Below are 280,998 nucleotides of genomic sequence, written 5' to 3'. Positions count from 1 at the left end.
TATGACTTGTGCAAACTTTTAGATGGTGGTGTGATGTTCCTTTTTTCTTCCGACTCCCAACTCCCATCGGCCCCAGGCAGCGTGACCAATGAGCAGGGATGATGGAAGTTGCAATCCAAAAGCACCAGCAGAAGTTTCCCCACCCATTCCAAAATGTTTAGCAAATAGACAGGCTAGGTGAAATCAGACTAACCTTTGCAAGGTTACGTTTTTTATAGTGACTGCTGGTTAAAAGCTTCAGTTGGTGCTGTTGCCATGCCTGCTTGTTCAGTCTGAGCCCCAAAACATTTATGTGTGCAGTTCTGGCCATTGCCATTCAGTTAGTTACCTTCTTCCACTTTCTTCCTTGGTCGCAGACACCACCCCTGGTCCTGGCACTTACAATGTGGAGAGAGGGCACATCGCTCGCCTACCTTGCTCCCCCAGCTTCTTCATCCAAGGCGTGAGGCGACCCAAGAAGCACGAGACAGGGCCATTTTCAACGCTGTGACACCCCCTCTACCAGGAGTGTGATTAAAAGCCTGATTGCCCTGACGCTGCATGCCCCATTTCTGCCCAGTGTTTAACATTCCAGGCAGCTCTTGCAACTTTCAATACAGGCTCAGACTTGTTACAAGCACAAATCCTGTTATCTTAGCCATCTGGGTATCCACCTAGCCCGAATTAATGGGAGGGGGAATAATGTACATAAATTAAAAAAGAAGCTGCATGGGTATACTAATTTAACAGCAAAGCAGAGAAATCTTATTTGTGCAGTTGAAGGACCAACACAATTTCATTCTTTTTTTTTCTTTACAAAATCAGCTTCCTCAATCTCTGCTCCTGCAGTGTCCCACCCTAGCAACTCCTTAAAAAATAGTGGGGTGATGGGACTCTGTAAAGTCTGATCAGAATATATACCATTCAACTTAAGTTGCAGAGTTTTAAAACTTGGAAGGCTCCACAACTTAAGTTGAAGTTCAACAGTGAGACTGCTGATGCCACCGTGATGTTGTGGGGCTGTTTCTTTTCCCCATTCCTATCTTAAGACCTTCTAACAACAGTGCTTCACCGTGGAGAAATGACACTGTCCAAAAAGTAAAAACAAATTAATTTTATGGCTGAGTGGGGACATCAGCCCTAATTTCCAGGGTCCAGATCCAAAACTCCATAATCACCCATGGTGTTAAAGCAGCCTGTGGTCCTATAAATGGCAAGATTTATATAGAAGGAAATAATGTTGATGTAACTATTTTTTACAGGCTTACACATAAGGTGTACATTTTTATTTTTAAAGTGAAGAGTATAAACACAAGCCTGCTCACACTCTAGGTAACTGGGAAGAAGAAACCCAGCAAGAACTGCAGCAGAACCTCTAACACGAGAAATACTCTTGATAGAAGTACACATCGGAATGAGAGCCATTATCCCCACAAGTGTGAAACTGCATTTATTACCAATATTCACCATACACCATACAGAACTTGCTTAAGTTGCATCATGTCCATTCAGGTAGCAGCCTTAGCTCTGTAGGGAAGGAAATAAGTTTGGAATTAGAAATAGATAACTCAATTTGGTACCAAGGTAAGGAGAAAAAAAAACATATGCAGCCTGTTTCATGGGAAGGCAGGCACTTACTGGAGGACATTCAACTGCACCACTATTGATGTCATCGATTACATCGTGAGGGTGTCGCCCATCGATATTGCAGCCAACAGACTGGGCAGTTCCTAAGATCTCCTTAATGGTTCCTGTAGATGGGACAGGAAAGTACATTATGTCATGATGGCTGCTGCGCTCATGACCTTTCTGCCAGATGGTCAGCAAAGCATAGCTTCATCCAGATTAGACTCCCTGAATGGAGTCACTCCAGCTCCAACTTTACGGAAGGTATGGGAAGTGAATATGGGTAGACATTGCTGTTGGGACTACAACTCCCAGAAACCCTGAAGAAGGGCCATGCTGGCTGGGGATGATGGCAATAACTTGAGTCTCACAGGACATTCAAAGAAATCAAGCAAAACTTGGGGGGCTGCAATAGTGAGGTACAAGGGGGCCTGGGAGCCAAATAAATAAAAGGCAGCTTCATTTGCTTCAGCATTTGTTACATGGAACTCATGAGCTTGTCATACATCCATACCCTCTGCCCTCACCTTCCCTGCTTTTACCTGAGAGTTCCCGGGCCAAGGATCGGTGCCGCATCTGCCGGGCAATGTTCACGATCTCCTCAAAGCTGACATTGCCGCTGTGCTTAACTGTAAACAAAGAGAGAACTCACATTAGTTAGGCTTTTGGAGCAGACAAGCTTCATCAGCCAGTTCTCTTAAAAAATAAAAAGGGACTGTGGCAGTGTTGTTCTTGCTCTGTTCCCATTCTTCGGCACAGAGTTACCCATGAAGAGAAATAACCCTGTTTCCTTGAATGGGGGTTTCCTCTTAGCTCACCACTGGAATGTACAAGCCACAGATGAAATCAGGCAGGCACAGTGGCGGGTGGCTGTTGCAGACAGAACTATAGCACCACACTGATCCATATTATATTTGAGCTGTTTTGGTGCTGTAGCTTTCCAAATTTCCCATCTACCCTCATACAAACCAGATTTTTTATGAGCATGAATGAGGACACTAGTACAGTTCCTCGAAAGGACCTCCTGGTTCTTAGAGCTAGTTGGGAATTAAGTTTTTAATCACTCTATCCTAAATCTCTGCAAAACAAACCATGGTTCTACTTCCATTTTCATAACTGCCCAGCTGCATTTCACCACCTAAGCAAACCACCACCACCGGACACTCACTGTTTTTCTGCTTTTTGCGGTCACGGGGAGGCTCCTTCAGAGCTTTGATGATCAAGGCAGAGGCTGATGGGACCACCTCGATCTAGAGAGCAAAACAGTCCAGATTTGAGACTCGTGTGAGGCAGGGGTGGGAAGGAGGAGCAATACACTGACAACAGAAAACCTGGCATGAAAAGAAAAATCCCACCCTCCACCACAGCTCCTCCCAACTCCCAGGACTGTATCTAACAAAGTTGTCTCATTCACATAGGGACTTCTGCTTATGCAACAGAACACCCTCCTCCTTTCTGCCTTTGGAGCACCTATTCAATCTGTTCAGGGGCCCATGAGAAGCAGACATTCTGTTGCAAAGGCAGAAGGCCTTGTGCTAGTAGACCGCTGGATGACAAAGCATTATTTCACATACACACTCCTAAAACTTTTTAATATGAATTTAACTTATCATGAAACAAAACCACCCTCTTCTGTAAGGTTTGTGTCCCCAGTTTTTCGGCACAGGACTCTCCATGGGTCAGATAGAAGAGTTCTGCTTCCTAAGCTGGGGTTTGTTATTAGCTCACCACTGGAACATGCCAGTCACTGTTGCACGAAAGGCATGGTGGCGGGTGGCTGTCAGGAAACCCAGGGCCCCCCAGGATCTTAGCTCTAATCCAGGGTTTATCACGTTTCGGAGCTGACTCAAGGTACACATCTGTATAGCAAGGGACGAAAACGACTGGCCTACCTCACAAGGCTGTTACAAAAAATGATGCCAATGCTAAAAAAAAGGCAGCATGCATAAATGCCAAATATTGCTAGGAGCCAAGGGGAAATGTCATTTGGAGACTAAAAGTCAAGTTCAAAAGTTTCTCTAGCCAAAGGCCGTAACAAACTTATAGCAATAGCATTAATAAAATAATATTGACCATAGATCTGTAAAGTAAGCCAACATCCATGATGAGAAGATACCAGAGACACCAACAAGCTTAAATCTAGCTTGATTTCAGATTAAATGTAAAAAAAGAGCTCAGTTGAGGAAAATAATAATAGTCTAAATCAGGGACGTCCAACTCCCAAAAGACTGCGATCTACTCCCAGGAAAAAAACCGGTTGGACATCCCTTGTCTAAATCATCTTGACAAGCTGTTTTCCAGAGCTTGCAATCACCCAATTCCACATAGCACAAGAAAACAATCAATATACTTTAACATAGAATAGCGTCTGACATCCCTGATATGATGAACTACAACTGCCATATATCCTGATCACTGGTCCTGCTAGCTAGGAATGATGGGAACTGTAGTTGAAAACCTGGATACGTTGCAACCGCCTAATGACCAGGACCGTGTTTTTAAGGTCTGGATCCAAAGACCTCCCACACAGCAAGCTGCATGGCACTCATTTTATCGACCTCGGAAGGATGAAAGGCTGAGTCAACCTTGCCAGGATCATGGCTCTGTGGCACTAGCACAGCTGGGCATTTTCAAATGCCAGTGCTTTTGGCCACAGACCCGTCCTTTGTGGCGTTGTCTGTACCTGAGCTTGCCTGTTCTGGATGGTCAGCTTAACCGTGATCCTCAGGCCCTTCCAGTCGCCGGTAGCCTTGGCAATGTCATCACCCACCTTTTTGGGAGACTAAAAGAAAAAACAACAACAGCAGGTATAACTAATGGGATACTTAAGTCATGTCCCCCAAACCTCCCCTCTAATGCAGCAACTGACCACAGATCACTTTAAAAAAGGTACCCTGCTGAATCTCTATGGGAAGAGCCTTCCACAGGAAATGGGCTAATAGTGCTACTTTGCCTTCAGAATTTGAATTGTCACCACTTGCATTCAGCAGCAGAACTGGACAAAGTTTTCATCACAAGGCTTTGGGTTCTGAACAGAGGTCTGGATAGCTGCAACTGGCCCCTGCACATGTGGCTCTCTATTACCACTCTACCCATTAGCATTTCTGTGGTTGAATAAGAACTGACTTACCAAACCCAGTGGCCCAATTTTTGGAGCCAGAGCTGAAGTGGCACCAACTTCGCCCCCAGTGCATCTTAAGAAAACTGTAAGAAAGGGGGGGGGAGGAGAGAGAAAACCAGCACTTTAAATATAATTATAAGCCACTGTGGTATCATGGCAAAACACCAATACAAAAATTCATACAGGGGATAAACTGCTGGAACATGGTAAGAGCTTCACCCTAAAGCAAGGTCTCACTTCCCTTTAGCTGAGATTCCTGCACTGCAGAGGGTTGGACTAGATGACCCTTGGTATCCTTCCAACTCTATAATTCTATGATTCTAAGAACCATGTTCAAATTTCAGCTAAGCCACAAAGCTGGGTGACTTTCAGTCTGACATTCACTTGTCTTCCAGCACAGCCTATTTATACAGGGTTGTTCTGAAGATAAAAATAATGCATGCACGTAAAAAGAACCATATCAATATGCTGCTTCAGGGCCTTTGAAGAAAGGTTAAAAATGAAGCAAATCCTGTTGGCTGGACTAGATGGGGCTAGTATTATGTTCTTAATATATCAAAAGAGCTGAATAACTTAAAGAGTTTCAATCAAGACTATGAATCCTACCACTCCTGAACGATTTAGCACTCTTTGATTTTCATGTAAGTGTTATTAATGCACTTAACACAGAAAGTGAGAATATTCAGTCGTTGGTGCTCCAGAATTAAAATAATCAGGTCACAGTGTGGTTTGCCAGTCTGAGTACATAAATACTCTTGGATGTGGTGCGAGGTATCTAATTTTCAAAGATTGGAAACTATAAACATAGTACAGAAAATAAACGCAGAGCTTGTATGCTGTCATGTACAGGTACCAATACAAATGCATACAAGAATAGATAAAATAAAACAAAAATACGAGGAGGAAAACCTAAAAACCGAGAATACAATACACTTATGATTTATAATGTATTTTGTATGTGTTATATCTATCTATCTATTTAAAGTACCGGTGGCATTTGAATGAGATGAAAGAAGAAGAAGAAGAAGAAGAAGAAGAAGAAGAGGAGGAGGAGGAATTTGGATTTGATATCCCGCTTTATCACTACCCTAGGGAGTCTCAAAGCAGCTAACATTCTCCTTTCCCTTCCTCCCCCACAACAAACACCCTGTGAGGTGAGTGAGGCTGAGAGACTTCAGAGAAGTGTGACTGGCCCAAGGTCACCCAGCAGCTGCATGTGGAGGAGTGGAGACGCGAACCCGGTTCCCCAGATTACGTGACTACCGCTCTTAACCACTACACCACACCGGTCTAGGTAATTTTAAAAATATACCACTAACTTGAAAAGGGACATGGAAGGTTCTGTGGAGAAGCATAGCAAATAAAGGCTAAAAAGGAAGCTGAACACGCGGCAATCATTCACACGTGCCAATCGGCCCCCCGCCCCCACCGAGATGTAGACGTTACCACTCCATAGGCCAGCCCAGGCGAGTTGATCCGGCCCCAACCCCAAATAAGCGGTCCTCCAAAACGCTTCGAGCCGAAAGACTTACCGACTTTGATCTCGTTGGGGTCGAACTTGGGCGGCATGACTGCGAATTGGATGCCAAATTAAGCTCCAAGGAGGATGGCGTCGGATTCAGGAGAGCAACCAGCTCTTCCTCGCCCGTAAGATCGATGTGGCAAAAGGACCGGTTGCGTGCGATTCCGCGGGATATAATATCTAAGATCTCGCGAGATTACACTCACCCGTCCTCTGACGCTTTGAAGGGTGAGTCAAAGGAAATCATCTTAGGTTTGGCCAGGAGGGACGGACCAAACTTCCGGTCCTTTACACCGTGTTCTCTTCGAATTCATAGTACGTAGTGCTTCTCTACACTTTAGTATCTCTACTTTGCGTTGCTACGTCCTTGCCCACCAACCCTCCCGCCGTCCAATAAGCACCGTTGCTCTTCCAGCCACAACCTCGCGAGACTCAAAACTCCCTGCCGCCATGTCTACTATGGGCATACACTGTGGAGGAGCGAGGCTGCGGTCTCCATTTTAGATGTGGGCGAGAGACCGAAGTCTGTAGGCACAAGAGATCGTTCTAAGGTGTAGTCTCTGTGTAACAGACCGCGAATATTTCCTGAGCCGTTTCGATGTTTGTTTCTTCGTTTACGGAAGAGAAGTGGGCAGGGAGAAAGACAAAGAGTTTGGCGGTGGTGAGGGAACGGTATGAGCCGGTGAGTACAGGGCGCGGGAGGGGACATTGTCGAGATGGCGTGGCCTAAGGCGTAGCTGGAGGCGGGGCTACTCCTCAGCATTCCCCCTCCCTCCCGCACTTCTGGGTGTGGCCAAGGGAGCTGCTGTTTCTCTCCCCCACCTCACCCCCGCCGTGTTGCAATGATTGCCTGAGAGCAGCCAAGGCTGCCATTGGGGCTCCTTCTCCACACCCCCTAGCATGACAGGCTTGGCAAAGCCGCACCTGTTGAGCTTCTGCCTACCCGTCGAGCCCTCCAGCGCCTCTTGAGTGGCAAGCGCAGCCCTGGGCAGTGGGTATGTTTACTTAGAAGTAAACCCTACAGTACACCCTCGTCTCCCCCCCATGGGGATTTCTCCCAGGTAAGTTACTAGTCCTCATGTCCCTGTTTTTCATCCGTACCTCTTGATTGCCCGTTGCTGGGGAAACCGCAAGAGCGGGGAGGGTTGCTGCGTTCGGGTCCTGCTTTCGGGCTTCCTACTGGGGCTTCTGGCCAGCCTTGGACCAGATCCTGCAGGGCTCACCTTATGTTCTTCAATGAACAGCCCAAGCTCTGCGTGCAGCCCAAGGTGGGGGCTCCCTAGGAAGCAGAAGCGCGAGTCCTTGTAGGGCATGGGGTGGTGGCAGTGGATCTGACGAAATTTCGTTTGAACCCACAAGATAGAAACCCAGGTTTTATCCCATTTGAATCCATAAGTTAACAACTGTCCATCTCATTTAGACACCTGTTTGGATGTATGGACTGTGTACATTAATCTTTGATGGTTAAGTCAGGATTGAGGGGATATTCTTCATGTAAATACAAACTAGGAAGGTTTTATCTTTCTTCCTCTTCTGATATATTTGCAAACTTCTATTAAAAGCAAAAGCTACATAAACAAAGTGTTCAAGGGCACAGTTCTCGTGGAGATTTTGGGGAGTCAGAAAAGATTGCTGCGCCAGTTTAGACCATATTGGGGAACACTTACGATGTGATGCTCTTCCACTGAAAAAACCAAAAGCTGAATACAGTATATTCTTTAACAAGTATTCTTTAACGTCTAGTCTAGCAGAAACGTTCTGGCAGGTTCCCTACATACAGGGATCGGAATGGAGAAAGTCAGGACCTTCCTGCAGTTTGAAGTAGCGTAGTGCTGCCTGCTTCATGATAGATGGAGATAGGTCAGATCCAGCATTGCCTATCACTGCTGGGAATCACTTGGTTAAATGCCTGTCTGCTGATAGCACTCAGGATTGTGGCTCATATTTTTCTCTGGGGAGCAGGGGTGTGTGTTTTGCCCGTGAGTCCTGAAAGACCTGTTCCCTGCTTTGCAGGGCTTTTTCCACTTGGACTGAGAGGATGGGGCCCTGACTGACTCCAGCTACAGAAGAACTGACACTTGGGCTGGGGTGTTGTTTAGGATTTTTTGTTGCTGTTATTTATATTAATTTTAAATATATCTATTTTAGGTCTTATGATGATTTTTGTGGAAATGGTTCAGTTTGGTTGTGTACTATCTGACACCCTGGAGAGTCAGTCAGTGTAGACAGTAATGAGACTGAGGAATCAAAGTGACTCAGCATAAGGCAGCTCACTATGTTATTATGGGAGCTTTTCCTGTCAGTACACACCCATGCTATGAAAAGCTGCCCCTGACAGGTGTTAAAGGCACTAGTTTAACTCTCATGCTTTGGACTCAACACCTCAACCCCATGCTAGCCCGTGCCCCAGGCAATGAGCTACCTGATGAATTTTCTAGACCCACTACCTTGCCAGGCTGTTGATAAAACAATGGCAGTCTTCAGCATTGCCACTATCTTCTTTCCTGCATGTGAGAATGTGTGTGGAAGCTCACACACACAGCAGGAGTTAGTTGCCTTTATTGTACTGGGAGTGGGAGGATTACAGGCACGTTTTGGTCCAGTGGCTATCGGTGGCTGACCCCTTTCTTATACAAATGTCCCAGCTTGTGTAACTGAGGTGCCACGACAGGGCAGGGAATGTGAAACCTCAGGTCCAGGGGCCAAATACTGCCCTCTAGGTGTCCGTATGGCCCTCTGCACTCATCCCAGGCCACACACCCCTTAAGCCAGGCCTCTTTGCACCACCACAACCCCCTGGCCAATTTTATGTGATGGAGATTCGCCCATGGTATCTGTTTAGCTACACCCCACCACTGCAGCCTCTGGAAGGTTCCTCACAAGGGAATGTAGCCCTTGAGCCAAAAAAGGCTTCTCCATCCCTGAACTACAGAAGGGTTATGAGAAATAAAATTCATAAATGTGTTTTGATTTATTCTCTCCCCCCACCCGTCCCCAACTTCTCCAGAGGGCGGCACCTTGAGCAGAACTTGTCCGACATGAGCAGCTTCTTCTCAGACTGACAGAGATGTAATTCCTGTTGCTGAGGTTGTGGTTGCCTTCCTGCCTTTCGTTTCCTTTTTCCATCTCTGAATTGGGATAAAGGGAAGACAAGAGGAAGATGCCGCTCTTCTTCCGTAAAAGGAAACCCAGCGATGAAGCCCGCAAGCGCCTTGAGTACCAAATGTGCCTGGTAAGTCGGCCAGAGCTAGGTGGGCCAGCTGCTGGGACTCTTCAAGCTAGCAGGGGCTCCACTAAGGTTCTGAGGAATCTTCTGGAACCATGAAAGAATGTCATCACCTGGTCTTTTCTGGCCTTTGTTACAGATGAATCCTAAGCAGGCTAGATGGATGTAGCAGATCCACAGTATAAAAACCCTTCCGCCATGTGATAATTTGTTTCATAAAACTATGCCAACTCTGGGATGATGCAGCTGGGGGGGTTAGGGGGTCAGGCCCTAGACCCTCAGGGGTGCCTATTCCGCCCACCCACCCACCCAGAAAAACATGCCCCTTATTGGTGGAAAACTCTGCAGAAGAGTCTTTCCACCAGGAGTGGGGAACCAAACCAGCAGAGTTCCCAGCAAGGATCAGGTGAGAGGCAATGTCAGAGCACTCCAAGATCAGGTTTGGCCTGGCAGAAGCTTGGATAGCAGGCATGGCACCGAGCTGGTATATAGACATTCTTAGTAGCTCTTCCAATCCTGCGCTGGTTTTTCAGCTGGAGTTGGTGTAAGCACACCCCAACCACAGCTGAATCCTATCATCTCCCTTCTGTCCAGGGGTCTGCTTGAGAAGATGGTCTTACATCCCAGGGAGACCTTGCCTGTAGTTGGGCACTTCTCCAGATGGACTGGGATGGACCTGGTGTTTAAGGCTTCCCCTTGGGCTTGTGACATGTCCAAACTCAATGCCAGAGGCCAAACACACCCCTGGTGCTGGTCATCTGTCCTAGGCTTCATCACTCCTCACCCCCAGATGGAGTGTGACCCAGGGCTTGGTGTAAGGCTGGAGCCTCCTGGTCCTTCTCTGATGAGGAGTCACACTGTTGAGGCATGACACCCACCTCTGATTGGGACTCACCCTGTTGGGACACCACATCTGTATTGCCTGCACCGACTGATGGTGGCTCTCTAGGGTTTTCAGAGAAGGGATGCTCCCAACCCAACCTGGGGATGCCAGGGATTGAACCTGGGACCTTCTGCATACAGATGAAATCCTGTGCCACCAAGCTACAGCCCTCCCCCAAAGTATTTGGGCAGGGCTTGGAGCACATCTCTGACAACTGGAGACTTGTAAGCAACATGGGCGCAGTGGGGCTTACTCACGCGCCCCTCCCTAAATATACATATATATTACTTTGATTACATTCAGTGAGCAATTGAGATAAGGCTGGCAACCATCTGATTTCTCATTTTTGCAAATGCAACTCACCTGTCTGTCTCTCAACAGGCAAAGGAAGCCGGAGCTGATGATATACTTGACATATCCAAATGTGAACTCTTAGAGGTACGTTTCTGGTGATCTGACTCCCAAATGTTGGCCAAGTGGTTGGGTGGGAGACATGCTGTTGACATCAGAACCTAAGAAGAGCCCTGCTGGATCAGACCAATGCCCCATTTTGCTCAGCATCCTGTTCTCACAGTGGCCAGCCAGATGCCCCAGTGGGACAGCCGCAGGTAGGACCTGAGCATAAGAGCACCCACTCCTCCTGCGGCATCGAAAAGCATTACTGCCTCCAACTGTGGAGGCAGAGCATAGCCACCATGGCTAGTTGCCATGCATAGCCTTCTCTTCCATGAATCTAATATTCTTTTAAATCTGTCCAAGTTGCTGGCCATCACTGTCTCCTGTGGGAGGGAGTTCCACAGTTACTATGCATTGCATGCAGAAGTACTTTATTTGCAGTGATGGTTAAGAATCAAAAGCTCTGCTGGTTTCACTTCTGGGCATTGCTTTGGAACTAACCCCCCGCCCCCATCCTTTGGGCATTATCTTTTGGTTGTGGTGTCACATTCTGAAGAGTGATACCTTTTATTATCATCCTTCAGCAGAAGATGTTATGCAGGAGTGGGTTCCTCTTTCCACCTGTTTCAGAGGCAGAAATGTGTAACTGCGCTTGACACCCATCACCATAGGATCTGTGTTGTATCTTGACATCAAGGACTAGGAGCATCAGCCCTCCTGATGTTATTGGACTCCAACACCCATCAGCCCCAGTCAGTGTGGCCAATGGTGAGGGATGATGGAAGTTGTAGTCCAACAATTATATGGAGCGCTGCAGGGTCTCTGTCCCTGGGTGGATTTTCTTGTCATTCTTATCATCAGGAGGTCTGTTCTGCACAATACAGGAACAGGGCCTTTTGGAATGCCCTCCCTTTAAATATCAGACAAGCACTGCCTCTGTTGTCTGTTCTGTGCCTGTGATGACCTTCCAACAAGCCTTCTAAAGCAGAGATCTTTCCCCATCTGCGTCTGCATTTCAATTGCTTTTATGTAGTTTAATGGTTATAGTGCTTCTTGTTTGCCACCCTGGGCTCCTTTGGGCAGAAAGTGGGGGCCTATAAATCTGATAAATAATGGTAATATGCCCCAAGACAAAATGACCCTTGCATAAAGTATCTCTTTTGTATTTTTTTCTGATCACCCCTCTCCCTCACAATAACATCTTATCTGACCAGCATTTGGTTTTGTCCTATGCCTGCTTTTAGATTCCGTATGGAGCCTTGGCGACCTGTAAAGTCTTGCAGAAGAAGGTAAGGGACATGTTTCAATGTGTTAGTACAGGCTTTGTCCACTGGGCAAAAGCCCTCCAGACATTGTTGCCCTGCAGTTCTCATCAGCCCCAGCCAGCATGGCAGTGCTGGCCATGACTGCTGGGAGTTGTAGTCCAAAATGGCTCTGCTGACTGGGGCTGATGGGAGTTGTAGTCCAAAATACCCAGAGAGCATTAGGTTGACAAAGCCCATGTTGACACACAGGCCAATATCATAAAATTAGGTGGTGGCATCTCTGTGCATCAGACTCTTCCTGTGTCCTCCCCTGCTAAACAATTTATGATGCTGGAGAACCCTCTTGTCCACGCAGAGCAAGAAATGGCTGGTGGCCTCAAACAACAGGCAAAGCCTCATATGTCCATAGGCAGAAATGGGGTCCTCTGAGTCCTGGCCAATGTGCTTTTGAATGTGTAGCGATTCCCTCTCCCTGTTGTGTTTTAACTTTCCTCAAACACCCTGGAGGATTTTTCCGGGAGCAAAAGCAGTCCAAGCCTATACAGCGTCTTGCTGGCAAGGACCATTTCTTCATTGCCTCCCACTGCAGATCACTTGTTGCACTGGTTTCCTAAATCATAGTGGCAGTAAACCATGATTTAAATGGGTGCACTGAAACTGCAAGCACTTCACTCCCTCTGCCCCTCTGTCTCCACTCCCAGGAAACAAGTATGGGTTAGCGCTACCTCTGAACCCAGGTTCACCATTTATTTCTCTCCAAGCAAACCACAAGTGAGTTAGCCAAGAACAAACCTTGATTATGGCTCCCAGCATCACTCTGATAATATCCTCTCTGCTGCTTTCATTGCTTAGGTGCTGATTGCTCACACCAATTGCTTGACATCTCTGACCCCTAAATCCTGTAGCATCCTGAATCTCCTAACTGTGAAGGTAACTTGAAACTCTCTCTCTCTCTTTTTTTTTTTTTGCAAATGACTCAAGAGGAAGGAATTAATCATTGAGTGGAAGCTTCTGGACCTGATAGTGAAGAAGGCACAGAACCACTGTGTGTGTGTTGACAGAAGGGGGCTCTTGAAACCAGGTCCCATTCCAATGTGATTTTGTTCCATGTCTTGTTTAAATATACGAGAGACCTCGGAGAGAGAAGGGGAAGGTGTCAGAGATACACAGAGAAGAATGGGAGGAAGAGAGAAGCAGGGTGTCACAGACCAAGAAAGAGGAATAAGGGGATGTCAGGGACAGAGAAGTGTGAGAGAGAGAGGGGAGGGAGGGGGTGCCAAAGACAGAGAAAGAGGAAGAAGCAGTTTGTCAGAGACAGAGAGAGAAGTGAGTGGTCCACCCTCCACTGGCTTTGGCCTCTAACAGGTTAGTGCTGAGGGAGTGTGGCCCTCAATAGGGAAAAAAGTGTTCTCCAGCCCTGCTGGAGATAAATGAACGGCCATTTTCCTTCTCTGCCCTTCCAGGTTTTAGATCTACATGACAACCAGCTAACCTCACTTCCTCCTGATATTGGCCAACTGACGTCTCTCCAGGTAAAAGAGACAAAACACATCCTGGGGGAGAATTCTGTTCTGAATTGTTTCTCGTGTGCAGTGTCAGTGTGGTGACACAGAAAGTATGGGAACTTTTCCATCTCTTTTGGGACCGTGAAGGCTCAGACTAGCCCCTCAAAATGGGATAGTGAAACCAGGGGCTGAATGGAGAGCCTCCTTATTGCTTGAGGCTAGGACCTTGCTGGGTGAGTTATCACAGAGCAGATACAGAGAGAAACCTGTGTGGAACATCAGCCCATGTGACTGGCTGCCAGTGTGAAACTTGCTGATTGGCCAGGTCTCTATGAATACCAAGAGCTGGACATTCCTGTTTTTTTGTTTGTTTTAATGTTTTTATATCCTGACATTCTCTCAAGTTGGGATTCAAAGTGGCTTCCAAAATTCAAAACAATCATTGTAAAATACAAATAAAATCAGACGAGTTTAAAAAATAGCTTAAATACATCAAAACACAATTAGAACCAGCGGTTAAAATCCAGTTTGCCCTGACAGCAGCTGAATGATCAGTATCATCTGCACCTTGGTTTCCAAAGGTCCATCCGAACATGAAGATATTAGTCTATTGGTGGAAGGATAGCAAAGAGGGAGCCAGTCTAACCTCTCTTGGGAGGGAATGCTACAATCGGGGTGCAGTTTCTTTCTTGTGTCACCACAAACAATGCTTCCAATGTTGATTGGGCCATGAGAAGGTGCTGCCATGGACTGGCTGGACACAGAGGAATGGTGGAAGGCACCAGCTGGGGAACCCCCAAGGGACAAAGTTCTCAGAGTCCGGGGAATGGTGGTGGGACGACAATGCGTGGTCAGAGGGAGAAGCCTGGAGGAGGAGGTGTTGAAAGCTGAAGCACTAACAGGTTCTAGTGAGCAGGGAGAGTCTGTGACAGAGAGAAGTCCAGAATCAGAAGTAGAGGCAGAAGCAGGACAGGAAGAAGACCAAGAGGCAGAGAGGAGTCAGGCTGGTGAAGATACCAGGATGTCTCCCCCTCCTGCTGCCACAAGCTCTGCTCCCCTTCCCCTGGTCTCCCAGGACCAGGAGAGGCACAAAGAGGGAGAATCAGAGACAGGTGCATTGGTAGAATCTCAGATTGCTCAGGAAGGATCTTGGGAAGAATCTAGGGGAGGAGGAGATTTAGGCAGCTGTGGGAAGGTGGGGACCTTCAGCCTCCACAACTGCCTCATAGGGGCAGAGTTGCTGTGCTCATTAGGCCTGACACCCCTCAGCTGACCTTGTTTCTTCTAAGAAGGAGTTAACTGCATTTACTCTGTGTGATTTGTTGCTGGCTGGCTCCCTTACAAGTGCTCACCTGAGGATCTTAGCACTTGAGGTTTTAGCAGGGTCATCAAAACAAGACGTTTTGTCTCCTGCCCTCAAGACCAGGCTGCTGAACTCAAGAGACTCAGCACTCTGTAAAGTGCACCCTCTGACTTGGATTTCACAGGAACTTCCTACTGCCTCTCCCTAATGGAACAGGAAGGAGACCGACCCCTCTTGTTTCTGCTCTCTGTCCTTGATAGGTCCTGAACTTTGAAAAGAATCTGTTGAAGGCCCTTCCAGATTCGATAGGGGACCTTGTCCAGCTGCAGACGCTTAATCTGAAAGGTAGGAGAAAATGCCTCAGGCTGCAATCCGCAGGGATAAGGGAACATATTTCACAGTAATAAAAACACACAAATCTAGTTTTATAAATAGTTGTAGTAAAAACATCCAATTCCTGCATCTGCCCAAACGCCCAGGGTAACCAAGAATGTTGTTGCCTGGTGCCCAAGCAGTGACAAGGCTGGTACCAGACCATAGCTGTCAACCTTCCCTTATTTTGCGGGAAATTTCCTTATTCCAGCGCTGCTTCCCGCTGCTATCCCAGATTGTTAGATATCCCGTAGACTGTCCCTGGGACAGGTAAGGCTGCTGATCCCTTATTTTTGAGGCTGCTGATCCCTTATTTTCAAATCTGAAAGTTGACAGCTATGTACCAGACTGGACTTCCCCAGGGGAGCATTTTCCATTCTAGGGGTCGATAGGAAAAGAATTGAAAATAAAACTTCTGACATCATCAAGCCGTTATACAAATACACACACGCACACATATCCAAGAAGTGTGTTAATATTTGCATCTTGCACATTCTGCCTTCTCTCTTTTTTTTAAGTAACTTTTATTCAAAATTTCAACATAACAATTTATCAAAAACATATCCTCCTCACTTCCCCTCCTATTTTCCCCTCCGCCCTCCCCAGTAAAAGCCCTCCCCCACCCCCGGACTTCCCTCAACTCCTCTTTCTGGTTTTTCAGCACACGTTATTCTTTGCATATTATAAAATTGTAAAGATCTTTAAATTATCTGTCTTGATGTTACCCATAATAAATTTGTGTATGTTTATTCAAAACCTGCCAAGGAGTCCAGCTCATTTTGTTGTTTCTTTAAGTACTTTGTAAAAGGTTCCCATTCTTCTTTGAAATCACAGTTGTCCTTATCACGCAGTTTGTGCGTCAATTTCGCCAGTTCTGCATAGTCCATCAGTTTCTCTTGCCACAGTTCTTTTGTCGGGATTTCTTCATTCTTCTATCCTTGTGCTACTAAGACTCTTGCCACCATTGTCGCATACATGAATATGTTCTTCAATTTCCTTGGCAGGTCTTTTCCTACAATCCCTAACAGAAATGCTTCAGGCTTTTTTACAAATGTTAATTGGCACATTCTGCCTTCTCTGGCAGGCAACAAGCTGAAGGAACTGCCAGCCTCCCTGGGTGGCCTGCGTAGCCTACGAACCTTAGACATCAGCGAAAACCTAGTGCAGGAGTTGCCGCAGGCACTGGCTCACATCCGAACACTGGAGGTACGTGCCCAAAGAAGTTTTTGCTTTGTTTGTGTGTGTGTGGTGCAAAATTCATATTGAGCGGAAGGAAGAGGTCAATATGGAGCTGGAAAGGAAAGCTTTGCTTCTTTCAGATCATAGTAGGATGCATATAAGCAACTCTTCTCTTCCTGGGAAGCTTGTGTGCCAATCTAGCCTTGTACAAAGGGCATGAATCTCAAGAGTTCTCCTGCATTGCTCATCAACTAAGACCCTCCTCCAAGTGCCGTCTGTTGCTGAAGTGTGTTGTGATTACATCAGTAGTTCAGCGGCCAGTTCAGAAGTGCAGGGTCCCTTCTTGATGGTCAAAGCCACACCCCTTCACAGCTAGATCCCTTTCTAAAATGCAACAGTTTTATAATTATGCAGTAATAATAATTAGTAACGCATTGCAACGATCAATGCCGATCTTCATTTGTTGCCTTTCAGCTAGATCTTCCATTTACTGTGCATTTGCTGTGCAAATGATTTGGAGTCCTCCAACATCTTCTCTCAGAGTGACTTAAGTTGTGATTGTCTTGGAAGTTTCATTGTATCTAACAGAACTTGCACACTATTCTCTTGAAACCAAAGCAGCTTTTGTTTTCAGGGTTCCTAAATGCTTAACTGTGGGGCTCACATAACTCTTTCTCCTCAGTATTTTCCCTGCTTGCTTTCTCCAGAGTGATCCTTGGAGCCAGTCCTCAGAGGATGACTCCCCTTCCTTTCATTCTGATTGGCTCAAATCAACACAAAGGCTTCTTCCCAGTGGCTAAAACACCCCCTTTTATGTGGATTGGGTGACACTGGAGACTGGGGCCATGTTGGGGGGTGGGAATAGTAATGGGTCTTCAACCTTCCATGACTCTGGACCACTGCACTTCTGGGATGCACAGAAGAGAAGAGGTCGTAGCCAACTAAGTTCTGCTCATAGACCCATCAAAATCAATGGGTCAGAGTCATTTGTTATCTTTCAAAGCATTTACATTGAGTAGGACTAGTACAGGAGACAACCCATGGGCTTTTTGGCAGTGGCTCCTTGATTTTAAAATGCCCTTCCTAGAAGAGCTCGATAGGCACTGATCTTGCAATTTTTCCAGCAATTAGTAAAGACTTTATTGTTGACCAGGGCAATTTGAAAGGGGTTCTGTTTGCTTTCAGCCAGCTTTTGGGTTCTATGTGGCTGCCTTTCAATCAGTTTTCTTGTTTTCTGAGGGATTATATTTTTTCCTTTCATTGCATTTCATCATCATCATTGTGCACCATCCTGGGATCCATTTGGAGGAAGGTATTTTGGATGATGTTAAAATGCATTTCAAAAGAGGGTTTTTTTGTCCACCTCAAAAGGAATTTTCAGGGCTAGAAAAGGTTCAGAAATTAGCAGCTAGGAGGATAAAAGGGATGGAGCAACACCCCTGTGAGGGAAGGTTACAATGTTTGGGCCTTTTTGGTTAGAGGAAAGACAGGTAAATGTCAGGAGGGGGACATGATAGGGGTATATGGGATTATGCATGATGCAGAGAAAGTGGTTTCCTCCCTCTCTCATACTGCTAGAATTTGGGAGTGTTTCTGTTGCACTTGGATGCTACTTACGGGCTTCCCATAGGGGCATCTGGTTGGCCACTGTGAGAACAGGATGCTGGACTAGATGGGCCTTGATCCAGTCGCCAGGCTCTTCTTACCTTCTAAAATAATTTCTGTCCGTTCTGCAGTCACTGACCCTGGATGCCTCGTCCATGTCCTACCCGTCCAATGACATCTGCAGCGCTGGCACAGAGGCCATCCAGCAGTTTCTGTGTGGAGGTGAGCAGAGCAGAGGGCCTGCCTAGTGCAAGCAGGGTGGAGAGGACCAGCCCAACAGCGCCTGAAACTCTTTCCTCTCCTGGGACGAAGGGCCTAGAGAGGGGCTGTAGCTCAATCGGAGTGCATCTGCCTTGCATGCAGAAAGTCCCAGGTTCAATGCCCAGCATCTCCAAGTAGGGCTGGAACAGAACCTTGTCTGGAATTGAGAAGAGGGGCTGCTAGCCAGTGTAGATGGCCCTGAGCTACATGGACCCAATGGTCTGGCTCAGTATAAGGCCGCTTCCTATGAAAACATGCTTGCTGAATTCTAGAGCCACCTTGATGCGTTTGGTGGCCAAGCAGGGCTCAGGTCTCCCTGACTCATTTTTAGCACTCTGCCCAGTGCATTACACTTAGGTGTGTGATGCCTGAGCCCTGCCAATAACTGACCTGCCTGTGCTGTCTTCTGGTTTCTCCTAGAATTAGGAATTGAGTACAACCCTCCCTCGCAGTATTTACTCCCAGTGTTGGAAAGTGACGGAGGTGAGACTTCGGTGGACGGAGTCAGCAGGATGGTCACGAAATATGCGGAGAATGAGGCTCAGTGGCAGGTAATTGCTTTTTTTTTTAATAATATTTATTACTTTTAGAGATTACAGAAAAGGAAAAAAGACAAGAGAGAAAAAACAAAAAAGAAAAGAAACAATACAATACAATATATAAGCAATACAAAACACAACCTAAACACATCAAACTAAACTAAACAAAACCCTAACCCACCTTAACCCTAAACAAAACAAAACAATAACCATTTAAAAACATACATCACACCTTTTCCATACTCTATCTTTCATTCCCTTGTTTCCTCGACTTCCTCTCACCTCCCTTTTTGTATTCCACTTCTATTAATTGTTTCAGCAAATCCTTTCCATCTTTCTCTATTTTCTGTCATATTATACATATCTTAACATATTTTTTATCATTAAAACTAAAATACTTATATATGCTTAACTCCTTATAACATTTCTGCTAAGGCCATAAAATTTCTTTCCACCATTTTTCTATCATTCATTAATTTTACAGTATTTCTATATATAAACTTTAAATTCTCTAATCTTCTTCCACCATCTCCTCTCCCTGGTTTCGGATTCTGCCAGTCCTTTCCGTCAATTCCATATAGTCCATCAACCTGGAGATCTTATGTCAGAGGCTCTTAACTCTTTTCCAAGTCCCTTCTGCAGGTCTTCTTCATATTCTTTAATGCCAAAGAGCAGATCTCGGGAAGACTCCAACCTAACAATGCTTTTATTCCTTCCAGACAGGTCAGCCAAATTTCCATAGTTGAAGCTGAGGTCTATAAAATGTTCCATGACATGTTTCAAAATTCCTCCAAATCCAAAGGCCCCCAGAACTCCAATCTCCTCCAGACCCAAGTCCATGTCCCAAAAGTCAGTTAATCCCTGCATAGAGGGATCTTTCCAACTTTCCTTCTTCCGTCCAAGCCGGGATCCAATCCTCAAAATCTGGCTTTTTCTAGATTCAATCATAGAAGGCCTCAACTTGTAATCCTCAATTTGTTTCTGTAAGACTGAGGATCCCGCTTGTATTACTTTAGGCTCAACAACCACAGCTTTCTCTTTCTCCTCCACAATCTGTCCTGCCAAAGTAGATTCTTATACCAAGTCCTGAATTATTTCTGTGTTGGTGCTCACTTTTTGTCTCCAATTAGTCACTTTTTGATCCAAGTTGTCAATTTTAAAAGACATGTCATCCGTCTTCTTATGAAGCTGTTCCAGCGAGTAGCTTATCTTACATAATACCGTCACAATGGCTTCTCCTGTCAACATTTTGAATGGTCCAAGGTCAATCTCTGGTTCTCACAATTACTTATCTTGTAGCTGGTGATTCCCCAGTTGCACTCCTGTGACAGTTTCAAAGACTCCCTCTAGAGGGAAACAGTCTCCACTTGTATCAATCCTTTCAAACACAATTCAAGCCATAAAAATAGTTTCAATTTCCAGTTACTTTTCCTCCTTTTTAAACGCAGAAGAGGACAATGGAAACAGTATCTTTCTCTTATTTAACTAGCTGTCAAAAATGTTCTGTTCGCAGTCAATGAACTCTCCCAAAACTTCACTCTTTCTGACAGCCCTTTTCCAGGTTTGGAGCAGTGGTAATTTGGTTTTTCACTCTCTCCTGCAGGCTCGCTAAGTCCAAAATTTCCCCCCTCTTCTCCTGCTTCCAAGGGGGGTTTTGTAGTTTTAACCGATGAAAATTTAATCCTTTGCCAAAAGCTTTCAAAGACTTTAGCTTATAACGTCTTTGCTTCAATCTATTTACAAAAGGGGAAGGCGGACTTCCTGTTTAAGACCTTCCCTGTTTCGGTGCCAAATTAAGGTATTTAAAGATCCAATTTTCCGTTCTACTCACGGGTAGTTGTTTAAAATCCAATTGTCCACAGGAAAAAGTCAGCGCTCTCCGGCAGCAGCTATGCGGCTTCACTCCGTGAAAGAAGCAGTCAATTTGAAGCACTGCGCCACTCACCCCACATCGCTCTGGATCCTCAAAACAGGGTTTCCCCGCGGGTAGGGGAGGCGCAGAAGGTGCCAGCCGAATCCCAAGTTCACAAGCTTCTCCCGCTTGTGATTTCAGAGGGTCTCCGCCTTCGCCGTGGCAGTCAGACCCTGCCTTCCACGGAGCAAGTTCCTCCCGATCGGAGGAGCTCCGCCATTGCCGGAGGCGCCAACCCAGAAGTCTGAGAAGCAGGCAGTGGTCTTCAAAGTCAGGGATAGGGAGTGTGTTACCCTCTGGATGTCGCTGGATTCCCATTGCTCTTGACCAACTGACCATGCCGGCTGCAGGGGCTTATGGGAGTTGGGCATCCTAACAGCATCTGGAGGGTCACAGATTCCCCAGCCCTGCTTTACAGGCAACCTAACAATGGTCACTGGCTTCCCTGAACTGTGAGAAGTGGTGTGTGTGTTTGTGTGTCTGTGTTTGTTTGTTTGTTTGTTTGTTTGTGTGTATGAATGAGTGGACGGGTTGCGTTAAACCCAGTTAAATCCAGGCTCCTTTTGTGAGAGCCAGTGTGGTGTAGTGGTTAAGAGCAGTGGACTCGTAATCTGGTGAACCAGGTTCGCTTCCCCGCTCCTCCACATGCAGCTGCTGGGTGACCTTGGGCCAGTCACACTTGTCTGAAGTCTCTCAGCCCCACTCACCTCACAGAGTGTTTGTTGTGGGGGAGGAAGGGAAAGGAGATTGTTAGTTGCTTTGAGACTCCTTTGGGTAGTGATAAAGTGGGATATCAAATCCAAACTCCTCTTCTCTTCCTCCTTTTTCAGAACAAATTTATGGACTACGAGAAGCGGAAGGTAAGAAACATTTTCCATTGCTCACCCTTCTCCCTTTTGGAAAACTGTTATGCCCTCCAGATGGCTCCCTCAGCTTGTTCCATTTCTTCACTGGATCCGCCATTTTCTGTGGGACAGTATTATTTACGTACACAAGTGGCCCACATATAATAATGATGATGATGATGATAGTGATAGTGCCATCTGAAGAAAAATAGATCTGGCTCAGTTTCCTCAGTCAGCAAATTCCTTTGCTTTAAAGCCAGGATGGGAAAGCTTTTGGCTCTTCAAGGTTGCTGGAGTACAGCTGCCATAATCCCTGAGCATTGGGCATGCTGGCTTAGACTGATTGGAGTTAAGAGTCCAGCAAGATCTGGAGAGCCACAGGTCCCCCCCTCTCTAGTGTAAAGTGTTGAAATAATAAAAATGCTTCAGCCAGAATGGTAGCCAGAGCACCTTACACAAGATGAGTAGCCAAAGTCCTTAACCTGCAGGTGTATAATCTAAGACATGGCACAAAAGGAATGAAGAGAGAAGAGGCAAACAAGTAAGCTCATGCATTAGTTCTTACAAAGTTCTCGTAACAAGCAGCTTGGAAAGGAAAGGGTTTAAGGAGAGAGGAGGAGCCCAAAGTGAGCTGGTTTGCCAGCTGAATTGATGGAGTGGGCACCCGCAGTCCCATTCTTACTCTATGTTCTAGCTTGAGGGATTAATTGCCCACTGGGTGGCAGCCGAAGAAGAGAGGAAAATTCAGTGGAAGATGGGGTGGCAGAGTTGTGTCTGGACTATACCACTTTAAACTGCATGTGTTAGCTCATACAACTGATTGCTCCTCTGCTCACACACGCACCGTCCGCCCCCCCAAGAAAAGTAGCATATCTAGCCTAGCTTTTCCATGGCATACTAGATTTCTACATGCATGGGGATTATCTATTGGGAAGGATTTTTTTCAAAAAGCTTTATTTGTAAGACTAGATGACAACAAGCAAAAAAACATGCAGGGGAATAACCCATACCATATTTTGTGTGGGTGAGCTTTCAGTTAGGCAAGCTCTCCCCCCCCCGCCCCCACCTGTAGTCTGTAGTCCAAACACAGGTTTGTTCACTTCCATCTGCTGTTTATGAACACACAAGCCCTGTCTCTCGTCATGCACCAGGAGGAACACTACAAGCCACATGTTCACATGTTTGCATGTGTGTGCTGATGAGGCTTTTTGTTGGTCCTTCCCAGGAGCAGAAGATGCAGGAGAAGCTGGAGTTTGAGCGCTGGTTGGATCTGGAGCAGCGAGGTCAAGCCCAGCTCATGCACCAGAGCCACGCCCAGAAAGGGGAGATCCTCCAGAGCATGAAGGAGGTATCTTGTCTGTCTCCCTTTTCCACCACCACCCCCGGACCCTCCTGTTGGTCTGTGGTTAAGCTGCTCAAAAATATTTCTAAGTAAAAGAAAATGAAATAGGTCATCCTAGGATGGATTGATAATTGCCCTGTAGGCAGTGATGATTGACGCCCTTTGAGACTGGTAGGGCGGAAGGCAGGGAGCCCAGCAGTAGATGGCGCCAGAACCAATGACAGATAGAGACTGCTAAGTACTTTTGTCCTCATCCTCACTGCTGAGTTCTGCAAGGGGCCACCCAGAGACTAAGAAGGAAGAAGCCGGCAGGCGGTGCTGCTACCCACTGAACTGGTTGCAAGTAGGAGGGTAGGCTGGGTAGGCAGTGCCCCATTCACCCCGATGGACCAGTCTCCACTGCCCATAAGAGAGGTTCATACATTTGCTTATTGTGGTTGGGAAAATGTGCCTTTCTGAGGAATCTGGATGTAGGCTTACCCTCGGGTCGCAAGGTCCAGGGAGGCCTCTGTGGGAGATAAGGCTGTCCTGGAGATCAAGTGAAATGGTCCTTTGATGCTGTTCTCATCTCTGCTTGCAGGAGCAGGTGAGGCTGGAGCAGGGCCTGACCCGGCACCAGGAGCGCCTGGGAGAAGAACGCATGAAGCTGTTGGAGCAGCTGAAGCAGATGGAGCAAGGGGTCTCTGGGCGGATCAAGAAGCTGCTGGAAGAGAACCAGAGGTCAGAGGTGGTGTTGAGCAACAGTCACGGGAGCTACGCTTGCAACTCTTGACTGTTTTCACTCCCAGGCTGGGTTTATTGCACCAAGGCTCAAAGACACCTGGACTGGATTTTCAGATCTGATGTGTGACTCCAGACAAGGAGTTCAGTTAGGGGTGGGGAACATTTTTAGCTGGAGGATCATGTTTCCTTCTGGGGTCACTTGCCAGTGGTTTGCGGGGCCAGAGGCTAAAATAGGTGGAGCATCACATGCAAATTATATATTGGAACTCTCACACACAGCTCTCTATCCTCCCATCTAGTCAACCAAGAGGCATTATCAGAGTTCAGGGGCACATCCCAGCCAAACAAAAACACTCAAGAATTTAAGTAGAGCTGGCAAGGGGGTTGGCTGGGGAGAGTCCCAAGGACCAGGCAGAGAGGCTTGGAGGGCCAAATTCAGCCCCTGGATCTGAGGTTCCCAGCTCTCAAGTTAAGAGGTCAAACAGGAATAGCTCTGTCAGGACATCTCTGATGTTACCAAAATTGGTCCAGGATTTTTCCTTTGAAAGTAAATCCCAAGAGTCGTGGTCTGGAAACGCCAGACCCTTCATAGCGGAATGAGCTTTTCTCTCACCATCTTTTACCAAGATCCTTCACCCTGTTGCTTCAGCCATGATTTGGTTCAGGTGGAGAGTTTATATAGGACTTTATATAGGTTCCACTCCATGCTGGTTCTCAGCCAGGTGCTGGTCCAGACAGGTGGTTGCATGAGCTTTCCCCCTCCTCTTAGAACTGAACCAGGACTAATAATGCCTTCTGGCGTTTTTTCCCCTCCTTGCTTTCTTTCTAGGCAAAAGCAGAGCTCTGAGATTCTCAAATCTCTGGAGAATGACCGGTGAGTGTCCCAGATGCTCTTGGCTGGGTAAGGAGCGGGGAGGATGATGCCTTTGCATGAGAACATAAAAAGTGTTGCCTGGGTCAGGACAATGGGTGGTCTAGTTCAGCATCTTGTTCTCACAGTGACTGACCAGATGCATCTTCTGACCACCACCAGCAACTTTCTGTACTTGGTTCCCAGCACCTGGCATTCAGAGGCATGCTGCCTCCATTATAGCTTTCAGCCATTGATCACCTCCGGGGAAAGGCCATAGCTCAGTGGTAGAACACCTGTTTTGCATGCAGAAGGTCCCAGGTACCATCCTTGGGATCTCTAGGTGGGGTTGGAAAAAGCTCTCTCTCTGAAACCCTGGAGAGTCGTCGTCAGTCAGTGTACGCAATAGTGAGCTAGATGCACCGAAGGTTTGACTTGGCGTAAGGTGACTTCCTCAGTTCCTATCATCTTTTCATCCAAGAGTTTGTCTTATCCTCTTGAAAAATTTCACATGCTATGCATAAAAATGTGAGGTGACCGTTGCTTTCATGCCCAGGCTTCCCAGAGGCTTCCGGCTGCCCCCTGCTGGATACTGGAACACTAGATTTGACGAGCCTTCAATCTAATCTAAACAATGAAAGAGGCAGGGCAGGCCTTGCCATTGGCTGACACTTGAGGGAAGGGCATGCAATGGCTGAATCTCTCCCTTTTCCCCTGCCAGGATCCGGATGGAGCAGCTGATGGCCATTACTCAGGAGGAGGCTGAGCAGCTGCGCAGGAAGGAAGTGGCCTGTGAGTGCGGCTGTGGGAGTTCTGGGTGGGAGTCTTTACACCCCAGGCATAGAACTGCTTCTCCTGGCTATGTTGATTTCTACAGAAAGAATGTGGAATATTTTCCCACTCAAGGGCTGCATTCTCTTCTGGGCAGCCATCTGGGGGCCACATGCCAGGGTGAGTGGGACAACAAATGTAAATTTTTCCTTTTGTACCATAGCCTATTTTTTACATACACATGCACACACACACAGCCCTGTCCTCCATCATAACAAACGAGGTATTTTTAGAATTCACGGAGACACTTCAGCCAGGCAAAAGCCCCTGAAGAGGACCAGAGTAAGGCATTGTGTCTTGGGGAGGATTCTGAGGACCAGGCAGAGAGACCTGAGATGCTACATTTAGCCCCCTGGGGCCTGAGGTTCCCCACCCCTGGCTTAGTGCATGGAAGAGATTGTTAGGATGCTTTCGATCCAAACTTAAGTGAGAGTGCTGCCCGCAAAATTCTGCACGAATCCCCAAAAACTCTCCAGGGTTTTTCACCATTGAGGTTTATACATTCTGTATTTCTTCCCCCATTAACAACAAAGGCACTGCCGTTTTGGTTCCTCCTTCCCTAGAAGCAGACATAATGCTTCCATACCTACCCCTAGTTCTGCTCTTTCATTTCTCCTGTACAGCCCCCCCCCCCCCGTTTTCCTACCTCTGCTAAATTGTGGAATGGATTTGGAAGCCTCCTGAGCTGCTTCCTGATCTCTGGAAAATTTTGGTGCTATTCTAATGTGCGGGAGGAGACAGTTCTTGAACCGGCTCTTATAAGCTCAGGAGAAGCCTCCAGGACCCTGACTTCCTGCATTTTCTTTCCTCCACAGCGGCCATGCAGCAGATGCTGGCCGAGACCTATAAGAACAAGCTCCTGCAGGTGGCTTACGAGTCACGCCGGCAAGATCTTGTCAACCAGACTTGTTCCAGGTACCCCCAGAGAGAATGGGGCATTTCTCTGCTTTGTGGGGAGGGGGCCATATTATTATTATTATTATTATTTATTATTATTATTATTATTTATTATCTATCCTTTCATCCAAGAAGCGTAATGTTCTTTCCCTCCACTTTTTATCCTCACAACAATCCTGCGAGGTGGGTTTGTCTGAGAGAGAATGAGTGGCTCAGGCTCACCCAGCAAGCTTTGTGGCTGAAGGGTGATTTGATCCCGATTCTTCTCCCACAGGCTGACTTTCTGTCCACAACACTGTGCTTGTAGAAAGGGAGGTGATGCTGTTGTTTTTATTTGTGTGTATGTGTATTGCTGTGATTAACAAGAGAAAGGTTTTATCCATGAGGTGAAATGTTTCTGCTTTCACCTCACTAGCTGCTCTGGCTGGAAAGGCGGAGCAACCAGTTGCTTAGACATTTCGATTCTGAGGGCCGCAGACTGTCGGACTTGTCAGTAGCAGCAGTAGAAATTATGCCACAGGATTAGCAAAGAGCGCATTGGCCACCACATGCCCTCAGCCAGGAGAACAACACCAGCATCACTTAGCTTCTGCAAACGAAGCCCTTCTGAACATTCAGTCTCAAAGCTCTGTAAGTGCCACTATGGAAACGGCAGGCTTTCGTTTTTAGTGGAATAGCTGGCAAAGGTGGAAGCTGAAATGTTTTGCCACATAAATAGAACCTCTGTTTTGTTAATCACAGCAACATATAGATTATGTGAGTGCAGGGGTGGGAAACCTCTGGCACATGGGTCAGTCTTGCTCCTTACACCCAGGGTGTCTAATTTGGCCCATGATGCCATTCTGCTACCTGTTGATCAGCTGACATCACTTGCCATTTAGAGCGATTGGAAGTCTGACATGGGGGTGTGAATGGGGGTGGGGGTCCCTCCATCCCCATGTGCCAGAACCCAAGAACACCATGCTCACACTGGCCCTGCTAGAGTAAGCCAGAAAGGTGGAGGGAGGGGGAGAGAGAGAGCGCACTTGGGATATTGGCTCTGTTCCCTAAACCCACTGGAGTTAGTTTGGTTCCGTCCTCTGACAGGCTTTGATTTTTTCCAAATGTACTGAACTAGTGGCTCCTCTCCTGACAGCCTCTAAAGGTCTTCCAAAGCACTTCTCACCCTCAGTTTGCCTCTGTCTCCCGAGAGCCAATGGTGGTAACCCTTGGAATGTTTTCTCTTGTAGCCTAGCCAAGATGGACCAGAAGTTCCAGCAAATCCTAGCTTGGCAGGAGCTGGACCAGAACAAAGCCATCAGCCAGATCCTGCAGGAGGTATTTAGCTGGATATGGGTGCAAAAAGGGCAGCACATCTGTATGCAGGATGGGAGAGGGTGAGCCAAAGCAAAGTATGGCAGGGGGAGGGGGAGAATCAGAGCTGTAGACTTGGAAGGAGCACAAAAGGACATCTCGTCCAAACCCCTGCAATACATACCAAGTCCATCTAGCTAAGTTGTTATGGCCCCAGGTTACTCTTGGAGCACTCCTGGGTGGGAAGCGTTCTCAAAAGAGTTCCCTTGCCCCTTTTCATCACAGCCCACCATTCTGTTTTGGCTTATATACACAGTGTTTTCTCTCTTGTTCTGAAATAATGATTTCAATGTATGAGTTACCTCCTATGAAGCCATTATGGTTGGGACTGACAGGAGTTGTGGTTGAAAACGCCTACAAGTAGGCAAGGTTTGTGGCAACTGGAGTAAATCTTTAGGCGATTTCTCAAGGCCCACAACAATGGGGCCTGATGTTATTCCGGTTGGATCATGTTCCCCAACTGGCCAGGTGTGCTCTCCTGAACTTGCATGTGCTGTTTTTTCAGAGTGATATGCAGAAGGCTGCATTTGAAGCCCTCCAGGTGAAGAGGGATCTCATGCACTGCCAGATCAGAAATCAGGTGAGTGGAAGTCATGGGTCTGCAGGGACTGGGATTGGGTGGGATGAACAGTTGACAGTTTCTCACATGGTCCAGCTTCCTTCTCAAAGCCATTGGAACAAGGGGAGCTCTCTGGGGCTCTGGACAGCGGAATCCTCTCCCTACCTCCCTCAGGCCCAGGAAGGTCTGCCTCATCTCAGGGGGGGAGGGGCTCCGTTTGCATTTCCATCCCACGGCAGCCCATGAACAGCATGATCTCCATTATTACAGTGGTTGTCGTGTATAAGTTTCTTCATTCATTTTAATTTGTTTCTGACCTGCTTGTCAAATCCATTCCGACCAACATGGAACACATTGCTTCTTAAGGTCAGGTTGTCCCCCACCAGGGGCAGTGAGCTGTTGCCAGTGGTTTGAGGTGGTAGAGTTTGCAAGGTTTTTGGCGCTATCCCCCCACCCGACCCTTAGCACTTGGCTAGCTGGGGTCCCAAGGCTTTTTCTTCTGCCCGGGGAGAGGGTTTCCTGAGAGGTGCTGGTGTTTGTGGTCTTCCCTCTTCTCTGGTGCCTTTGCTGAACTGTAACAAGCTCTGGAATCTGCATCCGGTTTCTCTCAGAAGCCTCCTGGATGCTCAGTGGCTCACGAGTGATCCTAGGCTGGCCAGCTAACTAGTGGGAAGAGCCATAGCAGAGTGGCAGAGCACCTGTTTTGCATGCAGAAGGTCCCAAGTTCAATGCCCAGCAGCATTTCCAGGTAGGGCTGGGAAAAGACTCTTTGCCTACAGCCCTGCAGAACGGCTGCCAGTCAGTGTAGACAATCCTGAGCTACATGGACCCAATGGTTTGGCTTGGATAAGGACGCTTCCTATGTTCCTAAGCTACCTCCACTTCTAGAGTGAAGTGGGGGGGGGTCTTTATCTCAGGGCTGGGGCAACCTGTGACCCTTCAGCTGTTGCTGGACTCCAGTTCCCATCAGCCAGCATGACCAGTGGTAAGGGACAATGGGAGTTGTACTCTGCCATCAGCTGGAGAGCCACAGCTTCCCCCAGCCCAGGTTTATCTCAGGTGTGTGAAACCTTGTGGCTCTCCAGATGTTGCTGCACTACAACTCCCATCACTCCTCTGCCCCAACTGTGCTTGCTGGGGCTGCTGGGAGTTGTAGTTCAGCGGCATCTTGCGGGCCAAAAGTTCCCCAGCCCTGCTTTAGCTGAAGGCTTGCACCTGGCCTTTGAGGAAAGGGCACCTCAGTTCCCAGGATAAGGTTTTCCCTTGGTTTTAGGAGAGCAGGGTATTTCATCATGATTTGTCAGGGGAGGGGATTAAGCTGCATTTCCAAAGACTCTTTGCAGTGGGCTTTGTTTATCCCCACATCTCTGGCCAGGGTTGATGAGAGTTGTGGTCCAGAGCATCTGGAGGATTTCAGGTGGGTGAAGCTGTTCTTGAGGATGCCACCTGCAGTTTGCACACCACAGCGTCCAGCTGGTCACCATGAGGACTCCCTTCCCCAGAATGAAACCCCTCTTGGCCCCACACCAGTGGCAGGCAAGGAGGGTGCTGTGGGAGAGACCTCCAGGTGCTCAGCTTAACTCTTCTTGGACCAAATGAGTGCTAGAAACTACAGCGATGCAGTTATAGGACCAGGGTGCGAACAGCAGAGAGTGGAGTCCTTCCCGATGCAAGTAAAAACCAAACAAACCTCCCCCTCCCTTCCTTGTTTCATCTTCTGCCTAGATTAAATTAATAGAGAGAGAGTTACTGCAGCTGACCCAGCTGGAGTTAAAGAGGCAGCAGTTGGACACAGAGGCGCTGCAGGTACGTCAGCCTCTTTTGGACCTCTCCCTCGGCTCACGTTCTTCCCGCCCTGCTCTTCCTTCTGCTTTCTGAGGTGTCTTGGTGCTTGAGGCAGGAATTTGGGGGATGGGATGGGGGGATTCCCTGGTTCCTGCCTCCTGGGGCTTTATTTAGCACGCGCTGCAAACGCTACTGCTTTTGGAGACCTGGGGATCTGTAGGAATAGCCTGCTGTAGTGTTCAGAGGGGGAAATGGTGGGTGGGCTAGCAGGAAAAAGGGGTAGAGATCTGCTGAGCATTCCACATTTTCTGCATTTTTGAATTTGAATTCTTTTCTTTCTTTTTTTTTGCTGGTTTTGCTTCGGTGTGTTTTGTTTTGTTTTTTTGGTTGTTCTCAAATCTCCACTCCAAAAGCAACATCCCCAAAGAGCACGCCATCCTCTCCATTTGCTCTCCTCAGCCAGCGGAAGATAGGCTGCATTAATCACAATTAGTATCCCTGCTTTTATTTTGCAAGGTGGGGAAAAGTGGTGGGTTGGGGGCATCCAAGCAAGGTTCTGGTTTTCAGAGTTGCAGAAAGATGTTCAGAAGTGGGGGGTGGGTCAAAGCCTGCTGAAATCTCTGAAGCCAGGGCAGGAGCTGAGCAAACTGAGCAACGCTTTGCCCCGTGGCTAGCAGAACAAATGGAGTGATGCAGAATTTCGGCTTCCATCCACTCAAGTGAGGGCAGAGAATTTGGGAGTAGCCAAAAACCATTTGGGGGACTCCGCATTAGCCATCCTTGTTGTAAACCAGGCGAGGGAGAAACCTTTGGGGGCCCCCAGAAGTTGGTGGATTGCCGCTCCCATCTCCTCCTGGCTGGAAGCCATGCTGGCTGCTGGGGCTGGTGGAAGTTGCAGTTCAGCAGCATCTGGAGGGCCACAACAAATTGCCTCCCCACCTGCTTTAAACAAACCTCAAACAGAAGGTTCTGTATGAGGGTGAGGGAACCTCTGGCGCTTTTGTGACTCAGCTTAGCTCCTTTGAATCTGTGCTGCATCTGGAGGTTGGGGAGCAGGCAATATGGAGATGGGGGGAGGGTGCATCCAGGATGGTCCAGGTCGAACTTCAGACCCTAGAGCTAGGATGATGTTTGGACGCAGCCTTCTAGCCTTGGGGGTGGGGAACATTTTACAGCAGCACTGCTTCATGGGCAGCCTTCCAGGGACCCCATGCCAGTGGTGGGTGGGTCCAGAGACAAAAGTGGGTGGAGCAACTGGTGTGACTCTTTGTTAAATATGCTACATTCGAATAGCGGGAAAAGTCAGAGGTTCACATGCAGACACCTCCCTCCCTCTCTCTCCATTAAGGCAAGCAAGAAGCATTATATCCCAGTTCATGGGCACATCCTGGGGTGGGGGGATGCAGCCTGGGGAAATAGGGCATGGCTTGGGGAGAGTCTCAAGGGCCAGGTAAAGGCACCTGAAGGGCTTCCTTCAGATCCCAGGAGGCCTATGGTTCCCCATTGTGGATGCAGGCTTGAGCATCCCCTAAAAGGCAGCCTCTGCTTTGGAAGGTGTGCACTAAGAGGAAGAGCCAGCTGCCCCCTCTGGGGGCAACCACTTCCACTGCTGCACAGCCCTCATGGTGCATGCTTCCTAATGCCTGTGTGCTGCATTTCAGGAGGCAATCACAGAGCAGCGGCAAGCCCTCACCTACCTGCTGCAGCAGCTGCTGAAGGAGAAGAGGCAGCGGGAAGAAGAGCTGCAGGCCATCTTGGTAAGGAGACAACTCACCTGTAAGCGGGGCTAATTCTCTCTTACACACACACACACACACACACACACACACACGCACAGAGGCTCAGCCTTCTGCCCGTTTCCACACATGGTGGCTTTGCCCCTCTCTCAGAGGTGCTTTGGAGGAGGCCAGGTGTCAAGCTACACTCCTGGAATCAGCAAAAGCTGCACATGGCGATCCTTTCCCCCCAAGAAGCTCAAGGGAGGCATGCATTTGAACCCTGGTCTCTCCCAGATCCTAGTCCGACACTCCTAACCACTACACCACCCTGGCTCTCTGTTTTTCTTCCTTGCAGAGGGAGCTGGAAGCTAAGAGTGAGACAAAGCAAGAGAACTACTGGCTGATTCAGTACCAGCGGCTTTTGGACCAGAAGCCCCTTTCACTCCGGCTGCAGGTGACTGGCTAGCAGAAGTGCTGGGGTGGAGAAGGTTGCCTCTTCCGTGGGCTTCACTGGGTCTGGCAGGCCCTTATGGTTCTGGCCTCCTCTTTCACCTGTGGCAGGTTCCAGGCTTCCTGGGTCTGGGTTTCCCAGTCAAGAGGCCACCTGGTAACACTGCTGTCCTTTTTCTTTGAAGGAGGAAGGACTGGAACGGCAGCTTGTGAAGCTCCTGGCAGACCTGTCAGCTGACCAGTACACGCCCGTCTTTGCACATCACCGGATCTCACTCAAAATGCTAAGCGCCATGGTCCCAAGTGACTTGGCCAAGGTACGTGGGGAAGGTTAGAGCAGGGGTGGGGTGGGGAACCTCAGGTCCAGGGGCTGGATGCTTCCTTTAGGGCCTCTCTGTTCAGCCCTCAGAACTTTCCTCTGGGCTGCACCACTGGAGGCTGGGCACGTGGGGTGCTCTTCCCCAGCTTCAATCTGCCCTCACTCAGCCAGCCCCCACCTGCATACCTTCTCACAACCAGTCCAGGGGGTGGAGGTGGCACAACCTCTCACCTTCACCCTGCTCTTAAGTCTCAGGGTTGCTCCTTGCAGAGAGGATGGGGACAACCTTCAAATGAGTTGATTCTGCCTGCGATTGGCTCTGGCTCTGCCAGGCATGAGCTGGCTCCGCCTACCGTTTGGGCTCCCTGCCAGTCTTGATGGGCACCCGCCACCTTTCACTGGACCGGACCATAATTTGTACTGATATAGAAGTTCCACACACAGTAAAATGGATAAAAGTAAACCTGGGAGAGAACCATGCTGTTCAGAAGGCTCCTTTCTGCGCTCTGCCATTTGCTTATGTCCTCTTCCAGATGGGGATCACAGAGACAGGCCTGCAGCACTCCATCATCCGGAAGGCACGAGAGATCCACGCCGTGGCTGAAACCATCCCAGGTAACTTGCTGGATCCTCTCTCCTAAGGACATAAGCTGCCTTGTATAGTTGGAGCAGGGATTGAGATTTGGCACAAGCTCCATTCCCCTCACCACCTCTCTTGAGCTTGTTTTGGGGGGGGGTGGCGGCATTCTTCCACTGCCTTTCAGCCCAGCTCATCAGCAAAGTATCCACTCTGCATAAAATTGCTTGTTCTCAGTGCCCAGCTCCTTCCAATTACTTGCAGAGTTGCTGAAGCCTACAGAAGAGGCAGAGCTTGCTGCTCCGGGGACCAGCAGAGAGCCCCCCACCGCCATGGCTCCTTCTGCCCCACCACCAGAAGAGCACCGCTGTGAGTGTGTGGTCTGCATGGAGCGAGAGGTAGGTTGACCTCCACCCAGGAGCTTTGAAAGCTTAACCTGCATGTCAGGCAGTCAGTGATCCTCAGAGGCATCAGGGAATTAGCGTGACACAATGGAATGCTACTCCATCTCTATGCCACAGCTATAGAAGGCCTTCCTAAGACCCATCAGTCCTAATCTGTGATGTTTCACAAGGCCTAATCCAACAGGGATCCTCTGATGATGTTCTTATCTTGTGCCTGAACTTGCTTTTTTCCTCCTCCTTCCCATCCTTTTTTCCTTGTGTGTCATGTCTTAGATGTCAAACCTGAGAGAAGAAACTGTTTTGTTTGTCAGATGCTCTGGCAGGCTTTGTTGTGGAGGTATGGGGATGAGGATGAAGCACAGGATCAGAATGCTTTGGAATAAAACCCTGATCTCTGATGACATGTGTGCAAGGGGCAGGTGGCGAGGAGGCCCTGCTGTTGGTAAGAGCTGTGGTCCTAGCATTTGCCTCTTCCTCTTCTTCTTCTCTTTCCCCCAGGCCCAGGTGGTGTTCCTGACTTGTGGCCATGTCTGCTGCTGCCAGACCTGCTCCGAGGCCCTGAGCACCTGCCCGCTGTGCCGCAAGGATATCGTCCAGCGCATCCGTCTTTTCCACAGTGGATAGCCCCACATGGGGACAGCGTCACTCCCATCATGTGCCCGCTTCTTCCCCCTCAACCTTGCGCACTGAGTTGCCAGGGGTGGGGTGGGGTGAATGGTTCTTTTGGCGTGCTGTGTAGGCCAGTCCGGGATATGCACTACCTCCTTGCTCTTTGTCTGCGTAACCATCACCATCCTCTGCTCACAGAGCATGGCTGCAATTCTCCCACTCCCCAACTCTCAGCTGTTGGCTTGTGGCTGCTCTAAGGCCAAAATGGAGGCACATCTCCAGGCTGAGGGCAGAACGGTGCTTGCAGTTCCTGAAAAGCTACTCTCACGTTTTGGGAAACAGGCAAACACCACATCTTCTCTGGCAGCCTGGCAGGGGTTATTTAAAGATGCCAGTCCCAACCTATGGGCAGAGTGGGTTCTAGGAGCTTCAGTACAGGAGAAGAGAGTCCCTGCTGTCTGCCCGCCTAACGAATCAGGGCTGGCGAGTGTGTGTGTATATATGTATTTCTGTGGCTGGGTTTTAGGCCACTACTGGGTGAGCTGTAGCAGCACCCAGTGGAGCAAAAGTGCCTGGAAGCTGTCCCATCTGTCACCCTGGGAGAGAGTGGTTGGTGATTCCCAGCCGTCCAGCATCCAGCTCCCAATCTATACCACTTTGAACTCTTTCCAGGCCAGCGTTTTAAAGCTGCCACCCCCAACCTGGTGCCCTCTAGCTGGGATGACTGCATTAAGGACCCCACAAAGGGTGGGTGGGTAAGTCAAGCAAGAGCCCTGGTTGGGTGGAGGTCTCGTCCCACCCACTACATGTTTTTCGCTAGTGGAGTATGTGTGTGTTTGGTTCATCATCCCTCTCGGTTCATTGGTCAGTAATTGACCTTGATAGTCTGCCAAGGCAACATCTCCTCCAGAAGAAACCAGCCTCCACCCGGTTTTGCTTGGCAGGTTTCCTGGCAGGAGAAAGTGGACACTCGTATTTGCAACTTCCAAGAAACAGGCCCCTGAGCCTTTTTCACTGCCTGATCGCTCACTCACATTCATCGTCCTGTGTTCTCTTGGAGCCAGGTGAGTGAGGAAACCTTTTGGCTTCTTCTGTCATTGCTGAACCACGACTCCCATCTTCCTCAGCAAGTGTGGCCAAGCACCCAGGGATTATGGGAGTTGTAGTTCAGCCACAACAGGAGGGCCAAAGGCTCCTTACATCTGAACTACAGGACAGCCAAGAGGTGAGGTCTGTCCTTTTTAGCAAAGTCAGCTAACATGAACAACAGTACAGTGCTTTATTCTATCACAGTTTTCTCCAAAAGGCTCTGCAAATATTTTATAACTAAAAGGTAAAATGCATCAGAAGAATGAAGTGTTGTTTTGCCTGCCAGGAAGCCTTAGTCCCAGTGCAGGTGTGGGGATTCTTTGCCACTCCAAATGAGACTGAATTACAACTCCTGTCATCATCCTTGGCCTTTGGCCATGCTTGCTGGGCCTGAAGGGAGCTGTAGTTCAGCAATGTCTGGGGAGTCTAAAGTTCCCTCACGCTTACAAGGAAAACTTACAAGGAAAATCAAGAGGGGAGGAGATTGGCAGAAACCTTATGGAAGAGAGGCCTTGTCTATGCCTGGTCGTGGAGCCTGTGTCTCAGTAATCCGTCTCCACCCACCTACCCACAATTCCTTGCTCAGGGTGATTTGTTCCCCTTCCAGATAAGGGATAAGGTGCCTTGAGTCCCTGTCAGGAGAAACAGCAGGATACAAATATAGAACAGAACCACAGAATTGTAGAGTTGGAAGGGACCCAGAGGGTCACCTAATCCAAACCCTTGCAATGCAAAGATCTCGACTACATCATACACGACAGATGGCCATCTAACCTCTGCTTTAAAACCTCCAGTGAAGGGTGAGTCCACAGCATACTGAGGGAGACCATTCCACTGTTGAACAGCTCTTAAATGTCAGAAAGTTCCTTTCTTGAAGCCACTGGTATTTGTGGGGGCTGGGTTTTAATAGGTATGAGAGGATATATTAATTGCAATTTATCCTTCCACACACCCATGTTTGTGGGCTGAAACAAAATAAAGCATAGGAATTAGTCTATAAAACTTTGTTTTGAGCAAGTCCAGCTAACAAAGTAAGCTGGCTTCCCCCTTCTTACCCCACTTAAACAAAAAAACAGGCAGCCACTTGTAAAGTAAGATTTACTTACTTTATAATCATGCATAGGTTCACAGCAACAGTAGCAGTAAAAACCATGCAGGCAAAATACGGTATATTTACAGTATAACCAGCTTCATGCATGTGCCTAAAACTCGAGCTAGCAGAAGCATGTCTGCATCCATCACTAGTCAAAGGGAGAGTGAGAGCTACATGAAGTACTATATGCTTCCTATCCAGGAGAGGAACGGAAACAACACCACACAGCCAATTATATTTCTATGGTCTGAGTATCTGCCTTTCAGTAATATACCTCTGTGGTATTAACCGCTTCTCATACTAACTAGCAAGAATGTGCATTTGTTAGGTTTGTCTAGCAGACAAACGTCTCATGTGGCTTTTGCAGTTTGCAGATGGCTATAGTATCTCCTCTCAGTTGCTTACAGGCTAAATGTACCCAGCTCCCTCAACCATGCCTCATTCAGTAGCATATGGAGGGCCAAAAGTTCCCCACCACCAGGTTTCCCAACCCTAGTTTGATGTTTCTGGGCCGCAGCATGGGATTGTGCTGGCTTCACCCATGTCTCACATGCTGCTGTGCTCCCATTGCCACCACATCTCCGAAGAACCCTGCTGGGAAATCAGGGGCAAAGGCCAGACAGACCTGTGTGGCAGTTGGTGTGCGGTGTGGGCAGCACAGATTAGTTGGGGGTCTGGGCCCTCCCAAAGCAGTGGAGGGGAGATGGGTGACTGCCTGGGCATTTGGTGTGGGGTGAGGAGCACAGCAAGGCCTCCAGGGAGGGTTTCTCAATCTTATGGCTTGGGGTCTAGTTTTGTGGGATTGCAAGTGGTAGGCCATGGGGTGTGAGGAGCCTGTGGTCCCTTAAGCTGTTGCTGGACTCCTACCCCCATCAGCCTTAGTCAGCATGGCCAACAGCAAGGGATGATGGGAATTGTAGTGCAATGCACTATAGAGGGCCAAAGGTTCCACAGCTCCATGTCAGGTGAGCCATACCTCTTCTTCCTATACTCCTCCCACCTCAAGACAAAACCAATTAGCTTTGCTTCTGAAGACAGACCTTATAGGGAAATTTTTTATGTTTGGTGGGTTGCAAATAAATAATAAATTATTATAATGTTATTTACCAGTCAATGGGTTGGTGCTTCAAAATCGCCTTCCCTTTCCCATCAAGAACCGACCCTGAGGCCTGAGTTCGAATCCCTCTACTCACAAGTTCAGGGTGCCTATGCTGGGACCTTCACTTTCTCCCAAAGAACCTTGCACACTGTTGCCCCTTTTGGTGGGTGCAGAGAGGCTCTCCTTTATCCTCCACCCACTCACAGAGCCAAAATTTGCAGAGGTGCCCTGGGGGAAGAAGACACCATTACAGTGGTACCTCAGTTTACGAACTTAATCCATTCCGGAAGTCCATTTTTAAACCAAAACCGTTCTTAAACCAAGGCGCTCTTTCCCTAATGAGGCCTCCCGCCGCTGGTGCCCTTCCACCGTTCAGATTCAGTTCTTAGACTGAGTTAAAGTTCGCGAACCAAGACACTATTTCCGGTTTTGTGGAGTTTGTAAACTAGACTGTTCTTAAACTGAGGTACCACTGTACACGTAAACCAGATATAGGCCTATGGCCCACTTTTGCTTTGCCCTTGTTAGAAAGGATCATTGGCCTCTGCCAGGGACTCAGGCAGTGGCTTAGCTGGAGCAACGACCCCTTTGCCATCATTGCACGTCTTGCACGAATCTATGTTTCCCCCAGTGTTGGTCTGTTTTTATGTGATTGTCTCACATGTATCCAGCAGAGAAATAAAAACTGGGTATGAAACTCAAACTGCATTGTCTCTTCCTGTTCCCTTAGGGTAGACGGATGGGCAGGTATCCAATGGTTGGCAGAACCCCTAGAACAGATTTAGGGTACACACTGGGCAAAGGGAGGGGGAGAAGTTCTTGAACATGCATGAAACCTTGTACTAGCTGAATTAGTTACCTAGTGCTACATTGGATGCAACAGCAGAAAGAGGTGTGTTTGAAGTGGTTCCCAAACTTTCCCCCTGTGGAGCACTTGAAAAGTGCTGACAGTCTCAGTGGACCATTTAATGGTCTTCCTGTCTGCTGTAGCAGCTGTAATGCATGGTGCTGTACATTTTTTGTTGTATTTATATTGCTCCTTTTGTTTCTTGCATTGTATTTTATTGCATTTCAATTTGAATTCAACCTGTGTTTTATGGGCCAGCTGAATGAACTTCATGGATCCCTGTTTGGGAACCCTTGGCTCAGAGCTGCAGCATTTTATGGGATAGTCCATGAGATTGATAGTGAGGCTGAACCTTAAATGAATAAATAGTTTCATATTGTAAAAAGGAAAAAAGAATTATTTATTTCATGGCTGAGCAGCTAGCTCCCCTTCCCACCTCCCTGGTCTACCAGAACCAGAAGTGGTATGAAGAGGGAGGAACAGACACAGGCATATCAGCAGAGTCTCAGATTGCTTTAAAAGAATCCAGGGAAGGAGGAAATTTAGGCAGCTGTGGGAAGGTGGGGGACCTTCAGGCTCCCCAACTGCCTCAGGGGCATGACCTATTGAGAACAGTTGCTGTGCTCATTAGGCCTGGCATCCCGAGCAGGCCTTTTTTCTTCTAATAAAGAGTTAACTTCTCTTAATCCATATGATCTCTTGCTGGCTGGCTCGCTGAGAACCAACTACCACAGAAGGAGCATGGTGTGTCCTCCACCAAAGTACTACCTCTCTTCTAACACCCCCCACACTAATTTCACAGACACAGGCACTGTCCAGGATTCACAATGGCACCCAACATCCAAACATCAATGAAGACCCTCCCACACACACCTTGAGCACTCTTGAGCTGAATCTAGCGATCATATCTCTACTTGTGGCTGAACATATGCCACAAAACGGGCAAAGTCATGCCAAACTGAAATTTCAGTCTTCCATCTTGATTCAAAATGGCACCCAACATACAAACAGCAATAAGGTCTGACGCCCCACCCTGGGAACCCTCATGCCAAGTTTAGTATTAATAAATGGAGAGTTGTCCAATTGTATAGAGGGCAAATGGGCAAACTATTTCCCAAAATATCAGTCAGGTCAACATATTCCTCCAGCATGACATTGAAAAAGTGGGGGTGGGGGTGGGAGGGAGAGTTGGACTCCCCAGAGTTGGAATTAATGGATGGCAGAAAAAGCCAGTGTCTTGTCAATTTCATTTAAAATCTTGACTCCCAGCTTTTGGGAGCAGGAAAGAAGGGGTTGGGAAGCTGCCTCAAAGTTGCTTGACCACATTCTCCCAGTTTTTCACGCTTGGTTGGGAAGCTGGACTGTCCTCTTTTTTCAGGTGCCAAGCACCACCAACTGCCCTTTGCCTCAGGTCCTCACTGCTGTTTACACAAAGATGCTAAAGTTGTCCTCCAGCCAAGCCACTGAGCACAACAGTTGCAGCTGGGAAAGGTCCTCCTGTCAGCCACAAAAGAATAATGCTTACTTAAGGGGTGTGTCTTATTTTGCCTGGAATGCTCCTCGTTGCTTGTGCCCAGTCAATGTGATTTAACTTTCCAGCAGTTGAAACTGGTTCATGAGGCCGAATGGCACACTGCCCCACCAACCTCAGCCTGCTCTCAGCCTGTCCCCACCTGTCTTCCTCTGCTCTCCTCTCTCAATTGACCTCCATCTCCAGGGCACACCTCGTGACATCACCAGGAACTGCCTTTGCATCTCAGGTTTGGGCCCGGTGTTAGTGGGAAATTGGAAGGGGGGTGAGATACCTCCCACCCTTCACAAGCCTTGCGTCTCCACACCATGAGACAAAGATAAAGAGTCTCCCCTGCACAGCAGCAAACAATTCACTCACACACATACCACAGAAGAGGCATTTCTCTGCCTTTTCACCTGTCAAACTAAATACTCTAGTGTCAAGAGAAAACAACAGCAACATATCTGCAAAGGCATTGCATCTGCAAGGGAAGCTCAGCTCAGGCAACTGACTCCCCGCTGAGCCCTAGGTCTCCAACAAAGGAAAACAGGAAAAGTGTCAATACCAAATGTAGTGATTCGCTGATAAATGTATTTATGCACTGGCTCAATGGGAAAACTTTAGAAATTCATTAGAAATCACTCATTCTATCAATCTTCTCCGTTCCAATGGCATTTAGGACCCAGGGAAGTGAGGTATAAGGGGAGGGGTGAGTGAGCCCACCATAATCCCTGAGATGTACAGACACATCTGCAGGGCCTTCCCAAGGAGTCATGGCCAGTGATATCCAGCCACCTCAATCACAATGCCTATCCATCCTATAGTGGGATGAAGTCGGACAAGACAGAGGGGTGTATTTGATTTGACTCAGGGACCAAGGAGCTGTAAATACTTTCCTTTGTACTGGGATGGGAGTAAGTGTCAAAGACTATATTTGTGTGACAGGGGTATGCCTGGATCTCAGGTTCTACCCGAGACCACACCTTTTCTGTGACAGATCTATGATGTCTTGATGATGCATCCTGAGATGTATTATGGGAAACTTTAAAATACGGATGTAACCATTGATGGGGGCTTCTGGCTGCTTTGTCTTTGTGGCAGTGGGAAGTCTTATTGCAACAAGACAGATCAGGCCTACTGGCTGCTGTTTTGTTTCTATCACCTGGCTAAAGTCTCTTGCTTGTGACACTCAACCTGAACTTATAGAAGTCAGGGTTAGGTGATTGTGGGGTGCTCCAAGGACTCCCTGTTACACCTGAAATGGAAGGGTCTGAACTGGCAACCCTGGGGAATAACCTTTGCTGTTATGTAAGTTTGGAGTGTGTGACAGGTGGGGTGTGTGAAAGAGAGAGATAAAAGCTGTGAAGCTCTTTTGTAGAATAATTATAATGTTGGAAGCAGGGCTTTTTTCAGCTGGAACTTGCTGGAATTCAGTTCCTACACATCTCAGGTGGGCGCTATCACTGACAGAGGAAGGGGGGTGCAGTGGGTGTGGCTTGCCCCAGGTGTCATCCCCATAACTGTCAACTTTTCCATTTTTTAAGGGAAATCCTATTATTCCAAATAGGATTTCCCTTTAAAAAAGGGAAAAGTTGACAGCTATGGTCATCCCTGGGGGGGGGGGGTGACATCTCTGCGCCGCCTCCCTGGGACGCTTCGCTCCATCCCTGTGGGCGGCTAGCCCTGCTCCAGGGTGCACAGCATGTGCACCGCTCCAGGTGCTGGAGCAGCTAGCTCTGCCTCTGGGCACCATTGCCATTCTAAGAGAATGAGGGAGGTGTTCACGGTGAGTTCTGGCACATCTTTTTCTAGGAAAATAGTACTGGTTGCAGAACCTCCAAGTGTCCATATTTACCAGGAATGTGTGGGAATGTTCAGGGAGGTAGGAGAGGATATATTGTTTAATGATATCCTTCCTAACTTGCGTTAGCAAGTTCTATATTTTAGCAAAGTTTAAACATTCCACTTTAAATACACAGCAGTTTGCTTATTGCAGGCTCGTTTGAGCCTCTCTATATAAGATTTCTGGTAAAAAGAATAGACACAACAATATTATTAAAGTAGTTTACTCACTTCATTCAGTTCACAGTTGGATCCCTGAAGGCAGACTTAGGTTACAAAAGTATATATATGTGTGTGTGGAACTATCCAATAAGGGAGTTAGTCCCAAGTGTCAAGCAGCCACTTCTGCTCGCACGTAGAGAAACAAAAATGGAGAAGAAGCAACAGAAGGAGGTGTGCTCCTGTCCAGGTTAGGCCACACTCACCTCTAGTCACATGCAGAGGAAGTTTGTCCCAGCTCAGGATGAAACAGGACGTTTTCTCCTGGCTGGTACAAAGCATCCCCTAGCATGTTCATTCTAGGAATGTTGTACGAAAGGAGTTCTGGGAGAGTCCGTTGGGAGTTGTGGGTGGGTAGTCGGTTGGATTTCATGGGTTGGCTGGTTGGGAAAGGCAGTTGGTAATTGAGAGACAGTCAGGGCAGTTGGTCCTTGAGTTTGGGGAGGTAGCAGAGATAGAGAGAGGAACATAAGACTAAGAAAGTAAAGAGGAACACCGTTTGGAATGCTGTAAAAGTTTTGTTTATGTCTGAAATAAAATACACTCTTCTTTATTAATTGAAAAGCTGACTGAGACTGAAGTGATTTTACCAGGGAGGACCTGGTTGGTGGCAGCGGATTAGTGGTGTACGGGTCAATAGTTCGTGAGACGACTGGGGGCTCCGTACGAACGCCACAAAAAAATCGGAACTCCCGCCCCGATCTGGCCACAGTGATCCATGCAACGGTCATCTCCAGGCTTGACTACTGTAATTCGCTCTACGCGGGGCTGCCCTTGAAGCTGTCCCAGAAACTCCAGCGGGTGCAGAATGCTGCAGTGAGGCTCCTCACGGGGTCTCTGTCATGGGAGCATATTCACCCAGTGCTTTTCAAACTGCACTGGCTCCTGGTAGAGTACAGGGTCAGATTTAAGGTGCTGCCTTTGACCTTTAAAGCCCTTCATGGCCTAGGACCCTCGTACCTACGGGACCGCCTCTCCCGGTATGCCCCACGGAGAGCCTCAAGGTCCATAAATAGCAACACCCTAGTGGTCCCAGGCCCTAAGAAAGTTAGATTGGCTTCAACCAGAGCCAGGGCCTTTTCAACTCTGGCTCCGGCCTGGTGGAACGCTCTGCCTCATGAGACCAGGGCCCTGCAGGATCTGATTTCTTTCCGCAGGGCCTGTAAGACAGTTGTTCCGCCTGGCCTTTGGCTTGGAGCCAATTTGATTCCCTCCCTCTCTTTCTTTTTTCTTTTCCTTCTCCTCCTGCGATGAGGCTGCATTTTAATATTTTAATGTTTCAATATTTTAATGTATTTTAATTTTATTTTTAAGTTGTAATCATTCAACTTGTTTTTATTATTGCTTGCAAGCCGCTCTGAGCCCGACCTTGGCTGGGGAGGGCGGGGTATAAATAAAAATTATTATTATTATTATTATTATTATTATTATTATTATTACTTGACTGCTATGTGTTTCACATCCCACAGAACGTTCCTGATTTAGAGAAGCCATCCTGGTTTCTGATTTGATCTTGGAATGTCCCCCTTAGGACGCCCCTATTTTCATTGGAGAAATGTTGGATGGGATGGAGTTATCCGACCCCTGAGCCATCTGAAGGCAATCCTGTATAGGGAAGTTTGTTTAATGTTTTATGATGCTTTTATATATGTTGGAAGCTGTTCAGAGTGGCTGGGGCAACCCAGTAAGATGTGTGGGGTATAAATAGTAAAATTATTATTATGGAATGGGATGTTCCTATTTTCATCGGGAAATGTTGGAGGGCATGTGGTTGAAGGAAGTAGCATGCTCTTGTTTTTTAAAAATCTGTGAAGCAATGTGATAGGAATTTGTCAGGGAACTGACATCGGAGCCAGTAGCGGAGGCAAGGCTCCCAAGCGATGCCGGAGAAGGGCCCAGCAGGGAGAGAGGGGAATCATCGGCTGGGGAAGGAAATCAGCGTAACACCAGGGATAAACGGGGGCGGATGGAGGAATCGGAGAGGGGGCTCCGGAGACCAGCGGGGAGAGCACAGGTCCTCCGCTACCCACACCCACCCTGCGCAGAAGACTTCCGCGCAGGGAAAGTAGGCGTAGGCTTGGCGTCAAAGAACTTCTTTGCTGGAAGAAGTTCAAGAAACGCCCACTGACGGATTCTGCTAGCGACTGAACAGCCACGAAGTGAAGGGCTGTCCTGCCAGGAAAAGGTTTAACCAGGCAACCTAGCCAGGAGTGGCGGCAACTTACGCATGAGCAACCCCTTATAACCATCACAGAATTTTATGGTGTTAGATATATGGTAATGTTCATAAGTGTACCAACCAAGCACGTACATAGATCAGCACAGGAAGACCACCTGGAACCGTTTTGATTCCTAAACTGAGTAAATGTTTTCTTTACAAGGTCAAAGTGGGAAACCTCCCCATTGTCTCTTTCCTCACAAATCCTGTCTTAAGGGCACATTTAAGATATGAATAGGGTGTGAGCCTGTGGCATGGCCCAGGAACTAAGTATTTATCACTACAAAAGAATGGCCAGGCTCCCCAGGCAATCCAATCAAGTAACCTGCCAGACAGGAGATAAACAAGGACAGGAGAAAAACAATATTCAAATTTTCTGTTTTAGACCACCTTTTTGTGATGTAGGTATGATGTATCTGAAGGGTGGTCTTAGGTTACACCCCTTCTGTGATGTATGTATGATGTTTTTGGGGGTGGTCTGGATCTACAGGGTGGCAATTTCAAAAGTCTTTATAAGGCCTTGCGCGCCATTGTTCTGGGTTCCTCCTCCTTTCCTGCGTGTGAGGGGAGCACCCTGTTGCAACAGATCAATAAAGATCAAGCTTACTAGCTGCTTTGCTTCTCAATATTCTCTGGTTGGCCTCTGTTATTTTCTCCTACCAATAGGGAACCTATGTAAGGGCTCTATATGGGCTCTTGGATTACCCCATAAGGGAAAAGGGCAATTTTTGTTTACAACAGCAATGAATGATATTCCTAGGCTGGCATGCCTCACAGCCAGTTCCCAGCACTGACCCCACCCCAGCTCCATGGAGAGAGATCCCTTCACAAACAAAACAAGCTGGTTTCTGTTAACAAGTCATCAATTAAGGATTAAAGTTCAGCCTTGGTGTCACTTTGGAATACAAAGATCCCGCCCTTATCTGCCAGCCAGCAGCCCTCAATTAGCACACTGGGGCACTGCCCTTGGTATTTAGCTGGGTCAGAAGTCTTTGAAAGCTACCTGGAAGGAGTCTGTCCCTGGATTCCGAACTATTTGAGCTGATAGACAGGCAGAGGGCTCCTGAGTCTCAGGGGTCTCTGGCTTTGTGGTCTTGGGGTTCTCAGTCAGAATCCTGAAGCAGGGGAGCTGGCAAAGAAACCATCTCAAAGGCAGTAGAAAAGAGAGGAGATGGCGCTTTTGCTTCCTGCCATTGATTTGCGGCCAGAAGCACGTATGGTAGAATGTGGGATTTGCTACGAGGCCTACAAGGAGGCTTCGAGTGGGCAAGTGCCAAAGTTGCTGTGGTGCTGCCACTCACTCTGCCTAGCCTGCCTGAGGAAACTGGTTTGCCAGAATACGGCCTTCTCCTTCGTGGTCTGCCCATTTTGCCGCATGGTGACCCTTGTGCCGGAAGCGGGGCTCCAGGCCTTGAGGAACGATGAAGCCCTTCTGCGTGAGATAGCTCCTCAGAGAGAGTGGAAGTTGGAGGACAGAGAGGAACTGGGAGACAGCAAAGACTCCCCGGGTGCCTTGGACCTGCCTCTCAGTGACTCAGTCCTGACTCTGGACATGGAGTTAAACTACCGGACCGGCTCTCCTGTCTTCACTGTCAGTGGCATTGTGCCGGTGTATCCAGCAACGGGTTTCCATTCAGGGCCGGGCTTCCAGAGTTGGTTCCATGTGCAGGAAGTGCAGAACCCTGTCTTGGTGGAGCTTCCCCACAGAGCCTCCTCCCGAGACTCTGAGGCTCCTGCGTCTGTGGAGAACTTGAGGCTTTGCTTCGCCGTGACCATCATTCTCCTCATTGTCTCAGTCTTCTTTGCGCTGGTCTTCTTCAAGTAGGGAGGCTGGGAAGGCAGCCTGGGGAAGACATGTTCTCTGCCAAGAGGAAGAGGCACTTTGTGGGTCTTGGTACACAGAGACAATTCTCCCCAGAGATGCCTGCATGGTACCATATTTACATCTCTTCAGGTGCCAAGCAAAAACGTTCCTTTTTAACCAGGCCTTTGGCTTTTAACTATCAATGGCTTGATGGTTTAATGTACTGTATTTTTCTTTCCCCCCTGGTTTTAACATACGTATAGGGTTTTTATGCAAGTCATTCTCTAAGCTGCTCTGAGTTGCCAAAAGGAGAGGGATACATTTAATTAATAAAAATAACAATAGTAATTTAGGCATCTGTATGCAGCTTTCCAGCAACATTTCTTTTTTTTAATCCAATGCTTTCTCAGGATTGTGGTTTAGAATTACTTGGGGGTTTAGAGAAGTTTTATCCAGCAGCCCCATCCCTAATGGTTTTACTCAAAACAAGCCCTGTTGGTTTACCATGCATTAGATGCTGACAGTACGCTTAGGATTGCAGACTTTCTTTGCAATGGCACCAAGGTGCTGTCAGCAAACCCAGCTTTGATCTAGCTGCATGGGTCATACAAGGCATGTTGTAAATAGCCCAGCTGGCTTCCAAAGTGCTTTGCTTTCATCTACCAAGAAGCAAAGGCAGACAGCTATTGAGGGAAAATATTGAGTGAATCGGCAGCATCATAATCCTGGACATTCCAAACAGTGCCGGTTTGCCCAGGAGGCAAAGTGAGGCAACCGCTTAGGGCGTCAGGATCCACAGAGGCAGCAGATTCAACCTTCAAGGAATGCATCTCCCACTGCTGCTGCTGTGGTGAGAGCAACAGCTATGGCTCACTCCTTCCTGCTCTCTGGGGTCTCCTGCACTCTGCACCCAGCCAACGTGATTCAGAAAGTGTCCCTTTCCTGCCCATGATGGCCTTTGAGTCCTGCTTCAGCAGTTGGGTAAGATTGCTTTGATTCCCTCACTTGTCCCAAAGGTAGATCTTTATTCCACTTCTTATTCCTGATGCAGAACTTCACTCACCCCTTCTTCCCTGGCCAGGGGGTGGCACTATTGGTGGTTCGCTTCAGATGCCAAAATGTCTTGGGCTGGCCCCAATTCCAAGATACAGCATAGCGAACAAGAAAAGGTGATCTGGGTCCAGATTCTAAGCAGCAGGAGAGGGAACCGGCTTTGTAATCAAGCAACTCCTGCCCAGGCTTGGTGTTTTGGTGATGTGACAAGCCCAGGTTGAGTGTAGCCTATGGCAGCATTTGATAGGAGAGGCCATTTCATCCCTGCCATGATCTCTTGACCTATAGCTATCTGACCATCTGTCTAGGTATATGTATGGTACCAGGGTTTGTAAGCCCTAATGAACAGCTGAAGGCAGGAACTGGAAACTGCCATTAAAAGTTGCAGCATTTGCAAGTTTTTCATGTAGGGAAAAGGCAAGTAAGAGGTGACAAAAATTTTCTCCCTGTCTCATAATACTAGAAGTCATAGGCACCCAATAAAGCCAAATGTCAACAGATTCAAGACATACAAAAGAAAGTACTACTTTACACAGCACATCCTTAAACTATGGTACCCATTCCCACACGAAGCAGTTAGGAGATCCCTAAAAGAGCTTCAATTGCCTGGCTGTTTTGCAACAAACCCCTTTTTCACAGGGAACTCTGCCCACTGTTGCACTGTGATCAGAACAACAGGTCTCCTACAGTTCCCAGAAATAACTGTTGTTGCATCAGAGTGCTTTAAATGCAGGTTGTGACTACAGGGGTGTGTCAGGCCAGTTCTTACGGACTCCTTAATTTCAGGAAAGGGGCTCCACAAAATTGCTCTATCCCCAGTGTGAGGTTTGCCTGCCTCCCTGATCATCAGCATTCCAGGAGGTACTGAAACACTCCTTTTGATATCTTGAGGAGAGGTGGCTAATAAAAAAAAAGTTTTTAGGTGTTCTAAATTTTTGTGTGTCAGTTTATTGCCTTGTTGTCTGCTGTACTGGGCTCCTTTGGAAGGTGGGATAGAACTGTAATGTAATAAATAAAAGGTGTTCACTTTTGCATTTTATGTAATCTTTCACATGCTGTAAAAGCTGCTTTGTGGAATCTATCTAAACATCAGGCCTCATTCCAGGCTGGCAAACAAAATCCCAGCTCAGTGAATGTATGAAGTAGAGCCAGTGAGGGGGGTGTACTGAGGAGATTCAAGGGGATCAGAAGGAGGGCTGCAGGTGGCCCCTGGGAGCCAGAGCTTCCCCTTCAATCACAGAAGCTGCAGCAGATTGGTTCTGGTTGTTCTAGTAGGAAAGATTAGAGCCAGCGATCAGAGGTAGCAGACAGCTTACAGCTCAACTGGGAGAATCTTCAAGTTGTATTAGCTGTTCAGTGGTGGGACTACCTGCCTCAGGATGGGGTGTGCTCTCCTTCCCGGGAAATCTTTATGCAGAGGCTGGATTGTGGGGGAGATTGAAGTGGCCATGGCTTCCTGCATTGCAGGTGCTACATTGACGGCCTCCAAGTAGAGATGAGGACCTTCTGCATATCCTGAGTTCACCATTCAACCTTTGGGCAAGCCACTCTCTGTTTCAGCCTCCCCATCTGCAATACGAAGAGATTACTAATACTGGCCTCCCTCACAGGACTGGGGTTAATTCTTACCATATCAGGTGTATCTATGTGAAGCACCTAAGGTGCCCTATAAATGGTGAGTGGGTTTTTGGCATACATAATCATGCAAATACCCCTCCCCTTCTTGCCTTGCTAAAGTGAAAGAACTGAGGCAACAGAGTTAATTTATTTTAATTGCGCTTTATTATTATTTTCAAGATCCAGTTTTGTCAAGGTTCAAAACTGGAGGTGAGCTATGGCAATAGGTTAAGTTTGGTTTCCACAGGGAGGAGCTGTTCAAGGTGATACCCACCGCTACTCCCAGCAGCAGCTGGGTCAAAAGCGTGTAGGGTACAGGTGTGTTCGGCAGTCGTGAATTAAATAGTCAGTTCTTTGAAGCCAGACAAAGTCCCAAATTGACATTTACTACCGAGAGAGAGAGAGTCACCCCTCTTCCTGCCAGCAGCCTCAAAAACCACGAGTCAAGACGACCTCAGCCCAAATGAGCAATCTGGGGAGGCTCACAGAAAAAGCCCATCTCCATCCAGATCAGCCCCAGATCAGAACACAAGGCACTGAGTACCATAAGACCCATCATAGGTACAGTTCCCGTCCCCCTCCCGCCCTGGCACAGACCTGGAATCCGCTTCCATGGGGCTGGATGCTGGTCTTGGCTGTGAGGCTCCAGCCAAGTCCTGCTGCTTGTCGGCTAGAGCAGCTTGAGAGGTGGGGCCAGCGGTGTGCTGACTTGCCCCACTCTCCTCCTTGCCCTCTGGACCCGTTGTGGGCCCCTCCATTGCAGGGGCCATCTCATGCGCCGCTGGATTTGGAGGTGCCAGAATGGCGGTGTCTTTTGTGTCCATTTCACCCTGAGTGCTTGGCCTCTCCTTCTCAATTCTGGCGGAGAGCCTGAGAGGCGGCCTTGCAGTTTGAGCAGAGGCTGCATGAGTTTGTTCAACTGGTGCTTCCGAAGAATGAGCCTCAGGAGCTGCAAAAAGCAGACTGTCTTGGGCTCCTTCGAGAGCGGTGAATGGCGGACTGCTTGAGCTTTCCTTCAGATTAGCCAAAGGAGCGGGGGATGCCCCTGGTGCTGGTTCTCGGAGAGAGTTGCTGTGGGGATCCCCATAAAGGGGTGCGGCACTTGGCTGCTTCCTTTCCGCAGGTCCTTCCTCCTCGGTGCTGCTGCTCCCCCTTTGCTCCTCCTGACTCTCCAGCAGCTGCAGAGTTGTTGTCTGGAACAAGTAGAGGGGAGGGGGGATTATTTGCCACAAAAAAGACTGCAGCCCCTGATGCAAGTACTGTGTAATGGTTGGTCTCTAACCAGGACTCAGGAGACCAGGGTTTGAATCCCTACTCAGCCACACAGGCACAGCTAAGTGACTTTCACTTTGTAGTACCTTAGATACAACCTGTTATTTCTAGAGAGCTGGGCTGCACCCTCTTTGCCGCTCCCATGATTAGTAATATGGGGCTAAATGCCACCCCAATCTCTGACCGGTGCAAGATTCCAGGGGTCTAGGCACTTAGTCTGTGTTTCCTTTGGAAATGAGGCACAGTGTAGACTGTGGTGTCATAATGATATATAGTTTATTTACACCTGAGCCTGTAATGGAGGGGCCCCCCAGCATTACACTCCAAGAGAGTCCCATTTTTCCCATTGCTGCAACCTCTAATTAAAACTGTCAGTCTGCATTGTGCTCTGATCCTGCCTCTCCAGCTTGCTGCATTTAACAGACTGAAAGCCTTTTTTCTTTTGATCTCACCATAGCCAACTTAAATCCTAAAACTTCCTCCTAACCAAAACTTTGGCACTCTCTTCAAACTCACTATCTCAAAGCTCTGGGTGGGGCTTCACCCATCTGCTGGCTGGTAGAGTGTCTGTCTTGCTGATGGCCCATCTTTCTGTCTGCAGCACATACTGTATACTAAAATTGGATTGATAAAGAGGTTAGCATGGCCTCTGCAAATTGGTGAAGTATTCCATTTTTTAAAGATGTTTAATGTTTGACTATGTTTTATATATGTGTTGGAAGCCACCCAGAGTGGCTGGGTATAAATAAAATTATTATTATTATTATTATCATCATCTTCATTATTAGTTCTCTAATAATTAGTTCTCTAATCTCTCAAGCGATCTCAACACAGGAAGCTGAGTCCAGCTGTTAAGCGTCTGACTTTCAGTTTCACTCTCCAAGCAGTGATTAAATTCTAACACTTATTAAACCCAGTAGTTATGGGCATCTTGCACCCAAAACTCTGGCACCCAAACTCATGACATTTGGAACCATACAAAAAGGAAGAGAAATGATAGACCAGTTCACTCAATCTGCATCTTATTCAGGTGTCAGGATCCATCTGCCCTGGGCTGTACCTTGATGGTGTTCAGGACGATACCCAGGACCTCCTGGCCGGTATAGGACTCCTCTAAGTTGAACTGGCCCCGCAGGGACTGGAAGACCTTGTTCATGAGCTTCTTCATGTGGGGCAGGATGATGCCAAAGAGTCAGAAGGCAGGGAAGGAACACCAGAAAGGACAGTCAGCTTTCAAGAGCTTCTGGACAGCCAAATGTGGTGATGATTTCATTTATTCATTTATTTTACAACGAACATACATTATCTGGATAGCATCCATGTGCCAAGAGATGGATGGCATTGCATTGTGTGACCACAGTTCAGGAGCCCTTGTAATAAACAGTAAGCAGAGAGACCTACGGCAGACATGAGAAGCCAGCAAAGTGAGCAGAGGTGTTCCAAGGACAGGTGGCTCCTGCCCATTGAGGTGGGTGGGGCAGAAGGCAAGGAGCCCAATGACAGGCAGAGCCACATCCTGATTGGCTGTAAGGAAGAAGGCAAGCCAGTGGTGGCTGGGTGAGGGCAGTGCCCTGCTTGGCTAATAGACTAGACTCCACCGACTGACCTCTTGGGGGCCGCCTGCCAGGAGTAAAAGTAGGTGGAGCAACACACATTAATTTCCCCACTTGTCCCTTTCAATCCTCCATTTAAGAATGAAAGAAGAAGCATGATCAGGTTCAAGGGCATCTTCCAGGGAGGCAAAGAACAGTCAAGGGTGCAAAGCTGGGTGTGGGGGGGGCACTGGGATAATCCTAAGGATCTCAGAGAGTTTTCCAGGAAGCCACTTCTGGCCTTGGTGATGACTTTTGTCACCCCTGGACACTACCTTATCCAGATTCTCGATCTGAATGCGGTGATAAGCCAGCTCTACGTCCAGGCCTGCCACCTTCTCCTCCAACTGCATCGCAATCAGGTTCACCTCCTGGTATCTGCGTTTCAAGTCAGACAACTTCTCGTGTTCTGTGGAGGTGGGGCAGAGAGCGAGTGACAAATGAAGCCTGCGCCACAGTACATGCCCTTGTTTCCATCAACTGCTGTAGCTAAGCCTAAGTACAGCGCCATCTGAACTGTATGCTTTAAACACTCACAGCTTCCCACAAGACATTCTGGGAACTGAGAACATTCTCTTAAGGGTGCCGAGAGGTGGTGGGACCCCCGGTCTGCCACCACCCCCAACTACAATTCCCAGACTGTTAATCCGTGTAACTTTAAAGACATATCACATGTTTCTTCTCACTCTTACACCGCTCTGCTCTTGCATGCAGGGCAAGGAAGGTGCAGAATCTGCACAAACCCATTTTCTATTATGTTACATTATGTTATTGTTTGTAAGCTGGAGATTCATTTCAACAAAAAACAGCATAGAAATACAATCAATCAAGTTTGTAGAGATCAGAAGCTTGCCTTTTTTAAACAGATGGAATTAAAGTCAAGAGTCTTTTTGGAGACACTGTGTCTGAGATTAAAGGAATGCGTTTCCCAAACCCAAAAACTGACTGTGCAGGCAGTTTTTAAACTGCACCAAAATCCCCACTTCTCCTTAGCTAAAATGTATAAACTTTAGCCGTTGAGCAAATGCAAAACAAGAACACAGCTCTCTCCCTTATCAGTTTAACGGCAAGACTGGCCTTGACTTTACCAGTAGAACAGACACAGACATATCTTATGTCCTGACCACAAATGACGCAGAGACCCAAGTCTGGGACTAACTTGTAAGGCTACAAGTTTTTAACAGCTACACTGCAGGAGGCCCTAAGGAGCAGGACCTCCAGAGGTTGCTGGACTCCAACGCCCATCATCCCTGGCTACGCTTGCTGGGGCTCATGAGAGGTGAAGGCCAGTAATATTTGGAGGGCCACAGGCTCCCTACCTATAAGCTAAAGAATTTCCTAGGATGATAAAACTACCCTGCATGTGCTTGGATTGTGCTCTTCTGCTATTTCAGCGCCTCCTCTCAGCTTCCCTTACCCGCCAGCTGTGCCTGCAGTTGGTTGACCAGGGCTTTCTGCCTCTCCGACTCTGTCAGGGCTTCATTCAGTTGGGAATGGAGATCTATCTCCTGCTTCTGATGACGGGTCAGCTCCAGCTGGAGCTGGGTGATCTGCGCCGTGGCTTCCGCTAGCTCCTTGGTGACCCTGACCTGCAACGCAAAGGAGCAGAAGAGACAGGAGAACATATGGGGAAGGAGAGCCCACAAGACGTTTCCTGGGAGGATGCAAGAGCTGTGCTTTTGGAGGCTCCCAAATGCTAAGAATGAATCTCCCAGGAAACACCCCGAAGAACTGGTCTACTGGCAAGGCTATGAGGAGCGGGGGGAGGCAGAAGCCTTGGGCTTTTTAGTTAGTTCAGGAGAAAGCATGCACGACAAAGGTGCATAAAATGGAGAGCAGAAAAGATTTCCCCAGAAAATTCAGGACAGACAAAAGAAAGGACATCTTCACACAGCAGAGCTCTCTCCCACAAGATGGAATGAAGGCCACCAAGTTGGATGGCTTTAGCAATGGAGCAGGAAAAGCTATCCACAGCCAGCAGCCACAAGGTCTCCCTCCACCGTTGGAGGCAGCATGCTGTTCCTGGGAATTGCAAGTGGGGTGAGCGCAGATCCTGCTTGTAGGATTCCCTTTTCGGACATCTGGTTGTGAGAATAAGACGGGCTTTGGGCCTGATCCAGCCAGGCACAAGCACTCAAGGAGGGTGCAATGTAGGACTGGTGAGGGTGCGTGGCTTGGAAGGAGTTTTGAGGGCCAGACACATAGGCCTGGAAGGTGGCCTTTGGTCCAGGGGCCTGGAGTCCCCCCCACCCCTGATTTAGGAAAACCCATTGTCACTGAAGCTGGGATGCCAAAGCACAGAGAGGCTTGGCAACGAGAGACACCTGCAGAAGGCGTGGGGTTTTCGCCTGCTAAAAGTATGAAATGGTGACCTGGAAAGTATGAAGGGAGTAAGGAAGTGCTCAGGTAATCAGGACACCCAAGGACAATGCCTCACCTGGTCCCACCCCTGATCCAGTGGCGGCATGTGCTAGAGAGAAAAGCGGCGACAAGGAGAGGAGAGTTAACACTACCAGAAGCAAGAACAGCAAGAGGTGAGAAAGTTTTATCAAAAGAGGCAATGGCATTCTGGGTTAAGCACACTCTGCTTATTCTGTGGTCCAAGGGCTGATTATATCACTCAAAATCCCAGCGGCCTCAGGGTAAGATGCATAGAAGATCCCTTAATGACAGGGTTTGCACGCTGATGCCCAAGCAAGAACAGGCCACAGCAAACCTGGACTTGCATGCTCTCCCCTTACATCTCCTCCTCTCATGCGGCCAGGAACCTTGACACTTATGCCTAGCCATGGTTTGCTGTGTTGCCTGGTACAAAGAGCTGCAGCTAACATCAACTATGGTTAATATCAAACACACCAACTTCAAATGTTTGTTTCAATAAGCTAACTTCAGAAACTAATTCTACTTAAGATTAATGGCTGTTCTCAGTCCAGACAACAGAGGAAGCAGCAGTTACCTAGAAGTGGAAACTCTCACACCCTTCTTCTTGGCTGCATAGGAGGAAGTGAGGGGGACGTTCACTGTGTTTGCTCACATCATGCCAATCCACAGTTTAGCATGGCATGTGAGTGCAGCCAATGAGATCTTACTGTAGACCAATGTGGTGCATTTTTTTCCTTAACCACTCTGTTAGATTTTAAAAGGACATTCTGTTGTTCTCTGAAATTCAACCTTAGGTGCTTTGCAAAGGATTACCTGAAGCTTATGAATCTTTTACCTGTATGTGCATGTATACCTAGCCAATCGTTTGTTCTATTTTGTTGTTGCTGCTGCTCAGAAACGTAACTTATTTCTGGCCAGCAGGCAAAGGGGAATTGTGACCTGCACTAGCGACTGTGAACTTCTGGGATAGCACTTGCCCTCCCCACAGCCTCAGTCACTTGGCCTTCCTGTTGTGGCTGTCACAATGCCAGGGCTTACCTTCTCCTGTTCAGCATGTAGAACCCTTGCCTGGGTGTGCTTCATGGTCCTCTGCAGTGAGCTGTTGCTCTGCTCAAATATCAGGTTGCTCTGCTCCACATTGCTGGGGGAAGAATTGTGTTTTACACACGGGAATGTTTGCATGATTTGATACTTTCCATCCTCTCGTGTAAAAAAAGAAATCAAGGCAGTATCATATGTAGATCTCACTTTTCAAAAGCCACCCTAGGAGAGCTTCTATCCTTTACATCAGAATCGTAATAGTTGTTCTTATTATTTTCTTTAGGTTCCATCTTTCCTCCAATGAGCTCAAATACTGGTATATAGTTTTCCTCCCTTTTTTATCTTCACAACAAGCCTGTGAGGTAGCTTAGGCTGAGAGAGAGTGACTGGCCCAAGGTCACCTTCATGGCAGAGTGGGGAATGGAACCCTGGTCTCCCAGAACTTACTCTGACCGACCCTCTTAACTGCTACCCCACACTGGCTATATTCCTGTATTCCTCTATTTGTCCATCCAGCCCAGTACTGTCCACTTTGACTGGCAGCAGCCTTGTGTTGCCTGGGGATTGAGCCAGGCCACCTGAGCTTTAGGCTCCCTGCAGTATGGAAGGTGTATTTTCTGGCTATACAAAAGGCAGGAGCAGCATCTGTTGCTCTGTCCACTGGAGCCCCAGCCCAGCCCAGCCCTGGAATGTGGCCCTTGCCAGGTTGTCTATGAGACAAGGTGGCCCTCAGGATTCTTTGGAGGAAGCCACAGCTGTTGAAAGTGGCATGGTGCTATGTGGAACGTAAGATTTATTGTGATTTATTGAATTTGTATACCGGACTTCATCCACCCAAGGTTGTACAGTGCAGATAGGGTCTGAGTTATGCAGCTGAGGTGAAGGCCAAAAGCCTCAAACACAGAGGTGGCAACCTGTTTACTGCAGAGTTAGGATGCGACAACTGGGAGAATGGAAGCCTTAAAAGCTAAGGGCACCCTCAATTTATTTCTCACCCTGGCTTTGGAGCAGGTGTAGTAGGAGTCAGCCATGTTGGGTCTGTAGCGGGGCTTTCTGATTGTGGCGCTGGTGAAGGTGTGAGGGAGTCCCTGGGGCCTAGGCTTTGTCCAGCGGAGTCAGTTCCCTTTGCAAACCACACCTAAGGGAGCAAAAAAGAGGCATAATGGAGTCTGGTCAAGGCAACCACTGCCTCCATTTGTAGAACCTTATCCAGGCAGTAGACCGACCACCCAACAACCTTCTGAGGTTCTCTAGGTTGCTGACACATTGGGAGGAAGACACACTCACCCGTTTGACTTCCACCTCAAAGGCCAGAGTTGAGTCCGGAGGAATGCGTTCAGCTTCTGCCAAAGGCCTGTAAGCCAATGCTGGTGGGATGAGCAAGAACCGCCTCCCTCCTCTCTTCATGCCAATCATTCCATCTTCCCAGGCCTTCAAGTTCCAGAAATGGAGAACCAAGCAAAAAACAAGTTTGGGTGACCGGCTTCGCTAAGTGCCAGAACCACACAGCCTTTGCCAACCTGACGTCGTCCAGATACCTTGGACTCCAACTCCAGTCAACAGGTGCTGGCTGGGGATGATGGGAGTTGTAGTCCACAGGATCTGTGTGTGTGTTTGTCAGGTCAGTAAAGGCTGGTCGAGAGCAGGGCACAGGAATATTGACTCTTGCAGTCTTGAGGAAAGTAGTTGAAAGCAGGGATGAAAACCATTCCCTCCGGGGCAACCTTCTTGGTGGGGAGGAGCATGCCAGGAGTGGGTGGGGCTAGAGGGGAAAGTGGGAGGGGCAATGAATGTAATTTTTACCTTTGTACAATAGGCTACTTTAGACACCCACTCACACTCCCCCCTCTGTCTCTCATGCAGGACAGCAAGAGGCAACATTGGAGGTCCAGGACATTTTTCTTCCAGGCCACAGAGGAGGCCTCCCACTCCAGCAGATCATGGCAGATGTAGCTGCCATGGGACAGCTACCTGCCTGCGGTTCTTGAGGAAGCCATTTGATCAGGGTTTGAGCTCAAAAAACATCACTGCTATTCAGCCTTCCACACAGCCCGGGCTGCTGAACTCTGCTTAGATGTGGAAGTGGAAGAAAGAATCCTTACACTGCGGTGGGAAGATAGTGCCATCTTACCTTGATGACTTTGCCAGAGCCTAGCTTCAGCCGGAGCAGCTTCTCTTTATTTACATTTGAGGCGAAAACCTGTTGCATAAGTGGAAGGTCGATGGGGTGAAATTACTTTTAATGCAGAAGATAATAGGTTCACGTTCTGCTACTCCCACTGCTGAGCCAAGAGCAATGAGTATTGAAGGACGGGGCACAACTCAGGCACAGCACCTGTTTTGCAGGCAGCCAGTTCCAGGTTCAACCCTGGCATCTCCAAGGAAGGTCAGGGAAAGGCTTTTGCTTGAAAGCCTGGAGAGCTACTGCCAGTCAATGTGGGTGATGCCAACCTAGACCAGTGGCCTGATGCAGTGCAAGGCAGCTTTCTATGTTGAATCCCCTACCTAGCGGTGCCTGCCATGTTGCAGATTGGGTAAAATGAGGTTGAGAAATAGGATCTACACCTTGGAGACAGGTGTAGCTCAGGGCCTAACAGCATGTGCTTCCCAGGAAGAAGGTCGTGGGTTCCCTCCCTGGCATCCCCAGTTGAGAAAGGGCGGCAAGGCTGGGCAAGGCCCCACCTCTGGAGAGCAACCAATGCAAGCCCCATGGAAAAGCACTGGCTAGAGCTCATTGGGGTTGGGGTCAAATGCACATTGAGCTGTGAAGCAAGCTGGGTGAGCCTCACCAAGTCCCTCTCCTGTTTCATTTCCTTGCAATGTTATTGAAAGGCAAAAGGATGGGGTTGTGGGAGAAAAGGGCTGTATGCAATCTATAAACCAGGAGTGGGAAAGCTGTGGCCATGCAGTGCTGCTAGAGACTTCAACCCCCATCATCCCCCATCATCCCCAGACACCCCCTCTGCCAGGTCTCACCTGCCCAAGACTACTGTTCTGGAACAGCCAGCCTGTAAAAGTGATCTCCAGGACATCTCCAGTCGCCACACCTTGGCCGTCTCCGAGAACAAGATCCTGGCACAGCACTGAGTCAGGAGAACGGCTGCTGTTATACTTGGCAATGCACAGCTGCAAGTAGGAAGAACCAAGCCATTTGTGTTATTAGCCTGCATTGTCATCCGCACCTATGCAATCTGGCCCAGCGCAGCACTGGCTGAAGACCCCAGGGGCCTGAAAACGCCCCAACTGGCTACAACACCATTCCTTGCCCTCCCTGGATGCTTCTTAGTAGTTGGCAGAGAAAGCATCTGGTGACTGATGCAAGAGAGCTGAGCTCCCGCGAACACTAGTTCAGTGTCTGCAGGACAGCCACCCCCCCCCAAAATGCAATGCATGCCTCTGGCACCTGCTTGCTGAAGTCCATAGCCACCATTTCTGATTCAAACATGATGGACCAAATCTGCCTCTGATCATCATAAAATGTGCAGTAGTTGTTGGGATGCACCTGCAGAAAGAGAAAAGAGAAAGTGGAATTCTGAGCAGCAGACAGCCTCTGCTCAAAGCAACTTTCTTCCTGATGGGTCTTGCTAAAGACTTTGGATTGTGTCCCAATGTTAGCCCTACCCAAAGCAGACCCATGAAAATTGATGGACATGATGAACTTTGGTGCATTAATTTCAGTGAGTCTACTCTGAGCACACACACAAACATCAACGTATGTAGTGTGTCATGTTTAGAAATGGAAAAATGCTATAGGATTTTGGGGTGGAGGGCTACCCCAAGGGATGCAAGCTACAGTAGGACAGAGGGCAGAATGTCATCTACTTTACTTTGTTACCTCTAGGTAAGCGTTTTAACCATAGAGTGGCCCCTTGGATCTAACACTACTCAAATCTAATGGGTTGCAACAAACATTAGCCCTACTCAAAGCAGACCCACTGAAATTAATTGACCACAGCTGCATTTCAAACCACCAAAGAATTCTGCTTAGCTTCAGCCTATGCCATGGTCCTTGCAGGTCTTAACGTCAAAGCTTACCGTGAATACAAAGCAAGCATGGATGCTGGCGGTCGCAATCTGCTGCTGCTTGCTGATGTAAAGAAGCACTTTGTACTGGATTCCACAAGAGACGGAAGGACAGAAGAAAACAAGAGCAAAAGTGAGGAATCAAAAACTACGGGGCTGGCTGTTTTCAAAAGCACCTGGAGCTCTTCTTATACCATGTAGCATTTCCACAGCACCCCAACACCCAAATGACACATTAACATATAAATACATCAGAGGTGTTCATCGTAGGAATTGCTTTGGTTGCAGGTGCCTGGCTTAATTACATGTGGAATGACTTTGTTACAATGGAGCAGGCGTGGGGAGCCTTTGGTGCTATGCTATAACACCCATTGGCTCTTGCCAGCATGGCCAGTGTAGAGGGATGATGGGGGCTGTCGTTCAGCGACATCTGGAGGACCAAAGGCTCCCTACACCTGGAGAAACCAAGGGGTGAGATCTGTCCTTTTCCGCCCAATCAGCTAAACGGGAATGACAGCCCAGTGTTTTATCCTGTCCCCACCACCCTCACTTGCAACGGCGCAGTAGGACAAGGCAATCATACCAGAGTCTTCCTGGAATAAACGCATGTTTCCTGACATATTTTATCCGTTGCTTGTAAAACACCTGTGAATCCTTTCATAGCAAAGTGGGGCAGAACAAACCACTGAAGAGCTGGCTAAGTGGGCTGAAAAGGACAGAGGCTGGAAAAACTGAATCCCTTTTCCAACATAAGCTGCTGAAACCCCCTTCCTTTTTTGAGTGTGGTGGGAACGTTTATTTATTTTTCAAGCCATGACAAAGTTACCGTCTCACCTCCCTCTATTTACTCCGCACACAATACCCCCTAGGCCCTTCTTTTGTCAAGATTCTAGTCCACATGGTTCTAGTTAAATAAGAGCACAGGGAGCTGCCTTGGACTGAATCAAACCACTGGTCTCTCTAGCTCAGGACTGCCTACTCTGACCGGCAGCAGTGTCCCCAGCCCTACCCAGAGGAGCTAGCAATTGGATTTGGGAGCTTCTGTCTGCAAAGTGGATGGTGTGTTACTGAGCGACAACCCCTTCCCTGCTGAGAATGCTTTTTGTAGAGAAGTGAGGTCAGAATAAGAAAAATGGGAGCTATAACCCTTGTGAGCCGATTGGGCAGAAAGAGACAGGAGCCAAAACAGCACCTTTGCTTTTTCCAGAGTAAGACATCATCAGGAAACCAGCATTCAGAGAAAGGGAAGCATTTCCTTAGCCCAACCTACATCAACCTGGTATCCTCCAGATGTTTAGAACCAACAGCAGCTGTAGTCCCAAACATCTGGAGGACAGCAGGTTGGCAGAAAGCAAGGCTACTTCAAGACACCACACCTCCTCCTCTTACCTCCTTGGTTGCATTGCTGCCCACTACAGCTGCTCCATACTTGCCATGTTTCACATATTTCCCATTGGTACTGGAATGAGAAGAGAACACCTCTTAGCTTCCCACAATTGTTGCCACCATGCCAACCGAATGGGTTATATTAAGCAGCACTTTACAAAGACTTCCCAGGGGTTGTTTAACTCTAATCAGCCCAGGCCATCTGGCCAACGGTGAGGGGCGATGTGGGGGGTGAGCGGTAGCAGCCCAGCAACATTTTATCAGCCCACAAGCTCCCCATCCCAGGAGATCACTGTCATCATTTCAGTTCAGTGTTGGCTCATTGGGGTGAATGCAGGGAGCCCAACTCTAGGTGGCACCAGAGCCAACGACAAGAAGGGCCAGCTAAGTCTAGGGCTGTCCCCATCCTCCTACTTGCTGTGTTCTACCATTGCAGCATGGAGACTGAGGGGGAAGAGGAAGCTGACAGGCAGTCCTGCCCTCTGGATCCGTTGGACGTAAGAAGGCAGGCAGGTGGGAGGCAGCTGAGGGCAGAATGAGGGGGCGTCTTCCTACTGGACCATGCTTTCAGTGGTATGGCATAAGGCAAGGAAATCAACAGCACATTGAGCCAGAGTCAATGATATCCACAGCCTGATTGGCTGGAAGTAAAAAAAACAACAACAGGCAGGTGAGGGCAGGCTGAGGTTGTGTTGGCAGTGCCCCATTCGCCCTAATCGACCACCCCCCACTGTTGTTCAGCTGCACCTCTTTCCGAAGAACCCAGGCAAGGTGGAGAGATGATTGCAAAAGATGTAAGCACAGGACCTGGGTAGCAAGAACACCCTGCATCTCATCCCCTCTACTGTAGTACTCACAACAAATATGCATGAACAACTGTAGCGAAGAAAACTGACTGCACTGCTGCAGTGGGCACAGGAGGAGCAGCGGGTGCAGCAGCAGCAGCTGCAGGAGGATGCTTCTGGGTAGACAGACCTGCAGCTGGAGCAGCACATGAGAAGGGTAAGTGCTCTGTTGCAAACAGAGCATTGCTTGCAAACATCATGCCAACTTAGCTCCCTTGTCTTGGGACCAAGCCAGTTGCTCAGATTAATGAAAAACAGGAAGTCGCCTTGTATGGTGTCAAACCACTGGGTCCATCTACCTCAGTGTGGTGAATACAGACCACCAGCACCTTTCTGGGGCCCCAGGTCAGGGGTCTCTCCCCAGCACTACTCGGGAGTTGACCAACCCAGTTGATTCTGTGGGGTTCAGAACCAAAGGTTGGACTAGATGGTCCACAAGGGCTCGTCTTATGTTCCTAGGCATTGTGAACAGTTTACTTACCGGTAGCTGGTTGACCTTTTTTAGGCTGCTTGGGTGGCATGTATTGGAAGAGCACATTTCCAGATTCTGTAGCTGTCTGATCCTGTCCAAAGAGAGAGGCCAGCCTGGTCCTGGGCAGAGAGAAAAGTAACCATTCACTTCATTCACAGAGAGAGGCAAGCGGGTGGGAACAGCAATGAACATGTATCTGCAAGCACAAAGATGCTCATGTTTCACTGCAGGTTGGCGATTTTGTTGCAGCCTTCCCCAAAGACCAGAGGGCAGTGGATTCAAAAACTAGAATCCTGTCAGTGATTAGGATGTTGGCCACCCCACTGGGTCATAATGCTTGCCGAGGGGAGCTTTGCCCAGTCTCTCTTGGGGTAACCAGCCTGGAAGAGCTGTTGTAAGAAATTAATGCACACAACTAAAAACGTAGACACATTGTAGGTCTTCTCTAAGCAGAACGTAGCTGGAGACAATCCCTTCTTTTTCCTATCAAGTTTCTATAACCTCTCTTAAGAACAAAAGAAAAGCCCGCAGGATCTGGCCAAAGGCCCAGCGAGTCCAGCATTCTGTTCTTACAGTAGCCAACAGAACCCAAGCACAAGAGGTCTCTCCCCTCCTGTGGTCTCCAGCAACAGTTGTTCAGAAGCCCTGCTGCCACCAACTTGGTGAGCACAGCCATGGTGACTAAACATTGCTATCCTTTTCCTCCCTGGATTTTTCTAATCCTCTTTTAAAGTCATCCAAGTTGGTGGCCATTCCTGCCTCCTGCGCGAGAGTTCTGTAGTTTAACTGTGCATGGTGTGAGAAAGTACTTTCTTTTGCCTTTCCTGAAGGTCTTCCAACATTCAGCTTCATCGGATGTTCACAGGAGGGAGAGAAACTGTTCCCTATCCACTTTCTCCATGCCATGCCTAATTTGATAAACTTCTATCATATTATCTCTTACTTGCTTTTTGTCTAAACTACAAAGTCCCTGAAACTGAAAAGGCTGTTGCCCAATTATTGCACCCAACCTAGTACAGTGGTACCTTGGTTTTTGAACAGCTTAGTTCACAAACTACTTGGAACCCGAACGCTTCAAACCCAGTAATAAGTGTTCAGGTTTTCAAACTTTTTTTTAGAATCTGAACGTACTTCGTTTGGGGGGGGGAGCATTTTCGTTTTGAGTGCCACACTTCCAATGCTCGCTCGCTTGTTGCCTGACCTGGGCTTCCCTTATTTTTTTTTATTTTTTTCAATTAAAGATTTTCTTTAATTAAATGGTGAGAGAGGTTGGGGTTGGCTTAGGGTGTGGTTGTTTGTTTGGGATTGGCTGTGGTAATCTTTGTTTTTGTGTGTGAGTGGGGTGGGTGGGTGTTTTGGATCAGGTTAGCCATATTGATTTATATGCTGTTGGTGGATTATTGTCATTGTCTTGTTGGGCTGTGTACGTGATAAAGGGGAGCCATACCGGGGTAAAGGCGTCTTCTTCTGTTTGTCCCCATGTCAGTTTCAGTTCATTGGTTAATTTTTCTAGTAGGGCTGTTTCCCATACTATTTGGTACCATTGGTCCATGCTTACTCCTGACAGGTCTCTCCAGTGTCTGGTTATGGTGTTTCTGGCTGCTGAAAATAGGTGGGTTATGAGTTCTTTGTGGTGTAAATGGGCATTGTTGTCTTGGAAGATGTTTAGGGCCAATTCTGGGGTGATGTCTAATACTTAGTTATTTTACATATTTCTCATGTGGCTGTTGTCCAGAATAGTTGGATTTTGGGGCACTCCCACCACATGTGGAGGTATATGCCTGTGGAGGTGCACCCTCTCCAGCATTTTGGTGAGGTTCCTAGCCATATTAGCACTAGTTTTCTTAGTGTTAGGTACCACTTGTAGGTGAATTTCAGAGTGAGTTCTTTTCATTTCGTTGAAATGGATTTAAAGGGGAGTTTAGACCACATTCTGGTCCATTGAAAGGGCTTCCCTTATTCAGCGTTTGCCGCGCCAGCCACTAGCAACACCTGAAAGCGGAGGAGGGGGTGGCTGATACTGCAAGGACAGTGGTGGCAGAGGGACCCAGTACCAGGGGTTGGCAGCGATCCAGAAAGGCTGGCATGGGGGGAGGGAGAGAAGCTGACTGGCTCTCAGAGAGATAACTTTTGCCTTCCTTTCCACCACTCCCCGGAACTCCCCCATCACACACCCTCGTCCCTCCAATGGCAATGGGTAAATCACTGCCAGTTTTTAATAGTCTAGTTAGTAATTTTCATGTTAAATTGCTATTTTAGGAGATGTTTTTAATTGGAACGGATTAATCCCTTTTGCATTACTTTCTATGGGAAAGCACACCTTGGTTTTGGAACACTTTGGTTTTGGAACAGACGTCCGGAACTGATTAAGTTTGAGAACCAAAGTACTACTGTAAACAAAAATAAAATTGTAAAGGAATCCATTATTGAAAAGATACAAGCCCTGCCCTTGCGGTTTACCCTTCCCCACACGGGGCAATTCACTGTCAGGAAGGTGGGGAGAGGGACTAAACGTGGCTGAACACAAGTGGTTTTCCCTACAAACATTCAGAAGTATCTCATCTCAGGGTTGTTCTAGGAGCAGAAACATACCAGTTACCACACATCCTAGCCCACTTCCCTACACTCCTGAGAGCTAGAAACTTGCAGATTAAAACAAACGAACAAACACTAAGGCCAAGTATCTTCAAACATTAAATTTCCAGACTTAGCCCCAAACTTCATGCTATACCAAGGGGCAGTGGCGTAGCGTGGGTTGTCAGCACCCGGGGCAAGGCAAGTAATTTGTGCCCCCTAACCCGTGGATTTGCGCCCCCTAACCCATGGATTTGCCCTAACCCCAGATGTTGCGCCCGGTGCGGCCGGCCCCCCCTGCACACCCCACGCTACGCCACTGCCAAGGGGTGAAGTGCCCATTTTAAATGCCTGACAGCACCCCAAACAGCTGGTCCCGATGAAACAAACCCGTGGACTGCCTGCCAAAGGTACTCTCTTCGTCGTGGGTCTGACATCGCTGTTCAAGTGCCCCAGTCAGTTCTCCAGCTCCCACCCATTCAATGTTGGCTGCTGTTTTCTCGTGTCATTACCCCTCCCCTCTCTTTTCCATCCTGAAGCATCAGCAAAGTAAGGCGTGGGCAGTGGGGGGTGAATTAAACAGCTAAGGTTTCCAAAGGCAATTCTGCGTTTGCACAACAGCAATCCTCTGGAATGGCTGCATGACCTTGTGAGAGATACGAAAATCTATCCCGTATCATCCCTAAGCAGTTCTTCTAGGATTCCAGCTAGAGAAAAACCACAAGTGAAAATATGCATGTTAGAGGGGCTCCCAAAAGAAGTGAGCGGAACAGAGATTGTGAGCTTGGCTTCTCCTGGGGAGAGAGACATTCTGGGAAGTCATAGATCAGGGGTCAGCAAACTTTTTAAGCGGGGGGGGGGGGGGCAGTCCATTGTCCCCCAAACCTTGTGGGGGGCCGGATTATATTTTGAATATTGGGGGGGGCATCTGCAGTTCTCCATAAATTTCTGAACTACAACTCCCACTGTCCCTTTTGGGTGACTATATGTCACTCTGACCTTTGCTCACTGCCAGTGTTGCCAAAAGCAGCAGTGCAGTGCCCTTATTTTGAACACCTGAAATGTCACAGTGTAAAGGGCACTAGAAATCTTTCTTAGGGTTCCTTTTGTAGAAGGAATCTAAGACCACAAAACACCTCCATTCAGTCCTGCACCCACTTTAGGGCAGGAGTTAGAATGCCAACTTGTGACCTGGGAGATCCGGGTTCAGATCCTCACTTTGTGACCCTCTCTCAGTGTAACATCAGCACAGAAGAAATGGAAACAGAAAGCTAGAATTAGGAAAAGGGAAAATATTTCACCACAGCACAGGCAACAGGCATTTGTATGCAAATCAACCCTATGTACATTCATGGGGAAGTTCAGTTGAATGCAGTGAAGTCTACTCCCCAATAAGTCTTGCTTTTTAAGAATAATCCTCCTTTCCCCATTAACCCTTGGGCCAAACTTCCTAGTCCCAAACCACTACTAAAACATAATGTATTCCCTCACTCTACAAAAGGTGTGGGGTTCCTTTGGCCCTCTGGATTGAAGCGCAAGCGTACTCTCATCACCAGTGGTGTAGCGGTCTGGGGTTGCGGAGGTTACTATTTCTGCAGCAGGGTCCCTGCCTCCTGCACCCAATCATCATGAGAGGCAAACTTTTTAGCCACTGCATGCTCCAAAGCTAAGCATGTAAGAAACAGTGAAAACAAAAGGCACTTCGGTTTCAGCTCAATGCTGGCTCTGCTCAGAGTAGGTCCACTGAAATGGGCGGGCATAACCAACACATAGCTTAGTCGGATGCAAGCCAGTGCCTCCCATTTCATCCTTAGCTGGACGAAACCCCGCCCATTTCATCCTCACCAGCTGGCTCAAAGACGCCTAGCTCTGCTGAACTTCGCCTCTCTCTCAACGCCTAACAGCACGTATTTGCAGACAAAGCCCTCTGCATGTGCTCGGAATCACCCTTCGCAAGCCTGCACCCCCCACCCCAGCCCCACATGCTGCCCAAGCCCCACATACAGTGCCAGAACCACATGCAGCCCCAGAACCACACCCACCCTAGCCCCACATACAGTGCCAGAACCACATGCAGCCCCAGAACCACACCCACCCTAGCCCCACATACAGTGCCAGAACCACATACTGCCCCAGAACCACATGCAACCCCAGAACCACATACTGCCCCAGCTCCACATATAGCCCCACATATAGCCCCAGAACCCCATGCAGCCCCAGAACCACATACAGTCGCAGCCCCAAACCCACCCCAGCCCCACATACAGCCCCAGCCCCACATGCAGCCCCAAGCCCCACATGCAGCCCCAGCCCCACATGCAGCCCCAGCCCCACATGCTGCCCCTGCCCCACATGCAGCCCCAAGCCCCACATGCAGCCCCAGCCCCACATGCTGCCCCAACCCCACATGCAGCCCCAGCCCCACATGCAGCCCCAGTCCCACATGCAGCCCCAGCCCCACATGCTGCCCCAGCCCCACATGCAGCCCCAGCCCCACATACAGCTCTGGTCCCCTCACACAGCCCCGCCCCCTCACGCGGACCGAAAGACACCCGCACACCCCGCATTTCCCCCCACGCAGAGAGGCGCCGCATTCTCACCCTCCCGTCGGAAGCTGGAAGGCGTCGTCTTCTTCGTCCATGTCCCCCAACATCCTGACGGCCCCTCGCTCCCCGCGCCCCTCGGCTAAGCCCAAGCCGGGAGGCGAGAGCCGCAAAGTGCGCGGCTGCAACTTCTCGGCCATGGCGCAAGCGCTGGGCTGCGGAAGCGAAACTAGCAAGCCAAAGCGGCCGGCGGCATTCGCGGTCCCCAAACGGGCCAAACTTCCACGCGGAGGGAAGAAACGCGTCCACGGCTACACGAGCGATCAGCTGCTGCCGCTGCCTCGAATTTGGCGGCGGGACTCTTTAAGTTTGACGGAAAGGGAGGGGGACACGGCTGGACCAATGGGAAGCTGGTTTCTGGGAGAGGGAGGCGGGAGGGCGGGTGACGCTCGCTCGAGGCTGACCAATGAGGTGGCGCCTCCGCTCGCCGGGCGAAGAAGGGACGCGTCTGAGGAGATCGAGGGAAGGAGGCGAAGGCGAGGAAGGCGCAGGTAGCTAACTTCCGATTCTTCTCATTGTGCTATTTACACTTTGTCTGGCAAAACACATTTCTTTCTTCTTATTTAGCGTTCTCGTTTTATATCCATAAACTTTCACTATGTACATTCTCCATATTCCAAGATTCATTCTAGGTCTGTCAGGAGATTAACGTCGTCACTCATTTTTAAGATCTTCCTTAAATGTTATCCGATCTTAATTAACTTTTGGTATTGAATTTCCTCCTATTCTCCCTGTTGTTCTGGCAAGTTGTAGATCTTCTATCATTTTTGCTTGCCAGTCCGTTTTTGTGCGGATGGTATCACTGTTAGCAGAAACAGCAGATTCAAATTATTTGTACTCATTCAAATCCTAACAGATGTTGGTTAGATCGGACAAATAGCTGAAGAGGAAACTGAGCTGGTGTAGCTAATAATGTGGGATTTAAGAGGTTTGGTGATGCATCTTACTCTAAACACCCATGAATTGTCATAGAAAATAATCCAACTCTGGGTTCATCTCTTGAGGTTAATTATTGCACTAACAAGTGGTGTGTGCCTTTCATTCCCACACACTGCTCCAGTAATGTTTGCAGCTGAAGCCTACATTTCAAGAAAGTTCCAGGAATCAGTGAACAGAAGCATTGCTGATTTTTCTACAATGTCTTATAACGAGCCTGTAAAACTTGTGTAACCTGGGTAGCCAATTCAAACTTTCTGGTCACCAGAACATGCCCTTGCTACAAAGAGCCTGCTGCACCACTGGAACATGGTGCAAGATGATGCAAGGGTGTGGTATCTTTCCTTATCTCTGCACCTGCATCATCTTCCTCCAGCTCAGAGCCAGAAAGGTAAGACAAGAGGTTTGTTTTGGTTCTCTGTTCACACCCAGCAAGTGTTTAGCAGAACTAAAGCAAGCTATAGGCTTCTATCCATGTTTGGGACTGCAGAGGGAGTAATTATTTCTATCCCTCAGCGGCTCTAATGTCAAAAGAAGGCCTCAGACTTGACTCACTCACAAGAGCACGTCTAACTCCTTGCTCTGATGAAGGGAGCAAGCAGGCCTTTTTTGTTCTAATAAAGAGTTAACTTCTCTTAATCCATATGATTTCTTGCTGGCTGGCTTCCTGAGAACAAACTACCACTGAAGGAGCATGGTGTGTCCTCCACCAAAGGTACTACCTCTCCTCTAACACCCCACACACTAATAACACACACACAGGTACTGTCCAGGATTCACAATGGCACCCAACATCCAAACATCAATGAAGACTCCCACACACACACCTTGAGCACCCTTGAGCTGAATCTAGCGATCATATCTCTACTTGTGGCTGAACATATGCCACAAAATGGGCAAAGTCATGCCAAACTGAAATTTCAGTCTGCCATCTTGATTCAAAATGGCACCCAACATACAAACAGCAATAAGGTCTGACGCCCCACCCTGGGAACCCTCATGCCAAGTTTAGTATTAATAAATGGAGAGTTGTCCAATTGTATAGAGGGTAAATGGGCAAACCATTTGCCAAAATATCAGTCAGGTCAATATATTCCTCCAGCATGACATAGAAAAAGTGTGGGGGTGGGGTGGGAGGGAGAGTTGGACTCCCCAGAGTTGGAATTAATAGATGGCAGAAAAAGCCAGTGTCTTGTCAATACATGATTCCATTTAAAAGCTGTAAAATCATGAGTCCCAGCTCTTGGGAGCAGGAAAGAAGGGGTTGGGAGCGATTCACTGATAAATGTATTTATGCACTGGCTCAATGGGAAAACTTTAGAAATTCCTCAGAAATCACTCATTGTATCAATCTTCTCCGTTCCAATGGCATTTAGGACCCAGGGAAGTGAGGTATAAGGGGAGGGGTGAGTGAGCCCACCATAATTCCCGAGATGTACAGACACATCTGCAGGGCCTTCCCAAGGAGTCATGGCCAGTGATATCCAACCACCTTATTCACAATGCCTATCCATCCTATAGTGGGATGAAGCCGGACAAGACAGAGGGGTGTATTTGATTTGACTCAGGGACCAAGGAGCTGTAAATACTTTCCTTTGTACTGGGATGGGAGTAAGTGTGAAAGACTATATTTGCGTGACAGGGGTATGCCTGGATCTCAGATTCTCAGGCATTACCTCAATAGAATTAGAACAGAGAGAGGGGAAAAATCAAAAGAAGGAGGATTACCATATTCATTTTTTCAAATGGCAGAAAATTTAAATTTAAAAGACGCATGGAGACATAGATACCCAAATGAAAAAATAATACACAAATTATTCTGAGGCCAAGCAATAGGCAGGAAGAATAGCTGGAATTTGGATAACAAACAATTTAATTTGGAAAATCAAAAAGTTAGAAATACAACCTAAATCAATAACAGACCATAATTCAATTATGATGGAGTTAAGAAACAACAGAAAAATACAGTTGACCCTTGCGTTATGTTACCTTTGGGTAACATAATCCTTGGGTTGCAAACCTGGAAGTGTATACTTCCGGGTTTCACTGCGTGGTCATGCACAGAAGTGCTCAATCAATCTGTGCGCATGCACAGAAGGGCGTCTCCAGTTACAAAGTTTTTGGGATGTGGCCAGGCTCCAGAACAGATCCCATTTGTAACCGAAGATGGAGAATGAATGAAAAAATCTTAAACAATAAAAAGATAATGAACAAAGCACAAGAACTTCTGAAGGATTTTTTTCAAATAAACATGGCACAAGAAACATACATCAGAGTGAAATGGGATGCAAGCAAAGCTTTCATAAGACGATTTTATATACAACATGATTCGATCAAATTCGATCAAATTAGAAAGAAAATAGATGCAAATGAGAAAACATTAGCCAAAGACCCAAAGAATGAAAATGCAAGTAAAAAAAAATCAAATTATTTCAAAAATATTTCTATTGTGTCCATTTCACCCTGAGTGCTTGGCCTCTCCTTCTCAATTCTGGCGGAGAGCCTGAGAGGCGGCCTTGCAGTTTAAGCAGAGGCTGCACGAGTTTGTTCAACCGGTGCTTCCGAAGAATGAGCCTCAGGAGCTGCAAAAAGCAGACTGTCTTGGGCTCCTTCGAGAGCGGTGAATGGCGGACTGCTTGAGCTTTCCTTCAGATTAGCCAAAGGAGTGGGGGATGCCCCTGGTGCTGGTTCTCGGAGAGAGTTGCTGTGGGGATCCCCATAAAGGGGTGCGGCACTTGGCTGCTTCCTTTCCGCAGGTCCTTCCTCCTCGGTGCTGCTGCTCCCCCTTTGCTCCTCCTGACTCTCCAGCAGTTGCAGAGTTGTTGTCTGGAACAAGTAGAGGGGAGGAGGGATTATTTGCCACAAAAAAGACTGCAGCCCCTGATGCAAGTACTGTGTAATGGTTGGTCTCTAACCAGGACTCAGGAGACCAGGGTTTGAATCCCTGCTCAGCCACACAGGCACAGCTAAGTGACTTTCACTTTGTAGTACCTTAGATACAACCTGTTATTTCTAGAGAGCTGGGCTTCACCCTCTTTGCCGCTCCCATGATTAGTAATATGGGGCTAAATGCCACCCCAATCTCTGACCGGTGCAAGATTCCAGGGGTCTAGGCACTTAGTCTGTGTTTCCTTTGGAAATGAGGCACAGTGTAGACTGTGGTGTCATAATGATATCTATCTATCAATACTTTATTGTGGTCCAAAGATCCACAAAACAATTTCTAAATAGATACAGTTAAAACAACCAGACAGACAGATGGAAGAAACCAAGGCAGTCATTTTGTTTTATCTAGGGCATAATGATCTTTGTTTCTTACAACCTCCGAAAGAAACTTTGCCACGGCCAGTGTAATATCATTTTGACCTGTCTTCCAAAAGGTATTTAATATGGGAGGCTTCAGATTTTCCTGGTAAATTTCCCAGTAGGGGATTGATCAGTTGGTCCCTTGCTTGTTCATGCGATTGATGTCCTGAGAACATAAACAAAGCCTATTTTAATAGGGGATGCCTCTCAGCCTGTCATTTAGAACTTCCAAGGAAAATACATTTAGTCTGGGTTTGGTAAATAAACGCTGATAGGTAGGTACAGACAAATTCCTAAGGTATGAGGATATTTGATAGTCATACCCGTATTGGATTCCAGCTGTGACCAGGCTACAAATTACATAAGATCGGGATCGCAGGTCCCTATGTGAGATGTCCCAAAGCCTTTGCCTCAGGGATTCAAGGGCAGTGTCATAACCCAGATGATATACGAGGGATGATGGTAGTGGAGCAACACACGTTAATTTGCCCACTTGTCCCTTTCAACCCTCCATTTAAGAATGAAAGAAGATGCATGATCAGAGTTGAAGGGCATCTTCCAGGGAGGCAAAGAACAGTCAAGGGTGCAAAGCTGGGGGAGGGGGAGGGGATGGCACTGGGAGAATCCTAAGGGTCAGAGAGAGTTTTCCAGGGAGCCACTTCTGGCCTCGGGTGATGACTTTTGCCACCCCTGGGCACTACCTGCTCCAGATTCTCCTTCTTAACGCGGAGATCAGCCAGCTCCTCTTCCAGGGCTACCACCTTCTCATCCAACTTCTTCCCACTCAGCTTCTCCTCCTGGTGTCTGCTTTTCATGTCGTCAGACAACTTCTCAAGTTCTGTGGAGGTGGGGCACATAGCCAGTGACAGACGAAGCCTGTGCCACAGTGCATGTCCCTGTTTCCATCCACTGCTGTAGCTAAGCCTAAGTACAGCGTCATCTGCACTATATGCTTTAAACACTCACAGCTTCCCACAAGACATTCTGGGAACTGAGAACATTCTGTTAAGGAAGCTGAGAGGTGGTGGGAAACCCCAGTCTGCCACAACCCCCAGCTACAATTCCCAGACTGTTAAACTATGCTGGAAATGGCTGCTTAAAGAGGGCTCTCCACTTCTACACAACTACAGTGGTACCTCGGGTTAAGTACTTATTTCGTTCTGGAGGTCCGTTCTTAACCTGAAACTGTTCTTAACCTAAGGTACCACTTTACCTAATGGGTCCTCCCGCTGCTGCTGCTGCTGCCGCCACGCCACCGGAGCACGATTTCTGTTCTCATCCTGAAACAAAATTCTTAACCCGAGGTACTATTTCTGGGTTAGTGGAGTCTGTAATCTGAAGCGTCTGTAACTCAAGGTACCACTGTATTGGCAGCTGGAAAAAAATCACACTTGCCATGATTCCTTGGGAGAAAGCCATGCCTGACTGCAGTGGCATGATAATGCTGTATAGTGTGGATGGGGCCTCCGTGTAACTTTAAAAACATATCACATGTTTCTTCTCACTCTTACACCGCTCTGCTCTTGCATGCAGGGCAAGGAAGGTGCAGAATCTGCATAAACCCATTTTCTATTATGTTACATTATGTTAATGTTTGTAAGCTGGAGATTCATTTCAACAAAAAGCAGCATAGAAATACAATCAATCAAGTTTGTAGAGATCAGAAGCTTGCCTTTTTTAAACAGATGGAATTAAAGTCAAGAGTCTTTTGGAGATTGTGTGTCTGAGTCTTTAACAGCAACACTGCAGGAGGCCCTAAGGAGCAGGACCTCCAGAGGTTGCTGGACTCCAACCCCATCATCCCTGGCTACGCTTGCTGGGGCTCATGAGAGGTGAAGGCCAGTAATACTTTGAGGGCCACAGGCTCCCTATCAGCAAGCTAAAGAATTTCCTAGGATGATAAAATTACTCTGCATCTGCTTGGATAGTGCTCTTCTGCCATTTCAGCGCCTCCTCTCAGCTTCCCTTACCCGCCAGCTGTGCCTGCAGTTGGTTGACCAGGGCTTTCTGCCTCTCCGACTCTGTCAGGGCTTCATTCAGTTGGGAATGAAGATTCATCTCCTGCTTCTGATGATGGGCCAGCTCCAGCTGGAGCTGGGTGATCTGCGCCGTGGCTTCCGCTAGCTTCTTGCTGATCCTGACCTGCAACGCAAAGGAGCAGAAGAGACAGGAGAACATATGGGGAAGGAGTGCCCACAAGACGTTTCCTGGGAGGATGCAAGAGCTGTGCTTTTGGAGGCTCCCAAATGCTAAGAATGAGTCTCCCAGGAAACACCCTGAAGAACTGGTCTACTGGCAAGGCTATGAGGAGCAGGGGGAGGCAGAAGCCTTGGGCTTTTTAGTTAGTTCAGGAGAAAGCATGCACGACAAAGGTGCATAAAATGGAGAGCAGAAAAGATTTCCCCAGAAAATTCAGGACAGACAAAAGAAAGGATATCTTCACACAGCAGAGCTCTCTCCCACAAGATAAAATGAAGTCAAACAGTTAGATGGCTTTAGCAGCGGATTAGACAAAACAATGGGGCAGGAAAAGCTATACACAGCCAACAGCCACAAGGGCTACGGTCTCCCTCCACTGTTGGAGACAGCATGCTGTTCCTGAGAATTGCAAGTGATCCAGTGGTGGCATGTGCTAGAGAGAAAAGCGGGGACAAGGAGAGGAGAGTTAACACCACCAGAAGCAAGAACAGCAAGAAGGGAGAAAGTTTTATCAAAAGAGGCAATGGCATTCTGGGTTAAGCACACTCTGCTTATTCTGTGGTCCAAGGGCTGATTATATCACTCAAAATCCCAGCGGCCTCAGGGTAAGATGCATAGAAGATCCCTTAATTACAGGGTTTGCACGCTGATGCCCAAGCAAGAACAGGCCACAGCAAACCTGGACTTGCATGCTCTCCCCTTACATCTCCTCCTCTCATGCGGCCAGGAACCCTGACACTTATGCCTAGCCATGGTTTGCTGTGTTGCCTGGTACAATGAGCTGCAGCTAACATCAACTATGGTTAATATCAAACACACCAACTTCAAATGTTTGTTCCAATAAGCTAACTTCAGAAACTAATTCTACTTAACATTAATGGCTGTTCTCAGTCCAGACAACAGAGGAAGCAGCAGTTACCTAGAAGTGGAAACTCTCACACCCTTCTTCTTGGCTGCATAGGAGAAGGTGAGGGGGACGTTCACTGTCCTTGCTCACATCATGCCAACCTGAGGTGCTTTTCAAAGGATTACCTGAAGCTTATGAATCTTTTACCTGTATGTGCATGTATACCTAGCCAGTCATTTGTTCTATTTTGTTGTTGCTGCTGCTCAGAAACGTAACTTCTTTCTGGCCTGCAGGCAAAGGGGAATAGTGACCTGCACTAGCGATTGTGAACTCCTGGGATAGCACTTGCCCTCCCCCCACAGCCTCAGTCACTTGGCCTTCCTGTTGTGGCTGTCACACTGCCAGGGCTTACCTTCTCCTGTTCAGCATGTAGGACCCTTGCCTGGGTTTGCTTCATGGTCCTCTGCAGTGAGCTGTTGCTCTGCTCAAATATCAGGTTGCTCTGCTCCACATAGCTGGGGGAAGAATTGTTTTTTGCACACGTGAATGTTTGCACGATTTGATACTTTCCATCCTCTTGTGTAAAAAAAGAAATCAAGGCAGTATCATATGTAGATCTCACTTCTCAAAAGCCACCCTAGGAGAGCTTCTATCCTTTATATCAGAATCGTAATAGTTCTTCTTCCAAGACAACAATGCCCATTTACACCACAAAGAACTCATAACCCACCTACTTTCAGCAGCCAGAAACACCATAACCAGACACTGGAGAGACCTGTCAGGAGTAAGCATGGACCAATGGTACCAAATACTATGGGAAACAGCCCTACTAGAAAAATTAACTAATAAACTGAAACTGACACGGGGACAAACAGAAGAAGACACCTTCACCCCGGTATGGCCCCCCTTTATCACATACACAGCCCAACAGGACAACGACAATAATCCACCAACAGCATACAAATCAATATGGCTAACCTGATCCAAAACACCCACACACCTCACTCACACACGAAAACAAAGATCACCACAGCCAATCACAAACAAACAATCACACCCTAGGCCAACCCCAACCTCTCTCACCACCAAAGGAACACAAGTGAACAACACAAGCACGCTGACACCAAACTCTACATACATTAAGCATAACAGAAACACCGCTACCCGACCCCACCCCCATCCATCTCCCCTCCCTCCACCCCCTTTCTTTTTTTTCCTTTTTTTTTTCTTCTCTCCCTAATGCCTCATCAAATGAAACAGATTTGTAAAATTGTTACATGGAAGAAAAAAAAATACGAGGCATTACACTTACACTGTAAAACAAGAAAACCCTTAATAAAATATTTAAAAGAAAAAAAAAAGAATCGTAATAGTTCTTATTATTTTATGTTCCATCTTTCCTCCAAGGAGCTCAAATACTGGTATATAGTTTTCCTCCCTTTTTTATCTTCACAACAACCCTGTGAGGTAGCTTAGGCTGAGAGAGAGTGACTGGCCCAAGGTCACCTTCATGGCAGAGTGGGGAATGGAACCCTGGTCTCCCAGATCTTACTCTGACCGACCCTCTTAACTGGAACCCCACACTGGCTATATTCCTGTATTCCTCTATTTGTCCATCCAGCCCAGTACTGTCCACTTTGACTGACAGCAGCCTTGGGTTGCCTGGGGATTGAGCCAGGCCACCTGAGCTTTAGGCTTCAGCCAGAAATACCAGCTGTTTCTCATAGAGCATTAAAAGTGGGCAAGAGTCTCCCTCACCGTTGGTTGCGGTCAATCAGTTCACCAATCTTATTGTTCTGCTCCTCAATGCAGCTTCTCTTCTCAACGATCTCCTGTTTCAACCTCTCATTTTCCTGTGGCAGAAAGAGCAAAACGGAATGTGTCAGAGCCAGTCCTGGCCTCTACAACTCTCACAATCTCCAGCCACAATCTCTTCCCCAACCTCTCTTGGGGACCCAGATTTGAGGAGAGAAATCGTTGTGGTCTTCCACCATGGTTATGGACAGAACATGGGCAGTTTGGAGCTGCTCCCCTTTAGCAAGCCTCTTAGGTAAACTTTATTTAGTAAGCAAATTGCGAGACAGCTGTACCTCATGAAGCCATGGAAGCAAGATACATGGTGAGAGCAGAATACAACACAGAAATCCAAGCTCTGAGAATGAATAAAATCAGTTTCATAAACTCTGATACAATAAGCCCATCTATTCTACTCAACTTTAAAAAACAACACCATTTCAGCAGGTATAAAACTTGATCTTCATAAGTGACATCTCAGGATGGAAAGCCCTCCAAAGCAAGCATGCTTTCAAGAGGCATCTGAACAGCATCACACTAGGCCCTGGTCTGATTTGGGCTGGAAACTCATTCTTGATGTCTGGAGCTGCAATACTAAAAGCCCAATTGCTGGTGCAGCCTTAGAGGAACTGGAACAGAGGAAGCTCTCTTAGCTCAAGCTAGATAGTTGCGTGTATCTAGCTCAGTGCAGCCTACAACAGGGGCAAAGAACCTCTGCCAGTCCAAAGGCTGCCTTGCCTCTGGATCAACAGTCCAGGTGTGGGTGGGGCTAGGGACAAAAGTGGTTGGAGTAACAGATGTGGCTATAATACAGGAGACAAGAAGTCTCTACACCGATTGCTCCACATCCAGGCTGGCAACAAAGACACTTCCAGCTGGCCAAAAGAACTCAAGGAAGGTGCAGAGCAGGAACAGGGAAGGACAGGGCAGCATTTGTGCCCAAGGCTCCCCACTGACTGGCAGCGTCTCCTCCAGGGTTTCAGGCATGGGGTCTCTCTCAGCCCTGCCAGGAGACACCATTGGGGACTGTACCCAGGACCTGTTGCCTGCGAATCACATGCTCTGCCACTTAGCTGTGACCCTTCACCTGAAGGTAAAAGCAAGGTGTTCTAGTCCTCATGCTCTCGACAGGCTCTTTACCTGCAGGATACGCTGGATGTTACTCATGATCATAGAGGTTTCCATGGTAACAGAAGAGACGCCTGGCAGCAAACTGGAGCCAGAGTTTTGCTTCCGCAGTTCCTCCAGCTGCAAGGGGTGTGGGGAGAGAAAGGAAAAACAAAAAGGAGGTGCAGCTTGAAGCATCAGCACACGGGAGAGAAGAAGCCAGATCAGGCCTGGGCCCTTTCAGCTGCTCACTTGTTTGCCAAGGAGAGAAACTGCTGGGAGCGCAGGAACCTGGCTCAGTATCAGACCACTGGGTCCATCTAGCTCAGTGCTGTCAACACTGGCGGGCAGCATCTCCCTGGGTTTACAGACTGGGGAGTCACCCAGTCCTTCCTGGAGACGTCAGGGAGCTAACATGGAACCTTCTGCATGCAAAGAGGTGCTCCACCACCTAGCTGAAGCAACTTCCCTAGTCCCAAACCTCCCCCCCCCATCAGAGATTAAAAAGACAATTCACAAGCCTACTATAAAAGCAGCTAGATACAGTTCTCCAACACTATGAAACAGAAGCAAAACCTGAAGGTAGATTGATGTATTATTTCAGACAATGTTTATACTGCCTGATATATGTATTTTTTAATGAACATAAAACCCCAAAGTTGTTTAAAAGCCTTAAAACAGTTGAACAACAATCAATATCAGGCAGGCACCTTCACTGTACAGGCAACTCCCCATCTGTGGGTGCACCAGTTTTGGCCCTGCACGGGTGCGGGGCAGGCTGACATGCACAGTGCCTCAGAACGCAAACCCCATGTAAATGGGGAACTGCCTGTACCCTTTTCGGCACATGCTTCTTTAGATCTCTAGAATGCTGATAGGTTTCTAGTTTATCGCTGGTTTTAATTTTTTGAATATTTAAATTGTTTTTACTAATAATTCTATTGTTTTATTCTTTTTGTAAAGTGCTTTGAGTTTTTTTATGAAATAAAATAATCAACAATACAAAACCAACACCTCAGGGGAGGGAGCTTTTCAGCCCACTGAAAAAGCCTGTTGCAAGAAAAACACCTTCCTATTGTTTCTGTGGGTAAAACCTCAGCGCCTAGGACTTGCTGATTGCATGGTCGGTGGTTCGAATCCCTGCTGCGGGGTGCGCTCCCATCGTTCGGTCCCAGCGCCTGCCAACCTAGCAGTTCGAAAGCACCCCCGGGTGCAAGTAGATAAATAGGGACCGCTTACCAGCGGGAAGGTAAACGGCGTTCCGTGTGTTGCGCTGGCTCGCCAGATGCAGCTTGTCACACTGGCCACGTGACCCGGAAGTGTCTGCGGACAGAGCTGGCTCCCGGCCTATAGAGTCTGGCAAGACTGGCCCGCACGGGCAGGGGTACCTTTACCTATTTTTTCTGGAAAGTCCTAGCAAGGCAGTTCTTAAGCAGCTTCCTATCCTGAAAGTTCTGTATTACCTTGACTGACAGCTGGTCCATCTTGTCAGCCACCTTCCCAACGGCCAGGCAGATCTCTGTGTTCTGCTGCTGGGTCTCTGTCAGCAGGAATGAACCAAGGTCTCCAGCTGCTGTGAGAGGAAAGAAAACTTTACAATGTTGTGTTTGTTATTGTTGTTTCAAAATGAGACTGCCAGCAGAAGCAAATACAGTGGTACCTTGGGTTACATAGGCTTCAGGTTACAGACTCCGCTAACCCAGAAATAGTACCTCAGGTTAAGAACTTTGCTTCAGGATGAGAACAGAAATCGCGCAGCAGCAGCGTGGCAGCAGCGGGAGGCCCCATTAGCTAAAGTGGTGTTTCAAGTTAAGAACATTTTCAGGTTAAGAACGGACCTCCGGAACGAATTAAGTACTTAACCCGAGGTACCACTGTAGAAGTGGACAGGGCGGGAAGAGAGGGGTCACACCAATAAGAAAGGGCAGGGAGAAAAGAACACAGTCGTCCTTGAGCATCTTAACAAGCAGCCGTGAATCTTCTAGGGTGGGGGACTTTAAGGCAACTTAGCTGCCTATTCCCAGCTTTTAAACGGCTGGAATAAGGCAAAAGGAAATGCTTCTTCACACAGTGCAGACTTCGGGAGGAAGTGATGGCCACCAACTTGGATGGCTTTAAAAGAGGATTGGACAAATTCACGGAGGAGGAGAAGGCTATTGATGGCAACCAGCCATGATGTCCATGTTCCAACTTCACAATTGGGGGCAATAAATGCTTCTGAATACCAGCTGCTGAAAAGGGAAAGGATACCAGCTGCAGGAAGGGAAAGGTGCTCAGATCCTGCTTGTGGGTTTCCCACAGGCATCTGGTTGGCCACTGTAAGAAGAAAATGCTGGACTACATGGGTCACTGGCCTGATCCAGTAGGCTGTGATGCTCTGAACGGGGGAATTTCTAACTTTCACTGAGTTAATGCTCAACAGGCAGGATTTCATTTCCTGAGCTAGAGATGTAGATGCTCAACATTCACTATCCGTACCAGTTTGGGAAATATGGGTGTCTTAATTAATACTGGTGTGTCACCATTTCTTTCTCTTATTATTTTCTGTTTGCTTTCTTCATATATGGCAAGCCTGCTACCAGACTTTTGGGTTGTCAACAATGTTAATAAAGGGTTTTGCTTTTTTAAAAAAGTTAATGTTTGGAAGCAGCTCCCAAAGCTACCTAGTGCACAGTTTGAACATACCTTGGAAAGGAGCTGGGCACAACCCAACAGGCTGGAGCTGGGAAACTGCGGCACTCACTTGTGGGTAAGCATATGGCATCCCTGCATAAGGCTGAGAACACAGGTGGGGGAGGGAAAGGAGAGTCAGGTGACTTGTCACACTGACCAAACAGACGGCAAAAAGGTCCCCCATTAAAACAGCAGGATTGCTTAAGCCTGCTCTCAAGGGTTAGATGACCCAAAGGCCAAGGACTGCAAGGGATCCTCTCCTGCAAAAGGCAACGATGGACAACCATTTGGACAGCTTTAAAAGAGGATTGGGCAAATCCATGGGGGAGGCGCCTATTGATGGCTACTGGCCTCGACAGCTAATGGCTGGAAGGAGGAATGCTTCTGAATGCCAGTTGCTGGAAACTGGGGGAGGGGAAAGAGCTCTTGCACGCAGGCACTGATTGTGCACTTTGCACTGGGGCATCCAGGTAGCCACTGAGAACAGGTGCCCCCATCTGAACAGGATGCTGGGCGAGATAGGCCATTGGCCTCATCCAGCAGAGGTTCTTCTTACATTCTTCTAAAGATCACCCAATATATAGAAGATCCCCGCTGGATTTGGTGGAAACTACCTCTGCCGAGGTAACAAACTGCTTCCCTCCAACCCAAGGCTATGAATGCTGCTAGGTCTTAATCTAGCGCTTTTGGGATTTGCACCGAAGGGCTATTACCTTCATGGTTGAAGGAATGGGTTTCCAAAACCCAAAACTGACTGTGCAGGCAGTTTGAAACTGCACCAAAATCCCTATTTTTCCTTAGCTAAAATCCATTAACTTGAGCTCTGAGCTCAATGCATAAACAAAAGCCCGGCTGTATAGACAAGTGCTTAGAGCCCTCTCCTTTATCAGTTGTGACGGCAACTATGGCCTTCACTGTACCAGTAGTAGAACAGAACAAAGAGAAGACACGTCTGTGCTTTATCTTACGTCCTGGACACACTCTGACACACAAACCCAGGTCCGGGAACAAACGCCAGAGCGTGTTCCCGGAGATGATTACCTCTTCCCAGATAAGAGTAGGAAGAGGAAGATCCCTTTTATGGTCAGAAGTACAGGAAGGAAGATCCTTTTATGGTTGAGAGTACCAGAGCAGGAACATATGTGATGTCAACCTGCATACATAGGCTGATGTGGTTGGAAGGAGGGAGAGGGTGCCTGGAGGATATATATACTGTATGAAACTTGTCATTTCTTTGGACTTGCTGGGGACTAATCACGCAAGTGCCTTCTGCTATCCGGAGAGCAGAATAAACTCTTTCTTTGAACCAACCTTGGTGTCATTTTGACTTCCTTCCTCCTGTCCCGGAGCAATGCAGACCCAATCGGTGAACTCCAATAAGGCTACATTGTTATGCTGCACCCTCCCTATTTTGCAAATGAAGACCTGACACTGACAGAAAAGGATGAAGAAACTTAGTCAAGCCTGCTAGTCCCATGCCCCTGTCTTGAGCAAACCAGGGAACAGAGGATGGTGTTGTGGCTCACCTGGCAACCTATGAAAGAACCTTTCCTTGCCTACAAAGGACTCCTTACCTGACAGTTTTGAGGGCTGCTTGGAAGCGGTGGGTGTGGCTGAGGGGCACCAGGCACCTGGAACCCCCAGATAGCTGGATGAGGAGCTAGAAAGAAAGGAGAGGCATCAGCGTTGCCTATCTCAATACAAGCAGTCCATCATCATCATCATCAACATCAACATGTTTGTCTCTATTTCCACCCAAAGGAGCCCAGAGGAGTCAGCACACAAACAGATCAATTCAAGCATCTAAACACAATGCCAGTGACAGATGCAGCCTCTGCTCAAGCTGATCTACAGCAAATGAAGGACGCTGCTCCCCCCATCCCCACACATCCAGATTTCCTCCACTTTCCATGCATAATCATCATGCTGGCTTCTGGGTTGTGTCCAACTAAATTCTACTGAGTAGAGCCACTGCACTCAATAAGAACCTTGCCAGATCAGGCCAGTGGCCCATCTAGTCCGGCACCCTCTTCTCACAGTGGCCAACCAGGTGACCCCATGTTGTTGTTGTTTAGTCGTTTAGTCATGTCCGACTCTTCGTGACTCCATGGACCAGAGCACGCCAGGCACTCCTGTCTTCCACCGCCTCCCGCAGTTTGGTCAGGCTCATGTTTGCAGCTTCGAGAACACTGTCCAACCATCTCGTCCTCTGTCGTCCCCCTCTCCTTGTGCCCTCCATCTTTCCCAACATCAGGGTCTTTTCCAGGGAGTCTTCTCTTCTCATGAGGTGGCCAAAGTACTGGAGCCTCAACTTCACGATCTGTCCTTCCAGTGAGCACTCAGGGCTGATTTCCTTAAGAATGGATACGTTTGATCTTCTTGCAGTCCATGGGACTCTCAAGAGTCTCCTCCAGCACCATAATTCAAAAGCATCAATTCTTCAGCGATCAGCCTTCTTGATGGTTCCGCTATCACTTCCATACATCACTACTGGGAAAACCATGGCTTTAACTATACAGACCTTTGTTGGTAAGGTGATGTCTCTGCTTTTTAAGATGCTGGTGCCCCCATGGGAAGCCTGCAAACAGCACCTGAGCGCAAGAGCCCTCTCCCCTCCTGCGGTTTCCAGCCACTGACAGCCCTCTCCTCCATGAACTTGCCTAACCCTCTTTTGAAGCCACCCTAGTTGGTGACCATCACCAAGGCACAACAAGGGAACACACTTTTTACCTTGCATTGCCCACTGAGGAGGGGCCATTGGACAGTAGTCGTTTGGACAGAAGATTGAAAATTCTTGAATGGCATGCGGCTCCTGAAGAAGACAATGCACAATTAACCCTCCTGGGAAGTGGAAAGGGACCCTGGAGGCTTCAAATCCCACATTAACGAGAGAGAAGCATGCCAGAATATTTGTAGCTATGGGTTTTTTTTTAATACGTTGTAAGCCGCTTTGAGCATTGTTTTAACTTGGGAAAGGCGACATGCAAATAAAATGATTGATGATCCTTACAAGGCTTTCCCTCAAATTAAGATTCAGACCCAAAACCAGTTTGGGGTGAATACTAGATCTAGGGAGGGCAAGACTCTCAGTTTCATGCAAAGGGCCCCAGGTTTGATACCCGGTAGGCAGGGAATGCCCCCTGTCTGAAACCCTGGAGAACCAGGTAGGTTTGTAATTAACTAAAAAAAGGGCCCTCCCCTCCTTCACCGCCAGTCAGTGTAGACGGTAGGGAGCTAGGTGAATGAGCAGTCTCACTCGGTATGAGGCAGATTGCTATGTTCGTCCACAGTCATCCTGCCAACCTACCTGAACACGGATAAATTTCCCCCCATTTTCTTAAATCTAAGTCCCAAAAAATAGGGGGCATCTTATAGACCGAAAAATACGGTACCTTTATTATGTGGGAGCATTTGAATTTATCAAAAAATGCTCACCAATAAGGATCCCACTCTCTATGGGAGGACCAAGTTACTTCTCATTGCTTTGGTCACATTCAACAGGAACTATACAATCAATAGGAAGATTTGGCTCCAATGGGGACTTACCGCTAGCTGTTTGTTAATAGAGCTTGATTTGGCACGCACAGCTGGCTCCCTGCAGTATGGAAGGAAGGGAGTTAACAAACCTGAGCATAGTAGGAAGAGTCTGTTAAGGGGTAGGATACTCAACTGGCCTTTGGGACTCTGCCTCGGCCAAGCCCCTCACCAACCCCACCTCATGACCTCCCCAAGGGAGCTTTAGCCTGGCTGGAATGTGTCCTTGAACTGTGACAGTCCATCTTGCTTCCCTGGACAGGGAAAGGTGTGTGCAGAAAGAAGCCCCACATGGTGTATTTTCTGGCTATACAAAAGGCAGGAGCAGCATCCGTTGCTCTGTCCACTGGAGCCCCAGCCCAGCCCAGCCCTGGAATGTGGCCCCTGCCAGGTTGTCTATGAGACAAGGTGGCCCTCAGGATTCTTTGGAGGAAGCCACAGCTGTTGAAATTGGCATGGCACTATCTGGAACGTATGATTTATTGTGATTTATTGAATTTGTATACCGGACTTCATCCGTAGATCTCAAGGTGGTACAGTGCAGATGGGGTCTGAGTTATGCAGCTGAGGTTATGCAGAGTTAGGATGCGACAACTGGGAGAATGGAAGCCTTAAAAGCTAAGGGCACCCTCAATTTATCTCTCACCCTGGCTTTGGAGCAGGTGTAGGAGGAGTCAGCCATGCTGGGTCTGTAGCGGGGCTTTCTGATTGTGGTGCTGGTGAAGGTGTGAGGGAGTCCCTGGGACCCAGGCTTTGTCCAGCGGAGCCAGCGCCCTTTGCAAACCTCACCTAAGGGAGCAAAAAAGAGGCATCATGGAGTCGGGTCAAGGTAACCACTGTCTCCATTTGTAGAACCTTATCCAGGCAGTAGACCGACCACCCAACAACCTTCTGAGGTTCTCTTGGTCGCTAACATGTTGGGAGGAAGACATACTCACCCGTTTGACTTCCACCTCAAAGGCCAGAGTTGAGTCCGGAGGAATGCGTTCAGCTTCTGCCAAAGGCCCGTAAGCCAATGCTGGTGGGACAAGGAGGAACCGCCTGCCTCCTCTCTTCATGCCAATCATCCCATCTTCCCAGCCCTTCAAGTTCCAGAAACGGAGAACCAAGCAGAAAACAAGTTTGGGTGACCGCCTTCGCTAAGTGCCAGAACCACACAGCCTTTGCCAACCTGACGTCGTCCAGATACCTTGGACTCCAACTCTAATCAGCATGCACTGGCTGGGGCTGATGGGAGTTGGAGTCCACAGCATCTGTGTGTGTGTTTGTCAGGTTGGTAAAGGCTGGTCGAGAGCAGGGCACAGGAATACTGACAGTTCTCTTGCAGTCTTGAGGAAAGTAGCTTTAAGCAGGGATGAAAACCATACCCTGCGGGGCAACCTTCTTGGTGGGGAGGAGCATGCCAGGAGTGGGCAGGGCTAGAGGGGAAAGTGGGAGGGGCAACAAATGTAATTTTTACCTTTGTACAATAGGCCACTTTAGACACCCACTCACACTCCCCCCTCTGTCTCTCATGCAGGACAGCAAGAGGCAACATTGGAGGTCCAGGACTGTTTTGGTCCAGGCCACAGAGCAGGCTTGGCGAGGGGCATGGCCTGGGGTGAATCCTGAGGGCCAGTTTCAGTCCCTGCTGGGCCTGAGGTTCCCCACCCCTCCTGTAAAGAAAGGGCAAGCCTGACTGACCAGTAGGGCAGGATCAGGAATTTTGCAGGGATCGAGGGACCCTGTTTGGGCCTCCCACTCCACCAGATCCTGGTAAGCGTAGACAAGCTGGGACAGCTACCTGCCTGCTATTCTTGAGGAAGCCATTTGATCAGGGTTTGAGCTCAAAAAACATCACTGCTATTCAGCCTTCCACACAGCCCGGGCTGCTGAACTCTGCTTAGATGTGGAAGTGGAAGAAAGAATCCTTGCACGGCAGTGGGAAGATAGCGCCATCTTACCTTGATGACTTTGCCAGAGCCTAGCTTCAGCCGGAGCAACTTCTCTTTATTTACATTTGAGTCAAAAACCTGTTCCAAAAGTGGAAGGTTGATGGGGTGAAATTACTTTTAACGCGGAAGGTAATAGGCTCACGTTCCACTACTCCCACTGCTGAGCCAAAAGCAATGAGTATCGAAGGACGCGGCACAGCTCAGGGACACAGCACCTCTTTTGCAGGCAGAGGGTTCCAGGTTCAACCCTGGCATCTCCAAGTAAGGTCAGGGAAAGGCTTTTGCTTGAAAGCCTGGAGAGCTACTGCCAGTCAATGTGGGTGATGCCAACCTAGACCAGTGGCCTGATGCAGTGCAAGGCAGCTTTCTATGTTGAATCCCCTACCTAGCGGTGCCTGCCATGTTGCAGATTGGGTAAAATGAGGTTGAGAAATAGGATCTACACCTTGGAGACAGGTGTAGCTCAGGGCCTAACAGCATGTGCTTCCCAGGAAGAAGGTCGTGGGTTCCCTCCCTGGCATCCCCAGTTGAGAAAGGGCGGCAAGGCTGGGCAAGGCCCCACCTCTGGAGAGCAACCAATGCAAGCCCCATGGAAAAGCACTGGCTAGAGCTCATTGGGGTTGGGGTCAAATGCACATTGAGCTGTGAAGCAAGCTGGGTGAGCCTCACCAAGTCCCTCTCCTGTTTCATTTCCTTGCAATGTTATTGAAAGGCAAAAGGATGGGGTTGTGGGAGAAAAGGGCTGTATGCAATCTATAAACCAGGAGTGGGAAAGCTGTGGCCAAGAAGTGCTGCTAGAGACTTCAACCCCCATCATCCCCAGACACCCCATCTGCCAGGTCTCACCTGCCCAAGACTACCGTTTTGGAACAGCCAGCCTGTAAAAGTGATCTTCAGGACATCTCCAGTCGCCACACCTTGGCCGTCTCCGAGAACAAGATCCTGATACAACACTGTGTCAGGAGAACGGATGCTGTTATACTTGGCAATGCACAGCTGTGAAGAAGAAGAACCAAGCCCTTTGTGTTATTAGCCTGCATTGTCATCTGCACCTATGGAATCTGGCCTAGCGCATCTGGTGACTGAGGCAAAAGAGCTGACCTCCCACAAACACTAGTTCAGTGTCTGCAGGTCAGCCACCCCCCCCACCCCAAAATGCAATGCACGCCTCTGGCACCTGCTTGCTGAAGTCCACAGCCGCCATTTCTGATTCAAACATGATGGACCAATTCTGCCTCTGATCATCATAAAATGTGCAGTAGTTGTTGGGATGCACCTGCGGAAAGAGAAAGGAGAAAGTGGAATTCTGAGCAGCAGACAGCCTCTGCTCAAAACAACTTTCTTAATGATGGGTCTTGCTAAAGACTTTGGGTTGTGTCCCAATGTTAGCCCTACTCAGAGCAGACCCATGAAAATTGATGGACATGATGAACTTTGGTGCATTAATTTCAGTGAGTCTACTCTGAGCACACACACACACACACACACACACACACACATCAACATACCGTATTTTTTGCTCTATAAGACTCACTTTTTCCCTCCTAAAAAGTAAGGGGAAATGTGTGTGCGTCTTATGGAGCGAATGTAGGCTGCGCAGCTATCACAGAAGCTGGAACAGCAATAGGGATTGCTGCTTTCACTGCGCAGTGATCCCTCTTGCTGTTTTGGCTTCTGAAATTCAGAATATTTTTTTTTCTTGTTTTCCTCCTCCAAAAACTAGGTGCGTCTTGTGGTCTGGTGCGTCTTATAGAGCGAAAAATACGGTATGTAGTGTGTCATGTTTAGAAATGGGAAAATGCTATAGGATTTCGGGGTGGAGGGCTACCCCAAGGGATGTAAGCTACAGTAGGACAGAGGGCGGAATGTCATCTACTTTACTTTGTTACCTCTAGGTAAGTGTTTTAACCATAGAGTGGCCCCTTGGATCTAACACTACTCAAATCTAATGGGTTGCAACAAGCATTAGCCCTACTCAAAGCAGACCCACTGAAATTAATTGACCACAGCTGCATTTCAAACCACCAAAGAATTCTGCTTAGCTTCAGCCTATGCCATGGTCCTTGCAGGTCTTAATGTCAAAGCTTACCGTGAAAACAAACCAGGCATGGATGCTGGCGGTCGCAATCTGCTGCAGCTGGCTGATATAAAGAAGCACTCTGTACTGGATTCCACAAGAGACGGAAGGACAGAAGAAAACAAGAGCAAAAGTGAGGAATCAAAAACTACGGGGCTGGCTGTTTTCAAAAGCACCTGGAGCTTTTCTTATACCATGTAGCATTTCCACAGCACCCCAACACCCAAATGACACATTAACATATAAATACATCAGAATTGTTCATCGTAGGAATTGCTTTGGTTGCAGGTGCCTGTCTTAGTTACATGTGGAGTGACTTCATTACAATGGAGCAGGCGTGGGGAGCCTTTGGTGCTATGCTATAACACCCATTGGCTCTTGCCAGCATGGCCAGTGGAGAAGGATGATGGGAGCTGTCATTCAGCGACATCTGGAGGACCAAAGGCTCCCTACACCTGGATAAACCAAGGGGTGAGATCTGTCCTTTTCCGCCCAATCAGCTAAATGGGAATGACAGGCCAGTGTTTTATCCTGTCCCCACCACCCTCACTTGCAATGGCGCAGTAGGACAAGGCAATCATACCAGAGTCTTCCTGGAATAAACGCATATGTTTCCTGACATATTTTATCCGTTGCTTGTAAAACACCTGTGAATCCTTTCATAGCAAAGTGGGCCAGAACAAACCACTGAAGAGCTGGCTGACTGGGCTGAAAAGGACAGAGGCTGGAAAAACTGAATCCCTTTTCCAACATAAGCTGCTGAAACCCCCTTCCTTTTTTGAGTGTGGTGGGAACGTTTATTGGTTTTTCAAGCCACGACAATGTTACCATCTCACCTCCCTCTATCCACTCCGCACACAATACCCCCTAGGCCCTTCTTTTGTCAAGATGCTAGTCCACATGGTTCTAGTTAAATAAGAGCACAGGGAGCTGCCTTGGACTGAATCAAACCACTGGTCTCTCTAGCTCAGGACTGCCTACTCTGACCGGCAGCAGTGTCCCCAGCCCTACCCAGAGGAGCTAGCAATTGGATTTGGGAGCTTCTGTCTGCAAAGTGGATGGTGTGTTACTGAGCGACAACCCCTTCCCTGCTGAGAATGCTTTTTGTAGAGAAGTGAGGTCAGAATAAGAAAAATGGGAGCTATAACCCTTGTGAGCTGATTAGGCAGAAAGAGACAGGAGCCAAAACAGCACCTTTGCTTTTTCCAGAGTAAGACATCATCAGGAAACCAGCATTCAGAGAAAGGGAAGCATTTCCTTAGCCCAACCTACATCAACCCGGTATCCTCCAGATGTTTAGGACAACAGCAGCTGTAGTCCCAAACATCTGGAGGACAGCAGGTTGGCAGAAAGCCAGGCTACTTCAAGACACCAAACCTCCTCCTCTTACCTCCTTGGTTGCATTGCTGCCCACTACAGCTGCTCCATACTTGCCATGTTTCACATATTTCCCATTGGTACTGGAATGAGAAGAGAACACCTCTTAGTTTCCCACGATTGTTGCCACCATGCCAACCCCATGGGTTATATTTAGCAGCTCTTTACAAAGACTTCCCAGGGGTTATTTGATCAGCCCAGGCCATCCGGCCAACGCTGAGGGGCGATGTGGGGGGTGAGCGGTAGCAGCCCAGCAACATTTTATCAGCCCACAAGCTCCCCATCCCAGGAGATCTCTGTCATCTTTTCAGTTCAGTGTTGGCTGGTGCCTCATTGGGGTGAATGCAGGGAACCCAACTATAGGTGGCACCAGAGCCAACGACAAGAAGGGCCAGCTAAGTCTAGGGCTGTCCCCATCCTCCTACTTGCTGTGTTCTACCATTGCAGCATGGAGACTGAGGGGGAAGAGGAAGCTGACAGGCAGTCCTGCCCTCTGGATCGGTTGGACATCAGAAGGCAGGCAGGTGGGAGCCAGCTGGGGGCAGAATGAGGGGGTGGTGTCCTACTGGACCTGCTTTCACTGGTGTGGCATAAGGCAAGGAAATCAACAGCACATCGAGCCAGAGTCAATGATATCCACAGCCTGATTGGCTGGAAGTAAAACAACAACAACAGGCAGGTGGAGGCAGGCTGAGGTTGGGGAGGCGGTGCCCCATTCGCCCCAATTGACCCCCCCTACTGTTGCTCCACCTCCATTGTCCAGCCCAGGCACTGAGGTCCAGCTCCGAGGCCCTTCTTGCAGTTTTCTCGCTGTGAGAAGTGAGGTTACAGGCAACCAGGCAGAGGGCCTTTTTGGTAGTGGCACCTGCCCTGTGGAACGCCCTCCCAGCAGATGTCAAGGCAATAAGGCAATGAGCAACTATTTTACTTTTAAAAGACAACTGAAGGTGGTCCTGTTTAGGGAAGTTTTTAATGTCTGATGCTGTACTGTTTTTAATATTTGATTGGAAGCTGCCCAGAGTGGCTGGGGTATAAAAAATAAATTATTATTATTACTATTCAGCTGCAGCTCTTTCCAAACAAGCCAGGCAAGATGGAGAGATGATTGCAAAAGATGTGAGCACAGGACCTGGGTAGCAAGAACACCCTGCAGCTCATCCCCTCTACTGTAGTACTCACAACAAATATGCATGAACAACTGTAGCGAAGAAAACTGACTGCACTGCTGCAGTGGGCGCAGGAGCAGCTGCAGGAGGATGCTTCTGGGTAGACAGACCTGCAGCTGGAGCAGCACATGAGAAGGGTAAGTGCTCTGTTGCAAACAGAACATTGCTTGCAAACATCAGGCCAAGTTAGCACCCTTGTCTGAGCCAGTTGCTCAGATTAATGGAAAACAGGAAGTTGACTTTCCCCCCCTTTTAATTCTTTTATTTTGCTTTAAACAAATACAGATAAATATAAACAACCAAAATAACAAAAGAAAAATTATTAATAACAATAATGGAAAAAGCTAAAAAAACTACAAAAAATATCAAAGTACATGGCATAGAACATAAGCCATTATGGGGTAGGGAAAAAGAGTATGCTTTCGTCATGTAAAAGTACGCTTCCGTCAAGATCATAACAGATCATTATTCTTATCAATTCTCTCTATCTGCATTCCATAGAATCCCTCATCTTGGTATCAGGGAACATTTCCCTATGTGGTATCATTCTAAACATAACCAGGTCTTTATTAATGTACCCTTATCCCCTAGATAATTATTTAAACATTCCCATTCTTCTTTCACCATCATTTTAGGTTTATCTCTTATTGCATCTGTCAGCTTCACGAGCTCCAAGTACTCGCACAATTTGACTCCCCATGCATCTTTAATGGGTGTATTTTTATCTTTCCAGTGTTTTGCCACTATAACCCTTGCTGCTGACATTGCATACATAAATAACCTGGTTTAGTTTTTGGGAATATTATCTGAAACCATTCCTAGCAAAAATTCTTCCGGATTCTTGCTAAATGTAGTTTTTATCAATCTCTTTATCTCTTCATAAATCATATTCCAAAATCTTTATATCTCTAGACAGGACCACCACATATGGTAGTATGTTCCTAACTGTTCTTTGCATCTCCTGCACTTGTTATTATATGATTTATTTATTTTTGCTAGTTTTACGGGGGTTAAGTACCATCTATAGTACATTTTCATAAGATTTTCCCTTATAAGGAAGCAAGCCATGATTTTTTAGTCCATTATTCATTCCAAATACTGGGTTTGATCATATGTCCCAGGTCCCTCTCCCATTTTACTGTAATTTCTTTGATATCCTCCTCCTTTCTTTGCCAATTCAAAAATAGTTTGGCAGCTTTTAGTTGATAATATTCCAGCCAGGTTACTCCCTTCTGCTTCAGTTCTCTTAGGTCCTTTATTTTTGGGTTGCTACTTATTTCCTCTACTAAATCCTTGTATGTTAACCAATCACTGTTCATATTTTTCCTATGAACTGTCATAGATTCCATTGGTGACAGCCACCATGGTGTTTTGGTCACTAATGATTTTTTACTTCTCTCCCATACTTCATATAATGCCCTTCTCACAATATGATTTAAGAACAGGAAGTCGCCTTGTATGGCGTCAAACCACTGGGTCCATCTACCTCAGTGTGGTGAATACAGACCACCAGCACCTTTCTGGGGCCCCAGGTCAGGGGTCTCTCCCCAGCACTACTCAGGAGTTGACCAACCCAGTTGATTCTGTGGGGCTTCAGAACCAAAGGTTGGACTAGATGGTCCACAAGGGCTCATCTTATGTTCCTAGGCATTGTGAACAGTTTACTTACCAGTAGCTAGTTGACCTTTTTTAGGCTGCTTGGGTGACATGTATTGGAAGAGCACATTTCCAGATTCTGTAGCTGTCTGATCCTGTCCAAAGAGAGAGGCCAGCCTGGTCCTGGGCAGAGAGAAAAGTAACCATTCACTTCATTCACAGAGAGAGGCAAGTGGGTAGGAACAGAACAAGACATGTATCTGCAAGCACAAAGATGCTCATGTTTCACTGCAGGTTGGCGATTTTGTTGCAGCCTTCCCCAAAGACCAGAGGGCAATGGATTCAAAAACTAGAATCCTGTCAGTGATTAGGATGTTGGCCACCCCACTGGGTCATAATGCTTGCCGAGGGGAGCTTTGCCCAGTCTCTCTTGGGGTAACCAGCCTGGAAGAGCTGTTGTAAGAAATTAATGCACACAACTAAAAACGTAGACACATTGTGGGTCTTTTCTAAGCAGAACGTAGCTGGAGACAATCCCTTCTTTTTCCTATCAAGTTTCTATAACCTCTCTTAAGAACAAAAGAAAAGCCTGCAGGATCTGGCCAAAGGCCCAGCGAGTCCAGCATTCTGTTCTTACAGTAGCCAACAGAACCCAAGCACAAGAGGCCTCTCCCCTCCTGTGGTCTCCAGCAACAGTTGTTCAGAAGCCCTGCTGCCACCAACATGGTGAGCACAGCCACCATTGCTAGCCTTCTCCTCCCTGGATTTTTCTAATCCTCTTTTAAAGTCATCCAAGTTGGTGGCCATTCCTGCCTCCTGCGTGAGAGTTCTGTAGTTTAACTGTGCATGGTGTGAGAAAGTACTTTCTTTTGCCTTTCCTGAAGGTCTTCCAACATTCAGCTTCATCAGATGTTCACAAGAGGGAGAGAAACTGTTCCCTATCCACTTTCTCCATGCCATGCCTAATTTGATAAACTTCTATCATATTATCTCTTACTTGCTTTTTGTCTAAACTACAAAGTCCCTAAAACTGAAAAGGCCGCTGCCCAATTATTGCACCCAAGCTTTTATAGAACCTAGTACAGTGGTACCTTGGTTTTTGAACAGCTTAGTTCACAAACTACTTGGAACCCTAACGCTTCAAACCCGGAAATGAGTGTTCAGGTTTTCAAACTTTTTTTGGAATCTGAACGTACTTTGTTGGGGGGGGGGTGCACTTTTGTTTTAAGTGCCACACTTCCGTTGCCTGCTTGCTTGCTGCCTGACCTTGGCTTCCCTTATTCAGCGCTGGCCGCGCCAGCCATTGGCAACACCCGAAAGCGGAGGAGGGGGTGGCTGATGCTGCAAGGACAGTGGTGGCAGAGGGACCCAGAGGGTGGCAGCAACACCGCCTGCCTGCTCGGCACGGCCTTCCCTCACTTGGTGCCGGCAGTGAAATCTGGAAGCAGAGAAGGGTGTCGTCGATGATGTAGCGACTTCGCCTTCTCCGCTTTTGCTGCCACCGATCCAGGCCCAGAAGTGACTGCCGTGACAGGATGCTGGTTCCACCACTGCACTAAGAGTTCTTCACACACCCAAGTGGCGGGGTGGGTGGGTGGGTGGGGGCAGGGATCCAGAAAGGCTGGCATGGGGGGAGGGAGAGAAGCCAACTGGCTCCTCAGAGAGATGAATTTTGCCTTCCTTTCCATCCCTCCCCCCCCCCCCGCCACTGGAACTCTCCATCACACACCCTGTGCACTCATCCTTCCAATGGCAATGGGTAAATCACTGCCAGTTTCTAATATTGGGTAGCAGATAGCAGCCTGGTCTCTTGCTTTTATTTTATGGATCAATTTTATGGACTAATTAGATAGTCATTTTCATGCTAAATTGCTATTCTGGGGGTTGTTTTTAATTGTCTGGAACGGATTAATCCATTTTGCGTTACTTTCTATAGGAAAGTATGCCTTGGTTTTGGAATGCTTTGGTTTTGGAACAGATGTCCAGAAGACACTGTAAACAAAACAAAAATTTAAAAGTATCCATTACAGTGGTACCTCGGCTTAAGTACTTAATTTGTTGAAGAGGTCCGTTCTTAACCTGAAACTGTTCTTAACCTGAAGCACCACTTTAGCTAATGGGGCCTTCTGCTGCCGCCGCGCCACCGGAGCACGATTTCTGTCCTCAATCTGAGGTACTATTTCTGGCTTAGTGGAATCTGTAACCTGAAGCGTATGTAACCCGAGGTACTATTGTATTGCAAAGATACAAGCCCTGCCCTTGCGGTTTACCTTTCCCCACATATGGAGATTCACTGCCAGGAAGGTGGGGAGAGGGAATAAACCTGGCTGAACACAAGTGGTTTTCCCTACAGACATTCAGAAGTATCTCATCTCAGGGTTGTTCTGGAAGCAGAAACTTACCAGTTACCACACATCTTAGCCCAGTTCCCCACACTCCTGAGAGCCAGAAACTTGCAGATTAAAACAAACAAAGAAACAAACGAACAACACACACATACTAAGGCCAAGTATCTTCAAACATTAAATCTCCAGCCTTAGCCCCAAACTCCATGCTATACTGAACAGCAAGCAAAAATATCCAAGGGGTGAAGTGCCCATTTTAAATGCCTGACAGCACCCCAAACAGCTAGAGAAAAACCACAAGTGGCAACATGCATGTTTGAGGGGCTCCCAAAAGAAGCGAGCGGAACAGAGATTGTGAGCTTGGCTTCCCCTTCTGGGGAGAGTGACATTCTGGGAAGACATAGGTCAGGAGGCAGCAAACTTTTTCAGCAGGGGGGCACTCCACTGTCCCTCAGACCTTGTGGGAGGCTGGACTATATTTTGAATATGGGGGGGGGGCACCTGCAGTTCTCCATAAATTTCTCAACTCCAAAAACTGGCTATATGTCACTCTGACCTTTGCTCACTGCCAGTGTTGCCAAAAGCAGCAGTGCAGTGCCCTTATTTTGAACACCTAAAATGTCACAGTGTAAAGGGCACTAGAAATTTTTCTTAGGGTTCCTTTTGTAAAAGGAATCTAAGACCCGAAAACACCTCCTTTCAGTCCTGTTACTGGCACCCACTTTAGGGCAGGAGTTAGGATGCCAAATTGTGACCTGGGAGATCAGGGTACAGACCCCCACTTGGAGATGAAGCTCACTTTGTGACTCTCTCTCAGAAAGCTAGAATTAGGAAAAGGGAAAATATTTCACCACAGCACAGGCAACAGGCATTTGTATGCAAATCAATCCTATGTACATTCAAGGGGAAGGTCAGTTGAATTCAGTGGAGTCTACTCCCCAATAAGTCTTATTTTTTAAGAATAATCCTTCTTTCCCCATTAACCCTTGGGCTGAACTTCCTAGTCCCAAACCACTACTAAAACATAATGTATTCCCTCACTCGACAAAAGGTGTGGGGTTCCTTTGGCCCTCTGGATTGTAGCGCAAGTGCACTCCCATCACCAGTGGTGTAGCAGTCTGGGGTTGCGGAGGTTACTATTTCTGCAGCAGGGTCCCTGCCTCCCGCACCCAATCATCATGAGAGGCGAACTTTTTAGCACTGCATGCTCCAAAGCTAAGCATGTAAGAAACAGTGAAAACACAAGGCACTTCGGTTTCAGCTCAGAGTAGGTCCACTGAAATGGGCGGGCATAACCAACGCATAGCTTAGTCGGATGCAAGCCAGCACCTCCCATTTCATCCTTAGGTGGACGAAACCCCGCCCATTTCATCCTCACCAGCTGGCTCAAAGACGCCTAGCTCAGCTGAACTTCGCCTCTCAGCGCCTAACAGCACGTATTTGCAGACAAAGCCCTCTGCATGTGCTCGGATTCGGAATCACCCTTCGCAAGCCTGCGCCCCCACCCCAGCCCCACATGCTGCCCAAGCCCCACATACAGTGCCAGAACCACATACAGCCCCAGAACCACATACTGCCCCAGAACCACATGCAACCCCAGAACCACATACTGCCCCAGCTCCACATATAGCCCCACATATAGCCCCAGAACCCCATGCAGCCCCAGAACCACATACAGTCGCAGCCCCAAACCCACCCCAGCCCCACATACAGCCCCAGCCCCACATGCAGCCCCAAGCCCCACATGCAGCCCCAGCCCCAGATGCTGCCCCTGCCCCACATGCAGCCCCAGCCCCACATACAGCTCTGGTCCCCTCACACAGCCTCGCCCCCTCACGCGGACCGAAAGACACCCGCACACCCCGCATCTCCCCCCACGCAGAGAAGCGCCGCATTCTCACCCTCGCGTCGGACGCTGGAAGGCGTCGTCTTCTTCGTCCATGTCCCCCAACATCCTGACGGCCCCTCGCTCCCCGCGCCCCTCGGCTAAGCCCAAGCCGGGAGGCGAGAGCCGCAAAGTGCGCGGCTGCAACTTCTCGGCCATGGCGCAAGCGCTGGGCTGCGGAAGCGAAACTAGCAAGCCAAAGCGGCCGGCGGCATTCGCGGTCCCCAAACGGGCCAAACTTCCACGCGGAGGGAAGAAACGCGTCCACGGCTACACGAGCGATCAGCTGCTGCCGCTGCCTCGAATTTGGCGGCGGGACTCTTTAAGTTTGACGGAAAGGGAGGGGGACACGGCTGGACCAATGGGAAGCTGGTTTCTGGGAGAGGGAGGCGGGAGGGCGGGTGACGCTCGCTCGAGGCTGACCAATGAGGTGGCGCCTCCGCTCGCCGGGCGAAGAAGGGACGCGTCTGAGGAGATCGAGGGAAGGAGGCGAAGGCGAGGAAGGCGCAGGTAGCTAACTTCCGATTCTTCTCATTGTGCTATTTACACTTTGTCTGGCAAAACACATTTCTTTCTTCTTATTTAGCGTTCTCGTTTTATATCCATAAACTTTCACTATGTACATTCTCCATATTCCAAGATTCATTCTAGGTCTGTCAGGAGATTAACGTCGTCACTCATTTTTAAGATCTTCCTTAAATGTTATCCGATCTTGATTAACTTTTGGTATTGAATTTCCTCCTATTCTCCCTGTTGTTCTGGCAAGTTGTAGATCTTCTATCATTTTTGCTTGCCAGTCCGTTTTTGTGCGGATGGTATCACTGTTATAGAACATATAACATCACCTTTCCACTTCCTTGCTATTAAAATCCTGGCTGCTGTGGTTTCATACATAAAGAGGGGTCTGTGGTTTTTCTTAATTTCCATGGACATAATACCTAACAGGAAGGCTTCAGGGGTTTTTTGGAAATGAAGGTTTGAAGATCTTTTAAACTTTAGAGTAAAGAGCAAGTGTGGTGTAGTGGTTAGGAGCGGTAATCTGGAGAACCGGGTTTGCTTCCCCGCTCCTCCACATGCAGCTGTTGGGTCACCTTGGGCTAGTCACACTTCTGTGAAGTCTCTCAGCCTCACTCACCTCACAGAGTGTTTGTTGTGGGGGAGGAAGGGAAAGGAGAATGTTAGCCGCTTTGAGACTCCCTAGGGTAGTGACAAAGCGGGATATCAAATCCAAACTCTTCTTCTTCTTCATCATCATCATTATCTTCTTCTTCTTCTTATAAATAGTTTTCCAGAATTCTTTAATCCTCTTGCATTCCCACCACATGTGTATAAAGGTACCAACCCCACTTTTCCACCTCCAAGAAACATCTGAACTGTTTTTTTTTAATAAATATTTATTAAATTTTTCCAATTTTATACAAACACAAAAAGAAAAAGAAAAAACAAAATATTAAAAACAAATCAATTTCAATATCAATTTTTCAATGACATGTTTCTTTGACTTCCTCATACCTCCCCTTCTTGTTTTCTAGTTCAAATTGTTAATCCACCAAATCCTAATCTCTTAACATTCCTTTTAACGAACACCTTTTTTTTTCCAATCCACTTTTTAAAATTTTATAACTTAAACAATATTAATCCCAGTTCTTTTTATCATGACAGCTAGAGACCACATAAGTTCTATCCAACATCTTTCAAAGTTCATTAATTTTGCAATATTTCTGTAAATAGTCCTTAAATTTCTTCCAATCTTCTTCTGCTGACTCTTCTCCCAGGTCGCGGATTCTGCCGGTCATTTCTGCCAGTCCCATACAGTCAATCAACTTCATCTGCCATTCTTCCAGAGTGGGTAGATCTTGTGTTTTCCAGTGCTTTGCTATAAGTATTCTTGCTGCCGTTGTAGCATACATAAAGAAAGTTCTGTCCTTCTTTGGCACCAAATGGCCGACTATGCCCAAGAGAAAAGCCTCTGGTTTCTTCAAGAAGGTATACTTAAATACCTTTTTCATTTCATTATAAATCATTTCCCAGAAAGCCTTAATCTTTGGGCACGTCCACCAAAGGTGAAAGAATGTACCTTCAGTCTCTTTACATTTCCAACATTTCTTATCGGGCGAATGATATATTTTTGCAAGCTTGACTGGGGTCATGTACCACCTGTATATCATTTTCATAATATTCTCTCTTAAGGCATTACATGCCGTAAATTTCATACCAGTGGTCCATAACTGTTCCCAGTCAGCAAACATAATGTTGTGTCCAACATCTTGTGCCCATTTAATCATAGCTGACTTAACCGTTTCATCCTGTGTATTCCATTTCAGCAGCAAGTTATACATTTTTGACATGATCTTAGTTTTAGGTTCTAGCACTTCTGTTTCTAATTTAGATTTTTCCACCTGGAAGCCAATTTTCTTGTCCAAATTGTAAGCCTCCATTATCTGAAAATAATGAAGCCAGTCTCGCACTTTGTTTTTTAGTTTCTCAAAGCTCTGCAATTTCAATCTGTCTCCTTCTTGTTCCAAAATTTCCCAATATTTTGGCCATTTGGCCTCCATATTGAGCTTTTTCTGGGCTTTTGCTTCCATTGGTGACAACCACCTTGGGGTCTTATTTTCCAGTAAATCCTTGTATCTGATCCAAACATTAAACAAAGATCTCCTAACAATGTGATTTTTAAATGCTTTATGTGCTTTAACCTTGTCATACCACAAATATGCATGCCATCCAAAAACGTTGTTAAAACCTTCTAAGTCCAAAATGTCTGTGTTTTCAAGAAGCAGCCAGTCTTTCAACCAGCAAAATGCTGCTGATTCATAGTAAAGTTAGAAGTCTGGCAGGGCAAAACCACCCCTTTCTTTTGCATCAGTTAAAATCTTATATTTTATCCTGGGCTTCTTGCCCTGCCAGACAAATTTAGAAATATCTTTCTGCCACTTCTTAAAACAATCTATCTTGTCCACAATTTGCAATGTTTGAAACAAAAATAACATTTTAGGCAATACATTCATCTTTATAGCTGCAATTCGACCCATCAAGGAAAGCTTCAAATTTGACCATATTTCAAGATCTTTTTTCACTTCTAACCAGCATTTCTCATAGTTATTTTTAAATAAATTCCCATTTTTAGCTGTCATATTAATCCCCAGATATTTCACTTTCTTCACCACAATCAAACCTGTTTCATTCTGAAATTTCTCTTTTTCAAACAATGTTAAATTTTTCTCTAAAACCTTAGTTTTGGACTTATTCAGTTTAAATCCTGCCACCTGACCAAATTCTTGAATTAATTCTAAAACTCTTTTGGTACTAGATTCTGGCTCCTGTAACGTCAAAACTAGGTCATCTGCAAATGCTCTCAATTTATACTGTTTGGCTCCGACCTGTATGCCTTTAACCAACTGGTCCCTTCTAATCATATTCTTTTTTTTATATATATATAAATTTTTATTAAATTTTCTTTTACAAATTATTCAGCACATCCTAATCTCATGTTTCACATTTTTTGTACTTCCACCAGCTCCTCCACCAATCATCCATATTATCTATTCATTACACATTTTCCATTTCTCATACTGCCGGTTAGTGCTCACTTATCAGATTATTTTTTCTTTTACAGTACGTCTTTAACATTCACAAAGCTTCTTTAAAACCCACTAACGTTGTCTGTACATCACATATACTTTTCAGATAATCCGTGTACTTTCCCCAGTCCTCGATGAATTTGTGATCCTTTTGATATCTAATTTTCGCAGTCATTTTGTCCAGTTCTGCGTAGTCCATAAGTTTCATTCTCCACTCTTCGAGTGTTGGTAGTTCTTGTTGTTTCCATTTTTGGGCCATTAATGTTCTTGCCGCTGTTACTGCATATTGAAAAAGTTTATAGTCCTTTCTGTTGATCTCTCTTCCTGTTATCCCTAACAAAAAGGCTTCTGGTTTCTTTACAAATGTGTATTTAAACATCTTTTTCAACTCATTATATATCATTTCCCAGAAACCCTTAACCTTCTTACATTCCCACCACATATGAAAGAAAGATCCTTCTTTTTCTTTACATTTCCAACACTTGTTACATGTTTTATACATTCTTGCTAACTTGACCGGTGTAATGTACCATCTATAAACCATTTTCATAATATTTTCCTTTATCGCCGAACATGCAGTAAATTTCATATTTTCATTCCACACTTTTTCCCAATCAGCTAGTTGTATATTGTAACCCAAATCTCTTGCCCAGTGTATCATAACCGACTTAATCTCCTCATCCTTCGTTTGCCATTCCAATAAAATTTTATACATTTTTGACATTATCTTCACATCATTATTTATTATCTCTGTTTGAAATTTTGATTCTTTTTCTATGTATCCCCTCTCTTTAAGGTCCTTTTTAAACATTTCGTTTACCTGGAAATAATGCAACCAGTCAAACACATGATCTTTAACTTGTTCAAATGGCTTCATTTTCCATTTCTCCCCCACTTTGGTTATCAGGTCTCCATAGGTGATCCAATTTCCTCTCATATTAGTTTTCTTTACGGTCATTACCTCAAGCGGTGACAACCAGTGTGGAACTTTGGGTTCCAATATGTTCTTATACCTATCCCAAATTTCCAATATAGAACTCCTAAAAATATGATTCACAAACCCTTTATGACTTTTCTTCTTCTCCAACCATAAATATGCATGCCATCCGAATCTGTTATCATGACCTTCCAAATCTAGCAATTTAGTATTTTTTAATTTTATCCAATCCCTTAACCAACAAAGACAAGACGCTTCATAGTATAGTTTCAAATCTGGCAGGGCAAAACCTCCTCTTTCTTTCGCATCAGTTAACAACTTAAATTTTATTCTTGGCTTTTTGCCCTGCCAGATATATCTTGAAATCATTCTTTGCCACTCCATGAGGATCTTTGTCCCCTTAATTATAGGAATCATCTGAAACAAAAATAACATATTTGGGAGCACGCTCATTTTAATTGTTGAAATTCTACCCCAGAAGGAAAGTTTCATCCTGCTCCAAACTTCCAAATCTCGCTTGATTCCATTCCACACCGGTACATAATTATTTTGGAATAAGTCAATATTTTTTGTGGTTAACCATATTCCCAAGTATTTTACCTTCTTAGCCACTTCGATTTCTGTTTCTCTTTGCATTTCTTCTACCAAAGTCTGATCCATATTCTTCACCAGTACCTTGGTTTTTTTCTTATTTAATTTAAACCCGGCTACCTTACCAAATTGATCAATCTCCTTTAAAACCTCATTTAAACTATTAATAGGGTCTTCCAACGTTATTACCAGATCATCGGCAAAGGCTTTAACTTTGTATTCATTTTGACCTACTGTTACCCCTTTTATTAATTCATTTCTTCTTAATGAACTCATAAGGACCTCCAGAACCATTATAAATAACAATGGCGAAAGAGGACATCCCTGTCTTGTTCCTTTCCGTATCTTCAACTCTTCTGTCAGTACATTGTTTACAATCAATTTTGCTCTTTGCTCTGCATAAATTGCCCTTATACCGTTGTAAAAATCGTTCCCCACTTCCATCATTTCTAAATTTTTTAACATAAATTCCCATGATATATTATCGAATGCCTTCTCCGCATCTACAAATATTAATAAAGCTTGTTTCTCATTCCTGGCAGCCAGATACTCCAAAATATTTATTATATTCCGCACATTGTCTTTCATCTGCCTGCCTGGAAGGAAACCTGCCTGATCTTCATGAATAAGTTCTTGCAATATCTTTTTTAATCTTTTTGCTAATATTCCTGCGAAGATCTTATAGTCTGTGTTCAGCAATGAGATTGGCCTATAGTTCTTCACTTGTGTTAAATCTGAGTCTTGCTTGGGGATAAGTGTGATAAAGGCTTCTTTCCACGTTTCCGGAATATCTTGTTGTTTCAAAATGTTGTTCATAACTTCTTTCATTGGTACCATCAGGGCTTGCCTCAGTTCTTTGTAATAACTCGACGTAAATCCATCTGGTCCTGGTGCCTTTCCTTTTTTCAGTTCTTTTATAATCTCTGTTATTTCCTCATTCTCAATTGGGGCATTCAGTCTGTCTTTCTTTTCTGTCGGGATCTTTTGCACCTTTTTTTCTTTTAGATATCTTTCTATTTTCTTCGTATTGTTCCTTTCTCTGTTACTGTACAAGTGGTTGTAAAAGTCCAAGAATCCTTTCCTGATACCTTTGGGATTTTCTATTTCTTCTCCATCCACAATAATTTTATTAATTGTATTTTGTTCCTTCCTTTTCTTAATTTGCCACGCCAGCCATTTTCCTGATTTGTTAGCGAATTCAAAGTTTCGTTGCCTAAGCTTTTTGATATTCCATTCCACCTCTTTATTGATTATCATTGCGAATTGCGTTTGTAATACTTTAATATTTTGTTTTATTTTTGTATTGTTGGGTTTCTTGATTAATTTTTGTTCATTGTCCATTATTTGTCTTAGAATTTCCTTTTTTCCTTTCTCTCTGTTCTTATTTTTTATCGCATTTTGTTGGATGAAGAACCCTCTCATTACTGCTTTACTTGCATCCCAAACCGTGCTCATTTTTGTACCTTTGTTCATGTTGTCCATGAAAAATTCTGTCAATTTTTTCCGCGCCTCATGTATAATTTTTTGATCATCCAACAGATAGTCATTTAGTCTCCACCTAAATGATCTTTCTTCATAGCTTTTAATTTCCAATTTTATTGGGCTATGATCGGAAATTACTCTTGGCTGTATTTCTATTTGTTGAATTCTTGGAGTTAGCTCATTCGAGACCCAGATTTGATCTATTCTTGACATTGACTGATTTGGTTCCGAATAAAATGTAAACTGTTTCTCCAGTGGGTGTCTTAGTCTCCAGACATCAATTAAGTTACAGTTTTTCGTCATCGAAAAAAAAGTCTTTGGTAATTTCCCTTCTTTGCTCGCTTCTTTGTCTCTCAGTCTATCCATTTCCATTGAAACGACTCCGTTCATATCACCCATTAGTATCACTTTTTGATCCATGTAATCAAAGAGTCTTTCCTCCAGATTTCTGTAAAAATCAGTCTTATTTCCATTGGGTGCGTAGATCCCGACAATTATTAATTTTTCGCCTTGCCATTTGATCTGTATCGCAATTATTCTTCCTTCTTCGTCTTTGAAAATTTGTTGAGCTTCAATATTTTTCTTTACATATATTACAACCCCTCTCTTTTTCTCCTTATCTAAAGAGACAAATTCATTTCCTAGTCTGTTATTGATCAGAATTTTTTTGTGTTTCCTTGCCACATGAGTTTCTTGAAGACAGATGATATCCAGATTTTTCTTTCTCAGATACTGTTCAATTTTGTTGCGTTTTTTCTTATCATTCATCCCATTAACATTCCAATTCCAAAATTTCAATGCCATATTTTCTCCTAGATTAAAATTTTTTTTTTTAAACTTTATTATTCTTTATAATCTATGCTCTTCTTGATCTTCCTCTTCTTGTTCATCATCCGTCTCTCCGTTCTTCTTATCCTTTTCTTCCAGAAATTTCCCCCCTAGAGGCCCAGTTCCTCCCACTGCTCCTCTTTCTTCTTCCTCTTCTTCCAGCAATTCTTTATATCGTCTTTGAAATTTGCCTGTTTCCTCTGGACTGGTGAGTCTGTGTCTTTTGCTTTTGTAAACAAAAGAAATCCCCTGTGGGAATTCCCATTTAAATTCAATCTTGTTCTTCTTGAGGGTCTGGACCAATGGTTTATATGGGTCTCTTCGTTTTAACAATCTGACTGGGATGTCTTTAAAAATAATTATATAATTCCCATCGATATTCAATCTTTTTTCTCTATTTTTTTGAAGTACTAGATTTCTCATATCTCTGTCCTTGAAAGTAATCAAACAGTCTCCAGGAAATTTCCTTGATTTTGTCGTTTTTACTCTCATCCTAAATACATTTTGTACAGCTCTCTCCACTTCTTCTTTTTGTAATTCCAGCCATTGTGCTATTTCATTTACTAATTTCTCTCTAATATTTTCACCTTGAGTCTCTGGAACAGCTCTCAACCTAAGATTCACTTCCCGTTGCCTCAATTCATTCATCGCAATTGCATCCCATATCTCCTCTTGTGACTTATTTACCTCTGAAAGTCCCGCCTTAATTTTCTCTTCTTCCCGCTTCACGTCCTTCATTTCGGCTCTTGTTTTCTTCATTCCTTCTTCCAGCGATTGTGTTCTTTTGGAGACTTCTTTAATTTGACCTTTCAGTTCTTTTACTGTTTCCTCGATCTTTTGGTCCATTTTCCCAATTCTTGAATCAACCTGTTCAATTCTAGTGTCCACATGTTCCAATTTATCCTCTAAATTCTTTTCACTTTGCCTAATTTCTGCAAACATTTTTAATATCTCTCCTTTGAAATCTGCTTCTGGTTTTGATCCTCTTCTATCCCCTGGTGTTCCACCCTCCCCTCCTTTCTTCTGTTGGTGGGTCATTTCCACAATACACTTTTATCCCCTCACCCAGTCACTTTATAATACGTAATGACCCACCGCCACTTCTCCCAACCTTAGGTGAATCCTACCTCCAGTACCAATCTAACCACTTTTAACAGATGATTATATATATATAGTCCAGTACTTTGTTTTCAGTCCATTCAAGTCCTTTAAATTTGGGGAGAGTAGAATAGCCCACCACGTTAGAATTACTCTTCTTGCCACCAATTAGGCTAATCCATTCAAAAGTCGTAAAAAAAGGGAAAAAAAAAGCCAATTATATTCCAATTGTGTCTCCAAATAAAGAAGAAAAATTTGGTCACTAAATTATTTCTTCTTTAAGATTCCAAGTCTTCTGCCACCAATTAGGCTAATCCTTTTATGTTCAAATAATCAAATTGTAATCCCACAAAAAAGCACTTCCGTAAATGTACCCAGAGGAACTCCAGCTCAGAAGAGAAAAACAAGTTGTAGTTATCCTTCTGTCCACCAGGGGTCAAAAATCTCCTAAAGTTAAACAAATTAAGGAAACGCAAAAAAGCCCAAAATTTAATTTTATAGTCCAAATTACCGATAGCCAATAAATTTATAATCCCAATAGTCCGTAGAAAGATATTTATAAAAGGATAAGTAGCGCCTTAAAGCAAGAGTGGGAAAGGTCCTCCATATTGCTGTAAATCAACCAAAAGGACAAAGAAGGAACTAAAAAATGGAGTCGGAAACTCTTCTTCCGTTGCGCAGTTCTTTTAGAGTGAAACCACGATCGGTTTCTCTGTCCTTTTCCTTCCAATCACAATTCCAAAGAGGGCCTTTTTTATGCCAAATTAAAGTCCTCTGTCTCCCCTTCTGACTTTAGTTCTTCTTATATTATTTTGTATCTTCTAGAAAGTTAGTTTTTTGCAAGTCAGGAAGGGAAAAGAAACAATAGCCGCCAGCGGCAACTTACTTTCACTTTTGACAGCTTTGCTCTGTAAATGCGTCCGAACTGATTGCAGAGAAATGCTGGTCTCGTAAATGCCTCTTTTTCTTCCGGTACCTTCCTTACAAATTATAGCACTGCCAATTGAACAATTTAGGTCCGAATTTCTAATTTTCGAGAATTAAGCGCTTCCCCTGCAAGCTCGGGGCTTCGTTTCTCGGAGGTAGCTATGGCTTCCCTTCAGCCCGCTAACCCTCCCCGCCGCTCTCTTCGCTCCTTTTGGGAGTTACCTGGCGGCCGGGTGGTCGGCGTTTCGGCTCTCCGCGGGAACCTGAGTGTCTGAACACCCTCCAGACACTACTTCTGGGGGTCACTGCGCCCTGTGACACCCCCAAATCCTCCGAGAAACCCGGGATTTCCCAAGCGGAAAAATCCCCGCTTGCGCTGGGGTCGCTCTCAACCGGAAGTCTCCCTTCTAATCATATTCAGCAAAACCTCCAGGATCGATATAAAAAGTAAAGGGGAAATTGGGCACCCTTGTCGTGTCCCTTTTTCTATCTTAAATTGTTCCGTAACCACATTATTTACAATTAATTTAGCCTTTTTTTCAGAGTATATTGCACTTATACCATTTTCAAAACCTTGGCCTACCCCCATACCCTGTAAGTTCTTTTTCATAAAACTCCAAGAAATGTTGTCAAAGGCTTTCTCCGCGTCCACAAATATCAAAACAGCTTTATGTTCACATCTAACTTTTCCAAGATGTCAATTACATTCCTCAAGTTATCAGATATATGTCTTCCCGGCAGAAAGCCCGCTTGGTCCTTATGTATCTCTTCAATCAATACTCTTTTCAATCTCTTGGCCAAAATATCAGCAAAAATTTTGTAATCCACATTTAATAAGGATATGGGACGGTAGTTTTTAAGTTGAGTCTTTTCAGTCTCTGTTTTCGGTATAAGTGTAATGTAGGCCTCTTTCCACGATTCTGGTGCCCTTTTCCCTTCCAAGATCTCATTGCAGACTTCCTTCAGAGGTTGAATTATCCAATCCTTCAAAGATCTATAATATCTGGAAGTGAGTCCATCCGGTCCCAGAGATTTGCCCAATTGCATATTTAAAATGGCACCTTCTATCTCCTGATCTGTTATTTTACAGTTCAACAGTATTTTACTTTCCTGTGAAATTTTTTGTAATCCATTTGTTTTCAAAAATCCATCGATGTCCCTTTCATTCTGTGGCCCTTGTGCATATAATTGCTTGAAGTACTTCTGGAAACAATTTCTGATCTCATTTGGATTGTTTATGTCTTTTCCTTCTACGTCCAGGTTTGTTATTGTATTTAATTTTTGTCTTTTTTTCAGTTGCCAAGCCAGTAATTTCCCACATTTGTCCGCTGATTCAAATGTCTTCTGTCTCATTTGTTTAATTTTCCATTCTATTTCCTGATTCATCAATTCCATATATTGCGTTTGATAGATCTTTATTTCTCTCAGAATCTCTTGTGACTTCGGCTTAGCTCTCAATTTTTTCTCGCCTTCTTTAATTTTCTCCAAAATTTTATCTTTTTTCTCATTTTGCCTTCTCTTTTTTAATGCATTCTGTTGTATCAAAAACCCTCTCATCACAGCTTTACTTGCATCCCAAATTACTCTTTTTTCCACATTTGTTGGCAAATTTAATTCAAAATAGTCTCTTAAAGTCTTTTGGGCCTTGTTGTATACTTCTTCATCTCTAAATAAGGTGTCATTCATCCTCCATCTGAAGGTGCCGGTTGTTATTTGCTTCATCTCCATCTTTACAGCATTATGGTCAGAGCAAGAAATATCTGAACTGTTTTTGTACATCTTGGCCAATTTGGCCGGGATTAGGTACCACCTGTAGAACATCTTCATCACATTTTCTCTAAGATTATAGCATGCAGTGAATCTTATGTCCTCCTTCCACAGCCTTTCTCACTCCTCCATATATATTGTGTCCAATATCTTGGGCCCAGTGTATCATAACCCATTGTGTGTTTTAACAATGTGGTGTGTTCACACCCTCAGTTGCTTTACTGTGTAAGTCACTTTGAGGCACCTGAATGCAAAAATAATGTGGGATTTAAGAGGTTTGGTGATGCATCTTACTCTAAACACCCATGACATGTCATAGAAAATAATCCAACTCTGGGATCATCTCTTGAGGTTGATTCTTTCATTGAACAAGTGGTGTGCCTTTCATTCCCACACACTGCTCCAGTAATGTTTGCAGCTGAAGCCTACATTTCAAGAAAGTTACAGGAATCAGTGAACAGAAGCATTGCTGATTTTTCTACAATGTCTTATAACGAGCTTGTAAAGCTTGTGTAACCTGGGTAGCCAATTCAAAATTTGTGGTCACCAGAACATGCCCTTGCTACAAAGAGCCTGCTGCACCACTGGAACATGGTGTAAGATGGACAAAGATGCAAGGGTGTGGTATCTTTCCTTATCTCTGCACCTGCATCATCTTCCTCAGAGCCAGAAAGGTAAGACAGAGGTTTGTTTTGGCTCTCTGTTCACACCCGGCAAGTGCAGAACTAAAGCAAGCTGTAGGCTTCTAACCATGTTTGGGACTGCAGAGGGAGTAATTATTTCTATCCCTCAGCGGATCTAATGTCAGAAGAAGGCCTCAGACTTGACTCACTCACAAGAGCACATCTGACTCCTTGCCCTGATGAAGGAAGCAAGCAGGCCTTTTTTCTTCTAATAAAGAGTTAACTTCTCTTAATCCATATGATTTCTTGCTGGCTGGCTCGCTGAGAACAAACTACCACAGAAGGAGCATGGTGTGTCCTCCACCAAAGGTACTACCTCTCCTCTAACACCCCCCACACTAATTTCACACACAGGTACTGTCCAGGATTCACAATGGCACCCAACATCCAAACATCAATGAAGACCCCCCCCCACACACACCTTGAGCCAGTGGCGTAGCGTGGGTTGTCAGCACCCGGGGCAAGGCAAGTAATTTGCGCCCCCTAACCCGTGGATTTGCGCCCCCTAACCCATGGATTTGCCCTAACCCCAGATGTTGCGCCCGGTGCGGCCCGCCCCCCCTGCACCCCCCACGCTACGCCACTGCCTTGAGCACCCTTGAGCTGAATCTAGCGATCATATCTCTACTTGTGGCTGAACATATGCCACAAAACGGGCAAAGTCATGCCAAACTGAAATTTCAGTCTGCCATCTTGATTCAAAATGGCACCCAACATACAAACAGCAATAAGGTCTGCCGCCCCACCCTGGGAACCCTCATGCCAAGTTTAGTATTAATAAATGGAGAGTTGTCCAATTGTATAGAGGGTAAATGGGCAAACCATTTCCCAAAATATCAGTCAGGTCAACATATTCCTCCAGCATGACATAGAAAAAGTGTGGGGGTGGGGTGGGAGGGAGAGTTGGACTCCCCAGAGTTGGAATTAATAGATGGCAGAAAAAGCCAGTGTCTTGTCAATACATAATTCCATTTAAAAGCTGTAAAATCATGAGTCCCAGCTCTTGGGAGCAGGAAAGAAGGGGTTGGGAACGATTCACTGATAAATGTATTTATGCACTGGCTCAATGGGAAAACTTTAGAAATTCCTCGGAAATCACTCATTGTATCAATCTTCTCCGTTCCAATGGCATTTAGGACCCAGGGAAGTGAGGTGTAAGGGGAGGGGTGAGTGAGCCCACCATAATTCCTGAGATGTACAGACACATCTGCAGGGCCTTCCCAAGGAGTCATGGCCAGTGATATCCAACCACCTCAATCACAATGCCTATCCATCCTATAGTGGGATGAAGCCGGACAAGACAGAGGGGTGTATTTGATTTGACTCAGGGACCAAGGAGCTGTAAATACTTTCCTTTGTACTGGGATGGGAGTAAGTGTGAAAGACTATATTTGTGTGACAGGGGTATGCCTGGATCTCAGGTTCTACCCGAGACCACACCTTTTCTGTGACATATCTATGATGTCTTGATGATGCATCCTGAGATGTATTATGGGAAACTTTAAAATACGGATGTAACCATTGATGGGGGCTTCTGGCTGCTTTGTCTTTGTGGCAGTGGGAAGTCTTGTTGCAACAAGACAGATCAGGCCTACTGGCTGCTGTTTTGTTTCTATCACCTGGCTAAAGTCTCTTGCTTGTGACACTCAACCTGAACCTATGGGAATCAAGGTTAGGTGATTGTGGGGTGCTCCAAGGACTCCCTGTTACACCTGAAATGGAAGGGTCTGGAATGTTCCTGAACTGGCAACCCTGGGGAATAACCTTTGCTGTTATGTAAGTTTGGAGTGTGTGACAGGTGGGGTGTGTGAAAGAGAGAGCGAGAAGCTATGAAGCTCTTTGGTACGATAATTATAATGTTGGAAGCAGGGCTTTTTTCAGCTGGAACTTGCTGGAACTTACGGTAGTTCTGGCGCATCTCAGGTTGGCGCTATCACTGGCAGAGGAAGGGGTATGTGGGTGCGGGCTGCCCTGGGTGTCATCCCTGTGGGGGAACATCACTGCGCCGCTTCCCTGGGACACTCGCCATGCCTCCCTGGGATGCTCGCCACCCCCCCCGGGGACACCTTGTCCCTGCAGGTGGCTAGCCCTGCCCCCACGGGCAGCTAGCCCTGCCCCAGAGTGCACAGCACTAGCTCTGGGTACCATTGCCATTCTAAGAGAATGAGGGAGGTGTTCACGGTGAGTTCTGGCACATCTTTTTCTAGAAAAATGGCACTGGTTGCAGACCCTCCAAGTGTCCATATTTACCAGGGATGTTCCTGATTTAAAGATGCCATCCTGGTTTATGGTTTGATCTTGGAGTGTCCCACTTTTCCTTAGGATGTCCCTATTTTCAATGGAGAAAGGTTGGAGGGTATGGAGTTATCCGTCCCCTGAGCCATCTGAAGGCAATCCTGTATAGGGAAGTTTTTTTAAAAAGTAATGTTTTATGTTTTTATATATGAGACTTCTGGCATGGTGCGCTCAGTGGCGGGTTGAGGGAAAGTGCTCTGCATCAGTGGAGCATGGCCTATCACGGTAAACGGGAACTGGGGAAGAGCGAGGCATTTCACAACACGCTGTGCCTGTGAATACTTTCTTTATCCTGAGCAAACCGTTTTCTATGACTGCCTTTTCGGACTGATGAAGCGTGTAGTGAAACCTGTAATATATCCGGAGAACAGGTCTCCTTTTGCCCACTTGCGTTATTCTCACCAGGGTGGTGGCTTTGATTTGCCTTCCTGTGATTGATCCATGCAAACGGCTTTGTGTTTCCAACTCAAGACCTATTGAAGAACATCTCATCCAGTTCAATCTTTGAAGAACAGCTTTGAAAAACTTTTTCATGTTCTCCAGTGTGCTACCCTTGCCATTGTGGTGGCACAGGGTTGCCATTCTGTGATCGGACTTACGCTACTTGTTGAACGGTTCATTTATCCAGTTTGTATAACGTTTATTGCACATGCAACTTGTTAAGATACAGTTGTACATTTATCCACTCTATGTTTACAGTATCTCCAGGCTTTGTTTTGCACATGGCACCTTAGTATGTTTGTTGCTTGAATGGTTACTAGTCTAGCTCTATTCTAGTTATTATTCTAGTAAATTTGGTTTTATACTTATAAGCCAGTTTGTGGTGGTGGTGTTTTGCTGCATTATTATTACTGTCACCACATTTTTTTTTATTGATTTTAATTCGTTTTACTACATCAAACATTAAAACAAATGAAGAAAACATACATAACACATACAAAAAAAGAGTACATAAAAAAAGAAATAATAATAAAGAAAATAAAAGAAAAAACATCTCCTAACATACGACACCAACAAATTAACTTACATTAACTAAATAACATACAACATTAATTCACTTCCCTTCATCTTGGTTTCAGAATATATTATATGATTTTTTATCTGCGGTTTCTTTTCCTCAAATAACTCTTTACACCACAAGTGTTACGTCACACCTACTGTGATTTTTAAATTTTTTACCTCTGTTTCCATGTACAGTATGTCATAAATTTATTCCATTCTTTATTAAACTTTATGTCTTTTTGATTTGTTATTTTCTGTGTCATTTTTGCCAGTTCTAAATAGTCAAATAGTTTGATTTGCCACTCATTTATAGTTGGGATTTTTGATGTCTTCCAATTCTGCGCTGTTAGGGTTCTGGCAGCCACTGTCGCATACTGAAAGAGTATTTGATCTTCCTTTTTGATTTCCTCTCCAGTTATCCCCAGCAAAAAGGCTTCGGGTTTTTTTATAAAGGTATATTTGAGGATTTTTTTTAGTTCATTGTAAATAGCTTCCCAGAATTTTTTGATAGGCTCACACAACCACCACGTATGATAAAAATCGCCCTCCTTGATCTTACACTTCCAACATAATTTATCACCAGTTTTATATATTTTTTCCAATTTTACGGGCGTTACGTACCACCTGTACATCATTTTATACATATTTTCCCTGAGTGTTGTACATGCCGAGAATCTCATACCTTTATTCCATAATGCCTTCCATTTGTCGAACTCTATGTTATGTCCGAAGTCCATTGCCCATCTCACCATTACCTCCTTTACTTCTTCATCCTTGGTGTCCCATTCAAGTAACAGGCTATACATTTTCGATAGGAGTTTTGTTTTACTTTCTAGTATTTCAATCTGGAATCTAGATTTTTTCTCACTTATCCCATTCTTTATATCCTCAGTCCATATAGAATTAATCTGGTGAAATTGGATCCATCCTGTCAATTTGTTCTTTATTTCTTCATAGGGCCTAATCCTCCAACCGGTCTCTGTTTTTACTATCAAGTCTTCATAGGTCCATCTTTCTCCTTCAATGTTTGTTTTTTTTATTGTCAGGATATCAATTGGCGATAGCCACCAAGGGGTCTTCTGTTCCAATAATTTTTTGTTTCTTTCCCACACTTCCAGCAGTGGTCCTCTAAAAATGTGGTTAGAAAATCCTTTATGAACCTTTCCCTTGTTACGCCATAGGTAAGAGTGCCAACCAAATCTTATATTAAATCCTTCTAGATCTAACAAGTCTTTATTTTTAATAACAATCCAATCTTTGACCCAACAAAGACACGAGGCTTCATAATACAACTTTAAATTTGGAACTGCGAATCCTCCCCTATCTCTTTGATCTGTAAGTAATTTAAATCTAATTCTGGGCCTTTTCCCTTGCCAGATAAATTTAGAGAGTATTTTCTGCCAATCTTTGAATACTGAGGTTCCCCTGATTATCGGTATATTTTGGAATAGGAACAACAGTTTCGGTAGTAAACTCATTTTAATCGCCGCCATTCTGCCCGACCAAGAAAGTTTTATTCTGTTCCAAGTATCTAAGTCCTTCCTTATTTCTTTCCATGTGGTTATGTAATTATCTTCCATCAAATTTATATTCTTCATCGTTAACCAGATTCCAAGGTATTTTACTTTTTTTGTTACTTTAATACCAGTTTGAGATTCAAGATCTCAAATTTTTTTTACCTCCTCTTTCACATTTTTAGTCATCATTTTAGTTTTTGTTCTATTTAATTTAAAACCAGATAATTTTGCAGATTCTTCTAACAGATCTAACACCTTACTAACACTCTCTTTTGGATCCTCCAAAGACAACATAAGATCGTCAGCATATGCTTTCAATTTGTATTCTTTCACTCCAATATTTATTCTGCGTATCTCTGAAGTTTCCCTTATCTTATTTGTAATTATCTCTAACATCAGAATAAACAGAAGAGGTGACAGAGGGCACCCCTGCCTTGTACCCTTAGAAATTTCAAAGGGTTCTGTTAAGTTATTATTAATAATTAATTTGGCACTTTGTTGTGAGTAAATTGCTTTTATTCCTTCAAGGAATGTGCCCTCTATCCCTGTCTTTTCCAAACATTTTATAAGAAAACGCCAGGATACATTGTCAAAAGCCTTTTCGGCGTCAATGAACATTAAGACTGCGGGGATTTCATTTTTGCATTCTAAGTATTCAATGATGTTTATTGTATGTCTTATGTTGTCTTTTATTTGCCTATTAGGTAAAAAACCAGCCTGATCGGTATGGATGAGGTTAACTAAACACTTTTTAAGTCGGGTCGCCATTACGTCTGCAAAGATCTTATAATCATTATTCAATAATGAAATCGGTCTGTAGTTCTTAATAATCTGTCTGTCCGAGTCGGGTTTCGGTATCAACGTAATGTATGCTTCTTTCCAGGACGCTGGTGTTCTTCCTCCTAAAATCTCATTCATTACTTCACATAGCACCGGTGTTATAAGTTCTTCTAGGACTTTATAATACTTGGCCGATAAACCATCTGGGCCTGGGGCTTTCCCCAGTTTCATCCTCTTTATCGCCTCTTGAATTTCCTCTGCTTTTATGGGTTTATTTAATAAACTTCTTTCGTCTTCCGATATGCTGTTAATTCTGTTTTCTTCTAGATATTTTTCTATTTCTGTGGCATCTATTTCTTCTCTTTTATATAGGTTTTCATAGAATTTGAGGAAGCTCTTTTTTATTTCATTAGGGTCTTCCAAGATTTGTTCTTCTACTTTTATTTTATTAACAACGTTTTGTTTTTTTCCTTTTTCTCAATTGCCACGCCAAAAACTTTCCAGTTTTGTTTGCCGATTCAAAAATTTTTTGTTTCATTAGCTTAATTCCCCATTCTACCTCTTGATTTATTAATGTTGAGTATTGTGCTTGTAATATCTTGTACAGTTGCTTGTTCCCTTCATCACTCGGTTTTTCTATCAAGTTCTTTTCACATTCTCTCAATTGTGTAATTAAATCTTCTTTTTTTTGTTCTCTCACCTTTCTTCTTTGACTATTTTGTTGTATCAGAAAACCTCTGCCTTACTGGCATCCCAAACTATGTCCATATTTGTCTCCTTATTGATATTTAAATCAAAATAGTCTTTTAAGGTGGTTTTAGCCTTTTCAATCACTTCTTCTTTTTCAAATAAATAATCATTCATTCTCCATCTGTACATACCCTGGGTTTTCCAATTTAAATGTAATATTATTGGGTTGTGATCAGATAGTGTTCTAGGTAGTATCTCACATTTCGACACTCTTATTGTTAATTCTCTTGATACCCATATCTGGTCCAACCTGCTCCAACTCTGATGCGGTTCTGAGAAGTGAGTGAATTGTTTTGTCATGGGGTTTTTATATCTCCATATATCTATTAAGTCTAAATTTTCCTCGAGGTCACTAAACGATCTCGGAAGTTTCCCTTGATTTAGATTCTTCCTCTTTGAGCTTCTGTCTAGTTCTGGTTTCGGCACTCCATTTAGATCTCCAAGTAGGACCAGTTTATTATTCTCTAGATTTAATAAGACTTGTTCCAATTTTTTGAAAAACTCCATCTTATTTGTGTTTGGCGCATAGACCGTCACCACGTTGAGTTTTTCTCCCTGATAGTTGATTTGCACTCCTAAGATTCTTCCTTCCTCGTCCTTACATATTAATTTAGGTTCTAATTTCTCTTTCACATAAATTGCTACCCCTCTTTTTTTCTTAGAATCTGAATTAATGAACTCTATTCCCAACTTTTTATTTATTAAAATATGTTTGTGTTTTTTGGCAACATGTGTTTGTTGGCAACAGATCACATCAACATTTTTTTTCTTTATAATTTTCTCAAATTTATTTCTCTTGGACTTTTCATTAAAGCCGTTCACATTCCACGACAAAAACTTAAGGGTCATTTCAACTAACAACCCTCTATCCTAATTTCTGATTTAAATTCTGGTGCTTCTGTTTCCAAGAGTCTCCACCTCTTCCCCCTCCTCTTCCTCCCCCAATCCTGTATCCTCCGCCTCTTCCTCTGTCCCCTCTCCCCCCCGGAGACGCCCGAAGATGGCGGCTGTAACAACTTCTCCTTCATGAACCCTCCGGATTACAAACCTTTTATAGCCTTTTATAGCCTTTTACTGCCGTCTTTTTAGCTGTTTTTATTAGACTTTTAAATCATTTTACCTCTGTTAGAAGTTTTAATCGTTTTACTTCTATGGTTGGCCAATATACGTATCAACAAGGATATTCAAACCTTCTGCTGATTAGTAACGCCGCCTTGAAGATTGGGTTATGCTGAGCAGTGGAGGAGCAGTAGCAGAGGAGTTGCGGCCATAAAAGATAAGTTCTCTTTTGTCTCCGTTTACCTCTACTTTGAACCTCCGTAGTCAGTGAGACAGCGACAAATGGGTCATGGCAAGCGACCAAGATCTGCTGAGAAAGGTTGTTCACCTCCAAGAGCAAAGCAGTCAAAGCTTGAATCTCCCCCACCATCTACTAACAATAACAGCAAAACGGAGCAAGTAATTGTTTCTGCGGTCGAAACATACAACCGCTTCTGGCCTCTGTATGATCAAGGAGAGTTGGAAAAGCTAGCTGATTCAGCGGGGGATGGAAGCCATAGGGAAGCCCTCCTCCCTGACACCTTAATTACCCCTCCGTCACTGAAACGGGAAGCATTGGGGCAAACTGCCCATGATTTAGTACCTGATCAAATACAACTGGTAATCAGGACTTTAAGCTTCATTTTCAAGGAATTGGAGGGGATTTCTTTGTCATTGAACAAACTTTCACGGGCCCTTCTGGCTCATCTACCTTCCTCAACTGAGCTATCTAATTTGCATCAATCTCCTGTGCAGCTTGTAAGTGCCTTAAAGAGACAACTTGATCAGAAATCTCTCCTTAAGGGCCTAAGATGCAGGCTGCCACTGCTCCAAAGGAATAAGCAATCTTTGATTTTTCAACCTAACAAAATATGTTTATCCATTTTTTCCCGTGACGCCCCCAGTCTTAGGTGGAATAACCTGAGGGTGGCTAAAGGGTACCTTCGTGATTTGTTAAATATTCCTTTTTTCCAGATAGATCTTATATCTGTAGCACCCCTAAATGCCACGCCCTGGCCAAGGAAATTTATGCTCTCCTTCCAGTCTGCAAGGATCCCACATCTTCTTGCAAGACAAAAAGATCGGCTGGCACCCTGGGAGATTGTAACAACAAGAGTCTTTAAGGACACGAGTGTTAAACCTCTTTTTGCCAACATCTTAACTGGCAATGAACGCTCGTTTCCTTCTTCTGTTCCTATAATAACGGGAAAAACACCTAGCCGGGTATCCCCTGTTCCACCTGCGACCCCAAGTGCCCATCTAGTTACGTTGAGGAATGATCCAATTGCAAGCGGAGATTGGAATATCCCTGAAGAGAGAAATCTTATCTCCTCTTATGGAAAACTCCCTTCAGAAGAACAGCAGGCTATTCTCGATAGATTGGATCTACTCAAACAAAGACTTCTATCGCAAGGGGACCCCTCTATACCGATGAGAGAGGAGAGCAGGCGCTCCACGTCCCACATGGCGTCTCCATCAAATGCCCTGATAATTTCTCAACCTGTCACCTTGTTACCCCCTACTGATCTGAATCAGCAGTCACCTGTTGATCAACAGCACCATTCTACCGTGGAGGAAGTCGATAAACTCAATACTCCCGTCTCAGACCTTATGCCCAATCAAAATATGGAAGTTGATGACTCCTTTGCCTCAATGCCTGAGCTAGAATCTACCCTGCCTGAAGATCACCAGGAAATTACTATGCATGCACCATCCTCACGTTCATGTCCTTTAATACATCTGCGTGATAATTCCTCTCCATCTGCGCAGCAACTACAAGTGATGGCTGGAACACCTCTTAGCGCTACCCTGGTTAAGACTGATAATTCTGACGGATCTACTAGTGTAGCCCATCAAAGACTTGTTACTACTCACCTCAATGAACAGCATCCGACCTCACCAACTTTGCCTAATTCTTCCTTCCCGGCAAAGCCCTTCCTGCCTGTTAATGTTACCAAATCATCGATACAATTAACACAGAAGAAGACCTTATCCGTACAAACTAAAATTACCGATTTCCTTATGGGTCCTCGTTCTACCTCCAAGAACCCATTAAACAACTCAAAGTGACAATTACCGGGACAGCACAAGGACTCGACATTATCAATACTTAGCTGGAACATTGCTGGTTGGAGAACCAAAAAATCAGACCCCGAATTCAGGAAGTACATAAATTCATTTAAAATCATTCTATTCCAAGAAACATGGGATGAGGAAGAGATTACCATAGACGGCTTTGATCTTCTAACACTTCCGGCCTCCCCTTCTTTGAAAGGTGGTCGCCCCAAAGGGGGCCTTTTGATTGGGATTTCACTCCAACTTCGCGCCAAATTCACTCTGGTACGGGCTTCCCCGCCTTTTGCTCTATCTGGACTGATCACAGAAGGGAAGTCCTCATTACTAATTACTAATGTTTATCTCCCCCCCGAAGGCTCAGCGCCTGATCTTGATTGGAGATGGGAATCATTTGAAAATCACCTACTGTCATGTCATACTAAATGCCCTAACTCGTACTCCTTAATTGGGGGAGACTTTAATGCTCGTATTGCCACAAATTGGCACTTACTAACCAAGTCCAAATGGTGGACTCCCCCATGTTTGGACAATTTTGACTTGGAACATGCCAGAATTAGAACTTCAAAGGACAACAGAGTAAACAAAGCAGGAGTGACCCTTTACCAAATGGCCATTCGCCTGAATCTAGTATTTTTGAACGGCACCTTCCCCCCCGATATACCGGGGGAGTTCACTCACCTGGGACTAACATCTAACAGTGTTATCGATTACCTCTTGATCTCCGCAAATCTGGCCGTTAATGTACTTTCCTTCCAAGTTGAAAACCAACATTTCAGTGATCACCTCCCAATAGTGACCACTCTGTCATTGTTCCGGTGCCAGAATGACAATAAACACTCAGTCCTTCTGGAAACCTCATCATCGATCAAAATAAGAGGGATCAAATGGTCGGAGGCTGTGGCCCAAAAATACCAGGTTTTCTTCCATAGGGAAATCAACGCCTACTTACCTCAAATAACTACTGATTTACAAGATTCCAATTCGGTTTTGAAACTTTTTAACCTTCTTATATCAAACCTTACCACTTTTTTTTACATCACCTCCTCAAAAGGCGAAAGTGGCGCATTGCAGTGCTGGGGCCCCTTGGTTTAACACCTCTTGCAAACAAGCAAGATCCCTTCTTCGTTCCATCTATAATGAATACAAAAACTCTAATGCTCAGGCTCTACCATCTTCCTATTTACAAGCCAAAAGAGCATACAAACAGACTTTAAAGCTGGCCAAACGCGAGTGGTATCAAAAACGTTGGCGAGCCTTGATTGCAGCCTCGAGATCCCGCAGACCACAGGAATTTTGGGCTCTGATAAACAAAAGAGGAAGGAAGTACCCACTGACGATTATCCCCGCGCCCACATGGGAACAATTCTTGAGTAAATATTTCTCCTTGGCAGAGGAATCCAACTCATCCACGGAACTCCGAGCCGACCATCTACCTTTGTGGCCCTCCACTGACCCAGACCTGATAATGGACTTGATATTAGATCTGAGAACGGGCAAAGCCCCCGGGCCGGATCTAGTCCCTGCTGAGGCTATTGTTGCGCAACCGAGGTGGTGGGCTGAAATTCTGGCCAAAGTCTTTGATGCAATTAATTCTACGGGGCTTATCCCTAGGTCATGGAAGGAGGCCGTGATCGTGCCAGTCCATAAAAAGGGTCCCCCTGCTGACCCGGAGAACTATCGGAACATCAGCCTTTTGTCTATCATCGGGAAAATCTATGCAAAATTTTTGCTGTCCAAGCTGTCCCATTGGGCAAACGACTCAAATTTGATTGGCCATGAGCAAGCGGGCTTTAGGAACAATTACTCGACCTCTGACCATATGGTAATCATGTATCATCTTGCCAGAAAATATTCTGCCCCGAGTCGGGGGCGCCTATGTGTCGCTTTTATAGACCTAAAGGCTGCCTTCGACAGTATCCCAAGAAATTGCCTATGGAAGAAATTAGAGAGATGGGGCATAGATAGAAGGCTGTTATGGCTTATAACCCAATTACACCATGGGTCGTCGGCTAGAGTGAGACTCACACCGGCGGGAAACCTATCCAACGAGGTCCCAATAAATAGAGGTGTGCGCCAAGGCTGCATTTTGGCCCCACTCCTCTTCAACCTGTTTATTAGCGATATGAAGCTCTTTCTGAACGAGTCTCAAGCCAACATTCATGCCCCCCGCCTAGCTGATTTTCGCTGCCCTTTGCTCCTATATGCCGACGATGCAGCGATCCTTTCCTACTCTAGAGTTGGTTTATGCAGAGCTCTAAAGATTTTTGCGGCTTATTGCAAACTTAACCATCTGACAATTAATCATGGGAAATCTAAAGTCCTGGTCTTTACCAGGTCTCGGAAAACTTACAGCTGGAAGTTAGATGGAGTCCAATTAGAACAGGTTTTCAAATTTAAATACCTGGGAGTCTTTTTTCATTACAATCTAAGCTGGAAGCCACAGATACAGTATTTACTAAACAAAGGGAAAACAATACTTTATACTCTACTCCAATTTCTTGCGGCCGACGGAGCCTCTCACATCCCTTCTGCATTGAAGGTATACCACGCAAAAGTGGTTTCCACCCTCTGTTATGCTGCCCCGCTCTGGGCCCCAGGGTCCAATTTAACATCACTGGGGACATTGCAGAATCAGTTTCTCCGTCGCCTTCTGAAACTCCCCATGTGTGTGAGCAATGCAGCCATACGTCTGGAGTTAAGGATTGCATCATTGGAGACTGTCATCTGGAAGCGAGTCTTTGGCTATTGGCTGTCCAGCTGGCACAGGCTTCCCGACCATTACCTTTTTCAGTGCCTCTGGCGGGACGTCTTTGTCAATCCGTGGGTAGGAAAAATCCATGCCAAACTTCTGAGCATCGGAATTTCCCCAGCGGACTCCTTAAAGATGAACTTACGCTCAGCCAAAAGCCTTATTGAGCAAAGATTAGCGGACATTGAAAATCAACACAACCTCGCCAGGGGTGGTGGTGTCTGCTCCCCCAGGTATCACGGAATAACCCCACCACTTGGCCTTCCATCATACATGTCATCTCTTTCATCAGTACCACACCGACGTGCATTTATTCGTGCAAGGTTCAATGTCTTTCCATCGAACCTGCTGAACCACAGATTTTCCAAGGGTTTGGTGTCTCCGCTATGTGTGTGTGACGGGGAAACTGTTGAATCTCTTTCACATATAATGTTCAACTGTCCCCTACATAGCATAGCCAGGGCTAAATTCCTGGGTCCTGCTTTACTGCGCTTGGTTGGCAGGCCTGTTGAGTCACACGCCGCACTGCTTTTGCAGGATACAGATCCTTCTGTAACTCTGCAGGTGGTGAGATTTCTGAATGCGGTTATCTCACACTCAAAAACCACCAAACAACAACAACAACATCAAAACTAATCGGACTGTTATGATGAGAGTGCATGTCGGAGTTCGTCTTCAGTTTTCCTTTTCTGTGATCCGTCCCTTGGAGCTCTCCTGGCCCCAAGCTGTCACTTGGCTCTGCTCAATGACCCACCCTTCAATGTCGGATATATCTGTTTTTATGTCCCTGTGTTTTTATGTTTGTACATATTTTATGGGCTAATAGCCACAAATAAATAAATAAATAAATAAATACCCCTCTCCCCTCCCCTCCAGTCTCTCGACCTCTTTCCCTCCTCTCCCTCCTCCTTCCCCCATTCTCCCCTCTCCCCTTCCAGGTCTTTCTTCCTCCCTACCCAAGTCCTTTTCATATCTTCTCAAAAACTTTCCGGCTTCTTGTGTGTCTGTCAGTTTGAACTTTTTACTCTTATAAAAAAAGGAAATCCCTTCTGGGAATTCCCATTTGTACTGTATTATGTTTCTCTTCAGGGCACTTGTTAATTGTCTGTATCCTTCCCTTTTGCGCAGAATCCTGATTGGAATTTCTTTAAAGATAATGATTGGACAACCTCCAATGATTAACCTTCTTTTATAGTTTGTTCTTAATATAGTGTTCTTCATTTCCATTGAATTAAATCTTACTAAACAGTCACCAGGGATTTTTTTTTATTTAATTTGTTGTGATTTCCCTCTTATTCTGAACGCACTTTCTATCGTGTATGCTACTTGTTCTTCTTTTATTTCCAACCATTTTGCAAGTTCTTTAACCATTTTTTCTCTTATGTCTTCATTTACTTCTTCTGCAACTCCTCGGAATTTTAAATTGAGTTGTTTCTGACGCATTTCTGTCATAGCTAAATTATCCCATAATTGATCTTGCATTTTATTTAATTTTTTTACTTCTTCCTTTAATTTTTCTGTTTCTTTTTTTTTTGGTCTCTCAGATCTTTTTGAGCTTTTTTATTGGTTTCTTCAATTATTTTTGACTTGGCTGTCAAGTCTTGTACCTTTTTAGAGAGTTCTCCTACAGCACTTTCTATTTTCTTATCTATCTGTTCCTGTATTTCTCCTAATTTGTTTTCCATATGTAATTCATTTTGCTTGAATTCCTCTTTGATCTTTAACCATAAAATGTCTAAATCTCTAATTTCCTCTTGTCGGGATACCTTTCTCTCTCCTGGTGTCCCTCCTACTTTTTCCCCGTTTTCCCCCGACATTTTATGGGTTAATTCTCAATAGATGGCTTTACTTTTTTCTCTCTCCCCTAGGGGGCTCACAATCTTTCCTTTACCCTTTCTGTAATATCAACACCTTTATTTATATTTTTTATATCATTTTCTTATGTCACTTTGTTTCCCTTATTGACATATCCTCTTTAATTACTATCCAACCTATATTCCCCAAAGGAAAAGAGAGATATTTCAATAGCTTATTCAAAATTATCCAATCCCATTAGCTTTACCAATAGCCTTTTGTTATCATATATTTAAGTTGTGTTAATATGTTAGTATACCTGTTTCAACAGCAGAGGAAGAGAAAGACAGAACGAAAGGCAAAAATCAAAAATAGTATTCTCTTTTGCAGTTCAGAAAAGATTGTTCAGTCTCTGTACTCTTCAGCCACTTGTCGGCCTAATCCGTTTCACAGAAAATATGTCAGACTTTCATTGTTTTCTATTACCTCGAGTTTTGAATTTATTAGTTCACTTTATAGTCCTAAAAAGGGTGTATATATTTCAGGGAGTTCTCAGTGGTTGTATCAAATAGTCTCCAACTTTTCAGAATCTGAAGTTATTCAACATGTCATTTACTTAAAAAGACATCCTGGTTTGAATGCTGGTCCTGCTCAGGTTGGTGGAATCAAGCTAAATTTTCCTCAGGACTAAGGGTAGGAAAGATAGGTTGTTAGTTATGTTAATTATAATGGAAAGCGAAGGAGAAAGGAGAACATATGGCAAGAAAAGGAGACAGATAAATAGAGATAAGAAAAGAGAAAAGAGAGGGGCAAAATAACCAGATAACTCTCTAATTCTAAACAGGATGTAAATATCCTAAATAACATAGGAGAACATGGAGGGAAAGAGAGAGAGTGGGGAGGGAAAGGAAGCCAGAGGTTTATGAGCAGGACATAAATGCAGCCTCTGCGGAAAGTTCCAGAGTTCAAGGGGTCCTAGGGTTCTTTGGACTAAAGTTCAAATAAACATACGTGAAATAAATCCCAGAAACGTCGATAAATTCCCAAAGTTAGGGGAAGTTAGAAAAAGTTCTTTTTCCCGAGTATTTCTTTAATTTCTTTGGGTTGTATTTCAAGCTGTCCTTTTAAGCAGTTCTAAGAAGCTCCGTTTTAAATGGCTTTATAAAGTTTCCTTGCTTGCTCTTTGCCTCCCCCCAAAAGAGCAAAGAATGTATCATAACGGTGGAATGTTTCAAGTTCTTTTAATTCCCCGCAGTAAATCCTGAAACGTTTACTTTGTGTTCACTCAGTCACTCAGTCAGGCGAGGGGATACTTCCTTCCTCCACCTTGCGACTTTGTAGCCTGCGCCATTTTAATCCTCTTCCGAGATGAATTCCTAAATTAAATCGTCTAACATCCAACGTTCTCTTAGTGTATTTTCAAATTTTGTAGCATTAAATGAGTCTGCTCACACTAAGGGTTCCGTTCTTATAGTTTTGGAGGTTCATCGCATTCTTCAGTGGGAGCCAGAGGCATCGTAATACAGGGTCGTTGCTCTCCCTTTTGTGCTAGCGGTTTCACTGCCTCGAAATCTTCCGAAAAAAACCCCCCGAAAAAACAGCGGACCGTTTCCACACGGCTGGGTATCTCTCCCCCAAGGGTCTCCCCCTTGAGATTTTTGGGGGGCGCAGTGCCTTTGCGACACCCCCAAGCCCCTGTATTACTCGGAAAACTCCTCCGGAGATTTTCCGTGCTCCCTGTCTGTTCGCGACAAAAACCAGAAGTCTCCATTACTGTCACCACATTTGATACTTTTGTATATACTTTGTAGTTTTGTATCAGAGATGAGGAGCAAGGTATCACCTTCTGCATATCCTGAGTTCACCATTCAACCTTTGGGCAAGCCACTCTCTGTTTCAGCCTCCCCACCTGAAATACGAAGAGATTACTAATACTGGCCTCCCTCACAGGACTGGGGTTAATTCTTACCATATCAGGTGTATGTACGTGAAGCACCTAAGGTGCCCTATAAATGGTGAGTGGGTTTTTGGCATATATAATCACACAAATACCACTCCCCTTCTTGCCTTGCTAAAGTGAAAGAACTGAGACAACAGGGTTAATTTATTTTAATTGCACTTTATTATTATTATTTTCAAGATCTGGTTTTGCCAAGGTTCAAAACTGGAGGTGAGCTATGGCAAAAGGTTAAGTTTGGTTTCCACAGAGAGGAGCTGTTCAAGGTGATACCCACCGCTACTCCCAGCAGCAGCTGGGTCAAAAGCGTGTAGGGTACAGGTGTGTTCGGCAGTCGTGAATTAAACAGTCAGGACTTTGAAGCTAGACAAAGTCCCAAATTGACATTTACTACCGAGAGAGAGAGAGAGAGAGAGTCACCCCTCTTCCTGCCAGCAGCCTCAAAAACCATGAGTTAAGGCCACCAAAGCCCAAATGAGCAATCTGGGGAGGCCCACAGGAAAAACTCCAGCTCCATCCATCTCAGCCCCAGATCAGCAATCACTGAAGCTCTTGAGAAAAGAAAGTATTGCCATGGCATTTGCCAGGCCGCTCATCCCAGCAGGTACAGGTCATCGTCGTCGTCGTCATCATCATCAAAGAGTGGGGTGGGGGGAGGCCGACCCTTAAGGCTCTGAAACCGAGAGAAAGAAAGGCAGGGTTAGGTCACTGCTGCTTGGCAGGGCAGGCTCTGACTCAGGTGGCCAGCTGAGCAGGACCATCAGCAAGGCAAGCGGGAGAAGGAAGCCAAGGATGTGGGCTCTAGCTTTCTCCTAGTAAGTCGCAGGGTTGCCCCTTGTGGGACTCAGCAGGGAGGAAGAGGACAAAACTGGAAGTAGTTGGCTCTGCTGCCTGTCAGTGGCTGTGGCTCCAGCTATTGTTAGTTTTGAATAGTGGGCATTGACCCTAATAAAGTGATTGGACTGATTGGACTGAAAGCATGCTTGAAACATAAATATGAACATGCCACAAAACCGTAACAATACAGCGCCCCTAACAGCCACAGGAAAGATTGGTGGTGCCCTGGTAACAAAACACCACCACTTTAGTTTATCAAACACCTATTGAAGGCCTCTATGGGTGGCGCTGTGGGTTAAACCACAGAGCCTAGGGCTTGCCAATCAGAAGGTCGGCGGTTCGAATCCCCACCACGGGGTGAGCTCCTGTTGCTCGGTCCTTGCTCCTGCCAACCTAGCAGTTTGAAAGCATGTCAAAGTGCAAGTAGATAAATAGGTACCGCTCTGGCGGGAAGGTAAATGGCGTTTCCGTGCGCTGCTCTGGTTTGCCAGAAGCGGCTTAGTCATGCTGGCCACATGACCCGGAAGCTGTACGCCGGCTCCCTCGGCCAATAAAGTGAGATGAGCATCGCAACCCCAGAGTCGGCCATGACTGGACCTAATGGTCAGGGGTCCCTTTACCTTTACCTATGCCTTCCACCTTAAGCCGTCCCAAATGGCACCATACACCACTGCACCCCCTCAAAGCTCTTACCACCTCTTCCTCGTCGTCGTCGTCTTCTACCAACAGAGTTCCCAGTGCACATGGCTTGGGAGTGGCAACTTTGAAGAAACCACTCTTGTCCTCAAGAAGACTGCAGGAGAAAAAGACAGAAGGAAAAGGAGAGTTGGAGTGATGCAGTGGTTAACGGACCAGAACCCTGGGAGACCAGAGTTCAAATCTCTACTCAGTCCTGAAGCTCATTGGGTAGTGCCTACCTTACAGGGTTGATGTGGGGGTTAAATGAGGGAGTGGGGGAGTGCTAGCACTGATGTCAATGAATGGAGTAGAGGGGTGTTGAGAATTCCATTCCTCCTGTACTGCAGATGTGTGTGGGATTGTTACATGTCACATGTCTGTTTACATTCCAGCACTGATTGTGGGAGTCTTGTGAGAGGAAGTTGAGATATGCTGTTTCCGCTCTGTATAGCTTTTGTTTTTTGCCGCTCTCTCTCCGAGGAAGAAAGACAGAGAGAGGAGCCATGTTTTCTTTGTTCTGTTACGTTTGATTTAATTTGCAATAAATTAGGCTTAGATGTTACTCCTCAAGGCTGAGCTTCTGTTTTGAACTCTGCTCACTGTGTGCTCATGTCCCTGAATATGGGCCACATCAGTGTGACGGGAGACCCAAGGAATGAATCCCAGGCGACGCTGCAGTTGGGGGGAGGCAACAGGCCTCAGCGTTATCACCCAACAAGGGGGAGCCAGGGTCTTCCTTTGTGCCTTAAACCCCATGCTATTAGGGGGTGGGGGTGGGGAGGCACGGAAAGGCAAGAGACTCATAATGGGTACAGTTCCCGTCCCCCTCCCACCCTGGCACAGACCTGGAATCCGCTTCCATGGGGCTGGATGCTGGTCTTGGCTGTGAGGCTCCAGCCAAGTCCTGCTGCTTGTTGGCTAGAGCAGCTTGAGAAGTGGGGCCAGCGGTGTGCTGACTTGCCCCACTCTCCTCCTTGCCCTCTGGACCTGTTGTGGGCCTCTCCATTGGAGGTGCCGTCTCATGCGCCGCTGGATTTGGAGGTGCCAGAATGGCGGTGTCTTTTGTGTCCATTTCACCCTGAGTGCTTTGCCTCTCCTTCTCAATACTGGCGGAGAGCCTGAGAGGCGGCCTTGCAGTTTGAGCAGAGGCTGCACGAGTTTGTTCAACCGGTGCTTCCGAAGAATGAGCCTCAGGAGCTGCAAAAAGCAGTCTGTCTTGGGCTCCTTCGAGAGCGGTGAATGGCGGACTGCTTGAGCTTTCCTTCAGATTAGCCAAAGGAGCGGGGGATGCCCCTGGTGCTGGTTCTCGGAGAGAGTTGCTGTGGGGATCCCCATAAAGGGGTGCGGCACTTGGCTGCTTCCTTTCCGCAGGTCCTTCCTCCTCGGTGCTGCTGCTCCCCCTTTGCTCCTCCTGACTCTCCAGCAGCTGCAGAGTTGTTGTCTGGAACAAGTAGAGGGGAGGGGGGATTATTTGCCACAAAAAAGACTGCAGCCCCTGATGCAAGTACTGTGTAATGGTTGGTCTCTAACCAGGACTCAGGAGACCAGGGTTTGAATCCCTACTCAGCCATGCAGGCACAGCTAAGTGACTTTCACTTTGTAGTACCTTAGATACAACCTGTTATTTCTAGAGAGCTGGGCTTCACCCTCTTTGCTGCTCCCATGATTAGTAATATGGGGCTAAATGCCACCCCAATCTCTGACTGGTACAAGATTCCAGGGGTCTAGGCACTTAGTCTGTGTTTCCTTTGGAAATGAGGCACAGTGTAGACTGTGGTGTCATAATGATATATAGTTTATTTACACCTGAGCCTGTAATGGAGGGGGCCCCCAGCATACACTGCAAGAGAGTCCCGTTTTTCCCATTGCTGCAACCTCTAATTCAAATTGTCAGTCTGCATTGTGCTCTGATCCTGCCTCTCCAGCTTGCTGCATTTAACAGACTGAAAGCCTTTTTTCTTTTGATCTCACCATAGCCAACTGAAATCCTAAAACTTCCTCCTAACCAAAATTTTGGCACTCTCTTCAAACTCACTATCTCAAAGCTCTGGGTGGGGCTTCACCCATCTGCTGGCTGGTAGAGTGTCTGTCTTGCTGATGGCCCATCTTTCTGTCTGCAGCACATACTGTATACTAAAATTGGATTGATACGTTACAGGAGCCAGAATCTAGTACCAAAAGAGTCTTAGAATTAATTCAAGAATTCGGTCAGGTGGCAGGATTTAAATTGAACAAGACCAAAACTAAGGTTTTAGAGAAAAATATGACATTGTTTGAAAAAGAGAAATTTCAGAATGAAACAGGTCTGTCTGTGGTGAAGAAGGTGAAATATCTGGGGATTAACATGACATCTAAAAATGGGAACTTATTTAAAAATAATTATGAGAAATGCTGGTCTGAAGTGAAAAAAGATCTCGAAATATGGTCAAATTTGAAGCTTTCCTTGATGGGTCGAATAGCTGCTATAAAAATGAATGTATTGCCTAAAATATTATTTTTGTTTCAAACATTACAAATTGTGGACAAGATGGACTGTTTTAAGAAGTGGCAGAAAGATATCTTTAAATTTGTCTGGCAGGGCAAGAAGCCCAGGATAAAATATAAGATTTTAACTGATGCAAAAGAAAGGGGTGGCTTTGCCCTGCCGGACTTCAGACTGTACTATGAATCAGCAGCATTCTGCTGGTTGAAAGATTGGCTGCTTCTTGAAAACACGGACATTTTGGATTTAGAAGGTTTTAACAATGTTTTTGGATGGCATGCATATTTGTGGTATGATAAGGTTAAAGCTCACAAAGCATTCAAAAATCATATTGTTAGGAGATCCTTGTTTAATGTCTGGATCAGATACAAGGATTTACTGGAAAATAAGACCCCAAGGTGGTTGTCACCAATGGAAGCGAAAGCTCAGAAAAAGCTCAATATGGAGGCCAGTTGGCCAAAATATTGGGAAATTTTGGAGCAAGAAGGAGATAGACTGAAACTGCAGAGCTTTGAGAAATTAAAAAACAAAGTCCGAGACTGGCTTCATTATTTTCAGATAATGGAGGCTTACGATTTGGACAGGAAAATTGGCTTCCAGGTGGAAAAATCTAAATTAGAAACAGAAGTGCTAGAACCTAAAACTAAAATTATGTCAAAAATGTATAACTTGCTGCTGAAATGGAATACACAGGATGAAACGGTTAAGTCAGCCATGATTAAATGGGCACAAGATCTTGGACATAACATTATGTTTGCTGACTGGGAACAGTTATGGACCACAGGTATGAAATTTACGGCATGTAATGCCTTAAGAGAGAATGTTATGAAAATGATATACAGGTGGTACATGACCCCAGTCAAGCTTGCAAAAATATATCACTTGCCCGATAATAAATGCTGGAAATGTAAAGAGGTTGAAGGTACATTCTTTCACCTTTGGTGGACGTGCCCAAAGATTAAGGCTTTCTGGGAAATGATTTATAATGAAATGAAAAAGGTATTTAAGTATACCTTCCTGAAAAAACCAGAGGCTTTTCTCTTGGGCATAGCCGGCCATTTGGTGCCAAAGAAGGACAGAACTTTTTTTATGTACGCTACAACGGCAGCAAGAATACTTATAGCAAAGCACTGGAAGACTCAAGATCTACCCACTCTGGAAGAATGGCAGATGAAGTTGATTGACTGTATGGGACTGGCAGAAATGACCGGCAGAATCGGCGACCAGGGAGAAAAGTCAGCAGAAGAAGATTGGAAGAAATTTAAGGACTATTTACAGAAATACTATAAAATTAATGAACTCTGAAAAGATGTTGGTTTGAGTTTTGGTGGTCTCTAGCTGTTATGATAAAGATAATGGGGATTAAGATTGTTTTAAGTTATTATTTAAAAAAAAGTGGAATGAAAATAAGGTTGATTTTAAAAGGAATGTTAAGAGATTAGGATTTGCTGAATCATCAGGTTGAACTAGAAAACAAGAAGGGGAGGTATGAGGAAGTCAAAGAAATATGATTTTGAAAGATTGTTATTGAAATTGATCTGTTTTTAATATTTTTTTTTCTTTTTGTGTTTATATAAAATTGGAAAATCTAATAAATATTTATATAAAAAATAAAATAAAATTGGATTGATAAAGAGGTTAGCATGGCCTCTGCAAATTGGTGAAGTGTTCCATTTTTTAAAGATGTTTAATGTTTGACTATGTTTTATATGTGTGTTGGAAGCCACCCAGAGTTGCTGGGTATAAACAAAATAAGAAATAATAATTATAATTATAATTATAATAATTATAATCATCATCATTATTAGTTCTCTCAAGCGATCTCCACCTCTCAAGCGATCTCCTCAACACAGGAAGCGGAGTCCAGCTGTTAAGCGCCTGACTTTCAGTTTCACTCTCCAAGCAGTGATTAAATTCTAACACTTATTAAACCCAGTAGTTATGGGCATCTTGCACCCAAAACTCTGGCACCCAAACTCATGACATTTGGAACCATACAAAAAGGAAGAGAAATGATAGACCAGTTCACTCAATCTGCATCTTATTCAGGTGTCAGGATCCATCTGCCCTGGGCTGTACCTTGATGGTGTTCAGGACGATACCCAGGACCTCCTGGCCGGTATAGGACTCCTCTAAGTTGAACTGGCCCCGCAGGGACTGGAAGACCTCGTTCATGATCTTCTTCACCTGGGGCAGGATGATGCCAAAGAGTCAGAAGGCAGGGAAGCAACACCAGCAAGGACAGTGGGCTTTCAAGAACTTCTGGACAGCCAAATGTGGTGATGATTTCATTTATTCATTTATTTTACAACGAACATACATTATCGGGATAGCATCCACGTGCCAAGCGATGGATGACATTGAATTGTGCTGTTCAGACTAACAGGTAACAACTCCTGATTGAAGTTACAGAAGTGTGGATTGCCATTGCTTTTGCTGAATGTGATTAAGATTTCTCTCCACTGCTTGTCCCTCACCCCCGCCACTTTCCTTAACACTTCTTATTTCAAGAGCACTTCACGGTTTGTTACAGAGAGAGGAACACATCTGTGTGTATTTTTAGGAGATACCTTATTTGTGAGACTGTAAACTGTTTTAAACTGTTGTTAATTGCTGTTGCCTCTGCCAACCTGGTGCCCTTCCAAAAGTTTGGGACCAATTAGGCAAGCCACATTTGACACTGTACTATGGACAGGGAGTCCAGTGTCTCTCTCTACAGACTGTATATAAGGTAAAATCCCACCCAGCTGCCTGCATAGAATTTTTCAGGGTCTTCCAGTCTTTGACAACATGTAATTTATGAGTTGCTTTTTCAGCTAATGCTAAGCTCTATATACAGTAATGCAGTTCAGTCTCTGCATTACTAAACAGCATCACACTGGCTCACAGCACAGATGTGTAACAAGCCTGTGGGACACGTTAGAACCACAAACCCTCCATCAAGACATTTTAAGTGACCCCACCGATATTGCCTTTCACAGGCTCTGGCTGTTCCTGCTGTGGTGACAGCTTCTCGTTCTCTGAGCTTCTTGTGGTTTTAAGCAGGGAAAGGTAGAAGAAAACCAGCATTGACTAAGTGGTGGTCCACAGACCACAGTTCAGGAGCCCTTGTAATAAACAGTAAGCAGAGAGACCTACGGCAGACATGAGAAGCCAGCAAAGTGAGCAGAGGTGTTCCAAGGACAGGTGGCTCCTGCCCATTGAGGTGGGTGGGGCAGAAGGCAAGGAGCCCAATGACAGGCAGAGCCACATCCTGATTGGCTGTAAGGAAGAAGGCAAGCCAGTGGTGGCTGGGTGAGGGCAGTGCCCTGCTTGCCTAATAGACTAGCCTCCACTGACTGACCTCTTGGGGGCCGCCTGCCAAGAGTAAAAGTAGGTGGAGCAACACACATTAATTTCCCCACTTGTCCCTTTCAATCCTCCATTTAAGAATGAAAGAAGAAGCCCAGCCAGATGGGCGGGATATAGATTATTTCATCATCATCATCATCATCATCATCATCATCATCATCATTATTATCATCATCTTCCAGGGAGGCAAAGAACAGTCAAGGGTGCAAAGCTGGGGGGGAAGGAGAGGGTTGTGGCACTGGGAGAATCCTAAGGGTCAGAGAGAGTTTTCCAGGGAGCCACTTCTGGCCTTGGGTGATGACTTTTGCCACCCCTGGGCACTACCTTCTCCAGATTCTCCTTCTTAATGCGGATATCAGCCAGCTCCTCTTCCAGGGCTGCCACCTTCTCATCCAACTTCTTCCCACTCAGCTTCTCCTCCTGGTATCTGCTTTTCATGTTGTCAGACGATTTCTGAAGTTCTGTGGAGGTGGGGCACAGAGCCGGTTACAGTGCATGTCCTTGTTTCCATCCACTGCTGTAGCTAAGCCTAAGTACAGCGCCATCTGCACTATATGCGTCAAACACTCACAGCTTCCCACAAAACATTCTGGGAAATGGGAACATTCTCTTAAGGATGCTGAGACGTGGTGGGACCCCCGGTCTGCCACCACCCCCAGCTACAATTCCCAGGCTGTTAAACTATGCTGGAAATGGCCACTTAAGCAGGGCTCTCCACTTCTACACAACTATTGGCAGCTGGAATGAACCACACTTCTCAGGATTCCTTGGGAGAAAGCCATGACTGACTGCAGTGGCATGATAACGCTGTATAGTGTGGATGGGGCCTCCGTGTAACTTTAAAGACATACAGGTGAAACTTGAAAAATTAGAATATCATGGGAAAATTCATTTATTTCAGCAATTCAACTTAAAAGGTGAAACTAATATATGAGATAACTCATGACATGCAAAGTGAGATATGTCAAGCCTTTATTTGTTATAACTGTGATGATCATGGCATTTATAGACATATCACATGTTTCTTCTCACTCTTACACTGCTCTGCTCTTGCATGCAGGGCAAGGAAGGTGCAGAATCTGCACAAACCCATTTTCTATTATGTTACATTATGTTAATGTTACTTATTGTTTGTAAGCTGGAGATTCATTTCAACAAAAAGCAGCATAGAAAAACAATCAATCAAGTTTGTAGAGATCAGAAGCTTGCCCTTTTTAAAAGGATGGAATTAAAGTCAAGAGTCTTTTGGAGATTGTGTGTCTGAGTCTTTAACAGCTACACTGCAGGAGGCCCTAAGGAGCAGGACCTCCAGAGGTTGCTGGACTCCAACGCCCATCATCAATGGTTACGCTTGCTGGGGCTCATGAGAGGTGAAGGCCAGTAATATTTGGAGGGCCACAGGCTCCCTATCAGCAAGCTAAAGAATTTCCTAGGATGATAAAATTACTCTGCATCTGCTTGGATAGTGCTCTTCTGCCATTTCAGCGCCTCCTCTCAGCTTCCCTTACCCGCCAGCTGTGCCTGCAGTTGGTTGACCAGGGCTTTCTGCCTCTCCGACTCTGTCAGGGCTTCATTCAGTTGGGAGTGGTAATCCATCCCCTTCTTCTGAAGACAGATCAACCTCTGCTGAATTTGGGAGATCCACACCATGCTTTCCGCTAGCTTCTTGCTGATCCTGACCTGCAACGCAAAGGAGCAGAAGAGACAGGAGAACATATGGGGAAGGAGTGCCCACAAGACGTTTCCTGGGAGGATGCAAGAGCTGTGCTTTTCGAGGCTCCCAAATGCTAAGAATGAATCTCCCAGGAAACACCCTGAAGAACTGGTCTACTGGCAAGGCTATGAGGAGCGGGGGGAAGCAGAAGCCTTGGGCTTTTTAGTTAGTTCAGGAGAAAGCATGCACGACAGAGGTGCATAAAATGGAGAGCAGAAAATATTTCCCCAGAAAATTCAGGACAGACAAAAGAAAGGACATCTTCACACAGCAGAGCTCTCTCCCACAAGATGGAATGAAGGCCACCAAGTTGAATGGCTTTAGCAATGGAGCAGGAAAAGCTATCCACAGCCAGCAGCCACAAGGTCTCCCTCCACCGTTGGAGGCAGCATGCTGTTCCTGGGAATTGCAAGTGGGGTGAGCGCAGATCCTACTTGTAGAATTCCCTTTTGGGACATCTGGTTGTGAGAATAAGATGGGCTTTGGGCCTGATCCAGCCAGGCAAAAGCACCCAAGGAGAGTGCAATGTAGGACTGGTGAGGGTGCGTGGCTTGGAAGGAGTTTTGAGGGCCAGACACATAGGCCTGGAAGGTGGCCTTTGGGTCCAGGGGCCTGGAGTCCCCCCACCCCTGATTTAGGAAAACCCATTGTCACTGAAGCTGGGATGCCAAAGCACAGAGAGGCTTGGCAACGAGAGACACCTGCAGAAGGCGTGGGGTTTTCGCCTGCTAGAAGTATGAAATGTTGACCTGGAAAGTATGAAGGGAGTAAGGAAGTGCTCAGGTAATCAGGACACCCAAGGACAATGCCTCACCTGGTCCCAGCCTTATTCCAGTGGCGGCATGTGCTAGAGAGAAAAGCAGCAACAAGGAGAGGAGAGTTAACACCACCAGAAGCAAGAACAGCAAGAGGGGAGAAGGTTTATCAAAAGAGGCAATGGCATTCTGGGTTAAGCACACTCTGCTTATTCTGTGGTCCAAGGGCTGATTATATCACTCAAAATCCCAGCGGCCTCAGGGTAAGATGCATGGAAGATCCCTTAATGGCAGGGTTTGCACGCTGATGCCCAAGCAAGAACAGGCCACAGCAAACCTGGACTTGCATGCTCTCCCCTTACATCTCCTCCTCTCATGCGGCCAGGAACCCTGACACTTATGCCTAGCCATGGTTTGCTGTGTTGCCTGGTACAAAGAGCTGCAGCTAACATCAACTATGGTTAATATCAAACACACCAACTTCAAATGTTTGTTTCAATAAGCTAACTTCAGAAACTAATTCTACTTAACATTAATGGCTGTTCTCAGTCCAGACAACAGAGGAAGCAGCAGTTACCTAGAAGTGGAAACTCTCACACCCTTCTTCTTGGCTGCATAGGAGGAAGTGAGGGGGACGTTCACTGTGCTTGCTCACATCATGCCAATCCACAGTTTAGCATGGCATGTGAATGCAGCCAATGAGATCTTACTGTAGACCAATGTGGTGCATTTTTTTCCTTAACCACTCTGTTAGATTTTAAAGGGACATTCTGTTGTTCTCTCAAATTCAACCTGAGGTGCTTTGCAAAGGATTACCTGAAGCTTATGAATCTTTTACCTGTATGTGCATGTATACCTAGCCAATCATTTGTTCTATTTTGTTGCTGCTGCTGCTCAGAAACGTAACTTCTTTCTGGCCTGCAGGCAAAGGGGAATAGTGACCTGCACTAGCGATTGTGAACTCCTGGGATAGCACTTGCCCTCTCCCCACAGCCTCAGTCACTTGGCCTTCCTGTTGTGGCTGTCACACTGCCAGGGCTTACCTTCTCCTGTTCAGCATGTAGGACCCTTGCCTGGGTGTGCTCCATGGTCCTCTGCAGTGAGCTGTTGCTCTGCTCAAATATCAGGTTGCTCTGCTCCACATAGCTGGGGGAAGAATTGTGTTTTACACACGGGAATGTTTGCACGATTTGATACTTTCCATCCTCTCATGTAAAAAAAGATATCAAGGCAGTATCATATGTAGATCTCACTTTTCAAAAGCCACCCTAGGAGAGCTTCTATCCTTTATATCAGAATCGTAATAGTTGTTCTTATTATTTTCTATATGTTCCATCTTTCCTCCAATGAGCTCAAATACTGGTATATAGTTTTCCTCCCTTTTTTATCTTCACAACAAGCCTGTGAGGTAGGTTAGGCTGAGAGAGAGTGACTGGCCCAAGGTCACCTTCATGGCAGAGTGGGGATTGGAACCCTGGTCTCCCAGAACTTACTCTGACCGACCCTTTTAATTGCTACCCCACACTGGCTATATTCCTGTATTCCTCTATTTGTCCATCCAGCCCAGTACTGTCCACTTTGACTGGCAGCAGCCTTGGGTTGCCTGGGGATTGAGCCAGGCCACCTGAGCTTTAGGCTCCCTGCAGTATGGAAGGAAGGGAGTTAACAAACCTGAGCATAGTAGGAAGAGTCTGTTAAGGGGTAGGATACTCAACTGGCCTTTGGGACTCTGCCTCGGCCAAGCCCCTCACCAACCCCACCTCATGACCTCCCCAAGGGAGGTTTAGCCTGGCTGGAATGTGTCCTTGAACTGTGACAGTGCATCTTGCTTCCCTGGACAGGAAGAGGTGTGTGCAGAAAGAAGCCCCACATGGTGTATTTTCTGGCTGTACAAAAGGCAGGAGCAGCATCTGTTGCTCTGTCCACTGGAGCCCCAGGCCAGCCCAGCCCAGGAATGTGGCCCCTGCCAGGTTGTCTATGAGACAAGGTGGCCCTCAGGATTCTTTGGAGGAAGCCACGGCTGTTGAAAGTGGCATGGCGCTATTTGGAACGTATGATTTACTATGATTTATTGAATTTGTATACCGGATTTCATCCGTAGATCTCAAGGTGGTACAGTGCAGATGGGCCTGAGTTATGCAGCTGAGGTGAAGGCTTAAAGCCTCAAACACAGAGGTGGCAACCTGTTTTCTGCAGAGTTAGGATGTGACACCTGGGAGAATGGAAGCCTTAAAAGCTAAGGGCACCCTCAATTTATTTCTCACCCTGGCTTTGGAGCGGGAGTAGGAGTCAGCCAGGCTGGGTCTGTAGCGGGGCTTTCTGATTGTGGCGCTGGTGAAAGTGTGAAGGAGTCCCTGGGGCCCAGGCTCTGTCCGGCGGAGTCAGCGCCTTTTGCAAACCACACCTAAGGGAGCAAAAGAGGGGCATCATGGAGTCGGGTCAAGGCAACCACTGTCTCCATTTGTAGAACCTTATCCAGGCGGTAGACTGACCACCCAACAACCTTCTGAGGTTCTCTTGGTTGCTAACACATTGGGAGGAAGACATACTCACCCGTTTGACTTCCACCTCAAAGGCCAGGGTTGAGTCCGGAGGAATGCGTTCAGCTTCTGCCAAAGGCCTATAAACCAATGCTGGCGGGATGAGGAGGAACCGCCTGCCTCCTCTCTTCATGCCAATTATCGCATCTTCCCAGCCCTTCAAGTTCCAGAAATGGAGAACCAAGCAGAAAACAAATTTGGGTGACCGCCTTCGCTAAGGGCCAACAGCATCTGTGTGTGTGTTTGTCAGGTTGGTAAAGGCTGGTCGAGAGCAGGGCACAGGAATACTGACAGTTCTCTTGCACTCTTGAGGACAGTACTGTAGTTTAAAGCAGGGATGAAAACCATTCCCTCTGGGGAAACCTTCTTGGTGGGGAGGAGCATGCCAGGAGTGGGCGGGGCAAAAGGGGAAAGTGGGAGGGGCAACAAATGTAATTTTTACCTTTGTACAATAGGCTACTTTAGACACCCACTCACACTCCCCCCTCTGTCTCTCATGCAGGACAGCATGAGGCAACATTGGAGGTCCGGGACTGTTTTGGTCCAGGCCACAGAGCAGGCTTGGCGAGGGGCATGGCCTGGGGTGAATCCTGAGGGCCAGTTTCAGTCCCTGCTGGGCCTGAGGTTCCCCACCCCTCCTGTAAAGAAAGGGCAAGCCTGACTTACCAGTAGGGCAGGATCAGGAATTTTGCAGGGATCGAGGGACCCTGTTTGGGCCTCCCACTCCACCAGATCCTGGTAAGCGTAGACAAGCTGGGACAGCTACCTGCCTGCGGTTCTTGAGGAAGCCATTTGATCAGGGTTTGAGCTCAAAAAACATCACTGCTATTCAGCCTTCCACATAGCCCGGGCTGCTGAACTCTGCTTAGATGTGAAACTGGAGGCAAGAATCTCTAACTGGGATCTTGCACTGCAGTGGGAAGATAGCGCCATCTTACCTTGATGATTTTACCAGAGCCTAGCTTCACACGCAGCAACTTTGCGTTGTATATATTTGAGTCGAAAACCTGTTCCCAAAGTGGAAGGTCAATGGGGTGAAATTACTTTTAATGCAAAGATAATAGGTTTACGTTCCGCTACTCCCACTGCTGAGCCAACAGCAATGAGTATTGAAGGACGGGGCACAACTCGGGCACAGCACCTGTTTTGCAGGCAGAGGGTTCCAGGTTCAACCCTGGCATCTCCAAGTAAGGTCAGGGAAAGGCTTTTGCTTGAAAGCCTGGAGAGCTACTGCCAGTCAATGTGGGTGATGCCAACCTAGACCAGTGGCCTGATGCAGTGCAAGGCAGCTTTCTATGTTGAATCCCCTACCTAGCGGTGCCTGCCATGTTGCAGATTGGGTAAAATGAGGTTGAGAAATAGGATCTACACCTTGGAGACAGGTGTAGCTCAGGGCCTAACAGCATGTGCTTCCCAGGAAGAAGGTCGTGGGTTCCCTCCCTGGCATCCCCAGTTGAGAAAGGGCGGCAAGGCTGGGCAAGGCCCCACCTCTGGAGAGCAACCAATGCAAGCCCCATGGAAAAGCACTGGCTAGAGCTCATTGGGGTTGGGGTCAAATGCACATTGAGCTGTGAAGCAAGCTGGGTGAGCCTCACCAAGTCCCTCTCCTGTTTCATTTCCTTGCAATGTTATTGAAAGGCAAAAGGATGGGGTTGTGGGAGAAAAGGGCTGTATGCAATCTATAAACCAGGAGTGGGAAAGCTGTGGCCATGCAGTGCTGCTAGAGACTTCAACCCCCATCATCCCGACACCCCCTCTGCCAGGTCTCACCTGCCCAAGACTACCGTTCTGGAACAGCCAGCCTGTAAAAGTGATCTCCAGGACATCTCCAGTCGCCACACCTTGGCCGTCTCCGAGAACAAGATCCTGGCACAGCACTGAGTCAGGAGAACAGCTGCTGTTATACTTGGCAATGCACAGCTGCAAGGAGGAAGAATCATAGAATCATAGAGTTGGAAGAGACCACAAGGGCCATCGAGTCCAACCCCCTGCCAAGCTGGAAACACCATCAGAGCACTCCTGACATATGGTTGTCAAGCCTCTGCTTAAAGACCTCCAAAGAAGGAGACTCCACCACACTCCTTGGCAGCAAATTCCACTGTCGAACAGCTCTTACTGTCAAGAAGTTCTTCCTAATGTTTAGGTGGAATCTTCTTTCTTGTAGTTTGGATCCATTGCTCTGTGTCCGCTTCTCTGGAGCAGCAGAAAACAACCTTTCTCCCTCCTCTATGTGACATCCTTTTATATATTTGAACATGGCTATCATATCACCCCTTAACCTCCTCTTCTCCAGGCTAAACATGCCCAGCTCCCTTAGCCGTTCCTCATAAGGCATCGTTTCCAGGCCTTTGACCATTTTGGTTGCCCTCCTCTGTACACGTTCCAGTTTGTCAGTGTCCTTGAACTGTGGTGCCCAGAACTGGACACAGTACTCCAGGTGAGGTCTGGCCAGAGCAGAATACAGTGGCACTATTACTTCCCTTGATCTAGATGCTATACTCCTATTGATGCAGCCCAGAATTGCATTGGCTTTTTTAGCTGCCGTGTCACACTGTTGGCTCATGTCAAGTTTGTGGTCAACCAAGACTCCTAGATCCTTTTCACATGTACTGCTCTCAAGCCAGGTGTCACCCATCTTGTATTTGTGCCTCTCATTTTTTTTGCCCAAGTGCAATACTTTACATTTCTCCCTGTTAAAATTCATCTTGTTTGTTTTGGCCCAGTTCTCTAATCTGTCAAGGTCTTTTTGAAGTGTGATCCTGTCCTCTGGGGTGTTAGCCACCCCTCCCATTTTGGTGTCATCTGTAAATTTGATCAGGATGCCCTTGAGTCCATCATCCAAGTCGTTGATAAAGATGTTGAATAAGACTGGGCCCAAGACAGAACCCTGTGGCACCCCACTAGTCACTCTTCTCCAGGATGAAGAGGAACCATTGATGAGCACCCTTTGGGTTCGGTCAGTCAGCCAGTTACAAATCCACTGAGTGGTAGCATAGTCAAGACCGCATTTTACCAGCTTCTTTACAAGAATATCATGGGGCACCTTGTCAAATGCCTTGCTGAAATCAAGGTAGGCTACATCCACTGCGTTCCCTTCATCTACCAGGCTTGTAATTCTGTCAAAAAACGAGATCAGGTTAGTCTGACATGACTTATTTTTCAGAAATCCATGCTGACTATTGGTGATCACAGCATTCCTTTCTAGGTGCTCACAGACTGTTTGCTTAATGATCTGCTCCAGAATCTTCTCTGGTATTGATGTCAGACTGACTGGGCGATAATTATTTGGGTCCTCTCTTTTCCCCTTTTTGAAAATAGGGACAACATTTGCCCTCCTCCAGTCTGCTGGGACTTCGCCTGTTCTCCAGGAATTCTCAAAGATGACTGCCAGTGGTTCTGAGATCACATCTGCCAGTTCTTTTAATACTCTTGGATGCAGTTCATCTGGCCCTGGAGACTTGAATACATCTAAACTAGCCAAGTATTCTTGTACTATCTCCTTAGTTATTCTGGGCTGTGTTTCCTCTGCTGAATCATTTGCTCCAAATTCTTCAGGACGGGCATTGTTTTCTTTATCGGAGAAGACTGAGGCAAAGAAGGCATTGAGGAGTTCAGCCCTTTCTGTGTCCCCTGTTTGCATTTCACCATCTTCTCCTCTGAGTGACCCCACTGTTTCTTTGTTCTTCCTTTTGCTACGAACATACCCATAAAAGCCTTTTTTGTTGCTTTTAACCTCTCTAGCAAGCCTGAGTTCATTCTGTGCTTTAGCTTTTCTGACTTTGTGTCTACACGTGCTGGCTATTTGTTTGAATTCCTCTTTGGTGGTTTCCCCCCTTTTCCATTTTTTGTACACATCCTTTTTTAATCTTAACTCAGTTAAAAGTTCTTTAGATAGCCACCCTGGCTTCTTTAGGCACCTTCCATGTTTCCGTCTCATTGGTATTGCCTGAAGTTGTGCTTTTACTATCTCCCTCTTAACAAACTCCCAGCCATCATGAACTCCCTTTCCTTTTAGTATTACTGTCCATGGGATCTCACCCAGCACTTCCCTAAGTTTTATGAAGTCGGCTTTCTTAAAGTCAAGAAATTGAGTCCTAGTATGCTTGGCTGCTCCTTTCTGCTGTATAGTATGATCACTCGCGTCTAATGATCCTTCCACTTCTACCCCACTAACCAGGTCATCAACATTGGTTAGGACCAGATCTAAAATGGCTGTTCCTCTTGTTGCTTCTCCCACTTTCTGGACAATGAAGTTGTCTGCAAGGCCAGTGAGGAATCTGTTTGACCTTATGCTCTTGGCTGAGTTTGACATCCAACAAATATCCGGGTAATTGAAGTCCCCCATTACTACTATCTCCCTTCCTTTTGCATGCTTGGCCATCTGTTCCAGGAAGGCATCATCTATGTCCTCCGCTTGGCTTGGGGATCTATAGTAAACTCCCACAATGAGGTCACTGTTATTCTTCTCTCCCTTAATTTTGACCCAAATGCTCTCACTTTGGCTTTGAGGTTCTAAATCTTGGATCTTTTCACAGGTATACACATCCCTGACATATAACGCCACTCCTCCTCCTTTCTTGTCTGGTCTGTTTCTCTGAAATAGATTGTATCCCTCCATTATTACATTCCAATCGTGGGACTTATCCCACCAGGTTTCAGTGATGCCTATTATGTCATATTTAGTTTGCTGTACCAAGAGCTCAAGCTCATCTTATTTCCTATGCTTTGCGCATTAGTGTACAGACATTGAAGTCCATTAATCATTCCCCCGTGTCTCTTATTTAAGGATTTTTTTCCTCCCACCACTAGGTCTGCGTGCTGTTTGCTCCATTCGGTCTATGACATTTGGATGATCATCTTCATCAATTGATAGACTCCTACCTTCAGGAGCACTGTCTCCCTCCCCCACATTAGTCAGCTTAAAGCCCTCCTGATGAGGTTTCTGAGATTTTTTGCAAAAACATTCCTCCCAACCGTTGTGAGGTGCAGCCCATCGCTTGCCAGAAGTCCATCTTCAAGAAACTGCAGTCCATGATCTAAGAATCCAAACCGTTCCTGTTTACACCATTTGCGAAGCCAGTTGTTCACTTCCACTATTTTCCCCTCCCTCCCTGGACCACGTCGTTCAACTGGGAGGACAGATGAGATGACAATTTGTGCATTTAATTGCTTCAATTTCCTGCCCAGAGCCTCGTAATCTCTTTTGATCTTCTGGAGGCTATTGCTTGCAGTGTCATTGGTTCCCACATGAACCAAGAGGAAGGGGTATTTGTCAGTGGGTTTTATGATTCCTTGCAGTCGTTCAGTTACATCTTGGATCTTAGCCCCGGGGAGACAGCACACTTCCCGAGAGATCTTGTCAGGCCCACAGATCACTGCTTCTGTTCCCCTCAGTAGGGAATTCCCTATCACCACTACACGCCTCCTCTTAGGTCTGGTCGGGGTTCTTCCGTGAGCTGTCCGTTCCAAGGTCGCCTGCACATTCCCTGAGGACTGACTTTGCTGCTCGTCTTCATATACCTGATCGACTGTAATGAGGGAGAGATCCTCTAATGGAGTCTGCTCTTCGTCTTCCATGCTAGGGGAGAGGACCTCAAAGCGATTTGTGTTATTAGCCTGCATTGTCATCCGCACCTATGCAATCTGGCCCAGCGCAGCACTGGCTGAAGACCCCAGGGGCCTGAAAACGCCCCAACTGGCTACACCACCATTCCTTGCCCTCCCTGCATACTTCTTAGTAGTTGGCAGAGAAAGCATCTGGCGACTGATGCAAGAGAGCTGACCTCCCACGAACACTAGTTCAGTGTCTGCAGGTCAGCAACCCCCCCACCCCAAAATGCAATGCACGCCTCTGGCACCTGTTTGCTGAAGTTCACAGACGCCATTTCTGATTCAAACATGATGGACCAATTCTGCCTCTGATCATCATAAAATGTGCAGTAGTTGTTGGGATGCACCTGCGGAAAGAGAAAGGAGAAAGTGGAATTCTGAGCAGCAGACAGCCTCTGCTCAAAACAACTTTCTTAATGATGGGTCTTGCTAAAGACTTTGGGTTGTGTCCCAATGTTAGCCCTACTCAGAGCAGACCCATGAAAATTGATGGACATGATGAACTTTGGTGCATTAATTTCAGTGAGTCTACTCTGAGCACACACACACACACATCAACGTATGTAGTGTGTCATGTTTAGAAATGGGAAAATGCTATAGGATTTTGGGGTGGAGGGCTACCCCAAGGGATGTAAGCTACAGTAGGACAGAGGGCAGAATGTCATCTACTTTACTTTGTTACCTCTAGGTAAGTGTTTTAACCATAGAGTGGCCCCTTGGATCTAACACTACTCAAATCTAATGGGTTGCAACAAGCATTAGCCCTACTCAAAGCAGACCCACTGAAATTAATTGACCACAGCTGCATTTCAAACCACCAAAGAATTCTGCTTAGCTTCAGCCTATGCCATGGTCCTTGCAGGTCTTAACGTCAAAGCTTACCGTGAATACAAACCAGGCATGGATGCTGGCGGTCGCAATCTGCTGCAGCTGGCTGATATAAAGAAGCACTCTGTACTGGATTCCACAAGAAACGGAAGGACAGAAGAAAAGAGGAGCAAAAGTGAGGAATCAAAAACTACGGGGCTGGCTGTTTTCAAAAGCACCTGGAGCTCTTCTTATACCATGTAGCATTTCCACAGCACCCAAACACCCAAATGACACATTAACATACAAATACATCAGAGGTGTTCATCGTAGGAATTGCTTTGGTTGCAGGTGCCTGGCTTAATTACATGTGGAATGACTTTGTTACAATGGAGCAGGCGTGGGGAGCCTTTGGTGCTATGCTATAACACCCATTGGCTCTTGCCAGCATGGCCAGTGGAGAGGGATGATGGGGGCTGTCGTTCAGCGACATCTGGAGAACCAAAGGCTCCCTACACCTGGAGAAACCAAGGGGTGAGATCTGTCCTTTTCCGCCCAATCAGCTAAACGAGAATGACAGCCCAGTGTTTTATCCTGTCCCCACCACCCTCACTTGCAACGGCGCAGTAGGACAAGGCAATCATACCAGAGTCTTCCTGGAATAAATGCATATGTTTCCTGACGTATTTTATCTGTTGATTGTAAAACACCTGTGAATCTTTTCATAGCAAAGTGGGCCAGAACAAACCACTGAAGAGCTGGCTGACTGGGCTGAAAAGGACAGAGGCTGGAAAAACTGAATCCCTTTTCCAACATAAGCTGCTGAAACCCCCTTCCTTTTTTGAGTGTGGTGGGAACGTTTATTGATTTTTCAAGCCACGACAAAGTTACTGTCTCACCTCCCTCTATCCACTCCGCACACAATACCCCCTAGGCCCTTCTTTTGTCAAGATGCTAGTCCACATGGTTCTAGTTAAATAAGAGCACAGGGAGCTGCCTTGGACTGAATCAAACCACTGGTCTCTCTAGCTCAGGACTGCCTACTCTGACCGGCAGCAGTGTCCCCAGCCCTACCCAGAGGAGCTAGCAATTGGATTTGGGAGCTTCTGTCTGCAAAGTGGATGGTGTGTTACTGAGCGACAACCCCTTCCCTGCTGAGAATACTTTTTGTAGAGAAGTGAGGTCAGAATAAGAAAAATGGGAGCTATAACCCTTGTGAGCTGATTAGGCAGAAAGAGACAGGAGCCAAAACAGCACCTTTGCTTTTTCCAGAGTAAGACATCATCAGGAAACCAGCATTCAGAGAAAGGGAAGCATTTCCTTAGCCCAACCTACATCAACCCGGTATCCTCCAGATGTTTAGGACCAACAACAGCTGTAGTCCCAAACATCTGGAGGACAGCAGGTTGACAGAAGGCCAGGCTACTTCAAGACACCACACCTCCTCCTCTTACCTCCTTGGTTGCATTGCTGCCCACTACAGCTGCTCCATACTTGCCATGTTTCACATATTTCCCATTGGTACTGGAATGAGAAGAGAACACCTCTTAGCTTCCCACAATTGTTGCCACCATGCCAACCCCATGGGTTATATTTAGCAGCTCTTTACAAAGACTTCCCAGGGGTTGTTTGACTCCCATCAGCCCAGGTCATCTGGCCAGCGGTGAGGGGTGATGTGGGGGGTGAGCGGTAGCAGCCCAGCAACATTTTATCAGCCCACAAGCTCCCCATCCCAGGAGATCTCTGTCATCATTTCAGTTCAGTGTTGGCTGGTGCCTCATTGGGGTGAATGCAGGGAGCCCAACTCTAGGTGGCACCAGAGCCAACGACAAGAAGGGCCAGCTAAGTCTAGGGCTGTCCCCATCCTCCTCCTTGCTGTGTTCTACCATGGCAGCATGGAGACTGAGGGGGAAGAGGAAGCTGACAGGCAGTCCTGCCCTCTGGATCCGTTGGACGTAAGAAGGCAGGCAGGTGGGAGCCAGCTGGGGGCAGAATGAGGGGGTACCTTCCTACTGGACCTGCTTTCACTGGTGTGGCATAAGGCAAGGAAATCAACAGCACATTGAGCCGGAGTCAATGATATCCACAGCCTGATTGGCTGGAAGTAAAAAAACAACAACAGGAAGGTGAGGGCAGGCTGAGGTTGTGTTGGCAGTGCCCCATTCGCCCTAATCGACCACCCCCCACTGTTGTTCAGCTGCACCTCTTTCCGAAGAAGCCAGGCAAGATGGGGAGATGACTGCAAAAGATGTGAGCACAGGACCTGGGTAGCAAGAACACCCTGCAGCTCATCCCCTCTACTGTAGTACTCACAACAAATATGCATGAACAACTGTAGCGAAGAAAACTGACTGCACTGCTGCAGTGGGCACAGGAGCAGCAGCGGGTGCAGCAGCAGCAGCTGCAGGAGGATGCTTCTGGGTAGACAGACCTGCAGCTGGAGCAGCACATGAGAAGGGTAAGTGCTCTGTTGCAAACAGAGCATTGCTTGCAAACATCGGGCCAACTTAGCTCCCTTGTCTTGGGACCAAGCCAGTTGCTCAGAATAATGAAAAACAGGAAGTTGCCTTGTATGGCTTCAAACCACTGGGTCCATCTACCTCAGTGTGGTGAATACAGACCACCAGCACCTTTCTGGGGCCCCAGGTCAGGGGTCTCTCCCCAGCACTACTCAGGAGTTGACCAACCCAGTTGATTCTGTGGGGCTTCAGAACCAAAGGTTGGACTAGATGGGCCACTGGCCTGGTCCACAAGGGCTCGTCTTATGTTCCTAGGCATTGTGAACAGTTTACTTACCGGTAGCTGGATGACTAATTTTGGCCCGCTTGGATGGCCTGTATTGGAAGAGCACATTTCCAGATTCTGTAGCTGTCTGATCCTGTCCAAAGAGAGAGGCCAGCCTGGTCCTGGGCAGAAAGAAAAGTAACCATTCACTTCATTCACAGATGCTCATGTTTCACTGCAGGTTGGCGATTTTGTTGCAGCCTTCCCCAAAGACTAGAGGGTAATGGATTCAAAAACTAGAATCCTGTCAGTGATTAGGATGCTGGCCACATGACCTGGAACCTGTACGCCGGCTCCCTCGGCCAATAAAGCAAGATGAGCGCCGCAACCCCAGAGTCCATCACGACTGGACCTAATGGTCAGGGGCCCCTTTACCTAAAGGAGTAGACACATTGTGAGTCTTCTCTAAGCAGAACTTAGTTGGAGACAATCCCTTCTTTTTCCTATCAAGTTTCTATAACCTCTCTTAAGAACAAAAGAAAAGCTGCAGGATCTGGCCAAAGGCCCAGCGAATCCAGCATTCTGTTCTTACAGTAGCCAACAGAACCCAAGCACAAGAGGCCTCTCCCCTCCTGTGGTCTCCAGCAACAATTGTTCAGAAGCCCTGCTGCCACCAACTTGGTGAGCACAGCCATGGTGACTAAACATTGCTAGCCTTCTCCTCCCTGAATTTTTCTAATCCTCTTTTAAAGTCACCCAAGTTGGTGGCCATTCCTGCCTCCTGCGCGAGAGTTCTGTAGTTTAACTGTGCATGGTGTGAGAAAGTACTTTCTTTTGCCTTTCCTGAAGGTCTTCCAACATTCAGCTTCATCGGATGTTCACAGGAGGGAGAGAAACTGTTCCCTATCCACTTTCTCCATGCCATGCCTAATTTGATAAACTTCTATCATATTATCTCTTACTTGCTTTTTGTCTAAACTACAAAGCCCAATTATTGCACCCAAGCTTTTATAGAACCTAGTACAGTGGTACCTTGGTTTTTGAACAGCTTAGTTCACAAACTACTTGGAACCCGAACGCTTCAAACCCGGAAATAAGTGTTCAGGTTTTCAAACTTTTTTTGGAATCTGAATGTACTTCGTTGGGGGGGGGGGCATTTTCGTTTTGAGTACCACACTTCCAATGCTCGCTCGCTTGCTGCTTGACCTGGGCTTCCCTTATTTTTTATTTTTTATTTAATTAAAGATTTTCTTGTTTTACAGAAGTATGTGTAATGTCTCTGGTTTTTTTCCCCATGTAACATTTTTACAAATCCATTTCATTTGTTGAAACATTAGGGGGAGGGGGAAAAAGGGTGGAGGGGGAAAGATGGGTAGGGGTGGGGTCAGGTGGCGATGTTTCTATTATGCTTAATGTATGTAGGGTTTGGTGTCAGCGTTGCTGGTGCTGTTCACTTGTGTTCCTTTGGTGGTGAGAGAGGTTGGGGTTGGCTTAGGGTGTGGTTGTTTATTTGTGATTGGCTGTGGTGATCTTTGTTTTTGTGTGTGAGTGGGGTGGGTGGGTGTTTTAGATCAGGTTAGCCATATTGATTTATATGCTGTTGGAGGATTATTGTCATTGTCTTGTTGGGCTGTGTACATGATAAAGGGGAGCCATGCCGGGGTAAAGGTGTCTTCTTCTGTTTGTCCCCGTGTCAGTTTCAGTTTATTGGTTAATTTTTCTAGTAAGGCTGTTTCCCATACTATTTGGTACCATTGGTCCATGCTTACTCCTGACAGGTCTCTCCAGTGTCTGGTTATGGTGTTTCTGGCTGCTGAAAATAGGTGGGTTATGAGTTCTTTGTGGTGTAAATGGGCATTGTTGTCTTGGAAGATGTTTAGTAGGGCCAATTCTGGGGTTATGTCTAATACTTGCTTAGTTATTTTACATATTTCTCGTGTGGCTGTTGTCCAGAATAGTCGCCTTCCTTTCCATCCCCCCTCCCCCGCTGGAACTCCCCCATCACGCACCCTCGTCCCTCCAATGGCAATGGGAAAATCACTGCCAGTTTTTAATAGTCTAGTTATGGGAAAGCACACCTTGGTTTTGGAACACTTTGGTTTTGGAACAGACATCCGGAACTGATTTAAGTTTGAGAACCAAGGTACCATTGTAAACAAAAATAAAATTGTAAAGGAATCCATTATTGAAAAGATACAAGCCCTGCCCTTGCGGTTTACCCTTCCCCACACGGGACAATTCACTGCCAGGAAGGTGGGGAGAGGGACTAAACCTGGCTGAACACAAGTGGTTTTCCCTACAGACATTCAGAAGTATCTCATCTCAGGGTTGTTCTAGGAGCAGAAACATACCAGTTACCACACATCCTAGCCCACTTCCCTGCACTCCTGAGAGCTAGAAACTTGCAGATTAAAACAAACAAACAAACACTAAGACCAAGTATCTTCAAACATTAAATTTCCAGACTTAGCCCCAAACGTCATGCTATACCAAGGGGTGAAGTGCCCATTTTAAATGCCTGACAGCACCCCAAACAGCTGGTCCCGATGAAACAAACCCGTGGACTGCCTGCCAAAGGTACTCTCTTCGTCGTGGGTCTGACATCGCTGTTCAAGTGCCCCAGTCAGTTCTCCAGCTCCCACCCATTCAATGTTGGCTGCTGTTTTCTCGTGTCATTACCCCTCCCCTCTCTTTTCCATCCTGAAGCATCAGCAAAGTAAGGCGTGGGCAGTGGGGGGTGAATTAAACAGCTAAGGTTTCCAAAGGCAATTCTGCATTTGCACAACAGCAATCCTCTGGAATGGCTGCATGACCTTGTGAAAGATACGAAAATCTATCCCGTATCATCCCTAAGCAGTTCTTCTAGGATTCCAGCTAGAGAAAAACCACAAGTGAAAACATGCATGTTTGTGGGGCCCCCAAAAGAAGCGAGCGGAACAGAGATTGTGAGCTTGGCTTCTCCTTCTGGGGAGAGAGACATTCTGGGAAGTCATAGATCAGGGGTCAGCAAACTTTTTAAGCGGGGGGGCAGTCCATTGTCCCCCAAACCTTGTGGGGGGCCGGATTATATTTTGAATATTGGGGGGGGGCATCTGCAGTTCTCCATAAATTTCTGAACTACAACTCCCACTGTCCCTTTTGGGTGACTATATGTCACTCTGACCTTTGCTCACTGCCAGTGTTGCCAAAAGCAGCAGTGCAGTGCCCTTATTTTGAACACCTGAAATGTCACAGTGTAAAGGGCACTAGAAATCTTTCTTAGGGTTCCTTTTGTAGAAGGAATCTAAGACCACAAAACACCTCCATTCAGTCCTGCACCCACTTTAGGGCAGGAGTTAGAATGCCAACTTGTGACCTGGGAGATCCGGGTTCAGATCCTCACTTTGTGACCCTCTCTCAGTGTAACATCAGCACAGAAGAAATGGAAACAGAAAGCTAGAATTAGGAAAAGGGAAAATATTTCACCACAGCACAGGCAACAGGCATTTGTATGCAAATCAACCCTATGTACATTCATGGGGAAGTTCAGTTGAATGCAGTGAAGTCTACTCCCCAATAAGTCTTGCTTTTTAAGAATAATCCTCCTTTCCCCATTAACCCTTGGGCCAAACTTCCTAGTCCCAAACCACTACTAAAACATAATGTATTCCCTCACTCTACAAAAGGTGTGGGGTTCCTTTGGCCCTCTGGATTGAAGCGCAAGCGTACTCTCATCACCAGTGGTGTAGCGGTCTGGGGTTGCGGAGGTTACTATTTCTGCAGCAGGGTCCCTGCCTCCTGCACCCAATCATCATGAGAGGCAAACTTTTTAGCCACTGCATGCTCCAAAGCTAAGCATGTAAGAAACAGTGAAAACAAAAGGCACTTCGGTTTCAGCTCAATGCTGGCTCTGCTCAGAGTAGGTCCACTGAAATGGGCGGGCATAACCAACACATAGCTTAGTCGGATGCAAGCCAGTGCCTCCCATTTCATCCTTAGCTGGACGAAACCCCGCCCATTTCATCCTCACCAGCTGGCTCAAAGACGCCTAGCTCTGCTGAACTTCGCCTCTCTCTCAACGCCTAACAGCACGTATTTGCAGACAAAGCCCTCTGCATGTGCTCGGAATCACCCTTCGCAAGCCTGCACCCCCCACCCCAGCCCCACATGCTGCCCAAGCCCCACATACAGTGCCAGAACCACATGCAGCCCCAGAACCACACCCACCCTAGCCCCACATACAGTGCCAGAACCACATACTGCCCCAGAACCACATGCAACCCCAGAACCACATACTGCCCCAGCTCCACATATAGCCCCACATATAGCCCCAGAACCCCATGCAGCCCCAGAACCACATACAGTCGCAGCCCCAAACCCACCCCAGCCCCACATACAGCCCCAGCCCCACATGCAGCCCCAAGCCCCACATGCAGCCCCAGCCCCACATGCAGCCCCAGCCCCACATGCTGCCCCTGCCCCACATGCAGCCCCAAGCCCCACATGCAGCCCCAGCCCCACATGCTGCCCCAACCCCACATGCAGCCCCAGCCCCACATGCAGCCCCAGTCCCACATGCAGCCCCAGCCCCACATGCTGCCCCAGCCCCACATGCAGCCCCAGCCCCACATACAGCTCTGGTCCCCTCACACAGCCCCGCCCCCTCACGCGGACCGAAAGACACCCGCACACCCCGCATTTCCCCCCACGCAGAGAGGCGCCGCATTCTCACCCTCCCGTCGGAAGCTGGAAGGCGTCGTCTTCTTCGTCCATGTCCCCCAACATCCTGACGGCCCCTCGCTCCCCGCGCCCCTCGGCTAAGCCCAAGCCGGGAGGCGAGAGCCGCAAAGTGCGCGGCTGCAACTTCTCGGCCATGGCGCAAGCGCTGGGCTGCGGAAGCGAAACTAGCAAGCCAAAGCGGCCGGCGGCATTCGCGGTCCCCAAACGGGCCAAACTTCCACGCGGAGGGAAGAAACGCGTCCACGGCTACACGAGCGATCAGCTGCTGCCGCTGCCTCGAATTTGGCGGCGGGACTCTTTAAGTTTGACGGAAAGGGAGGGGGACACGGCTGGACCAATGGGAAGCTGGTTTCTGGGAGAGGGAGGCGGGAGGGCGGGTGACGCTCGCTCGAGGCTGACCAATGAGGTGGCGCCTCCGCTCGCCGGGCGAAGAAGGGACGCGTCTGAGGAGATCGAGGGAAGGAGGCGAAGGCGAGGAAGGCGCAGGTAGCTAACTTCCGATTCTTCTCATTGTGCTATTTACACTTTGTCTGGCAAAACACATTTCTTTCTTCTTATTTAGCGTTCTCGTTTTATATCCATAAACTTTCACTATGTACATTCTCCATATTCCAAGATTCATTCTAGGTCTGTCAGGAGATTAACGTCGTCACTCATTTTTAAGATCTTCCTTAAATGTTATCCGATCTTAATTAACTTTTGGTATTGAATTTCCTCCTATTCTCCCTGTTGTTCTGGCAAGTTGTAGATCTTCTATCATTTTTGCTTGCCAGTCCGTTTTTGTGCGGATGATATCACTGTTAGCAGAAACAGCAGATTCAAATTCTATGTACTGATTCAAATCCTAACAGATGTTGGTTAGATCGGACAAATAGCTGAAGAGGAAACTGAGCTGGTGTAGCTAATAATGTGGGATTTAAGAGGTTTGGTGATGCATCTTACTCTAAACACCCATGACATGTCATAGAAAATAATCCAACTCTGGGATCATCTCTTGAGGTTGATTCTTTCATTGAACAAGTGGTGTGCCTTTCATTCCCACACACTGCTCTAGTAATGTTTGCAGCTGAAGCCTACATTTCAAGAAAGTTCCAGGAATCAGTGAACAGAAGCATTGCTGATTTTTCTACAGTGTCTTATAACAAGCTTGTAAAGCTTGTGTGGCCTGGGTAGCCAATTCAAAATTTGTGGTCACCAGAACATGCCCTTGCTACAGAGAGCCTGCTGCACCACTGGAACATGGTGCAAGATGATGCAAGGGTGTGGTATCTTTCCTTATCTCTGCACCTGCATCATCTTCCTCCAGCTCAGAGCCAGAAAGGTAAGATAGAGGTTTGTTTTGGCTCTCTGTTCACACCCAGCAAGTGCAGAACTAAAGCAAGCTGTAGGCTTCTAACCATGTTTGGGACTGTGGAGAGCGTAATTATTTCTATCCCTCAGCAGCTCTAATGTCAGAAGAAGGCCTCAGACTTGACTCACTCACAAGAGCACGTCTAACTCCTTGCTCTGATGAAGGGAGCAAGCAGGCCTTTTTTGTTCTAATAAAGAGTTAACTTCTCTTAATCCATATGATTTCTTGCTGGCTGGCTTGCTGAGAACAAACTACCACTGAAGGAGCATGGTGTGTCCTCCACCAAAGGTACTACCTCTCCTCTAACACCCCCCACACTAATTTCACACACAGGTACTGTCCAGGATTCACAATGGCACCCAACATCCAAACATCAATGAAGACCCCCCCACACACACACCTTGAGCACCCTTGAGCTGAATCTAGCGATCATATCTCTACTTGTGGCTGAACATATGCCACAAAACGGGCAAAGTCATGCCAAACTGAAATTTCAGTCTGCCATCTTGATTCAAAATGGCACCCAACATACAAACAGCAATAAGGTCTGCCGCCCCACCCTGGGAACCCTCATGCCAAGTTTAGTATTAATAAATGGAGAGTTGTCCAATTGTATAGAGGGTAAATGGGCAAACCATTTCCCAAAATATCAGTCAGGTCAACATATTCCTCCAGCATGACATAGAAAAAGTGTGGGGGTGGGGTGGGAGGGAGAGTTGGACTCCCCAGAGTTGGAATTAATAGATGGCAGAAAAAGCCAGTGTCTTGTCAATACATAATTCCATTTAAAAGCTTTAAAATCATGAGTCCCAGCTCTTGGGAGCAGGAAAGAAGGGGTTGGGAGCGATTCACTGATAAATGTATTTATGCACTGGCTCAATGGGAAAACTTTAGAAATTCCTCGGAAATCACTCATTGTATCAATCTTCTCCATTCCAATGGCATTTAGGACCCAGGGAAGTGAGGTATAAGGGGAGGGGGTGAGTGAGCCCACCATAATCCCCGAGATGTACAGACACATCTGCAGGGCCTTCCCAAGGAGTCATGGCCAGTGATATCCAACCACCTCAGTCACAATGCCTATCCATCCTATAGTGGGATGAAGCCGGACAAGACAGAGGGGTGTATTTGATTTGACTCAGGGACCAAGGAGCTGTAAATACTTTCCTTTGTACTGGGATGGGAGTAAGTGTGAAAGACTATATTTGCGTGATGGGGTATGCCTGGATCTCAGGTTCTCAGGCATTACCTCAATAGAATTGGAAAAGAGAGAGGGGGAAAATGAAAAGAAGGGAGATTACCATATTCATTTTTTCAAATGGCAGAAAATTTAAATTTAAAAGACGCATGGAGGCATAGATACCCAAATTAAAAAATAATACACAAATTATTCTGAGGCCAAGCAATAGGCAGGAAGAATAGCTGGAATTTGGATAACAAACAATTTAATTTGGAAAATCAAAAAGGTAGAAATACAACCTAAATCAATAACAGACCATAATTCAATTATGATGGAGTTAAGAAACAACAGAAAAATACAGTTGACCCTTGGGTTATGTTACCTTTGGGTAACGTAATCCTTGGGTTGCAAACCTGGAAGTGTATACTTCCGGGTTTCACTGTGTGGTCATGCACAGAAGTGCTCAATCGAGCTGTGCGCATGCACAGAAGGGCGTCTCCAGTTACAAAGTTTTTGGGATGTGGCCAGGCTCCAGAACAGATCCCATTCGTAACCGAAGATGGAGAATGAATGAAAAAATCTTAAACAATGAAAAGATAATGTACAAAGCACAAGAACATCTGAAGGAATTTTTTCAAATAAACATGGCACAAGAAACATACATCAGAGTGAAATGGGATGCAAGCAAAGCTTTCATAAGACGATTTTATATACAACATGATGCAATACAAAAAAGAATTAGAGAGGAAAAATTCGATCAAATTAGAAAGGATATAGATGCAAATGAGAAAACATTAGCCAAAGACCCAAAGAATGAAAATGCAAGTAAAAAAAAAATCAAATTATTTCAAAATTATTTCTATTTTGTCCATTTCACCCTGAGTGCTTGGCCTCTCCTTCTCAATTCTGGCCGAGAGCCTGAGAGGCGGCCTTGCAGTTTAAGCAGAGGCTGCACGAGTTTGTTCAACCGGTGCTTCCGAAGAATGAGCCTCAGGAGCTGCAAAAAGCAGACTGTCTTGGGCTCCTTCGAGAGCGGTGAATGGCGGACTGCTTGAGCTTTCCTTCAGATTAGCCAAAGGAGTGGGGGATGCCCCTGGTGCTGGTTCTCGGAGAGAGTTGCTGTGGGGATCCCCATAAAGGGGTGCAGCACTTGGCTGCTTCCTTTCCGCAGGTCCTTCCTCCTCGGTGCTGCTGCTCCCCCTTTGCTCCTCCTGACTCTCCAGCAGCTGCAGAGTTGTTGTCTGGAACAAGTAGAGGGGAGGAGGGATTATTTGCCACAAAAAAGACTGCAGCCCCTGATGCAAGTACTGTGTAATGGTTGGTCTCTAACCAGGACTCAGGAGACCAGGGTTTGAATCCCTGCTCAGCCACACAGGCACAGCTAAGTGACTTTCACTTTGTAGTACCTTAGATACAACCTGTTATTTCTAGAGAGCTGGGCTTCACCCTCTTTGCCGCTCCCATGATTAGTAATATGGGGCTAAATGCCACCCCAATCTCTGACCGGTGCAAGATTCCAGGGGTCTAGGCACTTAGTCTGTGTTTCCTTTGGAAATGAGGCACAGTGTAGACTGTGGTGTCATAATGATATCTATCTATCAATACTTTATTGTGGTCCAAAGATCCACAAAACAATTTCTAAATAGATACAGTTAAAACAACCAGACAGACAGATGGAAGAAACCAAGGCAGTCTTTTTGTTTTATCTAGGGCATAATGATCTTTGTTTCTTACAACCTCCGAAAGAAACTTTGCCACGGCCAGTGTAATATCATTTTGACCTGTCTTCCAAAAGGTATTTAATATGGGAGGCTTCAGATTTTCCTGGTAAATTTCCCAGTAGGGGATTGATCAGTTGGTCCCTTGCTTGTTCATGCGATTGATGTCCTGAGAACATAAACAAAGCCTATTTTAATAGGGGATGCCTCTCAGCCTGTCATTTAGAACTTCCAAGGAAAATACATTTAGTCTGGGTTTGGTAAATAAACGCTGACAGGTAGGTACAGACAAATTCCTAAGGTATGAGGATATTTGATAGTCATACCCGTATTGGATTCCAGCTGTGACCAGGCTACAAATTACATAAGATCGGGATCGCAGGTCCCTATGTGAGATGTCCCAAAGCCTTTGCCTCAGGGATTCAAGGGCAGTGTCATAACCCAGATGATATACGAGGGATGATGGTAGTGGAGCAACACACGTTAATTTGCCCACTTGTCCCTTTCAACCCTCCATTTAAGAATGAAAGAAGATGCATGATCAGAGTTGAAGGGCATCTTCCAGGGAGGCAAAGAACAGTCAAGGGTGCAAAGCTGGGGGAGGGGGAGGGGATGGCACTGGGAGAATCCTAAGGGTCAGAGAGAGTTTTCCAGGGAGCCACTTCTGGCCTCGGGTGATGACTTTTGCCACCCCTGGGCACTACCTGCTCCAGATTCTCCTTCTTAACGCGGAGATCAGCCAGCTCCTCTTCCAGGGCTACCACCTTCTCATCCAACTTCTTCCCACTCAGCTTCTCCTCCTGGTGTCTGCTTTTCATGTCGTCAGACAACTTCTCAAGTTCTGTGGAGGTGGGGCACATAGCCAGTGACAGACGAAGCCTGTGCCACAGTGCATGTCCCTGTTTCCATCCACTGCTGTAGCTAAGCCTAAGTACAGCGTCATCTGCACTATATGCTTTAAACACTCACAGCTTCCCACAAGACATTCTGGGAACTGAGAACATTCTGTTAAGGAAGCTGAGAGGTGGTGGGAAACCCCAGTCTGCCACAACCCCCAGCTACAATTCCCAGACTGTTAAACTATGCTGGAAATGGCTGCTTAAAGAGGGCTCTCCACTTCTACACAACTACAGTGGTACCTCGGGTTAAGTACTTATTTCGTTCTGGAGGTCCGTTCTTAACCTGAAACTGTTCTTAACCTAAGGTACCACTTTACCTAATGGGTCCTCCCGCTGCTGCTGCTGCTGCCGCCACGCCACCGGAGCACGATTTCTGTTCTCATCCTGAAACAAAATTCTTAACCCGAGGTACTATTTCTGGGTTAGTGGAGTCTGTAATCTGAAGCGTCTGTAACTCAAGGTACCACTGTATTGGCAGCTGGAAAAAAATCACACTTGCCATGATTCCTTGGGAGAAAGCCATGCCTGACTGCAGTGGCATGATAATGCTGTATAGTGTGGATGGGGCCTCCGTGTAACTTTAAAAACATATCACATGTTTCTTCTCACTCTTACACCGCTCTGCTCTTGCATGCAGGGCAAGGAAGGTGCAGAATCTGCATAAACCCATTTTCTATTATGTTACATTATGTTAATGTTTGTAAGCTGGAGATTCATTTCAACAAAAAGCAGCATAGAAATACAATCAATCAAGTTTGTAGAGATCAGAAGCTTGCCTTTTTTAAAAGGATGGAATTAAAGTCAAGAGTCTTTTGGAGATTGTGTGTCTGAGTCTTTAACAGCAACACTGCAGGAGGCCCTAAGGAGCAGGACCTCCAGAGGTTGCTGGACTCCAACCCCATCATCCCTGGCTACGCTTGCTGGGGCTCATGAGAGGTGAAGGCCAGTAATACTTTGAGGGCCTCAGGCTCCCTACCAGCAAGCTAAAGAATTTCCTAGGATGATAAAACTACTCTGCATGTGCTTGGATAGTGCTCTTCTGCCATTTCAGTGCCTCCTCTCAGCTTCCCTTACCCGCCAGCTGTGCATGGAGTCGGCTGACCTGGACTTTCTGCCTCTCCGACTCTGTCAGGGCTTCGTTCATTTGGGAATGAAGATTCATCTCCTGCTTCTGATGACGAGCCAGCTCCAGCTGGAGCTGGGTGATCTGCACCGTGGCTTCCGCTAGCTTCTTGCTGATTCTGACCTGCAACACAAAGGAGCAGAAGAGACAGGAGAACATATGGGGAAGGAGAGCCCACAAGACGTTTCCTGGGAGGATGCAAGAGCTGTGCTTTTGGAGGCTCCCAAATGCTAAGAATGAGTCTCCCAGGAAACACCCTGAAGAACAAGGCTATGAGGAGCGGGGGGAGGCAGAAGCCTTGGACTTTTTAGTTAGTTCAGGAGAAAGCATGCACGACAAAGGTGCATAAAATGGAGAGCAGAAAAGATTTCCCCAGAAAATTCAGGACAGACAAAAGAAAGGACATCTTCACACAGCAGAGCTCTCTCCCACAAGATGGAATGAAGGCCACCAAGTTGGATGGCTTTAGCAATGGAGCAGGAAAAGCTATCCACAGCCAGCAGCCACAAGGTCTCCCTCCACCGTTGGAGGCAGCATGCTGTTCCTGGGAATTGCAAGTGGGGTGAGCGCAGATCCTGCTTGTAGGATTCCCTTTTCGGACATCTGGTTGTGAGAATAAGATGGGCTTTGGGCCTGATCCAGCCAGGCAAAAGCACCCAAGGAGAGTGCAATGTAGGACTGGTGAGGGTGCGTGGCTTGGAAGGAGTTTTGAGGGCCAGACACATAGGCCTGGAAGGTGGCCTTTGGTCCAGGGGCCTGGAGTCCCCCCACCCCTGATTTAGGAAAACCCATTGTCACTGAAGCTGGGATGCCAAAGCACAGAGAGGCTTGGCAACGAGAGACACCTGCAGAAGGTGTGGGGTTTTCGCCTGCTAGAAGTATGAAATGTTGACCTGGAAAGTATGAAGGGAGTAAGGAAGTGCTCAGGTAATCAGGACACCCAAGGACAATGCCTCACCTGATCCCAGCCTTATTCCAGTGGCGGCATGTGCTAGAGAGAAAAGCGGCAACAAGGAGAGGAGAGTTAACACCACCAGAAGCAAGAACAGCAAGAGGGGAGAAGGTTTATCAAAAGAGGCAATGGCATTCTGGGTTAAGCACACTCTGCTTATTCTGTGGTCCAAGGGCTGATTATATCACTCAAAATCCCAGCGGCCTCAGGGTAAGATGCATGGCAGATCCCTTAATGGCAGGGTTTGCACGCTGATGCCCAAGCAAGAACAGGCCACAGCAAACCTGGACTTGCATGCTCTCCCCTTACATCTCCTCCTCTCATGCGGCCAGGAACCTTGACACTTATGCCTAGCCATGGTTTGCTGTGTTGCCTGGTACAATGAGCTGCAGCTAACATCAACTATGGTTAATATCAAACACACCAACTTCAAATGTTTGTTTCAATAAGCTAACTTCAGAAACTAATTCTACTTAACATTAATGGCTGTTCTCAGTCCAGACAACAGAGGAAGCAGCAGTTACCTAGAAGTGGAAACTCTCACACCCTTCTTCTTGGCTGCATAGGAGGAAGTGAGGGGGACGTTCACTGTGCTTGCTCACATCATGCCAACCTGAGGTGCATTTCAAGGGATTACCTGAAGCTTATGGAATCTTTTACCTGTATGTGCATGTATACCTAGCCAATCGTTTGTTCGATTTTGTTGCTGCTGCTGCTCAGAAACGTAACTTATTTCTGGCCTGCAGGCAAAGGGGAATTGTGACCTGCACTAGCGATTGTGAACTCAAGGACGGGATCCTGGGATAGCACTTGCCCTCCCCACAGCCTCAGTCACTTGGCCTTCCTGTTGTGGCTGTCACACTGCCAGGGCTTACCTTCTCCTGTTCAGCATGTAGGACCCTTGCCTGGGTGTGCTCCATGGTCCTCTGCAGTGAGCTGTTGCTCTGCTCAAATATCAGGTTGCTCTGCTCCACATAGCTGGGGGAAGAATTGTTTTTTGCACACGTGAATGTTTGCACGATTTGATACTTTCCATCCTCTCATGTAAAAAAAGAAATCAAGGCAGTATCATATGTAGATCTCACTTTTCAAAAGCCACCCTAGGAGAGCTTCTATCCTTTATATCAGAATCGTAATAGTTCTTATTATTTTATGTTCCATCTTTCCTCCAAGGAGCTCAAATACTGGTATATAGTTTTCCTCCCTTTTTTATCTTCACAACAACCCTGTGAGGTAGCTTAGGCTGAGAGAGAGTGACTGGCCCAAGGTCACCTTCATGGCAGAGTGGGGAATGGAACCCTGGTCTCCCAGATCTTACTCTGACCGACCCTCTTAACTGGAACCCCACACTGGCTATATTCCTGTATTCCTCTATTTGTCCATCCAGCCCAGTACTGTCCACTTTGACTGGCAGCAGCCTTGGGTTGCCTGGGGATTGAGCCAGGCCACCTGAGCTTTAGGCTTCAGCCAGAAATACCAGCTGTTTCTCATAGAGCATTAAAAGTGGGCAAGAGTCTCCCTCACCGTTGGTTGCGGTCAATCAGTTCACCAATCTTATTGTTCTGCTCCTCAATGCAGCTTCTTTTCTCAACGATCTCCTGTTTCAACCTCTCATTTTCCTGTGGCAGAAAGAGCAAAACGGAATCGTTGTGGTCTTCTGCCATGGTCATGGACAGAACATGGGCAATTTGGAGCTGCTCCCCTTTTGCAAGCCTCCTAGGTAAAGTTTATTTAGTAAGCAAATTGCGAGACAGCTGTATACTGCATGAAGCCATGGAAGCAAGATACATGGTAAAAGCAAAACACAACACAGAAATCCAAGCTCTGAGAATGAATAAAATCAGTTTCACAAACTCTGATACAATAAGCCCATCTATTCTACTCAACTTTAAAAAACAACACCATTTCAGCAGGTATAAAACTTGATCTTCATAAGTGACATCTCAGGATGGAAAGCCCTCCAAAGCAAGCATGCTTTCAAGAGGCAATCTGAACAGCATCACACTAGGCCCTGGTCTGATTTCTGGATGTCTGGAGCTGCAATACTAAAAGCCCAATTGCTGGTGCAGCCTTAGATGAACTGGAACAGAGGAAGCTCTCTTAGCTCAAGCCAGATAGTTGCGTGTATCTAGCTCAGTGCAGCCTACAACAGGGGCAAAGAACCTCTGCCAGTCCAAAGGCTGCCTTGCCTCTGGATCAACAGTCCAGGTGTGGGCGGGGCTAGGGACAAAAGTGGTTGGAGTAACAGATGTGGCTATAATACAGGAGACAAGAAGTCTCTACACCGATTGCTCCACATCCAGGCTGGAGACAAAGACAGTTCCAGCTGGCCAAAAGAACTCAAGGAAGGTGCAGAGCAGGAACAGGGAAGGATAGGGCAGCATTTGTGCCCAAGGCTCCCCACTGACTGGCAGCGTCTCCTCCAGGGTTTCAGGCATGGGGTCTCTCTCAGCCCTGCCAGGAGACACCATTGGGGACTGTACCCAGGACCTGTTGCCTGCGAATCACATGCTCTGCCACTTAGCTGTGACCCTTCGCCTGAAGGTAAAAGCAAGGTGTTCTAGTCTTCATGCTCTCGACAGGCTCTTTACCTGCAGGATACGCTGGATGTTACTCATGATCATAGAGGTTTCCATGGTAACAGAAGAGATGCCTGACAGCAAACCGGGGCCAGAGTTTTGCTTCCGCAGTTCCTCCAGCTGCAAGGGGTGTGGGGAGAGAAAGGAAAAACAAAAAGGAGGTGCAGCTTGAAGCATCAGCACATGGGAGAGAAGAAGCCAGATCAGGCCTGGGCCCTTTGAGCTGCTCACTTGTTTGCCAAGGAGAGAAACTGCTGGGAGCGCAGGAACCTGGCTCAGTATCAGACCACTGGGTCCATCTAGCTCAGTGCTGTCAACACTGGCGGGCAGCATCTCCCTGGGTTTACAGACTGGGGAGTCGCCCAGTCCTTCCTGGAGACGTCAGGGAGCTAACATGGAACCTTCTGCATGCAAAGAGGTGCTCCACCACCTAGCTGAAGCAACTTCCCTAGTCCCAAGCCTCTCCCCCCATCAGAGATTAAAAAGACAATTCACAAGCCTACTATAAAAGCAGCTAGATACAGTTCTCCAACACTATGAAACAGAAGCAAAACCTGAAGGTAGATTGATGTATTATTTCAGACAATGTTTATACTGCCAGATATATGTATTTTTTAATGAACATAAAACGCCAAAGTTGTTTAAAAGCCTTAAAACAGTTGAACAACAATCAATATCAGGCAGGCACCTTCACTGTACAGGCAACTCCCCATCTGTGGGCGCACCAGTTTTGGCCCTGCACGGGTGCGGGGCAGGCTGACATGCACAGTGCCTCAGAACGCAAACCCCATGTAAATGGGGAACTGCCTGTACCCTTTTCGGCACATGCTTCTTTAGATCTCTAGAATGCTGATAGGTTTCTAGTTTATCGCTGGTTTTAATTTTTTGAATATTTAAATTGTTTTTACTAATAATTCTATTGTTTTATTATTTTTGTAAAGTGCTTTGAGTTTTTTTATGAAATAAAATAATCAACAATACAAAACCAACACCTCAGGGGAGGGAGCTTTTCAGCCCACTGGAAAAGCCTGTTGCAAGAAAAACACCTTCCTATTTTTTCTGGAAAGTCCTAGCAAGGCAGTTCTTAAGCAGCTTCCTATCCTGAAAGTTCTGTATTACCTTGACTGACAGCTGGTCCATCTTGTCAGCCACCTTCCCAACGGCCAGGCAGATCTCTGTGTTCTGCTGCCGGGTCTCTGTCAGCAGGAATGAACCAAGGTCTCCAGCTGCTGTGAGAGGAAAGAAAACTTTGCAAGGTTGTGTTTGTTATTGTTGTTTCAAAATGAGACTGCCAGCAGAAGCAAATACAGTGGTACCTTGGGCTCAGGTTACAGACTCTGCTAACCCAGAAATAGTACCTCGGGTTAAGAACTTTGCTTCAGGATGAGAACAGAAATTGCGCAGCAGCAGCATGGCAGCAGCGGGAGGCCCCATTAGCTAAAGTGGTGTTTCAGGTTAAGAACAGTTTCAGGTTAAGAACGGACCTCCGGAACGAATTAAGTACTTAACCCGAGGTACCACTGTAGAAGTGGACAGGGCGGGAAGAGAGGGGTCACACCAATAAGAAAGGGCAGGGAGAAAAGAACACAGTCGTCCTTGAGCATCTTAACAAGCAGCCGTGAATCTTCTAGGGTGGGGGACTTTAAGGCAACTTAGCTGCCTATTCCCAGCTTTTAAACGGCTGGAATAAGGCAAAAGGAAATGCTTCTTCACACAGTGCAGACTTCGGGAGGAAGTGATGGCCAGCAACTTGGATGGCTTTAAAAGAGGATTGGACAAATTCACGGAGGAGGAGAAGGCTATTGATGGCAACCAGCCATGATGTCCATGTTCCAACTTCACAATTGGGGGCAATAAATGCTTCTGAATACCAGCTGCTGAAAAGGGAAAGGATACCAGCTGCAGGAAGGGAAAGGTGCTCAGATCCTGCTTGTGGGTTTCCCACAGGCATCTGGTTGGCCACTGTAAGAAGAAAATGCTGGACTACATGGGTCACTGGCCTGATCCAGTAGGCTGTGATGCTCTGAACGGGGGGATTTCTAACTTTCACTGAGTTAATGCTCAACAGGCAGGATTTCATTTCCTGAGCTACAGATGTAGATGCTCAACATTCACTATCCGTACCAGTTTGGGAAATATGGGTGTCTTAATTAATACTGGTGTGTCACCATTTCTTTCTCTTATTATTTGTTTGCTTTCTTCATATGTGGCAAGCCTGCTACCAGACTTTTGGGTTGTCAACAATGTTAATAAAGGGTTTTGCTTTTTTAAAAAAGTTAATGTTTGGAAGCAGCTCCCAAAGCTACCTAGTGCACAGTTTGAACATACCTTGGAAAGGAGCTGGGCACAACCCAACAGGCTGGAGCTGGGAAACTGCGGCACTCACTTGTGGGTAAGCATATGGCACCCCTGCATAAGGCTGAGAACACAGGTGGGGGAGGGAAAGGAGAGTCAGGTGACTTGTCACACTGACCAAACAGACAGCAAAAAGGTCCCCTATTAAAACAGCAAGATTGCTTAAGCCTGCTCTCAAGGGCTAGATGACCCAAAGGCCAAGGACTGCAAGGGATCCTCTCCTGCAAAAGGCAATGATGGACAACCATTTGGACAGCTTTAAAAGAGGATTGGGCAGATCCATGGGGGAGGCGCCTATTGATGGCTACTGGCCTCAACAGCTAATGGCTAGAAGAAGGAATGCTTCTGAATGCCAGTTGCTGGAAACTGGGGGAGGGGAAAGAGCTCTTGCACGCAGGCACTGATTGTGCACTTTGCACTGGGACATCCAGGTAGCCACTGAGAACAGGTGCCCCCATGTGAACAGGATGCTGGCCAAGATAGGCCATTGGCCTGATCCAGCAGAGGTTCTTCTTACATTCTTCTAAAGATAATCCAATATATATGTCAGGGAACTGCCATCGGAGCCAGAGGCGGAGGGAAGGCTCCAGAGGGATGCCTGAGAGGGTCCCAGTAGGGAGAGAGGCAGCCCATCTGCTGGGGAAGGAAATCAGCGTAGCACCAGTGGAGAAGGGGGGCAGATGGGGGAATCGGCGAGGGGGCTCCAGGACTCCTCGCCGGAGACCAGCGGGGAGAGCACGGGTCCTCCGCTGCCCACACCCTCCCTGCGCAGAAGACGTCCGCGGAGGGAGAGTAGGAGGAGACTAGGCGTCAAAGAACTTCTTTGCTGGAAGAAGTTCAAGAAACGCCCACTGACGGATTCTGCCAGCGATTGAGACAGCCATGGGTGAGAGGCTGTCCAGACAGAAAGGGTTCACCCAGGTAACCTAGCCAGGAGTGGCGACAACTTACGCACGAGCAACCCCTAGAACCATTACAATATAGAAGATCCCTGCTGGATTTGGTGGAAACTACCTCTGCCGAGGTAACAAACTGCTTCCCTCCAACCCAAGGCTATTAATACTGCCAGTTCTTAATCTAGTGCTTTTGGGATTTGCACCGAAGGGCTATTACCTTCATGGTTATGCTGCACCCTCCCTATTTTGCAAATGAAGACCTGACACTGACAGAAAAGGATGAGGAAACTTAGTCTAGCCTGCTAGTCACATGCCCCTGTCTTGAGCAAACCAGGGAACAGAGGATGGTGTTGTGGCTCACCTGGCAACCTATGAAAGAACCTTTCCCTGCCTACAAAAGACTCCTTACCTGACAGTTTTGAGGGGTTCTTGGAAGGGGTGGGTGTGGCTGGGGGGCAGCAGGCGCCTGGAGCCCCGAGACAGCTGGATGAGGAGCTAGAAAGAAAGCAGAGGAATCAGCGTTGCCCATCTCAATACAAGCAGCCCATCATCATCATCATCATCATCAAAATGTTTGTCTCTATTTCCACCCAAAGGAGCCCAGAGGAGTAAGCACACAAACAGATCAGTTCAAGCATCTAAACACAATGCCAGTGACAGATGCAGCCTCTGCTCAAGCTGATCTACAGCAAATGAAGGACACTGCTCCCCCATCCCCACACATCCAGATTTCCTCCGCTTTCCATGCACCATCATCATGCTGGCTTCTGGGTTGTGTCCAACTAAATTCTACTGAGTAGAGCCACTGCACTCAAGAGGAACCCTGCCAGATCTGGCCAGTGACCCATCTAGACTGGCACCCTCTTCTCACAGTGGCCAACCAGGTGCCCCCCATGGGAAGCCTGCAAACAGCACCTGAGCGCAAGAGCCCCCTCCCCTCCTGCAGTTTCCAGCCACTGGCATTCAGAAACATTCTTTCCTCCAGCCGTGGAGGGACGGCGCAGCCACAGTGCCAGTGGCCATTGACAGCCCTCTCCTCCATGAACTTGCCTAACCCTCTTTTGAAGCCACCCTAGTTGGTGACCATCACCAAGGCACAACAAGGGAACACACTTTTTACCTTGCATTGCCCACTGAGGAGGGGCCATTGGACGGTAGTCGTTCGGACAGAAGGTTGAAAATTCTTGAATGGCATGCGGCTCCTGAAGAAGACAATGCACAATTAACCCTCCTGGGAAGTGGAAAGGGACCCTGGAGGCTTCAAATCCCACATTAACGAGAGAGAGGCATGCCAGAACATTTGTAGCTATGGGGTTTTTTTTAATACCCCATATAAGATCAGTGGAAGATAAAGAAAAATTCTTGAGAGAACACGAAGAAGACCTGCAAAAAGAAGTTGTAGAAGAGCTGAGAGCTTTAAGACCAGGAGTACTAGACATAGTACCACCACCTTTGGGATTGGACAAGATAGAAAAAGTGATACCACTGTCAGAACAAGAGGAATTATTGGGAGCAGTTGGAGGAAAGTAGAATAAATACACCATGTCTCTGCAATTATTAAGTTGGAACATCCATGGATTTAACTCCCCGGAGAAGAGGAGGAAAGTTTTGCATCTATTGAAAAAGGAACAATTGGACTTAATTTGCTTACAGGAAACACATGTGATAAGGCTACACAGGAAAGTATTGATTAATAAAAGATTGGGTCAAGAGTTTATTTCATCGGATAAGGTTAAAAAGAGAGGAGTTGTTATTTACGCAAAAGAGAGCCTATCACCGAAATTCGTTTTTAAAGACGACCAAGGAAGATTTGTGGCAATCAAAATTCAATCACAAGGAGAAAAAATTTTAATAGTAGGAGTTTATGCACCAAATGAGGGGAAATCTGAATTTTTAAAGAAATTGCATGAGACATTGTTAGACCATATGGATTACAACATTATTATGATGGAAGATATGAATGGAGTGGTATCTACAAATATGGACAAGTCACAGAGACAGGCTGTAACTAAAGATGGCAGACTACCAAAAACTTTTTTTGAACTGACTGACAATATGGACTTGATTGACATTTGGAGAGTTAAGAACCCCTTAGGAAAAGAGGGAACATTCTTCTCTGAAGCCAAAATGACATGGACAAGAATTGACCAAATATGGATAACTAGAGGACTGGCACCTAAGACTCGAAAAGTGGAAATTTGCCCAAAAACTTGCTCCGACCATAATGCTGTGAAAATGGAGATGAAACTAACACCAATCAGTTCCTTCAGATGGAGGATGAACGACACCCTGTTTAGAGATCAAGAGGTTATCGACTTCCGGAGGCGGCGCCAACGGCAATGGCGGTCTCCTTCTGAGCAGGAGGGGAAGCTCCATAGAAAGTGGGTCTGTCCGCTACAGCGAAGCGGAGACCCGAACAGAAATCGCAGGCAGAAGGAGCCTGCGAGCGTGGGACTCAGCAGGCACCCTTTGCGCCCCCCGATTCAGCAAGGGAGCCCCGTAAGGGGTTCCGGTGCGCAGCGGGAGTGGCGCGGTGCTACGAGTCGATTGCTGCGTCTGTGGAGCGAAGCCGCGTAGCTGTTACCGGAGAGCGCTGACCTTTTTCCTGTGAAATTCGGCTGCAAAAAGAACACCCGTGAGTAGGGGATTTTAAGAAATTCGGATTGAAGAGGAAAAAATAAGCGAAATTGGGCTCCGAAGCGGAAAGGTGTAAACAGGAAGTCCGCCTTTCCGTTTTGTAACAGATCAAAGCAAAGACATTCCAACGCTATTACTTTAAAGTGGACTGTAAAGTTTTAATCCCAAGCATTAAAAGAAAGAACCCCCCCCCTTAGAGGAGAGGGGGGAAGTTTAAGAAAGTGACTTCATTTCTTCTGGGGGTCTTCTGGGAATCCAATAGACCTTTTGCGGAATCCCTGGGAACGGACTGCCAGGTTTATGAGGACTGTTACATTTGGGCTCGCACTGATTATGGATACTGTAAATATTTAAGATCTAACTCTGCAAGGAGATACATTCAGAAAGTCTCCTTTGGACTGAATTGTTTGTTTCAACTAAAGAGGGGACACGGAAAGTTACAAAAAGACTTTGTTATTTGGTTACTGAGAATCTGATGGTGGTTACTGTGTCCCCCTAGAGGACCACTGAAGTTTGCATCTGACTGGGGGAATTTTTCCATTGTTAACTTTGGGGACTTTCCATTGCAAGGCTTGACTGTGGGAACTGACCTTGACAGAAGATAAAGGGGAATGACTGAACAAAGAGCAACAAGATCTAAGGTCAGAGTGCAACAGCCCACTTTAGTCTCCCAGCAACGCAGAGCATCTGTGCCTGGCCTCCCTGTGACTCAGGAGGAAGACTCAGGGCAAATTGAGATAAAAGGAATGGCCTCAGAAGGGGAATTTACATCTGTATTGAATAAAATTTATGAGAAATTGGAAGGCCTAAGCAAACAGGTTTCAGACCAATCAACTGAAATTAAAGGGAACACAGCTAGCATCAACTCAAATACAAAAGCTATAGAAAAATTGTTGGAGGAATCTGCGTCTACCAGGAAAATAGCTGAGGAAGCAAAAGAAAAGGTTGTGGCTGTGGAGGAAGAAATCAAACTCATGCGTAAACAGATTGGGGACCATCAGGCCTTATTGTCCATGGTTGAATTGAGAGAGAAGCAGACAAACCTGAGGATCAGGGCGGTGCCAGAACTTGAGAAAGATAATTTGAGCGACTATCTTTCACAGGAATTTGAGAAATATTGGAATCTGGAGCTGGAAAAAGACTTTAAGATAGTGAGCGCCTTCAGACTTTGAAGAGGAGGGAGGAAAAACAGGGTGAGAGACTGTTTGGTGACCCTCCGTACGAAAGAGGAGCGAGATAAAATATTGGGTGCTCACTTTCAGAAGACCTTAGAGATTAATGAGTCCAGAGTGGAGATTTTTAAAGACATACCGAAACATCTTTTGGATTTGAGAACTAACTACGGAGACTTGGTGGCTTTGCTGAGAAGGAATTCCATTGCTTTCAGATGGGAGTTCCCCCAGGGACTGTCTTTTACGTTTAAAGGAAAAAAGTTCAGAATTAGATCAGTGGAAGACAAGGAAAAATTTCTGAGAGACTTTGAAGAAGACTTACAAAAAGAAGCGACAGACGTGCTAAAAACCTTGAGACCAGGAGTAGACACAGCATCACCGCCTTCGGGACTTGACAAATCGAAAAAAAAGATACCACCGCAAGAACTTGACGAGCTTCTGGGAGCAGCCGGAGGAAACTAAAATAACTACATCATGTCTCTGCAATTACTAAGTTGGAATATTCACGGTTTTAATTCTCCGGAGAAGAGGAGGAAAGTCTTTCATATATTGAAAAAGGAACAATTGGACTTAATTTGTTTACAAGAAACCCATGTGGTGAGGCTCCACAGGAAAGTTCTGATCAATAAAAGATTGGGCCAAGAATTTATTTCATCGGACAAGGTTAAAAAGAGAGGAGTGGTCATCTATGCCAAAGAGAGCCTATCACCGAAATTTGTTTTTAAAGATGAACAAGGAAGAATTGTGGCAATTGAGATTCAAGCACAAGGGGAAAAATATTTGATCGTAGGAGTGTATGCACCAAACGAGGGGAAGTCTGAATTTTTTAAGAAATTGCATGAGACATTATTGGACTATATGGATTATAACATCATTCTGATGGGAGATATGAATGGAGTGGTATCTACAAACATGGATAAGTCGCAGAGACAGGTGGTAACTAAAGTTGTCAGACTACCAAAAACTTTTTTTGAATTGACTGACAATATGGATCTGATTGATATTTGGAGAACTAAGAACCCTCTTGGAAGAGAGGGAACATTCTTCTCTGAAGCCAACATTACCTGGACAAGAATTGATCAAATATGGATAACTAGAGGACTGGCACCTAAGATACGAAAAGTGGAAATTTGCCCAAAAACTTGCTCCGACCACAATGCAGTGAAGATGGAGATGAAACTAATGCCAACCGGTTCATTTAGATGGAGGATGAATGACACCCTGTTCAGAGACCAGGAGGTGACCAAGAAGGCCCAAAAAACCTTGAGAGATTATTTTGAGATAAATTTGAACACTACGGTTGAAAAAAGGACAATCTGGGACGCAGGTAAAGCGGTTATGAGAGGGTTTTTGATCCAACAGAATGCAATAAAGAAGAGAACCCAAAATGAGAAAAAAGACAAAATTTTGGAAAAAATAAAAGAAGGAGAGAAGAGATTAAGAGTGAAACCAAAGTCCCAAGAGATTCTGAGAGAAATTAAGTTATATCAAGTACAATATATGAAAATGATAAATCAGGAAGTGGAATGGAAAATTAAGCAGATGAGACAAAAGTCATTTGAATCGGCTAACAAATGTGGGAAACTGCTAGCATGGCAGATGAAGAAAAGACAGAAATTAAATACTATTACAAATTTGGAGGTAAATGGAAAGACCATACAGAATCCACTGGAAATTAGAAACTGCTTCCAGAGATATTTTAAACAACTTTATACACAAGGGCCACAGAAAGAGGCTGAGTTAGACCAATTCCTGAGGAAAAATGGATTACAAAAAATCTCTCAAGAAAAAAAGACAATGTTGAGCGACAAAATTACAGAACAGGAAGTGGAGGGTGCCATTCAGAATATGCAGTTGGGTAAATCTCCAGGACCAGATGGTTTAACCTCCAAATATTATAGAGTTTTGAAAGATTGGTTAATTCGACCACTAAAGGAGGTATGCAATGAGATACTAGAGGGGAAAAAGGCGCCGGAGTCGTGGCAGGAAGCCTACATTACACTTATACCGAAAACTGAGTCTGAAAAGACGCAACTCAAGAACTACCGCCCCATATCCCTTCTTAATGTGGATTACAAAATATTTGCTGACATTTTGGCCAATAGGTTAAAAAAAGTACTATTGGAAGAGATCCATAAGGACCAAGCTGGCTTTCTCCCGGGTAGACACTTGTCGGACAATACGAGGAATATAATTAACATTTTGGAGAAGTTGCAAGTGAATATAAATACTAAAGCAGTTTTAATTTTTATAGATGCGGAGAAAGCCTTTGACAACATTTCTTGGAGTTTTATGAAGAAAAATCTTCAGGGGATGGGGGTGGGCCAAGGGTTTGAAAATGGTATAAGTGCAATTTACTCAGAACAAAAGGCTAAATTATTGTTAACAATGTGGTGACAGAGGGATTTAAGATAGAGAAAGGTACACGACAAGGCTGCCCAATTTCCCCATTGTTGTTCATTTCGGTCCTGGAGGTACTATTGAACATGATTAGAAGGGACCGTTTGATTAAAGGCATTCAGGTCGGAGCTAAGCAATATAAATTGAAAGCATTTGCAGATGACCTAGTTTTAACATTACAGGAGCCAGAATCTAGTTCGAAAAGAGTTTTGGAAGTGATTCAAGAATTTGGGCAGGTGGCTGGTTTTAAGCTGAATAAGTCAAAAACTAAAGTTCTTGAGAAAAATTTAACACCGATTGAGAAAGAAAGGTTCCAGAAGGAGACAGGCTTAACAATAGTAAAGAAAGTTAAATATTTGGGGGTTAACATGACCGCTAAGAACTTAAACTTATTTAAGGACAATTACGAGAAATGTTGGTTGGAAGTAAAGAAAGATTTAGAGATTCGGTCAAACCTGAAGCTATCCTTGTTGGGCAGAATTGCGGCTATCAAGATGAATGTATTGCCAAAGATGTTATTTTTGTTTCAATCTTTGCAAATCCTGGACAAGATGGACTGTTTCAAGAAGTGGCAGCGAGATATTTCTAGATTTGTCTGGCAGGGCAAGAAGCCCAGAATAAAATTTAAGATATTAACCGATGCTAAAGAAAGAGGTGGATTCGCCCTGCCAGACCTGAAACTTTATTATGAATCGGCCACATTTTGTTGGCTGGAAGAATGGCTGCTTCTTGAGAACACAGACATTTTGGACCTAGAAGGTTTTAATAATGTTTTTGGATGGCATGCATATTTGTGGTACGACAAGGTTAAAGCTCATAAAGCATTTAAAAACCATATTGTCAGGAAAGCACTGTTTAATGTTTGGCTAAGATATAAAGACTTATTGGAGAATAAAACCCCAAGGTGGTTGTCACCAATGGAAGCAAAGGCACTGAAAAAGTCCAATATGGAGGCCAAATGGCCGAAATATTGGGAAATATTGGAACAAGAAGGAGATAAATTGAAATTGCAGAGTTTTGAGAAACTAAAAGACAAGGTGCGAGATTGGCTGCATTATTTTCAAATAAGAGAGGCCTACAACTTGGATAGAAAAATAGGTTTCCAGGTGGAAAAGTCAAAACTGGAAACTGAATTGTTAGAACCCAAAACCAAAACACTCTCAAGAATGTATAACTTGCTGCTAAAATGGAACACGCAGGATGAGACAGTTAAATCTGCCATGATTAAATGGGCACAAGATATTGGTCATAACATTATGTTTGCTGACTGGGAACAGTTGTGGACCACAGGTATGAAATTTACGGCATGTAATGCCCTAAGAGAGAATATTATGAAAATGATATACAGGTGGTACATGACACCAGTCAAGCTTGCAAAAATCTACCATTTGCCCGATAATAAATGTTGGAAATGTAAGGAAAACGAAGGAACATTCTTTCACCTTTGGTGGACGTGCCCAAAGATTAAGGCTTTCTGGGAGATGATTTATAACGAAATGAAAAAAATATTTAAATATACATTCCTTAAGAAGCCAGAGGCCTTTCTCTTGGGCATGGTCGGCCAATTGGTGCCAAAGAAGGACAGAACTTTCTTTATGTATGCAACAACAGCAGCAAGAATTCTCATCGCAAAGTATTGGAAGACACAAGAGCTACCCACCCTGGAAGAGTGGCAGATGAAGCTGATGGACTATATGGAATTGGCGGAAATGACTGGCAGAATCCGAGACCTGGGAGAAGAGTTGGTGGAAGAAGACTGGAAGAAATTTAAAGACTATCTTCAGAAATACTGTAAAATTAATGAATGTTAAAATTATGCTTGGATTGGTAATAAGTGGTAATTAGTGACAAAAGTTAATAAGATTATGTAAAAAATGTATTGATAAATGGTTGAAAATATTGAGGTATAATATGTTATGGTTTAAAGTTAAAATATTTGAAAAAGGGGAAGAATTTGCTGAATTAAATATGTAAATGGGAACACAAAAGGGGGGAGGTGTGAGGAGGTCAAGGATATAAGCATATGAAATTGAAGATACTGAGAAAAATGGATTTGTTTTATTTCTTTTGTCAAATTTCCTTTTTCTTAATTAGCTGTTTTTTGTGTGTTTTTTGTGTTTTCTCTTTTGTAATGTTTAAGTTTATCTGTGGGGTTTTTTTTTTATTCTGTGAATTTTTATTTTTCTCTTTTGTAAAACTCCAATAAAAATTTATTTAAAAAAAAAAAAATAGAGATCAAGAGGTTATCAAGAAGGCCCAAAAAACCTTGAGAGACTATTTTGAGATAAATTTGAATACTATTACTGAAAAAAGAATAATCTGGGATGCAAGCAAAGCAGTTATGAGGGGGTTTCTGATTCAACAGAATACAATAAAGAAGAGAGCCCAAAATGAGAAAAAAGATAAAATTTTGGAAAAAATAAAGGAGGGTGAGAAGAAACTAAGAGCGAAACCAAAATCACAAGAGATTCTGAGAGACATAAAGTTATATCAAGTGCAATATATGAAGATGATGAATCATGAAATTGAATGGAAAATTAAACAAATGAGACAAAGGACATTTGAATTGGCAAATAAATGTGGAAAATTGTTAGCTTGGCAAATGAAAAAAAGACAAAAGCTCAATACTATTACTAACTTGGAAGTGGAAGGAAAGAACATTCAGAATCCAGTGGAAATTAGAAAATGTTTCCAGAGGTATTTTAAACAGTTATATACACAAGGGCCACAGAAAGAGTTTGATATAGACTAATTTTTAAAAACAAATGGATTACAAAAAATCTCTCAAGAAAACAAGATAATGCTGAACCACAAAATTACAGAACAGGAGGTAGAAGGTGCCATTCAGAATATGCAGTTGGGTAAATCTCCAGGGCCGGATGGCTTAACCTCAAAATACTATAGATCTTTGAAAGATTGGTTAATTCAACCACTAAAGGAGGTCTGTAATGAAATTTTGGAGGGGGAAAAAGCGCCAGAGTCGTGGAAGGAAGCTTATATTACGCTTATACCGAAAACTGAGTCTGAAAAGACACAACTTAAGAACTACCGCCCCATATCCCTGTTCAATGTGGATTACAAAATATTTGCTGATATTTTGGCTAATAGATTAAAAAAAGTATTAGTGGAAGAGATACATAAGGACCAAGCTGGCTTTCTCCCAGGTAGACACTTGTCAGACAACACGAGGAACATAATTAATATTTTGGAGAAGTTGCAAGTGAACATTAATACCAAAGCAGTTTTAATTTTCATAGATGCGGAGAAAGCCTTTGACAATATTTCTTGGAATTTTATGAAGAAAAATCTTCAGGGGATGGGGGTTGGTCAAGGGTTTGAAAATGGTATAAGTGCAATTTACTCAGAACAAAAGGCTAAGCTAATAGTTAATAATGTGATGACAGAGGAATTTAAGATAGAGAAAGGGACACGACAAGGTTGTCCAATTTCCCCATTTCTTTTTATTTCGGTCCTGGAGGTTTTGTTAAATATGATTAGAAGGGACCGCTTGATTAAAGGTATTCAGGTCGGAGCCAAACAATACAAATTGAAAGCTTTTGCAGATGACCTAGTTTTGACGTTACAGGAGCCAGAACCTAGTACGAAAAGAGTATTAAAACTGATTCAAGAATTTGGTCATGTGGCAGGATTTAAGCTGAACAAGTCAAAAACTAAAGTTCTTGAGAAAAACTTAACACCGATTGAGAAAGAGAGGTTTCAGAAGGAGACTGGTTTAACATTAGTTAAGAAAGTAAAATATTTGGGGGTTAATATGACTGCTAAGAACTTAAACTTATTTAAAGATAACTATGAGAAATGCTGGACAGAAGTGAAAAAAGACTTAGAAATATGGTCAAATTTGAAGCTTTCCTTGTTGGGTCGAATTGCAGCTATAAAGATGAATGTATTGCCAAAAATGTTATTTTTATTTCAATCATTGCAAATTTTGGACAAGATGGACTGTTTCAAGAAGTGGCAGAGAGATATTTCTAGATTTGTCTGGCAGGGCAAGAAGCCCAGAATAAAATATAAAATATTAACTGACGCAAAGTAAAGAGGCCGATTCGCCCTGCCAGACTTTAAACTTTACTATGAATCAGCAGCATTCTGCTGGTTGAAAGACTGGCTGCTTCTTGAGAACACAGACATCTTGGACTTAGAAGGTTTTAATAATGTTTTTGGGTGGCATGCATATTTGTGGTACGACAAGGTTAAAGCACATAAAGCATTTAAAAACCATATTGTCAGGAAAGCATTGTTTAATGTCTGGATAAGATATAAAGACTTACTTGAAAATAAAACCCCAAGGTGGTTGTCACCAATGGGAGCAAAGGCTCAGAAAAAGCTCAATATTGAGGCCAAATGGCCAAAATATTGGGAAATATTGGAACAAGAAGGAGACAAATTGAAATTGCAGAGTTTTGAGAAATTAAAAGATAAAGTGCGAGACTGGCTTCATTATTATCAAATAAGAGAGGCCTATAATTTGGACAAAAAAATTGGCTTCCAGGTGGAAAAATCAAAATTGGAAACAGAACTGTTAGATCCCAAAACTAAGATACTTTCAAGAATGTATAACTTGCTGTTAAAATGGAATACGCAGGATGAAACGGTTAAATCTGCTATGATTAAATGGGCACAAGATGTTGGACATAACATTATGTTTGCTGATTGGGAACAGTTGTGGACCACCGGTATGAAATTTACGGCATGTAATGCCTTAAGAGAGAATATTATGAAAATGATATACAGGTGGTACATGACACCAGTCAAGCTTGCAAAAATATATCATTTGCCCGATAACAAATGTTGGAAATGTAAAGAAAATGAAGGTACATTCTTTCACTTTTGGTGGACGTGCCCAAAGATTAAGGCTTTCTGGGAAATGATCTATAATGAAATGAAAAAGGTATTTAAATATACCTTTCTGAAGAAACCAGAGGCCTTTCTTTTGGGCATAGTCGGCCAATCGGTGCCAAAGAAGGATAGAACTTTCTTCATGTATGCAACAACAGCAGCAAGAATACTTATTGCAAAGTATTGGAAGACACAAGATCTACCCACCCCGGAAGAGTGGCAGATGAAGGTGATGGACTATATGGAATTGGCGGAAATGACTGGCAGAATCCGAGACCTGGGAGAAGAGTTGGTGGAAGAAGATTGGAAGAAATTTAAAGACTATTTGCAGAAACACTGTAAAATTAATGAATGTTAAAATGATGTTGGATTGAAAATAAGTGGTATTAGCAACAAAGTTAATAAGAATATGCAAAAATGGATTGATAATAGATGAAAATATAGAGTTATAATATGTTAAGATATAGAGTTAAGATAAATGAAAGAGGGTAAGGATTTGTTGATTTGATTAATGTAAATGGGAATACAAAAAGGGGAGGTGTGAGGAGGTCATGGAAACAAGCTAATGAGTTTAAAGATACAAAAAATGGATTTGTTTTTAATCTTTTCTTATTCGTTTTTTGCATTTTGCATTTTTATTTTTATTTTTTATTTTTTCTATTTTATGTATTTTTGTATGTTTTTTTTCACTTTTCTCTTTTTATATGTTTTCTTGTTACTTTGTAAATTTTTGTTTTTTGTAAAATCTCAATAAATATTTTATTTAAAAAAAGAACTTTAAAACTGCATTTTTTAAAAAAACAACAACACTTAGAAACCCATCTTAGAAGTCTATACAAGCACAATATCAAATGTTAATTACTTGTAGTTATTGATGATAGGCTTTTCCTGTGACACACTGTATTTTTCCGTGTATAAGACTAGGCTTTTTCTCTTAAAAATAATGTCAAAAATTAGGGGGGATCTTATACACGGATACATTTCCTTCCATTTTCTTAAATCTAAGTCCCAAAAAATAGGGGGCGTCTTATAGACCGAAACATACAGTACCTTTATTATGTGGGAGCTTTTGAGTTTCTCAAAAAATGCTCACCAATAAGGATCCCACTCTCTGTGGGAGGACCAGGTTACTTCTCATTGCTTTGGTCACATTCAACAGGAACTATACAATCAATAGGAAGATTTGGCTCCAATGGGGACTTACCACTAGCTGTTTGTTAATAGAGCTTGATTTGGCACGCACAGCTGGCTCCCTGCAGTATGGAAGGAAGGGAGTTAACAAACCTGAGCATAGTAGGAAGAGTCTGTTAAGGGGTAGGATACTCAACTGGCCTTTGGGACTCTGCCTCGGCCAAGCCCCTCACCAACCCCACCTCATGACCTCCCCAAGGGAGCTTTAGCCTGGCTGGAATGTGTCCCTGAACTGTGACAGTGCATCTTGCTTCCCTGGACAGGAAGAGGTGTGTGCAGAAAGAAGCCCCACATGGTGTATTTTCTGGCTGTACAAAAGGCAGGAGCAGCATCTGTTGCTCTGTCCACTGGAGCCCCAGCCCAGCCCAGCCCTGGAATGTGGCCCCTGCCAGGTTGTCTATGAGACAAGGTGGCCCTCAGGATTCTTTGGAGGAAGCCACAGCTGTTGAAATTGGCATGGCGCTATTTGGAACATATGATTTATTGTGATTTATTGAATTTGTATACCAGACTTCATCCACCCAAGGTGGTACAGTGCAGATGGGGCCTGAGTTATGCAGCTGAGGTGAAGGCCAAAAGCCTCAAACACAGAGGTGGCAACCTGTTTACTGCAGAGTTAGGATGTGACACCTGGGAGAATGGAAGGCTTAAAAGCTAAGAGCACCCTCAATTTATTTCTCACCCTGGCTTTGGAGCGGGAGTAGGAGTCGGCCAGGCTGGGTCTGTAGCGGGGCTTTCTGATTGTGGTGCTGGTGAAGGTGTGAGGGAGTCCCTGGGGCCCAGGCTTTGTCCAGCGGAGTCAGCGCCCTTTGCAAACCTCACCTAAGGGAGCAAAAGAGTCGGGTCAAGGCAACCACTGTCTCCATTTGTAGAACCTTATCCAGGCGGTAGACTGACCACCCAACAACCTTCTGAGGTTCTCTTTGTTGCTAACACGTTGGGAGGAAGACACACTCACCCGTTTGACTTCCACCTCAAAGGCCAGAGTTGAGTCCGGAGGAATGCGTTCAGCTTCTCCCGAAGACCCGTAAGCCAATGCTGGTGGGACAAGGAGGAACCGCCTGCCTCCTCTCTTCATGCCAATCATCCCATCTTCCCAGCCCTTCAAGTTCCAGAAATGGAGAACCAAGCAGAAAACAAGTTTGGGTGACCGCCTTCGCTAAGTGCCAGAACCACACAGCCTTTGCCAACCTGACGTCGTCCAGATACCTTGGACTCCAACTCTAATCAGCATGCGCTGGCTGGGGCTGATGGGAGTTGGAGTCCACAGCATCTGTGTGTGTGTTTGTCAGGTTGGTAAAGGCTGGTCGAGAGCAGGGCACAGGAATACTGACAGTTCTCTTGCAGTCTTGAGGAAAGTAGCTTTAAGCAGGGATGAAAACCATTCCCTGCGGGGCAACCTTCTTGGTGGGGAGGAGCATGCCAGGAGTGGGCGGGGCTAGAGGAGAAAGTGGGAGGGGCAACAAATGTAATTTTTACCTTTGTACAATACTCCCCCCTCTGTCTCTCATGCAGGACAGCAAGAGGCAACATTGGAGGTCCAGGACTGTTTTGGTCCAGGCCACAGAGCAGGCTTGGCGAGGGGCATGGCCTGGGGTGAATCCTGAGGGCCAGTTTCAGTCCCTGCTGGGCCTGAGGTTCCCCACCCCTCCTGTAAAGAAAGGGCAAGCCTGACTGACCAGTAGGGCAGGATCAGGAATTTTGCAGGGATCGAGGGACCCTGTTTGGGCCTCCCACTCCACCAGATCCTGGTAAGCGTAGACAAGCTGGGACAGCTACCTGCCTGCGGTTCTTGAGGAAGCCATTTGATCAGGGTTTGAGCTCAAAAAACATCACTGCTACTCAGCCTTCCACACAGCCCGGGCTGCTGAACTCTGCTTAGATGTGGAAGTGGAAGAAAGAACCCCTGCACTGCAGTGGGAAGATAGTGCCATCTTACCTTGATGACTTTGCCAGAGCCTAGCTTCAGACCGAGCATCTTCTCTTTATTTACATTCGAGTCGAAAACCTGTTCCAAAAGTGGAAGGTCGATGGGGTGAAATTACTTTTAATGCAGAAGATAATAGGTTCACGTTCTGCTACTCCCACTGCTGAGCCAAGAGCAATGAGTATCGAAGGACGGGGCACAACTCGGGCACAGCACCTGTTTTGCAGGCAGCCGGTTCCAGGTTCAAAACTGGCGTCTCCAAGTAAGGTCAGGGAAAGGCTTTTGCTTGAAAGCCTGGAGAGCTACTGCCAGTCAATGTGGGCGATGCCAACCTAGACCAGTGGCCTGATGCAGTGCAAGGCAGCTTTCTATGTTGAATCCCCTACCTAGCGGTGCCTGCCATGTTGCAGATTGGGTAAAATGAGGTTGAGAAATAGGATCTACACCTTGGAGACAGGTGTAGCTCAGGGCCTAACAGCATGTGCTTCCCAGGAAGAAGGTCGTGGGTTCCCTCCCTGGCATCCCCAGTTGAGAAAGGGCGGCAAGGCTGGGCAAGGCCCCACCTCTGGAGAGCAACCAATGCAAGCCCCATGGAAAAGCACTGGCTAGAGCTCATTGGGGTTGGGGTCAAATGCACATTGAGCTGTGAAGCAAGCTGGGTGAGCCTCACCAAGTCCCTCTCCTGTTTCATTTCCTTGCAATGTTATTGAAAGGCAAAAGGATGGGGTTGTGGGAGAAAAGGGCTGTATGCAATCTATAAACCAGGAGTGGGAAAGCTGTGGCCATGCAGTGCTGCTAGAGACTTCAACCCCCATCATCCCCCATCATCCCCAGACACCCCCTCTGCCAGGTCTCACCTGCCCAAGACTACCGTTCTGGAACAGCCAGCCTGTAAAAGTGATCTCCAGGACATCTCCAGTCGCCACACCTTGGCCGTCTCCGAGAACAAGATCCTGGCACAGCACTGAGTCAGGAGAACGGCTGCTGTTATACTTGGCAATGCACAGCTGCGAAGAAGAAGAGCCAAGCCATTTGTGTTATTAGCCTGCATTGTCATCCACACCTATGCAATCTGGCCCAGCGCAGCACTGGCTGAAGACCCCAGGGGCCTGAAAACGCCCCAAATGGCTACACCACCATTCCTTGCCCTCCCTGGATACTTCTTAGTAGTTGGTAGAGAAAGCATCTGGTGACTGATGCAAGAGAGCTGAGCTCCCGTGAACACTAGTTCAGTGTCTGCAGGACAGCCACCCCCCACCCCAAAATGCAATGCACGCCTCTGGCACCTGTTTGCTGAAGTTCACAGCCGCCATTTCTGATTCAAACATGATGGACCAATTCTGCCTCTGATCATCATAAAATGTGCAGTAGTTGTTGGGATGCACCTGCGGAAAGAAAGGAGAAAGTGGAATTCTGAGCAGCAGACAGCCTCTGCTCAAAACAACTTTCTTCCTGATGGGTCTTGCTAAAGACCTTGGGTTGTGTCCCAATGTTAGCCCTACTCAGAGCAGACCCATGAAAATTGATGGACATGATGAACTTTGGTGCATTAATTTCAGTGAGTCTACTCTGAGCACACACACACATCAACGTATGTAGTGTGTCATGTTTAGAAATGGGAAAATGCTATAGGATTTTGGGGTGGAGGGCTACCCCAAGGGATGTAAGCTACAGTAGGACAGAGGGCGGAATGTCATCTACTTTACTTTGTTACCTCTAGGTAAGTGTTTTAACCATAGAGTGGCCCCTTGGATCTAACACTACTCAAATCTAATGGGTTGCAACAAGCATTAGCCCTACTCAAAGCAGACCCACTGAAATTAATTGACCACAGCTGCATTTCAAACCACCAAAGAATTCTGCTTAGCTTCAGCCTATGCCATGGTCCTTGCAGGTCTTAACGTCAAAGCTTACCGTGAATACAAACCAGGCATGGATGCTGGCGGTCGCAATCTGCTGCAGCTGGCTGATATAAAGAAGCACTCTGTACTGGATTCCACAAGAAACGGAAGGACAGAAGAAAAGAGGAGCAAAAGTGAGGAATCAAAAACTACGGGGCTGGCTGTTTTCAAAAGCACCTGGAGCTCTTCTTATACCATGTAGCATTTCCACAGCACCCAAACACCCAAATGACACATTAACATACAAATACATCAGAGGTGTTCATCGTAGGAATTGCTTTGGTTGCAGGTGCCTGGCTTAATTACATGTGGAATGACTTTGTTACAATGGAGCAGGCGTGGGGAGCCTTTGGTGCTATGCTATAACACCCATTGGCTCTTGCCAGCATGGCCAGTGGAGAGGGATGATGGGGGCTGTCGTTCAGCGACATCTGGAGAACCAAAGGCTCCCTACACCTGGAGAAACCAAGGGGTGAGATCTGTCCTTTTCCGCCCAATCAGCTAAACGAGAATGACAGCCCAGTGTTTTATCCTGTCCCCACCACCCTCACTTGCAACGGCGCAGTAGGACAAGGCAATCATACCAGAGTCTTCCTGGAATAAATGCATATGTTTCCTGACGTATTTTATCTGTTGATTGTAAAACACCTGTGAATCCTTTCATAGCAAAGTGGGCCAGAACAAACCACTGAAGAGCTGGCTGACTGGGCTGAAAAGGACAGAGGCTGGAAAAACTGAATCCCTTTTCCAACATAAGCTGCTGAAACCCCCTTCCTTTTTTGAGTGTGGTGGGAACGTTTATTGGTTTTTCAAGCCACGACAATGTTACCATCTCACCTCCCTCTATCCACTCCGCACACAATACCCCCTAGGCCCTTCTTTTGTCAAGATGCTAGTCCACATGGTTCTAGTTAAATAAGAGCACAGGGAGCTGCCTTGGACTGAATCAAACCACTGGTCTCTCTAGCTCAGGACTGCCTACTCTGACCGGCAGCAGTGTCCCCAGCCCTACCCAGAGGAGCTAGCAATTGGATTTGGGAGCTTCTGTCTGCAAAGTGGATGGTGTGTTACTGAGCGACAACCCCTTCCCTGCTGAGAATACTTTTTGTAGAGAAGTGAGGTCAGAATAAGAAAAATGGGAGCTATAACCCTTGTGAGCCGATTGGGCAGAAAGAGACAGGAGCCAAAACAGCACCTTTGCTTTTTCCAGAGTAAGACATCATCAGGAAACCAGCATTCAGAGAAAGGGAAGCATTTCCTTAGCCCAACCTACATCAACCCGGTATCCTCCAGATGTTTAGGACAACAGCAGCTGTAGTCCCAAACATCTGGAGGACAGCAGGTTGGCAGAAAGCCAGGCTACTTCAAGACACCAAACCTCCTCCTCTTACCTCCTTGGTTGCATTGCTGCCCACTACAGCTGCTCCATACTTGCCATGTTTCACATATTTCCCATTGGTACTGGAATGAGAAGAGAACACCTCTTAGTTTCCCACGATTGTTGCCACCATGCCAACCCCATGGGTTATATTTAGCAGCTCTTTACAAAGACTTCCCAGGGGTTATTTGATCAGCCCAGGCCATCCGGCCAACGCTGAGGGGCGATGTGGGGGGTGAGCGGTAGCAGCCCAGCAACATTTTATCAGCCCACAAGCTCCCCATCCCAGGAGATCACTGTCATCATTTCAGTTCAGTGTTGGCTCATTGGGGTGAATGCAGGGAACCCAACTATAGGTGGCACCAGAGCCAACGACAAGAAGGGCCAGCTAAGTCTAGGGCTGTCCCCATCCTCCTACTTGCTGTGTTCTACCATTGCAGCATGGAGACTGAGGGGGAAGAGGAAGCTGACAGGCAGTCCTGCCCTCTGGATCGGTTGGACATCAGAAGGCAGGCAGGTGGGAGCCAGCTGGGGGCAGAATGAGGGGGTGGTGTCCTACTGGACCTGCTTTCACTGGTGTGGCATAAGGCAAGGAAATCAACAGCACATCGAGCCAGAGTCAATGATATCCACAGCCTGATTGGCTGGAAGTAAAACAACAACAACAGGCAGGTGGAGGCAGGCTGAGGTTGGGGAGGCGGTGCCCCATTCGCCCCAATTGACCCCCCCCCCACTGTTGCTCCACCTCCATTGTCCAGCCCAGGCACTGAGGTCCAGCTCCGAGGCCCTTCTTGCAGTTTTCTCGCTGTGAGAAGTGAGGTTACAGGCAACCAGGCAGAGGGCCTTTTTGGTAGTGGCACCTGCCCTGTGGAACGCCCTCCCAGCAGATGTCAAGGCAATAAGGCAATGAGCAACTATTTTACTTTTAAAAGACAACTGAAGGTGGTCCTGTTTAGGGAAGTTTTTAATGTCTGATGCTGTACTGTTTTTAATATTTGGTTGGAAGCTGCCCAGAGTGGCTGGGGTATAAAAAATAAATTATTATTATTACTATTCAGCTGCAGCTCTTTCCAAACAATCCAGGCAAGATGGGGAGATGACTGCAAAAGATGTGAGCACAGGACCTGGGTAGCAAGAACACCCTGCAGCTCATCCCCTCTACTGTAGTACTCACAACAAATATGCATGAACAACTGTAGCGAAGAAAACTGACTGCACTGCTGCAGTGGGCGCAGGAGCAGCTGCAGGAGGATGCTTCTGGGTAGACAGACCTGCAGCTGGAGCAGCACATGAGAAGGGTAAGTGCTCTGTTGCAAACAGAACATTGCTTGCAAACATCAGGCCAAGTTAGCACCCTTGTCTGAGCCAGTTGCTCAGATTAATGGAAAACAGGAAGTTGACTTTCCCCCCCTTTTAATTCTTTTATTTTGCTTTAAACAAATACAGATAAATATAAACAACCAAAAGAACAAAAGAAAAATTATTAATAACAATAATGGAAAAAGCTAAAAAACTACAAAAAATATCAAAGTACATGGCATAGAACATAAGCCATTATGGGGAAGAAGAAAAAAGAGGAAAGGAGGAGGAGGAGGGAAAAGAAAAAAGGGGGGGAAAGGGGGGGGGGAAATGAGCCAAAACACAAGAAGGCTCGTCCATTGTATGCTTCCGTCAAGATCACAACAGATCATTATTCTTATCAATTCTCTCTATCTGCATTCCATAGAATCCCTCATCTTGGTATCAGGGAAGATTTCCCTATGTGGTATCATTCTAAACATAACCAGGACTTTATTGATGTACCCTTATCCCCTAGATAATTATTTAAACATTCCCATTCTTCTTTCACCATCTTTTTAGGTTTATCTCTTATTGCATCTGTCAGCTTCACGAGCTCCAAGTACTTGCACAATTTGACTCCCCATTCATCTTTAGTGGGTGTATTTTTATCTTTCCAGTGTTTTGCCACTATAACCCTAGCTGCTGACATTGCATACATAAATAACCTGGTTTTGTTTTTGGGAATATTATCTGAAACCATTCCTAGTAAAAATTCTTGCTAAATGTAGTTTTTATCAATCTCTTTATCTCTTCATAAATAATATTCCAAAATCTTTATATCTCTAGACAGGACCACCACATATGGTAATATGTTCCTAACTGTTCTTTACATCTCCTGCACTTGTTATTATATGATTTATTTATTTTTGCTAGTTTTACGGGGGTCAAGTACCATCTATAGCACATTTTCATAAGATTTTCCCTTATAAGGAAGCAAGCCATGATTTTTTAGTCAATTATTCATTCCAAATACTGGGTTTGATCATATGTCCCAGGTCTCTATCCCATTTTACTGTAATTTATTTGATACAGTGGTGCCTCGCAAGACAAAAAGAATCCGTTTCGCGAGTCTCTTCGTCTTGCAAAGCAAGCCCATTAGCGGCTTAGCGGCTTAGCGCTATTAGCGGCTTAGCAGGCTTAGCGGATCAGCTGATAAGCGGCTTAGCGATCAACTGTTAAGCGGCTTAGCGGCTTAGCAGATCAGCTGTTTAGCGGCTTAGCGGCTTAGCAGATCAGCTGTTTAGCGGCTTAGCGGATCAGCTGATAAGCGGCTTAGCGTCTTGGGAAAAAGGGGGGGAAGGAAAAAAACCCCGCAGGAACTCGCAAGACATTTTCGTCTTGCGAAGCAAGCCCATAGGAAATTCGTTTTGCGAAGCACCTCCAAAACGGAAAACCCTTTCGTCTAGCGGGTTTTCCGTCTTGCGAGGCATTCGTCTTGCGGGGCACCACTGTATCCTCCTCCTTTCTTTGCCAATTCAAAAATAGTTTCGGACTTCCGGAGGCGGCGCCAACGGCAATGGCGGTCTCCTTCTGAGTAAGAGGGAGAAGCCCTGCAGAAAGTGGGTCTATCCGCTACGGCGAAGCGGAGACCCGATCGGAAATCGCAGGCAGAAGGAGCCTGCGAGCGTGGGACTCGGCGGGCACCATTTGCGCCCCCCGAATCAGTGAAGGAACCCGCAAGGGGCTCCGGAGCGTAACGGGAGGCGCGGTGCTGAGAGTCAATTGCTCCTTCTGTGGGGTGAAGCCGCGTAGCTGTTGCCGGAGAGCGCTGACCTTTTTCCTGTGACAATTCGGCTGCTAAACTACTACCCGTGAGTAGGTGAAATTAAAAGATTGGATTTGAAGAAGAAAAAAGGCGTTAATTTGGCACTGAAGCGGGAAGGTGTAAACAGGAAGTCCGCCTCCCGTTTCTGTAACAGATCAAAGCAAAGACGTTTCTATGCTAATACTTGGAAAGCGGAGCTTCTAAAGTCTTAATTCGAAACATCAAAGCGAAAGAACTCCCCCCCAGATTGGGAGAGGGGGGGAAGAGGGAAAGTGACTCTATTTCTTCTGGGAAAAATAGAGGTAAAATTCTCTTTTTTTTCTGTTGAAACCCTTGGGAACGGACTGCCAGGCTTATGAGAACTGCTACATTGGGACTCGCACTACTTATGGACATTGTAACTTTTTAATGATTAACTCTGCAAGGGAGATACATTTTGAGAGTCTTCTTTGGACTGGAAACTGTTGCATGTTTTTATTGAAGGGGACATAGAATGTTAGAAAAGACTTTTCTATTGTGAACTTTATGGCTGCTACAGTGTCCCCCTAGAGGAACATTGAAGTTGTGCATTTAGCTGGGGGAATTTTCCACTGTGGACATTAGGGAATTTCCACGGTGAGATCTGACCTTGACTCAAGATAAGGGGGATGACTGAACAAAGAGCAACAAGATCAGGCAAGGTCAGAGTGCAGCAGCCTAGTGCTGTTTCCCAGCAACGTAGAGCATCTGTACCCGGCCTTCCTGTGACACAGGAGGAAGATTTGGCAGAAGTGGAACCAAAAGGAATGGCCTCAGAAGGGGAATTTACTTCTGTATTAAATAAAATTTATGAGAAATTGGAAGGCCTAAGTAAACAAGTTACAGAACAATCAAATAAAATTGACGGGAATACTGCCAGTATTAATTCAAATACAAAATCTATTGAAAAACTGCTGGAAGAATCTGCGTCTACTCGAAAAATAGCTGAGGAAGCAAAAGAAAAAGTAGCGGCTGTGGAGGAAGAAATAAAACCTATGCGTAAACAGATTGGGGACCATCAGTCTTTATTGTCTATGATTGAATTGAAGGAGAAACAGACAAACCTGAGGATCAGGGCCGTGCCGGAACTTGAAAAAGATAACCTGAGCGACTATCTTACACAGGAATTTGGGAAATTTTGGAATTTGGAGCCGGAAAAAGATTTTAAGATAGTGAGCGCTTTTAGACTTGGAAGAGGAGGGAGAAAGAACAGGGTGAGAGACTGTTTGGTTACCCTCCGAATGAAAGAAGAGAGGGATAAAATATTGAGTGCACACTTTCAGAAGACCTTGGAGATCAACGATTTGAGAGTCGAGATTTTTAAGGATATACCGAAATATCTTTTGGACCTGAGAACTAACTACGGAGACTTGGTGGCCCTATTGAGAAGAAACAGCATTGTCTTTAGATGGGAATTCCCCCAGGGATTATCTTTTACCTATAAAGGGAAAAAGTTCAAAATCAGATCAGTGGAAGATAAGGAAAATTTTTTGAGAGACTACGAAGAAGACTTACAAAAAGAAGCACTAGAAGAGTTAAGAGCCCTGAGACCAGGAGTTTTAGACACAGCACCAATACCTTTGGGATTGTACAAATCAAAAAAAGGGATACCACCGTCAGAACAAGAAGAGCTTTTGGGAGCAGTTGGAGGAAAATAGAATAAACACATCATGTCTCTGCAATTACTAAGTTGGAACATTCATGGTTTTAACTCCCCGGAGAAGAGGAAGAAAGTATTCCATTTATTGAAAAAGGAACAATTGGATTTAATTTGTTTACAGGAAACCCATGTGATAAGGCTCCATAGGAAAGTTCTAATTAATAAAAGACTGGGTCAAGAATTTATTTCATTGGACAAAGTCAAAAAGAGAGGAGTCGTTATCTACGCTAAAGAGAGTCTATCACCGAAATTTGTTTTTAAAGATGAACAAGGAAGAATTGTTGCAATTGAGATTCAATCACGAGAGAAATTTTTGATTGTAGGAGTTTATGCACCAAATGAGGGGAAGTCTGACTTCTTTAAGAAATTGCATGAGACATTGTTGGACTATATGGACTATAAAATTATTATGATGGGAGATATGAATGGAGTGGTATCCACAAACATGGATAAGTCGCAGAGACAGGTGGTAACCAAAGATGGCAGACTACCAAAAACCCTTTTTGAACTGACTGACAATATGGACTTGATTGACATTTGGAGAACTAAGAACCCCCTTGGAAGAGAGGGAACATTCTTTTCTGAAGCCAATATGACTTGGACAAGAATTGACCAAATATGGATAACTAGAGGGCTGGCACCTAAGACTCGAAAAGTGGAAATTTGCCCAAAAACTTGCTCCGACCATAATGCGGTGAAGATGGAGATGAAATTAACATCAATTGGTTCCTTCAGATGGAGGATGAATGACACCTTATTCAGAGATCAAGAGGTTATCAAGAAGGCCCAAAAAACCTTGAGAGACTACTTTGAGATAAATTTGAATACTACGGTCGAAAAAAGAACAATCTGGGACGCAAGCAAAGCGGTTATGAGAGGGTTTCTGATTCAACAGAATGCAATAAAGAAAAGAATTAAAAATGAGAAAAAAGATAAAATTTTGGGGAAAATAAAAGAGGGAGAGAAGAAACTAAGAGCGAAACCAAAATCGCAAGAGATTCTGAGAGAAATTAAGTTATATCAAGTACAATATATGAAAATGATAAATCAGGAAGTGGAATGGAAAATTAAGCAGACGAGACAAAAGACATTTGAATCGGCTAACAAATGTGGGAAACTGCTAGCTTGGCAGATGAAGAAAAGACAAAAATTAAACACCATTACAAATTTGGATGTAGATGGAAAGAACATTCAGAATCCATTGGAAATTAGAAAGTGTTTCCAGAGATATTTTAAACAACTATATACACAAGGGCCACAGAAAGAGACTGATTTAGACCAATTTTTAAGAACAAGTGGACTACAAAAAATCTCTCAGGAAAATAAGATAATGTTGAGTCACAAAATTACAGAACAGGAGGTGGAAGGTGCCATTCAGAATATGCAGTTGGGTAAATCTCCAGGGCCAGATGGTTTAACCTCCAAATACTATAGATCTTTGAAAGATTGGTTAATTCGGCCACTAAAGGAGGTTGGCAATGAAATTTTAGAGGGGAAAAAGGCACTGGAGTCGTGGCAGGAAGCCTATATTACACTTATACCGAAAACTGAGTCTGAGAAGACGCAACTTAAGAACTGCCGCCCCATATCCCTGCTTAATGTGGATTACAAAATATTTGCTGACATTTTGGCTAACAGGCTAAAAAAAGTATTAGTGGAAGAAATTCATAAGGACCAAGCTGGCTTTCTTCCAGGTAGACACTTGTCAGACAACACGAGGAATATAATTAATATTTTGGAGAAGTTGCAAGTGAACATAAATACCAAAGCAGTTTTAATTTTTATAGATGCGGAGAAAGCCTTTGACAATATTTCTTGGAGTTTTATGAAGAAGAATCTTCAGGGGATGGGGGTTGGCCAAGGGTTTGAAAATGGTATAAGTGCAATTTATTCAGAACAAAAGGCTAAACTAATTGTTAACAACGTGGTAACAGAGGAATTTAAGATAGAGAAAGGTACACGACAAGGTTGCCCAATCTCCCCATTGCTTTTTATTTCAGTCCTGGAGGTTTTGTTAAATATGATTAGAAGGGACCGTCTGATTAAAGGTATTCAGGTCGGAGCCAAACAATACAAGTTGAAGGCTTTTGCAGATGACTTAGTTTTGACGTTACAGGAGCCAGAATCTAGTACGAAAAGAGTATTAGAACTGATTCAAGAATTTGGTCATGTGGCAGGATTTAAACTGAACAAGGCAATGAACTGAACAAGGTATGAAATTTACGGCATGTAATGCCTTAAGAGAGAATATTATGAAAATGATATACAGGTGGTACATGACACCAGTCAAGCTTGCAAAAATATATCATTTGCCCGATAATAAATGTTGGAAATGTAAAGAAATTGAAGGTACATTCTTTCACCTTTGGTGGACGTGCCCAAGGATCAAGGCTTTATGGGAGATGATATATAATGAAATGAAAAAGGTATTTAAATATACCTTCCTGAAGAAACCAGAGGCCTTCCTTCTGGGCATTGTCGGCCAATCGGTGCCAAAGAAGGACAGAACTTTCTTTATGTATGCAACAACAGCAGCAAGAATACTTATTGCAAAGTATTGGAAGACACAAGATCTACCCACTCTGGAAGAGTGGCAGATGAAGATGATGGACTATATGGAATTGGCGGAAATGACTGGCAGAATCCGAGACTTGGGAGAAGAGGTGGTGGAAGAAGACTGGAAGAAATTTAAAGACTATCTTCAGAAATATTGTAAAATTAATGAATGCTAAAATTATGTTCGGATTGGCAATAAATGGTATTCAGCAACAAAAGTTAATAAGAATATGCAAAAATGAATTGATAAATGGATGAAAATATAGAGTTATAATATGTTATGATATAGAGCGAAGATAAATGAAAGAGGGTAAGGATTTGCTGAATTGATTATGTAAATGGGAATACAAAAAGGGGAGGTGTGAGGAGGTCAAGGAAACAAGCAAATGAGCTTAAAGATATCAAAAAATGGATTTGCTTTTTGTATTTTCTTTTTTTTTATTTTCTATGTATCTTTGTATTCTTTGTATTTTTCTTTTTCTATGTTTTTCTTATATTCTGTGAATTTCTGTTTTTTGTAAAACCCTAATAAATACCTTATTAAAAAAAAATAGTTTCGCGGCTTTTAGTTGATAATATTCCAGCCAGGTTATTTCTGTTTCAGTTCTCTTAGGTCCTTTATTTTCGGGTTGCTACTTATTTCCTCTACTAAATCCTTGTATGTTAACCAATCACTGTTCATATTTTTCCTATGAACTGTCATAGATTCCATTGGTGACAGCCACCATGGTGTTTTGGTCACTACTGATTTTTTACTACTCTCCCATACTTCATATAATGCCCTTCTCACAATATGATTTAAGAACAGGAAGTCGCCTTGTATGGCGTCAAACCACTGGGTCCATCTACCTCAGTGTGGTGAATACAGACCACCAGCACCTTTCTGGGGCCCCAGGTCAGGGGTCTCTCCCCAGCACTACTCGGGAGTTGACCAACCCAGTTGATTCTGTGGGGCTTCAGAGCCAAAGGTTGGACCAGATGGGCCACTGGCCTGGTCCACAAGGGCTCGTCTTATGTTCCTAGGCATTGTGAACAGTTTACTTACCGGTAGCTGGTTGACCTTTTTTAGGCTGCTTGGGTGACATGTATTGGAAGAGCACATTTCCAGATTCTGTAGCTGTCTGATCCTGTCCAAAGAGAGAGGCCAGCCTGGTCCTGGGCAGAGAGAAAAGTAACCATTCACTTCATTCACAGAGAGAGGCAAGTGGGTAGGAACAGAACAAGACATGTATCTGCAAGCACAAAGATGCTCATGTTTCACTGCAGGTTGGCGATTTTGTTGCAGCCTTCCCCAAAGACCAGAGGGTAATGGATTCAAAACTAGAATCCTGTCAGGGATTAGGATGCTGGCCAGCTCCCTCGGCCAATAAAGCGAGATGAGTGCCGCAACCCCAGAGTCAGTCATGACTGGACCTAATGGTCAGGGGCCCCTTTACCCTTTACCTAAAGGAGTAGACACATTGTGGGTCTTCTCTAAGCAGAACGTAGCTGGAGACAATCCCTTCTTTTTCCTATCAAGTTTCTATAACCTCTCTTAAGAACAAAAGAAAAGCCTGCAGGATCTGGCCAAAGGCCCAGCGAGTCCAGCATTCTGTTCTTACAGTAGCCAACAGAACCCAAGCACAAGAGGCCTCTCCCCTCCTGTGGTCTCCAGCAACAGTTGTTCAGAAGCCCTGCTGCCACCAACATGGTGAGCACAGCCACCATTGCTAGCCTTCTCCTCCCTGGATTTTTCTAATCCTCTTTTAAAGTCATCCAAGTTGGTGGCCATTCCTGCCTCCTGCGCGAGAGTTCTGTAGTTTAACTGTGCATGGTGTGAGAAAGTACTTTCTTTTGCCTTTCCTGAAGGTCTTCCAACATTCAGCTTCATCGGATGTTCGCAAGAGGGAGAGAAACTGTTCCCTATCCACTTTCTCCATGCCATGCCTAATTTGATAAACTTCTATCATATTATCTCTTACTTGCTTTTTGTCTAAACTACAAAGTCCCTAAAACTGAAAAGGCCGCTGCCCAATTATTGCACCCAAGCTTTTATAGAACCTAGTACAGTGGTACCTTGGTTTTTGAACAGCTTAGTTCACAAACTACTTGGAACCCTAACACTTCAAACCCGGAAATGAGTGTTCAGGTTTTCAAACTTTTTTTGGAATCTGAACGTACTTCGTTGGGGGGGGGGTGCACTTTTGTTTTAAGTGCCACACTTCCGTTGCCTGCTTGCTTGCTGCCTGACCTTGGCTTCCCTTATTCAGCGCTGGCCGCGCCAGCCATTGGCAACACCCGAAAGCGGAGGAGGGGGTGGCTGATGCTGCAAGGACAGTGGTGGCAGAGGGACCCAGAGGGTGGCAGCAACACCGCCTGCCTGCTCGGCACGGCCTTCCCTCACTTGGTGCCGGCAGTGAAATCTGGAAGCAGAGAAGGGTGTCGTCGATGATGTAGCGACTTCGCCTTCTCCGCTTTTGCTGCCACCGATCCAGGCCCAGAAGTGACTGCCGTGACAGGATGCTGGTTCCACCACTGCACTAAGAGTTCTTCACACACCCAAGTGGCGGGGTGGGTGGGTGGGTGGGGGCAGGGATCCAGAAAGGCTGGCATGGGGGGAGGGAGAGAAGCCAACTGGCTCCTCAGAGAGATGAATTTTGCCTTCCTTTCCATCCCTCCCCCCCCCCGCCACTGGAACTCTCCATCACACACCCTGTGCACTCATCCTTCCAATGGCAATGGGTAAATCACTGCCAGTTTCTAATATTGGGTAGCAGATAGCAGCCTGGTCTCTTGCTTTTATTTTATGGATCAATTTTATAGACTAATTAGATAGTCATTTTCATGCTAAATTGCTATTCTGGGGGTTGTTTTTAATTGTCTGGAACGGATTAATCCATTTTGCGTTACTTTCTATAGGAAAGTATGCCTTGGTTTTGGAATGCTTTGGTTTTGGAACAGATGTCCAGAAGACACTGTAAACAAAACAAAAATTTAAAAGTATCCATTACAGTGGTACCTCGGCTTAAGTACTTAATTTGTTGAAGAGGTCCGTTCTTAACCTGAAACTGTTCTTAACCTGAAGCACCACTTTAGCTAATGGGGCCTTCTGCTGCCGCCGCGCCACCGGAGCACGATTTCTGTCCTCAATCTGAGGTACTATTTCTGGCTTAGTGGAATCTGTAACCTGAAGCGTATGTAACCCGAGGTACTATTGTATTGCAAAGATACAAGCCCTGCCCTTGCGGTTTACCTTTCCCCACATATGGAGATTCACTGCCAGGAAGGTGGGGAGAGGGAATAAACCTGGCTGAACACAAGTGGTTTTCCCTACAGACATTCAGAAGTATCTCATCTCAGGGTTGTTCTGGAAGCAGAAACTTACCAGTTACCACACATCTTAGCCCAGTTCCCCGCACTCCTGAGAGCCAGAAACTTGCAGATTAAAACAAACAAAGAAACAAACAAACAACACACACATACTAAGGCCAAGTATCTTCAAACATTAAATCTCCAGCCTTAGCCCCAAACTCCATGCTATACTGAACAGCAAGCAAAAATATCCAAGGGGTGAAGTGCCCATTTTAAATGCCTGACAGCACCCCAAACAGCTAGAGAAAAACCACAAGTGGCAACATGCATGTTTGAGGGGCTCCCAAAAGAAGCGAGCGGAACAGAGATTGTGAGCTTGGCTTCCCCTTCTGGGGAGAGTGACATTCTGGGAAGACATAGGTCAGGAGGCAGCAAACTTTTTCAGCAGGGGGGCACTCCACTGTCCCTCAGACCTTGTGGGAGGCTGGACTATATTTTGAATATGGGGGGGGGGGCACCTGCAGTTCTCCATAAATTTCTCAACTCCAAAAACTGGCTATATGTCACTCTGACCTTTGCTCACTGCCAGTGTTGCCAAAAGCAGCAGTGCAGTGCCCTTATTTTGAACACCTAAAATGTCACAGTGTAAAGGGCACTAGAAATTTTTCTTAGGGTTCCTTTTGTAAAAGGAATCTAAGACCCGAAAACACCTCCTTTCAGTCCTGTTACTGGCACCCACTTTAGGGCAGGAGTTAGGATGCCAAATTGTGACCTGGGAGATCAGGGTACAGACCCCCACTTGGAGATGAAGCTCACTTTGTGACTCTCTCTCAGAAAGCTAGAATTAGGAAAAGGGAAAATATTTCACCACAGCACAGGCAACAGGCATTTGTATGCAAATCAATCCTATGTACATTCAAGGGGAAGGTCAGTTGAATTCAGTGGAGTCTACTCCCCAATAAGTCTTACTTTTTAAGAATAATCCTTCTTTCCCCATTAACCCTTGGGCTGAACTTCCTAGTCACAAACCACTACTAAAACATAATGTATTCCCTCACTCTACAAAAGGTGTGGGGTTCCTTTGGCCCTCTGGATTGTAGCGCAAGTGCACTCCCATCACCAGTGGTGTAGCAGTCTGGGGTTGCGGAGGTTACTATTTCTGCAGCAGGGTCCCTGCCTCCCGCACCCAATCATCATGAGAGGCGAACTTTTTAGCACTGCATGCTCCAAAGCTAAGCATGTAAGAAACAGTGAAAACACAAGGCACTTCGGTTTCAGCTCAGAGTAGGTCCACTGAAATGGGCGGGCATAACCAACGCATAGCTTAGTCGGATGCAACCCAGCGCCTCTCATTTCATCCTTAGGTGGACGAAACCCCGCCCATTTCATCCTCACCAGCAACGCTGTGAGGCAGAGAGAGAGCGAAAGAAAGAAAAGAGAATGAACCTTGCTGGCTCAATGACGCCTAGCTCTGCTGAACTTCGCCTCTCTCTCAACGCCTAACAGCACGTATTTGCAGACAAAGCCCTCTGCATGTGCTCGGATTCGGAATCACCCTTCGCAAGCCTGCGCCCCCACCCCAGCCCCACATGCTGCCCAAGCCCCACATACAGTGCCAGAACCACATGCAGCCCCAGAACCACACCCACCCTAGCCCCACATACAGTGCCAGAACCACATACAGCCCCAGAACCACATACTGCCCCAGAACCACATGCAACCCCAGAACCACATACTGCCCCAGCTCCACATATAGCCCCACATATAGCCCCAGAACCCCATGCAGCCCCAGAACCACATACAGTCGCAGCCCCAAACCCACCCCAGCCCCACATGCAGCCCCAAGCCCCACATGCAGCCCCAAGCCCCACATGCAGCCCCAAGCCCCACATGCAGCCCCAGCCCCACATGCAGCCCCAAGCCCCACATGCAGCCCCAAGCCCCACATGCAGCCCCAGCCCCACATGCTGCCCCAGCCCCACATGCAGCTCCAGCCCCACATGCAGCCCCAGGCCCCACATGCAGCCCCAAGCCCCACATGCAGCCCCAGCCCCACATGCTGCCCCAACCCCACATGCAGCCCCAGTCCCACATGCTGCCCCAGACCCACATGCTGCCCCTGCCCCACATACAGCTCCAGCCCCACATGCAGCCCCAGCCCCACATGCACCCACTTTAGGGCAGGAGTTAGAATGCCAAATTGTGACCTGGGAGATCAGGGTTCAGATCCTCACTTGGAGATGAAGCTCACTTTGTGACTCTCTCTTAGTGTAACATCAGCACAGAAGAAGTGGAAACAGAAAGCTAGAATTAAGGTAAAGCTACCCCTGCCCATACGGGCCAGTCTTGACAGACTCTAGGGTTGTACGCTCATCTCACTCTAGAGGCCGGGAGCCAGCGCTGTCCGCAGACACTTTCGGGTCACGTGGCCAGCGTGACGAAGCTGCTCTGGCGAACTGGCACCAGCGCAGCACACGGAAATGCCGTTTACCTTCCCGCTATAAAGCGGTACCTATTTATCTACTTGCACTTAGGGGTGCTTTCGAACTGCTAGGTGGGCAGGAGCTGGGACCGAACGACGGGAGCTCATCCTGCCGCGGGGATTCGAATCACTGACCATGCGATCGGCAAGTCCTAGGCGCTGAGGTTTTACCCACAGCAAGGGAAAATATTTCACCACAGCACAGGCAACAGGCATTTGTATGCAAATCAACCCTATGTACATTCATGGGGAAGTTCAGTTGAATGCAGTGAAGTCTACTCCCCAATAAGTCTTGCTTTTTAAGAATAATCCTCCTTTCCCCATTAACCCTTGGGCCGAACTTCCTAGTCCCAAACTACTACTAAAACATAATGTATTCCCTCACTATACAAAAGGTGTGGGGTTCCTTTGGCCCTCTGGATTGTAGCGCCTAACAGCACGTATTTGCAGACAAACCCCTCTGCATGTGCTCGGAATCACCCTTCGCAAGCCTGCACCCCACATACAGCCCCAGAACCACATGCAGCCCCAGCCCCACACCCACCCCAGCCCCACATGCAGCCCCAGCCCCACATACAGCTCCAGTCCCACATGCTGCCCCAGACCCACATACAGTCCCAGCCCCACACCCACCCCAGCCCCACATGCAGCCCCAGCCCCACATGCAGCCCCAGCCCCACATGCAGCCCCAGCCCCACATGCTGCCCCAACCCCACATGCAGCCCCAGCCCCACATGCAGCCCCAGTCCCACATGCTGCCCCAGACCCACATGCTGCCCCTGCCCCACATACAGCCACAGCCCCACATGCAGCCCCAAGCCCCACATGCAGCCCCAGCCCCACATGCTGCCCCAACCCCACATGCAGCCCCAGCCCCACATACAGCTCTGGTCCCCTCACACAGCCTCGCCCCCTCACGCGGACCGAAAGACACCCGCACACCCCGCATCTCCCCCCACGCAGAGAAGCGCCGCATTCTCACCCTCGCGTCGGACGCTGGAAGGCGTCGTCTTCTTCGTCCATGTCCCCCAACATCCTGACGGCCCCTCGCTCCCCGCGCCCCTCGGCTAAGCCCAAGCCGGGAGGCGAGAGCCGCAAAGTGCGCGGCTGCAACTTCTCGGCCATGGCGCAAGCGCTGGGCTGCGGAAGCGAAACTAGCAAGCCAAAGCGGCCGGCGGCATTCGCGGTCCCCAAACGGGCCAAACTTCCACGCGGAGGGAAGAAACGCGTCCACGGCTACACGAGCGATCAGCTGCTGCCGCTGCCTCGAATTTGGCGGCGGGACTCTTTAAGTTTGACGGAAAGGGAGGGGGACACGGCTGGACCAATGGGAAGCTGGTTTCTGGGAGAGGGAGGCGGGAGGGCGGGTGACGCTCGCTCGAGGCTGACCAATGAGGTGGCGCCTCCGCTCGCCGGGCGAAGAAGGGACGCGTCTGAGGAGATCGAGGGAAGGAGGCGAAGGCGAGGAAGGCGCAGGTAGCTAACTTCCGATTCTTCTCATTGTGCTATTTACACTTTGTCTGGCAAAACACATTTCTTTCTTCTTATTTAGCGTTCTCGTTTTATATCCATAAACTTTCACTATGTACATTCTCCATATTCCAAGATTCATTCTAGGTCTGTCAGGAGATTAACGTCGTCACTCATTTTTAAGATCTTCCTTAAATGTTATCCGATCTTAATTAACTTTTGGTATTGAATTTCCTCCTATTCTCCCTGTTGTTCTGGCAAGTTGTAGATCTTCTATCATTTTTGCTTGCCAGTCCGTTTTTGTGCGGATGATATCACTGTTATAGAACATATAACATCACCTTTCCACTTCCTTGCTATTAAAATCCTGGCTGCTGTGGTTTCATACATAAAGAGGGGTCTGTGGTTTTTCTTAATTTCCATGGACATAATACCTAACAGGAAGGCTTCAGGGGTTTTTTGGAAATGAAAGTTTGAAGATCTTTTAAACTTTAGAGTAAAGAGCAAGTGTGGTGTAGTGGTTAGGAGCGGTAATCTGGAGAACCGGGTTTGCTTCCCCGCTCCTCCACATGCAGCTGTTGGGTGACCTTGGGCTAGTCACACTTCTGTGAAGTCTCTCAGCCTCACTCACCTCACAGAGTGTTTGTTGTGGGGGAGGAAGGGAAAGGAGAATGTTAGCCGCTTTGAGACTCCCTAGGGTAGTGACAAAGCGGGATATCAAATCCAAACTCTTCTTCTTCTTCATCATCATCATCTTCTTCTTCTTATAAATAGTATCCAGAATTCTTTAATCCTCTCGCATTCCCACCACATGTGTATAAAGGTACCAACCCCACTTTTCCACCTCCAAGAAACATCTGAACTGTTTTTGTACATCTTGGCCAATTTGGCCAGGGTTAGGTACCACCTGTAGAACATCTTCATCACATTTTCTCTAAGATTATAGCATGCAGTGAATCTTATATCCTCCTTCCACAGCCTTTCTCACTCCTCCATATATATTGTGTCCAATATCTTGGGCCCAGTGTATCATAACCCATTTTAGTTCCTCCTCCTTGACTTCCCAGTCACTTAAGTCACATTCAAAGCAAATGCTTCCCTCCCCCAAAGGATCCTGGGAATTGTAGCTTGTTCATCGTGGAGCTACATTTCCCAGCTCCCTTAAGCTTAAGTTCCCTGCCTGGCTTCATACACATAATACGTTTAATGCATGTGTCTTTCCCCCAAAGAACCCTGGAAATCATAGTGCACCCCTCACTGGGCTACAGTTCCAAGCACTCTTAAACTAAAGTGCCCAGGGTACTTTGAGGGGAATGTGCTTTAAATGTGTGGCATTTGTGCAACCTGGTTGCATATGCAACATAAATTTAAATTACATTTCCCACCTTCAAGTTCCCCAAACCCTTAACAGACTACAGTTCCCAACATTCTTTTGTCGTGAGGGGAAATTGTGTGCTTTAACAATGTAGTGTGTTCACACCCTCAGTTGCTTTACTGTGTAAGTCGCTTTGAGGTACCTGAATGCAAAAATAATGTGGGATTTAAGAGGTTTGGTTATGCATCTTACTCTAAACACACATGACATGTTGTAGAAAATAATCCAACTCTGGGATCATCTCTTGAGGTTGATTCTTTCATTGAACAAGTAGTGTGCCTTTCATTCCCACACACTGCTCTAGTAATGTTTGCAGCTGAAGCCTACATTTCAAGAAAGTTACAGGAATCAGTGAACAGAAGCATTGCTGATTTTTCTACAATGTCTTATAACAAGCTTGTAAAGCTTGTGTAACCTGGGTAGCCAATTCAAAATTTGTGGTCACCAGAACATGCCCTTGCTACAGAGAGCCTGCTGCACCACTGGAACATGGTGCAAGATGAAGGACAAAGATGCAAGGGTGTGGTATCTTTCCTTATCTCTGCACCTGCATCATCTTCCTCAGAGCCAGAAAGGTAAGACAGAGGTTTGTTTTGGCTCTCTGTTCACACCCGGCAAGTGCAGAACTAAAGCAAGCTGTAGGCTTCTAACCATGTTTGGGACTGCAGAGGGAGTAATTATTTCTATCCCTCAGCGGATCTAATGTCAAAAGAAGGCCTCAGACTTGACTCACTCACAAGAGCACATCTGACTCCTTGCCCTGATGAAGGAAGCAAGCAGGCCTTTTTTCTTCTAATAAAGAGTTAACTTCTCTTAATCTATATGATTTCTTGCTGGCTTGCTTGCTGAGAACCAACTACCACAGAAGGAGCATGGTGTGTCCTCCACCAAAGTACTACCTCTCCTCTAACACCCCCCACACTAATTTCACAGACACAGGTACTGTCCAGCATTCACAATGGCACCCAACATCCAAACATCAATGAAGGCCCCCCACACACACCTTGGGCACTCTTGAGCTGAATCTAGCGATCATATCTCTACTTGTGGCTGAACATATGCCACAAAACAGGCAGTCATGCCAAACTGAAATTTCAGTCTGCCATCTTGATTCAAAATGGCACCCAACATACAAACAGCAATAAGGTCTGCCGCCCCACCCTGGGAACCCTCATGCCAAGTTTAGTATTAATAAATGGAGAGTTGTCCAATTGTATAGAGGGTAAATGGGCAAACCATTTCCCAAAATATCAGTCAGGTCAACATATTCCTCCAGCATGACATAGAAAAAGTGTGGGGGTGGGGTGGGAGGGAGAGTTGGACTCCCCAGAGTTGGAATTAATAGATGGCAGAAAAAGCCAGTGTCTTGTCAATACATAATTCCAATTAAAAGCTGAAAAATCATGAGTCCCAGCTCTTGGGAGCAGGAAAGAAGGGGTTGGGAACGATTCACTGATAAATGTATTTATGCACTGGCTCAATGGGAAAACTTTAGAAATTCCTCGGAAATCACTCATTGTATCAATCTTCTCCATTCCAATGGCATTTAGGACCCAGGGAAGTGATGTATAAGGGGAGGGGTGAGTGAGCCCACCATAATCCCTGAGATGTACAGACACATCTGCAGGGCCTTCCCAAGGAGTCATGGTCAGTGATATCCAGCCACCTCAATCACAATGCCTATCCATCCTATAGTGGGATGAAGCCGGACAAGACAGAGGGGTGTATTTGATTTGACTCAGGGACCAAGGAGCTGTAAATACTTTCCTTTGTACTGGGATGGGAGTAAGTGTGAAAGACTATATTTGTGTGACAGGGGTATGCCTGGATCTCAGGTTCTACCCGAGACCACACCTTTTCTGTGACATATCTATGATGTCTTGATGATGCATCCTGAGATGTATTATGGGAAACTTTAAAATACAGATGTAACCATTGATGGGGGCTTCTGGCTGCTTTGTCTTTGTGGCAGTGGGAAGTCTTGTTGCAACAAGACAGATCAGGCCTAATGGCTGCTGTTTTGTTTCTATCACCTGGCTAAAGTCTCTTGCTTGTGACGCTCAACCTGAACCTATGGGAATCAAGGTTAGGTGATTGTGGGGTGCTCCAAGGACTCCCTGTTACACCTGAAATGGAAGGGTCTGAACTGGCAACCCTGGTGAATAGCCTTTGCTGTTATGTAAGTTTGGAGTGTGTGACAGGTGGGGTGTGTGAAAGAGAGAGAAGCTACGAAGCTCTTTGGTACGATAATTAGAATGTTGGAAGCAGGGCTTTTTTCAGCTGGAACTTGCTGGAACTCAGTTCTGGCACATCTCAGGTGGGCACTATCACTGGCAGAAGAAGGGGTATGTGGGTGCGGGCTGCCCTGGGTGTCATCCCTGTGGGGGAACATCACTGCGCCGCTTCCCTGGGACACTCGCCATGCCTCCCTGGGATGCTCGCCACCCCCCCCCCCCGGGGACACCTTGTCCCTGCAGGTGGCTAGCCCTGCCCCGGAGTGCACAGCACTAGCTCTGGGTACCATTGCCATTCTAAGAGAATGAGGGAGGTGTTCACGGTGAGTTCTGGCACATCTTTTTCTAGAAAAATGGCACTGGTTGCAGACCCTCCAAGTGTCCATATTTACCAGGGATGTTCCTGATTTAAAGATACCATCCTGGTTTATGATTTGATCTTGGAGTGTCCCACTTTTCCTTAGGATGTCCCTATTTTCAATGGAGAAAGTTTGGAGGGTATGGAGTTATCCGTCCCCTGAGCCATCTGAAGGCAATCCTGTATAGGGAAGTTTTTTAAAAAAGTAATGTTTTATGTTTTTATATATGAGACTTCTGGCATGGTGCGCTCAGTGGCGGGTCGAGGGAAAGTGCTCTGCATCAGTGGAGCATGGCCTATCACGGTAAACGGGAACTGGGGAAGAGCGAGGCATTTCACAACACGCTGTGCCTGTGAATACTTTCTTTATCCTGAGCAAACCGTTTTCTATGACTGCCTTTTCGGACTGATGAAGCGTGTAGTGAAACCTGTAATATATCCGGAGAACAGGTCTCCTTTTGCCCACTTGCGTTATTCTCACCAGGGTGGTGGCTTTGATTTGCCTTCCTGTGATTGATCCATGCAAACGGCTTTGTGTTTCCAACTCAAGACCTATTGAAGAACATCTCATCCAGTTCAATCTTTGAAGAACAGCTTTGAAAAACTTTTTCATGTTCTCCAGTGTGCTACCCTTGCCATTGTGGTGGCACAGGGTTGCCATTCTGTGATCGGACTTACGCTACTTGTTGAACGGTTCATTTATCCAGTTTGTATAACGTTTATTGCACATGCAACTTGTTAAGATACAGTTGTACATTTATCCACTCTATGTTTACAGTATCTCCAGGCTTTGTTTTGCACATGGCACCTTAGTATGTTTGTTGCTTGAATGGTTACTAGTCTAGCTCTATTCTAGTTATTATTCTAGTAAATTTGGTTTTATACTTATAAGCCAGTTTGTGGTGGTGGTGTTTTGCTGCATTATTATTACTGTCACCACATTTGATACTTTTGTATATACTTTGTAGTTTTGTATCAGAGATGAGGACCAAGGTATCACCTTCTGCATATCCTGAGTTCACCATTCAACCTTTGGGCAAGCCACTCTCTGTTTCAGCCTCCCCCCCTGAAATACGAAGAGATTACTAATACTGGCCTCCCTCACAGGACTGGGGTTAATTCTTACCATATCAGGTGTATGTACGTGAAGCACCTAAGGTGCCCTATAAATGGTGAGTGGGTTTTTGGCATATATAATCACACAAATACCACTCCCCTTCTTGCCTTGCTAAAGTGAAAGAACTGAGACAACAGGGTTAATTTATTTTAATTGCACTTTATTATTATTATTTTCAAGATCTGGTTTTGCCAAGGTTCAAAACTGGAGGTGAGCTATGGCAAAAGGTTAAGTTTGGTTTCCACAGAGAGGAGCTGTTCAAGGTGATACCCACCGCTACTCCCAGCAGCAGCTGGGTCAAAAGTGTGTAGGGTACAGGTGTGTTCGGCAGTCGTGAATTAAACAGTCAGGACTTTGAAGCTAGACAAAGTCCCAAATTGACATTTACTACCGAGAGAGAGAGAGAGAGAGAGAGTCACCCCTCTTCCTGCCAGCAGCCTCAAAAACCACGAGTTAAGGCCACCAAAGCCCAAATGAGCAATCTGGGGAGGCCCACAGGAAAAACTCCAGCTCCATCCATCTCAGCCCCAGATCAGCAATCACTGAAGCTCTTGAGAAAAGAAAGTATTGCCATGGCATTTGCCAGGCCGCTCATCCCAGCAGGTACAGGTCATCGTCGTCGTCATCATCATCATCATCAAAGAGTGGGGTGGGGGGAGGCCGACCCTTAAGGCTCTGAAACCGAGAGAAAGAAAGGCAGGGTTAGGTCACTGCTGCTTGGCAGAGCAGGCTCTGACTCAGGTGGCCAGCTGAGCAGGACCATCAGCAAGGCAAGCGGGAGAAGGAACCCAAGGATGTGGGCTCTAGCTTTCTCCTAGTAAGTCGCAGGGTTGCCCCTTGTGGGACTCAGCAGGGAGGAAGAGGACAAAACTGGAAGTAGTTGGCTCTGCTGCCTGTCAGTGGCTGTGGCTCCAGCTATTGTTAGTTTTGAATAGTGGGCATTGACCCTAATAAAGTGATTGGACTGATTGGACTGAAAGCATGCTTGAAACATAAATATGAACATGCCACAAAACCGTAACAATACAGTGCCCCTAACAGCCACAGGAAAGATTGGTGGTGCCCTGGTAAAAAAACACCACCACTTTAGTTTATCAAACACCTATTGAGGGCCTCTATGGGTGGCGCTGTGGGTTAAACCACAGAGCCTAGGGCTTGCCAATCAGAAGGTCGGCGGTTCGAATCCCCACCACGGGGTGAGCTCCTGTTGCTCGGTCCTTGCTCCTGCCAACCTAGCAGTTTGAAAGCATGTCAAAGTGCAAGTAGATAAATAGGTACCGCTCTGGCGGGAAGGTAAATGGCGTTTCCGTGCGCTGCTCTGGTTTGCCAGAAGCGGCTTAGTCATGCTGGCCACATGACCCGGAAGCTGTACGCCGGCTCCCTCGGCCAATAAAGTGAGATGAGCATCGCAACCCCAGAGTCGGCCATGACTGGACCTAATGGTCAGGGGTCCCTTTACCTTTACCTATGCCTTCCACCTTAAGCCGTCCCAAATGGCACCATACACCACTGCACCCCCTCAAAGCTCTTACCACCTCTTCCTCGTCGTCGTCGTCTTCTACCAACAGAGTTCCCAGTGCACATGGCTTGGGAGTGGCAACTTTGAAGAAACCACTCTTGTCCTCAAGAAGACTGCAGGAGAAAAAGACAGAAGGAAAAGGAGAGTTGGAGTGATGCAGTGGTTAACGGACCAGAACCCTGGGAGACCAGAGTTCAAATCTCTACTCAGTCCTGAAGCTCATTGGGTAGTGCCTACCTTACAGGGTTGATGTGGGGGTTAAATGAGGGAGTGGGGGAGTGCTAGCACTGATGTCAATGAATGGAGTAGAGGGGTGTTGAGAATTCCATTCCTCCTGTACTGCAGATGTGTGTGGGATTGTTACATGTCACATGTCTGTTTACATTCCAGCACTGATTGTGGGAGTCTTGTGAGAGGAAGTTGAGATATGCTGTTTCCGCTCTGTATAGCTTTTGTTTTTTGCCGCTCTCTCTCCGAGGAAGAAAGACAGAGAGAGGAGCCATGTTTTCTTTGTTCTGTTACGTTTGATTTAATTTGCAATAAATTAGGCTTAGATGTTACTCCTCAAGGCTGAGCTTCTGTTTTGAACTCTGCTCACTGTGTGCTCATGTCCCTGAATATGGGCCACATCAGTGTGACGGGAGACCCAAGGAATGAATCCCAGGCGACGCTGCAGTTGGGGGGAGGCAACAGGCCTCAGCGTTATCACCCAACAAGGGGGAGCCAGGGTCTTCCTTTGTGCCTTAAACCCCATGCTATTAGGGGGTGGGGGTGGGGAGGCACGGAAAGGCAAGAGACTCATAATGGGTACAGTTCCCGTCCCCCTCCCACCCTGGCACAGACCTGGAATCTGCTTCCATGGGGCTGGATGCTGGTCTTGGCTGTGAGGCTCCAGCCAAGTCCTGCTGCTTGTCGGCTAGAGCAGCTTGAGAAGTGGGGCCAGCGGTGTGCTGACTTGCCCCACTCTCCTCCTTGCCCTCTGGACCTGTTGTGGGCCTCTCCATTGGAGGTGCCGTCTCATGCGCCGCTGGATTTGGAGGTGCCAGAATGGCGGTGTCTTTTGTGTCCATTTCACCCTGAGTGCTTGGCCTCTCCTTCTCAATTCTGGCGGAGAGCCTGAGAGGCGGCCTTGCAGTTTGAGCAGAGGCTGCATGAGTTTGTTCAACCGGTGCTTCCGAAGAATGAGCCTCAGGAGCTGCAAAAAGCAGACTGTCTTGGGCTCCTTCGAGAGCGGTGAATGGCGGACTGCTTGAGCTTTCCTTCAGATTAGCCAAAGGAGCGGGGGATGCCCCTGGTGCTGGTTCTCGGAGAGAGTTGCTGTGGGGATCCCCATAAAGGGGTGCGGCACTTGGCTGCTTCCTTTCCGCAGGTCCTTCCTCCTCGGTGCTGCTGCTCCCCCTTTGCTCCTCCTGACTCTCCAGCAGCTGCAGAGTTGTTGTCTGGAACAAGTAGAGGGGAGGGGGGATTATTTGCCACAAAAAAGACTGCAGCCCCTGATGCAAGTACTGTGTAATGGTTGGTCTCTAACCAGGACTCAGGAGACCAGGGTTTGAATCCCTACTCAGCCACACAGGCACAGCTAAGTGACTTTCACTTTGTAGTACCTTAGATACAACCTGTTATTTCTAGAGAGCTGGGCTGCACCCTCTTTGCCGCTCCCATGATTAGTAATATGGGGCTAAATGCCACCCCAATCTCTGACCGGTGCAAGATTCCAGGGGTCTAGGCACTTAGTCTGTGTTTCCTTTGGAAATGAGGCACAGTGTAGACTGTGGTGTCATAATGATATATAGTTTATTTACACCTGAGCCTGTAATGGAGGGGCCCCCCAGCATACACTCCAAGAGAGTCCCGTTTTTCCCATTGCTGCAACCTCTAATTCAAATTGTCAGTCTGCATTGTGCTCTGATCCTGCCTCTCCAGCTTGCTGCATTTAACAGACTGAAAGCCTTTTTTCTTTTGATCTCACCATAGCCAAGTGAAATCCTAAAACTTCCTCCTAACCAAAACTTTGGCACTCTCTTCAAACTCACTATCTCAAAGCTCTGGGTGCGGCTTCACCCATCTGCTGGCTGGTAGAGTGTCTGTCTTGCTGATGGCCCATCTTTCTGTCTGCAGCACATACTGTATACTAAAATTGGATTGATAAAGAGGTTAGCATGGCCTCTGCAAATTGGTGAAGTGTTCCATTTTTTAAAGATGTTTAATGTTTGACTATGTTTTATATATGTGTTGGAAGCCACCCAGAGTGGCTGGGTATAAACAAAATCATCATCATCATCATCATCTTCATCTTCATTATTAGTTCTCTAATGGCCCACCTCTCAAGCAATCTCCTCAACACAGGAAGCGGAGTCCAGCTGTTAAGCGTCTGACTTTCAGTTTCACTCTCCAAGCAGTGATTAAATTCTAACACTTATTAAACCCAGTAGTTATGGGCATCTTGCACCCAAAACTCTGGCACCCAAACTCATGACATTTGGAACCATACAAAAAGGAAGAGAAATGATAGACCAGTTCACTCAATCTGCATCTTATTCAGGTGTCAGGATGCATCTGCCCTGGGCTGTACCTTGATGGTGTTCAGGACGATACCCAGGACCTCCTGGCCGGTATAGGACTCCTCTAAGTTGAACTGGCCCCGCAGGGACTGGAAGACCTCGTTCATGATCTTCTTCACCTGGGGCAGGATGATGCCAAAGAGTCAGAAGGCAGGGAAGCAACACCAGCAAGGACAGTGGGCTTTCAAGAACTTCTGGACAGCCAAATGTGGTGATGATTTCATTTATTCATTTATTTTACAACGAACATACATTATCGGGATAGCATCCATGTGCCAAGAGATGGATGACATTGCATAGTACTGTTCAGACTAACAGGTAAGAACTCCCGATTGAAGTTACAGAAGTGTGGTTTGCGTTGCTTCTCTCTACTGCTTGCCCCCCGCCGCTTTCCTTAACACTTCTTATTTCAAGAGCAGTTCAGGGTTTGTTACAGAGAGAGGAATATATCTGTGTGTATTTTTAGGAGATACCTTATTTGTGAGACTGTAAACTGTTTTAAACTGTTGTTAACTGCTGTTGCCTCTGCCAACCTGGTGCCCTTCCAAAAGTTTGGGACCAATTAGGCAAGCCACATTTCACACTGTACTATGGACAGGGAGTCCAGTGTCTCTCTCTACAGATTGTATACAAGGTAAACTCCCACCCAGCTGCCTGCATAGAATTTTTCAGGGTCTTCCAGTCTTTGACAACATGTAATTTATGAGTTGCTTTTTCAGCTAATGCTAAGCTCTATATACAGTAATGCAGTTCAGTCTCTGCATTACTAAACAGCATCACACTGGCTCACAGCACAGATGTGTAACAAGCCTGTGGGACATGTTAGAACCGCAGACCCTCCATCAAGACGTTTTAAGAGAGCCCCACTGACCTTCCCTTTCACAGGCTCTGGCTGTTCCTGCTGTGGTGACAGCTTCTCGTTCTCTGAGCTTCTTGTGGTTTTAAGCAGCGAAAGCTAGAAGAAAACCAGCATTGACTAAGTGGCAGTCCGCAGACCACAGTTCAGGAGCCCTTGTAATAAACAGTAAGCAGAGAGACCTACGGCAGACATGAGAAGCCAGCAAAGTGAGCAGAGGTGTTTCAAGGACAGGTGGCTCCTGCCCATTGAGGTGGGTGGGGCAGAAGGCAAGGAGCCCAATGACAGGCAGAGCCACATCCTGATTGGCTGTAAGGAAGAAGGCAAGCCAGTGGTGGCTGGGTGAGGGCAGTGCCCTGCTTGCCTAATAGACTAGACTCCACCGACTGACCTCTTGGGGGCCGCCTCCCAAGAGTAAAAGTAGGTGCAGCAGCATACGTTAATTTCCCCACTTGTCCCTTTCAATCCTCCATTTAAGAATGAAAGAAGCCCAGCCAGATGGGGGGGGGGGTATAGATTATTTCATCATTATCTTCATCATTATTATTATTAGATCTTCCAGGGAGGCAAAGAACAGTCAAGGGTGCAAAGCTGGGGGAGAGGGGGAGGGGTGTGGCACTGGGAGAATCCTACGGGTCAGAGAGAGTTTTCCAGGGAGCCACTTCTGGCCTTGGGTGATGACTTTTGCCACCCCTGGGCACTACCTTCTCCAGATTCTCCTTCTTAATGCGGATATCAGCCAGCTCCTCTTCCAGGGCTGCCACCTTCTCATCCAACTTCTTCCCACTCAGCTTCTCCTCCTGGTATTTGCTTTTCATGTCATCAGACGATTTCTGAAGTTCTGTGGAGGTAGGGCACAGAGCCGGTTACAGTGCATGTCCTTGTTTCCATCCACTGCTGTAGCTAAGCCTAAGTACAGCGCCATCTGCACTATATGCGTCAAACATTCACAGCTTCCCACAAAACATTCTGGGAAATGGGAACATTCTCTTAAGGATGCTGAGACGTGGTGGGACCCCCGGTCTGCCACCACCCCCAGCTACAATTCCCAGACTGTTAATCTATGCTGGAAATGGCCACTTAAGCAGGGCTCTCCACTTCTACACAACTATTGGCAGCTGGAACGAACCACACTTCTCAGGATTCCTTGGGAGAAAGCCATGACTGACTGCAGTGGCATGATAACGCTGTATAGTGTGGATGGGGCCTCCGTGTAACTTTAAAGGCATACAGGTGAAACTTGAAAAATTAGAATATCATGGAAAAGTTCATTTATTTCAGCAATTCAACTTAAAAGGTGAAACTAATATATGAGATAACTCATGACATGCAAAGTGAGATATGTCAAGCCTTTATTTGTTATAACTGTGATGATCATGGCATTTATAGACATATCACATGTTTCTTCTCACTCTTACACCGCTCTGCTCTTGCATGCAGGGCAAGGAAGGTGCAGAATCTGCACAAACCCATTTTCTATTATGTTACATTATGTTAATGTACTTATTGTTTGTAAGCTGGAGATTCATTTCAACAAAAAGCAGCATAGAAATACAATCAATCAATTTTGTAGAGATCAGAAGCTTGCCTTTTTTAAACAGATGGAATTAAAGTCAAGAGTCTTTTGGAGATTGTGTGTCTGAGTCTTTAACAGCTACACTGCAGGAGGCCCTAAGGAGCAGGACCTCCAGAGGTTGCTGGACTCCAACGCCCATCATCCCTGGCTACGCTTGCTGGGGCTCATGAGAGGTGAAGGCCAGTAATATTTGGAGGGCCACAGGCTCCCTACCTATAAGCTAAAGAATTTCCTAGGATGATAAAACTACCCTGCATGTGCTTGGATTGTGCTCTTCTGCTATTTCAGCGCCTCCTCTCAGCTTCCCTTACCCGCCAGTTGTGCCTGCAGTTGGTTGACCAGGGCTTTCTGCCTCTCCGACTCTGTCAGGGCTTCATTCAGTTGGGAATGGAGATCTATCTCCTGCTTCTGATGACGGGTCAGCTCCAGCTGGAGCTGGGTGATCTGCGCTGTGGCTTCCGCTAGCTCCTTGGTGACCCTGACCTGCAACGCAAAGGAGCAGAAGGGACAGGAGAACATATGGGGAAGGAGAGCCCACAAGACGTTTCCTGGGAGGATGCAAGAGCTGTGCTTTTGGAGGCTCCCAAATGCTAAGAATGAATCTCCCAGGAAACACCCTGAAGAACTGGTCTACTGGCAAGGCTATGAGGAGCGGGGGGAGGCAGAAGCCTTGGGCTTTTTAGTTAGTTCAGGAGAAAGCATGCACGACAAAGGTGCATAAAATGGAGAGCAGAAAAGATTTCCCCAGAAAATTCAGGACAGACAAAAGAAAGGACATCTTCACACAGCAGAGCTCTCTCCCACAAGATGGAATGAAGGCCACCAAGTTGGATGGCTTTAGCAATGGAGCAGGAAAAGCTATCCACAGCCAGCAGCCACAAGGTCTCCCTCCACCGTTGGAGGCAGCATGCTGTTCCTGGGAATTGCAAGTAGGGTGAGCGCAGATCCTGCTTGTAGGATTCCCTTTTCGGACATCTGGTTGTGAGAATAAGACGGGCTTTGGGCCTGATCCAGCCAGGCAAAAGCACTCAAGGAGGGTGCAATGTAGGACTGGTGAGGGTGCGTGGCTTGGAAGGAGTTTTGAGGGCCAGACACATAGGCCTGGAAGGTGGCCTTTGGGTCCAGGGGCCTGGAGTCCCCCCACCCCTGATTTAGGAAAACCCATTGTCACTGAAGCTGGGATGCCAAAGCACAGAGAGGCTTGGCAACGAGAGACACCTGCAGAAGGTGTGGGGTTTTCGCCTGCTAAAAGTATGAAATGGTGACCTAGAAAGTATGAAGGGAGTAAGGAAGTGCTCAGGTAATCAGGACACCCAAGGACAATGCCTCACCTGGTCCCACCCCTGATCCAGTGGCGGCATGTGCTAGAGAGAAAAGCGGCGACAAGGAGAGGAGAGTTAACACCACCAGAAGCAAGAACAGCAAGAGGGGAAAAGGTTTATCAAAAGAGGCAATGGCATTCTGGGTTAAGCACACTCTGCTTATTCTGTGGTCCAAGGGCTGATTATATCACTCAAAATCCCAGCGGCCTCAGGGTAAGATGCATGGCAGATCCCTTAATGGCAGGGTTTGCACGCTGATGCCCAAGCAAGAACAGGCCACAGCAAACCTGGATTTGCATGCTCTCCCCTTACATCTCCTCCTCTCATGCGGCCAGGAACCCTGACACTTATGCCTAGCCATGGTTTGCTGTGTTGCCTGGTACAATGAGCTGCAGCTAACATCAACTATGGGTAATATCAAACACACCAACTTCAAATGTTTGTTTCAATAAGCTAACTTCAGAAACTAATTCTACTTAACATTAATGGCTGTTCTCAGTCCAGACAACAGAGGAAGCAGCAGTTACCTAGAAGTGGAACTGCTGCATAGGAGGAAGTGAGGGGGGAACTGGCTGCATAGGAGGAAGTGAGGGGGACGTTCACTGTGCTTGCTCACATCATGCCAATCCACAGTTTAGGATGGCATGTGAATGCAGCCAATGAGATCTTACTGTAGACCAATGTGGTGCATTTTTTTCCTTAACCACTCTGTTAGATTTTAAAGGGACATTCTGTTTTCTCTCATATTCAACCTGAGGTGCTTTTCAAAGGATTATCTGAAGCTTATGAATCTTTTACCTGTACATGCGTGTATACCTAGACAGTCGTTTCTTCTACAGTGGTACCTCGGGTTAAGTACTTAATTCATTCATGAGGTCTGCTCTTAACCTAAAACTGTTCTTAACCTGAAGAACTACTTTAGCTAATGGGGCCTCCTGCTGCTGCCGCCGTGCCGCTACTGCACGATTTGTGTTCTCATCCTGTGTTCTTAACCCGAGGTAATATTTCTGGGTTAGCGGAGTCTGTAACCTGAAGCGCGTGTAACTTGAAGTGTATGTAACCCAAGGTAGCACTGTATTTTGTTATTGCTGCTGCTCAGAAACGTAACTTATTTCTGGCCTGCAAGCAAAGGGGAATAGTGAACTGCACTAGCGATTGTGAACTCAAGGATGGGATCCTGGGATAGCACTTGCCCTCCCCACAGCCTCAGTCACTTGGCCTTCCTGTTGTGGCTGTCACACTGCCAGGGCTTACCTTCTCCTGTTCAGCATGTAGGACCCTTGCCTGGGTGTGCTCCATGGTCCTCTGCAGTGAGCTGTTGCTCTGCTCAGATAACAGGTTGCTTTGCTCCACATAGCTGGGGGAGATTTGTTTTTTTACACACGTGAATGTTTGCATGATTTGATACTTTCCACCCTCTCATGTAAAAAAAATAAATCAAGGCAGTATCATATGTAGAGCTCACTTTTCAAAAGCCACCCTAGGAGAGTTTTTACCTTTATATCAGATTGGAACCCTGGTCTCCCAGATCTTACTCTGACCGACCCTCTTAATTGCTACCCCACACTGGCTATATTCCTGTATTCCTCTATTTGTCCATCCAGCCCAGTACTGTCCACTTTGACTGACAGCAGCCTTGGGTTGCCTGGGGATTGAGCCAGGCCACCTGAGCTTTAGGCTTCAGCCACAAATACCAGCTGTTTCTCATAGAGCATTAAAAGTGGGCAAGAGTCTCCCTCACCGTTGGTTGCGGTCAATCAGTTCACCAATCTTATTGTTCTGCTCCTCAATGCGGCTGCTCTTCTCAACGATCTCCTGTTTCAACCTCTCATTTTCCTGTGGCAGAAAGAGCAAAACGGAATGTGTCAGAGCCAGTCCTGGCGTCTACAACTCTCACAATCTCCAGCCACAATCTCTTCCCCAACCTCTCTCGGGGACCCAGATTTGAGGAGAGAAATCCTTGTGGTCTTCCGCCATGGTCATGGACCGAACATGGGCAGTTTGGAGCTGCTCCCCTTTTGCAAGCCTCCTAGGTAAAGTTTATTTAGTAAGCAAATTGTGAGACAGCTGTACTGCATGAAGCCATGGAAGCAAGATACATGGTAAAAGCAAAATACAACACAGAAATCCAAGCTCTGAGAATGAATAAAATCAGTTTCACAAACTCTGATACAATAAGCCCATCTATTCTACTCAACTTTAAAAAACAACACCATTTCAGCAGGTATAAAACTTGATCTTCATAAGTGACATCTCAGGATGGAAAGCCCTCCAAAGCAAGCATGCTTCCAAGAGGCATCTGAACAGCGTCACACTAGGCCCTGGTCTGATTTGGGCTGGAAACTCATTCTGGATGTCTGGAGCTGCAATACTAAAAGCCCAATTGCTGGTGCAGCCTTAGAGGAACTGGAACAGAGGAAGCTCTCTTAGCTCAAGCCAGATAGTTGCGTGTATCTAGCTCAGTGCAGCCTACAACAGGGGCAAAGAACCTCTGCCAGTCCAAAGGCTACCTTGCCTCTGGATCAACTGTCCAGGTGTGGGCGGGGCTAGGGACAAAAGTGGGTGGAGCAACAGATGTGGCTATAATACAGGAGACAAGAAGTCTCTACACCGATTGCTCCACATCCAGGCTGGCAACAAAGACACTTCCAGCTGGCCAAAAGAACTCAAGGAAGGTGCAGAGCAGGAACAGGGAAGGATAGGGCAGCATCTGTGCCCAAGGCTCCCCACTGACTGGCAGCGTCTCCTCCAGGGTTTCAGGCATGGGGTCTCTCTCAGCCCTGCCAGGAGACACCATTAGGGACTGTACCCAGGACCTGTTGCCTGCGAATCACATGCTCTGCCACTTAGCTGTGACCCTTCACCTGAAGGTAAAAGCAAGGTTCTAGTCTTCATGCTCTCAAGTAGACAGGCTCTTTACCTGCAGGATACGCTGGATGTTACTCATGATCATAGAGGTTTCCATGGTAACAGAAGAGATGCCTGGCAGCAAACCGGGGCCAGAGTTTTGCTTCCGCAGTTCCTCCAGCTGCAAGGGGTGTGGGGAGAGAAAGGAAAAACAAAAAGGAGGTGCAGCTTGAAGCATCAGCACACGGGAGAGAAGAAGCCAGATCAGGCCTGGGCCCTTTGAGCTGCTCACTTGTTTGCCAAGGAGAGAAACTGCTGGGAGCGCAGGAACCTGGCTCAGTATCAGACCACTGGGTCCATCTAGCTCAGTGCTGTCAACACTGGCGGGCAACATCTCCCTGGGTTTACAGACTGGGGAGTCGCCCAGTCCTTCCTGGAGACGTCAGGGAGCTAAAATGGAACCTTCTGCATGCAAAGAGGTGCTCCACCACCTAGCTGAAGCAACTTCCCTAGTCCCAAACCTCCCCCCCATCAGAGATTAAAAAGACAATTCACAAGCCTACTATAAAAGCAGCTAGATACAGTTCTCCAAACAGTATGAAACAGAAGCAAAACCTGAAGGTAGATTGATTTATTATTTCAGACAATGTTTATACTGCCTGATATATGTATTTTTTAATGAACATAAAACGCCAAAGTTGTTTAAAAGCCTTAAAACAGTTGAACAACAATCAATATCAGGCAGGCACCTTCACTGTACAGGCAACTCCCCATCTGTGGGCACAGCATTTTTGGCCCTGCACGGGTGCGGGGCAGGCTGACATGCCCAGTGCCTCAGAACGCAAACCCCATGTAAATGGGGAACTGCCTGTACCCTTTTTGGCACATGCTTCTTTAGATCTCTAGAATGCTGATATGTTTCTAATTTATCGCTGGTTTTAATTTTTTGAATATTTAAATTGTTTTTACTAATAATTCTATTGTTTTATTCTTTTTGTAAAGTGCTTTGAGTTTTTTTATGAAATAAAATAATCAACAATACAAAACCAATGAGTGGCACTGTGGGTTAAAACCACAGAGCCTAGGGCTTGCCGATCAGAAGGTCGCCGGTTCGAATCCCCACGATGGGGTGAGCTCCCATTGCTCGGTGACTGCTCCAGCCAACCTAGCAGTTCAAAAGCATGTCAAAGTGCAAATAGATAAATAGGTACCGCTCCGGCGGGAAGGTAAACAGCGTTTCCGTGCACTGCTCTGGTTCACCAGAAGCGGCTTAGTCATGCTGGCCACATGACCCAGAAGCTCCCTCAGCCAATAAAGCGAGATGAGCGTCGCAACCCCAGAGTCAGTCACAACTGGACCTAATGGTCAGGGGCCCCTTTACCTTTACCTTTACCTTTACCCTGAAAGTTCTGTATTACCTTGACTGACAGCTGGTCCATCTTGTCAGCCACCTTCCCAACGGCCAGGCGGATCTCTGTGTTCTGCTGCCGGGTCTCTGTCAGCAGGAATGAACCAAGGTCTCCAGCTGCTGTGACAGGAAAGAAAACTTTGCAAGGTTGTGTTTGTTATTCTTGTTTCAAAATGAGACTGCCAGCAGAAGCAAATACAGTGGTACCATGGGTTACATAGGCTTCAGGTTACAGACTCCGCTAACCCAGAAATAGTACCTCGGGTTAAGAACTTTGCTTCAGGATGAGAACAGAAATCGCGCAGCAGCAGCGGGAGGCCCCATTAGCTAAAGTGGTGTTTCAGGTTAAGAACAGTTTCAGGTTAAGAACGGACCTCCGGAACGAATTAAGTACTTAACCCGAGGTACCACTGTAGAAGTGGACAGGGCGGGAAGAGAGGGGTCACACCAATAAGAAAGGGCAGGGAGAAAAGAACACAGTCGTCCTTGAGCATCTTAACAAGCAGCCGTGAATCTTCTAGGGTGGGGGACTTTAAGGCAACTTAGCTGCCTATTCCCAGCTTTTAAACGGCTGGAATAAGGCAAAAGGAAATGCTTCTTCACACAGTGCAGACTTCGGGAGGAAGTGATGGCCAGCAACTTGGATGGCTTTAAAAGAGGATTGGACAAATTCACGGAGGAGGAGAAGGCTATTGATGACAACCAGCCATGATGTCCATGTTCCAACTTCACAATTGTGGGCAATAAATGCTTCTGAATACCAGCTGCTGAAAAGGGAAAGGATACCAGCTGCAGGAAGGGAAAGGTGCTCAGATCCTGCTTGTGGGTTTCCCACAGGCATCTGGTTGGCCACTGTAAGAAGAAAATGCTGGACTACATGGGTCACTGGCCTGATCCAGTAGGCTGTGATGCTCTGAACGGGGGAATTTCTAACTTTCACTGAGTTAATGCTCAACAGGCAGGATTTCATTTCCTGAGCTACAGATGTAGATGCTCAACATTTACTATCTGTACCAGTTTGGGAAATATGGGTGTCTTAATTAATACTGGTGTGTCACCATTTCTTTCTCTTATTATTTTCTGTTTGCTTTCTTCATATATGGCAAGCCTGCTACCAGACTTTTGGGTTGTCAACAATGTTAATAAAGGGTTTTGCTTTTTTTAAAAAGTTAATGTTTGGAAGCAGCTCCCAAAGCTACCTAGTGCACAGTTTGAACATACCTTGGAAAGGAGCTGGGCACAACCCAACAGGCTGGAGCTGGGAAACTGCGGCACTCACTTGTGGGTAAGCATATGGCATCCCTGCATAAGGCTGAGAACACAGGTGGGGGAGGGAAAGGAGAGTCAGGTGACTTGTCACACTGACCAAACAGACGGCAAAAAGGTCCCCCATTAAAACAGCAGGATTGCTTAAGCCTGCTCTCAAGGGTTAGATGACCCAAAGGCCAAGGACTGCAAGGGATCCTCTCCTGCAAAAGGCAACGATGGACAACCATTTGGACAGCTTTAAAAGAGGATTGGGCAAATCCATGGGGGAGGCGCCTATTGATGGCTACTGGCCTCGACAGCTAATGGCTGGAAGGAGGAATGCTTCTGAATGCCAGTTGCTGGAAACTGGGGGAGGGGAAAGAGCTCTTGCACGCAGGCACTGATTGTGCACTTTGCACTGGGGCATCCAGGTAGCCACTGAGAACAGGTGCCCCCATCTGAACAGGATGCTGGGCGAGATAGGCCATTGGCCTCATCCAGCAGAGGTTCTTCTTACATTCTTCTAAAGATAATCCAATATATATGTCAGGGAACTGCCATCGGAGCCAGAGGCGGAGGGAAGGCTCCAGAGGGATGCCTGAGAGGGTCCCAGTAGGGAGAGAGGCAGCCCATCTGCTGGGGAAGGAAATCAGCGTAGCACCAGTGGAGAAGGGGGGCAGATGGGGGAATCGGCGAGGGGGCTCCAGGACTCCTTGCCGGAGACCAGCGGGGAGAGCACGGGTCCTCCGCTGCCCACACCCTCCCTGCGCAGAAGACGTCCGCGGAGGGAGAGTAGGAGGAGACTAGGCGTCAAAGAACTTCTTTGCTGGAAGAAGTTCAAGAAACGCCCACTGACGGATTCTGCCAGCGATTGAGACAGCCATGGGTGAGAGGCTGTCCAGACAGAAAGGGTTCACCCAGGTAACCTAGCCAGGAGTGGCGACAACTTACGCACGAGCAACCCCTAGAACCATTACAATATAGAAGATCCCTGCTGGATTTGGTGGAAACTACCTCTGCCGAGGTAACAAACTGCTTCCCTCCAACCCAAGGCTATTAATACTGCCAGTTCTTAATCTAGTGCTTTTGGGATTTGCACCGAAGGGCTATTACCTTCATGGTTATGCTGCACCCTCCCTATTTTGCAAATGAAGACCTGACACTGACAGAAAAGGATGAGGAAACTTAGTCTAGCCTGCTAGTCACATGCCCCTGTCTTGAGCAAACCAGGGAACAGAGGATGGTGTTGTGGCTCACCTGGCAACCTATGAAAGAACCTTTCCCTGCCTACAAAAGACTCCTTACCTGACAGTTTTGAGGGGTTCTTGGAAGGGGTGGGTGTGGCTGGGGGGCAGCAGGCGCCTGGAGCCCCGAGACAGCTGGATGAGGAGCTAGAAAGAAAGCAGAGGCATCAGCGTTGCCCATCTCAATACAAGCAGCCCATCATCATCATCATCATCATCATCAAAATGTTTGTCTCTATTTCCACCCAAAGGAGCCCAGAGGAGTAAGCACACAAACAGATCAATTCAAGCATCTAAACACAATGCCAGTGACAGATGCAGACTCTGCTCAAGCTGATCTACAGCAAATGAAGGACACTGCTCCCCCATCCCCACACATCCAGATTTCCTCCGCTTTCCATGCACCATCATCATGCTGGCTTCTGGGTTGTGTCCAACTAAATTCTACTGAGTAGAGCCACTGCACTCAAGAGGAACCCTGCCAGATCTGGCCAGTGACCCATCTAGACTGGCACCCTCTTCTCACAGCGGCCAACCAGGTGCCCCCCATGGGAAGCCTGCAAACAGCACCTGAGCGCAAGAGCCCCCTCCCCTCCTGCAGTTTCCAGCCACTGGCATTCAGAAACATTCTTTCCTCCAGCCGTGGAGGGAGGGCGCAGCCACAGTGCCAGTGGCCATTGACAGCCCTCTCCTCCACGAACTTGCCTAACCCTCTTTTGAAGCCACCCTAGTTGGTGACCATCACCAAGGCACAACAAGGGAACACACTTTTTACCTTGCATTGCCCACTGAGGAGGGGCCATTGGACGGTAGTCGTTCGGACAGAAGGTTGAAAATTCTTGAATGGCATGCGGCTCCTGAAGAAGACAATGCACAATTAACCCTCCTGGGAAGTGGAAAGGGACCCTGGAGGCTTCAAATCCCACATTAACGAGAGAGAGGCATGCCAGAACATTTGTAGCTATGGGGTTTTTTTTTAATACGTTGTAAGCCGCTTTGAACATTGTTTTTAACTTGGGAAAGGCGACATACAAATAAAATGATTGATGATCCTTACAAGGCTTTCCCTCAAATTAAGATTCAGACCCAAAACCAGTTTGGGGTGAATACTAGATCTAGGGAGGGCAAGACTCTCAGTTTCATGCAAAAGGCCCCAGGTTTGATACCCGGTAGGCAGGGAATGCCCCCTGTCTGAAACCCTGGAGAACCAGGTAGGTTTGTAATTAAGTAAAAAAAAGGGCCCTCCCCTCCGTCACTGCCAGTCAGTGTAGATAGTAGGGAGCTAGGTGGATGAGCAGTCTCACTTGGTATAAGGCAGCTTGCTATGTTCGTCAACCGTCATCCTGCCAACCTACCTGAATTTCAGCAACAGCCAACACACACAAACCCCACTGAAAAAAACCTGAGAATTGAAGCTAACACACCTCTACCTCCTTGTCAGCTGAGTCTTGCTGGGGTGCAAATGTGCTGGAGGGGACAGGTAGCATAGGCTGACCCATCTTCGCCATACGGGAAATCAGTTTCACTTTTGTTACATCAGGATTCTGTCCGGGGAAGTGGGGGGGCGAGAAGAGAAGGGAAGAGAAACTGGTGTTATAATTGGCCATCCAGGCTTTTCAGAAACATAGTTATTGTTTGTCAGAATATGACATCAGGCTATAAAACAGGGAGGGTGATTGAAGGGACCTTCCATCTAGATGTTGTCGGCTACAACTCCCCAAGCCAAAGTGACCTCATTGCCCACCTAAGGAAAATAAAAGTGGTTTACAAGCTCATGCAACAGCTTATATTGCATTTAGATTTCCAATCTTCCTGCATTAGATATTTTCATGGTTTCTTTAAAAAAGAAAGAGATTCCTCTTCCCATATCATGGGATGCATCCAGTAAAACAACCTCTCATACCCTTTCAAAGCCTAACAGTGGGATTTCAAAATGGTGGTGAGGACTGTCACAACCCCTGGGCAGGATTAAGCCAAGGGGACCAGAGCCCAAGCAAGATCCCCTAAGAGAAAGCAGCTGGTTTGTCCTTCTCTCCCCCCCCCGCACTGTGGCTTCCTTTGTGTGCCTGACAATGCATGTCAGATGCTCAGTACTTAGGCCTTAGTTAAGGGCATATCAATCAGCTGAAAATGACGGCAGAACAGAAATAAATTCAACAGAGTAAATAATTTTTGATGGGTGTAAAAGTGGAAAACTTATTTGAATGGTATACTAAAATATGCCAGAATGTATAATATATAAAAAGAACCATGGAAGGAAAAGAAGGGAAATGAGTGGATATTTTACAGTTTGTAAAATGTTTATTTTGAAATGTAAAATAGAAAACTTTATAAAAATTATTATAGGAAAGGGCACAGCAACCTTCACCAACCTGGGGCCCTATAGGTGTAATGGACTACAACTCCCATCAGCCCCCAGCCAGCATGCCCTCTGATAGGAATGAAATACACAGATAATCAACTAAGATGTTGTCAACATGAACACCCATATGGGGGGGGGGGGGGCCTTACATTTATAGAACCTTCCAATGTGTGGGGGGGTCCTCATGAACGCACCATTTCCTTGCTACATTTTCACTCTAAAACTATTAATGAAAGAACCTTAAAACTGCATTATTATTATTATTTTTAATAACCCGCTTAGAAACCCATCTCAGAAGTCTATGCAAGCACAATATCAAATGTTAATTACTTGTAGTCACAGATGATATGCTTTTCCTGTGACACGCCGTATTTTTCCGTGTATAAGACTAGGTTTTTTCTCTTAAAAATAATGTCAAAAATTAGGGGGATCTTATACACAGATACATCTTCCCCCATTTTCTTAAATCTAAGTCCATAAAAATAGGGGGCGTCTTATACATGGGAGCGTCATATAGACGGAAAAATACTGTATCTTTATTACGTGGGAGCTTTTATTTAAAAAAATATATCACAGGATCAACAGGGAAATGTAACCTGAGTTTCTCAAAAAATGCTCACCAATAAGGATCCCACTCTCTATGGGAGGACTAAGTTACTTCTCATTACTTTGGTCACATTCAACAGGAACTATACAATCAATAGGAAGATTTAGCTCCAATGGGGACTTACCGCTAGTTGTTCGCTAATAGAGCTTGATTTGGCACGCACAGCTGGCTCCCTGCAGTATGGAAGGAAGGGAGTTAACAAACCTGAGCATAGTAGGAAGAGTCTGTTAAGGGGTAGGATACTCAACTGGCCTTTGGGACTCTGCCTCGGCCAAGCCCCTCACCAACCCCACCTCATGACCTCCCCAAGGGAGCTTTAGCCTGGCTGGAATGTGTCCCTGAACTGTGACAGTGCATCTTGCTTCCCTGGACAGGAAGAGGTGTGTGCAGAAAGAAGCCCCACATGGTGTATTTTCTGGCTGTACAAAAGGCAGGAGCAGCATCTGTTGCTCTGTCCACTGGAGCCCCAGCCCAGCCCAGCCCTGGAATGTGGCCCCTGCCAGGTTGTCTATGAGACAAGGTGGCCCTCAGGATTCTTTGGAGGAAGCCACAGCTGTTGAAAATGGCATGGCGCTATTTGGAACGTATGATTTATTGTGATTTATTGAATTTGTATACCGGACTTCATCCACCCAAGGTGGTACAGTGCAGATAGGGTCTGAGTTATGCAGCTGAGGTGAAGGCCAAAAGCCTCAAACACAGAGGTGGCAACCTGTTTACTGCAGAGTTAGGATGTGACACCTGGGAGAATGGAAGGCTTAAAAGCTAAGAGCACCCTCAATTTATTTCTCACCCTGGCTTTGGAGCGGGAGTAGGAGGAGTCAGCCAGGCTGGGTCTGTAGCGGGGCTTTCTGATTGTGGTGCTGGTGAAGGTGTGAGGGAGTCCCTGGGGCCCAGGCTTTGTCCAGCGGAGTCAGCGCCCTTTGCAAACCTCACCTAAGGGAGCAAAAAAGAGGCATCATGGAGTCGGGTCAAGGCAAGTACTGCCTCCATTTGTAGAACCTTATCCAGGCGGTAGACTGACCACCCAACAACCTTCTGAGGTTCTCTTTGTTGCTAACACGTTGGGAGGAAGACACACTCACCCGTTTGACTTCCACCTCAAAGGCCAGAGTTGAGTCCGGAGGAATGCGTTCAGCTTCTCCCGAAGACCCGTAAGCCAATGCTGGTGGGACAAGGAGGAACCGCCTGCCTCCTCTCTTCATGCCAATCATCCCATCTTCCCAGCCCTTCAAGTTCCAGAAATGGAGAACCAAGCAGAAAACAAGTTTGGGTGACCGCCTTCGCTAAGTGCCAGAACCACACAGCCTTTGCCAACCTGACGTCGTCCAGATACCTTGGACTCCAACTCTAATCAGCATGCGCTGGCTGGGGCTGATGGGAGTTGGAGTCCACAGCATCTGTGTGTGTGTTTGTCAGGTTGGTAAAGGCTGGTCGAGAGCAGGGCACAGGAATACTGACAGTTCTCTTGCAGTCTTGAGGAAAGTAGCTTTAAGCAGGGATGAAAACCATTCCCTGCGGGGCAACCTTCTTGGTGGGGAGGAGCATGCCAGGAGTGGGCGGGGCTAGAGGAGAAAGTGGGAGGGGCAACAAATGTAATTTTTACCTTTGTACAATAGGCCACTTTAGACACCCACTCACACTCCCCCCTCTGTCTCTCATGCAGGACAGCAAGAGGCAACATTGGAGGTCCAGGACTGTTTTGGTCCAGGCCACAGAGCAGGCTTGGCGAGGGGCATGGCCTGGGGTGAATCCTGAGGGCCAGTTTCAGTCCCTGCTGGGCCTGAGGTTCCCCACCCCTCCTGTAAAGAAAGGGCAAGCCTGACTGACCAGTAGGGCAGGATCAGGAATTTTGCAGGGATCGAGGGACCCTGTTTGGGCCTCCCACTCCACCAGATCCTGGTAAGCGTAGACAAGCTGGGACAGCTACCTGCCTGCTATTCTTGAGGAAGCCATTTGATCAGGGTTTGAGCTCAAAAAACCTTGCACTGCGGTGGGAAGATAGTGCCATCTTACCTTGATGACTTTGCCAGAGCCTAGCTTCAGTCGGAGCAACTTCTCTTTATTTACATTCGAGTCAAAAACCTGTTCCAAAAGTGGAAGGTCAATGGGGTGAAATTACTTTTAATGCGGAAGGTAATAGGTTCACGTTCTGCTACTCCAGTTGCTGAGCCAACAGCAATGAGTATCGAAGGATGGGGCACAACTCGGGCACAGCACCTGTTTTGCAGGCAGCCGGTTCCAGGTTCAAAACTGGCGTCTCCAAGTAAGGTCAGGGAAAGGCTTTTGCTTGAAAGCCTGGAGAGCTACTGCCAGTCAATGTGGGTGATGCCAACCTAGACCAGTGGCCTGATGCAGTGCAAGGCAGCTTTCTATGTTGAATCCCCTACCTAGCGGTGCCTGCCATGTTGCAGATTGGGTAAAATGAGGTTGAGAAATAGGATCTACACCTTGGAGACAGGTGTAGCTCAGGGCCTAACAGCATGTGCTTCCCAGGAAGAAGGTCGTGGGTTCCCTCCCTGGCATCCCCAGTTGAGAAAGGGCGGCAAGGCTGGGCAAGGCCCCACCTCTGGAGAGCAACCAATGCAAGCCCCATGGAAAAGCACTGGCTAGAGCTCATTGGGGTTGGGGTCAAATGCACATTGAGCTGTGAAGCAAGCTGGGTGAGCCTCATCAAGTCCCTCTCCTGTTTCATTTCCTTGCAATGTTATTGAAAGGCAAAAAGACGGGGTTGTGGGAGAAAAGGGCTGTATGCAAACTATAAACCAGGAGTGGGAAAGCTGTGGCCAAGAAGTGCTGCTAGAGACTTCAACTCCCATCATCCCCAGCACCTGGAGGATGCCACAGAAGTGCCCCATACGCAGTATAAAAACAGTATCAGCCAACCTCTCTGCCAGGTCTCACCTGCCCAAGACTACCGTTCTGGAACAGCCAGCCTGTAAAAGTGATCTCCAGGGCATCTCCAGTCTCCACACCTTGGCCGTCTCCGAGAACAAGATCCTGGCACAGCACTGAGTCAGGAGAACGGCTGCTGTTATACTTGGCAATGCACAGCTGCGAAGAAGAAGAACCAAGCCCTTTGTGTTATTAGCCTGCATTGTCATCCACACCTATGCAATCTGGCCCAGCGCAGCACTGGCTGAAGACCCCAGGGGCCTGAAAAGGCCCCAACTGGCTACACCACCATTCCTTGCCCTCCCTGGATACTTCTTAGTAGTTGGCAGAGAAAGCATCTGGCGACTGATGCAAGAGAGCTGAGCTCCCGCGAACACTAGTTCAGTGTCTGCAGGACAGTCACCCCCAACCCCAAAAGGCAATGCACGCCTCTGGCACCTGTTTGCTGAAGTCCACAGCTGCCACTTCCGATTCAAACATGATGGACCAATTCTGCCTCTGATCATCATAAAATGTGCAGTAGTTGTTGGGCTGCACCTGCGGAAAGAGAAAGGAGAAAGTGGAATTCTGAGCAGCAGACAGCCTCTGCTCAAAACAACTTTCTTAATGATGGGTCTTGCTAAAGACTTTGGGTTGTGTCCCAATGTTAGCCCTACTCAGAGCAGACCCATGAAAATTGACGGACATGATGAACTTTGGTGCATTAATTTCAGTGAGTCTACTCTGAGCACACACACACAAACATCAACGTCTGTAGTGTGTCATGTTTAGAAATGGGAAAATGCTATAGGATTTTGGGGTGGAGGGCTACCCCAAGGGATGTAAGCTACAGTAGGACAGAGGGCAGAATGTCATCTACTTTACTTTGTTACCTCTAGGTAAGTGTTTTAACCATAGAGTTGCCCCTTGGATCTAACACTACTCAAATCTAATGGGTTGCAACAAGCATTAGCCCTACTCAAAGCAGACCCACTGAAATTAATTGACCACAGCTGAGACCTCATATGCAATATGCATTTCAAACAATATCATACCACCAAAGAATCATGGGAATTGCATTTTGCAAAGAGTGCTGAAATGTTGTTGGGAGACGTCCCTATTCCCCTCACCACAGGGCTACAATCCCCCCCAGTTCTGTACGAAGAGGGACTGACCGTTGAAACATGAAGATCGCTGGGTGTGACCTTGGGCCAGTCACTGCTTCTCAGCCTCACCTCCCCCACAGGGTGTTTGTGGGGATTAAATGAGGCAAAAAGAGAACCACACATACCACCTTGAGAAAAAGGAGGCATGGAAATGCAAATAATAAGCAAAAAGGCAGACCATTAGGTTTCCAGGATTTTTTTGCATCAATTATTTTTGCTGACCTTCTGGATGCACAATACCTGGCTTATGCCGAGTGATTTCTATTACTACATGAGAGATCTCAAGGCAGCCCCACAGGGTTCCTAGAAGGTCTGCTGTCCAGGAGCCAACCAGCTCCACACCTCCTTAGCTTCAGCAAGATGCGTTGCATTGTGTAACCTCAGCCTATGCCATGGTCCTTGCAGGTCTTAACACCAAAGCTTACCGTGAATACAAACCATGCATCAATCCTGGCGGTCGCAATCTGCTGCTGCTTGCTGATGTAAAGAAGCACTCTGTACTGGATTCCACAAGAGATAGAAGGACAGAAGAAAAGAGGAGCAAAAGTGAGGAATCAAAAACTACGGGGCTGGCTGTTTTCAAAAGCACCTGGAGCTCTTCTTATACCATGTAGCATTTCCACAGCACCCCAACACCCAAATGACACATTAACATATAAATACATCAGAATTGTTCATCGTAGGAATTGCTTTGGTTGCAGGTGCCTGGCTTAGTTACATGTGGAGTGCCTCCACATGTAACTTACAATGCAGCAGACGTCGGGAGCCTTTGGTGCTGAGCTTCAACACCCATTGGCTCTTGCCAGCATGGCCAGTGGAGAGGGGTGATGGGAGCTGTCGTTCAGCGACATCTGGAGGACCAAAGGCTCCCTACACCTGGAGAAACCAAGGGGTGAGATCTGTCCTTTTCTGCCCAATTAGCTAAACGAGAATGACATCCCAGTGTTTTATCCTGTCCCCACCACCCTCACCTGCAACAGGAGAGTGGGACAAGGCAATCATACCAGAGTCTTCCTGGAATAAACGCATATGTTTCCTGACATATTTTATCTGTTTATTGTAAAACACCTGTGAATCCTTTCATAGCAAAGTGGGGCAGAACAAACCACTGAAGAGCTGGCTGACTGGGCTGAAAAGGACAGAGGCTGGAAAAACTGAATCCCTTTTCCAACATAAGCTGCTGAAACCCCCTTCCTTTTTTGAATGGTGGGGAACGTTTATTGATTTTTCAAGCCACGACAAAGTTACCGTCTCACCTTCCTCTATTTACTCCGCACACAATACCCCCTAGGCCCTTCTTTTGTCAAGATGCTAGTCCACATGGTTCTAGTTAAATAAGAGCACAGGGAGCTGCCTTGGACTGAATCAAACCACTGGTCTCTCTAGCTCAGGACTGCCTACTCTGACCGGCAGCAGTGTCCCCAGCCCTACCCAGAGGAGCTAGCAATTGGATTTGGGAGCTTCTGTCTGCAAAGTGGATGGTGTGTTACTGAGCGACAACCCCTTCCCTGCTGAGAATACTTTTTGTACAGAAGTGAGGTCAGAATAAGAAAAATGGGAGCTATAACCCTTGTGAGCCGATTGGGCAGAAAGAGACAGGAGCCAAAACAGCACCTTTGCTTTTTCCAGAGTAAGACATCATCAGGAAACCAGCATTCAGAGAAAGGGAAGCATTTCCTTAGCCCAACCTACATCAACCCGGTATCCTCCAGATGTTTAGGACAACAGCAGCTGTAGTCCCAAACATCTGGAGGACAGCAGGTTGGCAGAAAGCCAGGCTACTTCAAGACACCAAACCTCCTCCTCTTACCTCCTTGGTTGCATTGCTGCCCACTACAGCTGCTCCATACTTGCCATGTTTCACATATTTCCCATTGGTACTGGAATGAGAAGAGAACACCTCTTAGTTTCCCACGATTGTTGCCACCATGCCAACCCCATGGGTTATATTTAGCAGCTCTTTACAAAGACTTCCCAGGGGTTATTTGATCAGCCCAGGCCATCCGGCCAACGCTGAGGGGCGATGTGGGGGGTGAGCGGTAGCAGCCCAGCAACATTTTATCAGCCCACAAGCTCCCCATCCCAGGAGATCTCTGTCATCTTTTCAGTTCAGTGTTGGCTCATTGGGGTGAATGCAGGGAACCCAACTATAGGTGGCACCAGAGCCAATGACAGGTAGGGCTAGCTAAGTCTAGGGCTGTCCCCATCCTCCTACTTGCTGTGTTCTACCATGGCAGAATGGAGGCTGAGGGGGAAGAGGAAGCTGACAGGCAGTCCTGCCCTCTGGATCCGTTGGACGTAAGAAGGCAGGCAGGTGGGAGCCAGCTGGGGGCAGAATGAGGGGGTGGTGTCCTACTGGAGCTGCTTTCACTGGTGTGGCATAAGGCAAGGAAATCAACAGCACATAGAGCCAGAGTCAATGATATCCACAGCCTGATTGGCTGGAAGTAAAAAAAACAAAACAGGAAGGTGAGGGCAGGCTGAGGTTGAGTTGGCGGTGCCCCATTCGCCCCAATCGACCACCCCCCACTGTTGTTCAGTTCCACCTCTTTCCGAAGAAGTCAGGCAAGATGGAGAGATGATTGCAAAAGATGTGAGCACAGGACTTGGGTAGCAAGAACACACTGCAGCTCATCCCCTCTACTGTAGTACTCACAACAAATATGCATGAACAGCTGTAGCAAAGAAGACTGAATGCACTGCTGCAGTGGGCGCAGGAGCAGCAGCAGCGGGCACAGCAGTGGGTGCAGCAGCAGCAGCTGCAGGAGGATGCTTCTGGGTGGGCAGACCTGCAGCTGGAGCAGCACATGAGAATGTTAAGTGCTCTGTCGCAAACAGAGCATTGCTTGCAAACATCAGGCCAAGTTAGCTCCCTTGTCTTGGGACCAAGCCAGTAGCTCAGATTAATGAAAAACAGGAAGTCGCCTTGTATGGCATCAAACCACTGGGTCCATCTACCTCAGTGTGGTGAATCCAGAAGACCGTCACCTTTCTGGAGCCCCAGGTCAGGGGTCTCTCCCCAGCACTACTCGGGAGTTGCCACAGACCAACCCAGTTGATTCTGTGGGGCTTCAGAGCCAAAGGTTGGACCAGATGGGCCACTGGCCTGGTCCACAAGGGCTCGTCTTATGTTCCTAGGCATTGTGAACAGTTTACTTACCGGTAGCTGGTTGACCTTTTTTAGGCTGCTTGGGTGGCATGTATTGGAAGAGCACATTTCCAGATTCTGTAGCTGTCTGATCCTGTCCAAAGAGAGAGGCCAGCCTGGTCCTGGGCAGAGAGAAAAGTAACCATTCACTTCATTCACAGAGAGAGGCAAGTGGGTAGGAACAGAACAAGACATGTATCTGCAAGCACAAAGATGCTCATGTTTCACTGCAGGTTGGCAATTTTGTTGCAGCCTTCCCCAAAGACCCGAGGGTAATGGATTCAAAACTAGAATCCAGTCTGTGATTAGGATGTTGGCCACCCCACTAGGGGTGCTTGCCAAGGGGAGCTTTGCCCAGTCTCTCTTGGGGTAACCAGCCTGGAAGAGCTGTTGTAAGAAATTAATGCACACAACTAAAGGAGTAGACACATTGTGGGTCTTCTCTAAGCAGAATTTAGTTGGAGACAATCCCTTCTTTTTCCTATCAAGTTTCTATAACCTCTCTTAAGAACAAAAGAAAAGCCTGCAGGATCTGGCCAAAGGCCCAGCGAGTCCAGCATTCTGTTCTTACAGTAGCCAACAGAACCCAAGCACAAGAGGCCTCTCCCCTCCTGTGGTCTCCAGCAACAGTTGTTCAGAAGCCCTGCTGCCACCAACATGGTGAGCACAGCCACCATTGCTAGCCTTCTCCTCCCTGGATTTTTCTAATCCTCTTTTAAAGTCACCCAAGTTGGTGGCCATTCCTGCCTCCTGCACGAGAGTTCTGTAGTTTAACTGTGCATGGTGTGAGAAAGTACTTTCTTTTGCCTTTCCTGAAGGTCTTCCAACATTCAGCTTCATCGGATGTTCACAAGAGGGAGAGAAACTGTTCCCTATCCACTTTCTCCATGCCATGCCTAATTTGATAAACTTCTATCATATTATGTCTTACTTGCTTTTTGTCTAAACTACAAAGTCCCTAAAACTGAAAAGACTGCTGCCAAATTAGTGTACCCAGGCTTTTATAGAACCTAGTAAACAAAAGAAAAATTTAAAGGTATCCATTATTGCAAAGATACAAGCCCTGCCCTTGCAGTTTACCCTTTCCCGACACAGGGAGATTCACAGCCAGGAATGTGGGGAGAGGGAATAAACCTTGCTGAACAGAAGTAGTTTTCCCTACAGACATTCAGAAATATCTCATCTTAGGGTTGTTCTGGTAGCTGAAACTTACCAGTTACCACACATCCTAGCCCACTTCCCTACACTCCTGAGAGCTAGAAACTTGCAGATTAAAACAAACGAACAAACACTAAGGCCAAGTATCTTCAAACATTAAATTTCCAGACTTAGCCCCATACTCCATGCTATACTGAACAGCAAGCAAAAATATCCAAGGGGTGAAGTGCCCATTTTAAATGCCTGACAGCACCCCAAACAGCTGGTCCAGATGAAACAAACCCGTGGACTGCCTGCCAAAGGTACTCTGTTCGCCGTGGGTCTGACATCGCTGTTCAAGTGCCCCAGTCAGTTCTCCTGCTCCCACCCATTCAATGTTGGCTGCTGTTTTCTCATGTCATTACCCCTCCCCTCTCTTTTCCATCCTGAAGCATCAGCAAAGTAAGGCGTGGGCAGTGGGGGGTGAATTAAACAGCTAAGGTTTCAAAAGGCAATTCTGCGTTTGCACAACAGCAATCCTCTGGAATGGCTGCATGACCTTGTGAAAGATACGAAAATCTATCCCGTATCATCCCTAAGCAGTTCTTATAGGATTCCAGCTGGAGAAAAACCATGAGTGGCAACATGCATGTTAGAGGGGCTCCCAAAAGAAGTGAGCGGAACAGAGATTGTGAGCTTGGCTTCTTCTTCTGGGGAGAGAGACATTCTGGGATGACATAGATTCAGCTCACCCCACTCACGTGCCTACTCAGTTCCACTTGGAGGCAGGGAGAGCAAACTAAAGAAGAGGAAGTAAAACAGGAATTGGAGTTGACAGGAGCCTCAAAGCATTTATTTCTTTATACACCACACGCCCCTTGCCATAGCAGCAAACAAGTGTGTGATATATATAAAAAATACAATTAAAACTTAAATAAAAATAGAGAAACTGTTAAAAACATCTAAAAGCATAACAAATAATCTAAAACCAATTTAGAACAGGAATCCAATCATGTGCCTGGAGAGGCTTGTTAAAACAGAAGTGTTTTCAGCAGGCATCTAGAAGAGCAGTGATAGTGCCTGCCTAATGTCAACAGGCAGGGAGTTCCACAGTTTGGGTGCTGCCAAACTAAAAGAAATGACTCCCTAGTGACAGATGGTACACGAATGGCCCTTGCTGAAGTGCAAGTTCCACAGGTCGAAAGGGATTAAACTGACAAGTATTGAATGGAGTACGGAAATGCCTTAAGTAATCTGGGACTTCAGCAGTGCCAAGATAGGATTTTCCTGTATGTCACAGGCTCTCTTCCCATGGCCCCTCTAAACTAAAGTAGGGGATGAGAAACTTTTTCAGACAAAGGACCTCATTCCCCTGTGGGCAACCTTTCAGGGGCCACATACTAGTTGTGGGTGGGATCAGGGGCCAAAGTGCGACTCTTACCTTCTGCACAGGTCAACTTTTTATTTTTATGTTCAATCTTTATGCATAATTTATGCTGCAACCTATATTTGGTTGCCTTATTAATACATCTGAAATTTGACTCTGCACATGAGGCTACATCCCATCCATGCAAAAGTCAGAGATTTCCACACACCCCTCTCTCTATTTTCTCCATCTAGGGAAGCAAGAGGCACTATCACAGTTCAAGAAAACATTCCACACAAGCAAAAGCACCTGAGGTGTGCGCAGGGCAGGGCCAGTCAGAAGAATGAACCAGGGAGTGGGCATCACCTTGGTAAAGGCCTGAAGAACTGAATTCCAAAGGATCTCTCTGCTACCACATTTGTACATTAACTGAACTGGTGATGACTGGTTTCCATTGGGACGGGTGGGGTGGAAGGCTGGGAGCCCAACAGTAGGAGGAGGCAGAGCCAGGAAAGTCTGGTGGTGTTGTCCCCATCCTCTTCCTTCCTGCTGAATTCTACAATGGCAAAACTAGGGCCACCCCTTGGACTGGTGGGCATAGACAAGAAGGGACGCAGGTGGGAGTTGGCTAAGGGCAGACTGAAGTTGATGGGGCAGTGTCCCGTATGCCCTAAAACAGCAGCCTCTGATGGCTTCCCAAGGGCTTAAAAGTTTGACGCTGTTACTCAGAATCATGACATTTTTCCTACTTGCACACCGAAAGCACTCAAAAGAGCAGTTCTTTCCCCCTTAAAAATTGGCATCAACTTTCTACCAGGCATTAATCACGTTTTCAAGCTTCTCTTCATATCCTTCAAGGCTAGAAGGATAATAATTTTATAAAGGCACAACCTTAGGTGAAAACTCTCATAAGTGAAAGCCAAGATTCCCAATACAAATATATTAATTAAAAAATTGTCCAGTAGCACCTCAGAGACCAACTAAGTTTGTTCTTGGTATAAGCTTTCATGTGCATGCACACTTCTTCAGATACACACCTAGTTGTTCTCTAAGGTGCTACTGGACATTTAATTTTTTTTTATATATATATTTCGACTGCGTCAGACAACCATGGCTACCTACCTGAATCTATTCCCAGTACAGTATTTCTCAGTTCTATGCCAAGAACTAGGCTCTGAGTGCAGTAGTGGTGCAATTGAGGAATTCACCAAGTTCCTACACCAGCATTTCCTCAGTGTTTGCCCTTCTGAATTCTTTTAGATTCCTGTTTTTTCTGAAAATCCTTCCTAAACTGGAAACTAACACCAATGATCTTTCCTATTCCTCAATGTATTGCCAATGATGATGATGCAATGTTCCTTGGTGGATTAGGGTTCATTTTTACATGCCTCCTCATCCAGGAATCCACTACCACAGGAACAGCCAACAAGTCAATGAATGGCACCCCAACCTTGCTAAACCCAACTGCACTTGTTCCTTTTGTGCAATCAGTATTCACAGCTTGCTTATCTCACTGAATTCTTGCAACATTCACTCGGGGTCCAGACAGTTAACCTCCCCCATTGCCACCCTTAAGAGTTCCAAGGCAACGACGACACTCTCCAACACATCATGTCCGCTCATGATATTGGGGGGGGGGCATCAGCAGTTCTCCAGAAATTACTGGACTACAACTCCCACTGTCCCTGGCCTTCAGCCATGCTGGCAAGGACTGACAGAAGCTGGAGTCCAGCCATAGGTTCCTCATCTCTGCCTTATGCCCTCCTTGTGGCCCTCTGACATGGCAATGCCCATAATAATTCCTTGATAAGAGCTCTAGCCCCCTTGCTCCGGAAGAATGTTCTACTGTGGGGCAATCTCTCCTTTGGAGGCACAGATTTAGGAGAAGGTAGTTATGGAAACAAGGCAGAGCCTTCTCCCCACCAACCACCATAAGACATGAGAGGTGAACACCCAAGGAAAATGTCATGCCTGAAAGGAAAAAGATCAGGAACATAAGAAGCTGCCTTCTATCAAACGAGACCCTTTGTCTATCTAGCTCAGTACTGTCTACTGACTGGCCGTAGCTTTCCTGGGTTTCAAACAGGGGGCATTCCCAGCCCTACTTGGAGATACCAGGGATTGAACTTAGGACCTTCTGCATGCAAAGCAGACACTAAATTTTGTTCCCAAAGCATTCCAAAAGAATCAACTCAGCTAATCAAAGGACTTTACCTTCAGCCTTGGGGCGGGGGGGGGGGGGCGGGAAGCTGCAGCTTGGGGAAATGTCTTTTGCAGTAGGAAAAACAAGCTAAGTTGAGCTGCAAGAGGTGCTGCCCTGATTTAGGTTCCGAAGGAGACTGACAGACATCCCTCAAGTCAAGCTGAATGCCCTTGCAAAGGATTCTCATTGCTTTGCCAGAGAAATGTGAGGTGGAAGACAATTTAGTATGTTTAGGTTTTGTATACCCTGCCTTTAGTTGGATAAAGCATTGAATTTTGTTAGTTTACTTGTCTCTGTGGTTCCATAATAATTTGAGGGGGGGGGAGATTTTTTTTAAACCTCCTCAACTTGCCCAAGCACCCCAGCCCAGCTTGAAGGCCATTCCTGTGTGTGTGGTTGGATGTCTTCTTCCTAGGAACAAAAGAAGTGGCCTTACATTGAGTCACGTCCTTGTTCCATCTAGTTCAATTTCACCTATAGCAACAGCTCTCCAGGGTCCCAGACAGGGACCTCATTTGCACTATACATTGGAAGCACTATTATACTCTTTATGCCCTCATGGCTTCTCCTACGAAGAATCCTGGAACGGTAGTATGTTAAGGCTGCTGTGAGTTGTTAGGAAACCCCCTGTTCCCCTCACAGACTTACCATTCCCAGAGTTCCCTGGGAAGAGGGAATGCAGTCACTCTGAGAATTGTGTGTGGATGCAAAAACTATTGAAAGCTGTATGATACTGCTTTAAATGTAAAGTGAAGATGAGATCAGGAAGTTTTTCCCAGCCTTACCTGCAGATGCTGGGCATTGAACCCAGGGCCTTCTACATGCAAAGAAGATACTTCACCACCCTGTAATGCCAGTGTTGGAAAGTGTGGGTTGCAGAGGTTGGGCCCTGCAGGAACAGAGCACTTAGCTACATGGGCTCTGGGCCTGATTCAGCAGGGTTCTCCTTATGACCTTAGCCCTTACAAGACTGTGATGTAGACCAGTATAGTATTCCCAATCCTATAGGAAGTAATGACCAAAGCCTGAAAGATGGCAGATTCACTTAAATAATGTACGTACTGAATTGGGGACTTTCCAAGTGATGCCTTTTTCTCTTGCTTACTAATTATCACACCAGTTCCTGAAGCAAATTAATCAGCCACAAGTGTTAGGAAGAGTGAATCCTAGCTGACCAAGCTGCAGACCTACGTTACCCTCCAGATGAGTCGTCCTCTCATGGGGCAGTTAGGGTTCAGTGGCCACTTTATTCAGGTGGCTATATGTCACTCTGACCTTTGCTCACTGCCAGTGTTGCCAAAAACAACAGTGCAGTGCCCTTATTTTGAACACCTAAAATGTCACAGTGTAAGGGCACTAGAAATCTTTCTTAGGGTTCTTTTTGTAGAAGGAATCTAAGACCACAAAACACCTCCATTCAGTGCTGTTACTGGCACCCGCTTTAGGGCAGGAGTTAGAATGCCAAATTGTGACCTGGGAGATCAGGGTGCAGACCCTCACTTGGAGATTAAACTCACTTTGTGACTCTCTCTCAGTGTAACATCAGCGCAGAAGAAGTGGAAACAGAAATTTAGAATCAGGAAATGGGAAAATATTTCACCACAGCACAGGCAACAGGCATTTGTATGCAAATCAACCCTATGTACATTCATGGGGAAGTTCAGTTGAATTCAGTGGAGTCTACTCCCCAATAAGTCTTGCTTTTTAAGAATAATCCTCCTTTCCCCATTAACCCTTGGGCCGAACTTCCTAGTCCCAAACCACTACTAAAACATAATGTATTCCCTCACTCTACAAAAGGTGTGGGGTTCCTTTGGCCCTCTGGATTGTAGCGCAAGTGCACTCTCATCTCCAGTGGTGTAGTGATCTGGGGTTGCGGAGGTTACTATTTCTGCAGCAGGGTCCCTGCCTCCCGCACCCAATCATCATGAGAGGGGAACTTTTTAGCCACTGCAAGGCCAAAGCTAAGCATGTAAGAAACAGTGAAAACACAAGGCACTTCGGTTTCAGCTCAATGCTGGCTCTGCTCAGAGTAGGTCCACTGAAATGGGCGGGCATAACCAACGCATAGCTTAGTCGGATGCAAGCCAGTGCCTCCCATTTCATCCTTAGCTGGACGAAACCCCGCCCATTTCATCCTCACCAGCTGGCTCAAAGACGCCTAGCTCAGCTGAACTTCGCCTCTCTCTCAGCGCCTAACAGCACGTATTTGCAGACAAAGCCCTCTGCATGTGTTCGGAATTACCCTTCGCAAACCTGCACCCACCCACCCCAGCCCCACATACAGCCCCATAACGACATGCAGCCCCAAAACCACATATAGCCCCAGCCCCACATGCAGCCCCAGAACCACATACTGCCCCAGCCCCACATGCAGCCCCAGAACCACATACTGCCCCAGCCCCACATGCTGCCCCAGCCCCACATACAGTTCTAGTCCCACATGCTGCCCCAACCCCACATGCAGCCCCAGCCCCACATACAGTCCCAGAACCACATGCAGCCCCAGCCCCACATACAGCTCTGGTCCCCTCACACAGCCTCGCCCCCTCACGCGGACCGAAAGACACCCGCACACCCCGCATCTCCCCCCACGCAGAGAGGCGCCGCATTCTCACCCTCCCGTCGGAAGCTGGAAGGCGTCGTCTTCTTCGTCCATGTCCCCCAACATCCTGACGGCCCCTCGCTCCCCGCGCCCCTCGGCTAAGCCCAAGCCGGGAGGCGAGAGCCGCAAAGTGCGCGGCTGCAACTTCTCGGCCATGGCGCAAGCGCTGGGCTGCGGAAGCGAAACTAGCAAGCCAAAGCGGCCGGCGGCACGTGATCACGGCCAAGCATTTACCGGTCACCAAGCGGCCCAAACTTCCAGGCAGAAGAAATAAACGCGTCCACGGGGGCGCTAGCGAGCCGCTGCCGCTGCCGTGATTTTAGCGCCGGGGCTCTTATGTTTGACGGAAAGGGAGGGGGACCAATGGGAAGCTGGTTTCTGGGAGAGGGAGGCGGGAAGGCGCGTGACGCTTGCTCGATGCTGGCCAGTGAAGTGGCGCCTCCGTTCGCCGGGCGAAGAAGGGACACGTCTGAGGAGGTCGAGGCAAGGAGCAGAAGGCGAGGAAGGCGCAGGTAGGCGGCGAGCAGAGGGAGCGAGTGCGAGGGTTCCGGTGCCAGCGCCTCACGGGGGGGGGGGGGAGGCTGAGGGCATAGCTGTCAACCTTCCCTTTTTTTGCGGCAAATCCCCTTATTCCAGTGCCGTTTCCCGCTGCTGTCCCGGATTGTTAGATATCCCGTAGCCTGGCCCCGGGACAGGTGAGGCTGTTGATCCCTTTTTTTCGAGGCTGCTGATCCCTTATTTTCAAATCTGAAAGTTGACAGCTATGGCTGAGGGAGGTGGACGAGGAGGCAGGGAACGAAGATAACTGGAAACAGTTCCGTTTTTATATGTGTTCATATATCTATATGGTAATATTGAAAAATAATAAAATAAATATGATCGTTACCTCAAGAATAATGAATAAATCCTAAATGACAGAGGAGCAACGGGAACGCAGGGAGCCTGGGGGCCTGAGGGTGAAAAGGAGGAATGAAACGGGGGTGAAGAAGGGCAGGATTCCGAGGGGGAGGCAGAGGGCAAGGAGGGACGAGTGCGGAAAAGGCGGGTGGCTGGAGCTCGGGAGGTGGGAAGTGCCGTTGTATTCCGATGTGGCATTTTAGTTCTTGTTTATTATTGCTTTCGTCTGATTTCAATATCTTTGGGTGCATGTGCCACACAGTACACTTCAGTCACATTCAAAGCACATGCTTGCCTCCCCCAAAGGATCCTGGGAGTTGTAGTTTGTTCATCGTGGAGCTACATTTCCCAGCACCCTTAAACTTAAGTTCCCTGGCTGGCTGCATACACACCATACGTTTAAAGCATGCGTCTTCCCCCCCCCCCCCCAAGAATCCTGGAAATCGTAGTGTACCCCTCACTGGGCTACAGTTCCAAGCACCCATAAACTAATGTGCCCAGGGTACTTTGTGGGGAATGTGCTTTAAATGTGTGGCATGTGTGCAACCTGGTTGCATATGCAACATACATTTAAATTACATTTCCCCCCTTCAAGTTCCCCAAACCCTTAACAGACTACAGTTCCCAACATTCTTTTGTCGTGAGGGGGAATTGTGTGCTTTAACAATGTAGTGTTTTCACAGCCTCAGTTGTTTTACTGTGTAAGTCGCTTTGAGGTACCTGAGTGCAAAAATGTCACTAATAATTGTAAAATAATAAATAAAAATAAAATGAATTGAGTGAAGAAGAGTAAGGATCCGTGAAAGCAGAAGATAGGCAGAAGAACTCTGTTGCAGGAACAAGCCAAAGCCTATCTAATCCAGCTTTCGGTCCTGACTGAGGCCAACCAGATGGATGTCCTCATGGAAAGCCCACAGGGAGGAGCGGAGTGCAACTACGGTGCTCCCTAGCAGCTCATATTCAGACGCCTACTGCCTCCAACAGCGGAGGGAAGACATAGGCATCATGGCTAGTAGCTGTTGGTAGCCTCTTAAAGCCTCTGTGAGTGAAGGTGTGTGTGGAAAGGTGAGAAGGATGGGACCTGAGTGTTGAATTGAAATGAGATTTGTAAAGTGTAGGGGACTGAATGGAATGGGTGACAGGATGAAGAGGTGGGTTAAGGGAAAGAACATGAGAGTGAATGATAGGCGAGAGACAGAGGCCGAATGAGAAAGGAGAGTGGTGGTAGAGAATGATCAGCTGGCTGGACTAGTAGAGTTTAATGTTATAGGAAAATGGGGAGGTGTGTATTTATGATCAGCAGGCCTTCCAAAGTGCCGTTGTAGGAAGCGATGTAACTTGCCTTCCTAACCCTCTAGTTCTTTTATATCCAAACAGTTTCTTTGAGGGATTTTTCTTTTTAGGTTTTTCAAGACTGAGCTAGAAAGAATCTCAGTTTCCAAGCTGGTGAAGAAGTGTTTGCTGATTTGGAAGACAAACAGGCCCAAAATACAAATAAATCAATAAATCTATATTGTATAGGAGTGGCTTGTGTGAAATGTTTTTTTTCCACCCTTGCTTTGGAGGTGGCAGTGTTGTAGGGCACTTCCTAGATTGGCGGACAGGAGTAGGTGGATAAGTATTCTAGGCATCTGGTTTCCCAGGCTCCAATAAGTGTAAAGGTGGCACCTAGAACTTCTCAGGCTTCATGATTGGTGCTGACTACTGATAAATCATGATTGGTGCTGACTACTGAGGAGTAGGAAATCTTTTTGCAGGTGTAGTCTAATTCATTCTGCCCAGAAATGCACCCTTCTTCTGTTATCTTCTGTGCCTCAGGTTCCATTTCTGGGCTGTTGTCCAGGATCTCCTGGTTTAGAATGCCTTTGTCTGGAGAGTTGGCTAGGCACGTCTCCCAGAAGAATTAAGAACTGATTTTAAAAAGGCTTTTACACTCTTTGAGATTAACTCTGTAAAAACAACAACAAAAAACAAACTTTTCTGTAATAAGAGTCTCTCTCAAAATGTGATTTGAAACTTGAGAGTTTAGAAGCCAGCTGTATTTTCCCTGTCAATTGTGTCTTTGAAAACTGCATCACCAGAAACAGCAGATTCAAATTCTTTGTACTCATTCAAATCCTAACAGATGTTGGTTAGATCGGACAAATAGCTGAAGAGGAAACTGAGCTGGTGTAGCCAATAATGTGGGATTTAAGAGGTTTGGTGATGCATCTTACTCTAAACACCCATGACATGTCATAGAAAATAATCCAACTCTGGGATCATCTCTTGAGGTTAATTCTTGCACTGAACAAGTGGTGTGCCTTTCATTCCCACACACTGCTCTAGTAATGTTTGCAGCTGAAGCCTACATTTCAAGAAAGTTCCAGGAATCAGTGAACAGAAGCATTGCTGATTTTTCTACAGTGTCTTATAACAAGCTTGTAAAGCTTGTGTGGCCTGGGTAGCCAATTCAAAATTTGTGGTCACCAGAACATGCCCTTGCTACAAAGAGCCTGCTGCACCACTGGAACATGGTGTAAGATGAAGGACAAAGATGCAAGGGTGTGGTATCTTTCCTTATCTCTGCACCTGCATCATCTTCCTCCAGCTCAGAGCCAGAAAGGTAAGACAGAGGTTTGTTTTGGCTCTCTGTTCACACCCAGCAAGTGCAGAACTAAAGCAAGCTGTAGGCTTCTAACCATGTTTGGGACTGCAGAGGGAGTAATTTCTACCCCTCTGCAGCTCTAATGTCAGAAGAAGGCTCAGACTTGACCCACTCGCAACAGCACGTCTGACTCCTTGCCCTGATGAAGGGAGCAAGCACATCCCAGATGCAGGGGCAGGGGAACCTTTGTTCCTCCAGATGTTGCTACACTCCTATCAGCCCTAGCAATCATGCACAATGGACAATAATAATTGGAGTTGTACTTCAGCAACTTCGGTGGGAGGGGGAAGGTTCTTCACACTTTTGTTAGAGCATGTACACAGTTTTAAAAAGAAATCCCCAGAAACCACATTGCCCTGTTCTAGCTGTTTGATTCCAGTCACTGTGCTATCCATCTGACCTTGGACTGTGTATTTGCCAGATCGAGAGTGTTTTCATAAGAAGAGGGCACAAAATAAAAATCAACCTGAGGGCAACTTTCCTCCTTTTACTGTGTACCTGCCCATGTCCCTGGGGTTCTTAAAGGTGGTATTCCTATTGACTAAACAGTCCATTTTTTTCTTTCTTGGCAGTGTACAGAAATCATCAGTCTGCTGCCAGGAGTTGGAGTTTAGGCTTAGGTGTTCGGGAGCAGAGCTGAGAACACAAACAACGGAGAATTACAGATGATATAGATTGCAAATTTTACACAGGATAAGAGCTATCTCTTCATTTGTAAACTTTTGAAGTCATCCGTAGTTAAGGTAAGATTTTTGGTCTATTTTTAGCTTGTTAATTAATGCTTGTTTATCTTCCAGAAGTTCATTTATTTTGTGGACACTAATTAGCTGGCAGATAGAGAATCCAAATAGTTCTTCTAGTTTCGTGAATAGTTAAAAGAAGGAGATATTGCCGACCTAGTGCCCTAATTTAAGAACTATTATACAGTGTGTGGACTTCATTAATGTTCCTTGCTCAAGACAGTTCTCCACCTCCCAAAACTTCTATGTCGTATGAGAGGTTTATCTTATCCCTGACCCCCTTATCTCAAAAGGGAGTTTTCTCAATATGCCTTGATTGCCTTTAATCACGGCATAATGATCTCTGCGGACAGGAGTGTCAGCAGCTGATAACTAGTCTCCCATCATTCCTCCTTAGAAGTCGAGTTCAGTAAGGCTTTTGACAGTTCCCCATGATATTCTTGCAAAGTAGGTGGTAAAATGTAGACTGGATGAGGTAACTGTTGACTGGTTCACTGACCGAACCCAAAGAGTGCTCACTAATCATCATCCTGGAAAAAAGCGACAAGTGGGGTACCACAGGGTTCTCTCCTGGGTCCGTTGTTATTCAATGTCTTTAAAAATTACTTGGATGAAGGAATTGATGGGGACGCTCATTAAATTGGCAGATAACACCAAATAGGACAGGTAGCTAATGGATTCAAGATGACCGTAACAGATTGGAGAACTGGACCCAAACTAACAAAATGAATTTCAATACGGGCAAATGCAGGGTTCTGCACTTAGGCAGGAAGAACCAGATTCACAAATATAAGATCAGAGACACTTGTGAAAAGGACCTAGGGGTCTTAGTGGACCACAAGCTTAACATAAGTCAACAGTGTGATGCAGCAGCAAGAAAGCTAATGCAATTCTAGCCTGCATCAACAGAAGTATAGTGTCCAGACCAAGGGAAATAACAACACCACTCTATTCTACCTTAGTCAGACGATAGCCAATATACTGACAAGCTGGAACATGTGCAGAGGAAGGAACCAAGATGATCAAGGGTCTGGAAATAAAGACTTCACGGGAACAGTTGGAAGGAGCTGGGTATATTTAGCTTGGAAAAGAGGAAACTAAGAGGAGATGTGATAGCCATATTCAAATATCCCAAGGGCTGTCACATGGAAGATGGAGCAAGCTTGTTTTATGGTCTGGAGGGTAGGACTCGAATCAATGGCTTCCAGTTACAAGAAAGGAGATTTCAACTAAACTTCAGGAATAACTTTCTGACTGTAGGAACTGTTCAACAGTGGAACAGAGACTCTTGGGAGGTTGTGGACTCTCCTTCCTTGGAAATTTTTAAGCGTAGGTTGGATGGCCATCTGTCATGGATGCCAGATGTTTTAGTTAGGGTTGCCATATTCCCAATGGTGAAAATCTGGACAGAGTTGTTGAGTTGTTGTTTTTCTTTGGATCAAAGTTGCTGAGCTTTTTTTGGGAACATCTCTCTTTTGGGGGGCTTTTTCTTAGATTTTTAAGATTTTTTTTTTAATAGCCCAACTTGCCATACTTTCAGGTTTTCCCAGACATTTTGCCGATTCAGCAAAGAATCACCCAGACACCATTTTCTGAACAATTCCTGGACATATGGCAGCCCTACTTTAGTTGAGATTCTTGCATTGCAAGGGGTTGGACTAGATGACCCTTGAGGTCCCTTCCAACTGTACAATTCTATGATTCTATGAAATACTCTGGTCCCAGACCATGTACAGCTTTATAGAGGATAAACCATGGTAACTAGCCTAGGTGCTTCTGCTTTTTGCTTCTTAAACATTTTAATTTTCTTGCAGTGGCATCCAAAGCAGGCCTGTTTTTAATAAGAAGGGAGAGTCTCATTTGTGCTGACTTGTCTGCTTACCCCAGAATAGACTTCATGTTTGTTGGATTGGGTGGTGTTAATTAAAGTTAAACTTTAACTCAGAGTAATTAGAGTAGAGATATTGCAATTAATGGACCTAATTTCATTAATTTCAGTGGGTCTGTTCTGAGTAAAATTTAGGTGAATGTCCTCCCCCCCTTGGTTTTTTCTTTCTTTTCTTTTTTTCTAGAATCTCAGGATCTATCAACCAGAGTCATATGCAAAAGATACACAAGATTTAAAGGGCATGTGTCTAAGTGCATTTTGAGCCTAGGGATTTGTTCTCAGTACAAGAACTGAACTAAGCTCACAGTCCTCCCGGTTAGCCTTCAGCTTTTTTCATTTCAGCATATTATTCATATGGAAAGAATAGTTGTTTATTAAACAAACAAAACAAAACAAAAAACACCTAGTCGATCAGTTGCAAGTCGCTCAGAGATCTACCAGTAGATTCCAATCCACCTTCTTACCGCCCCTAGTCTGTTCTGTAGTTACTCTACATGGCAGTAGGGTGGGAGGAAGCCTTGAGAGTACACAGTGATAATGCGAAAAGGCTTGCCTTAACTCCACAGGAATGATTCTCGTCTCATTGTAAAATCTTGCCAGCTCTCCTCAGAGTGGGTGTTACTTGAACATAGGGTCCACAGCTAGAAAACAGTTGCAAAACCCACAAGCAACCCATACAAAGAGTCACTCACAAATGTGCATCACATGCCTATATTCATGTGCCCTAAAGTTAATCTCTTCTTGTCCTTTGTCAGTGTCATTTACCCATGCCTGTATGGAGGCTTCCAAACAGAAAACTATTTTTTTCTTAATCTAGAGTAGTCTGTGTAGTTATTTGGCGGGACATTTAGGTTTGGGTCATGTGACTTTCTAGGCTAGCAGCGCTTAATCACAGGTCATACAGAATCTTTAATTGCTAGAAATAGTGGTACATTGAGGAAGCAGGCTGACTTGGTTTTGGTTAGTTGCACCCCCTCTTTTTGCTTCTGTTGCCCTCTCCCCAAATATCTCTATTAGAATGAGCTCAAGTCTCAAACGTCCCTGGGGGTGATGGCTTGGAAGAAGAGAGACTGTGAAGCTGAAGCAGCTTTGGAGAGTTAATAATTACCCTCCAGGTATACACAGTGGGTCTGGATGCTGCATGTCAGTGCCATTGAAAGCTGCTGTGTGGAAACTTTGATCTGCTGAGGGATTGTTGGCAAGGGCGGAAAGCTGGTCTCCTGCCAGCTGTGAAATGGGGAAGCAGATGGGGAGAAAGGAAGCCCCCAACCCTTGTTGGCTTATTCAGGATTTCTTGAAAAGCATTACGTTTTTAAGAAAGCCAGGAAGCTAGATTATTGGAACTTGCAAACCTTTATTGTTCTGATGCCAAACAGGAGTTCACTCTTTCCCTGTGCTGATTGGCAGCAGGCTCTCCCAAGACCTCAGGTAGTGGTCTGTCCCAGCTACCTGACATCCCTCTTAACCTGGGAATTCCTGCATGTGAAAAATCAGCTCTTACATTGAACTATGAGTCCTCTGGGCACCACATAGCTTGGATTGCTAGTGGGAAAGGCGAGCTGCATTTCCTACTGGCCGGACCATATATGCAAATCTTTATCTTTGACCACTTCAATATCTTTCTTATGACCAAATGCACGGCATGTTGTCACAACATGGCCTAGCTACCACTATATCTTCCCTCCCCGCACAGCCCTCCTCCAATCAGCTGCTCACTGACAATTAGATAGAGGGTAATATTAAAAGGCGATAACATTTGAATTCAAGGAAGGCTTCTGAAGAAGGAGCAGTCTTGAGAGGCTTCTTTAGCAAGGCAGCAAAAATATACCACCAGCTTGACACCATCCGTTGCAGAAACAATTTTTTCTTGCTTTGGTTACATTCCCCCCCCCATCTCAGAGCTCCATACCCACAACTTTAATGTGTATTTTTGCAGATTGAATAATCTGCCAAAATACAGAGTCTGCCTGTCTGCTGTTCTCTCTAGGGGGTGAGAAGGACCTTCCTAACACAAACCGAACTGCTCATTGTTCCATTTGGCTGAGGTCCTTCCTGGTTTTGAAACCTGATGATCCCTACAATTGCTATGTGCTATACTAAAATAAAGAATGGGTTTACATACATTTGGCTGTGTTTAATGTTGAGTCTTTACAGCACAGGAAACGGTCATAGCTGAGTGGGAAAGCATTGGTTTTGCATGCAGAAAATCCCAGGTTCAATCTCTAGCAGTACCTCCAAGTTAAGGTTAGGAGAGAGCTCTGCCTAAACCCCTAGAGATCCACTGCCAGCCAGGGTAGACAGTATTGAGTTAGATGGACCAATGGTCTGGTTCAATCCTATGTTCTTGCTGTACAAAGTGTATAAGATGTTGTGGGGGTACTTTGCCATTCAACTCTGAATGGAACTTCATGCCTCATTTCTCCCACCTTGCCCCATTTGTCCTCCTTATGTTTCTGACTTTTCTGTAAACTGTCAGAACACACTATCTTCCGTTATGTGGTCCTCCATCCAGATTTCACTGGCAATAGTGATGGTTCATAGGAGGTACCTACTATTCACTGCTCCTGGCTGTTGGCCCCCCCAGATACCTGCTCCAGCAAGCAATGGACTTGCGTCAAAGGCTCTAATCTGCCAGCCCTCTGGCCTTATCATGCCAAGACAAAGTTGGGTGCTGTTCTAGAGTTCAAAGTTGCACAACAGTTGCCTGTATCCAAAGGGTTGCAGTGCTTCTTTGGAGGATGGGGGGCACAGGACCAAAACCATTGCTCCTGTTTTCTTTTGATGCTGCAGTGACTTTTGGCAGAACCCCACTGTAAGCAGGTTTACCATCTTTTTTGGGGTCAGGCACGGGCAATGGACTTGAGGGTGGAGCTTGCCAATTGGATCATTACAGCCTGTTGCAATAGCTGTAAATAATAGTGGCAGCAATTCCTTTACAATGACATTCTAATCTAAAGGCTTAGTCAGAGGAGAGGTACAGAGGTATTGTTTCCCCTAGTATGGTAAGTCTTACATTGTGCAAGGGCACAATGTCCATTCTCTTGTCACCTCATGAACAACAGTATTGAGTTTGCAAAATATCTGCGGGGTTTCAGGAAATAAAATTGCTCCTTCAGCAGGAGCCAGTTTCCCTGGTGCTTTTCTTCCTGTAACCTAGATTCTTGCCTTGATATGGTCATTACTGTACCAGCCTGTGCCTCTTTAAGTTCTCCCAGGAAATAATAGTGATGATCTGCTGAGGGAAGAGGGGTTTGAATCTCTTACAATATTGCTCTGTGCCCTTTGGTGTGGTTCGCATGGCTTTATTGCTTACCTGGGTCCACCTTGCACATTACACAGGCTCCTCTCTGGGAGGAGACTGTCTGAGGAAGGGCTGTAGCTCAGTAGCAGGCATCTTCAGGTAGGGCTCAGAGAGACCTCAGTCCAAAAGTCTGGGGAGCTTCTGCATGTTCTGACTTTGTATAAGAAAGTATCCTATGTTTCTCTCAAATGTTAAGCACACACTTTGGTGCTGAACATCATGGTGTGTGGCCTGAAAAGCCTGGCCTTTTTTGGTTTCAAGAAGTCAGATATTGTTCTTTTTTGTCCTCTTTCTTCCTGCCTGGTTTGTGCTTATTCTTTCCAAATGGGAAGAGTGAATGCAGCATCCTACCCTCAATGATCCCCTGGGCTAGGAAGGAAAGATTGCTGCAGTGCTCGCTTATTGTTTGGAGAGTAGAGTATGTGGTGCTGCACTATAATGTCTGAATCCGCTACCTCTTCCAATGTGAGCAGATGAGGAGGAGGAGCTTCTGCTGTGTCTTAGATTGGTTGTGTCTTAGATCGGAAGAAAACACAACAGTATTTTTTGCTGTCTGGGGAACACTTTGCTGTAGGATGTACTAATTCTCATCCACCTGGGAGAGGAAGAGCAATTATTTGCTGACAATGAGCTAATTGCAGCTATGAAGCAAAATATACAGACCAGTTGCCTTTGAGGTTTGGAAGAAATTAGGGGTTAATATTGGGACTGTGGCCAGTTCAGTCTTTGTTGTCTTTTTAAGGTTGTGTGCCACATTGCCAGGATAGCATTATATGGAGAATAAAAAGGGGATTTGGGGATAGGTTGTTGTCTCCAATCACTACTTGTGATCTTCTTTGGAATACCTGTTTGGATACTGTTAGATGAGGAGGTCTGAACTAGGTGGACCTTGATCTGATCTCAAGGGGAAACTCCAATTTTCCAGAGCAGAGGTGCAAGAACCTCTGGTTCGCCACATATTGCACCATAACTCCCATGATCATCCCATATTGTTGGACCACAGGTCCCTCATCTCAGTTATAGAAGGATTAAGTGAGAAAAACACTTGTGTGGGAGACTATCTCCAGAATTGAATCTGAGCTGCATCACACATTAGAGAAGCTATAAGCCACCTCTGAACTCTCATGAGCTTCTGTGTTCTGACCCCTGACCTCAGGTTCACAGGAGTAGAGGCAGTGCTCTCCAAATACTTGAATCTGCACTAAAAATAGCAAAATTGTCAAGTGTGGGATTGGAGTGTGGGAGAGACATTAAACAAAACAAACACAACTGGGCAAAATCCTTATCAACCTCATGATTATAAACATGCAGAAACATGAACCTAATAGTATTAACTTCTTTTTAAAGCTTAAAGATAACCTCATTGGCAGGATAAGTTGTAAAACCTGTACCTCTGGTGAATGTAGACCTCTAGATTATCTCAATGCAGTTGGGTGTGACTTGCCTGTCAAGTATGTTGTTGCTGTGATAATTGGCCCATCATAAATACTTTCTGGGCTGGCAGCTGATTTCAAGCTTTTAGAATAGCCAATAGCAGGGTGGCAAGCTTCAATTTCCTGCCCATGGAACTTGGTCTCTAGCTGCATAAATGTGCATGCACACATACAAAAGGCCAAATAGAAGTAGTGTGCCGCTATAAGAAATGACTCACAAGGTCATGCCTCTGTACTGTCCTATTAGTCCACATCTAATACACAGGACTAGGGCTGAGCTGAAATGGAAAAGCATATTTCATGGGAAACAATCACCCCTTGTGAATGCTACCATATTTTTCCGTCTATAGGACACCCCCGTATATAAGACCCCCCTATTTTAGGGGACTCAATTTTAGGAAAATGAGGGGAGATGGCCCAAAGTTGTTGAGCCTCTCCCCCCACGCAGCCGGGGGCAGGAAACACTTCCTAGTTTCCCATGCGCAGCAGCATGGCGGGGGGGGGGGGAATCTGCGCTCCCATCAGCCATTGCGCTCCAGTGCTGCTGCTTGTGGGAAACAATCCAGGGAGCGCCCGCCGCACGCAGCGGCATTGGGGAAAACAATCCAGGGAGCACCCACTGCACACAGCGGGGGAAGTTGCACTCTCTCCAACGAGCTGGCTGGTGGTGCGCAGCTTCTGCGGCCCCCATGTAGCTGCAGGCAGGAAACACCCCCCAGGTCGCTCCCTGCTTGCTGTGGCATCGGGGGAAGCTGCGCTCCCGCCAACAAGCTGGCTGGCGGCACGCCACTTCCCCCCCCAATCCACTATCCATGTATTGGACAACCCCAGTTTTTTTACATGATTTTTGAGTCAAAAAACCTCGTCCAATACACGGAAAAATATGATACTGTATATACTCACATTCACAAATGCAGCAATAAGAATTTGAGGTGGGGGGACTGGAATATGGGGCAAAAATTTCCTCCATTTGGTTTGAGGGTGGGAAGCATTGGCCTCACTTTGATTTGGTTTAATGATGCTATTGCAGAACCAAATCTGTTGCCATGATGTTGTTGTCATATTGGTTATATGATCGTTGATTGCCTGGATGACATAGCCAGTGAGATAATTTTTCCCTAGCCAAAAAGTGCCAAGGCGGCTGTGAAAAGAGGAAGTGAAATAATGTGAAAAAAGGGTTTAGAGAGGTCTCTTGGAGAATATCTTGGTGAGATGTCTCCCCTCTCCCCATATTCCATGACACTTGAGCATCCTGAAATTCTGCACCAAATATATCCCCCAAGAAAAATTTGGCTCAAGCCCAGACCTGCATCTCCCTTCCAAACCTCTCCCTATTCTGACCTTTCATGTACCCTGCCACTTATCTCCCCAGCCTAGCTTGATTATAGTTTTCAGTCAGGATAGGACGGAAGGTGAGACAAGATTCAGCTTCCCCTTAGCCGTGAACTCCTTTGAGGCAGCAAAGCAGACCCTCCCATTCTTCCATTTTACCCATGAACATTGCAGTCCTATGAATAAATAAATATGGCTGCTCCATCATCTCCATATGTGTTCTCCTAGTAATACAGCCTGCCACCACCCTGGGCAATGGACATGGTGTTGTACATAGTTTGTCATAAGCCACCAATACATATTTTATTATTCAGTCACAGACCCAGTAAATCATAAGCCATAAATCAGCCTGTGTGTCAAATGAGCCTGGTTTGCAACCCAAATTTCAAAAATAATGCAACTCAGGGAGGGGACAGGGAAGAGCAGCGTAAGCACAGAGAGCAAAGGTTTACAACCAAACAGAGGCAGTGATAAGGGGAAGGAAGAAGCGAGATAATGAGGTTGTTTGTTTGTTTGTTTTTAAAAGGAGAAGAGGAGACTGAACGTATGAGTTGTGTGTGTCTGGATATAAAATTCAACAGCTCTTTGCTCGCCATTTCTCTGAATATTTGTGGAAGTGTGGGCAAACACTTGGATCGAATCCTGTTGTGGCTCTTTCCATAAATATTCTTCCCCTCAACAACTCCTTTTTGCAAACTGCTGAGGTTCAGGGCTTGAAATGTGGTAGTATTTACTTTGGAGAGGAAGTGGTTAATATTTGCAAAAGGATGTCAGGAAATTGAATAAACTGGGAGCAGCATTCTGGTCTTATGATGTTGAGATTAAGAGTATCCATTGCAGCTGGCAAGAGAGTGTGTGAATAAACAGCTCTGGGGTCCCTCATCTCCCTTTAGCGGGCAACAGGTTAGTCTGAAAAGAGCTTGGCTCAGAGGTAAGAATCCCTAACACTGTGTTTACCTGCCAGCTTCTGCCTCACCTGTATGTATTGGCTGTTATTTCTAACTCTGCATGTGTAGCAGGGAATCTTTTCTGGTTAACAAGGAGACAGGGCTAATTAGATGCTCCCCAGCATTTGTTTGAAGTTTATATCATTTGTCCTGGGAGATAGAAGGGGAATAATTTACATATGTATGTCTGAGCTGTGGACTATCTGCTGTCTGCTTATGGGATGGATCAGAGCACCAGAAATAGTGGCTGTATCTCACTACAATCTGGAGAGCGTTCCTAACAAGCATTGTCTGCTCGTGTGGAATTGCTGCAAGATGGGAACATCCCAGTGTGGCAAACCATTTGTTATCTGCCTCATTGGACGGCTGCTATTTTTCCAAACCTGGGATCTGGTGGGGAGGGAAAAGGTTATGTGTGTGTTGAACAACCTGGTCACAATGGAAACCCAAGAAGTGTGATGTTTAACTCTTGTTCTTCTGGGAAGACCTGAGGGCAGTGATTAAAGGGCAGAGGGATATGTGTGTGTTGAATTAAAAAAATATATTGTATTCTGCATTTGTAAGTGCTCTGCATCTGTAAGTGTTGGGTGAGAGGGAAAGTCGTTTTGATTTGTGCTTCCTTGAACATGTACATGTTGGAGGAGGGAAGCTTCCTGGTGCTATAATCTCCTTAGCAGTGTAGTGTTTTGATTTAAGAGATTTTGCTGTTAACCATTGGATTAACCAGTGCAGTAAAGCTTGTTAGCCACTCAGTTATTATTTTTTTATCTTAAGGGTTTTGGTTCAAATCTATTTATACAGCTGCGCATTGTCGGCTGAAATCTAAAGCCCTACTTAGACTCGCCCAAGTGTTTCCTTAGACCCAGTAGGACTTTTCCCGTTTGAACAGCTGATGGGCTGTGTTGTAAAACAGGTTTTCTAACTCCCCTGCAGTTTTGCTATTGAAGTGTGTGTGGGGGGGGGTGCTTTAGGTGGTTTACATGTCCTGTATAAGATAAGCAAAATTGATTTAATTTTTTTAAAAAAAACTTGTTCTGATTCTGCTGGTCCTGAGGAAGGAGTGAGATCTGAGCAGGACACTTTGTCCACTGGATATTTTATTGGTTTTGGCCTGGTGCCAACATTGTCAGCTTTGGGGCGCTGAGCCTGTTTGCTCAAGTTTTTGGTTTTAATTTAGATCACACTTAGATCAATTTATAATCTGGGATTTTTTTGTGTTCATCTTCTAGTGGGGTGGGGTAGGATTTGTTGTTTTTATTTTTGTTGGATGGACACCTATAGGCATTTTTTTTTACTGTATTCTTATTCTATGTATATAAGGTTGTATCCAATGTTTGGCCTATTGGAAAAAAGCAAATACATTTAATTATTCTGAGGTTCTAGGTCCTTTGTTACACGAGGGCACTGTTTGTCCAGCAATCTAGCCAGCACTTGCTTGTATCCTCTCTAAGTTAATTCTGCCCCCAAGAAGCTGAGCCATTTTGTTATCTCTCTCCCAACTTGTTGAGGCAAGATATTTGCTATTCTCTCTCTCTCTCCTCTCTCTCTCTCTCTTTCTCTCTCTCTCTCTCTCTGCCTCCTCTACTGGTCCTGTAAACTGTTCCTGCCAAGATAAACCTGCTTTTGCATTAATAAAATCTTTGAACTCCAGACACTGTGACTATTTCAGTCCAATTCACTCGAGCTACAAGCTCTCCAAGATCTGCCAGGAGTTGTTGTTGGTATCTGTCTATCTCAAGAGACAACTGAGTTCATCTCTGGGGGTAAAGTCAAACCGCTGTGTTAGCAGCACCAAAGTGACCTCTCCACGGTGTAAGCCCGGGCAGTTTATATGGAGATGCTGGGCTGCCCTGACAATAAGAATCACCTCTCAGCCTTGCTGATGTTGTCCAAAGGAACGCAAAGTAATACGTTTGGCACCAGCTTGGCTGCAGGAGTTACCAGAAGGAGGCATGCAGGGCACCATCCAGAGTAGACCAATTGAAATTAATGGAGATGCCTAACTTAGGTTTATTAATCTCAGCGGGTCTACCCAACTTAATCGAGTGCAACCCATTGTTTTAAATGATTTATGACCTGTTGGATATTTTTATATTTTTGTAAGTTGCTTCTGAGACATTTTTTTGTAGAAAGTAATGAATAAATGCAATTAATAATAATATTTACCCCACACTTCCCCCCCTTTGTTTGTGTGCACATGCAAAAATCATGCTACAAAATGAAGAAAAACAAGATATTAAGGCTGCAATCTTGTGCCTCCTAGGGCTTACGTGCCTGGGATTTGTGTTGTAAAAGCATAAATAATCTTCATAAAATAGGAATATTTTTAAGACCCAGGCAGGTAAAACTGAATCTAAAAAAGAAGTTAAAAGTCATGTAGCGACAGCCAAAGCACCATTGAAACAAAGTTTTCAATAAATGAAAGAAAAGGCTCTGTCATGGGTACCTTTGTAGCTGATTTTCCCAAATGGGACAAGGAGCAGAACCTCCAATTTGGTTCTTTCTTTTTTTTTTTTTACAAAAAAAGTTCAGTGGGACATGTTAAACATAACTACATTGGCTGCAAAATACCGCTTATATGTTGACAAAATTCAGAGAGAATAAACCTGAACCAGTGGGTTCAAATTGGAAGAAAAATTATTTAGACTGGGGATGGGAAACCTCTGGCACTCTGGGTAGTGTTGGTCTCCAGTTCCCACCAGCCCCTGCCAGCCCAGACAGTAACCAGGGATGATGAGCATTGTGGTCCAATAACAGCTGTCGACTAGTTTCCCGTCTCTGACATAAACACTAGGAAAAACCCTGATGTTACAATCTGTTGGGCAGTGAGACAGACTGTAAGCGGAGGTTTGATGGACATCTATCAGACTCCCTGTATGTAGTACTACATTTACGAAGTGTTAAACTAGAGATTCCTTCAAGCTCAATGGCCCTATGAGATCCTTTGCATGTAAAGTGTGTGCTCTGCACCAGGCTACAGCCTTTCAAGGACCAGTTTCTATATTTAAAGTTGCAAACTTGGAGCTATACACAGCCCTTTAATATGCATGTGAGTACATGGTGTGCGCTTGTAGCGGAGGAGGTTGCCTAGCACTGGAACACATTCAGCTCTTGATCTTCATGCTTTTTCATCATTTATGCTAATGTGCAGAGCAGACACAGTGCCGAGAGGTGGAGCCCCTCCCTGCCCTGAGATTCAGCTGCCAGGATTCACTTGGGTTGCCCAGGCTGCTCGGGAGTCCTGCCTGCGGCAGACAATAAGGTGCTTTCAGGCTGAGCCACTGGCTTCCTGTCAAAGAACCGCACACTTTGCTTTGGGGGCTGCAGCTCTGCTATTGCACTTGACTGGCTATGTTGTGCAGGGATCTCCTTTTGCAGTGGCTGGAAAATCTCTGAGCATCTGGTATTGCTGTGTAAGGTGTGGGCCTTGGCATGTTTGAGGGGCAGGAAAGAGGCTCTCGCCACACATCAACTTAAGTTACTTACTATTATTATTGTATATTCTTATTTGATACCCACCTTTTTGCCTGACGTTACGCAAGGCAACTTACAGATAAATAACAAGAAGGGTTAAAAACATAGAAAAGACCGTAATTAAAAACAACTAAACAATAAAATAAAAAATGTATACATATATAAAATCTATTAAAACCATATCAATATTTGCAATAAAAACAGCACAGCACCAGACCTTTCATTAAAAGCAGTCAATTCCCCCAAGCCTGTTGGAACAAGAAGGTCATCACCTGCTGGCAGAAGGACAGCAAGGAGAGAGCCAGTCCAGCTTCTCTAGGGAGGGAGTTCCAAAGTCTGGGAGCAGACACCAAGGCTGCCGTTTCCCACGTTTGTACCAAGCATGCCTGTGAGGGTGGTGGGACCGAGGGCCTCACTACTACTACTGCTGCCATCACCATATCGAAAGTCATTCAGAGCTGGGTTGGATCCTGTAACATTCCAACCTTTTACCATAGCTTCCGCCCTTGTTTTTGCCCTACTTGGGAGACTGCTTGGTTTGCCCCATGCATAGGGATTCTGTGGCCCTCCTGATGTTATTGGACTCCCCATCAACTTAATAGACAGGGATGGTAAGAGCTGTAGTCCAACAGCATCTAGAGGGCCACAGGTAAGTATTTATTTATTAATCTGTGGATTAACGTTGCAAGGTGATTTGTGGACACATTCTTAAAACCGGTTTAAATAATTTTAAAAGCAGTAGAACAACTGTGTATAGGTTTAAAATCAACACAGGATGAACACCTAGGCAGAGACCTTTTCCTCTTGTTGAAACAAAGATGAAAACAAACAGTCTTCAATTGTTTCTGGAAAGTACAGGTGGCAGGTGCCTGACATATTATTATTTTTATTATTTATTCAACTTATACACCGTCCTATGCCCGGAGGTCTCAGAGCAGTTCACAACATATCTCAAGAGGAAAACTCAGGAAGATAGTGGGGTGCCCACTATCTGGTTCCCCATTCCTGGTTTACACATATAAAATCGCTGGCACCACCAATCCATTTCTTCCTTCATAACTTTCCTTGGAGTCAATCTTCTGCTTTATTCCCTGAAAGTCCTCATCCCCAATTGAAACAAAGCCTACATGTGGTAGAGTTTGATAATATTCATTCCTTGTTATTCTTGACTCTTCCTTCTTCCCTCTCTGTTGAAATTTAGGCTGTGAGCTCCTTTGAGAAAGGACATGGCTCTCTTCCTGCCCCACTCCCCAAATATGTTACTCCTTGGAAGTGCCATGGCATTATAAACCATAAATCCCCCTTATCTAGCTGAGTTTTCCTGACTCTGAGAAAAGGGGGTGGGGGCAGGAGTTTGTGTCCAGTGTTCATCATTACTAGCTTCCTTACAGTACATGTAAAGTACCTTCTTTACAGTTCCAAACTACTATATGGTTTGGATCATTATATGGTAAACGTTTAAACATCTCCTTGCTTGGATTTCTTACCACTTTTCCTCCTGTGGAAACAGCTACACCTTGAATGTTGGGCAGCCACATTTTCTCTCTCTTTCCCCGGAGACTATTTGATTATCCGTGGCAATGAGATTAAAAAGATTTCAATCCAGCTTTCTGTGCACTTAACCATCTCCCGCTTCATTCAATTATGAAGACATGGGGGAGGGTGTTGCTCTGGCAACGGGGACTAGATGGCTGGGGGCAGCCGATGTCCTTTTCTGCTGCTGGACAACACCTTCACCTAATGTGACTATAGAGATCTGTTCCCCATAAAAATGTCCAGTTGCCAATTAGAGGGGAAAGTTTCCATGCATTTGACTTTTGAGTTGATGTAATTTAAAATAGGGCTGTAGCACAATTAAACCTGTGACAACAAAGTTATCTTTGTAGATGTTTGTGGATAGCTCCTGCAGTTCCCAAGCAGATATTTGATAAAAAGCATGTCCATTTTTGCTTATTCCTGCTCCCTGTTGCGTCATAGAATTGTGGGTCTGGCTACAAGGTGACCAGGTTCCCTTTGGTCCTCTGTGTGTCTGTGCAGTGTAGGATGGTGCTCATTGGGCCTGGTGGGCCAATGTTATGAAGAACATCAGTAGGTGGAGCCTGAATCACTGACAGGCAGAGTGAATTTTAGTCCAGCGTTTTCCCACCTGCTGAGTTCTACAAGGGCAACACTGAGACTAAGAGGAGGAGTCTGGGCTGGATGTAAGTAACGAGGCAGGCTGGGGCTGGCAGAGGGTAGACTGAGTTTGGTGGGGCAGTCCCATGTTTGCTCTACTATGTCTATGGCAGCCTTGGAAATTATTATGGAATAGTTCCTGGCCTGCTACATGCTTTTATGTACCCTCCGGCACCCCTTCCTTCTCCAGTTCTTAAATGCCAGTTCCTTCTGCCAAGCTGCTAAGGGACTCTTCCATGGGCTCGTTGCCCTTCACAGCTGGGAGAGCTGAATGGGATAGCCTTGTACTGCTCTGTCCATTATACTAGTATTGGTCAGGGGTCAGCAACCTAAGGCCCATGGGGGTCGTTTAACCGACCCACGAGCCACCCCTGAACCGAGCCACTACTGGTTCATGGCCTGATCTAAAGTAGGCTGTAGCAGCATCACCATATGGGGGGGGGGGGGGGAGAGAAAAAGAACTGGGTCCCCAAATGTATGCTTGAGTTAAAGTTGGGTCCCAGGTCTGTAAAGGTTGAAGACTACTGCTGCAGGTGACTTTGGGCCACTCACCAGCTTTCAGCCTAACCTCAGAGTGGTTGTGAGATCAAGTGGAGCAGAGGGGGAAAATGATGGAATATAAATAAAAAGCACTTTTAATGAATGCACTTCTGTATATACATGTTAGCTGTTCTTGCACTGCGCAATCTTCCAGAACTGATTTCTATATCCTTATGAGGTCTGGAAACTTGATTTTCCAAAAAAAACCTAAAAGAGTAATGAACATTCCAGTGTTTATGTAGAATACCCATAGGCTTGGTCTAAGGGCCAAGTTTCTTAAGATTAGCTACAGGCATGCCTCTTCCTCTAGAGGTACTTTCTTCTTAATTTCTTCTATTTTGTGTGTGTCTTCCAGGCTTCTACAGCATCCCCTGCCCTCTATTTCCTTGGGGGCCAAAATGTCCAACCATCACATGGCGCACATGGGCCATGATATGAATAGCTCAACGACGCCCACCCCAGATCCTCATGCACACCATCATGCCATGACAACATCGGGGCATATACATGATGGAGGGATGATGATGATGATGGTGAGTAGAGCTCAAGCGATACCTCTGATGCAGAAGCTGTGTGACAAATTTGGTCTGCCAGGCCTCCACATTGGATGTCAGGTGTAGGGCAGGCAGAGGTGTCCTGCTTGTGCACCTGAACCTTGCAGAAATAGGATTTGACTCCTGCTTTCTGAATGGTAGGGTATATCAGCAACGTCACCAGATCTACTAAAAATCTGTCCAGATCCAGAAAGACAGAGAGAAGCAACAGCACGCACATCCCACTTGGACTCTTCAACTCTGTGGGTGCCAACTCCCAGTCACATGGCCTGTTTGTGGCCCCACCAAACTTTAAGCAAGGTGCTGATCAACACCAACAGCAAGCCCTGTGGCATCCTGATCAGTGACTTTTTGGTGAAGGTGATCCCTGCCTGAAGCAGGGCTTGCTGATTGGCGCTTGCAGCAAGCCACACAAAAGTCAGCTTTGAAGTTGGGTCACCTGACAACAGGGTGATGTTGAATGATTGACAGGCACAGGTAATTTCAGAGGGTCTTCAAACCTTAGTGTATCTGCAAGTGTTTCTGAGAAGAGCCTCCTTCCATCTCATGAATTGGGAATTCAGCTGCTGACTGCAAATGGTGACTGGAGAGAGCAAATGTTGACCACTCTCTTTTCTCACATGCACACATTCACTACCCTTGGATCATGCTGGTAAAGAGAGAGGCAGTGGGGTGGGGCTGGGTGAGTAGGGTGCCACTCCAATGAATTTGCAGTCTCTGTGGTTCTAGTCCCATGCAACCTGTTTGAAACTGTGATGCCCAAAGACCCTGCCACTCACAAAGCTCCACTGTGGCATTAAATGGACTCCTTGTTTCTTGTGCAGGATATGACCTTCCACTTTAGTTATAACAATGTGCCTTTGCTGTTTTCCGGGCTTGTCATCAACACTGCTGGAGGTGAGTGAGTGAGTGATTTACTAGGTGCCACTAAGATGGGTCAAAGTATCTGTTGCCCAAACCACAGTCTGGTGGAGGAGTGGGGGATGTTGGACTGAATACAGTACAGCAACAGGCAGGAAAAAACATCAAATAATCTGCTAAGACCCTCAGCAATTTTCAAGTGGTTCTTAGGCAGGGGAGATGGGGAAGAGAGTTTGGGAACTGTTAGATTTACTGATTTATGTGTGGTAGATCAACTTCAAGACTTGTTCCATTATCCAGACCTCCTTGGAAATGTTAACAATGGGGGTGGGCCATAGCTCAGTGGTTTATCACATGTGGTCCTTCTGAATAACTTAATGCTGGAATCAATGTTGCTGAGTAACAACCTCAGCCAATCAGATTGTAGTGTCACTTGAGTGCTTTACCTGCCTTAACTGGAGTGCTGATATCCCAGCATGGAATAGATCCAGGAACTTTCCTCCTTCTCACTCTGCTAGAAATGGCTGGTGCATTTGTGGCCATTTTCCTCCTGGCCATGTTCTACGAAGGCCTGAAGATTGCCCGAGAGAGCCTCCTCCGGAAGTCGCAAGTCAGCATCCGCTACAACTCCATGCCAGTTCCTGGACCAAATGGCACAGTCTTGATGGAAACACACAAAACAGTTGGGTACGCACACTCTTTCTATCTACAGGGGACTTTAACATGGGAAACCCAACTGGGGCATGGCCAGTTCATGGTCCTTTCTGACCTAACTCACAGTACTTGTGGTATCTCACAAAGCAACTTTTCTCAGCCTGGTGCCCTCCATATGCTTTGGACTACATCTCCCATCAGCCCTGACCACTGGGGTTGTGCTGCCTGGGTCTGACGGGAGTCAGGAGTCCAAAATTATCTGTAGAGGATACCAGGTTGGGGAAGGCTGCTGTAGAATCAGAGATGAAAGAAAGCAGGATCCACGGTGCAGGTTGCAGCTTCAGCATCCATGGCAGATGGTTTTAAATACCTTCCACAAAGAAAAGTCCACCACCTCTTGAGGCAGACTATTCCACCAGGTTATATCCAATGTTAGCCGTCCGACTCAGAGCACCCGTTGAAACTGATGGACGCATCTAACTTAGGCTCATTAATTTCAGTGGGTCTGCTTTGGGTATAACCTAATTGGATACAACCCCTCTCAAACGTTTACCCCAAAACCTGCTTCCTGCCCACTAATTCTTGTTTGCTACATTTATTTCTTGCCTTTTCTTCCAAAGAGCTCAAGGTTTCGCATACATGGTCTTCTCCCTCCCCACAACAACCCTGAGAGACAGGGACTGACCCAAGGTCACCTAGTTAGCTTTGTGACTAAGTGAGGATTTGAACCCCTGGTCTCCCAAACTCAAGTCTTACACTCTGTTTCCCAATCCACTCTTGTTCTCATCCTGTCCTCTGGCACAATAGGAATCAAGCCCACTCCATCTTTTGTGTGACAGCACTTCAGATATTTGAAGTTGGCTATGATGCCTCTCCTTAATCTTCTCACATTTAGGCTGAACATTCCCAGTTCTTTCAACCATTCCTCATAAGGCTTGGTTTCTAGACACCTTACCATCCTGGCTGCCCTCCTCTGGGCATGCTCCAGTTTGTCAGTGTGTGTCTTAAAATGTGGAACCCAGAACAAGGCTTGACAAATGCAGAATAGAATGAGCTGCTATTTTTCATGTTCTGGATGCTTTGCAGCCTAAGATTCTGTTACTCTAGTGTTGTTGTTGTTGTTGTTTCTATACCACCCTTCAAGTTTAGCTTGTGATCCACCAAGTTACCTAGATCCTTTTCACGTATGCTGCAGCCACACCAGTCTCCCACATGCTATGCTTGCAACCATATTTTGTGTGTTTCCCTAAATGCAGGACTTCACATTTATTCCTGCTGAACTTCCACCCTGCTGGTTTCAGCCTTGTTGTGTCAGGAACTAAAGTGGGCTGCTCCTTCTCTAGCAGGGGGGCCGGGAGCCATTCTATGCTAGATGTGTGAGAGAAGTGTCAATTTAATTCTTTCTTATTACACCTTGTTGCTTCAGTTCGTAGGTCATTTATAGATCTTAACCCTTTCTGGCTCCAAAGTCTGCCATTCGTAGTCAGTCCTTGCCCATCCACCCAGCATGTACTGAATGTTTCCTTTCTCTCTCTCTTTTTCTTTCTAATTGGTCAGGCAACAGATGCTGAGCTTCCCTCACCTTTTCCAGACTGCGCTGCACATCGTCCAGGTGGTGGTCAGCTACTTCCTTATGCTTATCTTCATGACCTACAATGGCTACCTCTGCATTGCCGTGGCAGCAGGCGCTGGGACAGGCTACTTCCTCTTCAGCTGGAAGAAGGCTGTGGTGGTGGATATCACGGAGCATTGCCATTAACACCAGGCGACGGGTCCAGGCCTTTCCCTACAGCCTCTGGCAGGGACCAGGTGCAGCCCCAGTCTTACTGGAAACCAGGCCAAGAACATCCCATGTGATGCTCCCCCCCCAAACTCTCTGGGGATGAAACCTGTGCCTCTCACTCCCCCCTCCCCCCATTTCCCCCTCCTTCCCAATAAACATGGGCTCCTGACCATAGCTGTCAACCTTCCCCTTTTTTGCGGGAAATTCCCTTATTCCAGTGCCGCTTCCCGCTGCTATTCTGGATTGTTAGATATCCCGTAGACTGTCCCCGGGACAGGTGGGGCTGCTGATCTTTTATTGTCGAGGCTGCTGATCCCGTATTTTCAAATCTGAAAGTTGACAGCTATGCTCCTGACTGGTGGAAAGAGTGCTGATCGCCAGCTAAGATAGCCTGCTTAGGATGGTTGGCTTTATATGCTAGATACAATTAGTGTGCTTGATTGTACTTTTTTGTTTTTAGACTGTACCATGATTGAAAATAGCTGGCAAGCTGACAGGAAAATTATTCCACGTTCTTTTAATAATACTTTTAAGTAGCATATGCTCTATTGTTATTTTTTACTCAAATCAGTGGTAGCAGAAATGTACAGAGAGCTTCAGTCATTGTGCCAGTACTTCTTTCTGGTAATATAATAGAGGCCTGTGCCTATTGCTTGGAGGCTCTTGATCACTTGTTTCCTCAATGTTTGAGTCTAGTATTGTGCTCTTTTCCCAAACCCCCAAGCCAAGCAGTTTATGCCCCCCTGGTTTTGGGCAGCCTGTTGCCTCTGGTCCAGGAACTGCTGCAGCACCTGCTTTTCAGAACAGCAGTGGGCCTCTACACATCAGCCAAGGGTAATAGGCCAACTGCTAAGAACAACACATAGCTCATGTGCAACTGGGACCTGCTGATTTAACGATGGGATGTGCAAAAATGAATGCAAATGAAACCAGTTTTCAAAGTAGCAAGTTCTATTTTAAATAAACTGATGGAACAAAACACTGGCTTCGTTTCGACTTTTGGGTAGGAAGAGTGTCTGTCTTATACAAACAGTTTGCATATTGATCCACAAGATTGGAACTCCCTCAGACCAGGCTGGAGTTGGGAAATCTTAAGGCAGTTTCTGCTCCAGCGATCTATCTGTTGTTCTTTTTTGAGGAAGGAGTAGTGGGTGGGTTTCTCTCCTCCTGGTACATTTCTGCAATGGCTTTTGTCTATTTCCCAGCCCCTTTAAGATAAAGACCAGCACAGGAGTTGCCAGGGAGCACACACAAACCTATTACCCACTCCAGAAGATACTGAACTACAACTTCCATCATCCTCCCTAGCCATTGGCTGATGGGTGTTAGAGTTTAGCAGCAACTGAAGGGCCAAAGGTTCCCCACACCTGTGTTAATTCATTTACAGGTAGGCATCTCAGTTTGCAGTTTCAAGCAGCAAGCTAGCTAGGGATCAATGTCCTTGACTGTCTAAATCATCACAAGAAACTTAGTTTCCCTCCTAAGAACACTACTGGTTTTCCCTGAAGTAACACTATCCTAGAAGAAAGTGCAGGTTGTGCCGGTGATTCCTGGTATGTTCTGGATCTAGCCCCAAAATAATAGTGCATCTCAGGATGCTGAAAATATATATATATATTTTTCAAAGCAACCCTGTGACTTTTGCCTTTCTTGCACTTCTTTTCTAATGTAGGTTTAGGGCATAACCTAATTTATTTAAGAAAGATGGTGAAGACCACCTGAGTGTTGTTTTCTGGAAAAGTGGTACCTTACACTATTAGCACAGGGCTATCCAAAATGAAATTTTATAATTGTGAACTGCTTTATATACCCAAAAATCCCAGTAGAAATACCATAACCCCATCCCAAAAAGTCCACTATGTCATAGAATCATAGAATTGTAGAGTTGTCCCCCTTGTATTTTGATCAGTCCTGGAGCAAACAAAGAATTCAGCAACCAATAGAGCTGTGTGTCTGCCCCAAAGTCAGGTGTGGAGAAACTTTGGCCTGCCAGATGTTGCTGAACTACATCTCTCATCTCTGGCTGTTAGCTGTTAGCAATGCTCGTTGCCTGGACTGATGGGAGTTGTATTTCAAGACATCTGGAGGACCAAAGGTTCCCCCACACCTGCCCATCAGCAGTACAATGTAAGAAATCTTTCCTGGAAGGGTTACAGGGCTCTGTTGATGTCATTCAGGGCATACCTACCTTCCCCAAAAGGAACAAATGTGAAGAACCAATTATCTGTTTTAATGTCATGCAAGAGGCTACTTTCTTAGGTAGGAAGGACGACCTGGAGGCTGCAGTTGGGGAATCAGTGGCCTATGTTGCATGCCACTGCTCACTTGATGACCCTTAATATACAGATTCAAAAGCTGCCTTGTAGCAGACCACACAAATACAACTAGAGCTAATGAAGGATGTAACTCTTTTTTCTGTGCTGATTAATACACAGCCAGTAGGGCCTCAGTGGGTTTATTCACAAGGAACAAGGAAGTCTGCAAGAAAAACATCTCATGAGGGACTGGGCCAGTTTTCCCTTCAATACAACAAACAATAGTTTACGTTTGATGTAGAGTACCTTTGGCCCTCCAGATGTTGCTGAACTACAACTCCCATCATTCCCGGCTGTTGACCATGCTTGCTGAGGCTGATGGACGTTGTAGTTCAGGAACTTCTGGAAGGCCATAGGTGTAGCTGGAAGTGCCAAACAGCATCAAACTGAAATAACTGACACAGAAGCAGAATAGGACTTTAACCAGCATTAGTTTGTCCTCCGTTAAAAGGTATGTAGCAAACAGGCTCCTCTCACTACCTCATTCCCCTGCAGCAGGTATTCACATAGGCATTTCTACCTCTGTAGGTTAGGAATGTGGGTGGCGCTGTGGTCTAAACCACAGAGCCTAGGGCTTGCTGATCAGAAGGTTGGCAGTTCGAATCCCCACAACGGCGTGAACTCCCATTGCTCCTACCAACTTAGCAGTTTGAAAGCACATCAAAGTGCAAGTAGATAAATAGGTACTGCTCCGGTTGGAAGGTAAACGGCGTTTCCATGTGCTGCTCTGGTTCCTCATGCTGGCCACAGGACCCAGAAGCTGTCTGCGGACAAACGCTGGCTCCCTTGGCCAGTAAAATGAGATGAGTCCTGCAACTCCAGAGTCGTCCGCAACTGGACTTAATGGTCAGGGGTCCCTTAACCTTTATCTAGAGGTTATCTAGCTAACAGGCACCAATTACTTTATTGGCTATAAATTTGACCAATCTCCCTTTAAAGGCATCAAACCAGTGGTCGTTGCCAAATCCTGTGTCAGTGAATTCCATAAACTAATTTAGATGTTCGTTGTTTTGGGTATGTCTTGAATCTGTTGCTATTGATGTAGTAAAGCATTGCGTAGCAGATGAGGGTCCCTGTACATACTTCTTGTTGGAACTACAGCTGCCAGCATCCCTGGTCATTGGCCATGCTGGCTAGGGCTGTTGGGATTTCACAACATCCACAGAGGGTCACCATTTGGCTACCTCTGTCTACAGAAGCCCTTTGGGCAAGTTTATTGGAAGCTAAAAATGAAAGCAGTGTATCATTTAACTCTTGGTCATTCAATATGTTGTTATGTTGCTTAGCATATAATAAGAGAGGCTTTATTTAAATAATTTGCCTAAACTCTTCCCTGCAACCACATTCATGGTCCTAATTAAAATGAAACAGCTCCTCTGTAGGGGAACACTTAAGACTGAAGGTCTATACCTCCATTACCAGTAAGGGAAATATTTTGGACTGATTTCTTTGGCATAATTTCTTTAGAAGGCATGTGCAACCCTTCTTGAGCAGGCTTGGCTTTCAGTCCCTGCATATAAAAATGATGCCCACTTTTCTGCTTTAGACTTCTGCAAAAATTGACTTTGGAGGCAACAAAAGAGTAGAATTTAGATAGCCATTTGCTTCAAGTGGTCTTTTTTTTTTTTTTTTGTAAATTGCTTTGAGTGTGGGTGGTTCTTTTCATCCAAGATCACTACGTGCCCCAAATGAATAATACTGTGTAAGTAAAGTTAGTAACTTTATAAAGTGAGATGTAAGGTTATTACAGAATTTCTGCATGCAGTCTGTCTTTAGCATGAAGCAAACAAACTGTGTCCTAGTTTAAATGTCACAGTCAAATGGCTTCCCCAGGTCTATGTTGTGTTTTATGTGTTTTTAACATTTCACTATACACTAAGTCATTTGAAAAGGTGAAAGTCTATAGTAGATGGTAGGTAACTGAGCTATGTGTAAGCAGCGTCCAACCTCTGAATCATCCCTTTACAGGCAAGATGCTCATACTAGAGTACAGGGATGGGAAACCTTTGGGCCCACCAGGTACTGCTGCACAAAAGTTCCCATCATTTCTGACCAGGGGTTGTGCTGGTTAGGGCTGATGGGAGCTGGAGTCCCAACATCTGCAAGGCCACAGATTTCCCCACCTCTGCCCTAATGATAGTATCAGTGTGCTCCCAGCTTTAGGAGACCTAAACTTTCATTTTATATAGATGGGAGGAAACCAGTCTCTTCTAGTGTGCCTAATCTTGGCTTATATCTTATGTATAACTGGAAGTAAAACAAAACAGGCAATTTGAATCTTATGTGCATTTAACATGTGATTTCAGCAATATGTGCTTGGCGGCAGCTACATTCCAGCCTTTTTCTTCTGCCTGCTTCTGTTTCTCTACTTGCTTCCCGCCATCGGTCCACAAACCCATTTCTGCCCAGGCAAGTACTGCTTGGCATGTTCTGTGAGTGGGGTGCCTTTGGTGGAAGTGTGGTAGCTCTGAGAGTGAAGATCCGCAATGTTCTCATGAGAAGTTGCAAGAAAGGCTTTTCATGGGTGTACTTGAGGCCTCCAGCTTCCTCCCACCTCCGAGCCTTTAACTTTCCAGTTGCCCCCTTTGAACAGTCATGGCTTCTCAAAAAATCCTGTGAACCTCAGTTAAGGGTACTGAGAGTTGCTAGGAGACCCCCTTTTCACCTCACAGAGTTACAACTCCCAAAGTTCCCATGCTAAAAGGATTGACTGTTAAACCACTCAGGGAATTGTAGCTATCAGAGGACTAGGGGTTTCCTAACAACTGCAGCACCCATAACAAATTGAAGTTCCCAAGATTCTTTGGGGAAATCATGACTGCTTAAAGCAATGCGATATTGCTTTAAACATATGGTGCAGTTGGGGCCTCATTTTACTTGCTAAAGAATTGTGTCGCTGGTGCTGTATACCCCACTGTGCCCAATAAACAATGGTGCCTTTCAATGTATTTTCAGACTTGTCTCTCTCTTCTAGCAAAATATTCTATGGCAGATGTACATTAAATCCAGTTTGAGATTGCCCATCTGATAACATTATATAAGTACAGATGAACAGTCTGTGTATGTAACTAATAAAACAGAATGTATCGTATAGAAATTATGGATGTGTGTGGAATGTTTCGAAGCACCTAGCAGTACCACGAAGCTAGTGTCTTTATTTTTTTTTAGGCCAGCATCTTTCATGCATTTCGGTGTCAAAACATTTTTTGAACCATGTGCAGGAGATAGATTTTGATGATGCCTCCTTATATATACTGGCCACATTCACAAAACACATTTAAAACACTATTGTTTTAAATAGTCATGGCTTCCCTCAAAGAATCCTGAGAACTGATTTGCTAAGAGGGCTGAGAACCCCTTTTCTGCTTCCAGAGCGGTTTATCAATCCCAGGGAACTCTGGGAATTGTAGCTCTGTGAGACTAGTGGGTCTTCTAACAACTCTCAGCACCCTTTGGCGGGAGCAGTGGTTGAGGCAAGAGAGCAGGCAGAGCTCCAGGCAACATGACCACCAGTCAGAAGCATCAGGACTTCGTGGCAGAGCCCATAGGGGACAAGTCTCTTGGTACTTTAGTTGGCATTGGAGATGTACTTGGCAGGAAGCTGGAAGACAAAAACTTTGACAAGGCGTATGTGGTTCTGGGACAGTTCTTAGTGCTGAAGGACAAGGACCTCTTCCGCGAGTGGCTGAAGAACATGTGCATTGCCAACGCCAAGCAATCCAGAGACTGTTATGGCTGCCTGAAGGAATGGTGTGATGCTTTTTTGTGACTGTTGGCCAAAGCCTGGTGGATGCTGTGAGGGCTTTTGTAGTTGAATAGAGATTGTTTCTCCCCATCTCTCTCAGCACCTACTTCTTGTAAACCTTCCAGCATCTACACAGGTTGCTGAGGGCTATTGCTCCCAACACTGGGGTGGGGTGGAGGGGAGCCATGGCTGCCTTTTAATGTAACTGAATCTTTTTTCCTCCAGGGAGAGGACTGAGAAACATCAAATGTTCTAAACATCAAGTAGGTCGTTGTTTTTTACGTGGCTTTAATAGAAACCCCCCTCACTGTTAGGCCACCCAACTCCAGAACCAGACCTGCCTGCTAACAATAATAGAAGTTTCCCTGCTCCCTTTGTTTGAGCTCCAATTAGTCTGAGATTTACCCGTCAATTCTGAAGACAAAAGATGTTATTAGGATTATTATTTTTGTGATTTCTCTCCAGTGTTTGATCCCCGCTATAATTTTTATGCTACTCAGTTTATTGGCAAGAACCAAAAATCAGCTGTGTTTACTAAAACAACTCTCAGCACCCTTAACAAACTGCAGCTCCCAGAATTCTTTGCAGAAAACCATTAGCAGCTATCACTTGTTCTAATCAGTAAACCCAATTAAACTAATGGACCCAAGTTAGTCTCGTTCATTAATTTCAGTGGATCTACTCTGAGTAGGACTAGCATTGGCTATAGCCTACTGCTTATGAATGGATCACACAGAATTCAAGCACAAAAGGCAGGAGCAGATTTTATTGCAACCCATGGACTTATAAGGCAGCCTCTTGTGGCATACTGTTTTGCAGGAAGATTAATTTGTCAGTATGCAGCAGCTTTAGAGAGAATGCCTTCTTCCCAAGACAAAAGGGTGAGGGGGAGATTCTCAAATACTAACACCTCCTGCACCTTTGGAGCATCTCTGTAACAAGTAGATCTTGGTACCTCGTTTCACCCTGCAAATAAAAGCATATTGATCATAACTGTGGTCAACTCCATCTTTGTGTGAGAAAGATGAGGAATATAGTGTGATTGCCCCCCAAATCAATTTTGCTTCAAAGTCAGACTTTTCGTCCACCTAACTCAGTTCAGTCCACTCTAAAGCAGGCGAAATTCTGCCACTGTCCACCAGACAATGGTGAACTCCTAATTCCTATCAATGTCAGCCAGCCTACAGTGGTGCCCCGCAAGACGAATGCCTCGCAAGACGGAAAACCCGCTAGACGAAAGAGTTTTCCGTTTTGGAGGTGCTTCGCAAAACAAATCCCCTATGGGCTTGCTTCGCAAGACGAAAATGTCTTGCGAGTTCCTGCGGGGTTTTTTTTCCTTTCCCCCCCTTTTTCTAAGCCGCTTATCCGCTAAGCCGTTAAAGCCGCTAATAGCGCTAATCCATCAATGGGCTTGCTTCGCAAGACGAAAAAACTGCTAGACGAAGAGACTCGTAGAACGGATTCTTTTCGTCTTGCGAGGCACCACTGTATTTCAATGGTCAGTGAGGATGAGAGCTATGATTCAGCACCGTCTGGAGGACCACAGCTTCCGCACTCCTTGTGTACTCCAGGGATACAGGCAGGAAATGGTCATTTCCCAGGCTGGCAACTCAGAAGCATTTTTAACTGGCAATGTCAGCAGTTCAGCCTGGGACCTTCTGCATATCCAGCCTGTGCTCTTCCGCTAATAATCTAGGGCCTCTCAGTTGTAAATAAACCCACTCTAAAACCACCTCAAAGTAAAAAAATAAAAATTGCTCAATTTCACTTCTGTAACGAACCCGTCAGCAAGGCTCAAGGTCTCTTTCACAAGTAAAAATGCCCATCTATGTTTATACAATGAAGCATGCAAAGTTAAAAACAAACATTTTATTAAGCACGGCAGCCTAGCAAGGTTGCAGAAAAGAAACCATCAAGTAAGAGATCCCATCTTTGTAGGGAAAGCAAGACTTGCTCTGCTTGGAGGAGGAACTCCCATTTAAAACCTAGAGGAGAGAAGCTCAGTCTCTTCTGCTATTTCTAAACAGAGTTTGTTGGGCTTCTGAAACAAATTCCTGCTTTCTTCCGAAGCTCACAGGTACCAGGCACTGCCACTGTCCACCCTTTGGGCTCTAGAACTCAAAGTTGCCAAACTGAGATGAACGGTTGTTTGGTTTGGGCTGGGGTTTGTAGCCAATCCGGTCATGTATCATCTGCTCCCGGCTCTTATGATCAGTGCTGAGTCCCAGCGCACCCTCACCATCGCTGCCTCCCACCACGTCCACCTCCTCACGCTTCCTACGACTCTGTGGAAAAAAAATGGGAAGCATGATTAAAGAAAACTTCTCCAGGACAATCACATATGTGCCTCCTCCACCCATGACATGTTTTCTTTTTCAAATATAGCTGCAATGTATCAGATTCTTTGCTTTCAGATTTAAGACACTGCAAGCTGTCAAAAGGTTCTGCCACAGAAAGGGGCCAAGGACCTTTACTTGTGAGTGCAGGGGGCTAACATGAAGGCAACCTCAAGAATCATTCGGCATTTAGATCTGCTACTGTGCATGCACAAACACACCTTCTTGCACAGGAATACAGGTAGCAGTTTTATACCAAATTGGACCATTGTTTCATCTTGCTCAGTATTGTCTACTCTAACAACAATATTGCAGGATTTCAGGCAGGGAGTCTCCCAGCCCTACCTGTGAGACTGAACTTGGGAGCTTCTGCATGCAAAGGAAATGCTTTACAGCTGAGCTTATGATCATCTAACATAAAACACAGGAAGCTGCCTTTTACCGAGTCAGACCATTGGATCCACTTAGCTCAGTATTGTCCACCCTGTTTGGCAGCACTTCTCCACAGTTTCAGACAGGAAGGCTCTTCCAGACTTACTTGGGGATACAGTACTCACAATTGAACCTGGGACCTGCTCAATGCGAAGAAAACCCTTTGCCACTGAGCTGCGACCTTTCCCCAGCCAACAACCTTATACAGTGGTGCCTCGCAAGACGAAAAGAATCCGTTCCGCGAGTCTCTTCTCTTGCGGTTTTTTCGTCTTGCGAAGCAAGCCCGTTAGCGGCTTAGCGGATCAGCTGATAAGCGGCTTAGCGATCAGCTGTTAAGCGGCTTAGCGGCTTGGGAAAAAGGGGGGGGGAAACCCCGCAGGAACTCGCAAGACATTTTCGTCTTGCGAAGCAAGCCCATAGGAAATTCGTCTTGCGAAGCACCTCCAAAACGGAAAACCCTTTCGTCTAGCGGGTTTTCCGTCTTGCGAGGCATTCGTCTTGCGGGGCACCACTGTATTAATACAAGCAAATAGCAGCACTGAGGAGCCAGTGTTCTTTCTCCATACTGTGAATAATTTTATAAGCTTGGTTCTGCAAGTTCCACCCAAGTAAGAACAGTAGGAGGGGGAATTGCATCCAACCCCAGTGGGTGGCTCTACCTCACCGCCTGTTTACTATACTCAGTACCCTCCTGAGTGGGACAGAGCAGCCTGGGCCGGGCAGCTCAATAACAAACAGGATGGCTACTCCCCTTGTGAGGAGAAACAGCTTTTTAAAAAAGAAAAGAGAGAGCAAGGACCTTTCCCGCCCCGACCTGGCCACAGTGATCCATGCGATGGTCATCTCCAGGCTTGACTACTGTAATTCGCTCTACGCGGGGCTGCCCTTGAAGCTGTCCCAGAAACTCCAGCGGGTACAGAATGCTGCAGGGAGGCTCCTCACGGGGTCTCTGCCATGGGAGCATATTCACCCAGTGCTTTTCAAGCTGCACTGGCTCCCAGTGGAGTACAGGGTCAGATTTAAGGTGCTGGTTTTGACCTTTGAAGCCCTTCACGGCCTAGGACCCTCGTACCTACGGGACCGTCTCTCCTGGTATGCCCCACGGAGAGCCTCACGGTCCATAAATAACAACACCCTAGTGGTCCCAGGCCCTAAGGAAGTTAGATTGGCTTCAACCAGAGCCAGGGCCTTTTCAACTCTGGCTCCGGCCTGGTGGAACGCTCTGCCTCATGAGACCAGGGCCCTGCAGGATGTGATTTCTTTCCGCAGGGCCTGTAAGACAGAGTTGTTCCGCCTGGCCTTTGGCTTGGAGCCAATTTGATTCCCTCCCTCTCTTTTTTCTTTTCCTTCTCCTCCTGCGATGAGGCTACATTTTAATATTTTAATGTTCCATTATTTTAATGTTGTATTTTATTTTTGTTTTTAAGTTGTAATCATTCATCTTGTTTTTATTATTGCTCGTAAGCCGCTCTGAGCCCGGCCTTGGCTGGGGAGGGCGGGGTATAAATAAAAAATTATTATTATTATTATTATTATTATTATTATTATTATAAGAGAATCTCTAAGACATCACCTTGCCAACAAAGGTCTGTATAGTTAAAGCTATGGTTTTCCCAGTAGTGATGTATGGAAGTGAGAGCTGGACCATAAAGAAGGCTGATCGCCGAAGAATTGATGCTTTTGAATTATGGTGCTGGAGGAGACGCTTGAGAGTCCCATGGACTGCAAGAAGATCAAACCTATCCGTTCTTAAGGAAATCAGCCCTGAGTGCTCACTGGAAGGACAGATCGTGAAGCTGAGGCTCCAATACTTTGGCCACCTCATGAGAAGAGAAGACTCCCTGGAAAAGACCCTGATGTTGGGAAAGATGGAGGGCACAAAGAGAAGGGGACAACAGAGGACAAGATGGTTGGACAGTGTTCTCGGAGCTACCAACATGAGTCTGACCAAATTGCGGAAGGCAGTGGAAGACAGGAGTGCCTGGCGTGCTCTGGTCCATGGGGTCAAGAAGAGGCGGACACGACTAAATGACTAAACAACAACAAAGCATGTGCAGAGTGCGCAAACAACAACACCACCACCGAAGAAAGGTGGGCAAGGAGCGCCTAGCCGTCCCGCAACCAACCACCCACTCACCCACCCACCCACCTCGAGTTCCTTGCGGGCGCCGTCGAACTCCTCGATGTCGTCCAGCTTCAGTTCAAGCCGCGTCGGTTTCCGCCGCAGCATCTTGCAAGTACACCTTTCCCCTCCGCGGCTCTCCCGCGCGTGCGCAGCAGCAACCCGCTCTTTTCTTCACCTGCACCTCTAGTTCAGACGCCAACGCCAGAGGCTCGATCCCACCATGCCCCACGTCGCCGGCCAGCAACCCGGAAGGTCTCGCTCCGCATAACCATAGAGCTCCCAGGCAGGCTAGAGCGACCCGCTCTCCGGGATGGAATGGAAAGGCATCATTGGCTGTGGCGCTCCGCGAGGGCGGGAGAAGCCGCTGTGCTGGAAGTGTTTGTGGGGAGCCCGTTGTGTGCGATTCCCGCACTACAGAGCCCCGGTCTGAGAAGAGGGGTTGGGAAAGCGCCATGGCTGCGTCGCGGATCGCCGTGGTGAATAAGGCAGGGAGCTTGAAACTGGGATATAATGTGGTTTCTTAGTTTAAAAAAACGTGTATCTTTTCATAGAAATGATAAAATGAAAAATCTGTTTGAAATAGACGCCAGTGTCTACTTATTTACTGCAGTGACTAACGTAACCTCACGTCGGTAGTAAAAGTTTTTAAAGCGTAACGGATTGTATCCAACTAAAGCTCAATTCAAGGTTGGCCTCATTTGAATTAATGAATATGACTCGCTTGCGGCTGTTAATTTCAGTGGTTCTACTCTTTCAGTGGAGCTGAGTTGGGTGCAACTCAACGCTTCGGCTTCTGCCACAAAAGGCAGAATGTTATGCTTTAAGATTTCTAATATTTCTGCTGCATTAAAATAACAAGGCATTCTTTGCCACCTTAAAGACTAACAAACGTTGTTGTTGCAAAACCACCTATTAGAGTGGTCTTGTAGTCCATGAAGATTATGGCAGAATATATATATACACACACACACACACACACACACACACACACATATATGTGTGTGTGTGTGTGTGTGTGTGTGTGTGTGTGTGTGTGTTAGGATTGTATCCAGTGCTATCTCTACACAGAGCAGACCCACTGAAATGAATAGACATAACCAATTCAAGCCCCTTAGTTTTACTGGGCCCACTCAGAGCAAGATATGGATACAGTCCTTTGCTTTTAAAGTAGCATGATACTCATGGACTAATATGACTGTTCCTGTGGAATATTTTATGTTAGTCACTGTAATAAATATATTACCAAACAGTATAATCCTTAACCATGTCAGCTCAGAAGAAAGTCCTGTTCAGTTCAGTAGGGCTGACTCCCACAGAGGTGGGCTTAGGGTTTTAGCCTTAATGATTAACAGTATGCTGGGATTTAAAACAAAATTGTCTCGTGTACTGTTTGATGGGGTGGGGGCTGTCAGATGTGGGCAGATGTCATGAGTCAGGAGTATAGGGGGAGAGGAGCTGGTTGCTGCCTTTTGGCCCTATTCCTTTTCAGCCTCCTTTTCTGCCTCAGTCTGGACTGCTCTCTGCCCCAAGTCTCTTCCTGCTCACTAAAGCCTGTTGCCTCTTCTCCCTCTGACCATGCATCACTGTCCCCCTGGCTCTGAACCTTCTTCCCCAGTTCTCTGCATCAAGCCAGCCTATGACAGCAGGTGGGGGGAAACCCACATTTGCTCTCTTACTTCTCCATGTAGGCTACTGCTGAGTTTCCTTCTTGCAGGGTTCAAAAACAAAGGCTTCAGATGAAGGGGATGCTCCTCCAGCCAAGAAAGCCCCGATTTTCTATGGGAGCTTGGAGGAGAAAGAGCGAGAGCGTCTTCTCAAAGGGGAATCTGGGATGATGGGCAAAGATGCGGTCAAAGCAGCTATTGAGGCTGGCAACATCAATATCACTAGTGGTAAGAGATGGTAATGAGCTGACTGGGAGATGGAAGGAAAAGGATGGAGGGAAGAACTGCTAAGTGGGGCTGATAATTTGTTTAGAATGCTTGTAAGCAGGTCGTTTTCAGCAAATGCTCTCAGAGCTCACAGTTCAATACTAAAATTACAATTAAATCAGGAAGTCCTTTAAAACAAATCACACTAAAACATTACACAGCATAATGGAGATTAAACGAGATGCTGACATAAAACCACATGCTGCAGTAGAACATCTACTTCTGGGTTAGTGGAGTGCGTAACCCAAAGAATTCGTAAGGGGGACGGTTCGCAACACAAGGTACCACTGTAGTTCTTTACAGGAGAAAGCAAGCAAGAGACAAATCCCTGCCCTGAGGTCTTTATAATCTAAGTCTAGATAGGTGTGGCAAGGAGCAAAACACTAGATGAGAAGGAGTGTCACAGGTGGCAGCAGATCAATGTGGGTACACTCTGCTTAGGTTTCATTTCAGGGGAGGAAATGGTTGTTGGCTAGCTGCTGCCCATCTACGGGTCCTTTTTGTTCCCTCTGGATATAAAAATGTGTACTGCCAGTGGCCATAAGAGATTGTGCTCTCTTAACCCCCCCAAGCAATACCTTAATTACATTGTGCCTTTGTATGAATTTTGATTTTAAGCCATTTGGGGAGCCACTTTTGGCTGAAAAGAGGGGTGTAGATCAAAGTCTTAAGCCACAGGCCTTACTGATAACATAAGCTTTGACCTGGACACTCAAGGAGCACAGAGAGGTGACACAACATATACCACATATTGTTGCTCTTTGCTTGTGGCTTCATTGGAATGAAGCAAACTTAAGGGAAGTGAGGGTCAAGTGTTGAGGCTTTGTAGGGTCCTGTTGGGGTTGTATTTCCTATAACTTTTGGCTTTCTACTATGATCAGGTGAAGTTTTTGACTTGGAAGAGCACATCAGCGAGCGCCAGGCAGAGGTCCTGGCAGAGTTTGAGCGCCGGAAGCGGGCCAGGCAAATCAACGTTTCCACAGATGACTCTGAGGTCAAGGCCTGCTTACGAGCCCTCGGGGAGCCCATCACACTTTTTGGAGAGGGCCCTGCAGAAAGGAGGGAGAGGTGAGAGAGGATGAAATTGACTTGCTCTCACTTCCTTTTCCAGTTCATTGATGTGACTCATATAAACAAAGGCAATTTAATCTTTACTTTATTTCTCAACAGGCTACGTAATATTCTGTCTGTGGTTGGCACGGATGCATTGAAGAAGACCAAAAAAGATGATGAGAAGTCCAAGAAATCAAAAGAGGAGGTAATAAATTTTAAAGTGTGTTATGAGTGACAGCAGCTCTGGGGTTTCAAATGGAAGTCTTCACAAACCCTAGGACCTTTTGTATGCACAGCTCACACTTTCCCACTGGGCTCTGACCTTTCCCCTTTCCCCTTAGCTATAAATGTGTGCCCACTATACTAGCCAAGTCTCACAAGAGATTCCCACCCCTTTAATGTTTCCTTTGTCTTAGTATCAGCAAACCTGGTACCACGAAGGACCAAATACTTTGAAGACAGCCAGACTGTGGATCGCCAACTACTCTCTCCCTCGGTAAGGGGCTGGGATTGAGAAATGCTAATGCATACATTGATGAGGCCTTGTATATCTGTTGTCCCTAACTAGAGTGGTGGTGATGGTTGAGAAATGGGGGATTTAAAACCCACCCACCTTCTGCACATGACAGAAGAATTGTCACCATCACAACTTGCAGGCTTCTGCAAGGGTTGAATATGGGCAAGACCTGATTACATTAATTTTTGTCCCCTTCACAGGGCAATGAAGCGATTGGAGGAAGCCCGGCTGCTCAAGGAGGTCCCTGAGGCCACACGGACATCCCAGAAACAGGAGCTGCACAAATCTCTAAGGGTAAGTGGGACCCATCTCTGCTATGACTTAAAAGTTCTGGGCACTGGGCTGCTGCAGCTCAGAAGGCCCCCGAGATGCAGAGGTTCAAATGAGCTTGCAGAAGGATTCTGTGCCTCTGCTCCTCCTCAGCATAGTTCAATGGTAAATGCTTTGAATGTGGATGATCCCAGGTTGACTCCCTGGCATCTCCATCTCCAAGGACACCTGGACAAGGAAATATTTCTGCTGGTTGCTTGGAATTCAGCTGCCAGTTCAGAGCACTTAACATTGCACTAAATGGGCCCAACAATTCAGCTCAGTAGAAAACACTACTGGGGGTGAGGTGGGGGAGCAGCCTGGGCAGGAAACGTCATCTCTTTTCTTTACCATCTCAGGGCCATCTCATTTTAGTGAGCCCGTCAGTTCCTCTGGGGGCAAAATATTATCTTTTGTTTTTTGTTTTTCTTTCAGTCTTTGAATAATTTCTGCAGCCAAATTGGGGACGACCGCCCTATCTCCTATTGCAACTTCAGCCCCAACTCCAAGCTCCTGGCTACAGCTTGCTGGTAAACTTTATTCTGCTTTTCATTATTTCCCTCCCAATCCTGCTAAGTTCTCCTATAGTGCACAGGAGAGGCTGCCTGAGCCGTTGAGGGCAGTCATAGACTCATAAAATTGTAGCGCTGGAAGGGATCCCGAAAGTAATATTGTTCAAGGCCGGCAATTAGCAAGCTCTGGAAGGCTATTGTGGGAGTATTTAGAAAGTGATAGTGCTGTGGGTGCATTTTATCATTTTGTTGAAGGTTGTTTTTAGACTTGCTATCTTCTGTTTTGTTTTTAGACTTGTTATCTTGCAACTGGCGTGTGTGTTGCTATTGAATTTTGCTTGGTGTTTATATGTTTTTGATTTTTTTTTACTCTTAGCTTCCTTGATTGGTTTTGTTTGGTTGGTTTTGTTTGTAAAACAGAAAGACAAGGGATTGAAAACATTTTAAGATAAAATAAAATGCCAGTCAGTTTTCCTTCTGCCTTTCCTCTCCCAGGAGCGGCCTCTGTAAGCTGTGGTCAGTGCCGGATTGTAATCTCATTCACACTTTGCGAGGTATCGTATCTGTTTCCCACCGCACCCATTGCCAAAGCAACCTTCTTTTCTCTTATCTTCCCTCAAATGACTGGAGCAATTATATGGCTGATTAGGAGCATAAGGCTACAGGGGTGGGAGGCTATGAATTTTGAGAGTGGTGCTGTGCAAACCTCTTCTTCTTCTTTTTTTCCACCTTGGGCTTGGGTGAGATGGCATTCCTTTCTCGAAGACAGCCTGGACTCTAATAATCAGTGTTGGGAGTCATATCCTGTAGGCCCACTGCTTAGCTGCTGACTAATTCAGGGCTTGGGAACGTCAGGCCCGTGAGCCACATGTGGCCCTCACAGCCTCTCTGGCCTTTGGGACTCTCTTCAACTGCACCAACCCTGCTTGGCACCCTCCTTTAGTGTTTTTACTTGGGTGGAATGTGTCCTTGAATTCTGATCAGGCCTGGAAGGAGACTAGAAATGGGAGTGTGAAGGCAGGTAGCCTACTGTACAAAGGGAAAAGCTGCATTTGTTGCTCCATCTTCTTTTGCTTTTGGCCCCTCCCACTATTGGCATGCAGCCATCCTCCATTCAGGCCAGTCAGAGTCATTTTCAGAATTCAAGGATGCAATCCAGGCTGGCAGAAGACACTCAAGAAGGGCGTGAAGCAGGGACAGTGAAGTGTGTGGCCTGAGGGGAAAGAGTGAGTTAGTGTGGGGAGAGTGCCAAGGGACCAAAGTGGAAGGTCTTGAGTGCCACGTTTGGCTTACAGGGCGAAGCTTCCCCACCCCTGCTTTAGCACAAAAACTAAATTTGGAGTGATTCCCAAAGAGTCTCTTCGGAGCAATAGGAAGAGGCCCAGACAGAGGAAGCAAGCTTTAAATTGGCTGGCTCTCAAACTGTCTGTCTGTCTTGTCTGTTCCCAAGGGCACAACACCAACGTTGGAGCCATTGTCTTTCACCCCAAGGCAACCATCTCCCTGGACAAGAAGGACGTTAACCTGGCTTCATGCGCAGCGGATGGCTCTGTCAAACTCTGGAGTCTTGAAAGGTACGCCTGGGCCCAGGAAAATCAGTTGCCTTCCCTTCCTTATTTTATTGGCTGCTGCGGGTGGTAGAGAAAACTATTAAAGCAGCCCAGAGAATGGCTTCCTGTTTAACTTCCTTCTGCAACAAACAAAAAGCTAACACAAGTGACTGAGGCAGGGGCATGACCACACCATACTTTTAAAGCACGTGGCTCCCCCCCCAAAAGAATCCTGGGAGCTGTAGTTTGTTACAAGTGCTGGGAATTATAGTCCTGTGTGGGTGAACTATAGTTCCCAGAGTTATTTTGCCATGGGTGGTTTTTGGGGCCTGATCCAGCAGTGCTCCTCTCTCCTTATAATGAGGCTTCTTTTCTGTGTTACTGTTTCTAAAGCTTTATAGAGACACGAGTTTGCTTGGCTTATTGGTTGTGCCCCAGGCCCAAACTGTGTGGTGGTGGTGGGGTTTCCCACTTCTCCCCCATGTCATACTTGTCTTACATTTTACACCTCTTGTCTTGCTATGTCCCCTGTTAGTAGCACCCAGACAAGCTGGGTTTGTTCCAACAGTCAAGGCACTGTGACTCTGGGGGAGGCCGTTGATTTTGTCAGTGCCTTATCCAAGGAAACAGAGAGAGAGAGAGCAGATTCTTTAATTGGGCCTCAGGGAAGAGGTTTATTTCTGCCAGATACTGTTGCTGTGGGCAGAAGCATCAGTGGTGGTAAATTCACACTCCTTCTGTCAGTCTTGGGTGCCTGTGAGGTCATAGAGTCATATAATTGTCAAGTTGGAGGGGACCACGAGGCTCATTGAATCCAGCCCCCTGCAATGCAGGAATCTTTTGCTCAAACTCATATTTAGTGATAGATTTTCTCCCACCTGTTGAACTCGAGACCCTCTTTTACAACAGTGAGGGACCTGTGGCCCATGGGCCTGACTGGGCCTGGCAGGGAACCTGATATGGCCCATAGGGCCATTTTTGCCAAGCCGCACCTGCCCCACCCCTGACATCTTGTATAATATGGGGCAGGTAAAGACACGGCCACAAAAGGGACAAGTTTTAAAATGTGTTGTTCTGGGACCACTCTGTGGCTTGTTATATTGATGTCAAATTCAAACCCCACTGGGTTAGGCTTCCTTCTGGAGTTCCCTGAGTTCCTTCACCTTTTATTTAAGAAAGTCAGGGTTGCGTGTTCAGGACTGGATCATTCCAGCAGCAAGGGGGCTCAATCAAACTGAAGGTAGCAGCTACAGTAAGTGGAGCTGGTCTAGTAACTCTGATACTTGAGGAAGTATTAAGATTCCCCCCTGCCAATGAGGTCACTGTTTCACTATCCGGTCGCTTTCTTTTGGAACACAGGATTGTAGACCCATTGAAATGCTGGACATGGTTAAACTAGGTTCAGTAATTTCACTGGGTCTGCTCTGAAATGAACTTAATTGAATACAACCCCATAGGAAGCTGCTTTATAGCAAGCCAGACTAATTGCCTCTCAAGACCACTGTTGTCTGCTCTGACAGGCAGTGGCTCTCCACAGTTTCAGGTGGGAGGATTTCCCAGCTGTACTTTGAGACCCCAGGGATTGAATCTGGGATTCTTTTGCCTGCAGAGTTTGTCTACCACTGAGCCACAACTGCTCTGCTTGAGCAGTCAGGGTTTTCCCTTCTGTTTTGACCGCCCTTTGATCCCCCTGGTTGAATTTTAGTGTATATCATTTTAACGGTTTTCCAAATCCAATATTCTTATAAAATTAACTTAATCACTTAGCATCTTTTTTTCTTCCCAATTCGGCATTAAACATATTGATTCATCATATTACATATTTAAATCCTAAGCCTATCTGATATTTGCAAGTTTTTCCAATTAAGTTAACTTAACATATTTAACTAAATAGTCTTTAAATTTCATCCAGTCTTCCTGGTAATCCTCCTCCTTCTGGTCACGGACTCTTCCAGTCAGGTCTGCTAGCTCCGAAAAGTCCATCATCTTCATCTGTCAATCTTCCACTGTTGGTACTTCTTGTGTTTTCCAAGCTGCCTCTTTATTTTAGTCTCACTTATGGGACAGCCAGCACCATCAAGAATTTGCCATGAGATGTTGTGTTTCTTTCAGTGATGAACCAGTGGCTGACATCGAGGGACACACAGTGAGAGTAGCCCGGGTGGCATGGCATCCCTCTGGCAGGTTTCTGGGCACCACCTGGTAAGTCAGAGGAGGGGGTGCAGCCCAAAGGGCCACATGTGGCACCTGGTCTAATTTCTTGTGGGTAGCAAGGAGGAGAATAAATAGGGAAATGATGTGATGGAGAGGGAGGAAGAGCAGAGAGCGGCAGAAAGGAAGAAAGGGGAGTGCCTTCCATTGTTAGTAGTCTTGCCACCACTGGCAATGCCGCCGCCATTGGTTACCTTCGAAAGAATTCTGCCTTTGATAGAAAAACAGTTGTTATCATCCCCTTGTGATATGTTACTTCTTTCCACTCAGCCCATCACTCATTACACAAGATGGAAAGTGAGAGGTCAGAATGGGAGGGAGCTGCAGTTGAAGATCCCAATACTTCCCCAGTGAGATTGGCAGCTGAGCAGGGAATTGAATTATGTGTCCTAAATGCTACACATATCCCTGTATCAGTTGGCTGATCGTCTAAGTTTGTGGGGGCCAGGGGCAGATTAGATTAATTCCATGATCTCAGCTTGGAGTGGAGATAGGATAGACAATCCAGCCACCTGCTTGAACTTCAGGGAGGGGACCTGTTGGGGCCTTGTGAGATATTCACGTGGGTCTTTGTCTCTTCTCCACCTCCCCACCCGCTGCAGCTATGACCACTCTTGGCGCCTGTGGGACCTGGAGGCTCAGGAGGAGATCTTGCACCAGGAGGGGCACAGCAAAGGAGTTTACGACATCGCCTTCCATGTTGACGGCTCCCTTTCTGCCACTGGGTAAATCTACATGCAAGTGCAAGTCCTAACCCTCCTTGGGGGTGTCACTGAGCGAGTATCAGCCAGTCAGTAATGGTGCTCGTTCTTGCTAGTTCTAAAATGCCAGAAAAGAGAGAGAACTGGTTGGGATTCTACCTTCAGAAGATTCCACTCAAGTCTTTACTCCTGCAGCTAAAAAGTCACAGGGTGGAAATTCTAATGAGGGAGGGGCCACAGCTTCAATAAGAGTGTCTGCTCTGCATAGAGAAAGTCACAGCTTCAATCCCCAATAGTTATCTCCCTGTCTATAATCCTGGAGAGTAGCTGCCAGTCGGTGTAGACACTACTGAATTAGATGGACCAATGTTTTGACTCATTTCAAGGAAACTTCCTTTGTTCCTAATAGCTTGACTGTATTCCTGAGTTTATACTACTCATTAAAATAAAAGCTTCAACTGTTTAGGGTAATATTAACATTTGCCCCATCATTGTTCCAAATCTGCAAATTCTGATCTGGGCAGCTCTTGCTTTAGCTTGTTTGTAATTGAGTCGATCCTTCATTGCCATATAACTATGCTTTGGAACTCCCTGCCTATTGACATTAAGCAAGCTACAGTGGTACCTCTGGTTACGTACTTAATTCGTTCCGGAGGTCCGTTCTTAACCTGAAACTATTCTTAACCTGAAGCACCACTTTAGCTAATGGGGCCTCCCGCTGCTGCTGCTGCGCCGCCGCCGCACAATTTCTGTTCTCATCCTGAAGCAAAGTTCTTAACCTGAGGTACTATTTCTGGGTTAGCAGAGTCTGTAACCTGAAGCGTATGTAACCTGAAGCATATGTAACCTGAGGTACCACTGTTTATAGTTCTAGGCACCTGCTGGATCCTTTTTTTTTTTTTTTGACAAGCCTACCCAGGTGCATAATTTAGTTACTTTGTTTTTAAAGTTCTACTTATTTTTATGCGTGTTTATAATGCCAATGGCTTTTATGTATATTTTTTCTTTTTAATTGTTTTGCAGATTTTAGCTATGTTTCACCTACAGTTTTCGTACTCCTCTTAGATAACTTTTTGATTTAAGTGCATTATAAATATTCTAAATCTATACAAACAAAGTGTGCTAATTAGACTTTGCTACATGTGATTTGCCAGGTAGGTCAGATCTGGGTTCTGCTTGCAAAACCTTGGATCTGCAGACAGGAGGTGGTAGTAACATGGGAGGCAATCCAAGCTGCATTGCAGAAAGGCTTTGCTCCAGTTTAACAACTGTGGTTCACAGAAGCTCCTTTGGCTCCTGTTTAGTGATGTTAAGAGGCATCCAGCCTAGGTGACAACTAAAGAGGAAAGAAGATCCGAAGATGGCTTTAAGTGAAGCCACTTATTCAAAGCGGAAGCACAGGAAGGGGTTTGTGTGAGAAAAATATTGTTTGACATTTTCCTCTTCCTTTCAGTGGCCTTGATGCATTTGGCCGCGTGTGGGATCTGCGCACGGGGCGTTGTATCATGTTTTTGGAGGGTCATCTCAAGGAGATCTATGGGATCAACTTTTCCCCTAACGGGTAAGAACCAATTTGCCATCCCCTCTTGGGGTGCAGGTCTTAATATTGACACACAGACAACTAACTTCTGCTCGGAGTAGATTAATTGAAATTAATGGAACTAATTTAGTCTGCATGCACACTATACATTCAAAGCACATTTCCCACCCCAAATCATCCTGGGAACTTTAGTTTTCCCCTCACAGAGCTTATAATTCCCTATACCCTTAGTAAACTACAGTTCCCAGGATTCTTTGGCAAAAGCCATGTGCTTTAAATGTATGATGGGTGCATAGCCTTCCCCCCTCCCTCAATATATTTTATTAAAGCTTTTTCATAATCATGTAGGATTATGAATAGGGCTGAAGCTGGGAACAACCCCCTTGCACGCAAACCCAAATTCCTCCTCTCCCGTACTTCTCATAGGTACCACATTGCCACTGGCAGTGGTGACAACACCTGTAAAGTGTGGGATCTCCGCCAGAGAAAGTGCATCTACACCATCCCTGCCCATCAGAACCTGGTGACCGGAGTGAAGTTTGAACGTAAGTCTCTGCAGCTGCTATGGCCTTTCCCCAGAAACTGAGGATATATAATGGGCTGAAAAGTACCTTGTCTATGGTTTCCAAGTGCAGCATAGATTCCTAAGACATGGATATATACCGCTCCCCATCCTCCCCAAATACCCTGGCTCTTGAGAATAGCCTGTATGCTCTGTCACTCGCCCTCCCTCTTCCTGCATCCCCCCTGTTCCCTGCTTATGGCTGGCTTCTGGGTAAGGTTTTGGGGAAACTGGTAGCACTCTGGAAGTAGTTGGACTCCCAACTCCATCAGCCCCAGCCAGCATAGCTAATGGTCATGGACGATGGGAGTTGTAGTTCCTCACCCCTGCTGTAAGTGGTGAATATTGCCTCCTTAGTCCTCCTCCTCACTTCCTGTTATTTTTCTCTTTCCTGCCACCCAGCAAATCATGGCAACTTTCTGCTTACTGGAGCTTACGACAACACAGCCAAGGTCTGGACACACCCAGGCTCATCCCCGCTGAAAACCTTGGCAGGACACGAGGGCAAAGTCATGGGCTTGGACATCTCCCTGGACGGACAGCTGATCGCCACATGCTCTTATGACAGGACTTTCAAGCTTTGGATGGCAGAGTAGGGGGAAGGAGCATTTCTGCCGGATCCACAGCCAAGGAAGGCAGCCTGCTGTGACTCCCTGGGCCTCCGCCACAGATCAGGGCATGGCTTGATGCGCTTCTGGGATACTGCCTCCTCCTCACACCTGCACACCCTCTGGTCAGGCCAAGCTGAGTTTGAGAACGCCTTTCCTATTGCATTTTGCTGTAGTTGTGTACTCTCCCCTCCCTTCCCTGTGGAACAGGCTTGCATTGATCTAACACCACCAACCTTTAGGAATACCCATGGTGCTAACAGAGCTGGTAGGGTGGGTTGTTCTGGTTGTTATTTGGGAGTGGGGTCACAGCTTCTTCTCACTCGGACAGAGACTTTTCTTGAAAAACGACACCCTAACATTAAAGCAGAGTGGCTGCTTGAAAATGGTGAAGCCTGTGTGGGTTGTGTTTTTGACACATGGTTTCTTGAGCCAAACAGCCTCTGGTGATGGGGTGCCTCCCCTGCCCCACCCCTCAGTGCTCTGCTTTCCTATTATCACTCCTGCATTCATGGACTCATCAAGTTGGTAGGGACCTTAAAGATCATTAGCCCGGGAATGGTGAAACCACAGGCCCCCTAAGCCAGATGTGGCCCTCCAGGCTTCCCTGTCTGGCCCTCAGGACTCTCCCCCGGCCACAACCCCCCGCAAACCATGTTTCACATCCTCCCTGAGAGTTTTTGCCTGGCAGGAATGTGTCCTTTCACTCTGATAATACTTGTTGCTTGCCGAGATGGAGGAGATGGAAGGGCGTGTGTGTATATGGAAACTGGCCTGCTGCACAGAGGTAACATTTACATTAGCTGCCCCACTCACTTTTGCCTCACCCCACCTACCACCGGCATGTGGCGCTCAGAAGGTTGCCCAGAACGGAATGAGGTAAATAGGTTGGGGAAAAAGATCTTCCACCCCTGAATTGTCATTTCCTTGTAGGGAAAGGCTCTGCAGCCACCCCACTAATGTTCATTTTGTGTGTCCCTTTCCCAATCCACCCTGTCCTTGCTATACCTACCTCCTTGCAAGATCCAAAAGATTGCTTTGATCCTATTATCAACCCCCACTCTTACAAGCTGATGCAATTTGAAACAAAACACTGCAGCGTAGATACAAAAGTTTTAATGTCACTGCCGTTTGGCCCTCTAACCATTAGTGCATACACCAGGAGAAAAAAAACGTTGAGCATCTGCCTTCATTTTCATACCTGCATGACTTGAGTACACAGCGGACCATCTCCAACCCTGGACAGAGAACAGTTAAGATCTGCAGCCTTGGTGGTTCCACATTCAGCAGTGCAGTCAGTGTTCTCTGAATGTTGGGAACTCTTCATTGGCTGCAGCAGAGGCATTTGGCACAGGGGAAGAGTCCGGTTTGGAGGGTCGGCATAGCTCAGTGGTAGAGTCTTCCAGGTTCAATCCCCAGAATCTCCAGGTAGCAATAAGAGAGACCACTGCCTGAAACCCTGGAGAGCTGCCACTCAGTGTAGACAGTATGGAGCTAGATGGACCAATGGCCTGACTAATGTCCCTATGTCCCTTTACTCCAAGTATGGGGAAGCTTGGGCCCTCCAGATGTGGTTGTTACAGCTCCCATCATGACCAGAGATGATGGGAATTGTAGTTCAGCAACACCTGGAATGAGAAAAGCTCTCCTCTCCACACCTGCTATGTTCCCATTATCCATTTTCACCCTCTTACCCACTTTAGCCAACTTAGAAAGCAGTGAGATTGTTCGTTGAAATGCTCCCACTGCCCTGCCATGTCTTCATCCCCATCCCTATTTTAAAGCTCACAAGTAACCTTCAAGGTCAAATCCTGGGACCCAGTGGCAGTCCAAACCATTTTGCTGTCTAGGGCGAAGGACAATTGGCAGCCTCTCTCTTCTCTGATAGGCAGAATCTGACAGAGCGTTGAGTCTTAAATCATAACTCTGGGCAGTGTCTTCCAGCACACTTGAGCTGACTTAGAGAACTCAAGGCAGGTTGTGTAGCACACACAAGCTAGTCCTCCCAACACTTTGCTGCTGCTTGCCAACCACCTCTACCCTGCTCCCAGCATCCTCCGCCTGAGGAGGCTGCTGGTCCCTGTCACCCCCACCCCCAAAAGAACTGCCTGGTCCAAAAGATAGAGAAGATGAGTAGTAAAGTCACACTTAAGATGACAGCCATCAGGTAGGTGAAAATCCGGAGCTGGGGGTTGCAGGCACACGCCCACATTGGGGAGCGGTGGTGGTTGGGCAGGGTTGTGGCGGCAGTGGTAGTGCTGGCCGGGCGGCTTTGCTCACGGTAGCTGTCAATGCTGGGATCTGTCACTGGGCCCAGGTCCAAGGTGTAGACCCTGGGCTGGCGGAGGAAGTACCTGCTCTTGCGCTGCTCCTTCAAGCACAGCTGCCGGCCCTCCAGGATGATGTGGTTGGGCTCCAGGCGCAGCAGGCGCAGGATGGCCTCGTTGGTGGGCAGCTCAGTGACGGGCTGGTCAGAGGGGAGGACGGTAGGGTGGCGGCAGAGTGGGCACTGCAAGCGGTTCTGAGCCAGGGACACCAAGCTGAGATGAGCCAGGCACTCAATGCAGAAGGAATGTTGGCACTGAAGGACCTTGGGGGTGCGGAAAGTGTTGTCGTAAGGGTTCCAGCAGATGGGGCATTCGGCCTCCAGCCCCTGGACCTCCTTCTCAGCCATGGGGAGACCCGTCAGCAACACAGCCTTCTTTGCTACCTAGGAGACTAAAAAAACAAGGGCAGGTGGAAGCTCAGTGACAGTAATCATACAGCAGCATCAATGCAGTGGAACCTTTGGCCCACAAGATGCAACGATTGGCTTGCCATAGGGCCGTGCTTGCTGAGGCTGATGGGAGTTGTAGTTCTTCAGCATTGGTGGGGGTGGGGGGACAAAAGTCCCCAACATCTGGTTTTTACAGCATCAGCAAATGCAAAGAGAGAGGTCCTCCACCCAAGGGAATTTGCAGTATGAAGTTTAAGAGTGGAAGCGAGCCCTTTTCTTGCAAAGCAATTGATAAGGCAAGGGTGGGAAGATAAACATCCACATCAGAACAGCCTGCTGGATCAGGCCAATGGCAATCTAGCCCAGCATCCTCTTCTCACAGCAGCCAACCAGAAATACATGGGAAACCTTGCGCACAGAGCATAGGTGTCATGGCTAGTAGCCATTGATAGCCTTATCAGAGGAAGCACATAGAGGCTTGTGCTGTAGTGGTAGAGCCACTGCCAGTCGAAGGATCAATGCTCTGACTCTATAGCATAAAGGCAGCTGCCTGTGTCCTACACCCACCCACCCCTGCATAAAAACAATACCCAAAACCTACCTTGCCTTGAAAAGCAGGAGATGTGGACAGTGTGGCCTCATCCTAACTCAATTCCATCCAGGAACAATGTTGCTTTTCACACCTGCCAGAAGTCTGATGCATTCTCCTTCTGCTTCCTTATTCTTTCTTAAGATTGGCGAGCAAGTGTGGGTTTGCAGCGGGATCTGAACTGGTCCAAAATGAAGAGAGAGAGAGCCTAGGCAGGAAGATGCTTCCTTTGCTGGTGCTGCTAAACCAAAGGTGCTCGCTCTCCTCCTCCCATTCTCAGGGGACTTTGTCCCTTAGGCAGAGCTTGGCATTCTCCTCTGTCAGGTTGGTAAGCAGCTGTTGTTTACTACCAGGGCCTGGCAGCCAAGGTGAGAGAACCGGTGGAAGGCCGGCAGGGAAA

The 280,998-nt window shown here is 46.3% G+C and overlaps 13 protein-coding genes and 1 long non-coding RNA gene across 46 annotated transcripts in view; 6 read left to right on the top strand and 8 right to left on the bottom strand.

Moving 5' to 3' along the window:
• The window catches only part of STPG3 (sperm-tail PG-rich repeat containing 3), a 10,023-nt gene extending 9,489 nt beyond the window's left edge, over positions 1 to 534 (top strand). The window contains exon 7 of the mRNA XM_083597072.1: positions 357 to 534. Coding sequence (XP_083453198.1) covers positions 357 to 490 — 134 coding nt within the window. The 3' untranslated portion in view covers positions 491 to 534. The remainder of the gene's footprint in view (positions 1 to 356) is intronic.
• Positions 535 to 1,403: 869 nt separating this feature from the next.
• On the bottom strand, positions 1,404 to 6,399 carry RPL12 (ribosomal protein L12). The gene is made up of 7 exons (XM_083597097.1): positions 6,259 to 6,399; positions 4,736 to 4,809; positions 4,289 to 4,387; positions 2,774 to 2,855; positions 2,148 to 2,234; positions 1,618 to 1,730; positions 1,404 to 1,506 (listed from the first exon to the last, which is right to left on the bottom strand). The coding sequence occupies exons 1-7, from the start codon at positions 6,293 to 6,295 to the stop codon at positions 1,501 to 1,503; spliced, it is 498 nt and encodes a 165-aa protein (XP_083453223.1). The 5' UTR covers positions 6,296 to 6,399; the 3' UTR covers positions 1,404 to 1,500.
• Positions 6,400 to 6,533: 134 nt separating this feature from the next.
• Positions 6,534 to 37,940, top strand: LRSAM1 (leucine rich repeat and sterile alpha motif containing 1). Of its 5 annotated transcripts, none has more exons than XM_083596975.1 (25): positions 6,534 to 6,930; positions 9,336 to 9,480; positions 10,739 to 10,795; positions 11,998 to 12,042; positions 12,871 to 12,948; positions 13,482 to 13,550; positions 15,087 to 15,171; positions 16,283 to 16,404; positions 18,114 to 18,204; positions 18,664 to 18,794; positions 21,525 to 21,554; positions 22,765 to 22,887; positions 23,462 to 23,601; positions 24,434 to 24,478; positions 25,176 to 25,246; positions 26,101 to 26,200; positions 27,412 to 27,499; positions 28,041 to 28,115; positions 29,820 to 29,900; positions 31,541 to 31,636; positions 31,953 to 32,051; positions 32,233 to 32,364; positions 32,900 to 32,981; positions 33,208 to 33,341; positions 33,846 to 37,940. In XM_083596975.1, the coding sequence occupies exons 2-25, from the start codon at positions 9,409 to 9,411 to the stop codon at positions 33,969 to 33,971; spliced, it is 2,172 nt and encodes a 723-aa protein (XP_083453101.1). In that variant the 5' UTR covers positions 6,534 to 6,930; positions 9,336 to 9,408; the 3' UTR covers positions 33,972 to 37,940. The 5 variants fall into 5 exon arrangements, with proteins under 5 accessions (XP_083453101.1, XP_083453099.1, XP_083453100.1 ...); XM_083596973.1 differs by having other exon boundaries at positions 9,256 to 9,480; XM_083596974.1 differs by lacking the exon at positions 6,534 to 6,930 and adding an exon at positions 7,033 to 7,309.
• Positions 37,941 to 48,431: 10,491 nt separating this feature from the next.
• LOC310754754 (uncharacterized protein) lies at positions 48,432 to 66,827 on the bottom strand. The gene is made up of 16 exons (XM_083596971.1): positions 66,538 to 66,827; positions 61,373 to 61,482; positions 60,904 to 61,027; positions 60,050 to 60,119; positions 58,673 to 58,747; positions 58,041 to 58,139; positions 57,614 to 57,763; positions 56,769 to 56,837; positions 55,925 to 56,068; positions 55,633 to 55,775; positions 54,635 to 54,737; positions 53,652 to 53,684; positions 52,632 to 52,803; positions 51,490 to 51,623; positions 50,683 to 50,784; positions 48,432 to 49,543 (listed from the first exon to the last, which is right to left on the bottom strand). Exons 1-16 carry the CDS (start codon positions 66,678 to 66,680, stop codon positions 48,872 to 48,874), a joined length of 2,343 nt encoding a protein of 780 aa, XP_083453097.1. The 5' UTR covers positions 66,681 to 66,827; the 3' UTR covers positions 48,432 to 48,871.
• Positions 66,828 to 66,979: 152 nt separating this feature from the next.
• On the top strand, positions 66,980 to 87,453 carry LOC310754808. Its single transcript, XR_014544042.1, has 3 exons — positions 66,980 to 67,031; positions 86,940 to 87,144; positions 87,236 to 87,453. It is a non-coding gene; the product is annotated as an uncharacterized lncRNA (long non-coding RNA).
• On the bottom strand, positions 72,753 to 79,589 carry LOC310754784 (FK506-binding protein 15-like). The gene is made up of 6 exons (XM_083597087.1): positions 79,415 to 79,589; positions 78,193 to 78,302; positions 76,763 to 76,870; positions 75,587 to 75,681; positions 74,241 to 74,343; positions 72,753 to 73,414 (listed from the first exon to the last, which is right to left on the bottom strand). The coding sequence occupies exons 1-6, from the start codon at positions 79,584 to 79,586 to the stop codon at positions 73,316 to 73,318; spliced, it is 687 nt and encodes a 228-aa protein (XP_083453213.1). The 5' UTR covers positions 79,587 to 79,589; the 3' UTR covers positions 72,753 to 73,315.
• LOC310754764 (FK506-binding protein 15-like) lies at positions 81,457 to 95,614 on the bottom strand. Its single transcript, XM_083597016.1, has 12 exons — positions 95,333 to 95,614; positions 91,160 to 91,269; positions 89,504 to 89,606; positions 88,338 to 88,407; positions 86,960 to 87,034; positions 86,048 to 86,146; positions 85,717 to 85,866; positions 84,880 to 84,948; positions 83,875 to 84,018; positions 83,583 to 83,725; positions 82,949 to 82,997; positions 81,457 to 82,214 (listed from the first exon to the last, which is right to left on the bottom strand). The coding sequence occupies exons 1-12, from the start codon at positions 95,473 to 95,475 to the stop codon at positions 81,843 to 81,845; spliced, it is 1,527 nt and encodes a 508-aa protein (XP_083453142.1). The 5' UTR covers positions 95,476 to 95,614; the 3' UTR covers positions 81,457 to 81,842.
• A 27,703-nt stretch (positions 95,615 to 123,317) lies between these two features.
• Positions 123,318 to 194,278, bottom strand: LOC310754753 (FK506-binding protein 15-like). Of its 2 annotated transcripts, XM_083596969.1 has the most exons (25): positions 194,000 to 194,278; positions 188,290 to 188,399; positions 181,079 to 181,181; positions 179,918 to 179,987; positions 178,540 to 178,614; positions 177,912 to 178,010; positions 177,483 to 177,632; positions 176,638 to 176,706; positions 175,657 to 175,800; positions 175,381 to 175,520; positions 174,712 to 174,760; positions 163,562 to 163,643; positions 162,851 to 162,936; positions 161,519 to 161,609; positions 160,310 to 160,419; positions 159,203 to 159,310; positions 158,136 to 158,230; positions 157,487 to 157,589; positions 155,611 to 155,782; positions 130,844 to 130,980; positions 130,138 to 130,219; positions 129,248 to 129,357; positions 125,532 to 126,127; positions 124,702 to 124,801; positions 123,318 to 123,844 (listed from the first exon to the last, which is right to left on the bottom strand). In XM_083596969.1, the coding sequence occupies exons 1-25, from the start codon at positions 194,140 to 194,142 to the stop codon at positions 123,764 to 123,766; spliced, it is 3,105 nt and encodes a 1,034-aa protein (XP_083453095.1). In that variant the 5' UTR covers positions 194,143 to 194,278; the 3' UTR covers positions 123,318 to 123,763. The 2 variants fall into 2 exon arrangements, with proteins under 2 accessions (XP_083453095.1, XP_083453096.1); XM_083596970.1 differs by lacking the exons at positions 123,318 to 123,844; positions 155,611 to 155,782; positions 157,487 to 157,589; ... (15 more) ...; positions 188,290 to 188,399; positions 194,000 to 194,278 and adding exons at positions 124,149 to 124,284; positions 132,028 to 132,199; positions 134,032 to 134,134; ... (8 more) ...; positions 144,742 to 144,851; positions 149,381 to 149,664 and having other exon boundaries at positions 124,635 to 124,801.
• A 33-nt stretch (positions 194,279 to 194,311) lies between these two features.
• SLC31A1 (solute carrier family 31 member 1) lies at positions 194,312 to 260,258 on the top strand. 8 transcript variants are annotated; one of them, XM_083597082.1, is made up of 6 exons: positions 194,460 to 194,493; positions 235,737 to 235,907; positions 251,350 to 251,527; positions 252,373 to 252,445; positions 252,928 to 253,096; positions 254,621 to 260,258. In XM_083597082.1, the coding sequence occupies exons 3-6, from the start codon at positions 251,393 to 251,395 to the stop codon at positions 254,820 to 254,822; spliced, it is 579 nt and encodes a 192-aa protein (XP_083453208.1). In that variant the 5' UTR covers positions 194,460 to 194,493; positions 235,737 to 235,907; positions 251,350 to 251,392; the 3' UTR covers positions 254,823 to 260,258. The 8 variants fall into 8 exon arrangements, with proteins under 8 accessions (XP_083453206.1, XP_083453208.1, XP_083453207.1 ...); XM_083597081.1 differs by lacking the exon at positions 194,460 to 194,493 and adding an exon at positions 232,011 to 232,132; XM_083597083.1 differs by lacking the exon at positions 194,460 to 194,493 and adding an exon at positions 232,177 to 232,315.
• FKBP15 (FKBP prolyl isomerase family member 15) lies at positions 199,715 to 231,886 on the bottom strand. 20 transcript variants are annotated; one of them, XM_083596957.1, is made up of 27 exons: positions 231,634 to 231,883; positions 224,322 to 224,431; positions 223,818 to 223,956; positions 222,972 to 223,041; positions 221,587 to 221,661; positions 220,455 to 220,553; positions 220,026 to 220,175; positions 219,138 to 219,206; positions 218,207 to 218,350; positions 217,915 to 218,057; positions 217,246 to 217,294; positions 215,577 to 215,696; positions 214,928 to 215,009; positions 214,214 to 214,299; positions 212,882 to 212,972; positions 211,671 to 211,798; positions 210,326 to 210,433; positions 209,147 to 209,241; positions 208,660 to 208,762; positions 207,415 to 207,447; positions 206,395 to 206,566; positions 205,212 to 205,348; positions 204,523 to 204,606; positions 203,663 to 203,770; positions 201,934 to 202,529; positions 201,104 to 201,203; positions 199,715 to 200,246 (listed from the first exon to the last, which is right to left on the bottom strand). In XM_083596957.1, exons 1-27 carry the CDS (start codon positions 231,774 to 231,776, stop codon positions 200,163 to 200,165), a joined length of 3,318 nt encoding a protein of 1,105 aa, XP_083453083.1. In that variant the 5' UTR covers positions 231,777 to 231,883; the 3' UTR covers positions 199,715 to 200,162. The 20 variants fall into 20 exon arrangements, with proteins under 20 accessions (XP_083453083.1, XP_083453085.1, XP_083453088.1 ...); XM_083596959.1 differs by having other exon boundaries at positions 201,107 to 201,203; XM_083596962.1 differs by having other exon boundaries at positions 211,671 to 211,780; positions 231,634 to 231,882.
• A 143-nt stretch (positions 260,259 to 260,401) lies between the features above and the next one.
• LOC310754790 (barrier-to-autointegration factor-like) lies at positions 260,402 to 261,899 on the top strand. The gene has a single exon (XM_083597100.1). The coding sequence runs from the start codon at positions 260,664 to 260,666 to the stop codon at positions 260,928 to 260,930; it is 267 nt and encodes an 88-aa protein (XP_083453226.1). The 5' UTR covers positions 260,402 to 260,663; the 3' UTR covers positions 260,931 to 261,899.
• Positions 261,900 to 262,760: 861 nt separating this feature from the next.
• Positions 262,761 to 266,076, bottom strand: CDC26 (cell division cycle 26). The gene is made up of 2 exons (XM_083597101.1): positions 265,824 to 266,076; positions 262,761 to 263,191 (listed from the first exon to the last, which is right to left on the bottom strand). Exons 1-2 carry the CDS (start codon positions 265,902 to 265,904, stop codon positions 263,018 to 263,020), a joined length of 255 nt encoding a protein of 84 aa, XP_083453227.1. The 5' UTR covers positions 265,905 to 266,076; the 3' UTR covers positions 262,761 to 263,017.
• Positions 266,077 to 266,151: 75 nt separating this feature from the next.
• On the top strand, positions 266,152 to 277,686 carry PRPF4 (pre-mRNA splicing tri-snRNP complex factor PRPF4). Of its 2 annotated transcripts, none has more exons than XM_083596909.1 (14): positions 266,152 to 266,284; positions 267,514 to 267,691; positions 268,612 to 268,798; positions 268,901 to 268,988; positions 269,200 to 269,279; positions 269,501 to 269,594; positions 270,045 to 270,139; positions 270,617 to 270,675; positions 271,572 to 271,695; positions 273,784 to 273,873; positions 274,485 to 274,607; positions 276,037 to 276,144; positions 276,550 to 276,668; positions 277,088 to 277,686. In XM_083596909.1, exons 1-14 carry the CDS (start codon positions 266,252 to 266,254, stop codon positions 277,279 to 277,281), a joined length of 1,572 nt encoding a protein of 523 aa, XP_083453035.1. In that variant the 5' UTR covers positions 266,152 to 266,251; the 3' UTR covers positions 277,282 to 277,686. The 2 variants fall into 2 exon arrangements, with proteins under 2 accessions (XP_083453035.1, XP_083453034.1); XM_083596908.1 differs by having other exon boundaries at positions 266,176 to 266,275.
• Positions 277,687 to 279,235: 1,549 nt separating this feature from the next.
• RNF183 (ring finger protein 183) lies at positions 279,236 to 280,752 on the bottom strand. The gene is made up of 2 exons (XM_083596910.1): positions 280,611 to 280,752; positions 279,236 to 280,011 (listed from the first exon to the last, which is right to left on the bottom strand). Exon 2 carries the CDS (start codon positions 279,965 to 279,967, stop codon positions 279,377 to 279,379), a length of 591 nt encoding a protein of 196 aa, XP_083453036.1. The 5' UTR covers positions 279,968 to 280,011; positions 280,611 to 280,752; the 3' UTR covers positions 279,236 to 279,376.
• Between the last annotated feature and the right edge of the window lie 246 nt (positions 280,753 to 280,998).

Source organism: Podarcis filfolensis (assembly GCF_964270895.1).
Source record: "Podarcis filfolensis genome assembly, chromosome: Z".
In the NCBI taxonomy this organism is placed as follows: Eukaryota; Metazoa; Chordata; class Lepidosauria; order Squamata; family Lacertidae; genus Podarcis; species Podarcis filfolensis.
The sequence above is the reverse complement of the archived record's forward strand: the minus strand, read 5'-3'. Positions and strand labels throughout refer to the sequence as shown.

What these genes read in the sequence shown, in the direction of transcription:
- LOC310754764 (XM_083597016.1), bottom strand. Translation starts at nt 95,475, where the DNA reads ATGGCCGAGAAGTTGCAGCCGCGCACTTTGCGGCTCTCGCCTCCCGGC. An exon ending in TTCCAGCGTCCGACGCGAGG is followed by an intron (nt 91,270 to 95,332) that starts GTGAGAATGCGG and finishes CTCTCTGCCCAG; the next exon opens with GACCAGGCTGGCCTCTCTCT. An exon ending in GCTCTGGCAAAGTCATCAAG is followed by an intron (nt 84,019 to 84,879) that starts GTAAGATGGCGC and finishes TGGAACTTGAAG; the next exon opens with GGCTGGGAAGATGGGATGAT.
- LRSAM1 (XM_083596975.1), top strand. Translation starts at nt 9,409, where the DNA reads ATGCCGCTCTTCTTCCGTAAAAGGAAACCCAGCGATGAAGCCCGCAAG. An exon ending in AGAATGAGGCTCAGTGGCAG is followed by an intron (nt 18,795 to 21,524) that starts GTAATTGCTTTT and finishes CTCCTTTTTCAG; the next exon opens with AACAAATTTATGGACTACGA. An exon ending in AAATCTCTGGAGAATGACCG is followed by an intron (nt 24,479 to 25,175) that starts GTGAGTGTCCCA and finishes TTCCCCTGCCAG; the next exon opens with GATCCGGATGGAGCAGCTGA.
- RPL12 (XM_083597097.1), bottom strand. Translation starts at nt 6,295, where the DNA reads ATGCCGCCCAAGTTCGACCCCAACGAGATCAAAGTCG. An exon ending in AAATTGGGCCACTGGGTTTG is followed by an intron (nt 4,388 to 4,735) that starts GTAAGTCAGTTC and finishes TTTTTCTTTTAG; the next exon opens with TCTCCCAAAAAGGTGGGTGA. An exon ending in CCGCAAAAAGCAGAAAAACA is followed by an intron (nt 2,235 to 2,773) that starts GTGAGTGTCCGG and finishes CTTTGTTTACAG; the next exon opens with TTAAGCACAGCGGCAATGTC.
- RNF183 (XM_083596910.1), bottom strand. Translation starts at nt 279,967, where the DNA reads ATGGCTGAGAAGGAGGTCCAGGGGCTGGAGGCCGAATGCCCCATCTGC.
- CDC26 (XM_083597101.1), bottom strand. Translation starts at nt 265,904, where the DNA reads ATGCTGCGGCGGAAACCGACGCGGCTTGAACTGAAGCTGGACGACATC. An exon ending in GCGCCCGCAAGGAACTCGAG is followed by an intron (nt 263,192 to 265,823) that starts GTGGGTGGGTGG and finishes TTTTTTCCACAG; the next exon opens with AGTCGTAGGAAGCGTGAGGA.
- PRPF4 (XM_083596909.1), top strand. Translation starts at nt 266,252, where the DNA reads ATGGCTGCGTCGCGGATCGCCGTGGTGAATAAG. An exon ending in AGCTGCACAAATCTCTAAGG is followed by an intron (nt 269,595 to 270,044) that starts GTAAGTGGGACC and finishes TTTTTCTTTCAG; the next exon opens with TCTTTGAATAATTTCTGCAG. An exon ending in ATCAACTTTTCCCCTAACGG is followed by an intron (nt 276,145 to 276,549) that starts GTAAGAACCAAT and finishes TACTTCTCATAG; the next exon opens with GTACCACATTGCCACTGGCA.
- SLC31A1 (XM_083597080.1), top strand. Translation starts at nt 194,345, where the DNA reads ATGGGAAGCTGGTTTCTGGGAGAGGGAGGCGGGAGGGCGGGTGACGCT. An exon ending in CGAAGGCGAGGAAGGCGCAG is followed by an intron (nt 194,494 to 251,349) that starts GTAGCTAACTTC and finishes TGTGTCTTCCAG; the next exon opens with GCTTCTACAGCATCCCCTGC. An exon ending in GAAACACACAAAACAGTTGG is followed by an intron (nt 253,097 to 254,620) that starts GTACGCACACTC and finishes CTAATTGGTCAG; the next exon opens with GCAACAGATGCTGAGCTTCC.
- FKBP15 (XM_083596946.1), bottom strand. Translation starts at nt 231,776, where the DNA reads ATGGCCGAGAAGTTGCAGCCGCGCACTTTGCGGCTCTCGCCTCCCGGC. An exon ending in ACATCCAGCGTATCCTGCAG is followed by an intron (nt 209,242 to 210,325) that starts GTAAAGAGCCTG and finishes TTTCTGCCACAG; the next exon opens with GAAAATGAGAGGTTGAAACA. An exon ending in TACATGCTGAACAGGAGAAG is followed by an intron (nt 207,448 to 208,659) that starts GTAAGCCCTGGC and finishes TTTTCTCTCTAG; the next exon opens with CACATGCCGCCACTGGATCA.
- LOC310754784 (XM_083597087.1), bottom strand. Translation starts at nt 79,586, where the DNA reads ATGGGGGACCTTTTTGCCGTCTGTTTGGTCAGTGTGACAAGTCACCTG. An exon ending in ACATCCAGCGTATCCTGCAG is followed by an intron (nt 75,682 to 76,762) that starts GTAAAGAGCCTG and finishes TTTCTGCCACAG; the next exon opens with GAAAATGAGAGGTTGAAACA. An exon ending in CTGATTGACCGCAACCAACG is followed by an intron (nt 74,344 to 75,586) that starts GTGAGGGAGACT and finishes TTCTTCCCCCAG; the next exon opens with CTATGTGGAGCAGAGCAACC.
- LOC310754754 (XM_083596971.1), bottom strand. Translation starts at nt 66,680, where the DNA reads ATGGCCGAGAAGTTGCAGCCGCGCACTTTGCGGCTCTCGCCTCCCGGC. An exon ending in TTGAGGTGGAAGTCAAACGG is followed by an intron (nt 55,776 to 55,924) that starts GTGAGTGTGTCT and finishes TTGCTCCCTTAG; the next exon opens with GTGTGGTTTGCAAAGGGAAC. An exon ending in ACTGCAGGCACAGCTGGCGG is followed by an intron (nt 51,624 to 52,631) that starts GTAAGGGAAGCT and finishes CCACCTCCACAG; the next exon opens with AACACGAGAAGTTGTCTGAC.
- LOC310754753 (XM_083596969.1), bottom strand. Translation starts at nt 194,142, where the DNA reads ATGGCCGAGAAGTTGCAGCCGCGCACTTTGCGGCTCTCGCCTCCCGGC. An exon ending in GTGCCCAGCTCCTTTCCAAG is followed by an intron (nt 160,420 to 161,518) that starts GTATGTTCAAAC and finishes TTCCTCTCACAG; the next exon opens with CAGCTGGAGACCTTGGTTCA. An exon ending in CCCATGGAAGCGGATTCCAG is followed by an intron (nt 124,802 to 125,531) that starts GTCTGTGCCAGG and finishes TTTCTCCTGCAG; the next exon opens with TCTTCTTGAGGACAAGAGTG.
- LOC310754790 (XM_083597100.1), top strand. Translation starts at nt 260,664, where the DNA reads ATGACCACCAGTCAGAAGCATCAGGACTTCGTGGCAGAGCCCATAGGG.